General features: G+C 42.9%; 13 protein-coding genes, 2 non-coding genes and 1 pseudogene across 32 annotated transcripts in view; 10 read left to right on the plus strand and 6 right to left on the minus strand.

The window, feature by feature from the left end:
• Positions 1 to 222: 222 nt before the first annotated feature.
• On the minus strand, positions 223 to 14112 carry LOC106561085 (apoptosis inhibitor 5). The gene is made up of 14 exons (XM_014124708.2): positions 13790 to 14112; positions 12809 to 12970; positions 12486 to 12579; positions 11748 to 11813; positions 11171 to 11322; positions 10535 to 10741; positions 10003 to 10107; positions 9800 to 9889; positions 9208 to 9392; positions 7230 to 7323; positions 6997 to 7053; positions 6818 to 6897; positions 6228 to 6373; positions 223 to 823 (listed from the first exon to the last, which is right to left on the minus strand). The coding sequence occupies exons 1-14, from the start codon at positions 13862 to 13864 to the stop codon at positions 744 to 746; spliced, it is 1593 nt and encodes a 530-aa protein (XP_013980183.1). The 5' UTR covers positions 13865 to 14112; the 3' UTR covers positions 223 to 743.
• A 512-nt stretch (positions 14113 to 14624) lies between these two features.
• LOC106561086 (sorting and assembly machinery component 50 homolog A) lies at positions 14625 to 24801 on the minus strand. The gene is made up of 15 exons (XM_014124709.2): positions 24631 to 24801; positions 21773 to 21883; positions 21523 to 21624; positions 21332 to 21419; positions 21084 to 21190; positions 20682 to 20812; positions 20457 to 20544; positions 20077 to 20205; positions 19476 to 19547; positions 19267 to 19353; positions 18974 to 19044; positions 17551 to 17618; positions 17322 to 17468; positions 15243 to 15384; positions 14625 to 14988 (listed from the first exon to the last, which is right to left on the minus strand). Exons 1-15 carry the CDS (start codon positions 24649 to 24651, stop codon positions 14943 to 14945), a joined length of 1410 nt encoding a protein of 469 aa, XP_013980184.1. The 5' UTR covers positions 24652 to 24801; the 3' UTR covers positions 14625 to 14942.
• Positions 24676 to 26814, minus strand: efcab10 (EF-hand calcium binding domain 10). Its single transcript, XM_045688080.1, has 4 exons — positions 26537 to 26814; positions 25722 to 25886; positions 25380 to 25470; positions 24676 to 25249 (listed from the first exon to the last, which is right to left on the minus strand). The coding sequence occupies exons 1-4, from the start codon at positions 26637 to 26639 to the stop codon at positions 25204 to 25206; spliced, it is 405 nt and encodes a 134-aa protein (XP_045544036.1). The 5' UTR covers positions 26640 to 26814; the 3' UTR covers positions 24676 to 25203.
• Positions 26815 to 26897: 83 nt separating this feature from the next.
• On the minus strand, positions 26898 to 27978 carry uqcc6 (ubiquinol-cytochrome c reductase complex assembly factor 6). Its single transcript, XM_014124713.2, has 2 exons — positions 27848 to 27978; positions 26898 to 27658 (listed from the first exon to the last, which is right to left on the minus strand). The coding sequence occupies exons 1-2, from the start codon at positions 27953 to 27955 to the stop codon at positions 27557 to 27559; spliced, it is 210 nt and encodes a 69-aa protein (XP_013980188.1). The 5' UTR covers positions 27956 to 27978; the 3' UTR covers positions 26898 to 27556.
• Positions 27979 to 28838: 860 nt separating this feature from the next.
• LOC106561087 (G/T mismatch-specific thymine DNA glycosylase) lies at positions 28839 to 38379 on the plus strand. Of its 3 annotated transcripts, none has more exons than XM_014124710.2 (11): positions 28839 to 28973; positions 29257 to 29327; positions 30019 to 30335; positions 30723 to 30922; positions 31164 to 31233; positions 31526 to 31661; positions 31858 to 31940; positions 32054 to 32148; positions 32412 to 32586; positions 37588 to 37713; positions 37910 to 38379. In XM_014124710.2, the coding sequence occupies exons 2-11, from the start codon at positions 29272 to 29274 to the stop codon at positions 38053 to 38055; spliced, it is 1404 nt and encodes a 467-aa protein (XP_013980185.1). In that variant the 5' UTR covers positions 28839 to 28973; positions 29257 to 29271; the 3' UTR covers positions 38056 to 38379. The 3 variants fall into 3 exon arrangements, with proteins under 3 accessions (XP_013980185.1, XP_013980186.1, XP_013980187.1); XM_014124711.2 differs by having other exon boundaries at positions 30112 to 30335; XM_014124712.2 differs by lacking the exon at positions 29257 to 29327 and having other exon boundaries at positions 28852 to 28973; positions 30112 to 30335.
• A 14852-nt stretch (positions 38380 to 53231) lies between these two features.
• On the plus strand, positions 53232 to 63156 carry LOC106561084 (G/T mismatch-specific thymine DNA glycosylase). 3 transcript variants are annotated; one of them, XM_045688081.1, is made up of 11 exons: positions 53232 to 53250; positions 54204 to 54282; positions 57036 to 57205; positions 57433 to 57737; positions 57916 to 57985; positions 58257 to 58392; positions 58549 to 58631; positions 58729 to 58823; positions 59130 to 59301; positions 59584 to 59728; positions 62067 to 63156. In XM_045688081.1, the coding sequence occupies exons 3-10, from the start codon at positions 57142 to 57144 to the stop codon at positions 59703 to 59705; spliced, it is 1047 nt and encodes a 348-aa protein (XP_045544037.1). In that variant the 5' UTR covers positions 53232 to 53250; positions 54204 to 54282; positions 57036 to 57141; the 3' UTR covers positions 59706 to 59728; positions 62067 to 63156. The 3 variants fall into 3 exon arrangements, 2 of the variants coding, with proteins under 2 accessions (XP_045544037.1, XP_045544038.1); XM_045688082.1 differs by lacking the exon at positions 53232 to 53250 and having other exon boundaries at positions 53992 to 54282; positions 57433 to 57497; positions 57534 to 57737; XR_001318715.2 differs by lacking the exon at positions 53232 to 53250 and having other exon boundaries at positions 53992 to 54282; positions 59584 to 59755.
• A 6205-nt stretch (positions 63157 to 69361) lies between these two features.
• Positions 69362 to 83472, minus strand: LOC106561083 (tripartite motif-containing protein 16). Its single transcript, XM_014124705.2, has 6 exons — positions 82813 to 83472; positions 75841 to 75936; positions 75397 to 75630; positions 73042 to 73201; positions 71409 to 71456; positions 69362 to 70383 (listed from the first exon to the last, which is right to left on the minus strand). The coding sequence occupies exons 1-6, from the start codon at positions 83407 to 83409 to the stop codon at positions 69863 to 69865; spliced, it is 1656 nt and encodes a 551-aa protein (XP_013980180.1). The 5' UTR covers positions 83410 to 83472; the 3' UTR covers positions 69362 to 69862.
• Positions 83473 to 90579: 7107 nt separating this feature from the next.
• Positions 90580 to 100919, minus strand: LOC106561081 (nucleobindin-2). The gene is made up of 13 exons (XM_014124704.2): positions 100621 to 100919; positions 99177 to 99314; positions 98792 to 98899; positions 98418 to 98550; positions 97613 to 97710; positions 96293 to 96478; positions 93173 to 93263; positions 92962 to 93020; positions 92680 to 92772; positions 92464 to 92553; positions 92133 to 92303; positions 91735 to 91795; positions 90580 to 91540 (listed from the first exon to the last, which is right to left on the minus strand). Exons 2-13 carry the CDS (start codon positions 99312 to 99314, stop codon positions 91428 to 91430), a joined length of 1341 nt encoding a protein of 446 aa, XP_013980179.1. The 5' UTR covers positions 100621 to 100919; the 3' UTR covers positions 90580 to 91427.
• Positions 100920 to 102455: 1536 nt separating this feature from the next.
• On the plus strand, positions 102456 to 168232 carry LOC106561080 (phosphatidylinositol 4-phosphate 3-kinase C2 domain-containing subunit alpha). The gene is made up of 34 exons (XM_014124702.2): positions 102456 to 102553; positions 111378 to 111466; positions 122853 to 124108; positions 132219 to 132319; positions 133034 to 133194; positions 136970 to 137090; positions 139638 to 139749; positions 140437 to 140516; positions 140643 to 140706; positions 140987 to 141133; positions 142766 to 142790; positions 142962 to 143211; positions 144464 to 144586; positions 145129 to 145296; positions 145486 to 145594; positions 145978 to 146120; positions 147034 to 147222; positions 147456 to 147549; positions 147659 to 147753; positions 150738 to 150918; positions 151423 to 151527; positions 152503 to 152595; positions 157279 to 157408; positions 157519 to 157655; positions 158059 to 158228; positions 158683 to 158839; positions 159405 to 159514; positions 160042 to 160249; positions 160469 to 160593; positions 160938 to 161055; positions 161352 to 161433; positions 165984 to 166093; positions 166322 to 166447; positions 166631 to 168232. The coding sequence occupies exons 3-34, from the start codon at positions 122942 to 122944 to the stop codon at positions 166811 to 166813; spliced, it is 5184 nt and encodes a 1727-aa protein (XP_013980177.1). The 5' UTR covers positions 102456 to 102553; positions 111378 to 111466; positions 122853 to 122941; the 3' UTR covers positions 166814 to 168232.
• Positions 168233 to 169461: 1229 nt separating this feature from the next.
• On the plus strand, positions 169462 to 181174 carry LOC106561079 (40S ribosomal protein S13). Its single transcript, XM_014124701.1, has 6 exons — positions 169462 to 169527; positions 174103 to 174151; positions 178413 to 178491; positions 178785 to 178954; positions 180472 to 180572; positions 181098 to 181174. Exons 1-6 carry the CDS (start codon positions 169505 to 169507, stop codon positions 181129 to 181131), a joined length of 456 nt encoding a protein of 151 aa, XP_013980176.1. The 5' UTR covers positions 169462 to 169504; the 3' UTR covers positions 181132 to 181174.
• On the plus strand, positions 180720 to 180847 carry LOC123724990 (small nucleolar RNA SNORA19). Its single transcript, XR_006757467.1, has one exon. It is a non-coding gene; the product is annotated as a small nucleolar RNA SNORA19 (small nucleolar RNA).
• A 45-nt stretch (positions 181175 to 181219) lies between the features above and the next one.
• LOC106561078 (uncharacterized) lies at positions 181220 to 185574 on the plus strand (annotated as a pseudogene).
• A 7419-nt stretch (positions 185575 to 192993) lies between these two features.
• Positions 192994 to 199825, plus strand: LOC123724551 (protein phosphatase 1 regulatory subunit 15A). The gene is made up of 6 exons (XM_045688720.1): positions 192994 to 192999; positions 194715 to 194792; positions 195348 to 195372; positions 196648 to 196911; positions 196962 to 197773; positions 199178 to 199825. The coding sequence occupies exons 1-6, from the start codon at positions 192994 to 192996 to the stop codon at positions 199412 to 199414; spliced, it is 1422 nt and encodes a 473-aa protein (XP_045544676.1). The 3' UTR covers positions 199415 to 199825.
• On the plus strand, positions 194963 to 195090 carry LOC123724992 (small nucleolar RNA SNORA19). The gene has a single exon (XR_006757469.1). It is a non-coding gene; the product is annotated as a small nucleolar RNA SNORA19 (small nucleolar RNA).
• A 16297-nt stretch (positions 199826 to 216122) lies between the features above and the next one.
• Positions 216123 to 234805, plus strand: LOC106561059 (NACHT, LRR and PYD domains-containing protein 12). Of its 2 annotated transcripts, XM_014124665.2 has the most exons (11): positions 216123 to 216413; positions 218709 to 218869; positions 219354 to 219476; positions 222320 to 222442; positions 226175 to 227983; positions 228230 to 228403; positions 229313 to 229486; positions 229640 to 229810; positions 229936 to 230109; positions 230335 to 230508; positions 232727 to 234805. In XM_014124665.2, exons 2-11 carry the CDS (start codon positions 218772 to 218774, stop codon positions 232752 to 232754), a joined length of 3048 nt encoding a protein of 1015 aa, XP_013980140.1. In that variant the 5' UTR covers positions 216123 to 216413; positions 218709 to 218771; the 3' UTR covers positions 232755 to 234805. The 2 variants fall into 2 exon arrangements, with proteins under 2 accessions (XP_013980140.1, XP_045544044.1); XM_045688088.1 differs by lacking the exons at positions 216123 to 216413; positions 218709 to 218869; positions 219354 to 219476; positions 222320 to 222442 and having other exon boundaries at positions 226175 to 226382; positions 226610 to 227983.
• An 18543-nt stretch (positions 234806 to 253348) lies between these two features.
• The window catches only part of LOC106561057 (pleckstrin homology domain-containing family A member 7), a 172360-nt gene continuing 137350 nt past the window's right edge, over positions 253349 to 288358 (plus strand). For 9 of the 13 annotated variants that reach the window (XM_014124645.2, XM_014124644.2, XM_014124646.2 and 6 more), the window contains exons 1-3: positions 253349 to 253610; positions 253742 to 253818; positions 253986 to 254043. In XM_014124645.2, the coding sequence (XP_013980120.1) occupies positions 253528 to 253610; positions 253742 to 253818; positions 253986 to 254043 (218 nt within the window). In that variant the 5' untranslated portion in view covers positions 253349 to 253527. Of the gene's footprint in view, positions 253611 to 253721; positions 253819 to 253985; positions 254044 to 268537; positions 268609 to 283726; positions 283983 to 288358 lie in introns of those variants that run through there. The other 4 variants (XM_045688083.1, XM_045688084.1, XM_014124655.2 and 1 more) reach the window with 4 other exon arrangements.

Here is a 288358-nt window from a genome sequence, read left to right on the forward strand (position 1 = left end):
TTCATGGGGGCAAGTATGGCCCCCCCATGTCCTCAATAGGCCACGTCTGGTTTGAATGACAACCTACGTGCAATTAATAACAATCTGTACTATTGGGCATCACACAACCTATTTTGTGGGGGAAATAATCTAGTTTTACTAAAAACAAATTCAGAATACATCGAAAACCAATGTAACAGTCTTATTTTAACAAGGTGTTACACAAACAAAAGGGTCAAGGTGTTGAGACTTCAATACAAGTTTATGATAAAATTCTGATGAAAACTTCATTATCGATCAATACAAAGTAGGGAAGAGAGTAGGCCAATCCAAATGTAAGGATTCAATTACAAAAAAAAAAGGTAGAAAGAATGCATTCGTCACCATTTTGTAAAACAAAGAAAGATTTTCCGACATCTGACTAAAATATCAAATCAGGTACAACTTGGCAGTCTCTGGTTCCACAAAAATACACTCACAATAAAAAAAAACACGCTGATCTACTTGAACAACCGCTTCGCCGGGGAACAGTGTCGGGGTAGAAACGCCAGGTAGAAAAGTCTGTAGCCCGGTCTTCTTGAAGTGAATTTACTTTGAAGGGAAAAAAACAGGAAACAACTTCCTTTACCACAGGCGCTTGGAGCCAGAGAAAAAAAAAAAAACAAGTGGACACAGGTTGAGGAGCAGTGGTCGTGGAGACCACCTCAATTACGGCAGGGATTCTGATGTGCTGCAGTTCAGTGTGTGTGGGTGAGATGGTGGACTCAGTAGATTCGGCCTCGGCTCCTGCCTCCCCTGCCTCCGAAGCCTCGTCCCCGGCCTCCCCTGAAGCCTCCGCGCTGCTCTGGAATCACAACACAGACCAACAGACAGAAGGTCAGTATGAGGACTCATTATTAGGGCCAGGAGTTTTTCCACACTGCTTGACCTGGCCAGGAAAGACTGGGCCCTAGTTTGAGTAACTAAGCATGTTTGAGGGGAGAAAACACGATGGAAATGTGGTATATCTCAAACAGCCTATAAAAATTTATAAATAAATTGGGTTACATGGTCAGGGGAAAAAAACTACTGCCCAGACTCATGTATTAAAGCTAAAAAGGCCCAGCGCCATGCATTTATCTCAATCACAAATCATTTCTGGGCAACAATGAAATAACTTGCTGTAATAGTTCTCCATTCAACTGGTCAAAATGAAAGAAAAATAGCTTTTAAAACAAAACTATTTCTCAAGCTAGAATTTTGCTAGGACTGATGGAGTTCAATTAACCTGCGGTGCACCGTCTATAGGCCGTGACGTGAACGGGCAAAAGTGGTGACGCTGCAATTACATGGTACGAGATAGACGGCAAACCAGATATCATTGTTTTCAATGAGAGCACGACAGTAAATGCCGTTGAGGCTGGCGGTGAATGCCATCAGCTGCCAAGGTAGACGGGACTCGCCCGCCAGATTTCAAATATTTCAACTTTTGAAGTCTGCATTAGCATTGTTTTCAACCGGATGTTGATTTGCACGGTTTTGTTTACTGAAATCACCATAGCAACACTTAACGTCACGCTGGCTTGCTTTGCCGTCATCAACTTTCTTCTTCCACTATGCCGACTGGTATAACGGTTTTTGCGTCCCTAGTCTAAACGCAGCATGAGGGAGGAGCGCCCTTCTAAAATCGAACTGGAATCTGCGCCGCTCTGTCATATTGTCAACAAGGCAGCATGGTGGATTGTCCATAAACATACAGTAGCAGTCATAAGTTTGGACACATACTCATTCAAGGGTTTTTATTTTTACAATTTCCTACATTGTAGAATAGTGAAGACATCACAACTATTAAATAACACAAATTGGAAAAAGGTAATCAAAAGTAACCAAAAAAAAGTGTAAAATTAAAATATATTCTATATTTCAGATTTGAACACTCTTGGCATTCTCCCAACCAACTTCACCTGCAATGCTTTTCCAACAGTCTTGAAGGAGTTCCCACATATGCTAAGCACTTGTTGGCTGCTTTTCCTTCACTCTGCGGTACAACTCATCCCAAACCATCTCAATTGGGTTGAGGTAGGGTGATTATGGAGGCCAGGTCATTTGATGCAGCACTCCATCACTCTCCTTCTTGGTAAAATTGCCATCACACAGCTTGGATGTGTGTTGGGTCATTGTCCTGTTGAAAAACAATGATAGTCCCACTAAGTGCAAACCAGATGGGATGGCGTATTGCTGCAGAATGCTGTGGTAACCATGCTGGTTAAGTGTAACTTGAATTCTTAATAAATCACACAGTGTCACCTGCAAAGCACCCCCACACCACCTCCTCCATGCTTAAAAGGGAACATGCTTCACTTACTCTGCGTCTCAAAGACACATCGGTTGGAACCAAATATCTCAAAATTGGACTCAAACCAAAAGGAGAGATTTCCACCGGTCTAATGTCCATTGCTCGTGTTTCTTGGCCCGAGCAAGTATTTCCTTCTTTTTGGTGTCCTTCAGTAGTGGTTTCTATGCAGCAATTCAACCACGAAGGCCTGATTCACAGTCTCATCTGAACAGTTGATATTGAGATGTGTCTTACTTGAACTCTGAAGCATTTATTTGGACTGCAACTTCTGAGTCTGGTAACTCTAATGAACTTATCCTCTGCAGCAGAGGTAACTCTGGGTCTTCCTTTGCTGTGGCGGTCCTCATGAGAGCCAGTTTCATCATAGCGCTTGAAGGTTTTTGCGACTGCACATTCAAAGTTCTTGAAATGTTCCGGATTGACTGACCTTCATGTCTTAAAGTAATGATGGACTGTCATTTCTCTTTGCTTCTTTGAGCTGTTCTTGCCATAATATGGACTTGGTCCTTTACCAAATAGGGCTATCTTCTGTATACCATCAGAACCGATTGGCTCAAACACATTAAGGAGGAAAGACATTCCACAAAATAACTTTTAACAAGGCACACCTGTTAATCGAAATGCATTCCAGGTGACTACCTCATGAAGCTGGTTGAGAGAATGCCAAGAGTGTGCAAAGCTGTCATCAAGGCAAAGGGTGGCTACTAAGAAGACTCTCAAATATAAAATATATTTGGATTTGTTTAACACTTTTTTAGTTACTACATGATTCCATGGGTGTTATTTCATAGTTTGTCTTCACTATTATTCTACAATGTAGAAAAAAGTTAAATAAATAAAAACCCTGGAATGAGTAGGCGTGTCCAAACTTTTGAATGGTACTGTACGTCTCTTCTCCATAAAATATGTTTGAATTTTCAAACTAGTTTTAATTGGGAAGGTAGTCGATCAAAGGCAATCACTTTTGCGTGTGAATCCTACTCATTACCACACGTGCTCAATCGAGTCTACGTCACTTGTTGAGACAGCTTTACCGGTGCCTTTGAAAGGGGCGCCTGGTTCAAAAAGAAATGCAATCACTTTTAACGTGGTGCAAACTCCTCCCACCGAGGTAATCCAGGCCAGATAATCCAATCCCCTCACGGTCTGGAAGTTGTCTGCTTGAGGGGCCTAATGGGAGGGATGTGTAACCTGAAAACTAGCCATTATTGGCAGAGAGACTATTAAACCAATAACAAATAGAACGGTAACTTGGGTGATTTATACTTGAATAACTTATCCATTGATGGATTCTGGGTTCTGACTCCTAAAACTTGGAGTAGGATTAATTATCAGGTATCCTATTGAAATATTGAGTGCTATGCGCTAGAGCAGGTATTCCCAAACTGGGGTACGCCAAATAAAAATGTGATTACATTTATTATTATTTTTTATCACATTTTCAAAGGATATTTTCTAAGTACTGGACAGCTTTGTGACATCAAATGGACTTTGGTGGTCAAGATGTGTTGGTATCTGTAGTGATGGCGCAAAAGCCATGACAGGGAGACATAGTGGAGTGGTAACGCGCGTGCAAGCAGTTGCTCCCAACACTACTTGGGTACACTGCAGCATCCACCGAGAGGCTCTTGCTGCCAAGGGAATGCCTGACAGCTTGAAAGACATTTTGGACACCAGTGAAAATTGGTTAACTTTGTTAAAGCAGGGCCCCTGAACTCTTGTGTATTTTCTGCATTATGCAATGATATGGGCAGTGACCATGCAACACTTTTACAACATACAGAAGGGCGCTGGTTATCAAGGGGCAAAGTATTGACACGCTTTTTTTTTTTAATTGAGAGAGGAGCTTAAAGTTCTTTACTGACCATAATATTCACTTGTCTGACCACTTGCATGATGACGAGTTTCTCACACGACTAGCCTATCTGGGTGATGTTTTTTCTCACCTGAATGATCTGAATCTAGGATTACAGGGACTCTCCGCAACTATATTCAATGTGCGGGACAAAATTGAGGCTATGATTAAGAAGTTGGAGCTCTTCTCTGTCTGCATTAACAAGGACAACACACAGGTCTTTCCATCATTGTATGATGTTTTCTTTGCAAATGAACTCAAGCTTACGGACAATGTCAAATGTGATATAGCGAAGCACATGAGTGAGTTGGGTGCGCAATTACACAGGTACTTTCCTGAAACGGATGACACAAACAACTGGATTCCTTATCCCTTTCATGCCCTGCCTCCAGTCCACTTACCGATATCTGAACAACAGAGCCTCATCAAAATTGCAACAAGCGGTTCTGTGAAAATGTAATTTAAATCAGAAGCCACTGCCAGATTTCTGGATTGGGCTGCGCTCAGAGTATCCTGCCTTGGCAAATGGCGCTGTTCAGACACTGATGCCCTTTGCAACCACGTACCTATGCGAGAGTGGATTCTCGGCCTTCACTAGCATGGAAACTAAATACAGGCATAGACTGTGTGGAAAATGATAAGACTCTCCAATACAACATTGCAGAGTTATGTGCATCCTTTAAAGCACACCTTTCTCATTAACCTGTGGTGGGTGAGTTATTCACAATTTGATGAACAAATAAAGTTGTAAAGATGGTTAAATAAAGAGCAAAATTATTGATTATTATTATTTGTGCCCTGGTCCTATAAGAGCTCTTTGTCACTTCCCACAAGCCGGGTTGTGACAAAAACTCACCCTCTTATGTTTAATAAATGTATCATATAGTGTGTGTGTGGCAGGCTTACAATGATGGCAAAAAACAACATTTGAGAGTGCGCTGACCCTGGTACTAGAGGGGGTAGGCAGCTGGAGGTTGAATGTTTGAAGGGGAATGGGACTATAAAAAGTTTGGGAACCACTGGTATAGAGTGTCTACACCAGAAGTTAATGGTTATCTGTAGGAGGAAGGTATATAGTGTGTGCAATTAAGCTTAGAATGTACTGAATGTAGGGAAAGAGATCACACGTGGCAGGCATTGATAAGGGGAGAGAGCCGTGGATTAGTGATGAAGGGGTTTGAGGTCAGGTCACGTTAAGGGAGAAGGAACAGTTTATTACCCGCGTCACTTCATTTCCTGCCTAGCAACAGAGATGTAGTGTTTAGAGAGGAGATTCCACCCCAACTTGGGTTATATTTATACCACCACTATTGGAAATGTGTCTGTCTTTGTTCAGCTGTTCAACCCTTTGGGATGAATAAACTTAGTTTAAGCTTTCATAGTGTCCATCGAGTTCTTAGTCTGATATTTCGAACCTAACACAATATATAGCATTATTTTTGTTGTTGTATATGTGTATCCATATTGTCTATGAGGTTCTAGTGGATAGATCACATGGTTCAAGAGAACATTGCCTAATTAATGAAAAAAGCATCTCAACAATGGCATTATTTTCAATTAACTCTGCAACACTTTAGTAAAATAGAATGTTTTACAGCTACGCCATTCTATTGTCATTCTTAAAATCACCTTATTTGATATGTTTTCCATGTGATAAGGCAGAAGGCCAGAGATAATTAGACATCTGATCATTGGAAGTACCCAAAAGGCCACTGGATGTCCTCTGGTAAACTCAAGACACTTGAAAGTCACCAAAATTCTAGTCATTTACTGGTCAACTTTGAAAGTTTCCAGTAATATAGCCTCCCTTTGCAACCCTAGGCACAATGCAAGGTGGAAGTGAACAATATCCACCACACACACACAATGGATAGAAACAGCAGGCACCAAACATGTTTACAGTTCAGTAATTGACTCTCATACCCAGAGTGCTTAAGTTACACCAAGGGCAGTCGACTAAGGTAGGTGAGACAAAACGTGAGAGAACACGAGAAAACCCAGATACAATGTCTGTGCAACGTTCTACTGTTTAACATGCTACCCAAGTGCCACCCTCACCGTTGGTGAAGTTGCCAATGGTGGCGCTGTACTTGCCGCTGGGGGGGTTGTATATCTGTCGTGCGTTCCTTCGGGGAAGCGGGGGGGACAGCAGCTTTTTCATGGTACTGCCTGTGCCCATCTCCTCCCCGGACGGGCGCTTCTGACTGTGATGGGCACAGAGGGCAAAGGTCACAGGGTTACATAGAGGTCAGCTGGGGGTTATAACGCTAACAATAATGTTGCGTTTGTAGTCTTGTCTGACTAGGTGCTTGTACTGAGAAGTTGCTAGTGTCCTTACATTGACGTGGGCAGGTCAGTTCAACCATGAATTAACATTAAAAGGGACATTGTACTCAAACATCAACTTTTGTCAGATGTTTCCCCACACCATCCACAAAATCTGGACACTACATGGTACTCATCACTTTCATTTTGTTTTTAGATTGCGGCATAGAGATGGATTTACATAAGATGGCCTGGGATGTGACCTCATCGACTACTTTTGAGGTCTGAACATTCTGGATTTTAGAGCTTAAGGTTAATAACACTCCATCAGAAACCAGATATTCTCGGTCACCAGGTAACCTGTGACAACATGAGAGGCTTACGCTCCAGCCTCGGCCTTCTGGACAGGCCTCCAGGACAGAGTGACCGTGCTCTTGTACGACGGTGGGTTGTGGAAGAGATCCTGCGGAGACAGGGGAACAGTAATGAGAATGTAAGAGGCGCAGCTCGCTACGTAGGGTCGGAAGCCAGTGTTTTAACACATCGAATATGAACGTCTCACCTTGATCAGAACGTTGATGTTGTTAGTGATCTTCAGAGCCACCACTTTGATCTTGTTCTAAGAGGTACGACAACACAACTATTACACTAGAACAGAAGGAACGCACGGTTAACAAGGTTTACTGAGACCTGATTGAATCGGCGCAATTCTTTGCGGCTCGTGAGATACAGTCAAGAGGAAACGAGGCACGTTCTCGTTCAGAGAGCCAAAACAGCTGGTGAGACGATACATACCTCGTCGGTCTTCAGTGCGTCTCCCGTCTTGCCTTGAAGGGCTACTCGCAGCTGGCGAATGTATACCTGCAGCCCTCTGGCGAAGTACTGTAATCTGAAGGCGGGAGAGAAGACAAAGTAGGGTTAAAGTGACTGAAGAAAGAAACAAGATGACTAACAGTGGCATCCAGACTCTACAGTGGAGACCAGGGCCTAAAATGTACTTTTTGGTCCACCAGACACTGTGGCAGGTAGATTAAATACAAAACTTACCAGCCAAAATATTTTACCCCCATAATTACATTAAAGAAAAAAACACATGATCATGGTTTGTAATGTTTCTAAAACAAGAAATGTATTAGTAACAAGTAAATGTGGAATATTGCTCAATTTCATTTCATTTTTTGTGACCCGAGTTTTAGTCAAAATAGAGAAACCGTTCAGCTCCCCCTTGAAGGGCGGGAGGTTACCGTGGTAACGGGGCTGAGATTTGGGATGCGAATAGGCTAGGGTGTCTATTCGCCATCAGTTGAAGCAGCAGAATCTAGCGAATGTTGAAAAACAGCAGCTTGTGAACAAAAAGTTAAATTGCCAAGAAACACAAGGACAAAGTCTCACTTTTCAGTAGGGCTGACCCCATTTAGTCGACAGCCTGTTGGTCGACCGAGATGTCTTCAGTCGAGCGGTAGCGAAAACATTTTCAGAATCTATAACTACATTTCAATCGCATGGTGTATAAGACACCCGTCTGATTCGCGCCTGTCTGAGTGGACAGATCCACTGTGGAGGCTAAGACATGTCCTACTGAAAATTGTATATAGTTATATTACATAAGAACAATGGTGCAACACTAATCAAAATGATATTTAACAAATGCGCTTTCTCCCTCGTTGGGTAGCGGTCGCTGTCCGCGGTTCTGAATCACATCAGTGCACTGTTGAATTGCCACCTTTTCCTAGACCATGTTGCTACATGCGTAACAGAAAAGTTAAACCAGCATATTGGTGTTGAGCCCAATGCCACCGAGGAAGCAGCAGAATGAGGTGGTGAGAAAACAGCCCTTGCCTTGTCTAAGACAAGTGAGGAGAGAAGAAACCAACGTAACTAGGTCTATAATCAATAGCCTAACTGTTAAACGGGCCTGGCTTCACAGATCATCAATATGTCAACAGAAAGAAGACAGATCCTGCTTCTGTTGCCTGTTTGTTTAATAGTCTACTGATTCCGTGAGCACCAAGCCTCGCGCAACATGTCAACTAAACAATTGTTTTTCATATTTGCTTGCTGTAATAAAGACTTTACACTTTTGTTAGAACAGCCTCGGGGATATTATTGATAATTTATTTTTTTAAATTGACCCTATTTAATGCAACCCTTGCTGTTAAGATTGCAAAGCAGCGTATGCTGTTTGGAAATGATAACTCTCATCCATAGCCTTAAAATGGGGGGGGAGATTTAGGACATACTGCGGATCGCTAAAATAACCTAACGATTATGATCACACTTCCTCAACTCAAACATTACGGAGACACTATAGGAAAGAAAGGTCTAGAAACTTGGGATCCAAGCTCGAGTTATCAGTGTGACCCTACCACACAGACATGTTGATATACTATCGCCACGCCTAAAATAAAAAACCTCCAGGCTTCAGTCATAACAGTCAATTTATTGGAGAAAAATAATTAATTACAGGGGGTAGTTTGGGAAAAAACTAATCCCGTCCAAACCGTCCTTCTGGAACGACGGTCATTCTGGAGTAAATTACATAACCAACGCTCTCTAGGAGTAATACTAGTCCCGTGCGAATAGGTCATGCGCATGCGATGCATACATGCGTCACGTAAAGAGAGCAAGGGTTGTGGGAATAGGGAATGTTCTTCCTAAACAAATGAGGGATTTCGGTAACAGAACTTTTCCGTCAGAAATGGCTGTAAATATGTTGCAGATTCAGCCACACAGCCAGCGCGATAAACATTGATGATCTGTAGCCTCCCTCTACCTGATCTTGAAGTCTTTGAGGCGCTCTGCATTGATCTTGTCGATGAGGAAGTCGGGCAGCTTCTTGCCCAGCTGGTGGAAGCTGAAGAGAAGACACTCCACGTAGCTGAACTGCAGCTTGGGCTCCTCGCTCATCGTGTTCTCGCCGTTCTCACCCTCCGCCTCTGGGGGAAGCGGCATGAACTCCTAGACACAGGGAGGAAGGGGTTGATCAGTTCGTCTTTTACCAGCCAGGACCAGTCAAGGACAACACGGACCACAGCGAACATCGACCGATACACCAGAGCACCTCATGGGTGTTGACGAACGGTGGCGATTCAACATGTAGGATCTTCAGTAAACAAAAAAGAAAATGACACCCAATGTTCTGTGGTAAGAGGCGATAGGACAGCCGCTCGTTGCTGTTAGCGGTCGTTGGCACGGTCCGTTTTGGCCATTACCCTTTTAGCAGTCTAAACAGACCAAATGAACGTGTCCTGGTCAACGCCTAACCACTATCCCTCGATAGTGACACATCTGAAGGTACTAGAGGGGTACGCAGTATGGTGAAAGCACACAAGTCCATTAGAAGGCTGAGCTAGGCTGTTACTTACCAGCAGCTTCTCAAACAGCATGAGGAGGTTGGCCTCCACCTTCTCCATGTCCCCACAGAACGGACTCATCTCAGCAAGCAGCTTTAGCACCTGGACACACCACATGTCAATGACAATTCTATTATCCTGGCATGTTGGAGCCAACATGGAGAACTGGTTGCCTGAACTCTGTATGGTTGGTACAGGGGAGGGCGGTAACTGACCTCCTGCTGAATGTCCAGCTCTGCCACGGGACTGGTCAGGGTGCTGAGGTTGGGCAGGACGTGGTCACAGAAGTAGCTCACAAAGCGGGAAGAATGGACATTTTTCTGGAAGGGTAAAAAAAGTTGACGTCTTAGAAGAAAACAAGTTCTAAGGGGTGGGGGGGTGTCTACTTGATGTGGTTGGTCAAATCAGTTCAGAACCTTGACCAACAAACATGCAGAAATAGGAAAGAAGTAACAATGGGACGTAACGACACAAACACTGAAAGGCAGGGTTCTCATTACGAGAGTAATTATCCATTTGCAAACAACTGACAGTACGTGTGTTTGGTGATACCGTGCGTGTGTTGTGAATGTGAGACTGCAGTTTCCTCAGTTGGTAAAAGTGTGGAGCTACCAATGCCAAGGTCGTGGGTTCAAGTCCCACAGGGGGCACACACAAATTGTATGCACTCACTGTAAGTCCCTAAGTGAAGTATATTATTATGACTTGGCCTGTGTGTGTGTTATAATGTGTGTATGCATCACTCACCGAGAAGAGGGGCAGGGCCTGGCGCGTGCACTGCAGCAAGCGGTCCACAGTGTCGGGGTCGGCGGGGTTCAGCGCCTGCTCCAGGAAGGCCTGCTCCACCACCAGCTCCACCAGCTGCTGCCGCCCGTTCACCGTCTGCAGGCCCTTCAGCGCCATCAGGATGCGCATCAGCAGCACAAACTCCTCCCCTGTCACGTCCTCCAGCACCTGGGGTTGGATGGGGAAGGGTTCAGAGGTCAATGTGGGTCAGAGGTCAACGTGGGATAGAGGGCTGAGAAGTTCAGTGGGCACAAAGCAAAAACGACTAAAACGGGGAGGGACTACATGGAATCATCCAATAAGAAAGTAATCCTCGCTTGCAAGACATTTGCTACGTTGTGCCCTAATGAACATGATCAAGGAGTCAATGTTAGGCTGACCAGTCTAAATACATCCAACACACAACTAGATTACAGATCCTTCCTACAGAGATTTTGTATTCAGTTTGCCAATAATAGTAATAAAAACACATTCTACTTCATCCTATTTCAGCCTTTTCACAAAGTGCTCTACTAACCAGCCCCCAGAATGGAGTGTGTCACTCTAGGTGATTCACTTTGATAGTTGTACCAAAGCAGAGAGAGATATGGAACAGACCTTCTTTGTCTCGGTGAACACATAGTCCTCCACCTCCTTGGTCATGGTGTCCTCGGGCAGTGTCTTCAGCTTGATGGAGAGGAACTTGATGGCCCTCTCCCTCACTATGTCCTCCCCCTGTAGGATCTGAGAGAAGAGGCCTCGCAGGGTAGCTGAGGCAAAGCGGAGATACAGGTTGGCTAGACAAAGTACTTAGAGGCTATACAGAACTTGTGCCTTGGGAGGGGGCTCTTGAGCCAAAGGGGGGAATAGAAGCATGTAATGCTCACTTCAACCAAACTACATCTTCTAACTCTAATCCAATGCCCATTATCCCCCTTCATTTTAGGGGTGAGGCCTGCCAAATCGCTCTTAAAGAGTTATGCGAGGTTCTACACAACAGATCACGTGGAATAAAGCCAGCATCAGGTATGAAAACATCTGAGAAACTACTTTTTTTAACTACTTTTTTCTTCGTAGAGTCTTGAATGAATACATGAAAATGAGCCACATTATCCTGCCTGTTCACTCGTGAAGCTGTCCGTCTTCTCACAATTGAAAGCCAATTCATGCACGAGAGAAAAAAAGAGACGCTTACCCTTTGCGTCCATCTTGAAGATCGAGACCAGCGCTGTGTTCACTTGGCCGAATTCGGCCGAATCATCTGTAAGCACCAACGAAGAAGAGAGTATAACAATTGGTCCATCACTGTCAAGGAGAGTACATATCTTCTATTGACACAAACTACACCATAGCATACATAATGTCCCATTAGGGGGATGGAATGTAGGAGTATCATAGAAGGGGGGGGTGACCCAGGAGTGGCAACGTGAGTGGGAGAGAGAGAGGAGGAGGCAGTTTCTCTCTATCCAGAAGTCTGTGAGGGAGGTCAGTAGGTATTTGGGGCGTAACAGGGGGGATGGGGTTCTGTTGTGAAGGCTGAGGTTGGGCCATTGTGGATTGGGAAATGTGTTGTTGCTAGTGGGGAAACAACCAGATGGGAAGTGTGAGGAATGTGGAGAGGTAGAGACCGTGAAGCATGTCCTGTTATATTGCTGAGGATAGGAGGATATTTTTCTGTGAGCTGGCCAAGTCGGGCGTAACCAAATTTTCACTTGTAACAATTTTGGCCTCAAATGACAAGCAGAGTGAAATAGCAAGGAAGTTGTGGTTTCTCCATTCCATCGGCCTGCACCTACGGGTGTGAGACTGTTAGATAACTGAATGTGTCATTTGAACGGCAACCTGAGAAAAGCAGGAATACGGAACACAGCGTCTTTCCCGGGAAACGTACAAGAAGTAGTAGTCTAGGTGGGTTAGCTCAAGAGTACTGTACCTGTCTGGAGAAGCTGGGTGAGGATATCTGCTACCCTGACGATGTTCTCCCCGGCTGCGAAACGGGGGAGCTCTTTGATGGCCTGCCTCCGAATCTACAGGAGGAAGGAAGAAGAAAAACTAACAGGTGAAGAAAAGAGGAGTGTGACTACTCTGACCAGACATTGTACAAGTACACTTCTACATTGATTGATTTCTCAAATCTAACTTTTTTTTTATGTTTCAAGTGTGTACTGTTATATGCATTGTTATATTTTGTCAACGCCATTGTGCACAATGGTATTTTCCAAATGGAAACGATAGTCTAACTGATAAAATCCTTACCGAGACATCTTCATCCTCACAAAGGTCAAGCTGAGCATTGATTGCCGCATCTGCCAGCTCTGGGAAACTGCTGAAGAATTTGGGAATGAACTGTGCAGCCAAGCGCTTCTCCTTGGGACCCCCCTTCACCCCATCAAGAATCACCTGATAGGCATATTTATGCTGGAGAAGAGATGGAAACTTATTGATACATTCACAAGTTTGTAATACATAACATCACTTTCCAACATCAACTTCAAAAGCTTCCAGTGATTTGGTCAAAAGTGTAAAGTAGAGGACTAGAAAACAGAGTTCTGCCAAACAAGCATGCAATGTTTGAAGCCATAGGCATAATAGTTAGCTAGTTGCCAGCAGTAGTTGGCGGCATCTTGACAGGGACGAGATCGTGGTAATGGCTGGAGCGGAATGGTATCAAATACATCAAACACATGGTTTTTATTCGTTTTGAGGACATACCATTCGCACCGGCAATTATTATAAGCCGTCCTCCCCTCAGCTGCCCCCTGTGCCAGTTAGCCTTTGAGTTTTACATTGTAAATCTTACCAACATGACAAGTTGCCAGAGTCGAGGCATAAGTACGTTTTCGGCAGCAGCTGTACGTGGGAATCAACATTAACTCATACTGGCAAGCTACACTACTTAGTTAGCTATCACCGTCGTTAAAGTTGTTCGCACATAACTAACTACTGTAGCTAGTGTAGTTCCATGACCGAGCTCGCTGGCAAGCTAAACTAAAAACGCCAGGAAACGTTAACTGAAATGAAGCAGGTTTAACGTTAGCTAACGTTACCTAGCTAGCTAGGCCCCTTTTAGCTAGTTAGCAAGCTTGCGCTTGTTAGCATGTCCAGACAATGCGGGCTATGTAGCCAATACGTTGGCCATAACTTTCACATTCGGCTTCCACTGCTGATACACCTGATATGAAAATGTACCTATTCTGGAAGATATTTCAATTAGCTAGCCATTCAGCTGATGCTCACCTGGCTCAGGTCCTCTGGCTTAGCATCGGCAAGGATCCCATAGTTACGATACAGCTCCTCGATAGTGACCGCCATCAGCGTGCGTCGGACTGCTTGTTGTCGAGATGAGAACGTCACTAACAATATTCCACAAATATGACTTTCAATTCGTCACTTTTAGTACAGACTTTCTCCAAACATGAACAACACTACGTTCTGGTAGTACTGTGTATTGGAAAAGGGGATGGGGAGAGGAAATTTCTAGTTAGCTCGCTGTGAACGAAACCCCGCTGTCCGTTCCTTTGCTTCCAAAATGAACATCAGGAAGAACGTTCATGCGCATGGGCCCGCTTCAAACAACATCAACGTTCTGCAATGTTAATCTTCATCATATTCCCTAAAATACTGTTGTTTACATTTTACGAGTGAAGTAATCAATTTGATAGCAGTGAAGGCAAAGACATATCCTATACATAAAGTAGGGATACTGGCCCGTTCATTTACTTAATTATTTATTGGCACAGCTCCTTTTTATTTTAGTTATTTAACCAGGCAAGTGAGTTATGAACAAATTCTTATTTACAATGACGCCTAGGGACAGATTTCTTACCTTGTCAGCTCGGGGATTTGATCTAGCAACCTTTCGGTTACCGGCCCAATGCTCTAACCACTAGGCTACCTGCCGCCCCAATAACTAATATACTGTTGTCCTTAATAACTAATATACTCTCTGATATACAACTCAATATACAACTCATGCACATCTATGTTGTGTTTCAATGCACTAACCACAAATCCATGCCATGCAAAATCACCCGGAAGCTAGGTCAATGCCATAGAAAGACGCATACTAGTGTGGTTTTTGAATACCTGTAGAGGGGTACATAATTTATTACCGAGCATAATAATCCAGACCACATTATTTGACTCATGATAAGGGCACTCATGGCTGATATGTCACTTTTGGCTTCCACATCTTGAGCACCGGTGGCTCCAGTCATTCATTAGTACTGGAGGAAAACCTCCATTGTTGCCTCGTCCATTATACAATAGTTTGGTTGTAGGTTCCATTGCATTCCCAGAAACCTTGGGTGTGTTGCAAGGGTCACGACGTCTCACTTACTAAAACCAATTAAACAAACTCCTGTAGTCCACAACTCAATTCAGCAAGACATCACAGGAATCGGATTCCAGCTCCAAACTGAAACCCGTCGCATATCCTAAACAAAAAGACTTAAGTGTTATTTTTAACAGTAACTCAATACCCTTTTCACAATATTGAGCCAAACTGATCAAAGCTGAGCTGTACTGGGCTGGCCTGGTTATGCATCCACCGTAGTTGCTGAAACCATGCTGGAAAGGACAACACGGTTCGAGTCGGCCTTATAGTTTGAATCAGGCATAAAAGTGTACTGCTCATCTATATACTATCATGTCATGGTTTGACAACAGAATGGGCAGATATTAAGGCTACCTGTCTCCACTCTGGACGCCCATGGGAATGCAATAGTTGAGCTCCAGCCGGGCGATGTTTCCGAGTCGCAGCACAATTCCCGCTCCGTAAGACCAGCGGATACACTCTGCCAGTTTCCTCAGGTGTGCTTGAGGCCCGTCACCTACAGGAAAACACAGCCTGAGTAAACCTAGAGCAGTGGTTCCCAAACTTTTTCACTCAGGCTCCCCTTCCAGCATTGAGGAACATCCCACAACCCCCCTGCGCCACGTCTATTTCTATGGGCACAAGCACTGTTCATGATGCAACCTGTTCACATCCCTCTTGTTGGCAGAGAGAACATTTTGCAGGTTTAAAGCTAATTTCCCACAATTCTACACATTTTGTCTTGAGGTGCAGAGAATATTTTGTGGTTTTAAAGCAAATTGTTTTGCAATTCTATCTATGTCTAATGTGTATTCATGTGATATGAGTGACTCAAACATTACAATCTATGGGCTAAAAAAAAAACATAGCTGAAAAAACATTTTGATCTGGACATTTCTGACAAGTTATAAGTAGCTCTCTAAGGTATGCAATGACTGACATGACCAGAGAACAACTGAACACTACCCAATCTCGAAATTGCACATTGTGCAATCTACTGCGACAACTTTTAAGAGTAGGTTGAAAGCCGAACTGAGTTGCCCTAGGGAGCGCGCCCCAGTATGGGAACCACTAAGCTAGAGGACTGAAAAACACAGAGGATTCTCTTTCTCTGTATAAAGTCGCAGAACAGACCATTGTGCAATCAACTTTCATTTCTAGCAAGCGGGGAAGTTAGCTATCACCATAGTGACCACAAAGCTCATCACTAAGCTAAGGACCCTGGGACTATACACCTCCCTCTGCAACTGGATCCTGGACTTCCTGACAGGCCGCCCCCAGGTGGTAAGGGTAGGCAACAACACATCTGCCACGCTGATCCTCAACACTGGGGCCCCTCAGGGGTGCGTGCTTAGTCCCCTCCTGTACTCCCTGTTCACCCACGACTGTGTGGCCAAGCACGACTCCAACACCATCATTAAGTTTGCTGACGACAACAGTGGTGGCCTGATCACCGGCAACGATGAGACAGCCTACAGGGAGGAGGTCAGAGACCTGGCAGCGTGGTGCCGGGACAACAACCTCTGAGCAAGACAAAGTAGCTGATCGTGGACTATAGGAAAAGGAGGGCCAAACAGGCCACTATTAACATCAATGGGACTGAAGTGGAACAGATCGAGAGTTTCAATTTCCTTGGTGTCCACATCACCAACAAACTATCATGGTCCAAACACACCAAGACAGTCATGAAGAGGGAACAACACCTTTTCCCCCTCAGTTGACTGAGAAGATTTGGCATGGGTCCCCAGATCCTCAAAAAGTTCTACAGCTGCACCATCGAGAGCTTCCTGACCGGTTGCATCACCGTCTGGTATGGCAACTGCTCGGCCTCTGACCGGAAGGCGCTACAGAGGGTAGTGCGTACGGCCCAGTACATCACTGGGGCCAAGCTTCCTGACCTCCAGGACCTATATACAAGGCGGTGCTAGAGGAAGGAAAGCGGTACCAGAGCGCCAAGTCTAGGACCAAAAGGTTCCTTAACAGCTTCTACCCCCAAGCCATAAGACTGCTTAACAACTAAACTAATCAAATGGCCACCCGGACTATTTACAGCTACTCGCTGTTTACTATCTATGCATAGTCACTTTACAAATTACCTCGATTAACCTGTACATTGACTCGGTACCCCCTGAATAATGCCTCGTTATTGTTATGTACATTTCTTGTGTTACTTTTAGATTATTCTTTTTACGAGATATTGTATTAACTCTATTTCTTGAACTGCATTGTTGGTTAAGGGCTTGTAAGTAATCATTTCATGGTAAGGTCTACACCTGTTGTATTTGGCGCATGTGACAAATAACATTTGATTTGCTTATAAAAAAAAAAAATGCTGCTTATTACTAGGTGGTGCCACTCCTTCCAATATAATGCTGATTGAGTCCTGCAGATTTCTCATACTGATGTATTTGAACAACATTGATTGTGGGGTGAATTACATCTTTAAACACCCACCATAGTTGAGGTTACACAGGTTCCCGGCATTGAGGAAGAAGTGGGTCCTGAAGAGGTCTCCGAATCCCCCTTTGCCTGGATGGAAGGGCAGCGGACTATACAGGTGGACGGCTCCAGCCCAATACACCTCACCTCCCAGGTAGTCACCTGTCATACCAACAATAAAACCACACGTGTGATGTGAGAATGTAACCTAAATCGGACCTTATTGAAATGGATAACATCTCACCTTCACTCTGAGGGCCGATGCTGTACATACTGAAGCCCCTGACGCTAGTAGGACCACCGAGATAGAACCTAAGAGACGAATAGGTCAAAAATCTAATCAAATTGTATTTGTCACATGCTTCGTCAACAACAGGTGTAGACTAACAGTGAAATGCTTACTTACGGGCCCTTCCCACAATGCAAAGAGGGGAAAAGAGAGAAATAATAGAAAAATAATAACCCAAGGAATAAATAAACAATGAGTAATGGTAACTTGGCTATATACACGGGGTACCAGTACCGAGTTGATGTGCAGGGGTATGAGATAATTGAGGTAGATACCGTGTATATATAGGTAGGGGTAAAGTGACTAGGCAACAGGATAGATAAGAAACAGTAACAGCAGCGTATGTGATGAGTCAAAAGAGTTATTTCAAAACGGGTCAATGCAGATAGTTAAATAGTTAACCAATAGCTACTTGGACAAACTATTTAGCTGTCTTATGGCTTGGGGGTAGAAGCTGTTCAGGGTCCTGTTGGTTCCCAGACTTGGTGCATCAGTGCAGCTTGCCGGGCGCTAGAAGAGAGAACAGTCTATGACTTGGGTGGCTGGAGTCTGACAATTTTTAGGGGCTTCCTCTGACACTGCCTAGTATAGAGGTCCAGGATGGCAGGGAGCTCGGCCCCAGTGATGAACTGGGCCGTACGCACTATCCTCTGTAGCGCCTTGCGGTCGGGTGCCGAGCAGTTGCAGGTAGAAAACCATTGAAGGGTCAAGAAACAAGATGGTATACAGATAACGTGGCAGGCCAAATTAAAATCGTCTCGCGGGCTATGTTTGACACCTGCCGTGGAAATTCATACTGACAGAGACTGTCATTTCCTCAAACAATCGTTTATATTTAATATTGATTAATTATTGCAATAATGAAACTAGTCAACTGAGTAGCATAACCTTTGCGCAAATGCAGAGTACTATATATAGCTGACACTAACACTGCTCAGTCATGGTTGGTTCCACCCCCTTCATGCAGATTGGGGGCATCATAAGCCACTCTGGGTTCATCCGGTCATTATCTGCACAGGGTGGTTGTCTTAACCCCACCCTGGCTTAGTTTCCCAGATGCAAGAATGATTTTGAGACAATGAGGGATTGTTCTACTCCTAAGCTATCCCTAGTAAAACACATTCTTGTCTACGCAATGCAGTCTTTAACTCATTTGTCAGCTCAAGTCATCTCTAGTGACCATACGCCCAGATTAGCTGCAGGGAACTAGAGCGGAGACCATAAAAACACAGCATTAGCAGGACAGAAATGTCTTCCTATTCATTACGTATTAATTGCTAACTATTAATATCAAACAAATCAGGTAAATACATCATTTTTTTCTCACACACCCCAGCTTTTCAGTGACCGTATTGTGGAATAGAGAGTATTGTCTTACCTGTCAGCAATGCAAGTTGGCTTATCTCCAATCGGCAGGAGGCATCCCCCCCAGAGAGATGCAGACAGGACCTGGAAGATAGAGGAAGAGGTCTCAACAAAAGTGCTCTCCCACTTGCTCTTTTATCCCAACCTGTCCACAACCACTTTTCAACCCTCCATCAACAAGCTGTTAGTTATAACTTGTGTTTACTGTAAAGGTGATTATTACTATTCCAACTATAGATCCATGTGTGTAGCGCAAGTTCACATGCAAATTTCTTCCTGATAAATAAAAACAATTCAGGTTCTCACCGAGTCCCAGAAGAGACGTCTGTTAAACTGGATCTCAAAGTCCTCCTTCAAGAAGCTGGCATCTCCTCCAGTGTATCCAGCCAACTCCTGCAAAACCACAACAATGCATCGGCTGAATGTGTTGTCGGTTCAAAATGGTTTGGGAAATGGTTTAAATAGGAAATCATTACTGGCTGCAACACAGAGTCAGGTAATGTAAACCTACACACCTGGTTGATCTTCAGCAAGGCCCCACTCCTGGGAAGGATTGCCGAGTTTCTGGTGTCGATGACCATGGAGTGCTGTGATTACAAAGGAGAGGAGACATGTTGATGAAAAGTATTGTCTCAAATGTCTCAGTGGGTCAAATCCTAACTTGAGATTTTGACAACATCAAAGCAAGATTTACACAAAAACCCAAGTTAAGTGTACAGACCTCAAAATAGGATTCGAGTCCAAATGTATTATCACGATTAGGCAAGACTGCCTTCTCATCTTGTGCACCAGAGGCATGGAATGGTCTACAATCCATGCTTAATCTAGATATGTTAGTGTCACTGAATGAATTAAACATTTTGATGGGAGACTCTGTTACAGAGGAGTGTAAATGCTTTTTTAAAGGCTGGATCATGTTGTTGAATTGTTTGTATCTTGTATGTTTTTAATTCTGCAATGTATTGATTGTTGCTGCCTTCTTGGCCAGGTCTCCCTTGAAAATGAGACACTGGGTCTCAATGGGATTTTCCTGATTAAATATATATTTTAATGTTTTATTGCTGGTACTAAAGGTAGTTGTGTGGAGATTGTGAAGCGGAACTGAAGTCCCGGTACCGAGAGTGATGACTTGAGGGAGTGGCCACTCTCCTCCCGGACTGCAAACGATGCGGTACGCTCCAGACAGCCCAGCTCTCGCCACACACCCTCCCACTTCAGGGTGTGGTTTGTCTTCCAGAGAGGGAACTGTTTGTATGCAAAACATAAAGGGAGAAACCCGAGAGGATCAAGCATTTGCAAAAGCATTACCAGTAGGATGAAATTGAATCGAAAAATAGCTGAGAAATTCCGTTCTACTCATATTAGTTAGCATAACAGCAAAAATAAAACAATCACCTTGGTTATTTCACACAGAGTCCAGAGGTAACACAGAGCACAGGAGTATACCAAATGAGAACTTGTACAATAATGATAGATTAATGGAAGATTATCTTTACACTGAATTCAGTGGAGACGCCGCGATCAGTCTCTCTCAGCGAGCTCCATGGAAATTGGCCTGCAACTTTGTACAAGTTGACAGCGAAACTGCAACAGCCAGAGAAAGTCAATTAGATTGATACCAAACAAAAAGAGCTCAGGGAAATACAGAATAAACAACAACACAATTCACTGTTTTTGAAGCATTGCTAATGATGGAATTAGCAGCTTTGTTTGTCTCATACTTGCGCTCAAAGTGGCCAGGTTGGGGCTTGAAGAACGACAGCCCATAGGAAGTCTCTTTGGTGCCGTAGGAGACCTGGAAAGTGAGCTTTTCTGCAGAACCGAAGACATTGGGCAGCTTGAGACCAAGAACCTAAAGTAGGAGGCAGGTAAACTAGTAAAAACAGAGGATGGTACCTCAATTGCACTTGTAATCACCACTATGGCTCTATCTAAATGAATGTTTCCTCAATTCCTGGTATCCGCTCTCTTCGCTTCCTTCTCAAATGACATTGGAGAAGGTCCTAGGGGAGAGATCTTGGACCTTCTCCTCCAATACGGTTGAGAAGGAGGCGAGGCGATAGGACGTGAGGAATGAATTGAAACGATGCATTGAATAGAGCGCATCACTCAGGAGTTCTCACCATGCAGCCTTCGTTATTTCCAACCATGGTGTTATAGCTACCAGTCATGCGTCTCAGCTCAGACACATCAAACGTCACATCTAGTCCATTAGGCAGAGCATCCACCCCTGAAAGGAAGTATTGTTTTCTTGTTGTCGTGAGTGCTTTACCTACTTGCCCATTCATTTTAGTCCCTTCCAAATTAACATACTACATTTTGGACAGATACTGTGATCAGAATAGATCCCCTTTCTTTCCCATCATTGTACCTCGTGAGGTATCGATGACAACCTCCACTTGTCTGAAGATACCAAGACGCAGGAGCTTCTGTCTGGCTTCGTGGGCTCTCTTCATGACCTAGAACAAACAGTAAACAAAGTCAATCCTACTTTTGCTACAGTCTCAAAACAGACTCCACATGAATAAACATGGTCTGTACTGTACTGATAGGTTCACTCACATCAATCAAGTTCTTGGCACGGAAGACATCAGCAATCTCGTATGTTAAGCAATCCTCCTTGGTTCTTCCGAGACCATCTATGTGTACACGCTGGACTATGACCTACAGGACAAATATATAAAATGAGTTATAATCAGCATTGACCGCCAACAATAAAAAGGTAACTTTTACATTCAACCACACAGAAATTCTTATGGATTAAGTCACAACTTGAGTCAATGCGGTTTTGTGACCCCCCCAAAAAACGTACATCTTTGTTTTCAAGGACCTCTTGTTTTGAGTCCTGCTCCATATCTGGCCTCTCAATGTCATCTGCATGAAACCCCAGCTCGGGTCCCTGCATTGGCAGAGGATCAAGACTCTGCAACACAACAGGTTTAGTGATGAATACGATGACTTATCAGGCTATTTCTTGAATATTAAAGCTATCTGTACAAAACTCATTAGCTGAACAGGTAGTTAGGTGGATGTAGTGTTTTGGTCATTATGATAAGGTACTAGTTAATCTCAATATTTGTATGTTTATTTATTATGGAGTAGAGGCCCTCAAGCCACTACTCTACTAACAAATACAGTTGAAGTCGGAAGTTTACATAAACTGAGTTTAAATGTAATTGGCTAAGGTGTTTCACAATTCCTGACATTTAATCCTAGTAAAAGTTCCCTGTCTTCGGTCAGTTTGGATCACCACTTTATTTTAAGAATGTGAAATGTCAGAATAATAGTAGAGAGAATGATTTATTTAAACTTGTATTTCTTTCACCACATTCCCAGTGGGTCATAAGTTTACATACACTCAATTAGTATTTGGTAGCATTGCCTTTAAATTGTTTAACTTGGGTCAAACATTTTGAATAGCCTTCCAAAAGCTTCCCACAATAAGTTGGGTGAATTTTGGCCCATTCCTCCTGACAGAGCTGGTGTAACTGAGTCAGGTTTGTAGGCCTCCTTGCTCGCACACACTTTTTCAGTTCTGCCCACAAACTTTCTATAGGATTGAGGTCAGGGCTTTGTCATGGCCACTCCAATACCTTGACTTTGTTGTCCTTAAGCCATTTTGCCACAACTGTGGAAGTATGCTTGGGGTCATTGTCCATTTGGAAGACCCATTTGCGACCAAGCTTTAACTTCCTGACTGATGTCTTGAGATGTTGGTTCAATATATCCACATAATTTTCCATCCTCATGATGCATCTATTTTGTGAAGTGCACCAGTCCCTCCTGCAGCAAAGCACCCCCACACACAACATGATACTGCCACCCCCGTTCTTCACGGTTGGGATGGTGCTCTTCGGCTTGCAAGCCTCCCCCATTTTCCTCTAAACATAACGATAGTCATTATGACCAAACAGTTCTATTTTTGTTTCATCAGACCAGAGGACATTTCTCCAAAAAGTACGATCTTTGTCCCCATGTGCAGTTGCAAACCGTAGTCTGGATTTTTTATGGCGGTTTTTGAGAAGTGGCTTCTTCCTTGCTGAGCGGTCTTTCAGGTTATGTCGATATAGGACTCGTTTTACTGTGGATATAGATACTTTTGTACCTGTTTCCTCCAGCATCTTCACAAGGTCCTTTGCTGTTGTTCTGGGATTGATTTGCACTTTCTGCACCAAAGTACGTTCATCTCTGGGAGACAACACGCGTCTCCTTCCTGAGCGGTATGACGACTGCGTGGTCCCATGGTGTTTATACTGGTGTAGTATTGTTTGTGCAGATGAACGTGGTTCCTTCAGGCGTTTGGAAATTGCTCCCAAGGATGAACCAGACTTGTGGAGGTCTAACATTTTTTTTCTGAGGTCTTGGCTGATATCTTCTGATTTTCTCATGATGTCAAGCAAAGAGACACTGCGTTTGAAGGTAGGCCTTGAAATACATCCACAGGTACACCTCCAATTGACTCAAATTATGTCAATTAGCCTCTCAGAAGATTCTAAAGCCATGACATTTTCTGGAATTTTCCAAGCTGTTAAAGGCACAGTCAACTTAGTGTATGTAAACTTCTGACCCACTGGAATTGTGATACAGTGAATTATAAGTGAAATAATCTGTAAACAATTGTTGTAAAAATGACCTGTGTCATGCACAAAGTAGATGTCCTAACCGACTTGCCAAAACTATAGTTTGTTATTAATAAGACATTTGTGGAGTGATTGAAAAATGAATTTTAATGACTCCAACCTAAGTGTATGTAAACTACCGACTTCAACTGGATCTACAACACAAAATCCATGTGTGCGTGTGTACAGTGGGTATGTTATCAGGTGTGTGTCTGTGTGTGTGTCTCTTCACAGTGCCCGCTGTTCCATAAAGTGTATTGTTATCTGTTTTTTGTAATCAGATTTTACTGCTTGCATGTGTTCCTTGATGTGGAATAGAGTTCCATGTGGTCGTGGCTCTACTTAGTACTGTGCGCCTCCCATAGTCTGTTCTGGACTTGGGGACTGTAGAGACCTCTGGTGGAATGTCTTGTGGGGTATGCATTACATGGGTGTCTGAGCTGTGTGCTAATAGTTTAAACAGACAGCACAGTGCACTCAACATGTCAATACTTCTGACATAACCAAGTTGTGATGAAGTCAATCTCTACTTTGAGCCAGGAGAGATTGACATGCATATTAAAGGTTAGCTCACCGTGTACATATGTAAGGACCAGCCGTGCTGACCTGTTCTGTTCTTTCCTGCCCTCTTTGTGGCACCTGACCACAAGACTGGTATTTACAAGTCACATTCTTCAAAATGTCATTAGTTGAATTTACTGGAAATGTGTGGTTTTAAGCATCTAATAATGCAAATGGTTAATGCATCCCCATGCATATTATCTGTGTCCTCACTATTTCAGATCAGTGGCTGTAGTGAGCGCGATACACGAGCAACGTTCACCAATGCTGTTGTTGCAACTATGCAGCATTTGATCATGTTAATTTCCTTCACTTGCTAACAAGGTATGGACAGTTCGTGTTTCTGGAGTTTAGCTAACGTTAGCTGCCATAGTTGGCAAGCTGTCCAAATGGACCCCTTTCGCTTTGCGTACTGACTACGCTAGCTATTCCGGCTACTGTACTCAGAGGTCATGCTTTCACCCTTTGCATTTTAAGCAGTTATCCTTACCCTCGCGTGGACGGTGCCCATGATTAAGTCTTGAATGTAACGTACTTCAAATGTTGGTGTTTATTTTAAGAAATGAAAGGACATTTAATTCACACTCGGCTCAAGAGAAATTGTAGCTTCGTGGACGCCATGACACCACCAACACCACGCCCCTTCATCCACCCTGGGGGTGTTCAAGATGTCAACGTTTCACAATATATTGCAAAAGTAAACAAATTGCAAACAGTTGCTTACTGTAAACACAAAACAATAGTGTACACATAAAACCTCTTGATAGCCAGTAAAATGAATATTTTCAAAACTGAAGCGTTGCTTAGCTAACATATAATAACATGTACTTGGATTTGTGTAGGACTTTTGGAACGGGTGCATGCCCATTGATGTATGGTGGACAAGCCGAGACACAGTGCATTCAAGACTGTGACCATACTGGGTCCAGACAACACACATCTGACTGTATAACTAATCCAATTTGACCATTACTTTCATTATTATGAAGAGTTCATATAGGCATCATAGACATGTCAGTCACAATATCACACACTCAGTGTGATGGGACAGAGATCTCCAATTTTATTTAGATATAAATGTTGCTGAGCTTCTCTGTAAGCCCTCCTTCCTGTAAAGAAAAATATAGAAAAATATGACAAAGATAATCACATCACACAGTATCTCACAATAACAAACATTTTATCCACTGAATGAATATTTGGCTTATGTTTGACTTAAAAGAGATCCATAGATCTTACGCCTCTCTCTTGAAGGTTTCCTGAGATATCTTGTCCTTGGCCACACCTTCAGGACACTCATTAAATTTCTCAATCCCCAAAGTGGTTAGTGCTGCGAAACAGAATCATACATAGTATGTTGAATGAGTGTTTCCTTGGGAGTGATGGAGAGGCATAAACATTGGGTTGTGGTATAGTATTATTAGACTTATAGGCTTAGACTTATATAGGCCGAATCCTCTGTATTCCCTTGGTATGCCCCCCACTTGTTTTTGATGCACTTATCTGATACTGTCCTATCCCCTCCAAATTGTTTCTCGGCCATTGCCTCGCAAATGATCAAATGGACCATTTCTGACTCACCCTCCTTGTACTGAACAAAAGTGATGTGCCCTTGGTTGGTAGGGTCCAAGATGCCCAAAACGGCATCCAGGTTTGTGTCGTTGAACAGGCTTGGGCAATCCAGTGACCGCATTTTGGATACTCTCAGTTGTTCAAGCTGTGTGATCAGAAACTCGTTTGGTCTCTCTGTAGTAGAAACAGCACAAATGATGGGGAAAAAGATGTATGTCATGTGTCAATAGTCCACAAAGCTTTGCCTGCCCTGCTAGGTAGGCTATGTCATAGGAATGATCCTCCTGTTTTGCAGTAGATCACACATTGTCTCTGTACCGGTACCCCCTGTATATGGCCTCGCTATTGTTATTTTACTGCTGCTGTTTAATTATTTGTTACTTTTATTTATTATTTTTACTTATCTATTTTTTTACTTAACGGTTTCTTTTGTTTACTTCTCAAAGCATTGTTGGTTAAGGGCTTGTAAAGTAAGCATTTCACTGTAAGGTCTACACCTGTTGTATTCGGCGCATGTGACAAATAACATTTGATTTGACTTTAACCCGGCCAACCATTCTCTTTTGCAAACTAGTGTGAAACAGATCATGAAAAGCAACACTATAGTATAAGAAAGAATGCAAAACACGAGATTTGGGGGGGATTTCAATGACTAATGTTGCCAAAGAGGATGCTAGTGAGGAGTTTACTATGATGACCCTCTTTCCTAACGTTAGTCAAGCAGTCAGTGCAGTTAGCGTTAGCACAGCAGGCTAGCTTACGTTTTACTTCAACCACCAAACAAGATGGGAAGAAAATGTTAACAAATAATGAAAAAGTCTAACCTGGTCTGTAAAAGAAGAGCATGCTTGTTAAATTATCCATGAGTTCGATAATTTTGTGTTTCCGAAGATAATCTGCAGCCTCTTGCTCTCTTGGTGTCGCCATTCTTCTGAAAAGTATATGTAGCTAGCCACATTGGTTGCTATCTATGGTTGCTATGGATACGCCAAATCGTCTGACGCTGTCTGCGAGTATGGTCAGCTGTGCGCTCCTCCTCGTCCAGCGCTCTGAATGATCAAAATCAGAATGATAACTATCAGAATATCAAAGTTTATTCATTAATAAATAATGAAACTCAGATTTTTAACTATATATATTTTTTTGTTGCGTGTGGACCCAACATAAAAGTCTATTAAAAGCATAAACACAATAAACATTTTATTCACATCTGTTGGTTAAAAACCCAATGAACATTTACATACATACAGTATCTGACATACTCATACTAGTCTGCGCAGTATCTATATGAGTGATCCATCAGAAGGCATGGTTAAAACTTGTGCTCACTTTGCTATGGCTCTCACATGAAGAGCAGCAAAGGGGTGTCTGCTCTGCAAGTTGTCCTATACTCAAGACCTCATGAGTTCTCCATGACAACAGGTTCGATAAACATTTACATTTTAGTCATTTAGCAGACGCTCTTATCAGAGTGACTTACAGTAGTGAATGCATAAATGCTATTGTAGGTTCCTGATCTAAATGTAAATAAGAATTTGTTATTAATTGACTTGCCTAGTTAAAAGGTTCCATTTTTTAAAATGATTATATATATATATATATATATATATTTTTTTTTTTTAAATAGTCTGAGGAGCCTGAAGCTCCATCCAGCCATGTGAACACATCATTGCCTGAAGCAACTTTGAATAGAATTGGCACAGGTCAATTTGTACCTCATTCGTTTCATAACAAATAACACATTTTACATTTGTCCCTTTGTGGTTTTTAAACATGTGCAATATGTACAAGGATTGCTCTAGAGTTAGATACTGTACAAAAATTAAATCAGTCTACTGAAAGGGTCACTGTCTTTGGGCAGCAACGGCAGCAGCCTCTTCTCTAGCTTTAAATCCCAGCAGTTCAGTCCTCAATTCACCAGGTTTGGGAGGGATTTCTGGAATAGTCTGGCAAAGGAAAATAAAAAGGTGCATGCATTACATTGGAGTATCAGCAACATTACAAGCAATGCATTTATGATCTTATGAGCAATTATGCGAAACACAAGACAATGTGGACCCTTCATAGTACGATACGTGTGGTCATATAATGAAAAAGCAAAATGGGGATGGACAGGAGTTTGTTTCCATGCTTACCAGATCGGGTCTGTAGTACTGATGGACAACCTCTGCTCCGACAAACATAGATAGTACACTGGCACCAAACATCCTCAGGTACCGAGGCCAAGACACACCAGCAGGCATCTTCACATCAGCCAAGAGGGCCAATCAGTTACCTATACAGAGGAGAGACAGACAGTGGTATAGTGATAGTCATTAGCATGAAGCTGGAAGATTTGGATTGGTTCCAGGTGGGTGGGCGTTGTGCTAACCCTAACCCAGTACCCCAACATCATCATTGCATCGAATAATCAACACAACATGCTAAGGCGTTGTAGTAGGGTACATAAATGACTTTCAATAATCACAGCCACAAGAAACACATAGTTTACATGTTTAACCCAGATTTTCTGACATTACATGGCACATTATCAGGGATCCATTGCCATACTGTTACAGTAGTTCTAGGTCTCCAAAATCTCTTATGTACCATATATCTCAATCCTTAGCTAGCTATGTCACTTAGCATATGCAACGTTACCTAGCTAGCTAAGTAGCTAGCAAGCTAGTAGTAGATACTTTGTCTTTGCTCCATAAGTCATACCACCTAAAATAAACACTTGCACCCAGCTATTGACATTACCTTGCTCTATTCTGAAACAGACAAAAGGCGAGTTTGAAAAAGGGTTGTTTTCCAACAGAAATCTATTTATCATTGAAGCACATCGGCAGGTCACTTCACATAACAGCCCTGCTAACACAGCCTTCTTCTTCTTCTGTTTTGGAATGTTATGTTACCGCTGTGGGTAATAGTGGCGCGCTACTGCCACCTAACTCGTTCCATTTTCGAGAGATGGAATCTTTAGTTGTGAAATTCTGAAACGACTTTTTCATTCTGGTCAAAAGCGTAATGTACCTACATTATGTAGATAAACGACATTTAAATATAATGGGTTAATGGCACAAAAGCCAAGTTGATGTGAGCCCAGATCCATACTCCCACCCAGTAGGTGGCGACAATGCAAATACTTTTGCTAAGAAAAAGCCAACAAACTGAAGACAGATCCCCCCAATGTTCCTAAATGGTCTTTGTTTTGGGTGCATTGATCGCCCTCATTCGGTGCATTTGCTGAAAAGGGAATTGTAAACATATGTATAACAGGTATGTCTCTACACAACATATTTTATTAGTTACGGTAGCACGTTTATATACCCTCCTCACAATTTTCCAGAAAGCTTTTTTTTAGTATAGTAGACTGTGTAGCTAGAATGTATGTTGGTTGTCCGTAGACCTTCCTGCCACCAGACGTCTTTGTGGTGCTATGATAACAATCCGTTTGCCAAATCTAAAGACTTACAGCTTGTCAATACTCCTACTGTGGTAACTTACAACGTAAAGGCATATCATTGTAGCTAACAGCAACATGAATATTAATTTATTTAAGTAAATCCTCGTAAAGATGGAAGAAAAGCAGTATACGTCACTGACGGTTCCTACGGATTATCTCCAACAGTGGTGAGTTGTCCTCCGAACGCGTTGGTGTTGGAGGGTTTGCTTAAAATAAAATTGTTGTGGAGTGTCAGTGCAGTCTATATCAAAATACATATATGAAATAACTATAATTTTGTAACAACTGACAAAACAGTTACTATTGTCGAGGCCTACACTAGGCTATGCTTAATTGTCATCACACACACATTCAGAAAAAGCATGCTTCTTATTGCAACACTACTTTTAAAATGAAGAGGCAATAATGTTCCTGTATAGACTGACAGGCAGGCGGGAATTCAGACAAACAGACCGACAAAACAAAGACATCTCTACATGGTACATGATCAAATGTAAGATTTGCAAAGAAAAAATGGTCATTGGAAGTGTATATGCAAAGTTACTCTGTTGATGCAGTGTATGAGGCAACGTGTCATTGATAGTCCATTTACATTTAACTAAAGTAATCCTAGACCTTTAATTAATACATGGTCATTAATAGCACACATCCATATCAAATGATTGGCCCATAAGTAGGGCCATAAGTTTTTTTCTGACCAGGAAACGACATGTCAAACCAATGTGTGTGTGTGAAACATGTATTCTTTGAAGGCCGCTATTTTTCTTGGTTGATGTAAACTCATTCTGAGATCCTAGGAGCGTGAACAATTTCTCATTTTCTCTCTCCATCGTTTGTGCGTCATTTGTTTGTCATCAGTTTCGTCTCATCTCGGGACAACTCCCAAGAAAAACAAAAGAAGATAGTGTCACCCCAGTCTGCCTCTTGTCCTGTTGTCTTCTCGACCTGTAGGTATCAGTCCACCCAGCAGCACCCCCAAGCTCAACATGTGATGCAGTACCATAACACAGGTCATATGGGCCATTACATGGAGGGATCCAGAGAGGACCGGGTCATGACAGAGCTGTCGGTCCACCAGGAGCTCCCAGTCCACCAAGAGCTGGACTTCCATCATGACTTCCTCGGCCATCAAGAGCCAATTGTCCAACATCATCAGCCTGTGGATACATCACAAGGTATGCGGTTACTGCCCCTCCCCCTACTTAACCATGCAATCCTACCATGTTTGCTTGGTAAATATTTGTACAGCTCGATTTGCCACTCTGTGCTCTCTTTCCTCCACATACCGTAAACACATTTTCCCCTAACATGAATTGACCCATCCTCGTGCAGTGCTGTTCCTGTATTCAATTGGTCAATCAATTCAATTATATTTGTCTAGCATCATTCAGAATCAGTGGGAATGTTTGAGATTGACTACATTGCAGTCGGACTGCACAGGATCACTGATCTAGAAATCACCTTGCTTCCCAGATAGGCACTCATTATGTGATCAAGAGAAGCGATTCTGCACCTCGCCTCAAACAGATTTCCCTCAAACGTGTTAATTTTCTTTCTTTTAGCTCCAATGCCAGGGAAGAGAAAGAGAGGTAGGCCTCCCAAACAGAAGCCTGGGGAGGGCCAACCGCAGGAGGAACACGATCAGGCAGAAGCTCTGAAGAAAGCCAAAAGGACCCTTAACCGCTTCAATGGCATGTCGGTGGATGAGGTCATGGCCAAAACCCTGCCAGACATTATTGACCACAACCTTGACATTTTGATAGTGAGTTTTAACGTCATTTAATGAGTGACATTTTCGGAGTGGGAATGTCGAGTAGGACTTTTGATGTGAAGTTTGGCTACATTTTGTTTTATCTGTACCATTTTCCCCAAATGATAGCCCGTGGATCAAACGCAAATGTTTATTAGATTAAAGCTATGAATTATGTGTAAATCTCTCAATTTTTTTTTTTTTTATCTCTAGCATGTTGCAATAATAAGGTATTGTATTATCCCTTTCTCAGATTGGTATCAATCCAGGACTATTGTCAGCCTACAAGGGACGACATTACCCAAACCCAGGAAATCATTTTTGTACGTTTCACTCAGTATTCTTTTTTTCACTTCTATTTCCAAATATCCAGAATACTGTAATATGACATTCTGACTGCTTGATCAGGGTCATGTTTATTGGGGCACACCGTAGCAAAATGGTGTGCAACGGAAAACAAAAGCTAGCTGTTCCTGTTGGACAAGTTCAGATAGTACCTCCCTGCTTAACTCATTTGAGACAGCTTTCTTCCGTTTCGTGCCTAGTGAGCACGACCCACGTTATTAGTAACATTATGATGAAAGTGACTGAGCTTGTTCTTGTTTCGGAACTTAGGGAAATGCCTGTTCCTCTCTGGTCTCACTGATGAGCAACTCAACCACATGCATGATCAAAACCTACCGGAGAAGTATGGCATTGGCTTTACCAACATGGTGGAGAGGACAACGCCAGGAAGCAAAGATCTCTCAAGGTGTCAAACCCTTTTTTTCCCTTTTTTTTTCAAATGTATAGTAATTGTCAAATGTATGTTATTAAATGTGCCATCACAGTAATAATATTTACAGTAATAAAACGAATTTGCATGATGTGTTATCTCTTTAGTTTAGAATTGTCATCATGGTAAATTGGCTGTTCATTATCTAGGCTAACTGTTGCTATTTCTACAGCAAAGAGTTTCGTGAAGGAGGCCATCAATTGGTGGAGAAGCTGAAGAAATACAAGCCACTAATTGCAGCTTTCAATGGAAAATGTGAGAACATTTTAGAGGATATCAGTAATTAGAATTGTATATTTTTTTATGCTGTCTTTTACAGTTAACTTACTATTAAAAATGATATTCATTGCATTGCTCTTCTTTGGCAGGTATTTACGAAATTTTCAGCAAAGAGATCTTTGGCGTGAAGGCAAAGAAACTCGAGTTCGGCTTACAGCCGTACACAATCCCAGAAACCGAAACGGTAAGTAGTTTTACCAAAATAGAAAGAAGTCGCAAATGTTTGTATCTTGGTGTTTGTAGCCATTCTCTGATTGGCTGTTCCTCTAATTGGCTGTCCCTACCGTTGTTTTGGGGTCTGTTCAAGAGGGTGCAGTGTTGTAGAATATTCGGATAGAAATGTATCGTGTGTAGATCAAGTTTAGTGTTTGTGAGTCATGTCGGCTCTACACATTACATTCCTACCTGCAATGTTGCGAACGTTTTCACTCATTAAATACACCCCAGGTGTGCTACTTGATGCCCTCGTCAAGCCCCCGCTGTGCCCAGTTCCCCCGCGCTCAGGACAAGGTTCACTTCTACATCAAGCTGAAGGAGCTACGGGATAAGATCAAGGGTGTGGCCCCAGTTGCCCGTGAGGTGCAAGAGACAGAGTACCACTTCGACTTGGGACTTGCCAAAGGTAACTGAATTAGTCTCCCATTGCCACACTTCAAAGTCTCGTTCATTTGGCTATTTCAGAACGAACGTGTGAAAGCCGGATACTGAATCTCTTATACAGTGCATCAAAGTATTCAAACCCCTTGATTTATTCCACATTTTTGTTGTTACAGGCAGAATTCAAAATGGATTACAGATATACAGTACCAGTCAAAAGTTTGGACACACCTACTCATTCCAGGGTTTTTCTTTAGATTTACTAATTTCTACATTGTACAATAATAGTGAAGACATCAAAACTATGAAATAACACATATGGAACGTTGTAGTAACCAAAAAAGTGTTAGACAATTTAAAATATAGCCACCCTTTGCCTTGATGACAGCTTTGCACACTCTTGGCATTCTCTCAACCAGCTTCACCTGGAATGCTTTTCCAACAGTCTTGAAGGAGTTCCCACATATGCTGAGCACTTGTTGGCTGCTTTTCCTTCACTTTGAAGTCCAACTCATCCCAAACCATCTCAATTGGGTTGAGGTCGGGTGATTGTGGAGGCCAGGTCATTTGATGCATCACTCCATCACTCTCCTTGGTCAAATAGCCCTTACACAGCCTGGAGGTGAGTTGCGTCATTGTCCTGTTGAAAAACAAATGATTGTCCCACTAAGCGCAAACCAGATGGAATGGCGTATTGCTGCAGAATGCTGTGGTAGCCATGCTGGTTAAGTGTACCTTGAATTCTAAATGAATCACTAACAGTGTCACCAGCAAAACACCATCACACCTCCTCCTCCATGCTTCACGGTGGGAACCACACATGCGGAGATCATCCGTTAACCTACTCTGCCTCTCAAAGACACAGCGGTTGGAACCCAAAATCTCAAATTTGGACTCATCAGACCAAAGGACAGAATTTCACCAGTCTAATGTCCATTGCTCGTGTTTCTTGGCCCAAGCTAGCCTCTTCTTCTTATTGGTGTCCTTTATTAGTGGTTTCTTTGAAGCAATTCGACCATGAAGGCCTGATTTACGAGGTCTGCTCTGAACAATTGATGTTGAGATGGTGTCTGTTCCTTGAACTCAAAAGCATTTATTTGGGCTACAAGTGCAGTTAACTCTAATAAAATTATCCTCTGCAGCAGAGGCACCACTCCGCCAGGGCCCTCACCTCCTCCCTGTAGGCTGTCTCGTCATTGTTGGTAATCAGGCCTACTACTGTTGTGTCGTCTGCAAACTTGATGATTGAGTTGGAGGCATGCGTGGCCACGCAGTCATGGGTGAACAGGGAGTACAGGAGGGGGTTGAGCACGCACCCTTGTGGGGCCCGTGTGTTGAGGATCAGCAAAGTGGAGGTGTTGTTTCCTAGCTTCACCACCTGGGGTCGGCCCGTCAAGAAGTCCAGGACCCAGTTGCACAGGGTGGGGTTCAGACCCAGGGCCCTGAGCTTAATGAGCTTGGAGGGTACTATGGTGTTGAATGATGAGCAATAGTCAATGAACAGGATTCTTACATAGGTATTACTCTTATCCACATGGGATAGGGAGGTGTGCAGTGCAATGGCAATTGCATCATCTGTGGATCTATTGGGGCTGTATGCAAATAGAAGTTGGTCTAGGGTGTAAGGTAGAGGTGACATGATCCTTAACTAGCCTCTCAAAGCACTTCATGATGACAGAAGTGAGTGCTACAGGGCGATATTCATTTAGTTCAGTTACCTTTGCTTTCTTGGGTACTGGAACAATGTTGGCCATATTGAAGCAAGTGGGGACAGCAGACTGGGATAGGGTGAGATTGAATATGTCCGTAAACACTCCAGCCAGCTGGTCTGCGCTGTCTCTGAGGATGCTGCTAGGGATGCTGTCTGGGCTGGCAGCCTTGCGAGGGTTAACACATTTAAATGTCTTACTCATGTCAGCCTGGGAGAACGAGAGCCCGCAGTCCTTGGGAGCGGTCCGCGTCGGTGGCACTGTGTTATCCTTAAAGCGGGCGAAGGAGGTGTTTAGCTTGTCCGGGAGCAAGATGTCAGTGTCTGCGACATGGCTGATGTTCCCTCTGTAATCCGTGATTGTCTGTAGACCCTGCCACATACGTTTTGTGTCTGAGCTTTTGAATTGCGACTCCACTTTGTCTCTGTACTGATGTTTTGCCTGTTAAATTGTTTTACGGAGGGAATAACTACACTGTTTTTATTCAACCATATTGACTTGCCTAGTTAAATAAAGATAAAATAAATTCCCAGTCACCTTGCCATGGTTAAATGCAGTGGTTTGCACTTTCAGTTTTGCGTGAATGCTGTCATCTATCCACGGTTTCTGGTTTGGGTAGGTTTTAATAGTCACAGTGAGAACAACATCTGCAATACACGTGTCAGTGTATGCATCGATGTTATTCTCTGAACATATCCCAGTCCTCGTGATCAAAACTATCTTGAAGCATGGATTCTGATTGGTCCGACCAGCGTTGAATAGACCTTAGCACGGGCACTTCCTGTTTGAGTTTCTGCCTATAGGAAGGGAGGCGCAAAATGGACTCAACTCTCAGAGAGTTATTTATTCCTGTCTGCGCAATGTACTGAGAACCCAGCTGCCTGTATGGACGGGGACAGTATATCCGGAGAGAGCCATGATTCCGTGAGAGTATGTTACAGTCCCTGATGTCTCTCTGGAAGGAGATCCTCGCCCTGAGCTCGTCTACATTATTGTCCAGAGACTGAAGATTAGCGAGTAATATACTCTGAAGCGGTGGATGGTGTGCACGTCTCCTGAGTCTGACTAGAAGTCCACTCAGAATACCTCTTCTCCGCCTGCGGCATCTTGGAGCAGCCTCTGGGATAAGTTAAATTACCCTGGGGGGGGTTACGAACAAAGGATCCAATTCGGGAAAGTTGTTGTCCTTGTTGTATTGCTGGGGAGTTACCACCGCTCTGATATCCAAAAGTTCTTTCCGACTGTATGTGACAACACAAACTTCTTGGGCTAATAATGTAAGAAATAACACACAAAAACACTAAATACTGCAAAGTTGCTTAGGAGCTAGAAGCAGAGCTACCATGTCTATCAGCGCCATCTTGTCATCAAGTCAGTTAAGGACAAATTCTTATTTACAATGAAGGCCTACCCCCCCCCGGCCAAACCCTCCCCTAACCCGGATGACGCTGGGCCTATTGTGTGCTGCCCTATGGGACTCCCAATCACGGCTGGTTGTGGCACAGCCTGGGAACAAACCAGGGTCTGTAGTGACGCCTCTTATACCGCTGCGCCACTCAGGAGGCCCCTTTTCACTCTGTAATTTAGGTCAGTATTGTGGAGTAACTACAATGTTGTTGATCCATCTTCAGTTTTCTCCTATCACAGCCATTAAATTCTGTAACTGTTTTAAAGACACCATTGGCCTCGTGGTAAATTTCCCTACTCGGTTACTTTCCTTTCCGGCAACTGACTTAAGAAGGACACCTGTATCTTTGTAGTGACTGGGTGTATTGATACACCATCCAAAGTGTAATTCATAACTTCACCATGCTCAAAGGGATATTCAATTTCTGCTTTTTTTCCCCCTTTACCATCTACCAATAGGTGCCCTTCTTTGCGAGGTATTGGAAAACCTCCCTGGTCTGTGTTTTGAAATTCGCTGCTTGACTGAGACCTTACATGTGATGAGATGAGGTAGTCAATTAAAATTCATGTTAAACACTATTATTGCACACAGAGTGAGTCCATGCAACTTATGTGACTTGTTAAGCCAATTTTTACACCTGAATGTATTTAGGCTTGCCATAAAAGGGGTTGAATACTTATGGACTCAAGACATATAATCTATAAAAAAAAATATTAATTTGTTAAAAATTCTGAAAACATAATTCCACTGACATTATGGGATATTGTGTGTAGGCCAGTGACACAATCTCAATTCAATCCATTTTAAATTCAGGCTGTAACACATCAAAATGTGGGAAAAGTCAAGGGGTGTGAGTACTTTCTGAAGGCACTATATACACTGACTATAATGTCATTGATAAGTAGGGTGTCCAATCAAAAACACATATTTTGAACAATGGGTAACATATGTTAATTGTGTAGATAACCCTCAAAGAAAAACAATGGTCCAAACATCAGGTCTCTATCATAAACGGTTCAAAAGTTGTTGGAGTGTTTACCCTTGTAATATGGTCAGAATTAGGGTGACTAAATCCATGGCAGTGGAAAAAGTGTTAAAAATAAAATCTGGAAAGTTGCATCGCGTCAGCTACGCTGGATTCTGTGCAAGAATTAAGGCGACTGGCTACCTGACAGGCTCACTTTCCCGTTGAACTCATGTTTCTTCTTGAATCCGCAGGACATAAAACAATAGAGAGGTAGGATTTTGAGACATGACATGTAGTTTTTTTCATATTTTAGTATACATTTTTCATATTAATTTTGAAATTGTTGTTCTTTTTCAAGGAATTCTCACAAAAACAAGCATATCTTTGTTAAATGTTAACGGAGCATTGAGTGTATACCAAGCTTATTTTCAAAAGCCTTTTACATTAATTCAGCTCATGTCATGCTAATTTTACTTTTTGCGACCCACGGAAACAACTTGAGACAACGACCACAAATTGTAAAATCCTCAAAAGTTCTGAAAAACCTTCATGGCTATGTCAGAGCTTCGGTACTTATTATCGGATCTATTATCTTACAAAGTCCATCTTTTTAGATATAATGTTAATTATATGTTAGAGAAAGATCCCACTGAACGATTCAGAACATGAATAATCATTTGTCTTGCTGAAATGTATTTTCTAACATAAGGAAGTGAAATTTCATCACCAAAGCATGTTTTCACCCACTCTGGGCACAGTGGGTGGACACCCTAGCATAATGAATATGACTGATATGATAATAATCCTACCCTTCATGTTACGCAAATTCTATTCAATCATTTGGTGTACATGCAAAGGATAAATGAATGTCATTCGTTTGTCAAGGCAGTTCAGAGTGTTGAAGACGAGTAACCTTGTATTTCCTGTATCACTGCGCTACAGAGGACGCTAAGAGGATGGCCATCAAGGAAGAGCAGGTGGATCCTGAGTACGAGAACTGCGGTGGGGCGCGCCAGGATGCAAAGCAAAGCACCAGCTACTGCAACATTTCCTCCACCAAAGAGACAGGTGAGAGTTTCTGAAGACCAGAGTGCTTGTTTTTTACTTTCGTTAGTTAACCTGGGCCATCTGAGGCTGATTGAAAAGTCGACCCTAAAGATGAGACAAGTTAGCACCACTCGTCATACAGGTTTTAAGTTTGTTAATCTAAAATGAGATATGTAATTAACATTATTCTATTCTCTTTTTTTTTTGCTTCTTTCAGCAATGCCCAGTAAGGACCAAGCTACAGCAATGAGCCACATGCCATACGACCAGTGGATGACACAGTCGTTTGCGGACCAGATACCGGACATTAGCTGTAACAGTAGCAATGTACCTCAACCTCAGTTGGGAGCAGAAACCTTTTGAAGAAGGTCCCACAAGAAGAGTCATTGGGTCATACCTTTTCTGAGGCATCATAATGCATGCGTTACACTAGAAGGAAGACGGAGGGGAAATGGCCCATCTTGACTGGACTCCCATTTTCAAATCCTCTTTAAAACACAGGCCATTTTTTTTCTTAATTTTGTAACTATTTATTGCATTTCATACAGCATGTGTCCAGTGTCTTATTTTTATATTTTTAAAGAATGGGATTTTGTCGTATATCTCACTTGGTGTAATTGTGCTCTGGAATTTTCAAGTTTGTTATTACCGAGATATTAAATCAGTTGTAAAACTGACAGACAGTTATTTTGTGTGATCGCAGAACTTATTGATGTACATTGTTCATGACACATTAGGGCACACCGTATCAACACGTATTGCAACGGGAAACGAAAACAAATGTTTCTTTTGTTTAAATATTCAGATAGTTACCTCACCGTTTGCTTACGTTTTCTGTTTAGTGACTTCAACTGCGGAAAGCTTTGAAGAAAACAGAAGAATGGGGATGAACTGAAATGTTGTGTTATTTTTTTTGGTTGTATTGTGTGCCCTAATGAACATGACCCTAATTTCGATCTTCTGGATTCACGGCCACCTTGCCAGCAGTTCCAGCAGGTCTCTCAAGGCCTTTTTGCACACAGACAGTTTCAGTTGCTCAAGATCAGGTGAAGGTAGCACCAGTTTCCTCCTTGTGACTGATAAGTTTTGGTGTTGTATCACTCATTTTAATACTGACCCATATATTTCACTTCAGCAGAGCAGCAAAGTAATTGCCAAATAAATGAGACAGACAACTTACAATTTCACATGCGAAAATGTTAATGGACCCAGAATGGAATCACGCCTTTCATTAAACAGAAATAAGCATGTCTTACCGTAACCAAAATGTTTAGGTGGAGGTGTTCATAATTTACATGGATTGTAGCTTTATTTATTTTTTATTTAACTAGGCAAGTCAGTTAAGAACAAATTCTTATTTACAATGACAGCCTACTGGGGAACAGTGGACTAACTGCTTTGTTCAGGGGCGGAACAACAGATTTATTTTACCTTGTCAGCTCAGGGATTCGATCCAGCAACCTTTCGGTTACTGGCCCAACGCTCTAACCGCAAGGCTACCTGCAGCTGAGTCAAATTTTCCTGACACACCTGTGATATACCTTCTGGATACATCATGTCAATCAGTCTATAAAGTGTATGCGAGTGGCCAAATTCTACTCATGGACTATAAGTGTGTTTCAATTTACTTACTGGGTTGTATCTTTTTGAGGAAGAAATCTTGCTCCCTGTAACTCAGTCTTGTTTTGAGGCTATACTTTGTTGTGTAATTGAGGATTTATATATTGAACCTAAAGAAAATATAGATTATCCCATTCAAACCTAAAAGCCTGGCCTGAATGGATGCTGGACTTATCTGGTATTGATGATGTTGGGTTTAAAATCTTTTAATATCAAAACACAAATGGTAGACATGGGTAAGTTCAGTTGTTCTGACACTAATACGCTATTGTAGTACTGTTGTAATTGCATAGTTTTTTTTATTTCACAGCCACAAGTGGAATAAGGATTGTCCTTATTCCTATAGAGGACCACAGTATGAGTCATAATACCCATAAAACCTAGCGGTCAAACAAGGAAAGGGTTGTAATCGTTTTTCCACCATTCATTTTTCCCATAGGGGATTTTAGAAACACTTCAAATAAGGGATGTGTTTTGTGTAGGCTTACCCTGGCGTGACATTTTGATAATCGTGGAAATCTCTCTTGGACCACCAGGTGACGCCTGTATTTACCCCCCCAAAAATGAAATGCTAATTAGCTGTTAATGTTGCTATCATAAAGAACTACAAGTGCCATGATGATCTAGATGAGACTGCCGAATCGAGGCAAAGGTAAGAATTTGTGGATTACGATGTAATATTAGCGAAATTGATGACATGCAGGAGCTTGCAGGGATTATCATAAGGTGAATGCACCAATTTGTAAGTCGCTCTGGATAAGAGCGTCTGCTAAATGACTTAAATGTAAATGTAAATTTGTAGTCTTGCATGATGTCTACTTTGATGCTAATTAGCATTTTTGAATCAAAGTAAATAGAGATGAATATATTGATAAAAATCACCTTGTCCGAGAGAAATGTACATTGGTTTTCAAAACGTCACACCAGGGTAAGGCTACATGAAACACAGCCCTTATTTGAAGTGCTACTAAAATTCCCTATGGGAAAAATGAATGGTGGAAAAAACAATTGGAACCATTTCCCTGTTTGACCACTTGGTTTTATGGGTATTATGACACTATTGTGGGGCTCTATTGTGTAACAAATCTTTCAACACAATGCAAAACATGGCTAAAGTAGTAAGGAAACATGTTAATGCAATGTTGTTACTACACACCCCAAAAAATGTATTGAGGGGTTCTTTGAGGGTTATGTATAACCATTTTTCAGGTAGGGTGTTCAGGTGGTTTATGGTTATGTTGTCAAAGGTTGACCACCTCTTTTATCAATGTCAGTTCTGCAATCTTTGTAAGAGCATGTGACAATTAAGAGGCTACTGTGCATTTTACAGTAAATTAATGGAAGTTAGTAGCCTGTAAGTTGCTGTGAATTTTGCTTTACCTAACTGGCAACTAGCTATCAGTAGGGCTGGGCGACATGGCAAATAAATGAACATGATATATATTTTTTTCATTCGATAACAATAATCACAATATTAATCAAATCATGTTTAAAAAGGTGCATATCTGCTTCAGACTCAAGAATGCCTGAACAAACCAAAGGCTTTAATGTTTCTTATTTATTGTCAGAAGTAGAAGAACTCCCAAATGACATTAACTCCACTTTTTTATTTATTTATAAACCCTTAAGTTATGAACAAGAAATAAAAAAAACAGTGTGAGTCAATATGCATTATAACTGTTAGACTAATGACACATCACAGTTGAAGTTGGGGTAGTTGTCTTACAGGTTACAAGCAAGAAACACAATTCTGTCTACGGTCTCTGGCTTTAAAGCTGCCCTATGGCAGGTCACTATGTTGCCACCTGTGCTAACAACACGCTCTGAGGGGGAGCTGGTCGCAGGAATCCACAGGTAGCGCTTTGCCAGGTGGCTGACTTTGGGAAAGTTTTTTGGAGTGGATCTTCCTCCTGTCTAGTGGATTGGTTTCACTGTCAGCATCAGGAGACTGAAGGTAGCAGCTGAGTTCCTTTTCTACCAGCTGGATTTCAGTAAGACCTGTGGTGGTGGAGCATGGCCTTTTGAAAAAACTGCCCAGTGACTTTCTCTTTTTAGCTGTCAGTTGTGGTGAAGCGGCAGCAACGTCTCCCTGTGCCGGGCTTGGGTTTTCATGTCCCTCATTGAGCATCTCTGAGACAGCTCTTGCTTTTATGTGGCCCACCTTCGCCTCTTTGATGTAATGTGTTTTAAACCGAGGGTCGACCAACGAGGCTATGTCCAGGAGGTCGTCTGTGGCTAGGTCATCATATTTCTCATTCAGATAGTCCATGACTATCGTTTTGATGGTTTGGGTAAGCTCTGTTTCACCATCAGGTTTCATGACCTCTGTATTGAACAGGTGTAGTACTGGCTTCAGGTAAGACACACTGACATAAGACTCACCAGACAGAGCATCTGTGAATTCTAGGAGTGGGGTCAATGCCTGGTTGATGGACTCAAGAACATCTATATCTGTATAGGTGGGAGCCAAGTGCCGAGTCTTCTTGTCACTGGACAAGACCTGTGAAATGTCTTTCTCCTGCTCCAGTACTCTTCGCAACATGGTTTGACGTGATCCCCACCTGGTAGGCGACTGTCACCAACTTGTGCTGGGGTAGGTTGTGTTCTTTTTGAGCAACTGCCAGGTCTCTTCTTTTTCCACTAATAGGAAAAGGCACCTACTACTTTCTTACACACTCCAATTGCTTGATCCACCCGTTTGTCTCTACCCACTCTCTCTAAGAGAAATCAAGAGATTTTAATGAAATGTTAAAAATCCCAATAATCCCTTTAGTTATGTACAAATGTAATATTTAACTTAATCAGTTGATGAAAAAAAAAAAAATACACATTCAGTTTCATTTAACCAACCACTTCAATATACACAATTGACAAAGTTACTTACCAGTGGCCAAGTGCAGACGATGTCCAAAACATTACAGTCTGGTCCATTTGTTGATTTGAGCAGCCTTCACCACATTCGCACTACTATCCGTTGTAATGCAGACTTGTCTGTCTAGACTGAGTCCCCAGGAGGCGAGAGCGTCAATGAGCCCCTCTGCTGTAGCTTCACCAGTGTGGTCGTCAGTAAAAAATGATATTTGAAGGCATTTTTTCCCCGAAGATTCCACTCTTTGTCAATATAGTGGATAATGAGGCTAACGTAAGGCTCTGACGTGTTACTAGACCACATATCGGTAGTAGTGGCAAAATACGTGAAATCTGTCTTGAGCTGTTCCTCAACTTTTTTCCCTACATTCGGCGTAGAGTTTAGGCAGTGGGGTGTGCGAGAAATTTTGAGGCCAGGGAGCACGTAGCTGTGGTCAATTACATCGATAAGCCTCTTGCAACCTTCCTTTTCGACTGTGCTAATTGGTAGCATGTCCTTAGCAATGGAATGGATAATAGCATTTGTGATGTCTTTTCCATGTTAGCTCGTAGGGCATAAACGCTGTCAGTGTTGACCCCTTAGAGCAAACATCCCTCGATTGGCAAGTGCTTGAGGGGCGTTTATCAACATCGTGGCTCAAACTTTCTGCATGTTTCAAGGAGTGATTTTGCTTCAGACGGTGAAAAAGGTTTGTCGTATTATCAGACTTGGTAGCCACCTGTCTACGGCACGATTTGCACCGAACATCACTCTGCTCTTTCAGGTCAGTGAGCATGACAGAGATCGGCCACAGTAAGTTACTGTGAATTTTACAATAACTACTTGCAGCAAGCTGACAGTAACTTATTGAAAAATAAACATGAACTTCCTGGTGACCAACTGCCATCGAGTTACTATAAAATGCACAGTAACCTCTTAACATTGCAGCTCTTGATTGTCACAGGCTCTAACAAAGCTTGTAGAACTGGAAGTGGACAAATGAGGTGCTCAACCTTCATCAACATAAGAATAAAACCACTTAACCTGACACACACTACCACTAACGGTTGCCACAAATACACTATATATACACACAAGTGTTTGGACACCCCTTCAAATTAGTGGATTCAGCTAATTCAGCCACACCCGTTGCTGACAGGTGTATAAAACCGAGCACGCAGCCATGCAATCTCCATAGACAAACATTTACAGTACAATGGCCTTACTGAAGAGCTCAGTGACTTTCAAAGTGGTACAGTCATAGGATGCCACCTTTCCAACAAGTCAGTTCGTCACATTTCTGCCCTGCTAGAGCTGCCCCGGTCAACTGTTAGTGCTGTTATTGTGAAGTGGAAACGTCTAGGAGCAACAACGGATCAGCCGCGAAGTGGTAGGCCACACAAGCTCACAGAACGGGATCGCCAAGTGCTGAAGCGCGCAGCGTGTAAAAATCGTCTGTCCTCGTTTGCAACACTCACTACTGAGTTCCAAACTGCTTCAGGAAGCAACATCAGCACAAGAACTGTTCGTCAGGAGCATCATGAAATGGGTTTCCATGGCCAAGCAGCCGCACACAAGCCTAAGATCACCATGTACAATGCCAAGCATCGGCCGGAGGGGTGTAAAGCTGGCCACCATTGAACTCTGGAGCAGTGGAAACACGTTCTCTGGAGTGATGAATCACACTTCACAATCTGGCAGTCCAACGGACAAATCTGGGTTTGGAGGATGCCAGGAGAACGCTACCTGCAGCAATGCATAGTCCCAACTGTACATTTTGGTGGAGGAGGAATAATGGTCTGGGGCTGTTTTTCATGGTTCGGGCTTGGCCCCTTAGTTCCAGTGAAGGGAAATCTTGACTGGCCCGCACAGAGCACTGACCTCAACCCCATCGAACACCTTTGGGATGAATTGGAACGCCGACTGCGAGCCAGGCCTAATCGCCCAACATCAGTGCCCGACCTCACTAATGCTCGTGGCTGAATAGAAGCAAGTCCCCACAGCAATGTTCCAACATCTTGTGGAAAGCCTTGCCAGAAGAGTGGAAGCTGTTATAGCAGCAAAGGGGGGACCAACTCCATATTAATGCCCATGATTTTGGAATGAGATGTTCGACGAGCAGGTGTCGACCTGCACTACATGACCAAAAGTATAACATATTTTAGAACATGCGCCCAAATATGCTAATGAGACCCTGTTTATTCTCGCTTCTCTTCCTCGCGAAGAGTATCTCTACACTAGCGCTCATATTGGATCACTGATTTCCTGCTTAACTGCTCACAAGTGACCCATGAAAAAGAGCGCTGCAGGGCGTAGGTCTTAGGACACTGTCGCAAGGTTGGGTACTAACCATTGTGTTCCTCACAATGGCCACTGCTATCCCATCCCAGGACGAACCTAGCCCGTCACTCAAACCCCCGTTCTAGTGCTTGCAGTTCCATGATTGCGGGAAAGATTCCCACCCTCTATGCATCAATTGCTTGGATTAGGAACACGCCCAAGAGGTGCTCAAAGACCCGGAGTCCTATGAGCACTGCAGACTGCTCAAGAGAGCAGGTCTGAAAAGGAGGCTTAAATGGGCTTCTATCTCGATAGCCCCTCTTGGCTCTGAGCCAACAGCGATATCTGAGGCTCAGCTCTCCGCATCAGAGCCCAGTTGGGCCGGTGTTCATGGATAGCCTAAACTCCCCCTTCCTCACTGTCTGACGACGTAAGAACTGACTTGCCTAGTTAAATAAAAATAAATAAAAAGAAGATGAGGATGACAATGGGATTCATCTTATGGATATCCTTGAGATAGGGCAAGTGATGGGGATGACCCCAGCCTGGACATGCGCAATAAGGAGGAATCCGGGTTTGGCAACCCTCTCACTGGCTCACCACCTCAGCCTCTCGCGACATGTTACTATTGACACCAGCGCCTCACTCCCTGGGAAGGCGGAACACTTTACTGCCTCCGTTTTTTTCAGAAGACTTACAAGCCCTCAGCCCAAGCAAGAGCTCCTAATGAGACCTTTTTATTGTTAGCATGTCAGGCTTAGCAACTGGACTCCGACACCCTAGACCCAGATGTTTGGGAGGTTATTTGGCCATTGGCCCAGTTTTATTGCAAGGTTTTATAATTGGTCAAACACAGGCTAGGGCTGGGTTATAAACTACATCCTGTCCCTTTGTTCACTGGGGAGAATAACTGAGAGAGAATCACTGAAGACAGGGAAGGAACGACCATCTACCTCTCAGCTTAACATCTATGATTCATCCTCATTGAATAAACCAATTTTCCTCCCCCTGATTTGCTTTGGGGTCTGTGTTATTAAAGAATAACATCAACTGCTAACACTCCCGTAGTGCCATCCAAGGATGTGGTCGTATCATGAGCCTAGCGGTGGTGGGAGAAAGGGCTAAGCTTATCGAGCCTAACAGACAAAGAAAAAGTGGACCTCCTGGATGCCCCAGTGAAACCCAAGGAGTTGTTCGGGTCCACTGTCGATGCCATGCGGCAGAAGTGTGACGTGCAAAAGCGAAGCTCGTGGCAGCCTGTTGGATCCTGCGTCTCGCCCCAGCCACCTCACAACCGTCTTATGCCGCAGCCACAGCAAGGATCCGCCCCTCTATCCTATTCTAAGAGAGGTAAGAAGGGTCGGCCAACCTAGGGCGCAGACCAGGTGGCTGGATAGGATAGTGTGCAGGATCTACGGCTCTCTGCCATACCCTCTCTCTTTGGGTTTAAAGGTTGTTACTTCTTCCCCTCTCCCAGTTTCGCAGCAGTGGGAAGGCAGGCCAGCGTTAAGACAAAACTCTATTCTCTATGCAGCAGCTCAATTTGTGACCGCGCTCACATGAGAAAATGGAGGACACACTTTTTGTTCCCCTCCCCCTGTATTCCAATGTGTGCCACCGGTAAGTTAGAAACCGACATGCCAAGTATAGACCATACTGTATACTGTGTTCTCTACAGGTTATAGAAAAAAGCCGAAGCTCTGAACTCTCCATTCAGAACTCAGTCCTACTTATCTAAAGGTTATGGAAAAGATAATAAAACAAAAACCCTTTAGTAAATATTACTGTCCACAAAAACACTACAGTAAATACTACAGTATACCGTAGCACAGTCCGCAAAAACACTACAGTAAATACTACAGTATACTACAGTCCACAAAACACTACAGTATACTACAGTGTGCAAAAACACTACAGTAATTGCAATAGTATATACTACTCTTTTTTTTACTACAGTATTAATACTATAGTAAACTGCAAAAACACTACAGTGAATTCTACAGTAAAGTCCGCAAAAACACTACAGTGAATACTATAGTAATCCTACCATAGTATACACTATAGTATTTTTTTCATGTGGGTTCCTTCTGCTCTATTGCATGGCTGCTCCGTCCCAAGGGAGTGATACACGGTAAAAATGGGATGGTGCTGTTGTTCATCTGAAGTGCTTTTACTGATTGGTGTCAGCTTTGGTTCATTCAACGTAATCTATTCAATTTGTCTGAAATCAAACAACGAATTTGGCAGATCAATGTGGTATTTGAATTGAATGAAAGTTTCTAAATAGATTTCAATACCTCAAGCACGTGCATTGCATAGCATAGCAGTGGGGGCAGTGTAGAGGCGGCTGGCAATCAGAAGATAAGGTGTGGTTTATTTGGGGCGTGGCTTTCAATTTGTTATTTTTAGCCACCAGCCAGAGTGAATGTCTTTCCAGTAATCTGTTATGTTGTGTTCACCATGCAGAACTGTACTGCCAACACTGAATCTGTAATGATACTTGCATAGGTGTATGTAGTAGTTAGAAGCCTGGACTCAACAATCATGCCATTTATCTGGGGTTTACAAAGGCCATCGTTTTTGTAAAGCTCACCTGCAAAAGCCCAAGGAAAGTGGAGGCCTAGGCCTACCTATCTTTAAACACCAGTACTGAGCTGCAAATGCCAAGGCGTTAACTCACTGGCGATTGGGTTTCCCTGATGTGTTAGACGCTGATGCCATCCTGTGGATAAGTATGGAAGTCTATACCACAATAAATACCTATCTTATTTAAAATATATATATATTTAACCTTTATTTCACTTTACTTATGTGTAACCGATGTGAAATGGCTAGTTAGTTAGCGGTGGTGCGCGCTAATAGCGTTTCAATCAGTGACGTCACTCGCTCTAAGACTTGAAGTAGGGTTTCCCCTTGCGTTGCAAGGGCCGCGGCTTTTGTGGCGCGATGGGTAACGATGCTTCGTGGGGTGTCAGTTGTTGATGTGTGCAAGGTTCGCGCCCGGGTTGGGGCGAAGAGAGGGACGGAACCTATACTGTTACACATGGCCATGTTTTTCTCCAAAGCAGAGTGCCCAAACAAATTAACAGGCAACAACTTTGTTTTGAAATATTCTTTAAGAATTCTAAACCAGATTAAGCATGTTTATAAGGTGCCTGATACCTCTGTATACACCCCGATATGCTTTAATCATTATTTGGTTCCATCTCAGGCTCATAAGGTGTTTGTTGAATGGAAGAAGTGGCTGGCCACAATTGAAGACCTATACTAGACTGTTGGGGAGTAGTGAACTACATGTAGTTCAACCAGTAATTTAACTACATGTTGCAGCAGCTTGGTGGTAGTTCAACTCAATGCACTTTGTTGCCATGTAGCAGTGTAGTTAACTACTGGAACTATACACTACTTTTTTTGCAAAAAAGAAAATGTGTGAAGTAGGCAAGATGTTTTTTCAGCATCAGTCCTGCCTAATTCTCTCTTGAAACAGTTTTTGTTAGGCTAAATGACACATTCTGCTACCAGTCTATGACAATTTGTAGTCTATGACATTTTACATTTTAGTCATTTAGCAGACGCTCTTATCCAGAGCGACTTACAGTAGTGAATGCATACATTTCATACATTTTTTTCTCCGTACTGGTCCCCCGTGGGAATCAAACCCACAACCCTGGCGTTGCAAACACCATGCTCTACCAACTGAGCCACATGGGACCAATCTAAGTTTTCGATTTAGATATAATATATCATAAAGTAGTTTTGTAGTGAACTACTTTTTCAAAGTAACTTTAGTTAGGTAAACTATATTCTTTTAAAAAGGTAGCTTTAGTGTAGCTTAATGAGCTGACAAATTTGTGAATGTCTAAATCAACATTTGGACCATTTAAACAGCATGCATCCCACGTATAGACAAGGGGACAAGGGCTATGTAACGGGCTCAATTATGTTGTTCTAAGCATATGCAATGTGACTGCCAATGATATAAAACAAATGTTTGACTTCTACACAAAATTCCTTCTTTACTTATTTTAGGTTTAAGGAAGTGTGTAGGTCACATTCTTTATCGTAGAGCTTTAAAAGTTATGTATTTAGATCTGCCTGCTTGAGATAAATTCAGCGATTGCTTTGCCATGTCTGTGCCCTGAAGCAGTTGAGCTGGATAAATGTTTTTCTAAAGGACCGCCCCTTTTAAGTAAAGTTGCAGTGAAGTGATATAAATGGATGTAATGATGCAGCCGACCACCAGAGGGAGGCAAATGCACGTTTATTCGACAGAGGACATTGACACGGTCAGAGGAAGGTCTGGATGGCAGTCTTCTGACATAAAAGGGTGGGAAATCAAAAAAATATGTAATGTAAACATATACATATTTTTACAAGTAATTCGATTTCGGGGACTGTCAGCTTCTTACAGAGTGAAGTAATTGGTAGCTTGGTAAACTATATTTCAGAGTAGCTTCTCCAACAGCAATTTGCATCATATAACCAGTTTAAGAACACATTTGAACTCTAAGTCAGACACTGTATAAAGGAAAAATTCCAAACTTTGAAACCCTCACTGTGCAATGCTCATTTTATGACTTGTTACGGCACCCTCCCAACTCAAAACACCTAGTCTCCCAGTTTGTATCCTTTTTTCTCCAAATATACGGAGGGCTCTACTAGTCATTTTAAGGAGACCTGGGATGAAGAATTGATGATATCTGGGGAGAAGCCCTGTCTAGAATGAACTCTTGTTCCATCAGAAAATAAATCAAAAATTGGTACAATAATGTAATGCAGAATTCTTTACTCCAAAAACAAACTACATAGAATCTACCCTCAGGTTTCCCCAATGTGTGACAGATGTAAGAGCCCAGAGGGCTCATTGACTCATATTTTTTGGCTAAGCCCACTTCTAAATGACTTCTGGTTGAAATATGATTATTTTCGAATAGTATTCAAATGTTTTTGAGAGGGCCATTGAACCTGATCCAGAACTTACTCTCTTCAGTTGTTCAGAATCTCATTTTAAATAATTTTACGAGGAACAACATGCTTTGATGTTCAGAATGGTTGCTGCTGGAAGAAAAAAAATCCTCACAGAATGGAAATCACCCACTCGCTTCCAGGGATGGTTAGCCAGAATGATCAACACCATAAACATGGGGGGGAATACACTGATACAGCACCAACTACTACAAAAAATTACTAAAGATTTGGGGTCCATTTCTTGATCTTCTGGATAAAGACTGATTGTGAACTAACTGTAAACGCTTACCTGACTACTTGTGTTGTTGTCATGATTATATTGTTGTCCTATTGTCGTTGTATGCCTTAAGCAATATTCCACTCTACAGTGTATATGTCTGGCAGCTTTGTTTTTGTGTTTACATTTAACTGGTAAATAAAATCCAGTAAAATAAAGAATGAAGACCTCCATCGCGGCCGTGGAGAGGGTGACGTCAATTGCATGAGGGCCAGCCTGCAGAACTGGCAATTGTCCAACTCCGGTGCGCATGTTGTAGTGCTTGCATTGCGAGTGCACACAATATGCTTTAATTTGATGATTCGTTTCCTACCTCCTCGCCATCCGTATGTTTTCCGTAGGATCCTGTATTGAAGCCCATCCTTGAGCTCCGTACACAGGGTTGTTTCAATCTGTTCGAAACTTCTGAGGAATCCCTGTGTGTAGTGGAAGAACGTTGCTGCCGTTTCTGAATCTTTGGTCCTGCCTTAAAGGGACAGGCCTATTTCATCCAAATCACAAAATGACACATTGGTTTCCTTACCTTGTAAGCAGTCTATGGACAAGGTATGACAGCAATCCATGCTTCGGTTTAGTTTCCCTTGCAAAGTTTCCAAATGCATCTGTGTAACAAATCCCATTCCAGATCGATATGAGCATTTTTCGCACTTCATGTTCAAATCATCTACAGTGCCTTCAGAAAGTATTCACACTCCTTGACTTTCCACATTTTGTGTTACAGCCTGAATTTAAAAGGGACTTAATTTAGATTTTTTTTGGCACTGGCCTACACACAATACCCCATAATGTCAAAGTGGAATTATTGTATTAGAAAGTTTGACAAATTAATTAAAAATGAAAAGCTGAAATGTCAATAAGTATTCAACTTCTTTGTCATGGCAAGCCTAAATAAAGTCTGTAGTAAAAAATATACTTAACAAGTCACATGGATTCACTGTGTGCAATAATAGTGTTTAACATGATTTTTTTTATGACTAACTCTTCTCTGTACCCTACACGTATAAATATCTGTAAGGTCCCTCAGTCGAGCAGTGAATTTCAAACACAGATTCAACCACAAAGACCAGGGAGGTTTTCCAATGCCTCGCAAAGAGGGGCACCTATTGGTAGATGGGTAAACAAAAAAAGCAGACAATGAATATCCCTTTGAGCATGGTGAAGTTATAATTACACTTTGGGTGGTGTATCAATGCACCCAATCACTACAAAGATACAGGTGTCCTTCCTAACTCGGTTGCAGGAGAGGAAGGAAACCGCTCAGGGATTTCACCATGAATCCAATGGTGACTTTAAAACAGTTACAGGATGTAACTGGCTGTAATAGGAGAAAACTGAGGATGGATCAACAACATTGTAGTTACTCCACAATACTAACCTAAATTACAGAGTGAAAAGAAAGAAGCCTGTTCAGAATAAAAATATTCCAAAACATGCATCCTGTTTGCAACAAGGCACTAAAGTAAAAAGAAATCACTTTTTGTCCTGAATACAAAGTGTTATGTGCATATCCAATACAACACATTAGTGAGTACCACTCTCCATATTTTCAAGAATAGTGGTGGCTGCATTGCTATGGGTATGCTTTTAATCGTTAAGGACTGGGGAGTAAATGAAAGCTCTTAAGAGACTTAATCAGAAATACTCACAGATTTACATCGCTGCCAAAGATGCTTCTACAAAATATTGACTCAGGGGTGTGAATACTTATGTAAATGAGATATTTCTGTATTTCATTTTCAATAAATTTGTAAAATGTTCTAAAAACATGTTTTTACTTTGTCATTATGGGATATTGTGTGTAGATGGATGAGAAAACAAATATTTAATCCATTTTGAATTCAGACTAACAACAAAAAGTCAAGGGGTATGAATATTTTCTGAAGGCACTGTATAAGTGAGTTTGTTGTGCTTCACAATTAATTTTAGATACTTTCGGGTGATTTGGACATGATGCACGAAAAATGATGGGATTTGAATGGGAATGGGATTTGTGCCACAAATTCAAAAATGTTAGCATTTGGAAACAGTGCCAGGGAAATAAAACCAACACATGGACTGCTGTCATACTTTGTCCATAGACTGCTTACAGGGTAAGAAAACCAATGTGTACTTTTGTAATTTGGGTGAATTATCCCTTTAATTTGGTCTAAGAGGTGGGAGATGAGAGGAAGATCAAGGCTGGTATTCGAATCCAAAATCTGCATGATTTCAGTCAAATAAAATCTTTAAGATTTCAGCGACACAAAGGTAGCACCTCATTGGAGCATTGCTGTGTGCCACAATGTGAGGAAATTGCGAATTTCAACTTTGTGTTGAGCTTCCACACATTCCCCATATTAGAAGACGAACGGAAGAGATGGATTGTAAATCTTCGACATGACAAGTTCACCAGGGTCTGCAGCTGTCCTTCCTTAGCTGAGGACTTGATTGAGCCTTCAACCAGCACCGGGCACAGAAGATTAAATATTAAAAAGTTGTATATGAAATGATCCTGTTTGCAATGCAAGGTAGCTTGCTAGCTACATTAGCTAGCTAAAGTAGCTAGCTACCCACCTTAAAAGTTGTCAATGTAGCTCGACACACATTTTTAAAACAGTAATGTTTCTTGCTCATAGGGGTAACAGAAAATGACTTAATTTGATTGACATCGTTCACAGTCATTTGCAGGACATCTTGCAGGCAGCAGTTGTAAAGTGCCAAACAGGTAGCTAGCTTGATGTTGTTGACATAGCAAGGGCAGTTGAACGGCTGGCTGAGTAGAATGCTTAAACACAGTGTCATAATGCGTCGAAAGAGCCTATTCATTTAATATTATAAACTGGATAGTTAGTGCTCTGAATGCTGACTGGCTGAAAGTCGTTTTATATCAGACCGTACTATTTACTGTTCTAATTACGTCAGTAACCAGTTTATAATAGCAATAAGGCACCTCCGGGTTTGTGGTATGTGGCCAATTTACCACGGCTAAGGGCTGTACCCAGGCACTAAGAACAGCCATATACCATACCCCCAATGGCCTTATTGCTTAAATATAGGCTAAGACTGTTAGGTTGAATACTATGACTCTGGATGTGCTAGTTTTGTGAATAAATAACATGCAACTTTCATTTGAATGGTCAGCAACTAGAGAGATAGTAACCAGAATTGTACATTTCCCAAGTTTATTGAAATCCCCAAGATGTAGTCCTGCCTTTGTGCAGGCGAGGGGTGCTCCCTCACTTTTTTCAATTTGAGAACACACGCCGCTGGTAAAAAGTATTTCTGGAAAATGAATCATGATAAATTCTCAAATTGTATTTAATTACCACAAATTGCATGAAAATTATTGAATGACAAAGTAAATAAATATGCAGCCTATATGTAGGTAAATGGTGGTTTCTTCCCCCATCTTCTCCCTCCGCAGAGCGCGAATGATGAATAACTGTAGTGTGTGCAGAGGCCCATCGGTTGGAGGATTCACCACTTTGAGAGGGCCTAATCAGACACAAGAACCGCTACAGACAGAACTCCAGGGGATTGCTAAAACTGCTGTCCTTAAACAGTTTCTTATGGATTTGGGGCTCATGTAAGACGCACTTGAACTCACCCTACTGTTCGAGTGCTTAGTTTATGGAAACGTACCACTATTGCATATGCAGATGAACTGATCCATCACATGAACCTTATCACACCAAAGAGATCTAGGATCCAAATTCACCACGTGTATGCCGTGATGTTCATATAACTCTTGTGCAGTGAAGCCCAGGCCAGAAGCATATGTGACCATGGTGCCGTCCTTTCAGCACCACGATTTGAAGGGCGCTCAAATCGCTTAAAATAATCCTAATCTGTTGCCTACGCCTAATGCCTATTCATCACTTATTATTATTATTACAAATATAAGATTATAACTTCTCACAATGGTGCGTGTTTAGTAAAGTTAGATCAAAGCTCAATCAAATCAATGTCTTGCAAGATCACAATGATTAATGCGTATTAAACAGAACCGAATTTAATAGCATATATGCCTATATGTAACGCCAAAAACACCTCCGTCATTTTATTTTCTCTATCTGAATAGTAGCTTTTCTTTTCGCGTGCCACTAAGCAGGACAAAAATAGGCCCACCAGAAAGGCTTATAGTTTGTTACCACCGTCTGCTTTAATTCGCTCACGAAACAGCAATACAAGAAAACCTAAATGCATGTTCTCATGTAGCTAATTCATATCGAATGACTGAAACGGCAACCTTGCATGTGGTTGGAAGCCAATAGAAAACCACCTCGCGAGTTTAAAAGTCCGTAGAGCAAACCAACGCTGATATGGGGGGGGGGGGGAGTGTGGCTTGGGCTATGTATATATTTTTTGCAGTTCATATTATATTAGCATAAATCCCTGATGTCAATATAAATGTTTGTTATACATGCACTAAACGTATTATTTCAAGAGAAGAACGTTTTACTTTTTCCCCCCTATTAATCATGTTGGTATATTCCCATGTCAAAGTTGACGTGCGTCTCTTTCTTTGTTGCTTGCTAGCAAGTCCAAAGGGAAATTGATAGAGTACATTCGTTTTCAAGAAAGAACAAAACCCCACATTCGACCATATCTGTAAGAGGTATGTATGCATTTGATCAATTACATACGATTCGTATTCATTGGACAGTGAACCAGCTCATTGCTAGTTAGCAAGTCATTCATCCATGCTATTTAGCGGAATAGCTAACTAAGCTAGTTTGCATAGCTATATCGGCCGGCTAACGTTAGGTATCCATAATGGCTTAGATTTTGATTGAAAGTACGCTATAGACGAAGTAGGGTTAGAATGTGTGATTTGTTTACTTTGTTGACAAACAAGTTACTAAAGCGACACTAGTCTAGCACAACATTTATCCTTTTGACTTTTCTCCCTGACACTTGCTAGCTGACGTAGTAATCTTACAATGCCAGACAATGACCAGGAAATGTGCTATATCCAAATCAGAATAATAATATCAATATGAATATTGATCAGACTAACAAAGTCAGTCCACCATAAAGATAAGAAAAGCTGTATGGATGACTGCTTGTCCCCTCAGAATATCTTCAACAGTGTTGAGTTCTTACCCCGTCAAAAAGAAGCCCCAGGAGGACGCCGATTGAACGAAATCCCCCCCACTGAATAGCTAAATCTTGTGAATCTGAAATAACAGCGTGTTTTGATTGCAACTTATTCATTGTGAAACATACATCTATGAAATCCTATAACCTAATGTATTGAATTGAGTTATTCACAGAATTACTTTTCTTTACTTGCATGCCAAATTTATTGTGCAATCAGACAGTCTTATGATCTTAGATCCAATCACACACAGACATGTGTGTATGTATATAATATGTGTGTATATGTTATATATATATATATATTATATATATACCCACACATACAGTTGAAGTCAGTAGTTTACATACACTTAGGTTGGCGTCATTTAAACTAGTTTTTCAACAACTCCACAAATTTCTTGTTAACAAACTATAGTTTTGGCAGTCGGTTAGGACATCTACTTTGTGCATGACACAAGTCATTTTTCCAACAATTGTTTACCGACAGATTATTTCACTTATAATTCACTGTATCACAATTCCAGTGGGTCAGAAGTTTACCTACACTAAATTCACTGTGCCTTTAAACAGCTTGGAAAATTCCAGAAAATTATGTCATGGCTTTAGAAGCTTCTGATAGGCTAATTGACATAATTAGAGTCAATTGGAGGTGTACCTGTGGATGTATTTCAAGGCCTACCTTCAAACTCAGTGCCTCTTTGCTTGACATCATGGGAAAATCAAAATAAATCAGACAAGACCTCTAATAACCAAAATAATTTGGTTCATCCTTGGGAACGATTTCCAAACGCCTGAAGGTACCACGTTCATCTGTACAAAAAATATTACGCAAGTATAAACACCATGGGACAACGTAGCCGTCATACCACTCAGGAAGGAGACGCGTTCTGTCTCCTAGAGATGAACGTACTTTGGTGCGAAAATGGAAAGTCAATCCCAGAACAACAGCAAAGGACCTTATGAAGATGCTAGAGGAAACCGGTACAAAAGTATCTATATCCACAGTAAAACGAGTCCTATATCGACATAACCTGAAAGGCCGCTCAGCAAAAAAGAAGCCACTGCTCCAAAACCGCCATGAAGCCAGACTACGGTTTGCAACTGCACATGAGGACAAAGATTGTACTTTTTGGAGAAATGTCCTTTGGTCTGATGAAACAAAAATAGAACTGTTTGGCCATAATGACCATTGTTCTGTTTGGAGGAAAAAGGGGGATGCTTGCAAGCCGAAGAACAACATCCCAACTGTGAAGCACGGAGGTGGCAGCATCATGTTGTGGGGGTACTTTGCTGCAGGAGGGACTGGTGCACTTAACAAAATAGATGGCACCATGAGGATGGAAAAGTATGTGGATATATTTTAGCAACATCTCGACATCAGTCAGGAAGTTAAAGCTTGGTCGCAAATGGGTCTTCCAAATGGACAATGACCCCAAGCATACTTCCAAAGTTGTGGCAAAATGGCTTAAGGACAACAAAGTTAAGGTATTGGAGTGGCCATCACAAAGCCCTGATCTCAATCCTATAGAAAATTTGTGGGCAGAACTGAAAAGGCGTGTGCGAGCAAGGAGGCCTACAACGCTAACACAGTTCCACCAGCTAAAATTCACCCAACTTATTGTGGGAAGCTTGCGGAAGGCTACCCGAAACGTTTGACCCAAAACGTGGGTCCCGAGGACCGACTTTGTGAAACCCTGTACTAGAATATACACTGAGTATACAAAACATTACAGACCAATCAGGTGAATCCAAGTGAAAGCTTTGATCCCTTATTGATGTCACTTGTTAAATCCACTTCAAACCGGTGTAGATGAAGGGAGGAGACAGGTTAAAGAAGGATTTTTAAGTCTTGACAGTTGAGACATTGATTGTGTGTGCCATTCAGAGGGTGAATTAAGTGCCTTTTGAACGGGGTATGGGAGTAGGTGCCTAGCGCACCGGTTTGTGTCAAGAACTGCAATGCTGCTAGGTTTTTCCATGCTGAACAGTTGCCCGCGTGTATCAAGAATGGTCCACCACCCAAAGGTCATCCAGCGAACTTGACACAACTGTGGGAAGCATTGGAGTCAACATGGGCCAGCATCCCTGTGGACCGCTTTTTGACACCTTGTAGAGTCCATGCCGACTTATTGAGGCTGTTCTGAGAGAAAAGTGGGGGGGTTACAACGCAATACTAGGAAGGTGTTCCTAATGTTTGGCATAGTCAGTGTATTTCAGTTATATAATTAACACTTGGGGTCTTTTTTGTTTTTGTCTTCCTTTTTTCAGGATTCAGTCTACTCAACAGCTTCAGGCTCTGCAGGGGGAGTAGCCGGGCATCAACCACCATCACAGTCCTCACCCTCACTACACAGAGGGACCAAGACAGAGGGTCATGGCTCATATGGTTGTCAGTCATGAGCTCATGGCTCAGCAAGAGCCCGCGAACATAGCGAAAGGTATCCTGGTTCTTTATTCCCGCAGAGCTGTATTCAATAACGGACATGAGCCTTAATGTATTTCTGATGGATTTAAAGTCGATTCATTTGTGGGGGAAGTGTTCTTTGATGCATTTCCCCACAGATTTAAAAACAAATGTTTCATCGACAAATCAGTGTTCCTGTGACAGTCGAGGCTAGTGTGAATGTTCACAGCAAGGTGATTGATAGATCTCTCCCTCTTGCAGCTCCAGCAAAAAAGCGAGGGAGAACGGCACAACCAAAGGAACCCAAGCCACCCAAAATGCCCAAGGCCAAACCGGGACCCAAGGCCAAACCGGGACCCAAGGCCAAACCGGGACCCAAGGCCAAACCTGGACCCAAGCCCAAGAAAGGCAAGGATGGTCAAGAGGCAGACGGCACGCAGGAGAAAATAGACAAGACCTTCAAGAAGGTCAAGAAGAAAAGGGACCGCTTCAAAGGCATGACTGAGGACGAGGTCATGAGTAGAACTCTGACCGACATCCTTGACTACAACCTGGACTATGTTATCGTGAGTTCACCGCTTTTGTCGTTTTGTGCCAGACATTTTTTGATGTTCGCCAGACAATGGAGCTACTTGATTTGTCCAATGAGAAATGCTTATTTTCGTTTTCAGCTGCAAAACGTTCTGTCTTGCGTGCTCGAATGAGGGGAAAACGGTAGTATAATATGCAACTTTTTTGTTCTAGATTGGAATCAACCCAGGTCTCGTGGCAGCCTATATTGGACGATGGTTCCCTGGCCATGGAAACCATTTCTGTAAGTTGCTTTGCGTATATATTCAGTCTCTTACTTTGAAAACATCATCAATCTTCCTTCTTAGTATTGTTTTTGTCAGCTCTTTCATTACTCTAACACCATTTATGAATCAAATACATTGCTGAACTTTACATTCAAGGCAATGTTTTGTTACTCATGCCAAACAGGATGATGCAGTTGTATGCGTAGTGCATGCAGAGCATACAGATTTTCACCCCAATTTCAGAAAAATAATGGTACAATGACTTTAATGAGTAGTTCTCCTCTTCAGGGAAGTGCCTGTTCTTGTCCGGATTCACTGATGAGCAGCTCAACCACATGAGCGACACCAGCCTGCCAGAGAAATATAAGATCGGCTTCACCAACATGGTGGCAAGGACAACGCCTGGAAGCAAGGACCTGTCAACGTAAGCTTAGGAAGAAAATAACAAAATACCTAAAGTCAGTCTGCAACGTGCTGAAAAATGAGTGAGAGACATTTGTCTCGAACGGTGGCCACATAGCATGCTGAATTCACATAGATGGAATATAATGTTTGACTCAAATCTTATGTTTCTTCACAGCAAAGAGCTACGCGAGGGCGCCTTAATTCTTGTTGAGAAGCTGAAAAAGTACAAGCCCCTCATAGCTGTTTTCAATGGAAAATGTAAGTAGCTACACATCCCTGCTAAAGGGAAATTCACGTGGCCAGAAATTTCCATTGAAATTCGATATTAACCATTTGACATTCTGTTTATTTTCAGGTATCTATGAAATGTTCTGCAGAGAGATGTTTGGTAAAAAGCCCAAGAAGCTTGACTTTGGTCTGCAGCCACACAAGATACCGGACTGTGAAGTGGTAAGGGCTCTGCTACCTGGTTGTGTGTGTGTGTGTGTTGTGGTGCTCCAGAAACTGTATTTCATGATGAATGGATGATAAAGAAATGGAAGAGTTGAAAGAAAATGTACTTCCTGGATCAAGCTCTTTCTCTCACAATAACTGATCAAAATGTCACCGTTTGACTAAAGATTCAAATTGAAACAAAAATGTTGTATTTTGAAATAGTCAACATTTTAACTATGATCATTGGCATTGAGCATACAGTGGCAGTACCGTGCCATTTCCCCTTTGAAATGACATGTAACCCTGCCCTCGCCCATACAGGCATTGTATCTGATGCCCTCGTCGAGTGCCCGCTGCGCCCAGTTTCCCCGTGCCCAGGACAAAGTGCACTTCTACATCAAGCTGAGGGAATTGAGGGACCAGCTCAAGGGCGTGGCCCGATCTGACGAGATTCAGGAGCTGGAGTACAGCTTTGACCTGGGACTGGCCAAAGGTAAGAGAACGTGCTGCAGACAGTGCTATAATGACTATTCCAACAGGAACATCATTGACCTAATTAATATTAAATGTACATTTATTATGATAAGGTACAATATGACATTTCATTTTGAAGAATGAAATGAAAACCCATCACGGTCCTGTCCCATCTCATGGCCTCAAGGTATTCCCTAGTCACCTGAAGGAGCTGATTTGAACAACTGTTTTGTTTACCAGATAAATTACAATTATTATTTTTTTAATCACGAATTGAATTCTGTTTTTCTCCCCGTTACAGAGGATGCTAAGAGGATGGCGATCAAGGAAGAGGCGTACGACCCAGGCTACGAGGCCGCCTTCGGCGGAGCGTATGGCGAGGGCGGGCCAGGGCCTGAGGAGGGCCAGAGCAACGGTCACTAACTTCTCGTTGGCTGGAAACACAGGTCAGCACCATACAAATAGAATGAGAGGTAACTATATCAACTGTGGTCTTAAAAGGGATAGTTAACCCAAATTACGAAAGTACTTCCGCAACCTCACCTTGTAGTAAGTCTAGACGCCACGAGGTACCGTGATCCAAACACTGGATTTGTATGTTCCTCGAATTCCTCTCCTGACACTGCTACAGATCTAAAGGGGCTGGATAGGTGGGAATAATATGGCGGAAATGACATCCAGCCTATCAAAAGGCATATTTTGCGTATTCCTATCCAATCCCTTCAGAGCTACAGGAGTGGCTAGGGGTTGGTTTGGAATGCAGGGATAGTATACTATACACAGTCACATAGAGCCCCACAGCGGGTGTGTCATAAATCCTAGCGGTCAAACGGAAATGGTTCCAATCGTTATTCCACCGTCCATTTTTGAGGGGGGAAAATGCACCCCTTGGGGTCCCCAGGACAGAGTTTGGGAAACGCCGAGCTACAGCCAGAGGATGGGTACATAACAGACGCATTGTTGTTTTGCAGTTCTCATAGAGATTGTACACGGTTATCAAAACATCACGCCAGGGTAAGCATACACGTAACACAACCATTATTTGTGTTAATAAAATCCCCCATGGGAAAAATGAATGGTGGATAAATGATTGGAAGCATTTCCCGTTTGACCGCTAGGTTTTATGGGTATTATGACCCATACTGTGGTACTCTATTTTTGATGGCATGGCCAAAAATGTAGGAGACTTAATGGTGTTTTGAAACCAATTACCTAGACTATAGAATATTTTTACCTAAGCTATGTCTATGGGTCCTAGCTAACTAACTAACTGGGCTAACTAACTAGCTAACTAACTGGGCTAACCTGATATGAATGTGTGCATTAAGCATGAAAGTAAGCGATTAAGCTGGCCGGTGTTGTCTAAAGTAATTAGCACACACGTACTTACCAGGGTCCAGGGTGAGCTCTGTCTGGACTCTGTAGTCAGTCAGCCCAAGCAGGTCATAGTTGTTCAATTGTGACAAAAAATCTATAATATACACAAAAATAATCAAGAAGGCATGCCAAAACTAAAGTCCTACTCAGTACACCTCTCACCTGCTAATCACCCAAACCTATGAGTGATCACTATCTTATCATGCCTTGCTGGCACACTCAGTACCAGGCCTGGTTGCTGCTGTCCCCTATGCATGGGATGTGTACGGTCTAGCTATGGCCTAAACCCATAGATGGGCTCAATCCCAATAACCCCCACTTAGCCCCCCCCTCGTTTTCGAGTGTCCCTCGGTGGTGGAGTGTCCTTCGAAACAGAGCAGCCAGTGTTAGGGAGAGAAATAACCCTATGGGATGGGAAATCACTTGAGAACAGCAGAAGTGGCCAAAGGAAAGCCTACCACGCAATTCATTGATGTCGAGCCTTGTGTTTTTCACAATGCCTGTACTGGTGGCAGTAATAGTTTTCCTTCTATTTCTCATGCAACAAATACGTACTTACCATATGAACAATATATGAGGACTGCAAAACATCAATATGTCCGTCATGTACCCATCCTCTGGCTGTAGTTCAGCGTTTCCCAAACTCTGTCCTGGGGGACCCCAAGGGGTGCACATTTTGGGGATTGTAAATAAGAGTTTCTTCTTAACCGACTTGCCTAGATAAATAAAGGTTAAATATATTTAAAAGAATTGTGCCCCAAAGCCTGTTTTAGCATGGGCAGCGCCATTGAGGACTTTCACAATGTTTCCTATGGGTTAAGGAAGGATCACATAATTCCATCCAGATCATCAGAAGAAATCAGCCAATGAGCAAACATTCCATAACTGCAGGTGGCAGTGAGTAAATCACCAACTTTGGCTTTACACATGTTCAGACAACACACTCCAGGTGGCAGTATGCACCTATTCAGTTTGTTTAGACTCAGAAGATGAAGATATGAACTACTTTAAAATAGAGAGAGCCCTAAATTGGTGCAGCCCATGCGGTCGCAGAAGCCATAATAGCACGGATACAAAGAAGCCCGATCTAGCGACCTCCATGCCTAAAACACTTGACTCCCTGTTCCAATTTTTTTAAATTTATCCTTTATTTAACTAGGCATGTCAGTTAAGAACAAATTCTTATTTTCAATGACGGCCTAGGAACGGTGGGTTAACTGCCTTGTTCAGGGGCAGAACAGCAGATTTTTACCTTGTCAGCTCGGGGGATTCGATCTAGCAACCTTCCGGTTACTAGTCCAACGCTCGAACCACTAGGCTACCTGCCGCCCCTAACAATGGGCTCGAGGTAGCGTGCCCAAATTTCCTCACCTCGGAGCTTTTAAAGGCTTTTTGTTCTAATTTCAGACGCTGCCGAGAAGGCGAACACTTACCAGCCTCCTACGGCCGCCACCACCACAGAAGGACAACTCCCAGACAGACCGTGGATGAAGCAGTCTTTCACTGATCAGATTAGACATTGGTGGCTCTAAAGAACCACAGGCATGGGTGGGCAATGTATAAGAAAGGGTAAATGGCTCCTAACGAGCCCTATCTAGACGTGCACAAACCTCAATCCTGCACGTTCTTTGCCCTCCCTTCAACAAGAAGCTGCACCTCCGTTTGAAGACAGAAATGATAGTTTTTAGTATTTTGTATTTTTTGTCATTTTGGAATATACACTAGACTAGTTGATAGATGGAATTGTCTACATTTATTATTTTTAAAGTATTTGTGGAAAATTAGCTTTTTATCTGGTTTTGTGTGTGTTGCCCACAAGGCAGTCTTTTTTAAAATATGTGAAATCAGGGACTTGACACTTTGTTTTAATACCGTACTTTGCCACAGGCTGGCACAGTAGGTGTAAGCAAAGCATGCATACTGTATTGGTTACTGCTCTGACAGTACAAATGGCTCTAAATCAAACTTTTACACACGTGTCAGAGTCCCAAATAAACCTGTGAACACATACAGTAAGATGATACTGTAAGTAATGCATTGTGAAGTTTAAGATTAGCTAGTACTCTACTTTTATAAATTCTGTACCTTGAGGAGAACGAACTAGACACATGGTCAAAAAGTGATTCCATGGAGGGATGTTTTAGTAATGTCTTCACAAGCCTTTTATCATGGAGTTGCAATACTCAAGATGGGTGCTATATATTTTTTATTTTACTTTCTTATGTTTAGTATGTTTCTGAAAATGTTGTTTATAAAATTATGGGGATTTTCTATTTTACTTGACTTGTTTTTTACTTTGCAGCCTGGGAAAGATACAGTATCAGGTAGCTGTGTTGGTAATATTGTTTTATAAGAGTTCTGAAGGTGTGTTTGTTGAAAACCTTACCTCTAGCCTTCATTCTGTTAGCATACCAAGAAATTGTCTTCTGTTGCATCCTGAGTGACTAAACCCTGGGACGTGTTCATAAATAAAAAAAATAAAAACGTTTTTAAATTATTTGAAACGAATACAAAAACTGAGTATCGGACAAAATGTCCCTTCCGGTTTCAACCAGTTTTTTTCCCATTTGGTGCCTAATGAACACGACCCTGTTCTTTCTTAAAATCGTTTCATGCTGTACATTACAATACACTCTTTGCACACGTTTTTACTTCTGAGCTACTACTCATGATCCCGCTGGGCAAATGTATGGATGCACGCTGAGAAGTGTTGTTATAGTACCTTTTTTTATGCGTACAGTGCATTTGGAAAGTATTCAGACCCCTTCACTTTTTCCACATTTTGTTACGTTATTGCCTTATTCTATAATTGAATAAATAAATGTTTTTCCTCATCAATCTACACACAACACCCCATAATGACGAAGCAAAAACTTAAGTAAATAAGGTAATTCTTTTTTTTTTAAAGTATTCAGACCCTTGATTGGAGTCCACCTGTGGCAAATTCAATTGATTGGACATGATTTGGAAAGGCACACATCTGTCTATATAAGGTCCCACAGTTGACAGTGCCTGTCAGAGCAAAAAACCAAGCCATGGGGTCGAAGGAATTGTCCGTAGAGCTCCGAGACAGGATTGTGTCGAGGCACAGATCTGGGGAAGGGTACCAAACAGTTCTGCAGCATTGAAGGTCCCCAAGAACACAGTGGCCTCCATCATTCTTAAATGGAAGAAGTTTGAAACCACCAAGACTCTTCCTAGAGCTGGCCGCCCGGCCAAACTGGGCAATCGGGGGAGAAGGGCCTTGGTCAGGGAGGTGACCATGAACCCAAGAGTTCCAACCATCTCTGCAGCACTCCACCAATCAGGCCTTTATGGTAGAATGGCCAGACAGAAGCCACTCCTCAGTAAAAGGCACATGACAGCCCACTTGGAGTTTGCCAAAAGGCACCTAAAGACTCTCTATATATAAATGAAATATATTTACATAAGTATTCAGACCCTTTACTCAGGACTTTGTTGAAGCACCCTTGGCAGCGATTAAAGCCTCGAGTCTTCTTGGGTATGACACTACAAGTTTGGCCGACCTGTATTTGGGGAGTATCTCACATTTTTATATATGTTCATATATATATATATATTTCTTAACCTGTTTTTGCTTTGTCATTATGGGGTATTGTGTGTAGATTGATGAGAGAAAAACGATTTAATCCATTTTAGAATAAGGCTTTAACGTAACAATGTGGAAAAAGTCAATGGGTCTGAATACTTTCTGAATGCACCTGTCAATGTAACAGTATGTCAGAAGTTATAATACTTAAGCATTAGTCGTTACAGCAGCATTCCATGTCACAAGTCCAAGCTGCCTACCGTGAGCTAGATCAGGGTTTAAATGGCTACAAGCTCACTGTTTGAGGTTTTGTATTGGTTTATTTTTTGTGACCAATGTGAATTTAAATAAAAATAATAATTTTGGCAATTGTAATTCAATTGGTCACTTCCTGTACATGTTATCCTTGTAAAGAGACTAAATAATAATAGACTTAGGCTGGGATTCAGTCAGAAACCAAGCTATAGTGGCTTGTCATTTTCTAGGACATTTCTAAAAATGAATCTGACATCTGCAGCGTTTACCTTGAATGCGATCTTATGTTAAAGTGGTAATATGTTTAGATTTTTTTCAAATGAATTAATAGTGAAGCTGATGTCTTAGACCAATAAATATTCAACCTATGTAATGGCAAGCCAAAATAAATTCAGGACTTGAAGGACGCCTATTAGTAGATTGGTTAAAAAAAATGTTTTGAAGCAGACATTGAATATCCCTTTGCGCATGGTGTTCTTAAATAGCACTTTGGATGGTGTATCAGTACACCCAGTCACTACAAAGATACAGGTGTCCTTCCTAACTCAGTTGCCGGAGAAGAAGGAAACCGCTCAGGGATTTCACCATGAGAGCAATGGTGACTTTAAAACAGTTACAGAGTGATAGGAGAAACCTGAGGACGGATCAACAACGTTGTAGTTACTCCACAACACAAACCTAAATGGCAGAGTGAAAAGGACGCCTGCACAGAATAAAAATATTCCAAAACATGCAACCTGTTTGCAATAAGGCATTAAAGTAATACTGCAAAGAAATGTGGCAAAGAAATTTAACTCGGAGCAAATTCAACAAATCACTCGCCACTTTTACATGCACCCCAATATCCCGTTATTATTTTGGGATAGTCAAGTATTCTGTTTTTGAGGTGCCGCATATAAACATATCAGTTTTAAATTAACCAGAAAAAGCTTATATCCCAGTTATGAGAAACCTGGATAAGATGCCTGGGATATGCTGATCTTAGATGGGATACTGGGGCATGTAAACATCTTATGCTGTTTACTGTTGTTTTTCACGGTCTGTGCAGGCTCAGTTTCGTATCTCATCAGTGTTGTGATGTTTTCATCTGATTGTCAAACAAATCACTTCAAGAAGCAGGCTACCTGCGCAGTTCAATACACAATTTATTTAGCTGATATGCTGTATTGGACCGTATAGTTTACTGGCTTAGGCTACTTTTACCCCTAATTTTGAAAAATGTCTGATTATAATTTTCAACATTTGTTTGGCCATATTATAATTTCCGACTTATGGTAGGTCACTTTTTTTTGTCAACTATAGTTAGATGCCTGCATCTTCTCTTCTGTCATAACTTGTTGCCCCAGAAGACTAAATAAAGTAGTGCTCACCTGTATGTCTTACACTGATAGAATGAATGAATTAGTAATCTAGTTAACACTGGTAAAGTTGTCTGTTTAGTTTAGGGACCGGGGAGAAAATTCAATAATTTAAAAACAGTGGAAACCGTTCTTAAGGAAATGAAAAGCTGAGAAAGCTGAAACACATTTCTGACTTCAGTACGACTTGGGTGCATATTCTATGTGGTTGAAGTACTACCTGCTTGTATAACAGTGTCAAAGATAACAACTACATGGACATTAGCATTTTCTCAAGAGTTGCTGAAAGAAAGAAATCATATTTCTCCACTCCTGTTCCAGAGATAAAATTAACATTTGTTGTATAATTTTACTGCAAGAAATGCATAATTCTGCAGGAGTTAATATTATATTTGGCTACATGTGAGAGGTTATAGGCCTACAGTCAGTGTCCATATGTCAGTTACTATTCCATTTAACCCATATGAACTTAAATTAGGAATATTCTGTTTATTCATGGTAAACGGATATTCGTGAGTGGGATATCAAAGGTGCATGTAAACAGCTTATCCCGAATAAGACCTTAAGCGGGATATGATATACTATCCGGAATACTGTGCGCATGTAAACGTGGTCACTGAGTACCACTCTTCATTTTTTTCAAGCATGGTGGTGGCTGCATCATGTTATGGGTTTGCTTGTCATCGGCAAGGACTAGGGAGTTTTTTGGGGGATAAAAATAAACGGAATAGAGCTGAGCGCAGACAAAATCCTAGAGGAAAACCTGGTTCAGTCTGCTTTCCAACACTGGGAGACAAATTCACCTTTCAGCAGGACAATAACCTAAAACACAAGGCCAAATATACACTGGAGTTGCTTACCATGAATGTTCCTGAGTGGCAAAATCTATGGCAAGACTTGAAATGGCTGTCTAGGAATGATCAACAACCAACTTGACAGAGCTTGAAGAATTTTTAAAATAATAAATGGGTAAATATTGTACGATCCAGGTGTGGAAAGCTCTTAGAGACTTACCCAGAAAGACTCAACGCTATAATCACTGCCAAATGTGATTCTATGTATTGACTCAGGGGGTTGAATACTTATTAAGATATATTAGTGTTTTATTTTCCATTATTAAAAATAAAGTTAGAATTTAGAGTATCGTTGACAAAAAAATGAATCTATTTTAATCTCACTATGTAACAACAAAATGGGGGGAAAGTCAAGGGGTGTGAAGGCACTGAAGGTGTCACTGACTCTTGTTGTTACTAAGGAATTGTGCATGCATGATATAGGCATGTTTAGTAACATCACTTTTCATGGGGGGCTGGCTGGAAAAAAAACATTTGGTAGGGCCCTCCCTGCACACTTCAGAAGCTTCAACACAGACCATTGGTTTACACAAAAGTTTATATCCAAACAAGTCACGTCCACACACAAGTGCACCACACCCATATTCAGTGCCTGGTGTAAGTATTCAATATCCTAAAGTAATTAGGTTGTGTTGCACATTTCACAAATTGAAACAACCATCTCCACACGTTTTGTCTTATCTTTATTAATGCCATCACAGCATTAACTTAAAGAGCTTTTAAGAAATGTTTCACCAATGTGTCCAACTACTAGAAGTATCCCATATAGTGTGCTTTCAAGATGAAGTGTGGGGACTATAGCCTGGGACAGGGACGGGTTGAAGATGTCCGAGATGACGCCCGCCAGCTAGTCAGCACACACACACACACACACACACACTGAGGACGAGGCCAGGGATGCTATCTGAGCCTGCTGCTTTGTGAGCATTCACAATTTTGAGAGTTTTCGTCACGTCAGCCTCGGAAGAGGGAAAGCACCTGGTCTTCTGAAGCAGCGACAGTCTTCCTGGATGGCTTTTGCTCAATGAAGGTGTTAACGAGCTAGCTAACTATTTATTTGCCTAAACACTCATATTTGTAGGTGAATACGTTGCTGTCTATTCATTAATACCAATATGTCAATACGCTAGTGTCAGTGTTCAGTAGCATGTTAGCTAGCACAACAGCTAAGATAGCAACAATTATGAGCTGACTTTACATTAAAGCAAAACTTCACTTTTTATATATACTTTTGTCTTCGAAAAAAAACAGTTTTTGCTTTGTCATTATGGGGTATTGTGTGTAGATTTAATCAATTTTAGAATATGGCTGTAAGGTAACAAAATGTGTAAAAAGTCAAGGGGTCTGAATACTTTCCGAAAGCGCTGTATGCAGCCGTTTTCTTTAACGATTAGTTAGGTTAAAGTTAAGAGACAAAAGTAGTCTGTATAGCAATCTCGCTGGGCACAGACGTCAATTCAACGTCTATGCCACGTTGGTTCAACGTAATTTCATTGAAACAACTTTGAGTCAACCAGTGTGTGCGCAGTTGGATGCCAGTCATGTCAACCACCTCCTAACCTTCTACTGAAACCTGTGTATTGCCTCGTTCACGTCATGTCGGGAACTCGGAAATACAACCTTTCTACTGGGATAGGAGGAAACTCATATAAGATTGCTAAACAAGACTTTTAAATAGCTAATCAAATGGCTACCCGGACCACCTGCGTTGTCCCTTTTTTGCACTAACTCAATGCACACACACACTGGACTCTACTCACACATTCTTACACTAACACAAAGTATGTGTGGATAGCTGGGGGGTTGGTCCAGAGGGTGACTAGACTTCCCGGGCGGGAAGTTGGAGAATTTAGCATTTTTCAAACACGCCTTTCCTTTGTTTCTAGAGCTGTAATCATTATGCTTAATTCTATGTTTAAAAAAAATGTATATTTCTACATATCTAAGCATACCTCGTTGGGGAGGGGGGTGTCGACCTCTTATGCCTGGAGCTGGCCCTAGTGAGTGAGGAGGATGAAGGAATACAGGTTACTGTATGTGGAACTTTAGTTAGACCCAGTATGGCTTATCAATACCATTTAGAATCTGTCCCAGTTCAATGAGAGGATGTCTAAACACAAATGGGGAATGTCAGCCATGAAGCATTCTAATGACAGTGATCTGAAATATACACTGTATTCCCAATGTAGTGCACTACTATTGAGCTGGTCAGAAGTGGGTGTCATTTGGGACAGAGCCAGTAACTCTCCTGTGTATGAAAATCTTTCTCTACCTCATATGTCTTCTTTATAGTTATCTCCTCCCCACTCTACTCTGTCACCACACCACAAACCAGCTTCAACACAATCCATTTAAAAGTAAAATACATACCTCGGAATACTATTACTGTAGTGTTTGTTAATGTCATCTGTTAATGTCAGACATAAACATACAAACAACTGTAAAGTACCGGTGAAACGCAGTATTTTAACATTTTAGGAACTTGCTTATCCAATTCGAAAAGAAATTTGACAATCCAAATCATGACCTTGTTTTTGTTGTATTTATTTCCCATCACCAGAAATATTTTTGAATCACTGAACAATAGAAGGCCTAACTTAATCTATTCCTAACTCGGGATAGTTTATTTAAAAGACGATACATCTACAACGATATTATAGCGCAACATATTGAGTGGCAAGTCAAGATATTTGCAGTTTTTTATTGTTTGTTCAGTAGTACCACCTGTTGGACAGGTTTAATGTTGCGCCTGAGAATTATGGGTTCATTAAATATGCCAAATTTAGGCCTGGTTTCCAGGACGGCTCCATTGAACATGCTTTTAAGTCTAGTACTAGGCTTAATCTGTGTCTGGGGAAACCTTCCCAAATAGTTTAGTTAGCAAGTAAGCGAAACTACCTGTTCCATGATACTGAGGAAAATTGCATAGAGACGGATAACCAATAGAGAACATATCAATGGTTCTCAATGCAAACCAATATACATCAAAAACATACACCATGGTGAATGTACAAGATTAAAACATTGCATTTGATAGAATATAAATACATTACATTTTTATTAATTGCATCTCTGAAGATCTAATCAGTCCGATGAAGTAACTGCAGAAAAAAAAACTAAGCTGAATGAAGCATCACATATGGGGACTGTCGCCACCAGCATGACTAGTATCTATGTGGGCCCCTACTACAGTTTACACAGCTCAGCAGTATCATTAGCTCCATAGAGACGAAACCCAGGATAGAGGGGCTGAGTGAATGTGGTCTGGACTCTGTGGAGGAGGGTCATTGTGTCAGAGACGCTGTAGAAGGACAGAGTACCTGCCTTGTGATCCAGGTACACTCCCACTCTGGAGGACCAAGGGCCCGGTACATTAGTCACAACATTATTGTGTATGAAACGATAACCCCCCGTAGAGCACCCTAAACTCCAGGACTTGTCATTGGATCCGAATGCATGACCTGCCTTTGTTCTGCTGATGTCTTTATATGAGACTGCTGTATGAACCCAGTGCCCACTCCACTCCACCTCCCAGTAACAGCATCCAGACAGACCCTCTCTACACAAAACCTGGTAGTAGTTGGTGAATCTGTCTGGATGGTTAGGATATGGTTGGGCTTGATCTGTAAAGATGACCTTTCTCTTCCCTTCAGTTAGAAAGAATTCTTCACATGCTGTGTTTGGGTCCAGTGTGAGCTGACAGGAATCTGGGAGAAGAGCAGAGCAGAGACCAGCAGAGTTTAGAACAATAAGTTGTCAAATAATGTATCCACACTGGCAGCACAGTAGTCAGTAGGTTGCTGTAGATTTACAGGAATATGTTTTTTTTTTGGTGCTACAAAAATACAGTATGGGTTGGTACTGCATTATAGTAAATGATTGGCAGCACAGTAGCCAGTAGGTTGCTGTATTCTGTGGCTGTACCATTTCCCACAATGCACCATAATTTACAGTATGCTGCAGTAAAAATTAACGGCAAAACAGGTAATACAATACGTTATTGTAAAATTACAGCAATTGCTAACAGTGTAGCTGAATGTCATTGAGCCCCCATAATGCATTGCTTTTACAGTAGCTAACTAAGATTTTTAGCTGTACATTTTCACCAATTTGTTACAGTGTACCCTGTCTTTGATTATAGCAGAGCAGAGATCAAAGGAGCAAGACAATGAATTAGATAGCTGCAGTACTCAATCTTTGACAATATCTACTATTGCTATAGTATATATATTCCTATCTCAGTGTTTGTGAGGAGTGTCCGTAAAAAGAGAATTAGCGATAGAGATAGCATCAGCTGAGATTGCACCATTCGGATTAAAACAGTTCCTACATTAATATTGAGGTCTATTTAACATGACCAGTTCTGCACACTCACACCCTCTTCTGCGCTAAACTATGCCATTGGCTTTTCTTTGCTGCGTAATATTGCTGCCGCGGTAACATCGCTGCTACCCCGCTATACATTGTCTGTTTTCTGCTGGCCTCGACACCACCCTAGCCTCCACCTGTTTGGTTCGGCTATTTTCTCCTGTCAGGGGGATTGGTATATATCTCGCTCACTGCCTGTAGTTGATTGATAATGGTAACTCATTGATATGGCATCGAGACGTCCCCTGAAGTAGCATTGCCTAATGCCAAGACCAAATGTATTGTCATCTATGTTCTAATAAATTGTTAAACGAATATGTGGGTTTCCACTAAACTGTTAGTTACTTTGAATAAAGAGACTCACATTGTAAAAAATGTTCTCTGGTCTTGCGCTCTGTAGGCAAAACATCCACTACAGACAAACAAACACATTCACAGAGAGAGGGAATGTTATTGTCATACCATATTGCACATGTACAGTGCATTGTTATGTTACAGTGCATTATTACATTACAGCCTTATTCTAAAATGTATTTAAATAGTTTTTTTCCCACTCAATCTAAACACAATAGCCCATGATGACAAAGCAAAAACAGATTTTTTTTTTAAATGTATAAAAAAATAAAATATTACATTTACATAAGTATTCAGACCGTTTACTCAAGACTTTGTTAAAGCACTTTGGCAGCGATTACAACCTCGAGTCATCTTAGGTATGACGCTACAAGCTTGGTACTTTCTCCCATTCTTCTCTGCAGATCCTCTCAACCTCTGTCAGGTTGGATGGGGAGCGTCGCTGCACAGCTATTTTCAGGTCTCTCTAGAGATGTTCGATCTGGTTCAAGTCCGGGCTCTGGCTAGGTCACTCAAGGACATTCAGAGACTTGTCCCGAAGCCACTCCTGCGTTGTCTTGGCTGTGTGCCTAGGGTCGTTGTCCTGTTGTAAGGTGAACCTTCGACCCACTGATCTCCTGAACGCTCTGGAGCAGGTTTTCATCAAGGATCTTTCTGTACTTTGCTCTGTTCATCTTTCCCTCGATCCTGACTAGTCTCCCAGTCCCTGCCGCTGAAAAACCTACCCACAGCAAGATGCTGCCACCACCATGCTTCACCGTATGGATGGTGCCAGGTTTCCTCCAGACGTGACGTTTGGTATTCACTTCAATCTTGGTTTCAAGGTCTGAGAGTTCATTAGGTGCCTTTTGGCAAACTCTAAGTGGGCTGTCATGTGCCTTTTACTGAGGAGTGGCTTCCGTCTGGCCACTCTACCGTAATGGTCTGATTGGAAGGTTCTCACATCTCCACAGAGGACCTCTGGAGCTCTGTCAGATTGAACATCGGGTTCTTGGTCACCTCCCTGAGGTAATCAGGTTGGCCAGGCGGCCAGTTCTAGGAAGAGTCTTGGTGGTTCCAAACTTCTTCCATTTAAGAATGATGGAGGTCACTGTGTTCTTGGCGACCTTCAATGCTGCAGAATTTTCCCCAGATCTGTGCCTCAACACTATCCTGTCTCGGAGCTCTATGGACAATTCCTTCGACCTCATGGCTTGGTTTTTGCTCTGACATGCACTGTCAACTGTGGGACGTTATATAGACAGGTGTGTGCCATTCCAAATCATGTCCAATCAATTTAATTTATCAGAGGTGGACTCCAATCAAGTTGTAGAAAAATCTGTATGATCAATGTAAACAGGATGCACCTGAGCTCAATTTCCAGTCTCATAGCAAAGGGTCTGAATATTTATGTAAATAAGGTATTTCTGTTTTTTATAATAAATTAGAAAAATTTGTAAACACCTGTTTTTGCTTTGTCATTATGTGGTATTGTGTGTAGATTGATGAGGATTTTTTTTATTTAGCCCATTTTAGAATAAGGCTGTAACGTAACAAAATGTGGAAATAGTCAAGGGGTCTGAATACTTTCCAAATGCACTGTATATGAATTGTAGGGAACTTTCAGTGATGTAAAGTTGATGTTCTTATTATTTTCAACACACCTGTAGTCGAGATCTTGGTCCATTCTTCTTTAAGGAAGTATTCTAGTTTCTCTCTCAGCTCAGACACAGTCTTACTCACATATCCAAAGTACTGAAGAGGACGGACAGTGATGCTGGGAAAGTCTGAAGATACACTGGGACTGGAGAGAGACTGATAACTCTGGGGAGTCAGACAGACAGACAAATAATTGAGAGTTTCATCCATTCTACACTGATGTGTCACATGTACAGTTGAAGTCGGAAGTTTACATCCACTTAGGTTGGAGTCATTAAAACTAGTTTTTCAACCACTCCACAAATTTTTTGTTAACAAACTATAGTTTTGGCAAGTCGGTTAGGACATCTACTTTGTGCATGACACAAGTAATCTTTCCAACAATTGTTTACAGACAGATTATTTCAATTATAATTCACTGTATCACAATTCCAGTGGGTCAGAAGTGTCACAGTATCCACAGAAAATGGTGCCCCTCCTCGGCCGGGCGGCGCTCGGCAGTCGTCGTCGCCGGTCTACTAGCTGCCACCGATCTATGTTTCTGTGTTCGTTGTGTTTTGTCTGTCTAGGTCCGCACCTGTTTCCTTTTCTGTCATTAGTAGGGGGGGTATTTAGTTTGTTCCTTTGGGTTTGTGTTTTGTGCGGGATTATTTGTTTGTCAGCGGGCAGTAGTGTTGTACGTTGTGTTTTTCTCCAGCGTTTATATATTGGAGTATTGATTCTAGCCGGGCTGCGCCCCGTGCGTATTTTTCATCTTTATTGGATTACCTGTTTCCCTTTTGGGGTTTTGTGCGATCCCTGTGCTTTTGATTCACCTAGTGTGTTGGGTGTCAATAAACTTCGGCCTACCGGACAATAGTATCCTGCATTTGACTCTGCTCCTTCCTCCTGTCCTAAATATCCGTGACAAGAAGTTTACATACACTAAGTTGACTGTGCCTTTAAACAGCTTGGAAAATTCCAGAAAATTATGTCATGGCTTTAGAAGCTTCTGATAGGCTAATTGACATCATTTGAGTCAATTGGAGGTGTACCTGTGGATGTATTTCAAGGCCTACCTTCAAACGCAGTGTCTCTTTGCTTGACATCATGGGAAAATCAAAAGAAATCAGCCAAAACCTTAGAAAAAAATTGTGGACCTCCACAAGTCTGGTTCACCCTTGGGAGCAATTTCCAAATGCCTGAAGGTACCACGTTCATCTGTACAAACAATAGTACGCAAGTATAAACTCCATGGGACCACACAGCCATCATACCGCTTAGGAAGGAGACGCGTTCTGTCTCCTAGAGATGAACGTACTTTGGTGCGAAAAGTGCAAATCAATCCCTGAACAACAGCAAAGGACCTTGTGAAGATGCTGGAGGAAACGGGTACAAAAGTATCTATATCCACAGTAAAACGAGTCCTATATCGACATAACCTGAAAGGCCGCTCAGCAAGGAAGAAGCCACTGCTCCAAAACCGGCATAAAAAAGCCAGACTACGGTTTGCAACTGCACATGGGGACAAAGATCCTACTTTTTGGAGAAATGTCCTCTGGTCTGATGAAACAAAAATAGAACTGTTTGGCCATAATGACCATTGTTATGTTTGGAGGAAAAAGGGGGATGCTTGCAAGCCGAAGAACACCATCCCAACCGTGAAGCACGGGGGTGGCAGCATCCTTTTGTGGGGGTGCTTTGCTGCAGGAGGGACTGGTGCACTTCACAAAATAGATGACATCATGAGGATGGAAAATTATGTGAATATATTGAAGCAACATCTCAAGACATCAGACAGGAAGTTAAAGCTTGGTCGCAAATGGGTCTTCCAAATGAACAATGACCCCAAGCATACTTCCAAAGTTGTGGCAAAATGGCTTAAGGACAACAAAGTCAAGGTATTGGAGTGGCCATCATAAAGCCCTGACCTCAATTCTATAGAAAATTGGTGGGCAGAACTGAAAAGGCATGTGCGAGCAAGGAGGCCTAAAAACCTGACTCAGTTACACCAGCTCTGTCAGGAGGAATGGGCCAAAATCCACCCAACCTATTGTGGGAAGCTCGTGGAAGGCTACCCAAAACGTTTGAGCCAAGTTAAACAATTTAAAGGCAATGTTAACAAATACTAATTGAGTGTATGTAAACTGCTGACCCACGGGGAATGTGATGAAAGAAATAAAATCTGAAATAAATAATTCTCTCTACTATTATTCTGACATTTCACATTCTTAAAATAAAAGTGGTGATCCTAACTGACCTAAGACAGGGAATTTTTACTCTGATTAAATGTCTGGAATTGTGAAAAACTGAGTTTAAAGGTATTTGGCTAAGGTGTATGTAAACTTCTGACTTCAACTGTATCAAGGCAATATAGTTACCTGCAGGAAATGGATGTGGTCCTTTGTGTGTGACAGCTGGTCCAGCTCAGCGTTTCTCTTCCTCAGCTCAGCTAACTCCCGCTTCAGTTGCTCCAGAAGTCCTTCAGCTTGACTCACTTGAGCCTTCTCTTGGGCTCTGATCAGCTCCTTCACTTCAGAGCACCTTCTCTCAATGGAGCGGATCAGCTGAGTAAAGATCTTCTCAGTGTCCTCCACTGCTGCCTGTGCAGAGTGCTTTTAGGAGACAGAGAGAGAGGGAAGAGAAGGCTTCATGTTAAACATTCTATTCTCTCTTTAACTAGGAGCCCAGACAGCCTGTTCCCCACAGTGGGGATCAGTGAGTTTGGAGAGAGGGGTCTCTCGCTCTCTCTCTCTCTCTCTCTCTCTCTCTCTCTCTCTCTCTGAGAGAAGTGAAAAGGTGCATCTCTGGTCAATAATATTCACCTTGAGAGACTCCACAGTCTGTTGGAGCTCCTTCAACTCATTCTCTCTCTTCTGGACTCTCTGCTGGACCTTCTGCTGACTCATCCCCAGTTGCTTCTGTGGAAAGTCACTATTCAATGAGTTATCAAGCATTATTTGCCCAGTAGTTCCACTAATACAGTAATGAGACATAGGGCCCATAGAGAGTAAGGTCTAAAATAGTGAGGAAATACCTTCGCCATATGATAATTGATATGTTGCTATGTAAACCTACATGTATCAAGTAGTTTACACTGAACGTTGGAGTCATGAAAGGGCATATTCCGAATGATAATGGTGTTTGACTTGAGAAAATGGTGATACTTTAACCTAGATGCTCCAAATGTAATTGTGTACTACATCATACATTTCGTATTATATGGTCATTTCCATGTAAAGGACCCATGAGCACCAACATGTGAAGTTCATAGGAGCATATGAAATTGGGTGTCAAATGAAAGCTAAGAGTCTATATTTTGGGGAAATGAAGGCATAGATACATTTTTCAACCATTTTCCATCTTAAAAATTAGGCATATGTTTCCATCCACAGTTTTTATGCGAGTGAAGTCATACTATATACAAAAATGTATCACAACAGCTTTGAAGGAAACAGGAAGTTTCCGTACAATTTCATAAATGCCAACAGATAATTTCTTTGTTAGACATGGTGGGAGGGATCTTTTTGTGTCGGTAAAATGTATTATGCTAGACATTGTGGAAATGCCTTTAAGCGCAAATATTGATATAACAACCATCCAATCGAAGTAAACTTGGGAGTCACGCGATGGCATGGTGTGTGGTCCTCCAACTACGACTCGGGAAACCATGAAGTTTATTAGGCTACAGATTAAATATATTTATTAACTTCACAGGCTGGTAAAAGTGCACAGTGACCTTTCCAATAAATATTGAGGGTCTTATTCTAGTGACATGATGATTGATGCTTGACCGCCTTTTGACAAATAAAAATATTCTCGCTCTTATCCATAATAATCTCATCATGTAAACTAACCTACCCGCACAGCCTACCCACCTGCCAAGACCAGAGTAGGCACATTTGCTATTTAACGCAACAGGTTTTGTGACAAAACTTTAGATTTTTATTCGGTACATGAAAATGTAAGGAAAAAAGTCAGTTTTGTGTGCACTACGTCATCACGCACTGATTTGTATGTCAACAAGTCAGTTTGGTGGATCCACACCACTGGTGGAAAAATATGCATGTTTTCTTTATGCAGATGTTTTTATATTTGCATGAGAATCTGTTGCCAATTGGATGGAAACCAAGCAACTAATGGCTTTGATTTCTGGTCAAACAGATGGAAAAGGGGTTTTAGACAACATCTACCAGAAAAAAAGTCTTAAAAGTTATTAGAAATACATCAAAACAAAATAATGTTTAAGTACAGACCCCTGCCAATTAATATCAACACTTATATTTCGTTTGGATAAATTATTGGCCTTCTGTAAGTTTAAGAAACATCGCCTTGTAATTCCGTTACCAAAGAGCCACAGATTTTTAAAAGCTCAGTGCATGATGGAGCTTTGGCCTGGTGACATTACCAGGTGGTAAATTAGTTAATAGACCAATAAGAAAGAGTTCCAAACATCTCTGCCAATAACAGCTAGTTTTCAGTTTTCCCCTCCCCACTCAGACCACTCCCAGACAGTCCAAGCTAAATTCTTGCTTGAGAAATGTATCTTCGCTAAGAAGCTATTTGTTTCTTTTAGACCATTTTAATTGAAAACAATCATGATTTGGTGTTGAAATAAAATAAAAATGTCTGCGTTTAACCTAATATATATTTTTACATTTCCCTCATGAGGAGGGAGAATAGTGAAAGTTCACAGAAGTAACAAGCAAAGGTAGACCTACCAGTTAGTTAGTGTTTTTACTGATAATTTAAAGAAAAATCATTATTAAGTCATTAAAACTCGTAATTCCGTTACCAAATTGGTAACGTCCACATCTGAACCAATCATAGAAGTCTATGTTTTATAAGTTTGTACAGCACAGTAAAGAACATTTTGGAGAGTATAGTTCAGTACAGCACACTAGAATACAGTATAATGTACTGCATTGTACTGAATTCTACTGTGCTGTACTGTGATGTCCAAAATTGTGAAACAAAGACGTCTACAATAGGTTCAGATTGGGTCCGGTCTGGACCAACCAAATTTAGTCTTGTTTGTGGCAGATCTCACTAGAATAATAGCCAGTGGGGGGCTCCCAAGTGGCACAGCGGTCTACGGCACTGCATCGCAGTGCTAGAGGCATCACTACAGACCCTGGTTTGTTCCCAGGCTGTATCACAACCGGCCGTGATCGGGAGTCCCATAGGGCGGCGCACAATTGTCCCAGCGTCGTCCAGGTTAGGGGAGGGTTTGGCTGGGGGGGCTTTACTTGGCTCATCGCACTCTAGCGACTCCTTGTGGCGGGCTGGGCGCCTGCAGGCTGACCTCAGTCGTCAGGTGTGTTTCCTCAGACACATTGGTGTGGCTGACTTCCGGGTTAAGCAGGCGTGTGTTAAGAAGCGGGGTTTGGCTGGTCATGTTTCGGAGGACGCATGACTCGAACCTTCGCCTCGCATGCGCGTTGGGGAGTTTAAGATTAAAACTGGGTAGAAAAAAAGGGGGTAAAAAAAATCTAAATTAAAAGAATAATAGCCAGTGTGTAGAATAAAATCCATACATGTAAAGGATTATATTGCATTTTTCTAACGTTCTGTACCTATTCAGGATACATCACCATGAAAAGACTGACATTTATATCCATAATTATGCATTTCTGTATAGTACAGATCAGGGACACGATGTAGTTCCGTTACTGGGTGTAAATCCACTTCACTTACTGTAGTTCAATAACCAAAATAGATTTTTTCAAACTTAAGCTGTCATGTCATAACTGACAACCCCATTCTTTCTGCAGACATCTTTGAATCTTAATTCAGAGTAGATATTTAAGAGTTTTTGGAAAACGCGGTCATACAAAAAAAGAGAGATTTGACCGTAATTCTGTTGCCAAACTTTGCATCTGCACAGTTCTTCCAGTAAATGTGATATTGTGAATGTTTCTGTGTAGATTGTTCCAAGTAGTCCTTGTGCATTGTTGTATGGTTTGCTAAACTTTGAAATCAATGTTTTTTGTTTGGCATACATTTTAAAGTGGAAAATTGGAGTCTCATATTAATTCCGTTGATGTGAAATTACCTATATGCTCCAAACTGCAAAGAAAAAAAGGGAAAAAAAGCTATTCCAATTCCAAAGTGCTTAAAGAGCGACTGCCCCAAAAAACAACTTCTTGTTTTGAAATTGGCCTATATGGCATCGATATGAGTAAGAAATTTTTATCTTCAGTATCAAAATTGACTACAGAGTGTAAATAGGATCATTTTGGTAGTAAAGTCTGGTATGACTATGTCATGGTATTTCACAGAATGAATGGTGCTGTAACAGTTTTCTGTAGGTTGGGTTTATTTGAATCCTGCTCACAGCTGGAAGCACTCAAGTAATCATCAATTCAAAACACAGCTGCACAAGATTCACTCTTAATGCCAATGGCAAAGATTGCTGATTATATTGACAAGATATTCGAGTGACCGCTCTAACAATGGAAATACAAGTCCTCAAAGAAGGAAGGTAGGCAGGAGGAGGCGAGATCGGGTGGGACCATTCTAGCCAACGAGCGGGCCATCGAGCGAGTGGCGCAGTGCTCTAAGGCACTGCATCTCAGTGCAAGAGGTGTCACTACAGTCCCTGGTTCGAATCCAGGCTGTATCACATCCGGCCGTGATTGGGAGTCCCATAGGGCAGCGCATAATTGGCCCAGCGTCGTCCGGGTTTGGCCGTCATTGTAAATAAGAATTTGCTCTTAACTGACTTGCCTAGTTAAATAAAGGTTAAAAGTACATGTGCGAAGAGCACACAATATAGATAGATAGAGGACTCATCTTTGTATCTGTGCCAATATAGCGACTTTGACAGCATGGGCAGCGCCATTAACCATCTTCATTTTAAAGTAGTCAATTTTCCTTCATTGGCTGATTGCTCCCAACTCATAGGAATCCCCACCCAGTTGACTACTTTAAAATGGTGGAAGCCCTAAATGGCAATGTCCATGCTAACACAGCTTTTATCCACGATGAGTCCTCTATTTATCCCTATGACAATATAAAGTCGTTTTGGGTAATTTGTCAAAATGCCACTTATATCAGTACATTCGTAACAACCTAGCCATTACGAAACTTCTATTCAATCAAATAAGCCTCACGTTGCCTAATGTATTGATAAGTCACCTTGTCCAAGAGAGAGATTTACATGGTTATCAAAACGTCACACCAGGGTAAGCCTACACGAAACACAACCCTTATTTTAAGTGTTTTTAAAATCCCCATATGGGAAAAATGAATGGTGGAAAAACGATTGGAACCATTTCCCTGTTTGACCGCTAGGTTTAATGAGTGTTATGACACCTTCTCTGTGGGGCTCTATTAGTGGAAACCAAGACTGTTCTCAGAGCAAGACTACCTCTTTTGACTAGCAGAAGTTACTTTTCATGGCAGGTTAAGAGAAATTACGCAGCAAGTTAGGATAATTAACATGGCAGGTTAGGCTAATTAGGTTAGGGTTTGCTAAAATTATCCTTGAGTGTACAAAACATTAGGAACACCTTCCTCATTTTTGAGTTGCACATCATTTTGCCCTCAGAACAGCCTCAATTCGTTGGGGGCATGGACAAACATTCCACAGGGATGCTGGCCTATGTTGCCTCAAATGCTTCCCACAAGTTGTGTCAAGTTGGCTGGTAGTGGATCTCTACTCTAAATAGCTTGTTCCATCTCATCGCACAGATGCTCTATTGGATTGAGATCTGGTGACTGGGCAGGCCACTGCAGTAAGCTGAAATCACTGTGTTCGTGGAACCATTCCTGGACAATCCTAGCCTTGTGACATGGGGGATGATCCTGCTGAAAAAAATCCATTCTCAGATTGATAAACTGCTGCCATGAAGGTATGCACCTGATTGGTAATAATACTTATATATCCTGTGGCATTCAATCAATTAATCAGATTTATTTATAAATCCCTTTTTACATCAGCCGATGTCACAAAGTGCTATACAGAAACCCAGCCTAAAACCACAAACAGCAAGCAATGCAGATGTAGAAGCACGGTGGCTAGGGGAAAAACTCCCTAGAAAGGCAGAAACCTAGGAAGAAACCTAGAGAGGAAGCGTGCTCCATTTTTAAAAGGGGGCCCAATGTGTGCCATGAAAGCACACCCAGTCAAAGTAACCAGATGTGGTGTGGTGTTGATATCGTGTGTATCTAAAAAGTGCAAAAGGAGAGTACATTGCGGTTCGCGAAATGATCGATGCATGAAGTGGACAGCTTTGATTTTCGGAGCAGGGCACCGGTGAAAGGTGTTCTCTGGCATTAGTTGGACATTGATAATCAATATTTTAGGCCCAAAAAATTATAGGAGTAGATTATGCACGCCGCTTGACCTGCATGGGGAAAATAAGCAAAGTTTATCTGTATTATTGATGTTTGATGAGTATTTACCACCCTATGTAAAGTTGGGATATTTAAGATGCGCTGTAAGAGCGTTCGTGTAAAACCCGATGCAATGCAAGAAGTGTAAAAAGGTTGGCCATGTGTCAAGTGTTTGCAGACGGAAGGAATATGTAATTGAAGAGTCTGTGAATGTAAAATGTTGCAACTGTGGTAGGGATCATATTTCCGAATTGGGGGGGGGGGGGGGCAGTGCCCCTGTGACAACAATTTTGGACCCCCTTGTGGCCCCCCTAAATGTGGAGTATGAAATAATTTTTACATAACTAAGTTTTGCTATCGTTCTTTTTTTACATCCGTTATTAGACAGTGGCAACGATGATGATTATGAACATGGTCTTTTGCCTGCTAATGCCTGCAATGCAGTGAAGAAAACGATATGACAACAATAACGTCTAATGTAACTGGCCCCTCTAACAGTACAACTGGCCCCAGCTTGGCCCCCCAGTTGAAATGGTCTAGAACTGCCACTGTTCCAAGACTAAACGGCAGAAGCACCTCAAGGACGACTGTCGACAGGAAATGTCCCGCCGTCACAGGATCCTTCTGAGCCTGCGTAGGGACCTGACTAAAACAGAAAAGCAGGCTGATTTAGTTTAATTAACATTTCGTTATTATTTTTGTTTTTTACCCAATTTTTTTATTTTTGGAACTTTATTATCCACCTGTACAGTAGGTGGCGGAATGCACATATAATTGTTGCGAACGCCATTATACCAAAGAAGAAGACGACGTCTGGTTTTCATGCAATTTCTTTCACTTGAGAAATACTGTGCCAAACATCTTAGTGAGATGTAAAGATCCAAAGCAAAAAATGTCAAAATGGATTACAGATTTCTTGCGTTATCTTTGATTAATTCAGACTATTTTGATAAAGTGTACTGGTTTACGGCGTCTCGAGGGACAAACAGTAATATTGCGTTTTTCAAGCGAAGGTATTTTAAGGGGGTATGCGAGCGCACACGTTCACGTCGCCTAGCCGAGTTCTACTATGAGCAACCCGGACCTATGTATGCGGAAGAATGCGCAAAGCTGTCATCAAGGCAAAGGGCGGCTACTTTGAAGAATCTCAAATAAAAAAATCTATTTTGATTTGTCTAACCTTTTTGGGCTACTACATGATTCAAATGTGTTATTTCATAGTTTAGATCTCTTCACTATTATTCTACAATGTAGAAAATAGTAAAAATAAAGAAAAACCCTTGTATGAGTAGGTGTGTCCAAACTTTTGACTGGTACTTTATATTCTCACAGTTTGTGTTACTTCTGCTGTGGGTCAATTATATTTTAAATATATATCATTAAAACAGACTTAGTTCCCACTGTATCTTTAAGTCTTTGTTCATCACACAGTCACCAACAAGTTGAACATGTCCTACCTGTTTCTCAGTTCTCTCTGCTGCAGCTGACACTGTATCATGGCCTTTATGTACATCCATCACACACAGCCTACAGATACACTGCTGATGTGTACGACAGTAAAACTCCAGCAGTTTGTCATGATGAGAGCAGATCTTCTCCTGTAGTTGAGCTGTGGCTTTAATCAATTTGTGCTTCTTAAAGGCAGGAACTTCATAGTGAGGTTGGAGGTGAGTCTCACAGTAAGAGGCCAAACACGCCAGACAGGACATGAGGGCTTTCTGCTTTCTGGTCCCAGTGCAGAAATCACATGCCACATCTCCAGGTCCAGCATAGCACAGAGCAGGAGGGGGAGCAGCCTGGAGTCCTGTCTTCTTCAGTTTCTCAACTACCTCAGCCAACATGTTATTTTTCCTCAGAGTAGGCCTTGGAGTGAAGGTCTGTCTGCACTGGGGACAGCTATAGACCCCTTTCAGAACATTCTTATCCCAGCAGTCCTCGATACACCTCCAACAGTAACTGTGTCCACAGGCAGTAGTGACTGGTTCCTTCAGTAGATCCAGACAGACAGAACAACAGAACTGGTCCTGATCCAGGAGAACTCCTTGCTGAGCCATTTGGACTGTTGTTCACTCTCACACAGACAGATACTCAGAGCAGCTTTGTTTTCTCAGAAGAGAGTTTGTGGGAGGGAGAGGGACTTCCTGGTTCTGCCAGAGGGGTGTGGTTAGAGAGAGAGAGAGAGAGAACTGGGGCGGGTTCAGCAGGACGCAACGTTTTAGAACATTCAGAGAGAAATGTTATGTAGAATTAACATGCCACTCCAACATGTAGAATAAGGAATCACTTTGGCTCTATTTGTGTATTTCTATCTGCAATGTTCAAGAACATTTTGCAACTGAACGTGGCCCTGCAGGCAACTTCAAGAGAGAAACAAACCGTTTTGTTCCTAGGTTAGGGCCTGAAGTTTAATATGGAATAAATCAAACAATTAAACATTCTCAAATGCGAGTTGTTAGAATATATGAAGTATGTTGTTCAAGGTTCCAGTTTATTTTTGCATAATTAGTTAGGTTGAAGTTAGACAAGATCAAAGTAGCTTTTCAGATAAGCAGGGGGTTGGGTTTGAGGGAGTTTAATTAGGCTGAACCAGGGTGCACCGGGCTATGGCCCATGACATGACCGGGCAAAACCGGTGAGGGAGGAACGCCCTTCTCAAATTGAACAGTGGGTGAACTGGTTTTGCATCGCCTGGTGCCCCGGTTGGGCAAGGTTTGCCATCTGCTTTGAACTGGACACTCGGCTCATGCCCAGGAGGCAGACGGTTACAAAATTAATGCAATTACTTTTCACCCAGTGCAAACTCCTCCTACCCGGTTAACCGTACCATTTGAGCCCTATCAGTCCCGAGACCCCAGTATCACGTTTCAGGTAAGACCCAAATGCAGAGTGTGTTGAAGTAACAATGTTTATTACAGCAACAGGGGCAGGCAAACGACAGGTCAAGGCAGGCAGAGGTCGATAATCCAGAGTAGTGGGGCAAGGGTACAGGACGGCAGGCAGGCTCAGGGTCAGGCAGAGTGGTCAGGCAGGGGTGGCTCAGAGTCAGGACAGGCAAGGGTTAAAACCAGGAGGGCGAGAAAAAGAGAGACAGAGGGAAATCAGGAGCTGAGACGTTAAACTGGTTGACTTGACAAACGAGACGAACTGGCAACAGACAAACAGGGAACAAAGGTATAAGTACCCAGGGGATAATGGGGAAGATGGGCGACGCCTGGAAGCGGGTGGAGACAAGCACAAGGACAGGTGGAACAGATCAGGGTGTGACACCCAGCAAAAATGGGCTTTTCATTGATGACTTTCATTCATCCAGCTCTTATACTGTATTTAGCCTCACAATTAAGTGTTTTACCCCTTTCTTTTCAGGATAACCAGGGCTACAAGTGGAACACAAAACTTTTTGACAAAATCCGTTTTATTGACAAATGTAAAAAAATAAATAAAAAAACTGTAAAAGGCTGCCAAAGCAAAAACCTGGTAAAAATGAATTTATATGAATGCTGTACAGAAATAGTTCTCACTGGGAAATTAATATCCAACTAGTCGATGACAACTGTGAGTTTGGAGTTGTGACTTCACCTATGTGAGGTTATTACAGTATTATAGACACTATGTCCTAGGATTTCCGATGATCTTCTATGTAGAAGAACCCCTTACCTTCTAACGACTCTAGTGTAGTTTGTGAACATCAAAGAGCAAAGTGTGTTACATGTTCGTGAATCTCAGCTTTTCATACCTACCTTTTAATAGTTTGTAGCTCAAACCATTCGGAATCTACAGACGTTTTTGTTTAAAATTGTCACACTTGTCGTTGGAAATGGAGGACCAAAACGCAGCAGGTATGTGTATGCTCATCTTGCTCTTTTAATAAATACAAAATGAACACCAAAATAACAAAGAACGAACGATCGACAAAAAACAGTCTGGTAAGGCACAAGGCTATACACAGAATAATCACCCACAAAATACAAGACAAACACACCCAACTAATATAGGACTTCCAATCAAAGGCAACACCAAACAGCTGCCTTCAATTGGAAGTCCAACCCCAATTAACTCAACATAGAACCAGACACACTAGACTAAACATAGAAATACCTAAACATAAACCAAAACCCGGAAATACTAAATCAAACACCCTTTTAACAAACACACCACCCCGAACCACATAAAACGAATACCCTCTGCCACGTCCTGACCAAACTACAATACTAATTAACCCTTATACTGGCCAGGACGTGACAAAAATACCTGGCACCAGGCCCTTTGGGGATTCGCCCTTGTCTCACAAACACCGCTCAAGCTCAGCCCCCGTTAATTACACAAACTGGTTGGTATCTACAGATGAAGAAGAAATAGACAAATCCAATGTTCCAACCCAGAAGTCTGTAGCTCAAACACATAATGATTTAAAACGGGTTAGAAGTCCAAAACACGCCGACGTTACGGTGGGACACAATGGGTTAATCGAATCCCCTCAATGACAGTCATGTCAACCACTTCCTAGCCTTCTACCACACCCAATTCCGTTTTTAGGTGGCCCCCAACCAAATTATTATAAAGAAATGTGGGGAAGTCAACTTACTGTTCGTATAGTAGTAGAATACACAATGTGGAATTTCGAAATTCAGTTGGGGATCAGAGGTTTTCCTCTTGTTATGTCAGTCACTGATAGTCACTCAATTAGCCCATGTCATTTAACGTTTTATAGATTGCTAGGTAAATTAGTCTAGCCTGCTATCTAAACTTTGTAGTAATCATGGCCAATTTACTGACCGGGCACGCATGATATGTGTCCAGGGGACCTGACCTCTTGATTTTGTTAGTCACTCTCACTCAGATATTGTATGAACATGGCATAATGCCGTGTTCACGTGCTTGTCAGAACTTCCTATTTCTTAAATGTGATGTCGGGAAAAATGACTTATTTTCATTGACGTGCTTTCTGGCCGTAACACTTACACTACAAAACCAATACGATTTTAGTGAGCTTGATCAGTTAACTAATGTTGCTTGCTTAACATTGACGACATTGTCAGACTAGCTACATTATCTATATTGATAAGGTTGAGGTTGTCAAAAACGGATTTGTTGTCATCTTTTGGTTGAAAGGTAAAATGTCAGTTGTGAAACTTCACAACTTCGCAACTCGGGCCACAACATTTTTTACGAGCCTCCCACTTGTAATTCTGACTTGGAGGGTCATTCAGATGAAAGTTCCCAGTCAGAACTAGGAATTTACGATAACACTGATAGCATGTGAACGCGACATATGTCATGGCAAAATATGTAGAATTGCAGGAAATTTGCTTAAAAGCGGCACATTTTTCTCGCCATCCAATGCAAAAATGAGTGGAATCGCATGAAATTTGTTTTAAAACTGCAAACGTTTCCCTCTGCCCCATGGAAAAAATGTGTAGAATTGCAGGACATTAACTTTAAAACTGCACATTTTTCTCTCTGCTGCCAAGGGGGGCACTAAAATGTTTTGCAGGCCCCAAAATACTAGATGGCATCTGTGTAATATATCCCCCGTGAAGGCAGGGGCCCTCTCTTTGAAATCTTTATGGGAAGAAGTGAGATTTCCCATGTTAACAATACAATATTGGGCTATGTACACTGCTTGCCTGTTTCATTGAGACAAAATGGTGACAAAAATAAATTACAGTGCCTTTGGAAAGTATTCAGACACTTTGACTTTTTCCACATTTTGTTATGTTACAGCCTTATTCTAAAATTGATTAAATAAAAAATAAAAGATACTCAGCAATCTACACACAATACCCCATAATGACAAAGCAACAGGTTTTAGCAATTTATTTACATAAGTATTTAGACCCATTGCTATGAGACTCAAAATTTTGCTCAGGTGCATCCTGTTTCCATTGATCATCCTTGAGATGTTTCTACAATTTGATTGGAGTCCACCTGTGGTAAGTTCAACTGATTGGACAAGATTTGGAAAGGCAAACACCTGTCTATATAAGGTCCCACAGTTGACAGTGCATGACAGAGCAAAAACCAAGCCATGAGGTCTAAGGAATTGTTGATAGAGCTCCAAGACATGATTGTGTCGAGGCACAGATCTGGGGAAAGGTACCAAAGCATTTCTGCAGCATTGAAGGTCCCCAAGAACACAGTGGCCTCCATCATTCTTCAATGGAAGAAGTTTATAATCACTAAGACTCTTCCTAGAGCTGGCCGCCCGGCCAAACTGAGAAATTCGGGGGAGAAGGTTCCTTGGTCAGGGAGGTGACCATGAACCCAATTGTCACTCTGACAGAGCTCTAGAGTTCCTCTGTGGAGATGGGAGAACCTTCCAGAAGGACAACCATCTCTGCAGCACTCTACCTATCAGGCCTTTATGGTAGAGTGGCCAGACAGAAGCCACTACTCAGTAAAAGGCACATGACAGCCCACTTGGAATTTGCCAAAAGGCACCTAAAGACTCTCAGACCATGAGAAACAGTCTGATGAAACCAAGATTGAACTCTTTGGCCTGAATGCCAAGCGTCACGTCTGGAGGAAACCTGGGACCATCCCTACGGTGAAGCATGGTGGTGGCAGCATCATGCTGTGGGGATGTTTTTCAGCAGCAGGGACTGCAAGACTAGTCAGGATTGAGGGAAAGATGAACAGAGCAAAGTACAGAGAGATCCTTGATGAAAACCTGCTCCAGAGCGCTCAGGACCTCAGACTGGGGCGAAGGTTCACCTTCCAACAGGACAACGACCCTAAGAACACAGCCAAGACAACGCAGTAGTGGCTTCAGGACAAGTCTCTGAATGTCCTTGAGTGGCCCAGCCAGAGCCCGGACTTGAACCCGATCAAACATCTCTGAATAGACCTGAAAATAGCTGTGCAGCAAAGCTCCCCGTCCAACCTGACAGAGCTTGAGAGGATCTGCAGAGAAGAATGGGAGAAACTTCCCAAATACATGTGTGCCAAGCTTGTAGTGTCATACCCAAGAAGACTCGGATATAATCGCTGCCTAAGGTGCTTCAACCAAGTACTGAGTAAAGGGTCTGAATACTTAGTTAAATGTGTATTTTTTTTATTTTTATAAATTAGCAATCATTTCCAAAAACCTGTTGTTGCTTTGTCATAATGGGGTATTGTGTGTAGTTTGATGAGAAAAAACAACAATTCAATCAATTTTCGAATATGGCTGTAACCTAACAAAATGTGGAAAAAGTCAAGGGGTCTCAATATTTTCCGAAGGCACTATATATACCCGTTTTTGCAACACAATGATGCAAGCAAAAATACATTTGGGACTGATTTGCTCGTAAAAAAATGTGTGGGGCAGAAACAGGCCAGTTATCTCAAAATATATAGGTCAATTATCATTTCTACAAAACCGGTGGGTTTTTCTTTTAATCCAAAATAATAATTAATATCATATATACGCTGAGTATACAAAACATTAGACAGACTGACCAGGTGAATCCAGGTAAAAGCTGTGATCCCTTATTGATGTCAATTGTTAAATCCACTTCAATCAGTCTAGATGAAGGGGAGGAGACAGGTTAAAGAATGATTTTAAACCCTTGAGACAATTGAGACATGGATTGTATATGTGCGCCATTCAGAAGGTGTTCCTAATGTTTTGTACACCCATCTAGTACCGGATCAGACCCCCCCTTTGCCTCCAAAACAGCCTGAATTATTTGGGGTATGGATATGTTCAGATACGCTGTGGCGTTCAAACGTTGCTCAATTGGAAAACATTCCCCACACCACTACACCACCGCCACCAGTCTGAACCGTTGACACCAGGCAGGATGGGTCCATGGACTCATGCTGTTTACACCAAATCCTGACTCTACCATCAGCATGACGCAACATCAACCGGGATTCGTTGGACCAGGCAATGTTTTTCCACTCCTCACTCATCCAGTGTTGGTGATCGCGTGCCCACTTGAGCCACTTCTTGTTTTTAGCTGATCGGATTGAAACCCGGTGTGGTCGTCTGCCGCAATAGCCCACCCGTGACAAGGACCGAAGATGTCGTTCTGCACTCCACTGCTGTAATGTGCAGTTATTTGTCCGTTTGTGGCTCACCTGTTGGCTTGCAACATTCTTGCCTTTTTCCTTCCACCTCTTTCATCAACAAGCTGTTTTCACCCACAGGACTACCGCTGACTGGATGTTTTTTGTTTGTCGCACCATTCTCTGTCAACCCTAGACACTGTCGTGAGTGAAAAGCCCAGCAGGCCGGACATTTCTGAGATACTGGAACCGGCGCAACAGGCACCGACAATCATACCATGCTCAAAGTCGCTTAGGTCACTCGTTTTGCCCATTCTAACGTTCAATCTAACAGTAACTGAACGCCTTGATGCCCGTCTGCCTGCTTTACAGATCAAGCCACGGCCACATGACTCATTGTCTGTAGGAGCAAACTATTTTCATGAAACTGGCCACTGAGTGCATCTCTGTATGGGTCTGTGTGTAATGATGGGTACTGTGTGTGTTTCAGTGTGTAAAAGATTGGGTGGACAAGAGAATGGCTACTGTAGTCAGAAATGCAACCAGGTGATTGTCCTTTGATGCAAATATAAAACATATCTAAGAAATATCCACCTTCTCAAACCATCGCTCTCCCAGGCAGACACAGTTAAACTCGTCCACGCCTTCATCCTCTCCCCGCTTGACTATGGCAACGCTCCGTTCAGGGGGCCTTCCAGCCAAATCCCCTCAGAGGCTACAATTTCTCCAAGATAATGCTGACAGAGTCTTGACCAGAACCAGGAAGTCAGCCCACATCACCCCCATTCTTGCTGAACTCCACTGGCTAACACTACAGCAACTCACCACTGCATCAAGTCCTGAAGACAATTCTCCATACTATGGGGGACCAGGCCTTCTGCTCCATTGCCCCTCGCCTATTGAATTCTCTTCCTGACTCTCTGAGAGCCGCGCCATCAATCAGAATTTAAAACGGGCCTTTAGTGCTAATCTGGAACGTCCTTTTATCACCTAGCCTACTATTGCTATTTCCTGCCTTGATTCTAAATGTGTGATGTTTTTAATAGTCATTTTTATGATCATTATTTTTACCTATGTAGAGCTTTGAGATAACACTGCAATGAAAAGCGCCATACAAATTAAATGTGTTATTATTATTATTATCCCCACAATAGACTTTGGTCCTAAACTGTGATCATAATATATACTCTCACAAATAAAGACAAGTTCACACACAGAAAGACAGACACTGGAAATGAAGATAAATGACATACATTCAAGACTCCTTATTGTCCCTATCAACCACAATGAAAACAATTTACAACATTCTAAGTCAACATCAATGGGGCATTTTTGTTACACAAAAACAATTGGCAGTTTTTGTGGCATGTAAACATTCTTTTAGCCAATATTAAATTACTACAGTACCTCCTTAATGTATCTGTGTATGGGCAATTATTAATATCAGGAATGAATCACAGTATCACAGTAAACCAGCTCCAGGTAAGTTATACATTATTTATCATGACAGCATACTATCAAGCAGCATATCAAAATTGACATTCATTTGACCCACCTCCGTAAACTATTTAACCAAAATGTATTTTGTATTTTAAACAAATCTTTCCCCACAGAAATAATCCCACTGGGTAGCATACCTAACTAGGTAGAAAACAAAACATTGCACGTATTCAGGAACAAAACCTCTTCCCAATCATCCCAAATGACTTCCCATATCGAACCATGTGCAGGTTGTGTCAAGAGGGAAAATAACTAATAACAAAGAGTGGATTGTCCACAAAATGCCTGGTTCAGCAATTATTTCAAGTCTCGTTGGTTGTGCTGGCTGTTCCTGCCACGACTGGAAGTGGGTCAAAACCCAAGGCTTCATTCTGATTGGTTTAGCTGGTCTCGGGAAATTGTTGGACTGTATGTGTGCGTGCGGGTATATTGTGGGACCGTAGAGCGCCGACAACACATTAAAACGAACTCAAACGGATTCGTTGCAAGATTAGTTTACACACATATGCACATGGAAACACACGCATGCACAAACACACACTAAGAGATTCACACACACACACAGAAAAAGTTGCCGGGCCTGCTAAGAGTGTGCAGGTAAGTCTTGCTGGTGAGTAGGGGGTAGAGGTTGGCTGTCTCCTGGTAGTACTGGCAATGCTTGACCTCCAGGGGGCACTGCTTCTGTAGCTCTGCCATCTAAAGCACATCATTGCGTTTGAAACAGATAAAAGGAAGTTAGGATTCCCCCCCTTTGTCTTCCACTGACATCAATGCTTGATTAAGTGTGAATTTGACTTAAGAGGAAGTTAGGATTCGACTGATGGTCATTATTCATGTTGGCAATACTAGTCTAGAAGAGGATGTTATTACTGAAGTCAACTTGTACTGACCTTTGACATCAACGGCCGCATTTGCTTTTTCAAATTTTATTATCTGCATTTGTTCCACCGCCTGAGGACAAGACAGACAAGAGATGGAGATGTTATCTGACCCCAAAAAACTGGGAGAGCGATGACCCAGTTCAAAAGTGTTACAATAGACAAATTGTAGCTGAAAATGTGCTCTTTTTTGTTTATGGTGAGCCAGTGTCACAGAATAAAAAAGTCAAATTACGAGTCACTTATTTATTAAGTTAGTTACCCCTCTAATACTGAGCACTTAATGCTACTGTCTCAAAGCTTGTCTGCTATGGGACTGCAGATGCATTTTGTGTCAAAAAGGTACGTTAGCTGTTTATTCTGACATTTTGTAAATGCTAACACTGATATGAGGTACTGTACTAGGTTACCTGCTGCAGCTCGGCTTTCTGGGCGTTGAGTTGCTCCTGCTGCCTTTCCAGCTCCTCTTTCTGTTTCTGCAGCTCTACGTTCTTCTGGTTGAGGTTGCTCTCCTCCTGGGCCAGCTGCTCCTCAAACAACTTCATCTCCTCGTCCGTGTAGGCCGGGGCCTGCTCCAGAGTCTGGAGAGGAGAAGACGTGGAGGGGAGAAACAAAGAAGGGTAGAAGCGCCATTATTGCATTGCCTCTCAGGGTTAGGGTCAATAGCATTCAGTTCCTCTTGACCACTTCAGGCTCCAGCAGGAAACCACACTGAGGTGGCGGTAGTTGCCTGTCCCTTACTTCCCAGCTGTCTGGCTCTTTGAACTCTTTCTTGTTTGTGGACATCAGGAACTCATCCAGGGAGACCAGTCTATCCTTGTTGGTGTCCACCTGAGTACAGATGAAAGGAATGAAACGTCAGCAAATAGGTTGACTGAAGAAGCAGTATTGATTTTGTGTGTGTGTGTCTGTATGACTCAGTGACTCCATCATACCCCATCCCTCCTGCTAGCTCACCTCATTCATGACGTGTTCCCTCATGCGCAGTCTCTCCTCCTCCATCTCTGTCATGTCATCCTCTTCAAGATTAGGGCTGTACATCTTCTCCAGCTACAAAAACACACACGTATTTAAACTCTGGGCCTGCTCGAGTTACAACACACACACACACACACACACACACACACACACACACACACACACACACACACACACACACACACACACACACACACACACACACACACACACACACACACACACACACACACACACACACACACACACACACACACACACCTCTTTAGTGAACAGGGCTTCGAGCTCCTGTTGATCAATGTAGCCATCTCCGTTGGTGTCTGGAAAAAAGAAAATGGCTTCAATAAAAAAAAAGTGCTTCCTTTGAGGATTTCTTAATAAGGTCCATTGTGATTGGTGTGTAATTGGAGAACGTGACAATATTATTTTATTAGGCTTTTGAACCTGTGAATGGCTACTTGTGTGAGCTTACCGTGGAGTTTGAAGAAGGTCTTGGGGTCAAAGTCATTTGGGTCCAAACCGTCAGACTCCTTCCAGACCTCTTTCAGCTGGTCCTGACTGCCCTACACACACACACACACACACACACTTCACTAGTACAGTTTATAGAAATACCCATATACAGTGTAAACTAGGGAACCAGTAATGATTTCCTACGCCGGACAACTAATTGATAATAATCAGCATTTTATACAGTACCAGTAAAAAGTTTGGACACACCTACTCATTCCAGGGTTTTTCTTTATTTTTACTATTTTCTACATTGTAGAATACTAATAAAGCCATCAAAACTATGAAACAACACACATGGAATCATGGACTTCAACTGTGTACATATGCTCAAGCACACATGCATATTGACACCACACACACACGCTGCTGCTACTCTGTTTATTATATATCCTGATTGCCTAGTCACTTTTACCCCTACCCACATACTGTATTACCTCAACCATCTCGTACCCCTGCACATTGACTCAGTACTGCTTCTCCTTGTATATAGCCTTGAGTTTTTTTATTTTATTTTATTGTGTAACTATTTGGGGCGGCAGGTAGCCTAGTGGTTAGAGCGCTGGACTAGTAACTGAAAGGTTGCAAGATCGAATCCCCGAGTTGACAAGGTAAAAAAAAAACATCTGTTGTTTTGCCCCTGAACAAGGCTGTTCCTAAGGCTGCCCCTGAACCCACTGTTCCTAAGCCATCATTGAAAATAATTTATTCTTAACTGACTTGCCTAGTTAAATGAAGGTAAAATAAAAAATCATTTTTTATTTAGCAAACATTTTGTCAGACTTTTTAAAACTCTGCACTGTTGGGAATGGGCTCATATGTAAGCATTTGACTAAAGTCTACACCAATTGTATTATATATGACCAATAACTTTTTATTTGATCCTCAGTTTTCTCCTATCACAGCCATTCAACTCTGTAACTCTTTTAAAGTCACCATTGGCCTCATGGTGAAATCCCTGAGCCGTTTCCTTCCTCTCCGGCAACTGTGTTAGGAAGGACACCTGTGTCTTTGTAGTGACTGGGTGTATTGATACACCATCCAAAGTGAAATTAATAACTTCACCATGTTCAAAGGGATATTCAATGCCTGCTTCTTTTTTTTACCCATCCAATAGGTGCCCTTGTTTGTGAGGCATTGGAAAACCTCTGGTCTTTGTGATTGGATCTGTGTTTGAAATTCACTGCTCGACCGAGGGACCTTACAAATAATTGTATGTGTGGGGTACAGAGATGATGAACTCATTCAAAAATGATGTTAAACAATATTATTGCACACAGAGTGATTCCATGCAACTTATTATGTGACTTGTTAAGCAAATGTTTACTCCTGAACTTATTTAGGCTTGCCATAAAGGGTTATTGACTCAAGACATTTCAGCTTTTCATTTTTGATAGTAATTTGTAAAACATTCCACTTTGACATTATGGGGTATTGTGTGTAGGCCAGTGACAAAAAAAATCTAAATGTAATCAATTTTAAGTTCAGGCTGTAACACAACCAAATGTGGAAGAAGTAAAGGAGTGTGAATACTTTCTGAAGGCACCGTATAGTCCTTGGCCTATGTTGTTGTATAGGTGGAGTTATATATTTTTAGTTTCAAACCATTTTGAAAATGTTTATCCCAATGTCACACATTGGCCCCATGTATCTATAGAAAGACCCATATACAGTAACGGGGTCTTTGTTAGATTAGTATCACTGTAAATTCCTACAGGGTTGTTAAGTTGTAGCCTTATCCTAGATCTGTTTGTGCATTATAACCAACTCATGTGGTTGGCTATAGGTCTACAGCACAAAAAGATTGAAGACCAGGCTAGTTCATTTGGGGTTCAGTAATTTGGGGTTTAATATCACTGAAATATCTTAGAGGGTGGTTGATTATCAAGGTAAATGTCTTACATGGTGATTGATTTTGGGTTTAGTTATAGTATCATTGTAAAATCACAGCCTCCAGTATTTATGCTGCAATAGTTTGTGTCGGGGGGCTAGGGTCAGTCTGTTATATCTGGAGTATTTTTCCTTTCTTATCCGGTGTCCTGTGTGAATTTAAGTATGCTCCCTCTAATTCTCTCTCTCCCTCTCGGAGGACCTGAGCCCTAGGTCCATGCCTCAGGACTACCTGGCCTGATGACTCCTTGCTGTCCCCAGTCCACCTGGTCATGCTGCTGCTCCAGTTTCAACTGTTCTGCCTGCGGCTATGGAACCCTGATCTGTTCACCGGACGTGCTACCTTATCCCGGACCTGCTTTTTTCGACTCTCTCTCTACCGCACCTGCTGTCTCTAACTCTGAATGATCGGCTATGAAAAGCCACCTGACATTTACTACTGAGATGCTGACCCGTTACACCCTCTACAACCACTGTGATTATTATTATTCGACCCTGCTGGTCATCTATGAACGTTTTAACATCTTGGTCATGTACTGTTATAATCTCTACCCGGCATAGCCAGAATAAGACTGGCCACCCCTCAGAGCCTGGTTCCTCTCTAGGTTTCTTCCTAGGTTCCAGCCTTTCTAGGGAGTTTTTCCTAGCCACTGTGCTTCTACATCTGGATTGCTTGCTGTTCGGGGTTTTAGGCTGGGTTTCTGTATAGCACTTTGTGACATCGGCTGACGTAAAAAGGGCTTTATAAATACATTTGATTGATTGAAATGTCCAATACGGTGGTTGATTTAGGGTTTAGTTAATGTAATCATGTTTCTGTCCAACCATTTTTAAGCAAGTAAAGTAGCTGTTGGATAAAACAGCCTGATGGAAACAGAAAATTGTCTGTAAACTTCCCTAAATATCGACAAAACAAAATGACGCTCAATTGGTGGATAATTTTTGGGCCGGTGAAACGGTTCATGCAACAAATTGGCAGTGGAAACCATTTTTTTGGCGCAATTGTTGATAGAATAGGCCTAACCATCATGTTGGGGTAAATATGCAGTCATGCAATAGAGGGTTTAGTTATGGTATCATTGTAAAAGTCTTACAGGGTGGTTGAATTTGAGTTAAGTTACAGTATCAAGGTAAATGTCTCGCATGGTATTTAGTTTTGGGTTTAGCTATAGTAGCAGGGTAACTGTCTTACAGGGTGGTTGATTTTGGGATGGTTTGCGTGTTTCTTCCTCAGCTCTTCGTAGTGCTGTTCCTCGTCCTTGCGTTGCTCCTTGTCGAGGTTCTTCAGGTGCTCCTTCCTCTTGTGCTCCTTCATCATCTCGTACCTCTTAAACTCCTCGTGCCGATCCTTGTCATAGTTTTCCAGGTCACTGGTAGCCTATATACATCAACCAGGAAAAGGAGACAACGAGAACTGAACAAATGAAAACAAAAGCACGATTTCAATTCAACCCCTAGCCCTAGATACTTCTGAAAAGGCTTTAAATCTGTGTAGATATGGAATTGAGCAAAATAAATACTATTTATGCCTACAGTTCTGCATCACCATGGACCTGGAGGGATTTCAAACCAATAAATGTGGACAGAGACTATTATAGAAGAGACTGAGAAAGGATGTGACATGCTCTTGATGATTAGTTTGAAGTACAAATGATATTAGTTCACATAGCAACATCACTGACTTCAGACTCATCACTAAGAAGTAGCATGCTACCAAAGGATTCACATTAGGCGCTGGAAAGGTCAGAGTTCAAACTGAATTCACTTTTAGTTGAGTGTAAATGTTCAAAATAGTCTTCATTCCGATATTAAGAAAAACAGGAAGTAGGTTTGCGTTCTTTACCAAGGAGAAATCTTCAATTTTCTAGTTTAGTTCACACACAACCCCAGGCTCTCTCTCAACTGTCAAAGCTGATTTGGGCATTTACCTCTGGCAAGCCAGCTCTCACCAACAAAGGACAAATAGCTCAGAATGCTTCAGTGCCTCTGTGTAATTAAATCTACAAGTGAAAGCTCAGGATTGTTAATAGCAACAAAAACGTTAATTTGTTCACCATGGATAAAGAGGAGCATTACAAGGTAATTCAAAGACTTCTATTAGGTCAAATCGACCCTATTTGGGGACACTGTCGTCCTCTAACCATTTTTCCATTATCTAACATCACCAGATAGAGCACATGTGCATGGCCAGGATGAACTTTCCATTACATTTGCTATTCAAACAATAAGTTAGCTTCAAGGCTATAACCCCTTTGGGGTGGATGTCCTAGCTCACAAGAGAGTTTACAAGTTATTTTACGCTTATTCATTCAAGAGGCATCAATTACAGAGCAAACATTTCAGCTGTCAGGCCATTGTCAGCGTGTGAACTTTTAAACTCTCTTTTCGAGTATGGACCCTGGTATCATTTTGGTCCATGCACCATGTGTTCTGAGCAGGGTGGTTTCAAGAACCATTGTGTGGTCATTTTAAACATTGCATCACGTTGTAGTGTGTGTATAAACATTCCTACCGATTTAATAAGCTTATCCAGGTCCTCCACTTCGAAGGTGTGTGGGTTCATGTGGTTCATATACTCAAACTGCATGAGCAGCGCCTTGTGGTTCATTTCTGAGGGGGGAAAGAGAAGTTTCCTATTAGGAGGGAAACTAATACTGTACGATTTAAGTGGTTACAAGTTGCTTGCTGACAACTGCTGCCAAAAAGTACGCCCATACTTTATATGAGGTAATTGTGTAGTTACAGCTCAAATGTATCCACAATTCAATCATTGTAATTAATTGTGTTTGTAATAAATTAAAGTGACCTTTACTCTAGAATATTGTACATTAACATCCTCTCTTAACAATAATAAACTAGTCACTCACACCTCTTTTGAATGATAACACCAAGCAGTTATTAATATTGTGGATATTGGACAATGGTAGTGCAACGCTAAAAGACGGTGCTAAAAACTCACAGGCAGTTGAGAGATTGTTTTGATGACTGACTCTTGCTTTGGCGGTGACCGCAGCCAGGTATTTCTGGCAGTCCCAATATAAGCATGGTCTTGTTTGAGTGCAAGACCATGCTTGTTAGTAGTACCTCAACCCCTCTTCCAAGATGTGTCAACATGGACATTTCCGCAACATGTGACTTTCCTATTTACTTGCACAATAGCCTCAAGGCACTTCCATTTTCCTACGTGATGGACTATATCAAGCTTAGGATGTTGGTGGTGCATTGCATCATATGTCCTGTCAATTGGACAAACGTTCCTGCTGATAGGATGGCTGCAGGTTGGACGGGAAAGGACATATTTGAACAGACCAGCGTACCATGCCCTCCCTCAACGTCTTGTTTAGCTTTGATGAGCGTCCGTAGCCTGTTCACCTCCTGCCTCTTCAACTCGTCAAGTTTGGTCCTCACGTGATGGCCGACAAAGTCCAGCTCTTTGGCCAGCTTGCCTTGCTGCTCAGAAACAAAAAGCAACCAGAGATTTGAGTGACCAATAACAATAAATGGAAACTGACCAGGAGGCCAGCTGGGTCATGTTCATTAGGGCATGCAACAAACAGTTGAAAACATTTTGCAACAGAAAAATAAAATGAGCATTTCTTATTGGACAAGTCCGGGTAGTCCCTCCCTGTTTTTTTTGTCCGTTTGGTGCCTAATGAACACAACCCTGCAAATGCTGAAGCTGCTGGGGTACCTTAATGTCCTCCATGTCTGTGTTGTGGAGCTTCTCTCTGAAATGCTGGTCCTTCTCCAGGAAATCAATGACTTCCCTGAGGTAGCGGTCATAGTGAAGGCCCGTGTCCTGAAACAAAAAAACAGTCAAAATCCACATTGTAGTGCGTAAGTGGGACAGAGATGAAAGGGGAGAGGTTTACATTGGATTCATATGGCCTAGGTCTAAACCTCCTCCATTTCCTGCAGCCTTTCTTCTTTCTTATGCGTTCAAATAGCCTAACCTTAGCCAGTCTCAAAATATTATTTCACAAGTATTAAAAAGACCATCTGCTTCCTACACAGTTGTTATCACTTCTTCATCAAATTGCACATGATCAGTACTGCAACACACACACTCCACTCACCACACTCTGTGGCGCCTCTAGTTTCTGCTCTGGGGTTTCCACTTTAGTCTTGTCCACAGCGATGGGCACTGCTTCCACACAGAACCACAAGCTCAGGACGAGCACAGGGCAGCGGCAGAAGGCTTTACTCCACAACATCTGTGTACACAGGAGCACATCACCAGCCTAAGGTTAATAAGTGGCTACATCAACAGCTGCTTCAAGGGAAAGTACACAGGAGAACATCACCAGGCTAAGGTTTATTGGCTACACAGCTGCTTCAAGGGATACTATGAGAAATTGCTGATGGTAAAAACAGACAAATGTCATATTTCAGTTGGTCAAATGAAATAACACTAATCTATTTCTCACAGACATAGAATGGCAAGATGTACAGCATCTGTTTGAGCCTATAGGTACGTCATTGATATTGCGAGTTGCCAATGGAGCTCTTTATGTATAGAGTGTATATTGCATTCCTAAATGTTTCATAGTGATAAGAACAAATAGGTTTATACTGTAAACCTCACCTTCTTACAGTAAGCTCACTGGCCTGGGAAATGGGCCATTGATTTTGCAATCAGTGAACCCACACACACACACACACACTCCTCCCTATTGACCAATGTGTTGACAAGTAAAATGTTAAACTAGTTTAATCTCAATCTCCACAGTAACCTCCCCACCAAAAGAAAACAGTGGTGATTGTGCCACTCACGTGTCTGTGGGATAAACCAGGGAGTGTGCTCAGCAGGACATAACGTTTTGGAACGTTCAGATAGAAATATCTTATGTAGAACAAAAATGCCTCTCCGACATGTAGAACAAGGCATCATGTCCCGAGTGGTGCAGCGGTCTAAGGCACTGCATCTCAGTGCAAGAGGCGTCACTACAGTCCCTGGTTCGAATCCAGGCTGTATCACATCTGGCCGTGATTGGGAGTTCCATATGGTGGTGCACATTTGGCCCAGCGTCGTCCGGCTTTGGCCGCCATTGTAAATACGAAATTGTTCTTAACTGACTTGCCTAGTTATATAAAGGTTAAATAAAAAAATGTAATAAAATGTCGACTCTGTTCAAGGCATTTTTATCGACAACGTTTGGCAACTGAACTTGGCCCAGTTCTCTTGGGCTTTGACACCTGAAAGAGAAGCTTGTCAACCTGTTTATGTATTACTTCACGACACGAACTCATCAGCAGCATCCAGTAGTTTTGAACCTGTTGTTACATCTGTGATCTAGCTATCTAATTTTATCAGGTCCATATTGTGGGTCTTTCTTGATAATAATGAGTTCTGGCTATATGTGTAAGAAATACTGGAAAGATCATAATAACTACTTAAGTGTCGAACAAGTAGGCTGTGGATGATTTCCCTTCAACTGTTCCAACACGTCCAACTAACGTTACTGAACTGTCATTTGTTCATAATAGCATGATAATAAATGTCATGTAACAGAAACTTACTTTGACAGCTGCCCCTTCCAAGTAATGGTATGTCACGCCACGCTTTTTGAAACGTTAATTTATCCAAACGTTAAAAAGACTGGAGTCTGTTTACAGCTGTCATGCACTTTACACCGGCCAGAGTCTCTTCCTAACCCTAGTGGTCGTCACTAGTTATCACAGCCACAAAGTCATAATTACGCTAAACCCCGCCTATTTAAAAAAATATATTATCCTTCTTCTTAATATCTGAATTTAAAGCTAACCCGAACCCTAACCACACTGCTAACCTTATGTCTAACCATAACCTTAAATTAAGACCAAAAAGCAACAAACACATTTTTTTTATGATGCCAATTTTGACTTTATGGCTGGGGTAACTAGTGACAACCCTAGGAATAGTAGTAAGATCAACCTACGGGCTAATTGCCATGGTAACGCCCCCACGTGGCCACAACTATCCTCATTGGGTAGAAATATTCTCGTCGCTTTGTGAAATAGTCGCATTGGCAGCCAGTTGGGCAGAAGATATGTCAGTCAAACTGTTCCTCAAACTGTTGGTCAAGGTGCTATGAGGCTAAATGTACGTGGCGTTTGCAAACCTGTGTGAACCAAGAACAAGTATGGTTTAGTATGAATATATTAAACCCTCGTTGACGTTTGTAGGCGATGGGCGTATTCGAGTGGATCACTTTTGGCAAGTCGGAGACCCCCGCCTTTCAAAGTGTGTTGCATCAAATCAAAGTTTATTGGTTGCATACACATATTTGAAGATCTTAACATAGGTGCATCAAAATGCTTATGTTTCTAGCTCCAACGGTGCAGTAATAACTAACAATACATTAACAATACACACATAATCCAACATTTAAAAAAAGAAAGAAATTAAGACAGATCAGAAGAGCAATATCAGAGACCGGAATATAAATATATATTTATATTTTACATGTTAGTCATCTAGCAGATGCTCTTATGCAGAGCTACTTACGGTTTGTGCATTTATCTTAAAAGCTAGGTGGGAAAACCACATCACAGTCATAGTGTGGCTCAGTTGGTAGAGCATGGTGTGTGCAATGCCAGGGTTGTGGGTTTGATTCCCACGGGGGCCAGTACAAAATAAAAATGCATGAAATTAAATGTATGAAATATATGCATTCACTACTGTAAGTCGCTCTGGATAAGAGTGTCTGCTAAATGTAAAAAAATGTAAATAGTAAGTACATTTTCTAGTCAGACCTAGTAAAGTGTGAAAAAAAAGGCAAGTGTGAGTGTTAGCTTACAAAAGGCATTCTGAATTGATTTTTTTCAGGGTGGGGGTCAGAGGGGTAGAGGAGGGGGTGCGAGGGGGGTGCTGTGGAATTATTTAAGATACTCTTCGAAGAGGTTGGTTTTAAGATGGTTTTGGAAGATAGGCAAGGACTCTGCTGTCCTAGCTTCAGGGGGAAGCTGGTTCCACCATTGGGGTGCCAGGACAGAGAACAGCTTGGACTGGGCTGCACACTCCCGTAGGGGTGGGAGGGCCAAGATTACAGAGTACTCTGAGAATATGGTGTGTATTGACAGTATGGACAGTATATTAATGGAAAAGGTATGTACAGCAGTGTTTATAAAGGAGGACTTTTGACTAGAATACAGTATGTACATATAAAGTGGGTAAAACAGTATGTAAACATTAGTAGAGTGAATGGTGTTCGATGACTCTATGTACAGTACATAGGGCAGCAGTCTCTGAAGTGCAGGGTAGATTACTGGGTGGTTGCCAGCTAGTGATGACTGTTTAACAGTCTGATGGCCTGGAGATAGAAGCTGTCTCTCGGTCCCAGCTTTGATGCACCCTGTCTCCGCCTTCTAGATGGTAGCGGGGTGAACAGGCCGTGGCTCGGGTGGCTAAAGGTCCTCGATGATCTTCTTAGCCTTCCTGTAACACCGGTGCTGTAGATGTCCTGGAAAGCAGGTAGGTTGGGGCGGGCGGGCGGTTCAGTTCCCGTACCAGGCGGTGATACAGCCCGACAGAATACTCTCGATGGTGAATCTGTAGAAGGGTTTATCATAGTCCAAAAAATGTATGCGTATGCACAGTAGTGTTATAAAATATTGGACTGTTGGCTTTCATACTTTTCTCAATCTCAGCGCAGCTCAAGCAATTTCTCCAACTGGCAACACATTCAAATGAATAGAGGAAGCTTACCGGAGCAGCGTTGATTGGAAATTGTGGCGAGGTGTGCGTTCGGGCTGTGCGTCTTCGGCCGATGGTGGTCTCAGAGCCAAGTAGCTATGTCACAGTGGCACACCGGACTATCGCGTCTCAGCATCCGTATGATTTAAGTTTTATGGGGATAAAAAATGTCCGACTTGCACCAACAACATGTTGATTGGGGTAGCATGTTAGAGCGTTGTGCCAGTCACCGAAAGGTCATTGGTTCAAATACCTGAGCCGACAAGGTGAAAAATCTGTTGATGTGCCCTTGAGCAAAGCACTTAAGATCCTTAAGAGTCTATTGACGCATCCGCACATCAATCCAATTAACATAATACAAAAATACCCATCAAAACTGTGAATTTAAGCTAGAGATATCTGGTTTTGCATGGGCTGGGTCTCAATCCACCACATCCGTCTTTCGGCTTTCCGCATCTGCGGTGGAAAGTGAAAGAGCTAAAGAGCTGCTTGTCAGACCAGGAGACATCCCAAAAATCGGTCTTCTCACAAAAACGTCTGTTTTGTGTTTGGCCTGCTAACTATGAAATGATAACACTCCAACAAACACAATGGTGTTTGTCACGGATCCCTCCGGAACGTTCATCATGAACACCTGTCCCCTATTCCCACTGATTAGTATTTGTATATATGTGCCCTTTGGAGGGTGAATATTGTTACAATGTCCGTTGGTGCATGTGAGTACCTGTGCTGTGTGTTTTGGGCTTTAGTGCCCTTGTGGATTGCCCAGATGATTACGAGTCTCGTCCCGTGTGTTAATCATTGTGCACTAGTGTTATTTATTCGAAGGAACTCCTCGCTCTTTTGTTTGGGTTTCAACCCTGTGTTTTATGTACGTGTTTGTTTGGTCTTCCTGCCCTTACACGGCACGCCGTTATTTGGGGCGTAATAAAAAAAACTATTACGCATTCCTGCGCCTGTCTCACCAAATTATTGTTACCAACGTGATAGTGTTCTCCGTTTTGAGGTACAACTCCCACAAGTGTCACGGGACTCAGCCTCTCACTCAACGTGATTAAGACAAAGGAGATGATTGTGGACTACAGGAAAAGGAGGACCGAGCACACCCCCATTCTCATCGACGGGGCTGTAGTGGAGCAGGTTGAGAGTTTCAAGTCCCTTGGTGTCCACTTCACCAACAAACTAACATGGTCCAAGCACACCAAGACAGTCGTAAAGAGGGCATGACAAAACCTATTCCCCCTCAGGATACTGAAAAGATTTGGCATGGGTCCTCAGAAGGTTCTACAGCTGCACCATCGAGAGCATCCTGACTGGTTGCATCACTGCCTGGTATGGCAACTGCTTGGCCTCCGACCGCCAGGTACAACAAAGGGTAGTGTGTACGCCCCAGTACATCACAGGGGCCAAGCTTCCTGCCATCCAGTACCTCTATACCAGGCGACGTCAGATTAAGGCCCTAAAAATTGTCAAAAACTCCAGCCACCCTAGTCATAGACTGTTCTCTCTGCTACCGCACAGTAAGCGGTACCGGAGCGTCAAGTCTAGGTCCAAGAGGCTTTTAAACAGCTTCTACCACCAAGCCATAAGACTCCTGAACATCTAATCAAATGGATACCCAGACTAGTATCAAATAAATTGAAGTATGGGGGTAAATATGTGGTTAAATATGTGTCCAAAAATCTTCAATATTTCCTGAGCTTTCTTATATCTCCTAGACATAGGACAGACACTTCAAAACTTTTTTCCTTATGATTTATGTTTTGACTGTCATTTTTTTGGCCATTCATGAATGTGTTATTCAATGTGTTTCTGTGGGCTGTAGTAGTAGTAAAGGACAAATTCAATATTTTATCACTTTTTTTATACATAAAGGGGTCCTAAATTTCTAAATCAAATAGCTTAATGATCCATGGTATGACCATCTTAAAATTATTCCATATGTTAGCCTAGTAAAACAACACATTTCACTGCACCTATCCAGTGTATGTGACAATATTTTTTTCTAAATAATAATACATAAAAAAGACTGCATGAATATTGCAAAAACCATGTGATCAAATACAAAGGTGAGGAGGTTTTTACTGCAGTCGACTGAAAGTTTCTGCAGTTGCTCTTCACCAACTTCCTCATGCAGCCATCGCCTGCGTTGTGGGAGGCTCTATTGTCAACCAATCATTAGACTTTTTTTGTTTGACCCATGCAAACGTGACCGAAGACATGACTGAAAGAGGAACCAACTTCACCGCGATTTCAGTACTGCGGATGATATATACAAATGATTTAAGTTTGTGAGTGTGTGAAATGGGGGTTGGATACATAGAAAGACGTAGACAATGTCAACACTGCCATGTTGATCTGTGCCGTGCTATTGGAAAACCACTTTGGTGTCCGACTTTCGGCTGTCGCAGTTGCACCTCCCCAAAAATAATTCCTCGATTTTCGTCTACAGTCGGTTGCTTGATCCTTACCACTCAAACATGCCCGATGTCATGGTGAGATTGGCTAGCTAAGCTCATGTGCAGAAACGCACCATCGGGTCTAACGATCGTCTCTCACCCAACTGCGCATTTGCAGGCCGTCAAATCAATGTGCAGGCAGTCAAATCGATGCTCAGATGTTGCAAGCATCAACCAATGGTTGTGTGCCGTGTCATTGACTGAAAGATTGCTATATCTTATGACATGGTTAGCTGATATGTAAAATACCTATCCAGGCAGGGCGTCATGAACCTAAAAAATGAGAGGGCACAAAGTAGCTTGCGTGAGGATGGCTGGGGGTGGTCTGAAGTGGATCTAGGCCCCCGTCCGGAAGTTGGAGAATTTAGCATTTTTCAAACACCTGAAACTGCATTTTCCTGCTATCTAGAGACATTATCATGACGCTTAATTCTATGTAAAGAATATGTCGATTTTTCTGCATATCTAAGACTACCTCGAGCTGTCTGTATCCTCCTGACTGGTAGTTATTTTTTTAAAGAAACTAAAATCTAGGTAAAAGATTGAAAGGAATGTGAGTCTTATTTAGTACATTTAGTTATTGGTTGCTTTTCTAAAGTCTACCAACCTTGCCAGCAGGCATGACAGATAAAATAGTTATACAAGCTAGCTACTCTAACTTGATTGTTAGCTGGAAATGGCTTCTTGGTAGATAGTTATGAGGTTGGGAACCTATCTGGGCTAGCTGGAGCCTACTTAATAAAATTGCTAGGTGGCTACTAGTAGTATTTATTACAGAGAAACAACAACAATAGTTTTACATTTTTTAAACAGGACAAATCTGACAAGGCACGTGCCCCTGTGCCCTCTATTGGCATGACACCACTGTATCCAGGTGTTGTAAGACCTGGGCAGAGGAAGCCGCCCAATGGCACTCCTTCCATATAAAGTTGTTTTTGACTAAAATGAAAACGTATCAGTTTGTCAATTTCACGAGGTTGGAGTAATAACATGTTCAGCTACTTAAGACATTGGCTCGAATCTAGGTTGTGCCTTTAGATTTCGAGAAAAGGTACAACTAAAGGAAGAATTTTACACTTCTCTCATTGGGTGTGTTTGAGTGGATCACTTTTCCTTCAAAGTGTGTCAAATACAGGCTACAGCTGAGACTGGAATGATACAGTTGGACCCATTGGTTGGACCACTTTCCAATTCAGCATCTCTTTGGATGTGTTCGAGCGGATCACTTTTGTCAAGATGGTCACCGCATTTAAAAGTTTGTTTCATTATGGGGATACAAATTGTCCGGCTTGCGCAAACATGTTGACTGCATGAACTTTACAAAAATCATGTGATCAAAGGTCATGAAGTTTTGACTGCAGCGACCGCAAGTTTCTGCAGTTTCTCTTCACCAACTTCACACTGCAGCTATCCTCTGCATAGTGTGAAGCTCTATTGTCAACCAATCATTAGTGTGTTTTTGTTAGACCCATGTGAAGGTGACCATAGATATGACTGAAACAGGAACCAAATTTGTCACGATTCATGTATATAGTGAATATATATATATATATATATATATATACAAATGAATGTGACATTTAAGGCTCTCTCGCACTAATTGATTGTACAATGAACACATATGATTTCAGTTTGTGAGTGTGTGATATGGGGGTTGGAAAAGTTAATTTGTACATTATAAAGAAAAACTTTAATAAACAATGGCAACACTGTCATGTTGATCTGAGACTTGCTGTTGGAAAACTTTCAACAGTTGCAGATGCACCTCCCCTGACTTTGCTCCTTGACTTTCGTCTACAGTCAGTTACTTCACATGCTGACCAGACAGCGCGCATGTTGATTTTGTCCACCCACACCAGACGCGATCAGGACGCACAGGTTGAAATATCAAAATGAACTCTGAACCAACTATATTAATTTGGGGACAGGTCGAAACACATGAAACATTCATGACCATTTAGCTAGCTTGCTGTTGCTAGCTAATTTGTCCTGGGAAATAAACATTGGGTTGTTATTTTACCTGAAATGCACAAGTTCCTCTACTTTGACAATGAATCCACAGATAAAAGGGTAAACAGAGTTTGTTTCTAGTAATCTCTCCTCCTTCAGGCTTCTTCTTCTTTGGACTTTATATGGCGGTTGGCAACCAACTTAAAGGTTCATTACCACCACCAACTGGACTGGAGTGTGGACCTCAGTTCATCTTTCAATCACCCACGTGGATATATGCTCCTTAAAACCAATGAGGAGATGGGAGAGGCGGGACTTGCAGCTCGTCACAAATAGAACCAAGTTCTATTTTAGCGCCTGGCAACGCAGACACTTGTTGACGCGCGTGAGCAGTGTGGGTGTAATGATTGAATACCGTATGTGTACATGTATTTTGCGACGTGAGCGGTGTGGTCAGCATGTTAGCCTTACCACTCAAACGTGCCCATATACTTCTCAAGCCTTGGTCTGGTCTACAGTCTGCTTCACAAGCATTCCCGGAAGTCTAGTGATGTTGGGCCTCGGTTTAGAACCGAAAGTCTAAACGGGATCCTTTTGACGTCCGAACTCTGATGTCAACCCCACTGAAGTTGACATTTAAAATGGTTAGGGTTAAGTATGGAACGCCGTTTGGACGTTCCAAGGATCTCGGATACCGCTAACCGTTTAGAAACTCTTTGCCAAGATGGTGGAGTTACAGCAGAGCCAAAAGGCTCGTTTGATTGGTAAGGCGAAAGCATCCGACCGTAGATGCAATTCAATGAGTGGGGGAGATGGATCTGCGATGGCCGAAAGTCGGACACTGATCTGGTTTTCCAACAGCAAGCCTCAGTGCAAACTGCAGTGTTGCCATTGTTTATAAAAGTTGTTCTTTATCATGTTGAAATAAACATATCCTCGACCCCCATATCATACACGCCCTCAGTCCCGCTCAAAATGCCTTAGATTGCTCTTTTGTCCCACCCCACACACATGCGGAGACCTCACCTGGCTTAACTGGTGCCTCCAGAGACGAAACCTCTCTCATCGTCACTCAACGCCTAGGTTTACCTCCACTGTACTCACATACTATCATACCATTGTCTGTACATTATGCCCTGAATCTATTCTACCACGCCAGAAATCTGCTCCTTTTATACTCTGTCCACAATGCACTAGACAGGCAGTTTTTATAGCCTTTAGCCGTACCCTTATCCTCCTCTGTTCCTCTGGTGATGTAGAGGTTAACCCAGGCCCTGTAGCCCCCAGTTCCACTCCTATTCCCCAGGCACTATCATTTGTTGACTACTGTAACCGTAAAAGCCTTGGTTTCAAGCATGTTAACATCAGAAGCCTCCCCCTAAGTTTGTTTTATTCACTGCTTCAGCACACTCCGACAAACCTGATGTCCTAGCCGTGTCTGAATCCTGGTTTAGGAAGGCCACCAAAAACTCGGAAATTTCCATCCCCAACTACAACATTTTCCGCCGAGATAGAACTGCCAAAGGGGGCGGAGTTAGCCTGCAGAGTTCTGTCATGCTATCCAGGTCGGTGCCCAAAGAGTTCGAGCTTCTACTTTTAAAAATCCACCTTTCCAGAAACAAGTCTCTCACTGTTGCCACTTGTTATAGACCCCCCTCAGCCCCCAGCTGTGCCCTGGACACCATATGTGAATTGATTGCCCCCCATTTATCTTCAGAGTTCATACTGTTAGGTGACCTAAACTGGGATATGCTTAACACCCTGGCCATCCTACAATCTAAGCTAGATGCCCTCAATCTGACACAAATGATCAAGGAACCTATCAGGTACAACCCTAAATCTGTAAACACGAGCACCCTCATAGATACCATCCTGACCAACCTACCCTCTCACCTCTGCTGTCTTCAATCAGGATCTCAGCGATCACTGCCTCATTGCCTGCGTCCGTAAAGGGTCCGCGGTCAAACGACCACCCCTCATCACTGTTAAACGCTCCCTAAAACACTTCAGCGTGCAGGCCTTTCTAATCGACCTGGCCTGGGTATCCTGGAAGGATATTGACCTCATTCCGTCAGTAGAGGATGCTTGGTTATTCTTTAAAAGTGCTTTCCTCACCATCTTAAATAAGCATGCCCCATTCAAAAAATGTAGAACTAAGAACAGATATAGCCCTTGGTTCACTCCAGACTTGACTGCCCTTGACCAGCACAAAAACATCCTGTGGCGTTCTGCATTAGCATCGAATAGCCCCCGCGATATGCAACTTTTCAGGGAAGTTAGCAACCAATATACACAGTAAGTTAGGAAAGCAAAGGCTAGCTTTTTCAAACAGAAATTTGCATTCTGTAGCACAAACTCCCAAAAGTTCTGGGACACTGTAAAGGCAATGGAGAATAAGAGCACCTCTTCCCAGCTGCCCACTGCACTGAGGCTAGGAAATCTACGATAATCGAGAATTTCAATAAGCATTTTTCTACGGCTGGCCATGCTTTCTCACCTGGCTACCCCTACCCCGGTCAACAGCTCTGCACCCCCCACAGCAACTTGCCCAAGCCTCCCCCATTTCTACTTCACCCAAATCCAGATAGCTGATCTTCTGAAAGAGCTGTAAAATCTGGACCCCTACAAATCAGCTGGGCTAGATAATCTGGACCCTCTCTTTCTAAAATTATCTGAGATCCCTAAAGATTGGAAAGCTGCCGTGGTCATCCCCCTCTACAAAGGGGGAGACACTCTAGACCCAAACTGTTACAGACCTATATCTATCCTACCCTGCCTTTCTAAATTCTTCGAAAGCCAAGTTAACAAACAGATCAACGACCATTTCGAATCCCACCGTACCTTCTCTGCTATGCAATCTGGTTTCCGAGCTGGTCATGGGTGCACCTCAGCTACGCTCAAGGTTCTAAACGATATCATAACCGCCATCGATAAAAGACAAGACTGTGTAGCCGTCTTCATCGACCTGGCCAAGGCTTTCGACTCTGTCAATCAACGCATTCTTATCAGCAGACTCAATAGCTTTGGTTTCTTAAATGACTGCCTCGCCTGGTTCACCAACTACTTCTCAGATAGAGTTTAGTGTGTCAAATCGGAGGGCCTGTTGTCCGGACCTCTGGCAGTCTCAATGGGGGTGTCACAGGGTTCAATTCTTGGGCCGACTCTTTTTTTCTATTTATTGCCTTACCTCCCTAATCTTACTACATTTGCACACACTGTATATAGATTTTTCTATTGTGTTATTGACTGTACGTTTGTTTATCCCATGTGTAACTGTGTTGTTTGTGTCGCACTGCTTTGCTTTATCTTGGCCAGGTCACAGTTGTAAATGAGAATTTGTTCTCAACTGGCCTACCGGGTTATATAAAGGTGAAAAAACATTTTTTATACAATTTTGGACATATCCACATATCCATATCCATTGTACATATCCATGCGACAAAGTTGGTTCCTGTTTCAGTCACATCTTTGGTCCCGTTCGCGTGGGTCAAACAAAAACACCCTTGACAATAGAGCCTCCCACATTGCAGGTGATGGCTGCAGGATGAAGTTGGTTAAGAGCAACTGCAGAAACTTGCAGACGACTACAGTCAAAACTTCATGATCTTTGATCACAGACAATTTATATCCCCATAATGCAAAAACTTTTAAAAGCGGTGACCATCTTGACAAAAGTGATCCGCACAAACACGTCAAAAGGGATGCTGAATTGGGAAGTGGTCCAACCAACTATCATTCGTCTCAGCTGTAGCCTGTATTTGAGATCCCAACGTAGCACTAACCGTTTAGAAACTCTGTGCCAAGATGGCAATGCACAGCCTGCGTGTGTGAGAGATAGAGAGAGAGATTTTCTTGAGGTGACACAACTATTGCTAGTTATGTTATTTGAATAACCTACCTGGCATTCTGTTTGTTCTTTTCTCATAGCTCTCAAGCTATCAATAATTTAAAAAAAGACTATAAATGGATCATACAAAATAAAATTGCTATTCATATCGTTTGGGAACACTGACGACAGTGACACCAATATCATACATAAATAAATAAAAATATATGCTGAGATGTAGACAACTTCATCAACATGGTCCAGAGATTTTCCTGCATTATTATTTTAGTGTATTTTATGCCACATGGTGACGCTGTTTCATCATTTTAAATGATTTTGGTGAAATGTGATCAAACTACTTCAACAGGAACTGACGTTTATCTGCGCGAGCGGGTGGATGGATGGAAAACAATTGCAGCTGCAGGAAAATGATTACAAACATCGTACCGCTCAAAGGTGAGAAATGTCTATTTATTTACCGGAAATATATGTACGTAAAAGTTAAGATACCGATAGCTATTGGCAGATATCCGTAAGGTATTCGAGCCTTGCTCGTACTCAAAATCCTGCGTTTCTTCCTTCTTGTGTTTCACTTTGTTGGCAGGTCACTGAGTGCTTTAAATGATAGAACCAGTGATGCGCAAACTTCTGATCATCGAACATAAACATTTGACGCCTCGAGCACATTATTCCAAGACACATAGCACGTAGTTATGCCACGCGTGTCCACATTGATTCGATGTTGAAATATATATAGATATATTTCTATGTCTAGTTGAACTTATCCACTGAAGCCAAACTATGTTGACAACACTTTTATTCACTAATCAGTTCTAGCTAGTTAGTCGACTTTCAAAAAAACAACAAAAAAAAGATCTGATGAGTCTTCAATTTACATGTGTGTACATCAAAGTCAAAGCAGGGAAATTATTTGTGGCAGAGGAATTCTATTGAGAGCTTGTAGGCTTCAAAGTGAATTCAGCTCGAGTCCGGTGTGCCTTATTTTTTTAAGTACTGGTGGTATACACTTACCCCAATGTAGGCCCCTATGTGGATAGTTGAGATAAATATGTGATCTGTAGCCCAGACTGTCAGAGAATTAATTTGTGCCAATGTTTGCCTCAATCAAGTCGCAAATCCAAAGCCCTTTCAACATCAAATTAGAAGTTGCTGAAGTTATTTTGCACATTCCTCAGTGAACATATAACTTAAACGTATCACAGTCTGTAGTGTTGTTCTTTGCTATTGCTGACAGCCTGTTGCATCCTGCTTAGTTGTCATCATGGCTGCTGCTGATCAGGGGGTGAGCTTCCCAAAAACATGAAGATACTTTTTAGAATTACGATCATCATTCCTCCACTGCCTATCAATTATTTTAGTGCTAAAGATGGTCTTTGTTTTGGGGAAACTTACTGCAGTATAGTTTGAAGTGTACTACAGAAAGACTCCTTTGAGTGGTCGATATCTATTTGCCCACTCCCAGAGGGAAAGGCTGGATCTGTGTCTGTGAGAGATTTTGCAACTGGTAACCATGAGCATGAAAGTGCATATACTGGTATTGTACTGAGGTTATGACCTGACATTTTGAATGGGGTTAGCCTGTCATCAATTGCCACTTTGTTTCCTACTTTTACTTCAAATCTCATTTACATGGACAAAATTTGACAGAGTTGTGTTTAGGTTATTGGGACTACTGTCAAGCATGGACAATAAAGTCTTGCCAGTTTCTTTTTATAGGCTAGATGTTAATAATATAGCAGACACCTTTATCCAAAGTGTGTGGGTGGCCCCTGGAATCGAACCCACAATCCTGGCATTTCAAGCACCACGCTCTACCGACGAGCCATATGTTCTGTACAAGCTCTCTGTTCGACCCAAAGCAGCAGGAAGATCAGCATTTGAGATTTGTCCCAGTCATTGGCCATCATTGTACAAACTGAATCTATAAAAGCTATAAGCATGACTTGGTTACTTAGTCCTGTCTTAAAGATGTTATTTTCTACCTTGATCCGCTGCCCGGTATGTCTGCTTCAGATTGGTAGTGGCGGCCTGCTACTTGCATTTTTATTAGGCAATTTGTAAAGAGACCATTCTACTCAATCCAGTGAACAAATTATCTCTGAAAGTTCCAAACTGACCCCTGCATCCTTAAATTATTCCAGTCAAGCAGACATTTCCACTGGAGAAGAATGGTAGTAGCTAGCTCCCAGTATTGCCTGTCTTTTTAGCCCAAACTACTTTGAGGGGAAACTAACAATGTTCTCAGATCTTTTTAGAAGTAGTTAGGGAATTTGGCCAAAAAATTGTTTACAGCACCATGGTTATATATATATTTTTTTTTTTTTACTTTGAGCTATTTCTATTCCTTATCTCCAACTTTTTATTTTATTTTACCCGTTGCCTTTTAAGGGCTTCTAAAACATGATGGCATCTCAGGTCAGGACCCTTTGTTCTGGGGATTAGGTTTAGTGGCTGAAGGTTTAGCCTGTCTTTTTGTGGCCACTCATAGTAATATGTAGGCTAAATGTAAGAGACATTTGGGTACATTAAGTTTTGAACTCTATTGGTGAGTCATGTCCACACATTTATATGGCATAGGCCTACATTCTCTCTTTCTTATTCAATGACCCTTCATTTGAATGGGATGGGTAGTTCAAAGCTTCAAGATGAAAAATGTATATAGGCCTGATCCCTCACTATATGTAGCCTAGCCTATAACATTTACAGATGCCATTGTCCACTGCATCAACTCAGAGTAGGGTTTAAGCTACTGTTTGAAGGGGAGACTGAGGTCAGAACTTGACACGCTGCAAATTTGAGGCAGGGTTACATGATGATGAAGAATCCAAAAAATGAATCCAGTACCACCACAGTCTGCCTACCTCTTTCCTTTACCCAGATCAAACTCAGTTGACGTCTGTCTGGCAGTGTGGCTTCACTAAGCTCATAGACAAATTTTTGAGTGCTGCTGCGGTTGGTTTTCCACCACCGGAATCTCTGCCCAGGCTCTGATATTAGCACAGCTGATAAGACACCCTTGGGCCATAGAGTACACAATGCTACAGAGAGGGAGTGAGAGACCCGCCTGGCTGCCTTACATGCCAAATTCCTCACGCACATTAGTGCTAGGCTAGCTAGAGAGAGCCCAGGCACAGCTAGCCTTCACCACAATGGGAGGTGGGAGGGAAACTCAGGAGAGGCTTGTGTCGCCTGATAGCGAGTATCTGACTGAGGGACTGGGTAGTGATAAGAATTAGTTTGTTGTGTTTTAGATCTGTGTCGTTTGAGGAACTCGATAAATGCACACACGTTGGCGGTTTCTGCCAACACATAGGCCTGTAGACGTTCTACACCCACCCACCTGCACCACATTGCTGAAATCTGTTACAGAAGAGAACAAACTGTATTTTAAAGAGCTTTTGTAGATAAGAAATCGGCTATATCCAATATTTTGTTAAAGTCTTACAATTCCTTCTAAGGCACTGGCATCAAGGCAATATAATTTAGCCTGTGTCAGTGAAGTTTCTCATACGACATCATCATTTCATTAACTCCATACCCATATCATTATGGTTGTTTGATCATAAACTGTGATGTCAGTTTTCACAAGAAACAAAGCCACTGATGACAAGGCCATTCCTTGCAGCTGTAGGAGACAGACAATTTCAATGAAAAGGGCATGCAGTTGATGTGTGTTGGCCTACAGTGTGAACTGATTCTCGACTCTAATAACACAGACAGGCAAAATAAGTAGGACAAACGCAATACGCATAAGTCAATCAATACATAGATCTGTATTGTAGCTACAGCAAGTTAAATCAATAAGGAGGATGTTCTTATTTTGAAACGCATTGTTCTGTAGTGTACAACCCATGTGACAGTCCTTGTGCTAGCCAGGCACACTAAACTTTAACAGGCCTTTTATGGACTCCTCTTTACCCTGACTGTGCATAATTTTGTAAGTGGGGTTGTCATGGATTTCTGAGGCAGCATGACTCAAATGGATTTAAATTATTTTCCCTTTCCTCCCTGCTGTCGCTGGTCATTTCCATGTAAAAGGACCCATTAGCAGCAACATGTGAAATTTATAGGACCATATCAAATTGGGTGTCAAATGAAAGCCAATAGTGTATATTTTTGAGAAATGAAGGCAAGATATGTTTTTCAACCATTTCCCACCCTAAAAATGTGGAATAAGCAAAGGCTTTGATTTCTGGTCACACAGATAGTCTTTAAAAAAAAGTCTTAAAAGGTATTAGAAATATACCAAAACACAATAATGTTGAAGTGCCTGCCAACTAATTTCAACAGCAAAGATACAGGTATCCTTTCTAACTCAGTTGCAGGAGAGAAAGGAAACCACTCAAGGATTTCACCATGAGGACAATGGTGACTTTAAACCAGTTACAAAGTTTAATGACCGCGATAGGAGAAAACTGAGGATGGTTCAACAACATTGTAGTTAATCCACAATACTAACCTAATTGACAGAGTGAAAAGAAGGAAGCCTGTATAGAAAAAAAAATATTCCAAAACATGCATCCTGTTTGCAGTAAGGCACCAAAAAAAATCCATTACATCACTGAGTCACTCTTTATATTTTCAGTCATGGTGGTGGCTGCTTCATGTTATGGGTGTGCTTGTCATTGTCAAGGACTAGGGATAAAAAAATAACTTTAGGATAAAAAAAATAAACGTTTGCTTTCCAACAGAGATTGGGAGACAGTCACTTTTCAGCAGGACAATAACCTAAAACACATGGCCAAATACACACTGGAGCTGCTTACCAAGATGACATTGAATGTTCCTGAGTGGCCGAGTTAGACTTTCAAGATGATTTAAGTAAAAATTCTATGGCAAGACTTGAAAACGCAAGACACAAGAAGGCATATATTGGTTATCGCGATATTTAGAGTAGCATATCATAGAAGAGGTCTCCCCAAATATCGCCCAACCCTATTAGTTATAGTATTTTTACTGCTAACAATTTTGTTTATGAATTATGATTAAGGCAGCCCCCCGCACCTCTGAATCAGAGGGGTTGGGTTAAATGCGGAAGATGCATTTCATTTGAATGTATTCAGTTGTACTGACTAGGTATCCTTCTTTCCCTTTTCCTTTCCAAAATCGATGAGTGGGAAAAAATCTGTAACAGAATGACTGCAATTGAATTGGCCACAATTGGAAATCATAGTCACAAACCACAGTTGCAGTAAAGAAAAGTAGAGTATCGTTCAGTACTGTACAACATTGATTCTCCTTGACCTGAGTGCTGCTTTTGACACGGTGAGCCATCAGATCCTCCTCACCAGGCTTGAGGGTCTGGGTGTTGAGGGCACCGCACTCTCCTGGCTACAATCATACCTCACCAACTGGACCCACTAAATCTCTCTCAATGGCCACACCACAGCTGCAGTTGTGCTGGGTCCCTTACTCTTCATCATCTACATCCTCCCCCTTGGTCAGATCCTCCGTCACTTCAACCTTGACTTCCACTGCTATGCCGATGACACCCAGATATACCTCGGCACCAAATCCTTCCTCAACCTACTTCTGACCCACATTGAATCCTGCCTCTCTGCAATAAAAACATGGATGCAACCAAACTTACTCAAGCTCAACAGTGATAAAACGGAACTCCTCCTCATAGGCACAAAATCCACCCTCACCAAAGCTAGAAACGTCACCCTCACTGTCTCTCCCTCCCTCCATGCACACAACCTTGGAGTCATTCTCTACTCCACACACTCTTTTGACCATCACATAAGACACACTGTCAAATCCTCATAATTCCACCTCTGCAACATTGCCAAAGTCAGGTCTTCCCTCTCCTGTCCTGCCGCTGAAACCCTCATACATGCATTCATCTCCACCCGTCTTGACTACTGCAATTCACTACTCTCCGGCATCATCAACTCAAGCTCCCTCCATAAGCTTCAAATGGTTCAAAGCTCTACATCCCGACTCCTCACCCACACTACGTCCTGGTAGCACTCCCCCCTGTCGTGAACTCCACTGGCTCCCTATCTCCCAACGCATTCATTACAAGATCCTCCTTCTGACCTACAAAGCCCTTCACCACTTTGGCCCCCTTACCTTTGACCACCTTCTCCCCTACAAACCCCCACACACGCACTCCATTCCACCACAGCAGGCCACCTTGTCCCCCCTTTATTATAATTTTTTTTTAATTAAATGAGTGTGTAGATCAGCTTTAATATTGCAGATAGATTGTGGCTTCCTTCAATGTAATTGTCTGCATCATTTCCAATCCCCCATATATTTTCTGTGCATATATTTTTTTTTTGTGTGTGTGTGTGTGTGTGTGTGTGTGTGTGTGTGTATATGAATGACAGATTTTTACCTTGTCAGCTCGGGGATTCGATCTTGCAACCTTTCGGTTACTAGTCCAACGTGCTAACCACTAGGCTGCCTGCCGACCAGACCATGACGGACCCTCCACTTCCAAATCGATCCTGCTCCAGAGTACAGGCCTCGGTGTAACGCTCATTCCTTCGACGATAAACGCGAATCCGACCAGCACCCCTGGTGAGACAACCACGAATTGGCAGTGAAGAGCACTTTTTGCCAGTCCTGTCTGGTCCAGCGACGGTGGGTTTGTGCCCATAGGCGACGTTGTTGCCGGTGATGTCTGGTGAGGACCTGCCTTACAACAAGCCTACAAGCCCTCAGTCCAGCCTCTCTCAGCCTATTGCGGACAGTCTGAGCAATGATGGAGGGATTGTGTGTTCCTGGTGTAACTCGGGCAGTTGTTGCAATCCTGTACCTGTCCTACAGGTGTGATGTTCGGATGTACCGATCCTGTGCAGGTCTTACACGTGGTCTGCCACTGCGAGGACGATCAGCTGTCCGTCCTGTCTCCCTGTAGCACTGTCTTAGGCGTCTCGCAGTACGGACATTGCAATTTATTGCCCTGGCCACGTCTGCAGTCCTCATGCCTCCTTGCAGCATGCCTAAGGCACGTTCACGCAGATGAGCAGGGACCCTGGGCATCTTTCTTTTGGTGTTTTTCAGTCAGTAGAATGGCCTCTTTAGTGTCCTAAGTTGTCATAACTGTGACCTTAATTGCCTACCGTCTGTAAGCTGTTAGTATCTTAACGGCCGTTCCACAGGTGCATGTTCATTAATTGTTTGTGGTTCACTGAACCAGCATGGGAAACAGTGTTTAAAACCTTTACAATGAAGATCCGTGAAGTTATTTGGATATTTACGAATAATCTTTGAAAGACAGGGTCCTGAAAAAGGGAGGTTTCTTTTTTGCTAAGTTTATATAATATGACGTAATAACGCCACGTAAGATTTTGCGCTACACGTGCAACACAGCATTCCTAACCTAGCCCCCACAATGTCTGCAGTGTGGATCGAGCAGTCATTTGAAAGAGTAAGAAGATTTCAGCGAGATGACTCAAAGGTGAAATCCATTTAAAGCCAAGATAATGGCATTCATTGCCCTTGACAATCAACTGTTCTCTGTCGGGGGTGATGTTAGCTTTCACCGACTGGTTGAGCACCGGTACACACTACCAAGTGCGCTATTTTTCAGATGTTGAACTACCGTAATTACACAGTAATGGCGTCACTGCTATTAGCTTCACGACATGCATACTATGGAACGCCGTTTGGGTCTTTGCGTGTCAAAAAAGATACAGTAGCACTGTCGAAGCTGTACAAAAAAGTCTGCAAGCAAACACCGGCCACGAACGATGTGTTTGCTATACCGAGTTGGTAATAGAGGTCGACCGATTAATCGGAATGGCCAATTAACTTGAAATCGGCCCTAATTTTCATAACAATCAGTAATCGGTATTTTTGGCCACCGATTTGCCAATTTATTTTATTTTTGTATTTTTTAAAATGTCTTAACACCTTTTTATTTAACTAGGCAAGTCAGATTAAGAACACATTCTTATTTTCAATGACTGCCTAGGAACGGGGGTTAACTGCCTTGTTCAGGGGGGATTCGGGGATTCATTTTTGCAACCTTCCGGTTACTAGTCCTATGCTCTAACCACCTGCCTTACATTGCACTCCACGAGGAGCCTGCATGGCAGGCTGACTACCTGTTACGTGAGGGCAGCAAGAAGCCAAGGTAAGTTGCTAGCTAGCATTAAACTGATCGTTTTTTCTAAGATAAATCTTAACATAATCACTAGTTAACTACGCATGGTTGATGATATTACTAGTTTATCTAACGTGTCCTGCGTTGCATATAATCGATGCGGTGCCTGTTAATTTCTCATCGAATCACAGCCTACTTCGACAAACGGGTGATGATTTAACAAGTGCATTAGCGAAAAAAGCACTGTCGTTGCATGAATGTACCTAACCATAAACATCAATGCCTTTCTTTAAAATCAGTGCACAAGTATATATTTTTAAACCTGCATATTTAGTTAATATTGCCTGCTAACATGAATTTGTGTCACTTCTCTTGCGTTCCGTGCAAGCAGTCAGGGTATATACAACAGTTTGGGCCGCCTGGCTCATTGCGAACTGTGTGAAGTCCATTTATTCCTAACAAAGGCCTTAATTAATTTGCCAGAATTGTACATAATTATGACATAACATTGAAGGTTGTGCAATGTAACAGGAATATTTAGACTTAGGGATGCCACCCGTTAGATAAAATACGGAACGGTTCCGTATTTCACACAAATAATAAACGTTTCGTTTTCGAAATGATAGTTTCCGGATTCGACCATATTAATGACCAAAGGATCATATTTCCGTGTGTTATTATGTTATAATTAAGTCTATGATTTGAGAGAGCAGTCTGACTGAGCGATGGTAGGCAGCAGCAGGCTCGTAAGCATTCATTCAAACAGCACCTTCGTGCGTTTTGCCAGCAGCTCTTCGCAATTCTTCAAGCATTGCGCTGTTTATGACTTCAAGCCTATCAACCCCCAAGATTAGGCTGGTGTAACCCATGTGAAATGGCTAGTTAGTTAGCGGGTGCGCGCTAATAGCGTTTCAAACGTCACTCGCTCTGAGACTTGGAGTAGTTGTTTCCCCTTGCTCTACATGGGTAACGCTGCTTCGAGGGTGGCTGTTGTCGATGTGTTCCTGGTTCGAGCCCAGGTAGGAGCGAGGAGAGGGACGGAAGCTATACTGTTACACTGGCAATACTAAAGTGCCTATAAGAACATCCAATAGTCAAAGGTATATGAAATACAAATGGTATAGAGAGAAATAGTCCTATAATAACTACAACCTAAAACTTCTTACCTGGGAATATTGAAGACTCATGTTCAAAGGAACCACCAGCTTTCATATGTTCTCATGTTCTGAGCTTGAACTTAAATGTTAGCTTTTTTACATGGCACATATTGCACTTCTACTTTCTTCTCCAACACTTAGTTTTTGCATTATTTAAACCAAATTGAACATGTTACATTATTTATTTGAGGCTACATTTATTTTATTGATGTATTATATTAAGTTAAAATAAGTGTTCATTCATATTTACATACCTAAATACCAACAAAGTAACTTTTTGGTGTGTGTGTGTGTGTGTGTGTGTGTGTGTGTGTGTGTGTGTGTGTGTGTGTGTGTGTGTGTGTGTGTAACCTTTATTTAACTTAGCAAGTCAGTTAAGAACACATTTTTATTTACAATGACGGCCCGGACAACGCTGGGACAATTGTGCGCCGCCCTATGGAACTCCCAATCACGGCCGGATGTGATACAGCCTGGATTCGAACCAGGGACTGTAGTGACGCCTCTTGCACGGAGATGCAGTGCCTTAGACCGCTGCGTCCATATGTGTGTGTTAACTATTTAACTGTACTAGAATGCTTAAAAGGCAGCAAAAATTGTAAATATCGGTTATCGGTATCGGGTTTTTTTGGCAAGGAAAATATCGGATATCGGTATCGGCCGAGAATGTAATGTTGGTGCATCACTTGTATGTATGTATGTATGTATGTATGTATGCATGCATACCGTTCAAAAGTTTGGGGTCACTTAGAAATGTCCTTGTTCCATGAAAACATACATTAACTGAGTTGCAGAATGAATAGGAAATATAGTCAAGACGTTGACAAGGTTATAAATAATGATTTTTAATTGAATAATAATTGTGTCCTTCAAACTTTGCTTTCGTCAAAGAATCTTTCATTTGCAGCAATTACAGCCTTGCAGACCTTTGGCATTCTAGTTGTCAATTTGTTGAGGTAATCTGAAGAGATTTCACCCCATGCTTCCTGAAGCACCTCCCACAAGTTGGATTGGCTTGATGGGCACTTCATCCGTACCATACGGTCAAGCTGCTCCCACTACAGCTCAATAGGGTTGAGAACCTGTGACTGTGCTGGCCACTCCATTATAGACAGAATACCAGCTGACTGCTTCTTCTCTAAATAGTTATTGCATAGTTTGGAGCTGTGCTTTGAGGCATTGTCCTGTTGTAGGAGGAAATTGGCTCCAATTAAGCGCCGTCCACAGGGTTATGGCATGGCGTTGCAAAATGGAGTGATAGCCTTCCTTCTTCAAGATCCCTTATACCCTTTACAAATCTCCCACTTTACCACCACCAAAGCACCCCCAGACCATCACATTGCCTCCACCATGCTTGACAGATGGTGTCAAGCACAACTCCAACATCTTTTCATTTTTTTCTGCGTCTCACGAATGTTCTTCTTTGTGATCCGAACACCTCAAACTTAGATTCCTCTGTCAAAAACACTTTTTTCCAATCTTCCTCTGTCCAGTGTCTGTGTTCTTTTGCCCATCTTAATCGTTTCTTTTTATTGGCCAGTCTGAGATATGGCTTTTTCTTTGCAACTCTGCCTAGAAGGCCAGTATCCCGGAGTCGCCTCTTCACTGTTGACGTTGTGACTAATGTTTTGCTTGTACTATTTAATGAAGCTGCCAGTTGAGGACTTGTGAGGCGTCTGTTTCTCAAACTAGACACTCTGATGTGCCTTTGGGATGATCAATGGAAACAGGATGTACCTGAGCTCAATTTCGAGTCTCATAGCAAAGGGTGCGAATACTTATGTAAATAAGGTATTTGTTTTTTATTTGTAATACATTTGCAAAAGATTTTCACTTTAATTATGGGGTATTGTGTGTAGATTGCTGAGGATTTTTATTTTTATTTAATCTGTTTTAGAATAAGGCTGTAACGTAACAAAATGTGGAAAAGGAAGGGTCTGAATACTTTACAAATGCACTGTATATAATGTCGGTATCATATGTCTTAGAGTGATGGACTGTGCCTTCCCCGTGACCTCCGCGATGGATTAGTCCACTGAGACAGGCACCAATCAGACAATTGTATTGTGCACCATAAGAAAAAAAATATGGATTGCGACTGCTCGACTAAAGAAATCTCGGTCGACCAACAGCTTATCGACCAAACAATAGACCAGTCGACTAAATGGGTTCACTCCTAACGTGTATGGTTTGTTAAACTTTGTCATGTTTTTTGCTTGGCATACATTTGAAAGTTGAAAAAGTGAGTCTCAGCGTCACTCTGTTACTGCGGAATTGCCCCCCCCCATGTTGAAGGACGGTGATACTTCAGGATGTCAGTTGGTCTTGTGCTTAAATATTTGTACAAGCCACAGTCAAAGGTCCAGTGTGTTTTAAAACACAGATATATCTTGGTAATAGATTTGAAACAGTCTAGCTGTAATTATATATGGAACAATCTAAATGCATTAGTATCAGCTTGTTTTTAGTCGTGCAGACGTTGCCATTAGCTATGGACATCGCTCACTAAATGCAGAACAAATGCCTGTCAGACCACTTCATGGTTGTGCAATGTTCCTGGTGATGTCTGTATTGTGACTTGCGGTCTTTTCCCATCCTTTTCCAGGTGTTTGAAGAAGCTGAACTCCTGTCTGACCTGTTGACACCAGAGCTGAACTACAAACTCTGCGTACATGGCACCCTCAAGTTGACACCATGGCCCAGATATCCAGTGGTAATGGGTTCAAGCTGGATGTGGCCCAGCCAAAGGGGGTTGTGGGTAAGGAGGAGGCCCTTCGTATGGAGGCGGAAGCCTTAGCGAAACTACAAATGGAGAAGAGACAGACGCTCCCGGCGACCTCCTCTTCCACCTCCTCTTCTGCTTCCTCACAAAACAAAGTTCATCCTGCCACCGCTCCCAGGCCTACTCCTTCCTCCAGCAACCGACCGGAGAAGGATCTCATCGTCTTCCCTGAGGCCAAGATGCAGGAAGAGAAGGACAAGTTCCGGGACATCGACGTAGACAAGCTGACCAACCAGGAGTTAGAGAAGCTCCTGCTGGACGACAGCTTTGGGGCAAACAGCAGCAAGGCCTCGCGGCCCTCCTTGCTGCTGGGGTTCAACCTCAGCGCTTCTTACCCGGGGGGCCACGCCACCTGCAGCCCCTCGCCCTTCCACAGCGGCCAGTGGACGCCCTCCATGCTCTCCACGCTCTCCAGTTCGGGCATGTCCACACCCACCCACCAGCAGGCTCCCATGTTTCCTTCTGCTCCGTTCCCTAACCCCGAAAACTTCTCCTTCCACAATGGCTTTTCACCAGCCATGCCGCCCTACATAGGCCTGCCCGGCCCGCAGACCTCATTCATGGCCTTCACTCCCATCCAGCAGCCCGGGGCCATGGTGTTCCAGCAGCCCACCGTCACCTTGGAGATGGCCAAGCTCTTCGACAAGATCCACAGTACCTCGGAATACTTGAAGAATGGCAGGTCGGCCAGCACTGACCTGGATTCTTCGTCGACCAGCATCGCGTCCCTGGCGCCCAACCCACCACAACCTGCCATGGAATCCCCTGCTTTCAGCCGCTTCGAGTGGCTGGACCTGGACCCACTCAACAAGCGCAAAGCCGAGGGCGAGGAGGGCTCCTCCCTGGCATCGCGCGGTACAGTAATGGTGGTGGGAGGGCCAGCTGGAGGGGACCCCTGGGATGCCGTGCTGCTCGACGAGACAGAGGGTGTGGCTGGTGGCAGCAGTCCACCCGTGGAGGTGACGGGTCAACTCGCGAGTCGCTCTCAGCACCGGAGGTCGTCGACGGGGGCAGCGGTCACCAGGAACCACTCCCTTACCATCCCAGCGTCCTCATCACAGCAAAAGCCAAACAATCAGGTACGTCCAGTCATCTAACGGTAAAAAAAATCATACAATCTCTCTCCAAAGCAAATCTGTACACTACCACACCACAGCCTAAACAGGCAGTCATAACACAGCCAAAACAATCAAGTTCTACCATGGCTCATTCAAAATAACCCAAAGTAATTAACGCCTAAACAAATGGGTACGATTGTAGCTGAACCAAAATATCAAAGGGTTCATCAAAAGCCCAGCCAAAACAACCAGGTCAAGTCCCACATCAATGACATCATACCAGCACTGCCAAAACATCCATTTTGGTTTCCATAGCACATACCTTTAGCCAAGTAAACGTTCCACACCTCGCAATGCCCACACCTTGTGAAGGTGATTCTTAAGCCAGCAGTAGCGGAAAATATTTTTGGTATTTCAAATTATTCTGGCAATTCTAACATATATAAAATGCTATGGGAGGAAGGTGTTTTATATTCGTTTTACATTTGTATCACAAACAATACAAATAAAAAAAAATGCGATTTAAATATTTTAGGACCTTTTTAGACCTATACATGCCTCCTGTAAGACCCTATGATCCTTGAACCGTACATGACACAGACAACATCTTGGTGACATTATACCCCTTATATTTTGTGCTCTTCAATATGGAGTTTGTGTGTGTGTCCATGTGTGTCGCCCAAGCGTGTCTGCCTCGCTGCCAGGCAGCAGTACTTAGTGTTGGTATAGCCTAAGCAGGGACAAGATCATACAGCTCCCCAACATGCCCCACGGCGGACTCATCTGAGAAGCCCCAGAGCGTCCCAGTGTTAACCTTGGCAGCAGGCGCTGTCATTTAAGACCGAGTGTGAGACCGAGTGTGAGACCGAGTGTGAGACCGAGTGTGAGACCGAGTGTGAGACCGAGTGTGAGACCGAGTGTGAGACCGAGTGTGAGACCGAGTGTGAGACCGAGTGTGAGACCGAGTGTGGCCGGGCGAAGCACTACTCTCAACCAGCGAGGCCAGCGCAGAGTTACCTTCTACAGACCCAGTCACCCCTTATCGGTTTCCAGCCCCATAGTAATCTTTCATCAAATGTGTGTTTGTGGGTGGCTACAGTGCCTTCAGAAAGTATTCACACCCCTTGATTTTTTTTCCCACGCAGGAGAGGAAGGAAACCCGCTCAGGGATTTCACCATCAGGCCAATGGTGACTTTAAAACAGTTACAGAATTGAATGGCTGTGATAGGATGCATCAACAACATTGTAGTGACTCCACAATACTAACCTACATGACAGCGTAAAAAGAAGGAAGCCTGTACAGTATAAAAATATTCCAAAACATGCATCCTGTTTGCAATGAGGCACAAAAGTAAAACTGCAAACAAAAATGCTGAAAATGAACTTTGTCCTGAATACAAAGCGTTATGTTTGGGGCAAACACAGCACATCACTGAGTACCACTCTTCATATTTTCAATCTGTATCATGTTATGGGTATGCTTGTAATGGGAAAGAAATAACACGTTTTTTTTTAGGATAAAAATAAACGGAATAGAGCTAAACACAGGCGAAAACCTGGTTCAGTTTGCATTCCAACAGACACTGGGAGACAAATTCACCTTTCAGCAGAACAATAAGCTAAAACACAAGGCCAAATATACACTGGAGTTGCTTACCAAGACATTTAATGTTCCTGAGTGGCCTAGTTACAGTTTTGACTTAAATCAGCTTGAAAATCTATGGCAAGACTTGAAATTGACTGTGATCCACAACCAAAAGAATAATGTGCAAATATTGTACAATCCAGGTGTGCAAAGCCCTTGGAGACTTACCCAGAAAGACTCGCCGTTGTAATCGCTGCCAAAGGTGATTCTAACATGTATTGACTTAAAGTTTCACCATATTAAAACGAGAGTTCAGTTCACGCGACAGGATTTCCGTTAAAATGTCTTATAATGAAAGCAACAAAATAACAAAGGCTTTACAATGATGGTGAACACTTGGATACATCTTGGGGTTAAGTGGGTTAAAATCTTCAAGGATATCACAGGGAGTGCACAGAAATATGTCAAAATGCTGAATTTTGGCGCTTTATCAAGTCTTTTAATATTAAAAATCCGTTCTTTCATACACTGTGGTGGTGGATAGATAGGCCTACAGAGTGATATATATATATATTGCTAAAAGTAGCAACAAACAGGAAGTGCCTTGTGGGTGGAAATTGTGGGTTGAAAGCCAGACACTAACGGAATCCTCTGAATCAGCTGATAACAACGACCGCAACCTTTGTTGAAAAAGGACATTTCTATAATGTCACAATGGAGGTTAGGACAGAGGAATCACTAACTTTCTGATTGAAAGAGGAAGTCAAACTTTACTTGGTTCACTGGTTCTCCTGACGTAGCTTATGCTAGAAAGTGTAAACCAGGAAGAATTAAATTAAATTGTGTTTTTCATATGCGCCGAATACAACAGGTGTAGACTTTACCATAAAATGCTTACTTACCTTCCCTTTCCCAACAATGCAGAGTTAAAAAGTAAGGAAAGTTGCTAATAAAAATAGAGAAATAATAACACCATAACTAACAATAACGAGGCTATATAGAAGGAGTACCAGTACCAAATCAATGTGCAGGGGTATGAGGTAGTTGAGGTAATATGTACATGTAGGTAGGGGTAAAAGTGACTAGGCAATGAGTATAGATAACAGAGTAGCAACAGCGTACAGTGCTTTCGGGAAGTAGTCGGACCTCTTGACATTTTCCACATTTTGTTACGTTACTGCCTTATTCTAAATTGGATTAAATATTTTTTTTCCCCTTCATCAATCTACATACAATACCCAATAACGACAAAGTATAAACAGGTTTGTAAAATAAAAAAACGGATACCTTATTTACTTAAGGCGGCAGGTAGCCTAGTGGTTAGAGCATTCCCCAAGCGGACAAGGTAAAAATCTGTCGTTCTGCCCCTGACAAAGGCAGTTATCACACTGTTCCTAGGCCGTCATTGTAAACAAGAATTTGTTCTTAACTGACTTGCATAGTTAAATACATTTTAACTATGCAAAAAGTAATAAATGTATAAGTATTGATGTTTCTACAACTTGATTGGAGTCCACCTGTGGTAAATTCAATTGATTGGACATGATTTGGAAAGGCGCACATACCTGTCTATATAAGGTCCCACAGTTGACAGTGCATGTCAGATCAGAAACCAAGCCGTGAGGTTGAAGGAATTGTCCGTAGAGCGCCGAGACAGGATTGTGTTGAGGAACAGATCTGGGTAAGGGTACCAACATTTTTGGGCAGTATTGAAGGTCCCCAATAACACAGTGTTTTCTATTCATTCTTAAATGGAAGACGTTTGGAACCACCAAGACTTTTCCTAGAGCTGGCCACCTGGACAAACTGAGCAATTGGGGGAGAAGGGCCTTGGTCATCTCTGCAGCACGCCACCAATCAGGCCTTCATGGTCGAGTGGCCAGATGGAAGCCACTCCTAAGTAAAAGGCACATGACAGCCCGCTTGGAGTTTGCCAAAAGGCACCTAAAGGACTCTGACCATGAGAAACAAGATTATCTGGTCTGATGAAACCAATATTGAACTATTTGGCCTGAATGACAAGCGTCACGTCTGTAGATAACCTTGCACCATCCCTATGGTGAAGAATGGTAGTGGCAACATCATGCTGTGGGTATGGTTTTCAGCGGCAGGGACTGGGAGACTAGTCAAGAATGAGGCAAAGATGAACGGAGCAAAGTACAGAGAGATCCTTGATGAAAACCTGCTCCAGAGCGCTCAGGACCTCAGACTGGGGCGAAGGTTCACCTTCCAACAGGACAACGACCCTAATCACACAGCCAAGATAACACAGGAGTGGCTTTGGCACAAGTCCCTGAATGTCCTTGAGTGGCCCAGCCAGAGCCCGGACGGTGCAGCGACGCTCCCCATGCAACCTGACAGGGCTTGAGAAGATCTGCAGAGAAGAATGGGAGAAACTCCCCAAATACAGGTGTGCCAAGCTTGTAGCTTCATACCCAAAAGACTCAAGGCTGTAATCGCTGTAAAGTACTGAGTAAACGGTCTGAATACTTATGTAAATGTGATATTTCAGTTTTTTTAGTTTTTATAAGTTTGCTGAAATTTCTTAAACGGTTTTTACTTTGTCATTATGGGGTGTTGTGTGTAGATTGATGAGGGGGGGAAATTATTTAATAAATGTTAGAATAAGGCTGTAATGTAACAAAATGTGGAAAAAGTCAAGGGGGGTCTGAATACTTTCCGAATGCACTGTATGTGGAGTGTGAAGTTGTGAGTGAGCATGTGGACTTGTTTAAAACACACTTTTCAGCTTTGCTTTTCCTTAGGGTGTTTTTTAGTCGTTCAGGTTTTTATTTAATTTTTATCCTCTTATGTAGGTTGTGTAGTAAATATTTCAGCTTTATTTAATAGTTTTTTATTTTTTTTAATTTTTTTTATTGTAAAGCACATTGTGTTGTATTCCATGTCATAAATGTGCTGTATAAATAACGCTTGATTTGATTTATACTACCGGGACATTTTGTTAGTCCCCACAAGGTCAAATGCTATTTCTAGAGGGTTTAGGGATAAGGTAGAATTAGGGTTAGTTTTCGGGGTTAAGGTTAGGTTTTGGGGTTAGGGGGTTACCCAATAAGGTTACTTAAACGAGTGTGTGTGTTGGAGTGTGTGGGTAGAGTCCAGTGAGTGTGCATTGAGTCAGTGAAAGGTTGAGGAAAGTAGAATAGACTCATGTCAATGGAAGTCTACAGTATTAGCAAACCACAAAAAAACGGGGCCAGTGAAGTCCGTACCATTCTAGGACTGTATATACAGGCAGCAGACCAGCTCAAGCCTTGGACATTGAAGTGGTGTACTGTACCATTTTAAGACAGACCGAAGACAGAGGAGCTGTTAAGCAGACCGGACCTGACTCAGAACAGTAGGGTGACTAGACTAAAGCCAACCAGAACAGATGCATGACATGAATGGTGTGAGTCACATGGGCCATAACCATCCCCTCAGGCTCCAGTACACCCCCCCCCATTAAAAGCTGCTCAGAGGATGAAATGGAGAAAACAAAGATAGGCCTGTCTAACTGTACAGCCTGGTGTCTGTCCTGCAGGCTGTGTGTGTGTGATCATCTCCGCCTCATTGGATTATCTCTGCGTGTTTGTTTTCGATGAAAGGATCTTGTCTCAAAACACGAACACAGCTAATGCCTCTCACTCTTTTCCTGCCAACTGGAGACCTGGCTAGCTGGGATGTACAAGGTTTCTCGGAGAGCGAGAGATTGCCATCTCAGCCGTGTCAGCGCTACAAACACACTTGATTTGTAGATATGTATCAGTTTCGTGATATTTTATGTCAAAACAAGGATGTGTTAGTCTCTGTAAGAGTCCTCCGTAAAATGGGTCGTGTTGTTTAGGCAACGCAATGGAAAACTTTTTAAAACGCTTTGCAATGGGGGAAAAAAATTGGATTTTTCTTATTGGACAAGTCCAGATAGTCCCTCCGTAGTTAAGTCAGTTTTTTTCCATTTGGTGCCTAATGAACACAACCCTGATGCCTTTGCTTGTGGAGTGAAGTTTTTGTAGGAACCACTGAGCAAAGTAGCTCATAAAATAATGCTAAATCTCCGTGGCCCCCGAAAATGACAAAACATAAAGAAGGCAGACTGATATGTTGCGATATATCATTAACGTTGTACTTCTCATGTCAGCAATTACAAATGGACGCAGTCATGACATCCTATTAACATAAAACATCTGTAAAGATGTGACTTTTTCTGAAAACAAAACTAACATTACATTTTTCCCCATGAAGTGTGTGTGTGTGTGTGTGTGTGTGTAGGCACTGTGTGTCGACTGTCGGTCAATGGGTGTTAAAATGAGTGTGTGTGTTTTGAATGTTTTTATATATAAGGGTAGTTCCACGAAATGAGTCCCTTTAGGGTAGTGTAGCTTGTTGAACAAAAATGACCTGTATTATTTCACAAAATGTTTACATTATGTCATGACGAGCACATGTTCAACTTAATAAAAAAACATGTTTTCCTATCGCAAGAGGTTAAATAAATCAAAAATGTCTGTAGTAAGTGCCAAGTAAAGTAAGTGACCATCACAATATTGACGATTTCATCTTAAATCAGCTATGAGTCTCTTTGTGACAGTGGGAATGTAAGCTTATTGTGTGCAACAGGGAGGACAATTAAATGCCAGCTTCACCAAAACATGTACATCTTTAAAAGATTTCTAGCCTGTCTATGTCTGGCTAATAGGGTTGACGTGTTATCCTCGACCCATTCAGTTTTTCACCACGAAACACCAGAAGTTTGGGAAAAAGAGTAGAACACATGAAGTGTGTGTTTAGATGGCTGTGTTTTGCATAAACCTCAGCGTACGAGTCACTGAAGTGTAGAATGGGTCAAGAAGTGCAGTTACTTTGACAGTGGTAGCTGTGCAGTATGCCCCGAAAAGCTGTGCTCTGTTGGTGAAAAAGATGATTGATCCCTTTTCATAAGTGTACTAGAAAGCACACATTTGTTTCATGCGTCTTTGTTTTCAAATGTCTGCAACAAGTAACACACATGGAACAACACACGAAAGTTACTCTGCATACCAGGCATTTTTGTAACCTTTCCCTATTCCCTCAGAGCAGAATCAAAGTCTTCCTCTGTGTGCATCGTGATGTCATTGAATTCCAACACCTGTGTGTGCGCTTTTCTGCTGACTCACAGCAGACCAGGGAGAAGAGGCGGGATTTTAACTTGTAATTTCCTGTTGCACAGGAAACGCATTCTTAGCCCCAACTAGTTAGTCAAATTATGGGGCGTTCCTCCTGCCAGTTCCCGGCAGCTTTTTTCACTGCATCCAGGAATCTCTGAACTCAATTCCTAGGGGGGCCCTTTTAGTGTGTGAATGTGTGTGTGTTTACCTTTTCCCCACTAGGAAAAATTCACTTGATAGGATTCATTGTTTTCATATATCAAAATGTGTCTGTTATTTTAGCTGCCTGCATACACCTCACTTACTTAGCACAATGCACAGGACTAAATGAATCGAGCCTCCGTCAGTTTGTATAATGTGTAAATGTACACTCGCCGGACAGTTTTTATTAGGTACACCCTTCTAATACCGGGTCGTACCCCTCCTTTGCCTCCAGAACGGCCTCAATTATTTGGGGCATGGATTCTTCAAGTCGAAAACGTTCCACAGGGATGCTGGTCAATGCTGACGCAATGGCATCACGCAGTTACTGCAGATTGGATGGCGGTACACCACCGCCACCAGCCTATACCGTTGCCACCAGGATGGGTCCATGGACTCATGATGCTTATGCCAAATCCTGACTCTGCCATCAGCATGACACAGCAGGAACCAGGATTCGTTGAACCAGTCGATGTTTTTCCACTCCTCAATTGTCCAGTGTTGGTGATCGCGTGCCCACTGGAGCGCTTCTTCTTGTTTTTAGCTGATAGGAGTGGAACCCGATGTGGTCGTCTGCTGCAATAGCCCATCCGTAACAATGACCGACGAGTTGTGCGTTCTGAGATGCACTCCGCTGTTGACCTGCGCTGTTATTTGTCTGTTTGTTGCCTGCCTGTTAGCTTGCACCATTCTAGCCGTTCTCCTTCGATCTCTCTCATCAACGAGCTGTTTTCGCCCCCAGGACTGCCGCTGACTGGATGTTTTTTTTGGTTTGTCTGTAAACCCTAGACGCTGTCGTGCGTGAAAAGCCCAGTAAGCCGGCCGTTTCTGAGATATTGGAACCGACGATCATACTACACTCGTTTTGCCCATTCTAATGTTCAATCGAACAGTAACTGGATGCCTGTCTGCCTGCTTTATATAGCAAGCCACGGCCACGTGACTCACTGTCTGTTGGAGCGATCCATTTATGTGAATGGGGGGGGTGTATACGTGCGAAGGTCCAATTAGGTGTTAAGGTCTTACTGCAATTGTACTTTTTGTATTTAATGTGTACCTTCCTAAACTAGCACCAATTTAATTCCAGTTCCATATTAATTTAACACCAGTAAACCTTTACACTTCCTCAATTGAGGTTGGCTACTTCTTCTTGTTTTGCTCACCATTTTGTCCCCTATGTTTTGTCTCATTGTCTCACAGCACGATAAGGGAAGTGGGAAAGCACTGGCAAAGTACACCGCCCTAGAGGAAAAGGAAGCCCAGAACCTAGAAGTTTTAGCCTTCTGTGAAGACGTAGCAATGTAAGCCGTGTGTGTGTGTGTGTGTGTGTGTGTGTGTTTCTGAGCACACACTTAGTACTGTGTGAGTGTACGCAAAGGAGTGTGCGCGCGCACAGTACTGTGTGTGTGTGCTGTAATTGCATGTTTGTGTGACTGGGTGTGCAGCCTCACTCCAGTCCTTTGGGTGGAGTGATGATGTAGCTTTGCTCCGGAAATCGCTCTCCAGCATGGTAACATAACATCACCAACAAAGCACTACACCATACACACACACACACACACACACAGCGTAAAAGCTGCCCCATCTAGCCCCATCCCTAATGGGATCGTTATAGACTACGAAGAGTCTTCACATGTAAATGAGAAGTATAGAGGCAATTGAGAGTAATCTCGATGACGATTCAGTAAGCATCAATACATTAGTTCCTGAGTAATTATTCAATTCCATTCAGTAATGCTTTATTGGCAGAAAACACAGTACATGTGCTGCAAATATCGCCAAAGCAGAAGAGTTTTAGAAGAAATTTGGCTCCCATAAGGAAGTACGGGAGGGGGAAGTTAGGTAGGAGAACTAATCACAGGACCTTAGTCAGTCCATTATCTACTAGTTTATGCATGTGTAATAGGCCAGCAAACTTCCAGATTTGCAAACTAAGGTAATAAAAAGTAGAGAATCAATTCTATGTAAAGGTGACGTACTGGATTTCAAATTGGCTGATTTGGGGGTTTTTTCAGACTGAGGTCAAAGTTCGCCCACGATGACCTCCACACCAACCCGGGGTACGTGCTGAGCGCGGTAATCCCCCAGAGGGACGGGGGAGGGGACAACGGCTGCAGCGTCAAGGTGTCCATCGAGATCTCTGAGTCCCAGGAGCCTGTCACCTTCACCTGCGACGGTAAGGACATATCACAACACCCTTACTAGGCTTGCTAAATTCTGAATCCTCGGTTGGAGAATTCCAGGATTCAGGAGCGAACACGTGGAGACACAATCCTCCAAATGGGATTTCTGGATAACCGAGGGATTTTGGGAAAGTTTCTAAACTGTTGCAACCCTAACCCATACAGAGGTGCTCAGTGTCCTCAACCCTGGACCCTGGTTGTGCAGGCTGGTTGCTAAGATACCTTTATAACCATAAAAGTAGGTTATATTACTACATGCAATGACATCAAGGGGCCTCTTTAGAATGGAGCTCTCCCAGGTCTAATTAACCCAACTGCTAAAAAATAATCAGAGGCATTTCCCCTTTAAGACAGAGCTCTTCAGATGACATAAGAATACTGGGCCAGAGGTCCAAAGGAGGAAGCAGCATTCGGGACAGCTATTTTTTATTTATTTATTTACATTTTTTTGGTAACCCGCCACATTCCCTCTCCTCACAAATAAAAGGTTGTGCCACTGCCCTGGAGCAGCTATGTCGGCCAAAGGGCTTCTCTATATTATGTTCACTCATTCGCCCACTGTGCTTTTGGTTCGATCTCTGGGGGTGCGTTGTCATTGGCTGACCCCAGGTTCGTAGCGCCGCCCCTGGATCCACCCCTCCAATGCCAGTCACTGATCTCTCTTGGCCCGGCCCCCTGTGACCAAGTTCTCTAATGGAGTCTGCTCTGAACTCCCTGGGTCCTGGCAGCGAATCAACACCAGCCTTTTGTGTGTGGATTCTATCTATCCTTAATTTCTTTTTTCTTTTAAAACCAAACTGGTATTGCTTGCTCGTTCCTGTGTGTGTGTGGCCAGTCCCACTAACCTAGTCTCTCTGTAACCACACCAACTGGTCATGCTGCCTCTTCTTTCTCATGTACTGTACAGCCAGGCCTGATTCGCTGTACAGTACAGATTCCCCCGATTGGCCACAATGGGAAAAGCCAGGGTTGTATGTCGGCACACAGGAACAATGGCCTTCAGTTCTCTCTCTTTTAGGAGGGGGGAAGTGTACGGGGGGAACGAGAGCAGGCTGAAAATATATTTTCTTTCCCTCTTTCTCTTTCTTGTGTGTAATCTGTCGCGTTTCTCTCTCGGTCCTCAGGCAGGCCCCTCTGTTCCACTTCCACTGGCATTCCACCAGCTTCCTAAATTTGGCGTGTGGAAAAATCTACCGGGGGTGAACAAAAACGTATTCCCAGATGACTCTTTCCCCAACTGCTACTGTTATAGCTTCTCTGCTCTTCTCTGACACTCTTACTGTATTTAACAGCCAGACAGAGCCGAGCTAGCTTCTGTTACCGGGGAGAAAAAAAAACCGATTAGTTCTTTCTTAGGCTAGAATCTTCAACTGCAAGATTTAGGTTAGAAATTTCTTGCATAACTTGGCGTGGGGAGAGAGGAAACCCAGGGAACTGGCTGAGGTGGATGTCTGGTGGCTTTGAGTGTGTTGGATGTCACCTTAAGTCAAACCCCTCGTTTTTAGCTCTGTCTGCTGCAGTTCTCTGATCTGAAATGCCCTGCTCTCTTTGTCTTTTGATCTCTCTTGCCATCATACTCTCTCTCTCACTGTCTTGCTTTCCCTTATGTTCTCTCTCTCTTGCTATGTTGCTCTCTTTTTTTCTCTTTAAGAGCCTTTTTAAATCTGATGAAGTAGACAGTAAAACGCAGAAATGGTGGTGTTTAAATTCCCCGTATTGATGATGAAAAATGCAGTTGTTCCTGTCCTTGTTGGTGCTGAGGTAATACATCTGGGTTCTGCTTTGCCCTGGCAGGATCGCCCAGGACCTGGCCCCTTCCTGGCGGCTGATTGGATGTGAACCCTCAATTGACGTCACTCATTGGCTGGGTATTCAAGTGCTAGCTAACGAGTTGCTAGAATCCTGCTGTGTTACGAGACTAGTATTGTAATCATAGACACCAGTCCTGCCCTAAAAATTGTCAGACTCCAACCACCCTAGTCATAGACTGTTCTCTCTGCTACCGCACGGCAAGCGGTACTGGAGCGCCAAGTCTAGGTCCAAGAGGCTTCTAAACAACTCATACCCCCAAGCCATAAGACTCCTGAACATCTAATCAAATGGCAACCCAGACTATTTGCATCCCCCCCCCCCCCTCTTTTACACTGCTCCTACTCTGTTATTATCTATGCATAAGTCACTTTAATAACTCTACCCACGTGTTTATATTACCTCAGTTACCTCGACTAACCGGTGCCCCCGCACGTTCTCTGTACCGCTGTATATAGTCTCGCTATTGTTATTTTACTGCTGCTCTTTAATTATTTGTTACTTTATTTCTTTAGGTATTCTTCTTAAAACTGCATTGTTGGTTAGGGGCTTGTAAGTAAGCATTTCACTGTAATAAGGTCTACACCTGCTGTATTCGGCGCATGTGACATAACATTTGGTTTGATTCGATTCTCCCGCTTTAGACCAGACCCAGCCCCCAAGCACCTACGTTGGTGTGCGTGTGGGACCACGCAAGTTCGCAAACATTCCAGCACCATGTGTGAGTTCGTAGCGACACGCAAGAGGGCTTTTTTTCAGCACACACTCTCTGGAATGCCAGCCTGGTCCCAGATCTGTTTCTGCTGTCTTGCATCCTCCAATGACCATAAGAGGCAAGACAGCACAAACAGATCTGGCAACATGCTCCCAAAATGCCCTCTCTTCGGTTGTTGACCAGTTAGCCTCAGAGGGATCCTTAGAAAGCCACCTCACAGCACCCACCCACTACCAAGATGTGACCTATCATAACGCTCTCTAAGTTCACCAATAGGCCTTCTAGTATTGATAATACTAAGTCCAGTCCATTCCTCTGTAGGGTGTGGGGTTGTTATTGCTGGAGCGCACGGGGTGGTCTGGTGTGTGTGTGTGTGTGTGTGTGTGTGTGTGTGTGTGTGTGTGTGTGTGTGTGTGTGTGTGTGTGTGTGTGTGTGCTGGCATCAAACGGAGGAGAAAGCAAGAACCCCCCCACCCTTCTAGAAGTGGCAGAACAATCTGTTTTGTGTCAGGTTACACATGCGTACACACAGTCACTTACACACGTTTCATTCTCCGCCAAATATTTCCCAGGAAACATGCCCATGTACACGAACATGAGGCTTTTCCAATAACACCGTATCGTAATGCAGCCTGAGATCATTCACTGAACCGTTTTGATTCGATTTAAGATGGGGGAGATCAAATTAGCCTGGTCTCAGATCTGTTTGTGCCGTCTTGCCAACTCATATACGCTCATTGTCACGCCAGTGACTAACTAGGAGTGGGCGAGACAGCACATACAGATCTCGGACCAGGTTAGGTATGAATATAGTTTGACTTGAACCACCCACACTGTAATCCCATCTGAGAGGACCTTTGCGATATTGTTTTATGAAACTGCTATCTGGCCAATTTATTGACTCCTCTTTTTCCATGAGCGATAGTTTCTGACCGTTCCGTCGAGCCTCTTGGACTTGAAATCATCACTTTATTGGGTGGATCAGAAGCTCTTGATTCCTCGTTTATTGAGAATCTGGCTGCTTCTCCTTCTCCTACCTGTGGCCTAGAGGTGGACAAACGGCACCTTGCTTTATTAGTGTGGTGGTGTCCTTGTGTTCACCTGTCTAATCATGTTTAATCAGTGATTCCTTCAAGGAAGGAAGGATGCACTTTTAAAGAAATTGAACAGGGGACTGTGTATGCCATAGTGCTTGCTTTAACTCTCACTCACTCTCCTCCCCCTTCCTCCTCCTCCTCCCTTAGTGAGTTCTCCTGTAGAGCTCCTCATCATGCAAGCCCTGTGTTGGGTCCACGACGACCTCAACCAGGTGGACATCGGCAGCTACGTCCTCAAGGTCTGCGGCCAAGAGGAGGTGCTGCAAAAGTGAGTCGCGCACGCATGCGCAAAGTCTTGCGCGCGCACACACACACACAAATGTAAAACCCTGGCCTCCACATTTTCCACAATCCTACACGCACACACACTGGCACACAACCCCACGCTGACACCTGCGTTTCCCACAATCCTGCCTCTAAGTGTCCTCTTGCCCTCGCAGAGAGAGGAGAAGATAAAGCAAGAATATCAACAAGCTCACTGCCAACATTCCTCAAGCAGGGATTTGTCTTTAATTGTGTTAGGAAAATGTTTCCTTTTGGCGATTTTTGCCAGTTCTGTTGCAAAAGCAACAGTCAGGAGGGCAGGGGCTGCTTTTACTAATTAAGAACAGAGGGATTGCGCAAAAGCAGGTTTTGTTTTAAAGACTTCTTTGGCATAAATACTCTTAGGTCAAGTGTGTGTGTGTGTGTTGGTGATGCGTCGGGTTGACTCATAACCCGCCGTTATATCCGCGGGGCCGGGCAGGTTTAGGGTCGTGAAATATTGTGCAGCTGATGGGGTGCGTGGGTGACGGGCGGGTTGAATAAAGCGAACTGCGTATTATAAATCTGTCGTTCTTGTGCAATTCATACGTAGGCTACATTGAGGTTTTTATTCCATTATTTATCTCTTGCGTTCGTGCGTAAGCCTAAACTTCAGGGCCTAACTGTACTCGCGCCAAATACACGGCAATTGCCAGGTGCTTTTGGGAACTTAGGCAGAAAATGTTGACTTCGATCCACTGTGGGGGAAAAAAGGACAATGATGGGAGTTGAATTCAATTTAAAAAATAAATAAAACGGGAAAATAGCGAGGTTGAAAATAAAGAGAAGGGAGGGCCAGAACAGTAGCCTAATGTTTGGGAAATATGTTGTGTGATTTGTGAGGCCCTATACAAATTAAACAGTCACAAGACGGGGACTTCAAGTATGGTACGTCAAGGGAACTGTACTGTTCAGATGGGTTAAATGGAATAGTAACTGAAGTCCGGACGCTGACTGTAGGTCTATAACCTCTCACATAGCCTAATCTATTAACTTTGGCAGCATTAAGCAGTTTTTTTTCAGTAAAATGATACACCAAATGTAAATTTTCACTCGGGAACAGGAGTGGAGAAATATTTATTTATTTCAGCATCTTGAGAGAATGAATGTGTGGTTAGGGACCGTCTGTAAAGGTGCTATCTTTATCAGCATCATAAAAGCTGATTTTAGTTTTACAACCACATAAAATATGCATCCAAGCCAAACTGAAATCTTATCAGAAACTTGTTGGGTCAATTTCACAGCTTTTAATTCCCTTAAAAACGGTCAAACTAATGTTTGGATGGAAAATCATTCCCATTTTTTGTTGTTTTGTTATTGCATTTTCTCCACGGTCTTTCAACGTCTTTGCTGCAGGAGAGAAGAAGAGATGAATGAGAAATTTACCAACGTCAACTCGATTGAAGCATGCGTTCTATCGATGTATGACATATTTTCTGGTGAGCAGGGGTTTATTTAGTCTTCTAGGGCAACAAGTAATGGCAGAAGAGAAGCTGCATGTATCTAATTATAGACAAGTTGACTAACAAATAGTCTACCAAAGTGTTGAAAATTATAAGCAGAAAAATAGGCATATCTAAATTGAGCTTAAAAAAAATCCTATGCCCCCTACAACAAAATAGTTTGGGTGCAGACCTCAGGTTTTCACTTTATCACATATAGTCAGGTGGTTATGGATGGGTTATTAACAATTGCTTGAGGCTGCAGGTGAACAAATAGCTGACCCACGTAGCACGTGTGTGTCTTTCTGTGTGTGTTGCTTGCATGCACTACATTTTTAGAGACTTTGGTCAGTTTCGCTTTGTGTCAAGCTACAAATTCCCCGGTGTGTTTATCTGTACTCTCCCGGCCTTGTCTGGTCTTGGCAAGCCCTCAGAAGGTCCTGGAATGTTTCCATTGCTCCCAGCCCCTGCTAAGCATAGCATCTCTCTCAGGTCAGGTCCCCCTCTGGCCCTTTAGATTCATTGGAACTCTTTAACTTTTAAGTGGGTTTTAAGTGTTTAGTTCTAAGTTAAACTTGGGTTTAATGTCCTTGTGTACACCAACGGCCTTAACCGATAAATCTGAATTACTATGGCCTACTTCCTCACCATTGAACACCATTGATTTGATATGTTTGATTGGGTGGAAACCAGATGACGGACGTTCCATCATAACCTATTGGAAGGCTAGTTGGAGCCACGACCATATTGCTGACTAGTCCCTTTCCCCATCATTTTAGATCTATGAACACCAAAAGGATAGGTGGTAAGGGCTTGGGGCTAAGTGCTGAAATGGAACTGGGCTCATTCCTCACAATGTTCCGAACATAATGCTATTACTGCTGGGTGTTGTTCATTTGGGCACGCAACGGGAAACCTTTGTTTTTATTTCAAGAAGTTTACAAACTTGTGCATTTCTTATTGGACCAAATCCAGGTTGTCCCTTTGTTTCCTTCTGTTTGGTACCTAATGAACAAGACCCTGATGATATTTGACCTTAGATCCCCTGTGGCCCTGTGTCCTCTCCATAGTAAGCACAGCCTGGGCAGCCACGAGTACGTACAGAACTGCAGGAAGTGGGAGGCAGAGATCAAGCTCCAGCTGCTCTCCCAGAGCACCATGAGAAGGGATCTGGCACGAACGGTAAGACCCAAACCAACCAACCTACCAATCAGTGATGTAGCACTTTGATGTGTGTTTGAAGCTCAAAAGTAGCATAAGACCAGCTAAAGGTCAAAGGCCTGTAGGGAGGTTAATGAAATAGACAGACATGTCCAGAAAGGAAAACTTCAATACTTGCGGGGAGACTGGCGGGCGGACTTGCGGGGAGACTGGCGGGCGGACTTGCGGGGAGACTGGCGGGCGGACTTGCGGGGAGACTTGCGGGGAGACTGGCGGGGGGACTTGCGGGGAGACTAGCGGGGAGACTGGCGGGCGGACTTGCGGGGAGACTGGCGGGGAGACGGGCAGACTTGCGGGGAGACTGACTGAATGGTAGTCTTCCTTGCAGGCAGGCTTACAGACCGACAGGCTGGCTATCATAAATACCTCATAAAAGCAAATGTTCAATAAATACTGGCCTTATTGGTAAGACCGACACACGCCATTTGAAACCTAGCAGTGTCAGGCCTGTAAGTTCAAGATTCTTCCCATACACTTCAAAAGCGTGAACACTTCAACAGTGACGTCGTTCACGTTAAGATGCAATCATATTAAGACCTTTCATCAAAAGCTTGTCCAACTGAACTCCAGAAATGAGCCGACTTTGAAACCCTAGTGTGATTTGAGGGAGGCCGCAGTGAAAGGTCATGGTTTGTTGTGTGCACGCAGGCGGAAGACGACACCTCTCAGGTGGACTTGGAGAGGCACTTGGGCCAAGTGGAGAGGCCGTTCAAGGAGAACGTCACCAGGTAGGAACATGCCTTTCTTTCTGCTTCTTATCGCATCATCTTATCCATTGTCTGGAGCCAAACATGGCCGTCTAGAATTCCCGATAACGGCTGAGATTTCTGTGATTGGATCATTCTCTCTCTTAGACAAGGCCTGGCCGACTATCTGGAAGGCTATCACAATCAAGTCAACATCTGCCTGCAGAATGAGGTAGCTTATGAAGTTAATTCACATCTTTGAGACTGTACTGAAGACCCTAAGTGTTTCTGTGATAGCGGATGTGTGTGATGGTTGTGGTGTAAAATTGCTATCAGGCGTTGAGTAGTGTGTATAGTTCACACATGCTTGCGACAGGCCTATAAATTCCTGGATGACATGTGCCATTTGTAGAGCACATCTGTTTCAAGAATCACTTGAATTGTTGAGTAACTGAACAGAGATTGTGTGTACACACACACACACACTAGACAATGACTTTGTTCCACCTCAGAGCACCCAGTATAAGACGGTGGATCGGGTGGTGCAGACAGTGAAGAACCTCTGCTGTGCCCTGGACGAGGTGGAGACGCAGGCCATCACAGAAGCAGTGAGAAGGGTTAAGTGTTCTGTCAACCTCCCCAGGACACGCTCGCCAGAGGTGGGTCCATCATATGAATATATAAAGGTACAGTACCAGTCAAAAGTTTGGACACCTACTCATTCCAGGGTTTTTCTTTATTTTTGCTATTTTCTACATTGTAGAATAATAGTGAAGACATCAACACTATGAAATAACACATATGGAATCATGCAGTAATCAAAAAAGTGTTAAACAAATCTAAATGTATTTTATATTTGAGTTGATTCAAAAAGCCACCCTTTGCATTGATTACAGCTTTGCACACTCTTGGCATTCTCTCAACCAGCTTCATGATGTAGTCACCTGGAATGCATTTCAATTAACAGGTGTGCCTTGTTAAAAGTTAATTTGCGGAATTTCTTTCCTTCTTAATGCATTTGAGCCACTCAGTTGTGTTGTGACAAGGTAGGGGTTGTATACAGAAGATAGCCCTATTTGGTTAAAGACCAAGTCCATATTATGGCAAGAACAGCTCAAATAAGCAAAGAGAAATGACAGTCCACCATTACTTTAAGACATGAAGGTCAGTCAATGTGGAACATTTCAAGAACTTTGAACCTTTCTTCAAGTGCAGTTGCAAAAAACCATCAAGCACTATGATGAAACTGGCTCTCATGAGGACCGCCACAGGAAAGGAAGACCCAGAGTTACCTCTGCTGCAGAGGATAAGTTCATTAGAGTTACCAGCCTCAGATTGCAGCCCAAATAAATGCTTCACAGAGTTCAAGTAGCAAACACATCTCAACATCAACTGTTCAGAGAAGGCTGCGTGAATCAGGCCTTCATGGTTGAATTGCTGCAAAGAAACCACTACTAAAGGACACCAATAAGAAGAGACTTGCTTGGGCCAAGAAACACGAGCAATGGACATTAGACCGGTGGAAATCTGTCCTTTGGTCTGATGAGTCCAAATTTGAGATTTTGGGTTCCAACCTCTGTGTCTTTGTGAGACGCAGAGTAGGTGAACGTATGATCTCCGCATGTGTGGTTCCCACCGTGGAGCATGGAGGAGGAGGTGTGATGGTGCTATGCTGGTGACACTGTCTGTGATTTATTTAGAAAGACACACTTAACCAGCATGGCTACCCCAGCATTCTGCAGCGATACGCCATCCCATCTGGTTTGCGCTTAGTGGGACTATCATTTGTTTTTCCACAGGACAATGACCCAACACACCTCCAGGCTGTGTAAGTGCTATTTTACCAATTGAGATGGTTTGGGATGGGTTGGACCACAGAGTGAAGGAAAAGCAGCCAAGAAGTGCTCAGCATATGTGGGAACTCCTTCAAGACTGTTGGAAAAGCATTCCTCATGAAGCTGGTTGAGAGAATGCCAAAAGTGTGCAAAGCTGTCATCAGGGCAAAGGGTGGCTACATTGAAGAATCTCAAATATAAAATACTTATTTTGTTACTACATGATTCCATATGACATCCATTTGATGTCTTCGCTATTATTCTACCATGTAGAAAATAGCAAAAATAAAGAAAAACCCTGGAATGAGTAGGTGTGTCCAAACTTTTGACTGGTACTGTATGTCTACCTGTCACTTCTACCTGTCTCTCTGTCTCACTGCAGTGATAGGGCATAGGATAGTTTAACAGGGGCTGTAATTCTAACAGTTATCATATCTGTGTACTTTTCTATCTCAGGTGGGCTCCAAATCCTCGGCAAATGGTGAGTGCTACAACAACCAGTCACATTTTTCACACACATCAAACGTTTGACTCCGCAATATGACTTTGATCAGTCCATAATCGCACACAGTGGGGCAATTCCTGCTTCCCGAAATCAACAACAAAAACAGTTAAAATCCTTTGAGCTAACGTAACCCTCTGACCCGTCCAGGTCACCTCAGCCCCGTGGAGGAGTGCATGGGCTTCCTGACGGACGCCGTCTACGATCTGGCCAAGCTGTACTTACGCTCCTTCTGCCCCGCCTCCTCTACCCCTTACGCAGACCCCTCCTCAAACTCCCAGCATGCCGAGGGGGAGTCTGCTGCGGAGGGGCGTGGCAGCATGGAGGCCTCGGGCACCACGGACCATCTGCAGTTCACCCTGTTCGCCATGCACGGCATCCCCGCCGTCTGGGTCAGCAGGTGTGTGTACCCCCAGTCCAATGTACCATTTTATGTTTTCTGGATTGCAGTAAGGAAGACACCTGAGACTATAGTTTCCACCTTTTTAAGAATGACTTGGCCTCAGAACTGATACTCTTGTTGTCTTGCTCCTCCGTTGTTTCTCTCCGTGTCTTATTTCCCCCGTCACAGTATCCAATTCCACCAAGTCTTTCATCTATTTATGGTGTCTTTCTGTCTGGAATAGACTAGAGCCAACCTTTCCATTCAGTGAGCACAATCTTGCACGACTTGGGGAGTGGCACATGTTGTGACTGTCTCACTCCAGGGTTGTGTTCAATATGGTTCACAACAGAAAGCGTCTTAAAATGTTTTGCAACGGAAAACAACAATGTGCGTTTCTTATTGGACAAGGCTAGGTAGTACCTCCCTGTTTCAGTAAATTTTTTCCGTTTGGTGCCTAATGAAAAAAAAATCCAGGCTTGATGGGAGGGAGGTCCAAAATGCCACTGTAAAACGCCATCCAGGACCCAAGTATTTTTATAGTTGGCAGACGACCTCTTCAAAAAGAGAGGATCTGGTTAATAACAGGCTGTTTGTTTCTGCCCGTCATACATAGGGCCTCGTCCAAGAGCTATTTTTAGGAGATATGGAAAACATTTTTGAGCACCATACCAAAGGAGGTTCGAAAATATTTATCCCATAACACAAGGCCAGAAGTGCTCTCCTGAAAATGTTTAGTCCCGAACTAACAGCTACTCTGTGTTCTAAAATGATTGCATGGCTGGAATCGTCCCTCGTCATCATGGCTTGAGTGCTTTGCTCTTTTGTGGCTAGCGTCCTATGACAAACACACATGCACACACACACACACCATCTGTAGGCACGGTGATGCATCATTTCACCAGCAACAGTGGAGGCACGCATACCATGCTGTGTCGAAGCACAAGACTGATGGCATTGAGCAATAAGAAATATTTTGGAATCCCAAATGGTTCACTGCCTGGTATTGAGCTCATAAAATGCAATGTCTTTTATAATGTCAAAGAAATGGAACTGTTTAAATGAGAGGAGCCAACTTAACAAAATCTGCATTTGATAAATGGTTCTGAGAGCTCTGTTACTGGTGTATTAAAGAATGCACTAGTGTGGCTTTATTAGATACAGAGGATGACTGTGTTTGTTATGGACAAGAGTCTATTCTCTCTGTGTACATAGATGGGATTTTAACTTGCTCGTTCATAATTTGTTCATTTCTTCCTCCCTTTTGCAGCTATGAGAAGTACTACCTGATGTGTGCTCTGACTCACAATGGCAGGAACCTGTTCAAGCCCATCCAGTCCAAGAAAGTGGGCACCTACAAGAGCTTCTTCTACCACATCAAATGGGACGAAATGTACGTGACTCCCTACCCTCTAGCCATAGAAATACAATAGCTAGTTATAATAGTGTTTATGTTGAATTATGTGCCTCTGCCTTTCACGATTGCCTCTTTAGGATCAAAATGTAGACGCTTCTTCGCTTCTGTCATGCAGGCTCCAACACAACGTACATAGCACGACGATAATACAAACTGATATCCAAGACATTACAACATTAAAAGCGAGGTCTGTCGTTACCCATAATCAGTGTATCGTTCAGCCTATCACTGGATACAATTACTAGTAGATAGATAGCAGATTCCACTTGCAGACACTTTGATCCAAAGCATCTTGCAGGACAGTGAGGGATACTGTACGTGTTTTGTATGTGATCCTTGCGGGAATTGAATCCTTGTACCAACTGAGTCACAAACAGTATGATGATGATCTAAGAATATACTCACAGGCTAGTGGGAATACAGACTCACAAGCTATGCACATTCATACTTATTCACTATTCTCACTCCAATCCCTTTCCATTTTCCACTCCTATTTTCACTCTGTTCCCTCTTTCCAGGATCAACTTTCCAATGGCGGTGGCCCTGCTTCCATTGGAGTCAATGCTGACTCTCTCCCTCTTTGGGGTCCTGAACCAGAACGCCAGCGGCTCCCCAGACTCCAACAAACAGCGCAAGGGACCAGAAGTGCTGGGCAAAGTCTCCCTGCCCCTATTTGACTTCCGACGGTGATGCGCGACACATTTTAGTAGTGTGGTTGACTGTGCAATTGCTGTTTGTGTTTTTGTTGTGTTGTATGGCATTCGAATGAGTGTATTTCAGTTGATTGTGTTAATAGCTGTCTATTGGGGATTCAGACTATTGGGGTGTTTTGTGTGTGTGTGTAGCTATGTGTGCTTATATGTGTGTTTTTCCAGGGTGCTGGCGAGGGGGACCAAGCTGCTGTGTCTGTGGACCTCTCCTCAGGCTGCCTCTGCTGCAGCCGGGATCCGGAGGAAGAACCTGGCCGAGAGGATCATACTGCAGGTGACTCCACGACTCCACACAGCAATACTGTACCCATAAGAAATTACGAGAGCGGGCTTTGCCGTTCAAGTCAATGTTCTGCGATTTTCTTATGTGTAGGTCCTGTTCAAATGCAAATCTTCCCTCCCTTTTTCAAAGCAATCAGTGATTCAACACAATTGGACAGGTGAAGCCAAGCACCTGTTCAATCATGTTAGATAAGTTTTAACCTCAAGCAAATTTAAGAAAAAGCTTATTTTTTTCTTTTTTTTAAAGTACTTCAAACAGGACCCAAACTCTCTCCCCTATCTCAAACGCATTTCCCATTTGGTGGTGACCTAATGTGTGTGTACCCATGCAAGTTTGTGTGTCTGCCTAACCATTCCATGAACCCCCCCCTCCAGGTCGACTTCCCCAGCCCAGCGGTGGACGTGCTGTACGTGGGGCCCCAGGAGAGCCCCTGCCCTGACCCCAACACCCTGGAGGAGCTGGACCCTGACCTGCGCCGCCGGGTGGAGAAACTTTGCAGCCGAGCCTCTACCTTCGGGTACTGTGTCTGTTGTCATGATATAATACATGAGTTATGACAAACTGTTATGAACCTTCCTTCTTAAGGCCCTACATATCACAATCATAATTATGACACAGCAGTCGTCATAAACCGTCATGGCAGCTAGTCTCTCACGGTTTATGACATCTGCTATGTCATAATTATGATCGTGATATGTAGGGCCTTAAGAAGGAAGGTTCATAACAGTTTGTGTCATAACTTTGTCACGTCTGTTGTCATAAGCTGATACCAGCTGCCATTATGACAACTGTTACGTCACTATTGTAATGGTGTTATGTAGGGCCTTATGAAGGCTTTATCCCCAAATGACTCTCCAGTCCTCCCAGACCATAGATGGCTGTCTGTTCTCATTCCAGTGTCTGTTCCCCCAGACGTTTAACTGTGGGCATATAAATGCCCACTTAAACCCACCCCAGGCTGCCAGCCAGATTCATTACCCTTTTCCCAGCCTCCACAGAGAGCAATTTCTTCTAAAGCGCTAATCCCTTTTACTTTCTCTGAGCTTTCTCTCATTTACTCCGATTATAACCATATAGTTTTGGCTTCTGTTTTGTTAGGGTGTATTTCCGAGTCCTAAAGGTTATCTCAGAACAATAGTGTAGTCCATCGATCAGGGGTTTCCAAAACTCGGTCTTGCAACGGAAAACAAACACAAGCGCTTCTTACTGGTCAAGTATAGATAGTTCCAACCCATTTGACTTTGCTTCAGACCCTTCAGTTTCGTGGCTAACTGAACATGACCCAGATGGTGATGACCATAAATAACGTATATAATCTGAAGAAAGTGATTTCTAATAGGGTCTTTGTTGTGAGAACCCTGTCAGCGGTAGCAGCGGTCTATGTTCTGGCTCACCGTATCACCCCTCTCTCTCCTCCCTCCCAACCCCAGGTTGACGCGGGCTGACCGCCAGCTGCTGTGGGACCAGCGGCACCACTGCCGGGCTCACACCCACAGCCTGCCCAAGGTGCTGGCCAGTGCCCCCAGCTGGGACTGGGGCAGCATGGCTGAGATTCACGCCCTCCTCCACAACTGGCCCTCACTCCAACCCGTCTGTGCACTGGAGCTGCTCGACTCTAAGTACGTGTGGTGTACAGACACACACACACACACACACACACACACACACACACACACACACACTCCTTAAGTTTGAGTGTGCAAAGCTAGAGTTTAAGCAGTGGTCAATAGAAACCTGCGGTAGATCAGTCGTATTTGTAAAGTGGGAGGTGTGCGAGTTCACGTTTACGTGAGTATGTAGGTTAAAGGTCACACTCAAGTTTGACCTGCCTGTCTTGGTCTCTGTCCTGCAGGTTTGCTGACACAGAGGTGAGGAGTGTGGCTGTCAGCTGGATCGAATCCAGCAGTGATGACGAGTTGGCCGACTACCTACCTCAGCTAGTGCAGGTGAACAGTCTGTAGTACACACACACATACACAGGTAAACAATTTGTTAGTGACCCTGAATGCTTTTCTCACCCACTTATCCTTTTCCGTGTCCTTGTCTCTCTCTCAGGCGCTGAAGTTTGAGTGTCACCTGAAGAACGCCCTGGTGATATTCCTGCTGTCCAGAGCACAGGGCAACGTCAACATCACCCTTTACCTGTACTGGTGAGTCTCCACCGGGGCCTAAAATTAACACCGGCCACCAGACAAATGCGGGTGGATTTTTGGCATTGGCGGGTAAGAATGTGGAATTCACCGGCCTTGTTGGCAGGTGGTCACGCTCAGGGATATACAGTGCGAGCAGCTTATAAAAATAGTAAAGTATGGGCACAAGTGCAAGTTGTGATTTATAGCTAAATAAATGCTGCAGTAGCTGTTTTCAAAGTATTTCTGCCGTTTTGTTTCATATCTGGTAATGTACAAAGAAATCTGAATCCTAACGTTATAGCTATCCCACCATGCGAAGCACTGTGAGTGAAGTGCTTAAAAATGTTTTTTTTTTTAAGCAATGTGCACAGGCATATTAGTTGGTCTAATTTACTCGAAAGTGAGACTTTGTCTTTGTGTTTCTTGGCTATTTACATTATGTTCACAACCTAGGTTGCTAGTCAATGTTTGAGTTTGCTTCCACTGCTAGCAAAAAGTGACTGTAGGCCTCTATTAGTGAGACTCTTACAGACACATTGACAACCGAGTGGATGGCCCTGTTACCAAGGTAATCTTAAAGGGACAGCTGAACATTTTTGTATGATATTTTGGTTAAAAGACTCGGGTCACAGAGTATTAAAGTATTACATTAAATCAAACAAATATATCACTTCTTACTAGTAATACATTTCTTGTTTTAGAAGCATGCTAATCAATTATTATTTATATACCTGTCACAGTGGCTGATAGACTCAAAAGGTTAGTTTTAAGCCCTGGTCTCCACATACTGAGGAAACTAGTGGTATAGTATAAAGCAGGGATCATCAACTAGACCCAATTACTTGGGGGGAGCCGATGGTCAGTGCGCCAGAACATAATTACAAATAATTTGTAGACTGCAAATTGACCGCAAGAAGCCCAAACAGATTTAACATTTGACTACATTTACATTTACGTCATTTAGCAGACGCTCTTATCCAGAGCGACTTACAAATTGACTAAAACATAATCATTTCAAAACTTGCTTACATTTGTATACAATCACATATCTATAATGCGTGGGAAGACTTTGGAACAGATTTCCAAAATGAAAGTCACTTGGAGCAGTTTTCTTGGTGTTTTTACAGTCTTTTATGTACCAAAAAAATACAAATAAATAATTATTCAGAAAACTTGGTGGGGGGGGGGTAAATAAAATCACCATCAGTTGGACATCTCTGGTATTTGATTTGAATCATTTATTAGTATCGCCATTCGCCGACGGCGACGGCTAATCTTACTGGGGTCCGACACATAACGAAAAATACATTACAGACAAACTTTACAATTTACATACACTGCCGTTCAAAAGTTTGGGGTCACTTAGAAATGTCCTTGTTTTTGAAAGAAAGACACATTTTTTTCCCATTACAATCACATCAAATTGATCAGAAATATAGAAAATTACTATTGTAGCTGGAAACGGCAGATTTATTTAATGAAATATCTACATAGGCATACGGAGGCCCATTATCAGCAACCATCACTCCTGTGTGCCAATGGCACGTTGTGTTAGTTAATTTTTTTTCAAGTCTAATTGATCATTAGAAAACCCTTTTGCAATTGTTAACACAGCTGAAAACTGTTGTTCTGATTAAAGAAGCAATAAAACTGGTCTTCTTTAGACTAGTTGAGTATCTGGATCATCAGCATTTGTGGGTTTGATTACAGGCTCAAAATGGCCAGAAACAAAGACCTTTCTTCTGAAACTCGTCAATCTATTCTTGCTCTGAGAAATGAAGGCTATTCCATGCAAGAAATTGCCAAGAAACTGAAGATCTCGTACAACGCTGTGTAATACTCCCTTCACAGAACAGCGTAAACTGGCTCTAACCAGAGTAAAAAGAGGAGTAGGAGGCCCCGGTGCACAACTGAGCAAGAGGACAAGTGTCTAGTTTGAGGAACAGACGCCTCACAAGTCCTCAACTGACAGCTTCATTAAATAGTACCTGCAAAACACCAGTCTCAACGTCAACAGTGAGAGACGACCCCGGGATACTGGCCTTCTAGGTAGAGTTGCAAAGAAAAAGCCATATCTCAGACTGGCCAATAAAAATAAAAGATTAAGATGGGCAAAGGAACACAGACACTGGACAGAGAAACTCTGCTTAGAAGGCCAGCATCCCGGAGTCGCCACTTCAGACGCTAGAGGCATCACTACAGACCCTGGTTCGATTCCAGGCTGTATCACAACCGGCCGTGATGGGGAGTCCCGTAGGGCGGCGCACAGTTGGTCCAGCATCATCCAGGTTAGGGTTTGGCCGGGGTAGGCCGCCATTGTAAATAAGAATTTGTTCTTAACTGAGTTGCCTAGTTAAATAAAATTAAACCTGATGTCAGTACATACACACGACAAGTAGGTCACATGGGGGAGTGTTATTGTGCTGTGAGGTGTTGCTTTATTTGTTTTTTGAAACCAGGTTTGCTGTTCATTTGCGCTATAAAAGAGGGAACGGAGTTCCATGCACTCATGGCTCTGTATAATACTGTACGTTTCCTTGAATTTGTTCTGGACCTGGGCACTGTGAAAGTAGTGTGTGTGTGTGTGTGTGTGTGTGTGTGTGTGTTTTATAAAGCATAGTATATAGAATAGCATAGTTTGTGCATAGATATACTACGGCCTCTGCTAAGTGGTATAATGTAGACTTTTATGGAACAGGAGGTACCCGAAACTGATTTTTAAATGGGTGTCTAGGCTGGGAAACTTCATCCTTCTACTCCATAAACGCAAGGTCGCTGGTTCCCTCAAGTGCCGCAATAGGTAGTCAGAAATATGAACTGAGTCTTGTTCATTAGGGCACGGAATGGAAAACGTTTGAAAGCATTTTGAAAAAGGGTTGTGTTCTTTCTTACAAGTCCTGGTAGTCCCACCTGGTTTATGTCCATTTTCTTCCGTTTGGTGCGTAATGAACACGACCCTGGTTGGTCCGATCCCAATATACTCCCTTCACTCTCCCCACCAGGCTACTGAGGGATGCGGTGCAGGACCCAGCGTTTGGCCGGAGGTACGACCAGGTGCTGGGGGCCCTGCTTTGTCTGTGTGGGGCCGGCCTCCGGGCCGAGCTGGACAAACAGACCCGCTTGGTCACTCTGCTGGGGGCACTGGCTGAGAAGGTCCGGCAGGCCGGGGGCTACGCACGACAGGTGAGAGGGCCAGGAGGCATTCCAACACACACACCGACAGACACACACCAACATATATATATCTCATACACACACACACACTACTAGAATACTATCTACGATATCTCACAAGCCTCTAAAAGGGCTTGATAACACTTTATTTTACGGTCTGCTGTTGTGGAGGCAGGTAGCCTAGTGGTTAGAGCGTTGGACTAGTAACCGAAAGGTTGCGTGATCGAATCCCCCAAGCTGACAAGGTAAAAATCTGTCGTTCTGCCCCTGAACAAGGCAGTTAACCCACTGTTCCTAGGCCGTCATTGAAAATAAGAATTTGTTCTTAACTGACTTGCCTAGTTAAATAAAGGCAAAATAATATACAAATAAAATCTTGTATTTAGTTATGGTCCGGATGTCTTGTTTAACTGTTATTTACCAATTGTGTTTAAGTGCCCATTTTTAACGTCATAATTTCAACCGTGAAGGCTTGACATTAATTCAACTATTTTTGTGTGTGTGTGTGTGTAGGTGGTGCTCCAGGAAGGTCTGGAGAGGGTGCAGTCATTCTTCCAGAGGAACAGCTGCAGACTGCCCCTCAGCCCCAGCCTGGAGGCCAAACAACTCAACATCAAGGTACGTCCGTTGTCCAACAATGGAAACAGTGACCCAAAGCACGACCACCCTGGTCCCAGGTCTGTTTCCTATGGTCATTGTCATACAAGACGGCACAAACGGATCTGTTACCAGCTTAAAGTTTGACCATACACTCAGCAAATGCCCATTTGACCATGGGTTTACTTGTTTGGTCCGTCACTTACTGGAGGCTGACATGTCAACTGATCAGCATCATTTCCTCCATTTCAACAACAAATGGCCATATCACTATGACCCATACTGTAGTTGTCCAAGTGGCTGATCAAGCCGTCATAACCTCCACCATCCAAATGCTAACTGGCACTTAATCTACAGGTCACTTCAGTTACTTCCTAGTTACCCCCCACCACCTCTTGTAAGAGGCCATTGACTAGAATACAATATCTAGGCCTGTACATCTACTGTAAGTGTGTTAGAATGCAGGCATGCTCTTCCCTGTCCTCGACGGCTCCCCTTTTCCTTTCTGACTGAGCGTTGTGCTCCGTCCTCACACCCCCGCCATGTTTCTCACAGCTGGGCAAGTGTGTGTGGGTGTGTGGCTGCGTGTGTGCGTTTTGTATATGAGATGATCTGTATGTGTTGTTAGTGTGTGTTGTGCTCACCGGTGTATCTGACCCCAATCTCGTACCAGACATTTCAAGGCGATGCCCCCTCACTGAATAAAATCCTCCCCCCCTTGTCTCCCAAAAGCAGGCCAGTGCTCCCATGGCCAAGGCAGGCTTGTATAACTAACCACAGGCACTCTCTCCTCTCTCTCCCGTTTCTATTCTCTTTCTCTTTTTCTCTGTTTCTATTCTCTCTTTCTCTCTGTTTCTTTCTCTTTTTCTTTCTCTCTCTTTTTCTCTTTCTCTCTCTTTCTCTCCTTTTTCTCTCTCTTTCTCTTTCTCTCTGTTTCTCTCTTTCTCTCTCCTTTTCGCTCTCTCTCTCGCTCCCTCTCTCTGTGTCTGTGTACAGTCGTGCTCCTTCTTCAACTCCAATGCGGTGCCCCTGAAGCTGGCCCTGGTGAACGCTGACCCTCTGGGAGAGGAGATCAATGTCATGTTCAAGGTGGGAGGCTGGGCTGGGAGTGCAGTTTGGCCTTTTAAATCATAATAAATAAGAGGGGGAGACCTGATCCTAGACCGGCACTCCTAGACAGATTAGACTACTAGATCATTTTTCTGTGACGCCAGACTCAATGAAATACGCACTTCCAAGTTCCGTGGACAAGCAATTTATCAGAGGTGTAATACTTAGCAGTTCTTGACATGTCACTGGAAATAGCTCGACACATTTTCGAGCCGTTCTCTGCATGAATTAATGGCCAGTTAGTCATTGCTTTGGGAGTGTTTGAAGCATGGAGGAATGCAGGAATACATTCTAAAGAGTTCCCTTGGTTTTGATTTGCTGCTTTAAGTGTCATTTGTTTCCAACATAGAAAAGAGATCAGTTACTACACTCGTTTGCGTCTTGTCTTTAGTTTCGTGGTTAAAACAGCACCACCTGGTGGCATGACAATAACACAACATAGGGCTCTGTCAATAGAATGTGTAGGGAAGTCTTTGCTTGACCAGACATTGACACACAGATGGAAAGAAACTCTGAATGAGAATAAAATATGTCTCTGTGGATGATAACTTAGGGGTGGCAGGTAGCCTAACAGTTAGCGCATTAACCGAAAAGTCTCTAGTTCGAATCTCCGAACTGACAAGGGTCAAATCTGTTGATGTGCCCTTGAGCAAGTCACTTAACCCTAATTGTTCCAGGGTCGCGTTGATAATGGCAGACCCTGGCTGCAACAAACACATTTCCAAGTCACACATGCATATTAATACGCATGAATACACACTTGTACATCTGGGAAATAGGACAAATATAAGCACCCGCCTAATTATAAATATTTGAACTAACATGAGTCTTGGTCTGTGTGGGCCTCGTGTGTGTGTCTGCCTGCGTGCGTGTGTGTCTGCCTGCGTGCGTGTGTGTCTGCCTGCGTGCGTGTGTGTCTGCCTGCGTGCGTGTGTGTCTGCCTGCGTGCGTGTGTGTCTGCCTGCGTGCGTGTGTGTCTGCCTGCGTGCGTGTGTGTCTGCCTGCGTGCGTGTGTGTCTGCGTGCGTGCGTGTGTGTCTGCCTGCGTGCGTGTGTGTCTGCCTGCGTGCGTGTGTGTCTGCCTGCCTGCGTGCGTGCGTGTGTGTCTGCCTGCGTGCGTGCGTGGGTGTCTGCCTGCGTGCGTGGGTGTCTGCCTGCGTGCGTGGGGCTGCCTGCGTGCGTGGGTGTCTGCCTGCGTGCGTGCGTGTCTGCCTGCGTGCGTGCGTGTCTGCCTGCGTGCGTGGGTGCCTGCGTGCGTGGGTGTCTGCCTGCGTGCGTGGGTGTCTGCCTGCGTGCGTGCGTGTCTGCCTGCGTGCGTGCGTGTCTGCGTGCGTGCGTGCGTGTCTGCCTGCGTGCGTGCGTGCGTGTCTGCCTGCGTGCGTGCGTGCGTGTCTGCCTGCGTGCGTGCGTGCGTGTCTGCCTGCGTGCGTGCGTGCGTGTCTGCGTGCGTGCGTGCGTGTCTGCCTGCGTGCGTGCGTGTCTGCCTGCGTGCGTGCGTGCGTGCGTGTCTGCGTGCGTGTGTGTCTGCCTGCGTGCGTGTGTGTCTGCCTGCGTGCGTGTGTGTCTGCCTGCCTGCGTGCGTGCGTGTGTGTCTGCCTGCGTGCGTGCGTGGGTGTCTGCCTGCGTGCGTGGGTGTCTGCCTGCGTGCGTGGGTGTCTGCCTGCGTGCGTGGGTGTCTGCCTGCGTGCGTGGGTGTCTGCCTGCGTGCGTGGGTGTCTGCCTGCGTGCGTGCGTGTCTGCCTGCGTGCGTGTCTGCCTGCGTGCGTGCGTGTCTGCCTGCGTGCGTGCGTGTCTGCCTGCGTGCGTGCGTGTCTGCGTGCGTGTCTGCCTGCGTGCGTGCGTGCGTGTCTGCCTGCGTGCGTGCGTGCGTGTCTGCCTGCGTGCGTGCGTGCGTGTCTGCCTGCGTGCGTGCGTGTCTGCCTGCGTGCGTGCGTGCGTGTCTGCCTGCGTGCGTGCGTGCGTGCGTGTCTGCGTGCGTGCGTGTCTGCCTGCGTGCGTGCGTGCGTGTCTGCCTGCGTGCGTGCGTGTCTGCCTGCGTGCGTGCGTGTCTGCCTGCGTGCGTGCGTGCGTGTCTGCCTGCCTGCGTGCGTGGGTGTCTGCCTGCCTGCGTGCGTGGGTGTCTGCCTGCCTGCGTGCGTGGGTGTCTGCCTGCCTGCGTGCGTGGGTGTCTGCCTGCCTGCGTGCGTGGGTGTCTGCCTGCCTGCGTGCGTGTGTGTCTGCCTGCCTGCGTGCGTGCGTGTCTGCCTGCGTGCGTGTCTGCCTGCGTGCGTGTCTGCCTGCGTGCGTGTGTCTGCCTGCCTGCCTGCCTGCGTGCGTGTCTGCCTGCGTGCGTGCGTGTGTCTGCCTGCGTGCGTGCGTGCGTGCGTGTGTGTCTGCCTGCCTGCGTGCGTGCGTGTGTGTCTGCCTGCGTGCGTGTGTGTCTGCCTGCCTGCCTGCGTGCGTGTCTGCCTGCGTGCGTGCGTGTCTGCCTGCCTGCGTGCGTGCGTGCGTGTCTGCCTGCGTGCGTGTCTGCCTGCGTGCGTGTGCTGCCTGCGTGCGTGTCTGCCTGCGTGCGTGTCTGCCTGCGTGCGTGTCTGCCTGCGTGCGTGTCTGCCTGCGTGCGTGTCTGCCTGCGTGCGTGTCTGCCTGCGTGCGTGTCTGCCTGCGTGCGTGTCTGCCTGCGTGCGTGCCTGCCTGCGTGCGCTGCGTGCGTGCGTGTCTGCCTGCGTGCGTGCGTGTCTGCCTGCGTGCGTGCGTGTCTGCCTGCGTGCGTGTGTCTGCCTGCCTGCGTGCGTGTGTGTCTGCCTGCGTGCGTGCGTGCGTGTGTGTCTGCCTGCGTGCGTGCGTGCGTGTGTGTCTGCCTGCGTGCGTGCGTGTGTGTCTGCCTGCGTGCGTGCGTGTGTGTCTGCCTGCGTGCGTGCGTGTGTGTCTGCCTGCGTGCGTGCGTGTGTGTCTGCCTGCCTGCCTGCGTGCGTGTCTGCCTGCCTGCCTGCGTGCGTGTCTGCCTGCCTGCGTGCGTGTCTGCCTGCGTGCGTGCGTGTCTGCCTGCGTGCGTGCGTGTCTGCCTGCCTGCGTGCGTGTGTCTGCCTGCGTGCGTGCGTGTCTGCCTGCGTGCGTGTGTGTCTGCCTGCGTGCGTGTGTGTCTGCGTGCGTGTCTGCCTGCGTGTGTGTCTGCCTGCGTGCGTGTCTGCCTGCCTGCGTGCGTGTCTGCCTGCCTGCGTGCGTGTCTGCCTGCCTGCGTGGGTGTCTGCCTGCCTGCGTGGGTGTCTGCCTGCCTGCGTGGGTGTCTGCCTGCCTGCGTGGGTGTCTGCCTGCCTGCGTGGGTGTCTGCCTGCCTGCGTGGGTGTCTGCCTGCCTGCGTGGGTGTCTGCCTGCGTGCGTGGGTGTCTGCCTGCGTGCCTGCCTGCCTGCCTGCCTGCCTGCCTGCCTGCCTGCGTGCGTGCGTGCCTGCCTGCGTGCGTGTCTGCGTGCGTGCGTGCTGCGTGCGTGCCTGCCTGCGTGCGTGCCTGCCTGCGTGCGTGCCTGCCTGCGTGCGTGCGTGTCTGCCTGCGTGCGTGCGTGTCTGCCTGCGTGCGTGCGTGTCTGCCTGCGTGCGTGCGTGTCTGCCTGCGTGCGTGCGTGTCTGCCTGCGTGCGTGCGTGTCTGCCTGCGTGCGTGCGTGTCTGCCTGCGTGCGTGCGTGCGTGTCTGCCTGCGTGCGTGCGTGCGTGTCTGCCTGCGTGCGTGTGCGTGCGTGCGTGCCTGCGTGTGTGTCTGCCTGCGTGGTGCGTGCGTGTGTGTCTGCCTGCGTGCGTGCGTGTCTGCCTGCGTGCGTGCGTGTCTGCCTGCGTGCGTGCGTGCGTGTCTGCCTGCGTGCGTGCGTGTCTGCCTGCGTGCGTGCGTGTCTGCCTGCGTGCGTGCGTGCGTGTCTGCCTGCGTGCGTGCGTGCGTGTCTGCCTGCGTGCGTGCGTGTCTGCCTGCGTGCGTGCGTGTCTGCCTGCGTGCGTGCGTGTCTGCCTGCGTGCGTGCGTGTCTGCCTGCGTGCGTGCGTGTCTGCCTGCGTGCGTGCGTGTCTGCCTGCGTGCCTGCGTGTGTGTCTGCCTGCGTGCGTGCCTGCGTGTGTGTCTGCCTGCGTGCGTGCCTGCGTGTGTGTCTGCCTGCGTGCCTGCGTGCGTGTCTGCCTGCGTGCCTGCGTGTGTGTCTGCCTGCGTGTCTGCCTGCGTGCGTGTCTGCCTGCCTGCGTGCGTGTGTGTCTGCCTGCGTGCGTGCGTGTGTGTCTGCCTGCGTGCGTGCGTGTGTGTCTGCCTGCGTGCGTGCGTGCGTGTCTGCCTGCGCGTGCGTGCGCGTGCGTGTCTGCCTGCGTGTGTGCGTGTGTGTCTGCCTGCCTGCGTGCGTGTGTGTCTGCCTGCCTGCGTGCGTGTCTGCCTGCGTGTGTGCGTGTGTGTCTGCCTGCGTGTGTGTCTGCGTGCGTGCGTGCGTGTCTGCGTGCGTGCGCGCGTGTGTGTCTGCCTGCCTGCGTGTGTGTCTGCCTGCCTGCGTGTGTGTCTGCCTGCCTGCGTGTTTGTCTGCCTGCGTGCGTGTTTGTCTGCCTGCGTGCGTGTGTGTCTGCCTGCGTGTGTGCGTGCGTGTCTGCCTGCCTGTGTGTATGCGTGCCTGCCTGCCTGCGTGTCTGCCTTCCTGCCTGCGTGTGTGTACATGTGTGTTAGGTGGGAGAGGACCTGCGGCAGGACATGCTGGCTCTGCAGATGATCCGGATTATGGACCGCATCTGGCTTCAGGAGGGACTGGACCTCCGCATAGTCAACTTCAAATGCATCTCCACTGGCAAAGACAAAGGCACTAATACACACTAGAATTCACAACACACACACAACCGGTTTACTAATTGTAATTCAATGCGTACTCATGCCGTGTCTGTAGTTGTGACAGAGAGTGTGTGTTGCCAGGTATGGTGGAGCTGGTGCCGTCCTCAGACACCCTGAGGAAGATCCAGGTGGAGTACGGCGTGACGGGCTCCTTCAAGGACAAGCCCCTGGCAGAGTGGCTCCGCAAGTACAACCCTGCTGAGGATGAGTACGAGAAGGTAACTGTCTGACCCCTAAACTTGACCCTTTAATCTTTGAACCCAGACTCCGACAGAGGATGAGGTTGAGAAGATGAACAAGTGGCGATAATATGATCTGTTTATTTCTTGTCTGCCTGCAATGTGCATGTTACACACAGATTTTTCCTTGATCACTGCACTAATTGGCTGAAAAGTCCAGTATGCAGATCTCTAGTGAGGATTCAGCCTATTAGAGGGAGAACCAAATACTGTAGGACTTTTTACACTGCGCTGAATCGAGACAAGTCAAACTGAGCTGTACTGAGCCGGCCCAGTTACACATCCACCAGAGTTGCTGGAACCTTGCCAGCGCAGTCTGGTTTGGGTCGGCACGATAGTGTGAAAAATGGTATGTGTGTCTCACTCCTCTCTGCCCCTCGAGGCATCGGAGAACTTCATCTACTCGTGTGCGGGCTGCTGCGTGGCCACCTATGTGCTGGGTATCTGCGACCGCCACAACGACAACATCATGCTGCGCTCCACCGGCCACATGTTCCACATCGACTTCGGCAAGTTCCTGGGCCACGCCCAGATGTTCGGCAGCTTCAAAAGGTAAGCGCTGTGGCCTGGGGTCGTCTAGCAGTCTGAACATCTGCCTCCAATGCTAGCATGGGTTCAAATCTGACCCACTGCTCCTCCAGCACACTCTCTCCCCTACCTTTTAACTGTTTCTCGCTGACCTATTCCCTCTTTAGTAAAAGTCAAATGTTTCCTCAGTACTAGGAGTAAAGCTTTATTGACCTGTAATGAGAAAATGTAAATATACAATTTGTGCACTGTGCTTGCGCTCAAGACGGGGCCTGAGTGTCTGCTGGTTTCGGTCAAGTCTTTCAAATCAGTGTTCTGATTCAGACCTGTGCCAGACAACGTGTCATGTAGCCTGGTTACGCCAGACCGAACGCTCCCTATTTTAACCAGGCTACATGACACGTGCTTTGTTTTTTTTTTTATTCTCCGTCTCCCATGTTTTAGTAAGTCTCTCTCTCTCTCCCGCCCCTTCTCCCAGGGACCGTGCTCCATTCGTGCTGACCTCTGACATGGCCTACGTGATCAACGGGGGGGAGAGGCCCACCAGTCGCTTCCAGCTGTTTGTGGACCTGTGCTCCCAGGCCTACAACCTCATCCGTAAACACTCAGGCCTCTTCCTCAACCTGCTCTCACTGGTAAGATAAGGCTCTGCAGTCAAGTCCTAGTCCTGGTTCCAGATCAGTTTGTGCTACCGCTATGGTTGTTGTCATGGTAAACATTTAAACATGACCATAGGAGTGGGCAAGACGGCACAAACGGTTGACGTGGAGTAACTGCATTGGCCTTTTCTAGGAATTCACCTGGCATTTAAGCTTGGCATCACAAATAATTCACAAAAATGGAAACCAAGGTGCACAAGGACCACTGTCGGATAGATGGGGCACAAAGCGTGTTTCTAAATCGGGGTTTCTTTTCTCCAGAAGTGTGACGTCAACTTGATGAGTTACTTTGGTGTTGCCTGGGTAATGCCCTTTGTTAGTCCTTGGTGATGGCCCTCTTCTTGGCCTAAGGAATTTCTTGAGTGTACCGTAGCAATTCAAATGCTCTATTCTAGCCTCGTGAATCAAAGCTCCCTTGTTAAAGTATGACCTTCCCTAAGTCATCGGTTTCTAATAGTCTTTTGTTAGTAAATCCTTTCGCTGTACATTAATGGATTGTAATTGTGTATTTCTTTGTCTGTATGTGCGTGCGATTTGACAGATGACGTTGTCAGGCCTACCAGAGCTTACTGGAGCTCAGGACCTTAAGTACGTGTATGACGCGCTGCAGCCCCAGACCACCGACGCAGAGGCCACCATCTTCTTCACCAGGTACTGTCTGTAAAAGTGTGTTGTTTTTCCACCAAGTCTTTTTATGAATAGCTTTGAACATGGTGCACCGCTCCTCTCTGAGCCCCTGCCACAGTCGTTATTCAGCCTCCCAATGCAAAAGGCACAAGAATACGTCCTCAAGCCTTACTATGTTTAGTAGCTTGGATGGCTTACGCTTGAACGACCGATGTGAAAAGGCCACCAGGAGCCACAAATGAAATATAACTTTGATTTTATTATTGCGTTTCAGCAGTGATAATTAATGCAGCGCTATACTTGATTTGCAACTACCGACTGCCCCACAATGCCCAGCTGGTGGCAGAACAATGTCGTCACGAACGCCATAGAACTCCCAGTTGCAATCCTAAAACATTCATGTGAAATGCTACTATTTCGCAATTTCTTCTTCCATTTACCTCCAGTCTCTTTTCAGTCATTTTCACAGAGGCAAAGCAGGAAACACAGCTAATAGTGTATCATTCAAAAAACATATTCCCTTTGTCTTCACTCTCCCACCCTCCCTACAGGTTGATTGAGACCAGCCTGGGCAGCGTTGCCACCAAGTTCAACTTCTTCATCCACAACCTGGCCCAGATGCGCTTCTCAGGCCTGCCGTCCAACGACGAGCCCATCCTCTCCTTCTCCCCCAAGACCTACACGCTGAAGCAGGAGGGACGCATCCGCGACGCCTCCATCTTCTCCTTCCAGAAGAGATACAACCCTGACAAGCACTACGTGAGTCTCCAACCATAGATGTACATGTGTTCATTGGTCTCACTGCTGCACAGACTGGGCAAAGCTGCCCTATAGGGATACCAGAAGAACACATATCTGGCATATCAAGAGTTTTGAATAGCTCTACATATGGAGAAGTCATAACATGAATGTAATTCTAAACAAGATAAGCTAAAATCCTATTTATTTTCCCTCCCCCTCGTCTTCCTCCTCCTGTAGACGTATGTGGTAAGACTCCTGCGAGAGGGGCAGAGCGAGGCCCAGTTTCTCTTACGCACCTTCGACGAGTTCCAGGAGCTCCACAACAAGCTGTGCATCCTCTTCCCTCTGTGGAAGCTGCCAGGGTACGCGCACCCGTGCACACGCACATTTTGGGAGAACCCTCATTTTGTAGGTGTTGCTCATAGTACCTGAAGCTGTCTGGAAGTGGCATAGCAGCACCCTGTTCCCAAAAACACTTTGAAAGTATGCCATATATGACCTTAGAAAGCCAAAGGTAACCTCAGATTTTACAACAACAGTAATAATATTGAGAAAGATGACCATTTTTTTTGGTGCTTTAACTCGAAGAGCCTTACATTGTATGTGGGTGAAGCTTCCCTTCCACCCCCAAAAGTGTAGCCTCCACTTCTACCACAGATGCACCTCATCTTGTTAGTGCACTAAACTTTCCCCGTCCCCTCCCTAGGTTCCCTAATAGGATGGTGCTGGGCCGTACACACATCAAGGACGTGGCGGCCAAGAGGAAGATTGAGCTCAACAGCTATGTCCACAACCTGTTGAGGAGCTCCACAGAGGTCACCCAGGTGATTAACACACACACACAGTTATAAAAGCCCAACACACTCCATTTTCACTCAATATTTTGGTCACATTTTAGGGTAGTCCGGATAGTCCATCTGTATGTGCTCTACAGATGGTCATACTATCCGTTTGATAAGAAATTCTTCCTACGGTTACTTCCTACGGTTAGGGTTAAGTTTAGGGTTAGGTTAAGGTGGGTTAGAGTTAGTAGAAAGGTTACTGATTAGTCCATTTGTATAGATGCTCTACAGAGTATCCAAATAAAGGGTTCCCAAAATGTTCTCTCTTTCTCTATCAGTGTGATCTTATCTATACATTCTTCCATCCGATTGCGAGAGACGACAAGACGGAAGGATTCGAGGCGATCTCCAAAGCACCAGGTAAATCTGAGTCCTATTGTGTATATGTCAAATCACATTTTATTTGTCAAATGCGCCGAATACAACAGGTGTAGTAGACCTTACCGTGAAATTCTTCCTTACAAGCCCTTAACCGACAATGCAGTTAAGAAAAATGAGTTAAGAAAATATTTACTAAATAAACGTGCAGGGTTACAGGTTAGTCAATGTAATTGAGGTAATATGTACATCAAATCAAATTTATTTTTATATAGCCCTTCGTACATCAGCTGATATCTCAAAGTGCTGTACAGAAACCCAGCCTAAAACCCCAAACAGCAAGCAAAGCATGTGAAAGAAGCACGGTGGCTAGGAAAAACTCCCTAGGAAAAACTCCCTAGAAAGGCCAAAAACCTAGGAAGAAACCTAGAGAGGAACCAGGCTATGAGGGGTGGCCAGTCCTCTTCTGGCTGTGCAGGGTGGATATAATAACAGAACATGGTCAAGATGTTAAAATGTTCATAAATGACCAGCATGGTCAAATAATAATAATCATAGTAGTTGTCGAGGGTGCAACAAGCACGTCCGGTGAACAGGTCAGGGTTCCATAGCCGCAGGCAGAACAGTTGAAACTGGAGCAGCAGCACGGCCAGGTGGACTGGGGACAGCAAGGAGTCATCATACCAGGTAGTCCTGAGGCATGGTCCTAGGGCTCAGGTCCTCCGAGAGAAAGAGAGAAGAGAGAATTAGAGAGAGCATATTTAAATTCACACAGGACACCGGATAAGACAAGAGAAATACTCCAGATGTAACAGACTGACCCTAGCCCCCCGACACATAAACTACTGCAGCATAAAAACTGGAGGCTGAGACAGGAGGGATCAGAAGACACTGTGGCCCCATCCGATGATACCCCCGGACAGGGCCAAACAGGCAGGATATAACCCCACCCACTTTGCCAAAGCACAGCCCCCACACCACTAGAGGGATGTCTCCAACCACCAACTTACCGTCCTAAGACAAGGCCGAGTATAGCCCACAGCGATCTCCGCCATGGCACAACCCAAGGGGGGGCGCCAACCTAGACAGGAAGACCACGTCAGTGACTCAACCCACTCAAGTGACACACCCCTCCCATGGACGGCATGGAAGAACACCAGTAAGCCAGTGACTCAGACCCTGTAAAAGGGTTAGAGGCAGAGAATCCCAGTGGAAAGAGGGGAACTGGCAAGGCAGAGACAGCAAGGGCGGTTCGTTGCTCCAGCCTTTCCGTTCACCTTCACACTCCTGGGCCAGACTATACTTAATCATAGGACCTACTGAAGAGATAAGTCTTCAGTAAAGACTTAAAGGTTGAGACTGAGTCTGCGTCTCTCACATTGGTAGGCAGACCATTCCATAAAAATGGAGCTCTATAGGAGAAAGCCCTACCTCCAGCCGTTTGCTTAGAAATTCTAGGGACAATTAGGAGGCCTGCGTCTTGTGACCGTAGCGTACGTGTAGGTATGTACGGCAGGACCAAATCGGAAAGATAGGTAGGAGCAAGCCCATGTAATGCTTTGTAGGTTAGCAGTAAAACCTTGAAATCAGCCCTTGCCTTAACAGGAAGCCAGTGTAGGGAGGCTAGCACTGGAGTAATATGATCAAATTTTTTGGTTCTAGTCAGGATTCTAGCAGCCGTATTTAGCACTAACTGAAGTTTATTTAGTGCTTTATCCGGTAGCCGGAAAGTAGAGCATTGCAGTAGTCCAGCCTAGAAGTAACAAAAGCATGGATTAATTTTTCTGCGTCATTTTTGGACAGAAAGTTTCTGATTTTTGCAATGTTACGTAGATGGAAAAAAGCTGTCCTTGAAACAGTCTTGATAAGTTCTTCAAAAGAGAGATCAGGGTCCAGAGTAACGCCGAGGTCCTTCACAGTTTTATTTGAGACGACTGTACAACCATCCAGATTAATTGTCAGATTCAACAGAAGATCTCTTTGTTTCTTGGGACCTAGAACAAGCATCTCTGTTTTGTCCGAGTTTAAAAGTAGAAAGTTTGCAGCCATCCACTTCTTTATGTGTGAAACACAGGCTTCTAGTGAGGGCAATTTTGGGGCTTCACCATGTTTCATTGAAATGTACAGCTGTGTGTCGTCCGCATAGCAGTGAAATTTAACATTATGTTTTCGAATGACATCCCCAAGAGGTAAAATATATAGTGAAAACAATAGTGGTCCTAAAACGGAACCTTGAGGAACACCGAAATGTACAATTGATTTGTCAGAGGACAAACCGATATCTTTCCGACAGATAGGATCTAAACCAGGCCAGAACTTGTCCATGTAGACCAATTTGGGTTTCCAATCTCTCCAAAAGAATGTGGTGATCGATGGTATCAAAAGCGGCACTAAGATCTAGGAGCACGAGGACAGATGCAGAGCCTCGGTCTGACGTCATTAAAAGGTCATTTACCACCTTCACAAGTGCAGTCTCAGTGCTATGATGGGGTCTAAAACCAGACTGAAGCGTTTCGTATACATTGTTTGTCTTCAGGAAGGCAGTGAGTTGCTGTGCAACAGCTTTTTCAAAAAAATTTGAGAGGAATGGAAGATTCGATATAGGCCGATAGTTTTTTATAATTTCTGGATCAAGATTCGGCTTTTTCAAGAGAGGCTTTATTACTGCCACTTTTAGTGAGCTTGGTACACATCCGGTGGATAGAGAGCCGTTTATTATGTTCAACATAGGAGGGCCAAGCACAGGAAGCAGCTCTTTCAGTAGTTTAGTTGGAATAGGGTCCAGTATGCAGCTTGAGGGTTTGGAGGCCATGATTATTTTCATCATTGTGTCAAGAGATATAGTACTAAAACACTTTAGTATCTCCCTTGATCCTAGGTCCTGGCAGAGTTGTGTAGACTCAGGACAATGGAGCTTTGGAGGAATACCCAGATTTAAAGAGGAGTCTGTAATTTGCTTTCTAATGATCATGCTCTTTTCCTCAAAGAAGTTCATAAATGTATTACTGCTGAAGTGAAAGCCATCCTCCATTTGCGAAGGCTGCTTTTTAGTTAGCTTTGCGACAGTATCAAAAAGAAATTTCGGATTGTTCTTATTTTCCTCAATTAATTAAGTTGGAAAAATAGGATGATCGAGCAGCAGTGAGGGCTCTTCGATACTGCACGGTACTGTCTTTCCAAGCTAGTCGGAAGACTTTCAGTTTGGTGTGGCGCCATTTCCGTTCCAATTTTCTGGAAGCTTGCTTCAGAGCTCGTGTATTTTCTTTATACCAGGGAGCTAGTTTCTTATGACAGATGTTTTTAGTTTTTAGGGGTGCAACTGCATCTAGGGTATTGCGCAAGGTTAAATTGAGTTCCTCGGTTAGGTGGTTAACTGATTTTTGTCCTCTGACGTCCTTGGGTAGGCAGAGGCAGTCTGGAAGGGCATCAAGGAATCTTTGGGTTGTCTGAGAATTTATAGCACGACTTTTAATGCTCCTTGGTTGGGGTCTGAGCAGATTATTTGTTGCAATTGCAAACGTAATAAAATGGTGGTCCGATAGTCCAGTATTATGAGGAAAAACATTAAGATCCACAACATTTATTCCATGGGACAAAACTAGGTCCAGAGTATGACTGTGGCAGTGAGTAGGTCCAGAGACATGTTGGACAAAACCCACTGAGTCGATGATGGCTCCGAAAGCCTTTTGGAGTGGGTCTGTGGACTTTTCCATGTGAATGTTAGTCACCAAAAATGTGAATATTATCTGCTATGACTACAAGATCCGATAGGAATTCAGGGAACTCAGTGAGGAACACTGCATATGGCCCAGGAGGCCTGTAAACAGTAGCTATAAAAAGTGAGTGAGTAGGCTGCATAGATTTCATGACTAGAAGCTCAAAAGACGAAAACGTCATTGTTTTTTTTTTTTGTAAATTGAAATTTGCTATCGTAAATTTTAGCAACACCTCCGCCTTTGCCGGATGCACGGGGGGTATGGTCAGTAGTGTAACCAGGGGGTGAGGCCTCATTTAACACAGTAAATTCATCAGGCTTAAGCCATGTTTCAGTCAGGCCAATCACATCAAGATTATTATCAGTGATTAGTTCATTGACTATAACTGCCTTGGAAGTGAGGGATCTAACATTAAGTAACCCAATTTTGAGATGTGAGGTATCATAATCTCTTTCAATAATGGCAGGAATGGAGGAGGTCTTTATACTAGTGAGATTGCTAAAGCGAACACCGCCATTTTTAATTTTGCCCAACCTAGATCGAGGCACAGACACGGTCTCAATGGGGAAAGCTGAGCTGACTACGTTGACTGTGCTAGTGGCAGACTCCACTAAGCTGGCAGGCTGGCTAACAGCCTGCTGCCTGGCCTGCACCCTATTTCATTGTGGAGCTAGAGGAGTTAGAGCCCTGTCTCTACATGTAGGTAGAGGTAAAGAGGTAAAGTGACTATACATATATAATAAACAGAGTTGCAGCAGCGTAAAAATCAAAAAGGCGAGGGGGGGGTCAATATAAAAATAGTCCGGCTAGCCATTTGATTTGATATGTATAGCCATTGTCGCAGCTACAGTTTTGAAAGAGTTATTTCTCCTGCAGAGGCGCCACCATTGAGTCCCACCTCAGGCAGAGTGGAGGGGGAGGTGAAGCTGTCTGTTTCCTACAGGAACAGCACACTCTTCATCATGGTCATGCACATCCGAGACCTGGTGAGTAGGGTGGCTCACAGGGCCCAATCCTAACTAGCGCACAACTCAAACTTTTGGAAGTATAATTAATTGATACCTTTATCCTTAGCCCCACATATCTCAAGGTCCATTTATTTGCCCCTGATGGGATAAATACAATTGTATGGATTGAATTACATACGTGAATCCTCAGTTTGGCCTTAGTTAATGCGCCACTAAGCATGTCCATGTCCATCTGCCTGCTTATAGGTATCTGAGGAGGGGACAGACCCTAACCCTTATGTGAAAACCTACCTGCTCCCAGACCCCCACAAAACCTCCAAGTGCAAAACAAAGATATCCAGGAAGACCAGGAACCCCACTTTCAACGAAATGGTGAGTGAAATCAGTGTGGCACATTTTCATTAGGCCACCGTAGCAAATTGTCATAGCTAACGGCTTTGTGTCCTGACCGACTGCCACTTTGTAACTGTTCTCCTCATCTGTCTTTGTGACGAATGCTAACTAATACAAATTGCTGCCAACTCGTGTTAACTGCTTTGACTCCCTCCTCCTTAGCTGGTGTACAGTGGCTACAGCAAGGAGACCCTTGGGCTGCGGGAGCTGCAACTGAGCGTGCTTAGTGCCGAGTCGCTGAGAGAGAACTGCTACCTGGGCGGCGTCACGCTCAAACTCAAGGACTTCGACCTCAGCAAGGAGACGGTCAATTGGTACAAGCTGACCGCTGTGCCCTACTTCTAGACGACTTCACCTGAGAACAACTCCACTTCTCACCTCTTCAAAAACTCCTGAGATACACCCATATAAGGGCAACGGAACTGGCCACCCCCCGGGGGAGGTGCTTCTAACCTCCACCCCCTTCCTCCTCAAGCTCACCTCATTCCCAACCTCTCTTTGACCCTGTCCAGAAACCCCTCCTACCCCCTGAAGGCCGTTCATGTAGAGCCTAAAGAATTATAAGCAATATTGTAGCACCAACCTTTCAGATCTACACAAGTGCCTAAGGGATAGGGGCTAGGCTAGGGGATGTTTCTGGGTGTGGGGCCTTTCTCTCTCTCTCACACTCACTAATCATGGTTGTTTCCTCATCGTAGCAAACAATCTCCACTTATTTTGTTTGATCTTAAACTATAACACGAGAGCTGTAATGTTTTGTACATTTTGACATTAGTGGACCAAAATGGCTTACTTTCAGAAGAGTATATATAGATTGACACATTTATTTTTTAAAAAGGGGCTCATTTTTACATTTAACTTTTTTCTACGTAGACAAATAGGAAGTGTCTGGTTTCCTGCTAAGCTAGCTGAGAATGTCTGGGGATGTGTCCGTCTCAAACCAGACTCCAGGGAAGAGAGTGATCTTGTGTTTCCCAATCACGTGCCAAAAGAACTGATGATGATGATGGCAAACCACTCTTCCAAAGGGGAACCGAACAGGGTGCCTTGTTTGTGTTCACAATCTCTACTACGCTCCACTTTAACCTTATCACAGTATATTTGATACAAATTGTGATGCCCCAATTGAAAAAGAAATCTATTCTGTCAAATAATGTCAACAGTTCTTCCACTGTGAGTGGGGTTCAGGACTAGCATCAGAAGGTGTTGGAACGATCAGCTCCAACTTGTCTGCACACCACCATGTCTTTTTAATGGTAATTACTTGACTCCTTTTCGGGATTTGTATCACGAACACTCTCTTGTCGTGCATTTGATGGTGTAGGATAAGATTGCCTCTAAACACTGATCTAAAGTCAGATGTTATATCGTCACCTATTGGTTTAAGGGTAGAATTTGGGGTGGGGTAAGCTGATCCTAGATCTGTGCTGTAGGGGTAACTTGACCTGGAGCCATATGGACAAAAAAAGGGAAAGACATCCAGGGCAAGAGATACGCTGCTTCCTCTGAGCCGACTACAAAACTAAAGATGAAATAATGAATAATGAATTTATCCTGGAGGGGTTTTAAAGAGAATATCAACAAAGACAAATAGTGACTTGATCCACTATTTTAATGACTGTAAAAATAAAATAAAAACATGCTGAGTTTGTATTATTAACATGGCCAGTTATTTATTCTTAATTGGTTACCTTAACCCGAATGAATCGGTGTCTACTGTAATCCCTTCTTTCCTAAAGCAAATTAAATGTTTTTTTGAACAGACTGAAGTTCATTGTGTTTTTTTGTTATTTATGTTGGCAAAGGGCCAATCGAATCAGTGATATTGACTGTCATTGATCATTGTACCTCTTATTTTGTATTTCTATGCACCTGATGGTCTCTTTTTCAAATCAAATCAAATGTAATTTGTCACATGCGCTGAATACAACCGGTTTAGACCTAAAGGTGAAACGCTTACTAACCAGCAATGCAGTTAATTAAGAAAAATACGTGTTAAAGTATTTACTAAAATAATCTGAAGTAAAAAGAGAAAAAATAGTAAAAAAAAAAACGAATTAAGGAGCAACAATAAAATAACAGTAGAGGGGCTATATACAGGGGGTACTACCGGTACAGAGTCAATGTGCGGGGGTACAGGTTAGTCGAGGTTAAGTGACTATTCACGGATAATAAACAGAGATAAGCAGTTTACAAATGGGGGGAGAACAATGCAAATAATCCGGGTAGCCATTTGATTAGATGTTCAGGAGTCTTATTTAGCTGGAAAAGTCAGTGAAAAGCATTCTTATGACATAGCCCAAAAAAAACAGTACCACACATTTGACCGAAAATATAAAGTTGTTTGAGAATGGTTTTGTTCCTCCAGCGCCATCCCTCACCTTTACAGCCAATCTAGTGGCGGGGCTGCAGTTCAGTTGTCTGAAAACAGTGCGGGATTGTGGCTTTCTTCTACTCAAGCGCATCTGACGTAATTTCCCACGCAGGCGCAAAATCGCGTGGAGGCGTTCATGTTCATTCCGAATATTTTCAAAGAACCGGATTATTTTGCTCTGTTCACCTAAGAGTCGTTCATTTGGCTCCCAAACGGCTCTTCGTTCAGTAATGCTTAAAAATTGCCCTAAAACCATGAACAAATTCTAAATCTCTAATTTAAAGCCTAAAACGTTGCTTACCGTTATATCAGATCGTTAAACGTGAGTTAAAATAAATGTTTACCTGATCAAATTATTAGATTGCCTGTAAAAAAAAAGGAAAAAGAAAAACCACCCTCACTATATTGTTGCTGCACTGAGGAATTACCATCTTCAGACAATGTTTTTATAATTTATATCCAGATAATAGATGTCTGGAGCTTAAAAGTCAATATTAACAGCACATATTAAACAATGAGGTTTAGTTATAAAAATATTTGATTAACAGTATGCAAATCTGTGAGCCAAATGAACGGCTCCCTCGGTTCCCAATGTGCACCAAAAGAGCTGTTCGTTCACGAACGACCCGCCATCCAAAGCTCTCTCTTTCTCTACAGCTATCATGGGTCGCATGCACGCTCCCGGGTAAGCTTTATTCTCACCGTTCAAAACAGCTTTTTAAACATCAGTTATTAAATATATTTACCATTTATGCAATAAGAATATATTGTGTACACATGACAACTATATTGAACCGTCTAAATCACCCCAGTCCCAATAAATTAAGAGTTTGAACATTGCCCCATTTAGCAAGCTAATTTAGCCGGCTACAAGCTAGTTACAGCCAGTTGTATAACTCTGGTTACTGCTAGCTAACGTCAGTTAGCCAACACACTTCCCTGCTCTCTGTGAGATGATGTAAAGTCAGCAAGCTAAAGTATCCACCACACAAACACTTTATCACTAGCTTATAACGTTATGAGCTAACGGTAACTCCGTTTTTTTTCTTCTTCAATTTAGTCTTGTCTCAATGGAGCCATTTTAGCTAACGTTAGGGTGTTATAGTGGTAAAATAAACATTGCTTTTAGGGCTGAACGGAGCATACCAAATGACACAACAGACTCTCAGAAGCACAGTGTGGTCAGATTTGTTTTATTTAACCAGGTAGGCTAGTTGAAAATAAGTTCTCATTTACAACTGCGACCTGGCCAAGATAAAGCAAAGCAGTGCGACAAAAACAACACAGTTACACATGGGATAGACAAACGTACAGTCAATAACACAATATAAAAATCTAAATACAGTGTGTGCTAATGTAAGATTAGGGAGGTAAGGCAGTAAATAGGCCATAATGGCGAAATAATTACAAAATTAGCATTAACACTGACTGGAGTGATAGATCTGCAGATGATGACGTGCAAGCAGAGATACTGTGTTGCAAAAATAATATATATGGGGATGAGGGTAGTTGGGTGGACTATTTACAGATGGGCTGTGTACAGGTGCAGTGATTGGTAAGCTGCTCTGACAGCTGATGCTTATAGTTAGTGAGGGAGATATGTCTCCAGCTTCAGTGACTTTTGCAGTTAGTGCCAGTCGTTGGCAGCACAGAACTGGAAGGAAAGGCGGCCAAAGGAGAAGTTGGCTTTGGGGATAACCAGTGAAATATACCTGCTTGAGGCGTGCTACTGGTGGGTGTTGCTATGGTGACCAGTAAACTGAGAAGGCGGGGCTTTACCTAGCAGAGACTTATAGATGACCTGGAGCCAGTGGGTTTGGTGACGGATATGTAGCGAGGGCCAGCCAACAAGAGCATACAGGTCGCAGTGGGGGGTAGTATATGGAGCTTTAGAGTGACAAAACAGATGTCACTGTGATAGACTACGTCCAATTTGCTGAGTAGAGTGTTGGAGGCACAGGTCAATGGCAAAGGCGTTTTCCAAAAATAGCACCAAAATGACAGACTGGACTGACTAACAAACATAAACTGGGTGTTTCGAGCCCTAGCTGAATGCTGATTGGCTGAAAGAACAGACTTTAGCCGTGGCATATTGGCCATAAACCACACCTCCTTCTGCCTTGTTGCTTAATTATATAACGGGTGGGTCTAATCCTGAATGCTGATAGGTTAAAAGTGCATTTCAGACAGTGTCTTTTCCACAAGTTAACACCAAAATGCCCATTTACACTGTTTCATCTGACTGCGCAATCCACTGTTTCATCAGCCCAGGCAGGGAAGTTCATAAAGTTGATCTCCACTATTATAAAAAGCATCTAGACATTCTCACATTAATTTTAGACAAATATTTCGTTTTCAACAGCGGAAATTTGTATAAACTGTCTGTCTCCAACATTGTCTGTCTGTCTCCAACATTTGCAACATTGTTTCCATATTCAAATTCGGTCTCCAACTGTCCCATAGTAATGAACGCGTAGGGGTCGGGGCGAGAGAAAGAAGCAGCGTTTCTGAGCCAGTTGAAATCATTAATCAGTTTTATAGATATATAAACAAAGAAAAGTCAATTGAAAAAAGGTGAAACGAAACGCAGTTAGCTTGCCGTTTTCCAGCGTCAGTTTGAAGTGATTGTGTTACTGTAGCTGTGTTGTTGGCTAGCTCCTCTGAACAACATTGTCCTGACGAGTGAGCACATGATCTATGCTAGGCGAAGTCGTGCCTCATTAGCTCATTGTTATGGATGTATCCAAATAAATGTCACTAGAAAACAGCTTAAACAAATGCAGCTACTGTTGTTATTGGCTGGCTGCACTGTTTGACGTGACTGTAAGTTAGCCGTAGTTGGCTAGCTAGCAAGCAAGGGATAAGAACGTTTGCAGCCAGTATGGCAATGGAACATTTAGAACCAACGACTGGTTATAGAACAACCAACGCGTCCATAGACACAGAACAAAAAGACTGAACAACTGGGTCGCGTCCATAGATACAGAACAAAAAGACTGAACAACTGGGTCGCGTCTCTGGCAACCGAACCAATAGAACGACTGACCAGCCGGCTTGGGTAGCAACCCTAGATTTGTTTCGGGACTATATCTTGTGGAAGGATGAAATAATATGAATAAATGTATATATATATTAATGAAAATATGTAAATCGCTGTATAAAAGTGATAATGCCCTCCAAGCCGGTGTTTGGAGGATATATTGGCACTGTTTGCAGGCCCTCCACGAACAACACCCGTTTTTCTTCCAAATACCGGCTTCTCGGACATTATCACTTAATTATACCATGGAGTTGTTAGCCAATTCTCTCTGATTTGCTTTAAGAGCGTTCTAAAGCGTGCATTATTTCCATATAACGCTTGGTATATTTGCACGGCAGAATGCAATGGCTATAGTTAAAAAAAAGAAACAATTTAAACTAAATTCGATATTCACTAGCTAGGACTGATGGTTTGGTTAGCTAAATTAGCGCGTCTGTTTGTTTGGTTACCATGGCAACTACTATAGCCATCTAAACTTTCTAGCTACTTCAGTGGATGTTGAACCTATTTCTACTGGCAAATGTGTTAAATTGTTACCATGGTATAAAAGGGATAATCAACTCGGGGCTCTATGCGTTTCCTGGAAAATAATACTACTCCCCTGGGTGGAAGGTCAGGTCCTCTCCGCTAGTGCGTTGTCGAACACACCTTCCACGTCGTTCATTATTTTCCATGGAACGCATCCCTTATGAAACATATCTCAAGAAAGGAATGTCCTATCAACATGACAGTTTCAGGGGTTATACAATAATATGAGCATGTTAAAATGGAATATACTGTAATATACATATGCACATGTCCTGTTAATTTATGCACATATTTAATGTATATGCAATAAAATCATTGACAATTGCTAGGTTTCCATCTAATTGGTGACAGATTTTCATACGAATATTGTAAAACCTGCATAATGAAAATATACGCATTTCCCCACCAGTGTTTCCACCAAATGGACTTGTTGGGATAAAAATAAGTGTGTGATTATAGACCAAATGTAATTCGCAGAAACAATGCGGGTAGGCTCGTCTACATGATGAGAATACTATGGATAGGAGCAAGAATATCTTTATTTGTCAAATGGCAGTCAAGCATCGATCATCATGTCACCAGAATAAGACCCCCCCTATTTATTGGAAAGGAGCATCAAGATCACCACGCCCTTTCACCACCACCCTGTAACATTCATCATAACTTATTTCATCTGTAGCCTAATAAACTGCATGGTTTCCCGATTCATAGTTTCAATTGCTTCATATCAAATTGTTCCTGAGGTTTAAATTGATTAAAGTTAATTTTTGTTTCACCAAATCGCGCGAGAGGGAGTCTTGAGAACACAGTGAGAGGAGAAAACGGCCCACTCTCTCCCTCAGCTAATGTTAGCTAGCTAGCTAAACGGCTTGTTAGCCACCTACTCGCGGTAAACCTATGATCGCTTCAACAATTCAGCATGAAATCTTTATAGCAGCATATTAAAATGCTACCAAGTACCTGAGCTTTGTAGTGATATACGTTTTTGTATATGGTCACAGTGTAGATGAATGCTTGTTTGTTGCTTACATTCTCACTCAGCCGAAAAAATATTTACATTTAATTCAGTTAATAAAATGCTATTGTCTGAAGAGAGAGCCTTGAATTATACACAGTATGCATCTTCTCTAACTCTATCTTGGTTCATGCAAGTGACTGACCTCCTCCTCAGTCAGACCAATTGGCAGAACTGCTAGAATATGTTCTGGAAGTTAAGATGAGAGACATTGCTCAGTTTCTTGGTTAACCAGTCACCTGCAGGAACAAACCCTATGAAAAATGCCTATGTAGCTTTTTTATATAGCAGTATATAAGAGGACTGAAGGGACCGCCCTGGCGGAGCTTGTACATGTGTTTGTTGTAACCTCTACAATTAACTGCTAATAAATAGTGAGTCACTGAATATTGACTTCAGGTGTCCCTGGTGTTGAATTTCCACCACAATATCATGATTAATAAAGTGAGCACCAGAATCAAACCGTATTCCCGCTCAGCGTCCAGATTTTGTCACGTGAACTAACACCCTACTAACGTTAGTATTTGACGGACTCAGTCTTATCACCATCTCGGTCGGTTCATTGAATTTGTAGCCAACAATGAATTGCACCGCACACAAACATTTTTCAGCATGTTTGCTGTCAGTTTAGCTACTTAGAAATTGCCCAACTAATGTGAATGCCATTTCTGTTGCAGAAAGGGCTTGTCCCAGTCGGCGCTGCCTTACAGGCGAAGTGTTCCCACTGTAAGTACAACGGTTCATCAGTATTGTTGGGTCAATATTGGTCTGCTGTATACTATACGAGTGGATGTAGGCAGCTAGTGTCTACATAAGACTGGTAAGTAAGCATTCAGTAAGAAGGTGAGTGGACACCTACCCTGATGGTATGGAAGTCAAATGAATGGGCTGCTGTAGATATGGGAGTTCTTTCTAGAGCGCCCGGTTAAATTGTGCATAAGAGCATTTTTGTAATCTCAAAATGGTTCCACTAGTGAGAAATGTGTGATTATTGAAAAAATCTTGCTTCATTTACAATCATCCTAAATGAAGATATTGAATTATTACGCTAGTTTCCAGCATGTGGACAGTATGTGTTACTACAAGTTGACGTTTTGACCACATTGAATTGGGGAGAATTGCACGTCCTTTTTTTACCTCAGATTGGTGATGTTAGTAAAAGTTTGTAGTCAACACGATGACACAAGATAAATTGCATAATCCATATGTTTGGTTTTGTACTGTTAATTTTGTCATATGCGCTGGAGGTAGCAGGTCTTAGAACGCAGCTATCTTTTTGTGTCTCAAATGGCACAGAGAATTCTGGGTGGTCTCTATAAAAGTCGCTGACCGCACACCAATACACAAACTATCACTCAAAACAGCCGACCCTTTTTATTGTAAATAAGAATATCATGTTTTTAAACACTTCGACATTAATGTGGATGCCACCATGATTATGGATAATCCTGAATGAATTGTGAATAATGAGTGAGAAAGTTAGACTCACAAATATCATACCCCCCTCAAAAACGATAACTTCCCTTGTTATTGTAATGGTGAGATGTTAGCATGTCTTGGGAGTTGTGATATTTGTGCGTCTTTAACTTTTTACAGAAATGTTTAAAAACATATATTCTTATTTACAATAAAGGGGTCAGCTGTTATTTTTGTGATAGTTTGTGTATTGGTGTGCGGTCAGCGACTTTTATAGAGACCGCCCAGATAATATTCACATTTTTGGTGACTTCAGTATTCGCTTGGAAGAGTCCACAGGCCCACTCCAAAAGGCTTTCGGAGCCATCATTGACTCAGTGGGTTTTGTCCAACATGTCTCCGGGCCTACGCATTGCCACAGTCAATCCCCGGATCTAGTTTTGTCCTGTAGAATAAATATTGGGGATCTAAATGTTTTTGCAATTGCAACAAATAATCTGCTCAGACCCCAACCAAGGATTATCAAAAGCCACTATATAAATTCTCAGACAGCCTAAAGATTCCTAGATTCCCTTCCAGACTCCCTCCACCTACCCGAGGACGTCGGAGTAAAAAAAATCTGTTAACCACCGAACCGAGATCTAAATGTAACCTTCCTAATACAACGGGTGTGTCTAATCCTTAACCTTTCTGGCGCAGGCGTTCTGCTAGCGACCAACCTCGACAACATCCGGTGAAATTGCAGAGCGCCAAATTTAAAATACAATAAATGCAATATTTAACATTCATGATAATACAAGTGTCGTACATGATTCTTTAGCTTAGAATCTTGGCAATCTAACCGCATCGTCTGATTTCAAAAAGGCTTTACGGCAAAAGCACAGCATTCGATTATCTGAGGTCAGCGCCCCACAACAGCATATTATCCAAACAAGCACAGGCGTCACAAAATCCCAAATAGCGACAAAATAAGTCACTCTGATCGCAATCACAAGAGTCCCAGAAACACAATGAATGGTCGTTTTATTCGATAAATTCCTTCTTTATATCCCAAATAGTCCGTTTAGTAGGCGTCATTGAGTTCAGTAATCCACCCGTTCAGAATGCAGACATAGGCGTTCCAAAAGTTACCGGTGAAGTTTGTCCAAACAAATCAAACAACGTTTCTAATTCATTATTAGGTACTCTAATATCTAAATAAATGATAATATTTCATACGGAGCGAACTATTTTCAATAGGAAAGGAAAAGAACGCAGCGCGCTCCCTCGGTCACGCGTACAATGAGACTAGTTTTGTCATAGGACTTCCTGAGGATAAACAACTATTCCTCGTTGGTTTTTCAGAATACAAGCCTGAAACCTGTTGACATCTAGTGGAAGCCATAGGAACTGCAATTTGGGAGGCGGAAGTCTTTGTTTTCAATAGCTTGACCTTTGAATTGGCTGGCAGGTCAACAGGAAAAAAAAGTGTCCTCACGTTTTCACCTGCCAAATCAGTTCAGTTATACTCACAGACATAATTTTAACCGTTTTAGAAACTTTAGAGTGTTTTCTATCCAATACTACCATGCATATGTATATCCTAGCTTCTGGGCCTGAGTAGCAGGTAGTTTACTTTGGGCACCTCAGTCATCCAAACTTCCGAATACTGCCCCCTAACAAGTTTTAATGCTGATTGGTTAAAACCGTATTCCACAAGTTACCACCGGCTAAATATATGACGTTAAAATGCCTATTTACTCTGTTCCATCTGACTGCGCACAGAGTAAATTGCGCCTCATTAGCTCATTGTTATGGATTTATCCAAATAAATGTCACTAGAAAACAGCGTAAACAAATGCAAATGCAGCTACTTTGCTGTTATTCTGGCTGCAGAACGTGACTTAGTTAGCCCTAGTTGGCTAGCTAGCAAGCAAGGGATAAGAACGTTGCCAGCCAGTATGGCAATGGAACATTTAGAACAAACGACTGGGTCACGTCCATAGATACAGAACAAAATGACTGAACCGATAGAACGACCAAAGCTGGTGTTAGGAGGATATATTGGCACGGTGTGCCAGCCCTTGACTAACAACACCTGTGCCAATATGTCCTCCAAATACCGGCTTCTCGGGAATTATCACTTAAGAAATACCCTAGATGCAGTCGCACCTCTAAAAACAAAAGTCATTTGTCACAAGACATTAGCTCCCTGGTATACAGAAAATACCTGAGCCCTGAAGCAAGCTTCCAGAAAATTGGAACGGAAGAGGCGCTCCACCAAACTGGAAGTCTTCTGACTATCTTGGAAAGACAGTACCATGCAATATCAAAGAGCCCTCACTGCTTCTCAATCAGCCTACTTTTCCAACCTAATTGAGTAGAATAAAAACAATCAAAAATGTATTTTTGATATGGTCACAAAGCTAACTAAAAAGCAGTATTCCCCAAGAGAGGATAGCCTTTACTTCAGCAGTGTTGAATTCATGAACTTCTTTGACGAAAAGATAATTAGAAAGCAAATTACGGACTCCTCTTTGAATCTGCGTATTTCTCCAAAACTCAATTGTCCTGAGTCTGCCCAGAACTGCCAGGACCTAAGATCAATGGAGACGCTCAAGTTTTTTAACCATGTATCTCTCGATACATTCACAAACATAGGCATGGCCTCTAAACCTTCCAGCTGCCTACTGGACCCTATTTCAAATAAACTACTGAAAGAGCTACTTACTGTGCTTGGCCCTCCTATGTTGAACACAATAAACTGCTCCCTTTCCTCCGGATGTATACCAAACTCACAAAAAGTGGCAGTAATAAAGCCTCTCCTCGAAATGCCAAACCTTGACACGGAACATTTGAAAAACTATCGGCCTATATGGAATCTCCCATTCCTCTAAAAAAAATAAAAAATAGTTGTTGCGCAGGCCTTCCTGAAGACAAATAATGTATACGAAAGGTTGCTGGTTCAAATCCCAGAGGAGGCAAGGTGGAAAAATCTGCCCTTGAGCAAGGCAGTTAACCCCCAACTGTTCCCCGGTCTTGATCAATGAGATGATTTTAGAAAAAATTATGGCAGCATGTATATTATTTGATTTGTGCATATTGTAAAAAATAAATTAAACAACTCAGCATTTTCTGATTGCCTGGTTTCATGGGCAACTAGCCACAGGAGTTTATAAGCCATCGGAGCCTTCTGAAATTATTAAGGAAGTACTGCTAAGTTTAGTTTGGTGGAAATTATTCTGTAATTGGTGAGTATGGAGCCAATAATTAACTCCGTATGGGAGCTTCACATACCGGGTTACAGAATGTGGCTAGGTGTTACACTGGTTGGAGCTTAGATTGCTTATTTCCTGGTCTGCTCGCTGAACCCAGACTCCAAGTGTATATGAAAAGGTTTGTAAATCCAGGAATGGATGATGTCAGTGTACTCCTTATAATCGGGAGTAGCTATCCTTCCAAGCCTGGATTAAGGAACATTTTCATATCCGTTTGCAGTCTGGGTTCTGTGAGGTGATCATCGGATGAAGAGTTAGCCCTCCTCATACTCCAGCCATCAATGGCATAATACTCTTATGGTGTTCTCTTCCAGTGGCTGAAGCTGACATCTGATGATGTCAAGGAACAGATCTTCAAGCTGGCCAAGAAGGGATTGACCCCATCTCAGATTGGTAAATGCAACAATAGCAAATACCACCATGACAGCAAATGGTTTCCCTCTGAGCAACCAGCTGACGGTCCATGAATGAGATAGCTTTATCTATTCATTGTTGTTGAATTGTCATCTTTGGGTGGGTTCTGAATAAAGCTGGATTTAGTCTAACAGGGGTGCCTGTCTGTTTCCTCATGGGCAAACTGCTTTGGTGTCATGCCAAACAGACAGGTATCCAACCATGATTAAGGTTATTTCTCTTGACTGTCCGGTTGACTCTGTGTCCCTTCCTTCCTCCCCCTCTCTGTCCAGGTGTCATTCTGAGGGACTCCCACGGTGTGGCCCAGGTGCGGTTTGTCACCGGCAACAAGATTCTGAGGATCCTCAAGACCAAGGGCCTGGCCCCAGATCTCCCAGAGGACCTGTACCACCTCATCAAGAAGGCTGTGGCTGTCAGGAAGCATCTGGAGAGGAACAGAAAGGTGAGCAGGCTCACATAACATAGGCCCTGATGGGACACTTTGAAAATACATCCTTCCTTGAGGTAGGCTAATGACTGTTCTAATATGGCTTGATGGGTGAAATCTAGTTGTGACATTTCAGTGTTTACTTCAAGGCAGGGAGGAAGGTATTTTCATAAGCCGTATTTTATTCAGAACGCTGTCCCTTTAAGCGAGCTAGCAACCTTTCGGTTACTTGGCCAACGCTCTAACCACTAGGCTACCTGCCTCCCGTCCAAGATAATCCATCCACCTGACAGGTGTGGCATATCAAGAAGCTGATTAAACAGCATGAACATTACACAGGTGAACCGTGTCCTGGGGACAATAAAAGGCTAGTCTAAAAATGTTCAGTTTGTCACACAACACAATGCCACAGATGTCTCAAGTTTTGAGGGAGTGTGCAATTGGTATGCTGACTGCAGGAATGTCCATCAGAGCTGTTGCCAGAGAATTTAATGTTTAATTCTCTACCATAAGCCTCGTCCAACCTCGTTTTAGAGAATTTGGCAGTACAACCTACCGGCCTCACAATCACAGACCACCTGTATCGTGTGGGCGAGCGGTTTGCTGATGTCAACGTTGTGAACAGAGTGCCCCATGGTGACGATGGGGTTATGGTATGGGCAGGCATAAGCTACGGACAACGGACAAAATTGCATTTTATCGATGGCAATTTGAATAAACAGATACTGTGACGAGATCCTGAGGCCCATTGTCGTGCTATTCATCCGTCACCATCACCTTATGTTTCAGCATGATAATGCACAGCCCCATGTCGCAAGTCTCTGTTCCCAATTCCAGGAAGCTGAAAATGTCGCAGTTCTTCCATGGCCTGCATACTCACCAGACATGTCACCCACTGAGCATTTTTAGGATGCTCTGGATCAACGTGTACGACAGTGTGTTCCAGTTCCCACCAATATCCAGGAACTTGGCAAAGACATTGAAGAGGAATAGGACAACATTCCACAGGCCACAATCAACAGCCCGATCAACTCTATGCAAAGGAGATGTGTCGCGCTGCATGAGGCAAATGGTAACACCAGATACTGACTGGTTTTCTGATCCACGCCCCTAGCTATTTTTAAGGTATCTGTGACCAGCACATGCATATCTGTATTCCCAGTCATGTGAAATCAATAGATTAGGGCCTACTGAATTCATTTCTATTGACTGATTTTCTCATATGAACTGTAACTAATTAAAATCAATGAAATTGTTGCGTTTTATATTTTTGTTCAGTATATTTACATCTGATGGCCGAAGTGACCCCCATCGCACAATCGTCAAAAGTAGGCCGACCGATGTAAACACGTTTTTGTCTCTCACAAGATGTGTTAAGTTTTGAGCCATATCAGGGACAGCACTCTCCTGTCTGGGTCTGGTGTTTTTGTACTGCATGTGGGGATGAGTCATGTGTGCACTCTTTAAGAATAGCTTGTTAAGCTACTTTGTTTCTAGAGATGCTAATATCTGTACCCCTGTTTTTTTTGCAGGACAAAGATGCCAAGTTCCGCCTGATTCTCACCGAGAGCAGGATCCACAGACTGGCCCGTTACTACAAGACCAAGAGAGTACTTGCACCCAACTGGAAGTAGTATGTACCAGTAAACACAATTACTGCTCTTTTGTATGGCAAACACAGTCTGTCATACTTAATTAAGCTCAAATTGCTTCATAACATGCCCATTATATTACTGTACCAGACCTCTGTCTATGCCATTTCATTTGGTCGCTATGACTCCTGCACAACTCATTGTCCTGCTCTTTGTCCTGTAAGAGCTGAGATATTTCTGTTGTGACAGGGGAATGCTGGAGGTCAATTATCAGAGTGGCTGCACTGCCAACTCTGCCAGTCCCCTTCATATAGCACTGTATTATACACTCTAACCATGGTTTAGTTCCGGGTTGTCTGATCTTGGGTCAAATATAACCAATTAGAATGTGAGTCATTATAAAAATAAACAGTTGGAAGTGGGGTGCCCTGATTTGTGTTGTAAATTGAAATGGAAAGCAGTTGTTTGTATTCTCTTCATGGTTGGCTAGGTGGTTCACTTTTGGTTTGTGAGAGTATTATTGCGTTTTCCTGTCTCTAATCATTTCCTTTTTGTTTCTTCTACAGCGAGTCCTCGACAGCTTCTGCTTTGGTGGCATAATCATCATCACGTTTTGGATTAATAAATAATTGGGATTCAGATATTTATTTGTCTTGTATTTATTTAATGAGGCATAATATGGATATATAGTGGCAGCTTCTATTTGTGTTATTGTGATGTCATACGTTTATTTTTCGACTGAACTAAAGAGGCAACCATGGAGAATTTCCGGGAACTTTCCATGCACTTCCCATGCACTTTCCCTGCGTCACTGAGTCACGTGAGTGGAGGGAGAGTTTACAATGAGGAGGCGGTACTTGGATGTGACTGACGCGTACCTTGTCCAATCACAGCATGATATGACGACGCGAACTTGTTTATTTAAGGGTAGTGTCGTCGCGGTCGTTCGACATTCACTCTACTACAACAACACAACTGAAAATATGCCTGCACTACTAGTCAACGTTTGAGATATTTTATATACGTAGAAAGTAATACTTCAGGGGAAAATGAAGCCTTTTCATACAGTACGACAACTGACGAGGGCGAGTAATCTAGTTGTTTTCGACGAGCGATATCAGAATACGTGAGGATAATTCTTCGAATGATAGACATGGCTCGAGTTAAAATGGCCTCAAGTGGCATCAATTCTTCTACGACTAGTTCTCATCGACCTGCGATGGACAGTTTTGGCGTCGGTGGTATGGCACTCCTACGGTGGATCATGCATATACGGACCATACTGTGGGATCAACTTCGTTTGTTGGTCCATGTCATTTACTACAGTTTCTTGTCAGGTACAGTAACGTTCATTTCCATGTGTAACTCTGTGTTGTATGTGTCGAACTGCTTTGCTTTATCTTGGCCAGGTCGCAGTTGCAAATGAGAACTTTTTCTCAACTAGTATATCTGGTTAAATAAAATACATTTTTTTATACAGAAACCTCACTTCATTTTGTATGTGTGGGGGAATGTGGCCCTGGTCGCACGGATTGTAACTTGTTTTGACCTGGTACCGTAAAACTGGCGACTAACAATATAACAAGTTCATTAATGTCCTTATTTTATAAAACATTTGGAGGGGAGAATGGGTTGGTAGGCTAGTTATTGTCCAAATAACAATACCGGACATAGAACCACTCAACAATTTGTTTGTACATTGTTTAATCCATACAGTCTATGGGTTAATCAGGTAAAAAGAGGGACTTTTGGGCAAATTTATATGGGTAACCTAACCTATTGTTCTTTTTCTTTCAACAGTTTTCCATATGTTCAGGTTTGAAGTTCACCTAAGAATCAACTCTGTCTCTGGAAATTCCCACACAGGGTCCTTTCTGTCCAGCCTGCAGGCTGAGGCGATGTGTTGCGGATTGGTGGACGACTTTGTGTCCCGTGCCAGGATGGATAGCGATTATGGACTTTACCTTGGACACCACCCCAGCTGTAAAATGGGCTTTCCAGGTGACTGTAACCTGTTAGTGTGCAGCACTCACAGGAGTTCCAGCTTGGATGAAACGTGTCGCAAGGAGAAAGCGTTTGACTTCAAAACCAAACATGACAACCCCGAAGAGGATCTGAGTGCTTACTGGGGTAAAGAGGATGACCGAAACATGGGAGCGTTTGACAGTGAGGACAGTAAAGGCCAGGGACTCCCGAAGGGCATCTTCAGCGACCCTTACAACCCCTTCTCTTTCCCCCCCCTGCAATTCAAGCTGCTCCAATATGGGGGAAACAAAAAAATGAAGATCAAGTTGGCGGCGGCCTCGACTGTAACTTGTCAGGCCGGCCGGGTGAAGAACTTCAAGAGACCCTCGGTGGCTTGAACATCTGGACCAGTCGTTCAGATAGCGAAAGCAGCTGGGGGAGTTCTGATGGTTCGTGCGCAGACCTGGACGAAGAGGAGAGCAAGAGGCTCTGGGAGCTCTTCACCAGCCCCATCGACCCATACAACCCCCTGTGTTTCACGGCATCTGTAGCCAGCTCAGTCCCTCACACAGACAAAACGCTTACACAGTCCCAGGAGGCTGAAAGGGCCTCATGTTCTTCTGACACTGTTGACAGCGAGACCCCTGGCCCTTCCTCCTCTGAGGATGACACAGAGGAGCAGCTATGGAGGTCCCGCTCCCAAAATGAAGACCCTTACCACCCTCTGAACTTCCGTGCCTGCCTCCAGAGCTCCCCTACAACCACAGAGCCACCTGCCTTCAGCACTGGAGACCCACTCACCCCACAGACCTGCCCCACACAGACACCACCCGGCCAGGGTAAACAGAGGGACGTTGTGGCCAAAAGCCTCCAAACAACCAGGCACACACAGCCTTGTCTACCGAAGAGACCGCTAAAGCAGCATTACCACCCAGCTACTACACTAGTGCCCTGGAGGAGACCTGAAGCTAAAGTAACAGGAGGACAAGGACAACCTCAGGAGAAGTTCAACCACCCTCTGAAAAAGGTTATTAGTTTTCCATGTTCTACATCCCTCAGTCTATAGTTCTAGATTTACCACCTTAAAAATGATATGTCTATCACATCGCCCATATAAAAATGTGCAAGTAAACATGATGTACTATTAATAGCTCAAGTTTACATATTGGCTAAACATGAACAAACAAGACCTCCAGTTCATAATACTTGAATATTAGGAACTGAATATTAGTAAGGGGGAACCACTTATTTACTCAGAAATACAAAACAAATATATAAAAAGGTAATGGGTGATTCCACACTAGCGGGAGCGCAAATATTTTTCTGGAATTCTAGATTGTTTTGGCAATTTTCACAAACTTAATTGGGTGAGAAAGGATGTTTGATATGCTTCCATTTGTATCACAAACTGTTTTTGAGAGAATCATGAGAGGCCATTTTTAGACTTATACATGCCTCCTTTAAGACCTGTGAACCGACAACATCTTGGTGTCATTATAGTATCAGTATAGTGAGCTCTCAAATATGGATTATGTCTAGATTCTGAGAAGAAAAATCACATTAATTTATTCAACATTAAATATGAATCTGTTACACTATTTTGAGTTAGCTAACATTTGACATTGTTTAGAACAATATTCTCTTTAAACATGTCAAATTTCCAGAGTGGGTTCTCTGGTACTTCTTAATGATATAATCCATTTTATACATAGAAAGTGAAGTTATAGGTCATTAACCAATCACAGACCTCCTTTAGGATTGCGACTTCAGCAAATCACCAGCAGATGGAGTTCCATTTCAATCCATTTACCACTCACTGTGTTTGTTGGTGATGCTCATAAAATGTATCATAACTTCAGCATTAGCAGAGAGCCCCTTCTGGAAATATGATGTACTTGTAGAGTATATTGTTCCAAACGATTCTTAAAATGAACAAAATAAAAGGGGTAGTTTTGAGATTAATATTTTTAATGTTGAATAAATGTCAACCATTGTATTTCAGAATCCAGACATACTCCATATTTTAGAGCACACTATGGAGCATAATGCCACCACGATGTCTGTATTAAGTACAGATTGTTTGGGATACAAATGTAAAAAGCATGTTAAACAGCCTTCCTCCCAAATGAAGTTTCCATGTGAGAATTGCCAGAACAATCTGAGTTACCAAAAATATATTTCCTGCTAGTGTGGAATCACCCTAATATAACTTGTAGTATAGTTGATGGTGAGGTCAGTCAATGACTCATCTACCTCGTACCCATTTCACATCGGTTACACTTTGACTAAACCTGTCATGACTAAACCTGTCATGTGATACGAGTCATGAGTCAGCGGAGAGTTCACTTCCAGTTAATGTTGCGTGACTGTCTCCCAACACTGCAGTCAAATGCTCTCATCTGACACGTGTGTACCTGTTTGTATATTTTAGGTGCGGTTCTCACCACTTGTCCAGGTCCATGTGATGCATACTTGGCCCTTTGCCCGGCAGATGTCTCGCAAAGGACCATGGGAGGAATTAGCCCGTGATAGAGACCGGTTCCGAAAGAGGATCCAGGAAACAGAGCAGGCCATTGGCTACTGCTTCAGTCAATCACACAGAGACACGATTCGGGCAAATTTGCTAAGCACTTCAACATCAGCCGTGCCACTGGTCCATGAGCTCTAAACATAAATGTTTTACCGTACCTTCCTAATGAGAACTTTTGATTGGTTGCAATGCGACATATGGTTTTAGGTCAATTATAATGAAAAGATGGTGGTCCTAGGCCAATAGGATTTGGCATCAAATTCTACCTGCACTGTACCTCAACACTGTTGCACTGATTTTTTTATATTGAATATAGTTATTAACCTCAACATTAATGTATGTAATGTTCTTTTGTATGCCTTACTGACTGACCCAGCAATGTAATTTATTAATGCCCTATGGAGCTTGTTTAAAATGTTTGAATTTGTACCAGTTTGAAATGTTTATCTTAATCCAGATAAGTGGTGTATTTAGAACTAGAATAATTTATTAACAGATGGTATTTGTGATCATACTATAGTTAATAAACATCCTGTTTGACACCATAACTATGAGGGTCTGTAATTCATCTTTGGATAAGGAAAACCCATAACTAAACATCTACTTTTTAAATTGAAATAACTTGAATCAGAATAAAACTTCAGTTGGTGTGATTATTTTAGTGGGAGGTATACTTTGACCCTTCTGTTTGAGGTCGACCAAACCTACATCTCTGTCACCATAGATACACAGAAGTCGGATCGTGTCAATAACTTGAATGCGTAATGTGTCACATCTATATTTAATGCCTTTTGTGGGCACAGCTGTTCCATGTAAAGGCAAAAGGCTTTCTGTCTCAGATTGTGACATGCCTACAAAGCAGGGAGGGTGTGGTCATCTGGGGAGTGTTCAGTGGAGTGAAAGTTCACAACGCAGCAGATAGGAATGTAATGGATAGAGCTGACATGAGTCCATTAATCTCCACAATATCAGGCTGTCAGTATTTTCTGTATAATCTTGCAGAAAAGTCCCTTAATTCACTTCAATATTCACCTATTTTCACACTATGCCTCTTAGGTTGTGTTTACACAAGCAGTCCAATTCTGATATTTTTTTTCTACTAATTGGTCATTTGATCAATCGCAGATCTTTTCACATCAGACCAATTAGTGAAAAAAAAACTGAATTGGGCTGCCTGTGTAAACACAGCCTAAGGGGCATAGGTGAAAATAGGAAGGCAACTAGGTTTATGATGTGGAGAATAAACAGCCTCCCTCAGAGAGACTGTACTGCAAGGGATCCCCCTTAGATGCAGTTCTGCTGAGACGCTTTTAAGGAGAACACAGATCCATTAGAGGATAGGTTTAACTGGTATGTCACTAATGAATGGTGAATTCAATTCTACAATACCATAACTCAACTAATGATTTAAATTAGCCTTTTATCTGCTGCTGTGGGGAGGTAATATTTATGGTAGCTGATGGTGATGAAGATACACTACATGGCCAAAGTTATGTGGACACCCACTCGTCGAACATCTCATTCCAAAATCATGGGCATTAATATGGAGTTGGTCCCCCCTTTGCTGCTATAACAGCCTCTACTCTTCTGGGAAGGCTTTCCATGAGATGTCGGAACATTGCTGCGGGGACTTCCTTCTAGTCAGCCACCAGAGCGTTAGTGAGGTCGGGCACTGATGTTGGGCGATTAGGCCTGGCTCGCAGTCGGCGTTCCAATCCCTCCCAAAGCTGTGCGATGGGGCTGAGGTTAGGGCTTTGTGCAGGCCAGTCAAGTTCTTCCAAACCGATCTTGACAAACCATTTCTGTATGGACCTCGCTTTGTGCATGGGGGCATTGATATGCTGTAACAGGAAGGGGCCTTCCCCAAACTGTTGCCACAAATTTGGAAGCACAGAATCGTCTAGAAGAGGTATTCCCAATCTGGGGTATGCCAAATAAAAATGTGATCCACATTTTTTTTTTATATATAGATATACAGTTGAAGTCGGAACTTTACATACACCTTAGCCAAATACATTTAAACTCAGTTTTCACAATTCCTGACATTTAATCCTCGTAAAAATTCCCTGTTTTAGGTCAGTTAGGATCACTACTTTATTTTAAGAATGTGAAATGTCAGAATAATAGTGGAGAAAATGATTTATTTCAGCTTGTATTTCTTTCATCACATCCCCAGTGGGTAAGAAGTTTACATACACTTAATTAGTATTTGGTAGCATTAGCTTTAAATTGTTTAACTTGGGTCAAACTCTTCAGCTAGCCTTCCACAAGCTTCCCACAATAAGTTGGGTGAATTTTGGCCCATTTCTCCTGACAGAGCTGGTGTAGGCCTCCTTGCTCGCACACGCCTTTTCAGTTCTGCCCACAAATTTTCTATAGGATTGAGGTCAGGGCTTTGTGGTGGCCACTCCAATACCTTGACTTTGTTGTCCTTAAGCCATTTTGCCACAACTTTGGAAGTATGCTTGGGATCATTGTCCATTTGGAAGACCCATTTGCGACCAAGCTTTAACTTCCTGACTGATGTCTTGAGATGTTCCTTCAATATATCCACATAATTGTCCTCTCTCATGATGCCATCTATTTTGTGAAGTGCACCAGTCCCTCCTGCAGCAAAGCACCCTCACCATATGATGCTGCCACCCCCGTGTTTCAAGGTTGGGATGGTGTTCTTCAGCTTGCAAGCCTCCCCATTTTTCCTCCAAACATAACGATGGTCATTATGGCCAAACATTTCTATTTTTGTTTCATCAGACCAGTGGACATTTCTCCAAAAAGTACGATCTTTGTCCCCATGTGCAGTTGCAAACCGTCGTCTAGCTTTTTTATGGCGGTTTTGGAGCAGTGGCTTCTTCCTTGCTGAGCGACCTTTCAGGTTATGTCAATATAGGACTCCTCCAGCATCTTCATAAGTACGTTCATCTGTAGGAGACAGAACGCGTGTCCTTCCTGAGTGCAATGATGGCTGCGTGGTCCCATGGTGTTTATACTTGCGTACTATTGTTTGTACAGATAAACGTGGTACCTTCAGGCATTTGGAAATTGCTCCCAAGGATGAACCAGACTTGTAAAGGTGTCCAATTTTGTTTTCTGAGTTCTTGGCTGATTTCTTTAGATTTTTCCATGATGTCAAGCAAAGATGCACTGAGTTTGAAGGTAGGCCTTGAACTACATCCACAGGTACACCTCCAATTAACTCAAATTATGTCAATTAGCCTATCAGAAGGCTAATTGTCCATTAAAATAACGTAAAATTGATCAGAAATACAGTGTAGACATTGTTAATGTTGTAAATGACTATTGTAGCTGAATTTTTATGGAATATCTACATAGGCGTACAGAGGGCCAGGACAGGCAAGGCCCATACTATTGTGGAGGACTTAATTATTCCTGCTACCGTGGATATGGCTGGGACAATGCTGGGTGAAAAAGCCCAAAAAACTATACAGACAATGACTTCATCAAACAACACTGTTTCACGACACATCAGTGACATAGCAGGAGATGTTTTGAAACAATTACAGTTTTGCATACAAGCCAGTGAATTCTATGCGTTACAGCTGGATGAGTCAACAGACGTGGCGGGCACAGCACAGCTCCTGGTATATGTCCGTTACGTTTATGGGGGGGTCAGTTAAGGAAGACATCCTCTTCTGCAAACCAGGACAACAGGAGAGGATATTTTTAAAGTACTGGACAGCTTTGTGACATCAAATGGACTTTGGTGGTCAAGATGTGTTGGTATCTGTAGTGATGGCGCAAAAGCCATGACAGGGAGACATAGTGGAGTGGTAACGTGTGTGCAAGCAGTTGCTCCCGACGCCACTTGGTTACACTGCAGCATCCACCGAGAGACTCTTGCTGCCAAGGGAATGCCTGACAGGTTGAAATACATTTTGGACCCTACAGTGAAAATGGTTAACTTTGTTAAAGCAGGGCCCGTGAACTTATATGTATTTTCTGCATTATGCAATGATATGGGCAGCGACCATGTAACGCTTTTACAACATACAGAAGGGTGCTGGTTATCAAGGGGCAAAGTATTGACACTTTTTTTTAAATTGAGAGACTGTCACGTCCTGACCAGTAAAAGGGGTTATTTGTTATTGCAGTTTGGTCAGGGCGTGGCAGGGGGTGTTTGTTTTGTGTGGTTCGGTGTTTTTGGTTTAAGTTCTATATTTTTATTTCTGTGTTTATCAAGTTTTCTAATTCTATGTTGGATTTTTGGCAATGACCTCCAATTAGAGGCAGCTGGTTGTCATTGTCTCTAATTTGAGGCCATATTTAGTTGGGTTTGTTTTCTCTTGTGTTTTGTGGGTGGTTGTTTCTAGTATAGTCTGTGCACCTTACTGGACTGTTTTTGTCATTTGTTTTGTTTAAGTGTTTTTCCTTTAATAAAATAAGAAGATGAGCACTTTACCCGCTGCGTTTTGGTCCACTCCTTACGATGCCCTTGACAGAGACGAGCTTAAAGTTTTCTTTACTGAACATAATTTTCACTTGTCTGACCACTTGCATGATGACGAGTTTCTCACACGACTGGCCTATCTGAGTGGAGCTTTTTCTCACCTGAGTGATCTGAATCTAGGACTACAGGGACTCTCTGCAACTATATTCAATGTGCGGGACAAAATTGAGGCTATGATTAAGAAGTTGGAGCTATTCTATGTCTGTATTAACAAGGACAACACACAGGTCTTTCCATCATGGTTTGATTTTTTTGTGTGCAAATGACCTCAAGCTTACGGTCAATGGCAAATGTGATATAGCGAAGCACCTGAGTGAGTTGGGTGCGCAATTACGCAGGTACTTTCCTGAAATGGATGACACAAACAACTTGATTCGTTATCCCTTTCATGCCCTGCCTCCAGTCCACTTACCGATATCTGAACAAGAGAGCCTCATCGAAATTGCAACAAGCGGTTCTGTGAAAATTGAATTTAATCAGAAGCCACTGCCAGATTTATGGATTGGGCTGTGCACAGAGTATCCTGCCTTGGCAAATCGCGCTGTTAAGACACTGATGCCCTTTGCAACCACGCAGGGGCGGAAATCCCGGGGGGACGGGTGGGACACGACCCCCCCATCCTGGGAAAAATATGATATGTCCCCCCCAATATATCACTGAAACATAACTATGTAATTTAAATAATATTAATAATACGCAATGAAAGCAATTGTGCTGATTATAGACACTTAATAGCGTGTTTTTAAGTTTCAAAAGATTGCGACCCCCCCACCCTTTTCCTCAAAATGGTTTGATCCACTGGCAAGGTAACAGAGGGGTCGTAGCCACTGTCTGAAAGGCACTCAATGAACGTAACTGACGTGAGGTTAATCCAGTCAATCGCGCACACACACTAGCTGAATATGCAGAGCTAGCGCGCAAATATTAACTATTAAGCTAGCTAGTACCTATTCCATTTATGTGGCCTCGTCAAAGATGGAATCTTTGCTATCGTCAATTTATTCCGAGATCAGCATGCAGATGATGTAAGTTAGTGCTTCAAAGTCCCTGTGATAAGGTTAGTGATAAACTGAAGTCCAAACTGAACAGAACTACACTCTCTTTTACCATTGTCTTAAATATATTTAATGGTCTCGTTGCAAAAGCTAAATTGTCGCAAGGGAACTTTTATTTATTTATTTTATTTAACCCGGGTAGCAAAGATTATAGCAAACACCACTGAAACTGAATTGGTGCTCGCTAGCTTTGCAAATTCAGCTATTGTTGGAAGCCAGCCAATATGAAAGAAACTATTAAAATTACAAAAGGTTGCAGCATATGTTGTGTAAATGGTGAACTCATACAGCTGTCAACTCTTGTCATTTTAATCCGTTTCACATTTGCTAGCTACCTTTTAGATCGAAGCCAAAATAGAATGATAAAAGATAAGATGATAGAAGCCCATCTCCTACTGTAAATAACCTACACACTGTGTGTGTGTGTAGCCAGCCAGCCAGGTAGAAAAATGGCAGAAAAATAAAAGACGGACAGCAGAGTATTTTTCAGTACACCAAAACGCAAAGTAAGAACCCTAGTAGCCTAATATCTCAAAGACTAGTTGATAAAATGTTCATAAGAAAGAAATGAAATTCTAATGGAAATGTTTCACAATGATGTCATTAGGCAGAGCAGGCAACAGATGGCACACAGACAGCAGAGTTGGGGACAGATATGCAGGGACAGACTGGCAGAAACAGGGAGTCTCAGGTAAGTTTGTTGAGTCTTTGTTTGGCAACATTATGAAAGGTTCTCCATTTTTTTAACTTGTAAAATAGGAACATAATTGGAAAATGCCATGGATACCCCCACTCTCAACTTAAACTGGTGACTGAACTAAGATTTGTTAAAGGCAATGGTATTGCTGTTGTGAGTAGTTGTGTAGTTTTGGGTACCGGTAGTTAGGAGTACGGCAAACACCTTATTTCTTTGGTTCCTCAATATACATTTACCATATTACAATGTAGGCTATGTGTTACAGCACTACTTTTGGTGTCCCCCTCAGGAATTGCTCTTGAGAAAATTTCATGTAATTGTCCCCCCCAAAGTTGATATCAGATTTTCGCCCCTGCAACCACGTACCTATGTGAGAGTGGATTCACGGCCCTCACTAGCATGAAAACTAAATACAGGCACAAACTGTGTGTGGAAAATGATTTAAGACTGAGACTCTCTCCAATACAACCCAACATTGCAGAGTTATCTGCATCCTTTCAAGCACACCCTTCTCATTAACCTGGTGAGTTATTCACAATTTTCGATGAACAAATAAAGTTTTATATGTAAGATGGCTATATAAAAAGAGCAAAATGATTGATTATTATAATATTATTATTTGTGCCCTGGTCCTATAAGAGCTCCTTGTCACTTCCCACAAGCTGGGTTGTGACAAAAACTCACACTAATTCTTATGTTTAATAAATGTATCGTATAGTGTGTGTGTGGCAGGCTTACAATGATGGCAAAAAACAACATTTGAGAGTGCGCTGACCCTGGTATTAGAGGGGTACGCAGCTGGAGGTTGAATGTTTTTAGGGGACTATAAAGGTTTGGGAACCACTGGTCTAGAATGTCATTTTATGCGGAAGCATTAATATTTCAATTCACTGGAACTAAGGGGCCTAGGCCGAACCATGAAAAACAGCCCCAGGCCATGATTCCTCCTCCATCAACCTTTACAGTTGGCACAATGCATTTGGGCAGGTGGCGTTCTCCTGGTATCTGCCAAACCCAGATTTGTCAGTCAGACTGCCAGATGGTGAAGCGTGATTCATCACTCCAGAGAACGCGTTTCCACTTCTCCAGAGTCCAATGGTGGCAAGCTTTACTCCAGCCTACTCTTGGCATTGCGCATGGCAATCTTAGGCTTGTGTGCAGTTGCTCGGCCATGGAAACCCAATTGGCTGTCCCGTTCTGAGAGCTTGTGTGGCCTAAACTTTGCAGCTGAGCCGTTGTTGGTCCTTGACCTTTCCACTTCACAATAACAGTTGACTGGGGCAGCTCTAGGAGGGCAGAAATTTTACGAACTGACATGTTCGGAAAGATGGCATCCTATGCTGTACCACGTTGAAAGTCACTGAGCTCTGGGCCTCCCGAGTGGCACAGCGGTCTAAGGCACTGCGTCGCAGGCCGTGACCGAGAGACGCATGAGGTGGCGCGCAATTGGCCCAGCATGTTCCAGGTTAGGGGAGGGTATGGCCCGATAGGATGTCATTGTCCCATCATGCTCTAGCGACTATGTGTGGCGGGCCGGGCAATGGCACGCTGACTTTGGTTGCCAGCTGTACGGTGTTTCCTCCGGCACATTGGTGCGACTGGCTTCCGGGTTAAGCGAGCAGTGTGTCAAGAAGCAGTGCGGCTTGGCGGTGTCGTGTTTCGGAGAATGCATGACCTTAACCTCTCCCGAATCTGTACGGGAGTTGCAGCGATGAGATAAGCCTCGACCAACCTCGTTTTAGAGAATATGGCAGTACACAATCACAGACCACTTGGGCAAATTGGGCAAATTCTCTAAAACGAGGTTAGACGAGGCTTATGGTAGAGAATTAAACATTCAATTCTCTGGCAACAGCTCTGATGGACATTCCTGCTGTCAGCATACCAATTGCACACTCCCTCAAAACTTGAGACATCTGTGGCATTGTGTTGTGTGACAAACTGAACATTTTAGACTAGCCTTTTATTGTCCCCAGCACACGGTGCACCTGTGTAATGTTCATGCTGTTTAATCAGCTTCTTGATATGCCACACCTGTCAGGTGGATGGATTATCTTGGACGGGCGGCAGGTAGCCTAGTGGTTAGTGCGTTGGGAAAGTAACCGAAAGGTACACAATCACAGACCACCTGTATCGTGTGGGTGAGCGGTTTTCTGATGTCAACGTTGTGAACAGAGTGCCCCATGGTGGCGATGGGGTTATGGTATGGGCAGACATAAGCTACGGACAACGGACAAAATTGCATTTTATCGATGGCAATTTGAATAAACAGATACTGTGACGAGATCCTGAGGCCCATTGTCGTGCTATTCATCCGTCACCATCACATTTTACATTACATTTTAGTCATTTAGCAGACGCTCTTATCCAGAGCGACTTACAGTAGTGAATGCATACATTTCATACATTTTTTTTTCTCCGTACTGGTCCACCGTGGGAATCGAACCCACACCCTGGCGTTGCAAATACCATGCTCTACCAACTGAGCCACACGGGACCAGAGAAGAATGGCAGAAACTCCCCAAATACATGTGCGCCAAGCTTGTAGCGTTATACCCAAGAAGACTCGAGGCTGTAATCGCTGCAAAAGGTGCTTCAACAAAGTACTGAGTAAAGGGTCTGAATACTTTAGTAAATGTATTATTTCATTTTTTATTTTTAATAATTCATATAATTAATTAATCACCTTATGTTTCAGCATGATAATGCACAGCCCCATGTCGCAAGTCTCTGTTCCCAATTCCAGGAAGCTGAAAATGTCGCAGTTCTTCCATGGCCTGCATACTCACCAGACATGTCACCCACTGAGCATGTTTAGGATGCTCTGGATCAACGTTGATTGTGGAACACGCTGTCGTACAGTGTGTTCCAGTTCCCACCAATATCCAGGAACTTGGCACAGACATTGAAGAGGAGTAGGACAACATTCCACAGGCCACAATCAACAGCCCGATCAACTCTATGCAAAGGAGATGTGTCGCGCTGCATGAGGCAAATGGTGGTCACACCAGATACTGACTGGTTTTCTAATCCACGCCCCTAGCTTTTTTTAAGGTATCTGTGACCAGCACATGCATATCTGTATTCCCAGTCATGTGAAATCAATAGATTAGGGCCTACTGAATTCATTTCAAATGACTGATTCCCTCATATGAACTGTAACTATATAAAATCATTGAAATTGTTGCATGTTGCGTTTTATATTTTTGTTCAGTATATTTACATCTGAAGGCCGAAGTGACCCCTATCGCACAATCGTCAAAAGTAGGCCGACCGATGTAAACACGTTTTTGTCTCTCACAAGATGTGTTATGTTTTGAGCCATATCAGGGACAGCACTCTCCTGTCTGGGTCTGGTGTTTTTGTACTGCATGTAGGTTTGAGTCATGTGCGCACTCTTTAAGAATAGCTTGTTAAGCTACTTTGTTTCTAGAGATGCTAATATCTGTACCCCTGTTTTTTTTGCAGGACAAAGATGCCAAGTTCCGCCTGATTCTCACCGAGAGCAGGATCCACAGACTGGCCCGTTACTACAAGACCAAGAGAGTACTTGCTCCCAACTGGAAGTAGTATGTACCAGTAAACACAATTACTGATCTTTTGTATGGCAAACATAGTCTGCCATACTTAATTAAGCTCAAATTGCTTCATAACATGCCCATTATATTACTGTACCAGACCTCTGTCTATGCCATTTCATTTGGTCGCTATGACTCCTGCACAACTCATTGTCCTGCTCTTTGTCCTGTAAGAGCTGAGATATTTCTGTTGTGACAGGGGAATGCTGGAGGTCAATTATCAGAGTGGCTGCACTGCCAACTCTGCCAGTCCCCTTCATATAGCACTGTATTATACACTCTAACCATGGTTTAGTTCCGGGTTGTCTGATCTTGGGTCAAATATAACCAATTCGAATGTGAATCATTATTATTATTTTTTTTTTTTATGTTGAAGTGGGGTGCCCTGATTTGTGTTGTAAATTGAAATGGAAAGCAGTTGTTTGTATTCTCTTCATGGTTGGCTAGGTGGTTCACTTTTGGTTTGTGAGAGTATTATTGCGTTTTCCTGTCTCTAATCATTTCCTTTTTGTTTCTTCTACAGCGAGTCCTCGACAGCTTCTGCTTTGGTGGCATAATCATCATCACGTTTTGGATTAATAAATAATTGGGATTCAGATATTTATTTGTCTTGTATTTATTTAATGAGGCATAATATGGATATATAGTGGCAGCTTCTATTTGTGTTATTGTGATGTCATACGTTTATTTTTCGACTGAACTAAAGAGGCAACCATGGAGAATTTCCGGGAACTTTCCATGCACTTCCCATGCACTTTCCCTGCGTCACTGAGTCACGTGAGTGGAGGGAGAGTTTACAATGAGGAGGCGGTACTTGGATGTGACTGACGCGTACCTTGTCCAATCACAGCATGATATGACGACGCGAACTTGTTTATTTAAGGGTAGTGTCGTCGCGGTCGTTCGACATTCACTCTACTACAACAACACAACTGAAAATATGCCTGCACTACTAGTCAACGTTTGAGATATTTTATATACGTAGAAAGTAATACTTCAGGGGAAAATGAAGCCTTTTCATACAGTACGACAACTGACGAGGGCGAGTAATCTAGTTGTTTTCGACGAGCGATATCAGAATACGTGAGGATAATTCTTCGAATGATAGACATGGCTCGAGTTAAAATGGCCTCAAGTGGCATCAATTCTTCTACGACTAGTTCTCATCGACCTGCGATGGACAGTTTTGGCGTCGGTGGTATGGCACTCCTACGGTGGATCATGCATATACGGACCATACTGTGGGAACAACTTCGTTTGTTGGTCCATGTCATTTACTACAGTTTCTTGTCAGGTACAGTAACGTTCATTTCCATGTGTAACTCTGTGTTGTATGTGTCGAACTGCTTTGCTTTATCTTGGCCAGGTCGCAGTTGCAAATGAGAACTTTTTCTCAACTAGTATATCTGGTTAAATAAAATACATTTTTTTATACAGAAACCTCACTTCATTTTGTATGTGTGGGGGAATGTGGCCCTGGTCGCACGGATTGTAACTTGTTTTGACCTGGTACCGTAAAACTGGCGACTAACAATATAACAAGTTCATTAATGTCCTTATTTTATAAAACATTTGGAGGGGAGAATGGGTTGGTAGGCTAGTTATTGTCCAAATAACAATACCGGACATAGAACCACTCAACAATTTGTTTGTACATTGTTTAATCCATACAGTCTATGGGTTAATCAGGTAAAAAGAGGGACTTTTGGGCAAATTTATATGGGTAACCTAACCTATTGTTCTTTTTCTTTCAACAGTTTTCCATATGTTCAGGTTTGAAGTTCACCTAAGAATCAACTCTGTCTCTGGAAATTCCCACACAGGGTCCTTTCTGTCCAGCCTGCAGGCTGAGGCGATGTGTTGCGGATTGGTGGACGACTTTGTGTCCCGTGCCAGGATGGATAGCGATTATGGACTTTACCTTGGACACCACCCCAGCTGTAAAATGGGCTTTCCAGGTGACTGTAACCTGTTAGTGTGCAGCACTCACAGGAGTTCCAGCTTGGATGAAACGTGTCGCAAGGAGAAAGCGTTTGACTTCAAAACCAAACATGACAACCCCGAAGAGGATCTGAGTGCTTACTGGGGTAAAGAGGATGACCGAAACATGGGAGCGTTTGACAGTGAGGACAGTAAAGGCCAGGGACTCCCGAAGGGCATCTTCAGCGACCCTTACAACCCCTTCTCTTTCCCCCCCCTGCAATTCAAGCTGCTCCAATATGGGGGAAACAAAAAAATGAAGATCAAGTTGGCGGCGGCCTCGACTGTAACTTGTCAGGCCGGCCGGGTGAAGAACTTCAAGAGACCCTCGGTGGCTTGAACATCTGGACCAGTCGTTCAGATAGCGAAAGCAGCTGGGGGAGTTCTGATGGTTCGTGCGCAGACCTGGACGAAGAGGAGAGCAAGAGGCTCTGGGAGCTCTTCACCAGCCCCATCGACCCATACAACCCCCTGTGTTTCACGGCATCTGTAGCCAGCTCAGTCCCTCACACAGACAAAACGCTTACACAGTCCCAGGAGGCTGAAAGGGCCTCATGTTCTTCTGACACTGTTGACAGCGAGACCCCTGGCCCTTCCTCCTCTGAGGATGACACAGAGGAGCAGCTATGGAGGTCCCGCTCCCAAAATGAAGACCCTTACCACCCTCTGAACTTCCGTGCCTGCCTCCAGAGCTCCCCTACAACCACAGAGCCACCTGCCTTCAGCACTGGAGACCCACTCACCCCACAGACCTGCCCCACACAGACACCACCCGGCCAGGGTAAACAGAGGGACGTTGTGGCCAAAAGCCTCCAAACAACCAGGCACACACAGCCTTGTCTACCGAAGAGACCGCTAAAGCAGCATTACCACCCAGCTACTACACTAGTGCCCTGGAGGAGACCTGAAGCTAAAGTAACAGGAGGACAAGGACAACCTCAGGAGAAGTTCAACCACCCTCTGAAAAAGGTTATTAGTTTTCCATGTTCTACATCCCTCAGTCTATAGTTCTAGATTTACCACCTTAAAAATGATATGTCTATCACATCGCCCATATAAAAATGTGCAAGTAAACATGATGTACTATTAATAGCTCAAGTTTACATATTGGCTAAACATGAACAAACAAGACATCCAGTTCATAATACTTGAATATTAGGAACTGAATATTAGTAAGGGGGAACCACTTATTTACTCAGAAATACAAAACAAATATATAAAAAGGTAATGGGTGATTCCACACTAGCGGGAGCGCAAATATTTTTCTGGAATTCTAGATTGTTTTGGCAATTTTCACAAACTTAATTGGGTGAGAAAGGATGTTTGATATGCTTCCATTTGTATCACAAACTGTTTTTGAGAGAATCATGAGAGGCCATTTTTAGACTTATACATGCCTCCTTTAAGACCTGTGAACCGACAACATCTTGGTGTCATTATAGTATCAGTATAGTGAGCTCTCAAATATGGATTATGTCTAGATTCTGAGAAGAAAAATCACATTAATTTATTCAACATTAAATATGAATCTGTTACACTATTTTGAGTTAGCTAACATTTGACATTGTTTAGAACAATATTCTCTTTAAACATGTCAAATTTCCAGAGTGGGTTCTCTGGTACTTCTTAATGATATAATCCATTTTATACATAGAAAGTGAAGTTATAGGTCATTAACCAATCACAGACCTCCTTTAGGATTGCGACTTCAGCAAATCACCAGCAGATGGAGTTCCATTTCAATCCATTTACCACTCACTGTGTTTGTTGGTGATGCTCATAAAATGTATCATAACTTCAGCATTAGCAGAGAGCCCCTTCTGGAAATATGATGTACTTGTAGAGTATATTGTTCCAAACGATTCTTAAAATGAACAAAATAAAAGGGGTAGTTTTGAGATTAATATTTTTAATGTTGAATAAATGTCAACCATTGTATTTCAGAATCCAGACATACTCCATATTTTAGAGCACACTATGGAGCATAATGCCACCACGATGTCTGTATTAAGTACAGATTGTTTGGGATACAAATGTAAAAAGCATGTTAAACAGCCTTCCTCCCAAATGAAGTTTCCATGTGAGAATTGCCAGAACAATCTGAGTTACCAAAAATATATTTCCTGCTAGTGTGGAATCACCCTAATATAACTTGTAGTATAGTTGATGGTGAGGTCAGTCAATGACTCATCTACCTCGTACCCATTTCACATCGGTTACACTTTGACTAAACCTGTCATGACTAAACCTGTCATGTGATACGAGTCATGAGTCAGCGGAGAGTTCACTTCCAGTTAATGTTGCGTGACTGTCTCCCAACACTGCAGTCAAATGCTCTCATCTGACACGTGTGTACCTGTTTGTATATTTTAGGTGCGGTTCTCACCACTTGTCCAGGTCCATGTGATGCATACTTGGCCCTTTGCCCGGCAGATGTCTCGCAAAGGACCATGGGAGGAATTAGCCCGTGATAGAGACCGGTTCCGAAAGAGGATCCAGGAAACAGAGCAGGCCATTGGCTACTGCTTCAGTCAATCACACAGAGACACGATTCGGGCAAATTTGCTAAGCACTTCAACATCAGCCGTGCCACTGGTCCATGAGCTCTAAACATAAATGTTTTACCGTACCTTCCTAATGAGAACTTTTGATTGGTTGCAATGCGACATATGGTTTTAGGTCAATTATAATGAAAAGATGGTGGTCCTAGGCCAATAGGATTTGGCATCAAATTCTACCTGCACTGTACCTCAACACTGTTGCACTGATTTTTTTTATATTGAATATAGTTATTAACCTCAACATTAATGTATGTAATGTTCTTTTGTATGCCTTACTGACTGACCCAGCAATGTAATTTATTAATGCCCTATGGAGCTTGTTTAAAATGTTTGAATTTGTACCAGTTTGAAATGTTTATCTTAATCCAGATAAGTGGTGTATTTAGAACTAGAATAATTTATTAACAGATGGTATTTGTGATCATACTATAGTTAATAAACATCCTGTTTGACACCATAACTATGAGGGTCTGTAATTCATCTTTGGATAAGGAAAACCCATAACTAAACATCTACTTTTTAAATTGAAATAACTTGAATCAGAATAAAACTTCAGTTGGTGTGATTATTTTAGTGGGAGGTATACTTTGACCCTTCTGTTTGAGGTCGACCAAACCTACATCTCTGTCACCATAGATACACAGAAGTCGGATCGTGTCAATAACTTGAATGCGTAATGTGTCACATCTATATTTAATGCCTTTTGTGGGCACAGCTGTTCCATGTAAAGGCAAAAGGCTTTCTGTCTCAGATTGTGACATGCCTACAAAGCAGGGAGGGTGTGGTCATCTGGGGAGTGTTCAGTGGAGTGAAAGTTCACAACGCAGCAGATAGGAATGTAATGGATAGAGCTGACATGAGTCCATTAATCTCCACAATATCAGGCTGTCAGTATTTTCTGTATAATCTTGCAGAAAAGTCCCTTAATTCACTTCAATATTCACCTATTTTCACACTATGCCTCTTAGGTTGTGTTTACACAAGCAGTCCAATTCTGATATTTTTTTTCTACTAATTGGTCATTTGATCAATCGCAGATCTTTTCACATCAGACCAATTAGTGAAAAAAAACAGAATTGGGCTGCCTGTGTAAACACAGCCTAAGGGGCATAGGTGAAAATAGGAAGGCAACTAGGTTTATGATGTGGAGAATAAACAGCCTCCCTCAGAGAGACTGTACTGCAAGGGATCCCCCTTAGATGCAGTTCTGCTGAGACGCTTTTAAGGAGAACACAGATCCATTAGAGGATAGGTTTAACTGGTATGTCACTAATGAATGGTGAATTCAATTCTACAATACCATAACTCAACTAATGATTTAAATTAGCCTTTTATCTGCTGCTGTGGGGAGGTAATATTTATGGTAGCTGATGGTGATGAAGATACACTACGTGGCCAAAGTTATGTGGAAACCCACTTGTCGAACATCTCATTCCAAAATCATGGGCATTAATATGGAGTTGGTCCCCCCTTTGCTGCTATAACAGCCTCCACTCTTCTGGGAAGGCTTTCCATGAGATGTCGGAACATTGCTGCGGGGACTTCCTTCCAGTCAGCCACCAGAGTATTAGTGAGGTCGGGCACTGATGTTGGGCGATTAGGCCTGGCTCGCAGTCGGCGTTCCAATCCCTCCCAAAGCTGTGCGATGGGGCTGAGGTTAGGGCTTTGTGCAGGCCAGTCAAGTTCTTCCAAACCGATCTTGACAAACCATTTCTGTATGGACCTCGCTTTGTGCATGGGGGCATTGATATGCTGTAACAGGAAGGGGCCTTCCCCAAACTGTTGCCACAAATTTGGAAGCACAGAATCGTCTAGAAGAGGTATTCCCAATCTGGGGTATGCCAAATAAAAATGTGATCCACATTTTTTTTAAATATATATACAGTTGAAGTCGGAACTTTACATACACCTTAGCCAAATACATTTAAACTCAGTTTTCACAATTCCTGACATTTAATCCTCGTAAAAATTCCCTGTTTTAGGTCAGTTAGGATCACTACTTTATTTTTTTTTGTAACAATATTTTTTATTGGAGTTTCACAATTTTCACCCATATTAAGAGATACAAGGACAAGGCAAAAAAAAAACAGCACTCACTTACACATATCCGTATGTATGCACGCACGTACACACACACACACACCATTTTCCTCACCCCGCTCAGCGCTTCTCTCACCCCATCCCCCTCATTGCGTCTCTCAATACATACATTTTAAACAAACATAAACAGAAAAAATGTAATTAAATTAAAAAAAGCTCAGTTTAACCAAGAAGTTGGGTTCCCCACATTGACCGTACAGTGTAATTCTGAAATACATAGATCACCATTCTAAGAGAATCCCTGCAGCATAATAGCTGATACTTCAGGTTCTAGGTAATATAGGTAAGGTTCCCATACTTTGTAGAACTGATCTGTCTTAGAATGCAATGTACATGTCAGATATTCCAGCTGGCACCCATTCAAATAGTATCTTATGCCAATCTTTAATAGAGGGAACCTTATCACTAATCCACTGTAAAAGTATGTTTTTCCTCGCTGCGAAGGTGAGGATGTTGTAAAGCCTCCTCTTACCCACAGAAGTAACATGCCTACTAGGGAGACCTAACAGTAGAGAAACTGGGTCCAATTCTAGATCGACCCCTAGGATCTTTTCAATTTCTTGCAGAACACCAGACCAATATCTTTGTATTTTGGTACATGACCATAAACAATGTGTTAGGGTGCCTGTATCAGTTTTACATTTAAGACATTGAGGAGAAGAGGAAGAGGAGCTAAAAGCATGTCTGCGGTTTGGGGATATATGCAATCTGTGTATTATTCTTAATTGAATTGCTCTAGTATGATTACATATAGATATTGTTTTTGCATATTTCCAAATGTCCTCCCACATCTCTTCGTCAATAGTAACAGACAGTTCTTTCTCCCACACTTGTTTCACCCTCTGTGTGTCGACAGCGGAAAAGGACCTTAAAGCATCATAAAACAGACTTACAGACATTTTTCTTTGTGGGAAAAAATGCATTCTTTCAATGACAGACATATCAGGGTTGCCAATTAAGGTGGTGCTCTTCAGAATATAATGTCTTACTTGTAGGAAATGGAAAAAGTCCTGCTTTGGGAGTTGATATTTCTCGACCATCTGCTCAAATGACAATAAAATCTTATCCGCAAATAAGTCATTTAGTCTGCGTATGCCCTTATTAAGCCAAACGTTAAAGCCAGCATCCAGCAATCCTGGGACAAAATGTGGGTTGTTAAGAATTGGGGTAAGAGCAGAGGTTAGTTTGGACCTTCCCAGGAAACGTTGAACTGACCTCCATACTTTGAGTGTGTTAAGTGTAATGGGGTTGTTACAGTGATCTTTTACAGACTTGAAACTTGTGAAAAATAAAAGATCCTGTAAAGGGTATTTCGAAAGAGAAGTCTCAATGTATAACCAAATAGAGGAGTCATCATTTGTGATCCAGTCTGAAATATAACATAGGTGGGCACACCACTGATAGAACCTGATATTGGGCAGATCCAAGCCACCCATAGAACTTGGCAGCTTCAATATTGCCATCTTAAGTCTTGACTTGCGTTTACTCCATATAAAGGAACTTAGCCATCCATTTACATCCTTTATTACCTTATTGGAGAGTAATACTGGGATCATTTGGATTGGATAAAGTAGCCTAGGTAAAATGTTCATTTTCAAGAGGGATATTCTACCCAACCATGAAATCGGAAGAGAGTTCCAGCGCTCCAGATCCTGTCTTATTGTGTCAAACAAGGGAACAAAATTGGCTTTGTACATTTGTTGGAATTTAGGAGTTACAAATATACCCAGATACGTAAAACCTGAGGGAGACCATTTAAAAGGGAAGGGGGGAGAAGTATTAGGTACAGAGTGAAGGTTACCAAGTGGCATAGCCTCTGATTTAGTTAGGTTAATCTTGTAGCCTGAGAATTCACTGAATAACTCTATAATATTAATAAGAGATGTGATTGAAGACTCGGGATTAGAAATGAATATCAGGACATCATCAGCATACAAGCTTATTTTATGGTGAACATCACCAATGAGCAGCCCCTGTATAGCAGGCGTTACCCTGATGGCCTCGGCCAGTGGTTCCATAACGAGTGCAAATAGGAGGGGGGACAAAGGACAGCCCTGTCTGGTACCTCTGTGTATAGAGAAGCTATTTGACCTTAGTCTATTAGTAAGGACAGCAGCCTGAGGATCTTCATATAAAACTTTCACCCATTTTATAAAGTTGTCCCCCAGACCAAATTTATTTAGAGCAAAGAATAGGTAAGACCACTCCACACGATCAAATGCTTTCTCAGCATCTAGGGAGAGCACAAGACCATCCATAGCACTTCGTTGGTAGACTTGAATTACATTAAGAAGCCGTCTGACATTGTTACATGACCTACGGCCCTTAATGAAGCCAGTTTGGTCTCCTTTCACAATTAGTGGCAGTGAGTCCTCTAATCTTGTGGCTAGAATTTTAGAAAGCAATTTTCTATCCACATTCAGAAGGGAAATTGGTCTGTACGAGGAACAAGACTCCGGACATTTTCCCTTTTTGAGAATAAGTGATATGTTGGCTTCTCGCAGCGTTTGGGGAAGCTGGTCATTTGAAAATGAGTGGTTAAACATATCACGCAATGGCTCAAGGATCAGGCCATGGAACTCTTTATAGAACTCACTACAAAACCCGTCCGGTCCTGGGGCCTTACCATTTTGCAGATTCTTAATTGCGGACATTATCTCTTTCTCAGTAATAGGGGCATTAAGGAGAGACCTCTGTTCTTCGGAGATAGTAGGGAGCTCAATCTTAGAAAATAAGTTCTCCATTAACTTGGGTGCGTCATTTGGCAGTTCTGAGGCATAAAGATTTGCATAAAATTTCTTAAATGAGTCATTTATCAATTTATTTTCATATAAATGATTGCCATCAGAATCAGTAATAGCCGCAATTGACTGTGAGTCAGCTCTCTTTTTAGCTAGGTACGCCAAGTACTTTCCTGGCTTATCGCCATGTTCATATAGCTTTTGCTTGACAAATCTCATTTTCTATTCAGCGTCCTGTGTTAGGAGAGAGTCCAACGTTGATCTAAGGACTGATATTTCCTTTAATAGGGCAGGAGTGGGAGTTTTAATGTAGTCCTTCTCTTTAGTTCCTAATTCACCCTCTAGTGTTTTTTTGCTTTTCACGCTTTTTCCGCCTCTTAGTGGCTGCGTATGACATAATCAGACCCCTGGCGTACGCCTTGCAGGTTTCCCAAAGGAGTGAGGGGTTATCTGTTGATTGAGAGTTAATAGAGAAAAATGCTTTAAACTCTGTAATAAAATATGATGTGAATGTATGGTCTTTAAGAATGGTTATATTCAACCTCCAATGTCTTGCCTGATTGAATGCCCCGTTGAGTTTTATGTCCAGGATCACCTCCGCATGATCAGATATGACTATGCTTCCTATCCTAGCGGATAAAACAGACTGCAGCGACGTCCTGGGCATAAAAAAGTAATCTATTCTAGTCTGACATCCATGAGGTGCAGAGAAAAAAGTGAACTCTCTGTTGGAGGGATGAAAAGCTCTCCAAACATCAGCATACCCCAGATCATCACAAATAGCTGTAAGTGACTTAGCTTGAGGAGAGAGTGAGGCTATACCACTGGGAAACTTATCAATAAGGGGGTTCAACAAACAATTAAAATCTCCTCCAACCACTGCAATTATAACAAAGCGACCCAATTTATCTTTCACACACTTCAAGACCTTAAAACCTCTTGGGGCTAGGTGGGACGCTAGCGTGCCACCCGTGGTGCACTCCATCAACAGCAGGTGCATTTCAAGAGCGGCAAATTTGAATCCAAATAAATGTCAAAATTCAAATTTTTCAAAAATACAACTATTTTACTCCATTTGAAAGATAAACATCTCCTTAATCTAACCACGTTTTACGATTTCAAAAAGGTTTTACGGCGAAAGCATAAATTTAGAGTATGTTAGGACAGTACATTTACAAGAGTTGTGTGTAATGTTTTGTCAAGTCAAAGACAGGGTCACCAAAACCATAAAACCAGCTAAAATGATGCACTAACCTTTTACAATCTCCATCAGATGACACTCCTAGGACATTATGTTAGACAATGCATGCATTTTTAGTTCTATCAAGTTCATATTTATATCCAAAAACAGCGTTTTACTATGGCATTGATGTTGAGGAAATCGTTTCCCTCCAATAACCGGCAGTCAAGTCAGCGTCACAAATTAAATAATTAAAATTAGAAAACATTGGTAAAATATTATATTGTCATTTAAAGAATTATAGATTTACATCTCTTGAACGCAATCAACTTGCCAGATTTAAAAATAACCTTACTGGGAAATCACACTTTGCAATAATCTGAGCACTGCGCCCAGAAAAATACGCGTTGCGATACAGACTAGACGTCATGTTGGGGAGATCTAAAATCGAAAATACTATGTAAATAATCCATTACCTTTGATTCTCTTCATCAGATGTCACTTCCAGGTATCACAGGTCCATAACGAATGTAGTTTTGTTCAAAAAAGCTCATCATTTATGTCCAAAAATCTCCGTCTCGTTAGCACATGATGTAAGCCAGCCGGACTTCTCGTCATGAACGAGGGGAAAAAAATATTTCCGTTCGTTCAAACATGTCAAACGTTGTATAGCATAAATCATTAGGGCCTTTTTTAACCAGAACATGAATAATATTCAAGGTGGACGAATGCATACTCTTTTATAACGTATTGGAACGAGGGTACCCAACATGAACTCGCGCGCCAGGTGTCTAATGGGACGTCATCGTTCCATGGCTCTTGTTCGGTCAGATCTCCCTCCAGAAGACTCAAAACACTTTGTAAAGGCTGGTGACATCTAGTGGAAGCAATAGGAAGTGCCAAAATATTCCTAAGCCCCTGTGTTTTTCAATGGGATAGGTTTAAAGTCAATACAACACATCAGGTATCCACTTCCTGTCAGAAAATGTCTCAGGGTTTTGCCTGCCAAATGAGTTCTGTTATACTCACAGACACCATTCAAACAGTTTTAGAAACTTTAGAGTGTTTTCTATCCATATATAATAAGTATATGCATATTCTAGTTACTGGGTAGAATTAGTAACCAGATTAAATCGGGTACATTTTTTTTATCCAGACGTGCAAATGCTGCCCCCTAGACCCAACAGGTTAAGTGGTAGGTTCTTTTTCACAAGAATTGCTACACCTCTACTTCTGGATGTAAATGATGAGAAAAACACTTGACCAAACCCCCCTTGTTGTAATTTCAGATGCTCCTTATCATTCAAATGAGTTTCTTGCAACAGGGCAATATCAATATTTTCTTTTTTCATGATCAGATTAAAATAAAATAAAACGTTATCCAATGCTGCGGAGGTGCAGCTTAAGGTTATTTACCCGAGAGAGTCAATAAACGCAGCAGCCTCTTCAGATGTGTAGAGTTTTTTTAGGCGATTCGTTGACCATAATCTTCAATGTGGCCGGGTACAGCAGTGCGTAGTCCATCTTCATTCTCTTGAGTCGAGCCTTCACCTCATCAAACGCTTTGCGCCTTCGTACAACCGCTGTGGAATAATCATTGAAGAATGAGACCTTTGGACCTTTACGTTGACTACCGTCAGAACCGATGTTTCTAGCCGCATCCATGACGCGCTGCTTGTCGGTAAAGTTGTGGAACTTTATAACCACTGGCCGTGGGCGCTGATTGGGACCGGGTATCGGTGCTTGAGAGCGATGTGCTCTGTCTAGCTTCACACGACCAGCCTTAGTGTCCATTTGTAGGTAGCCAGGGATCCATTCCTCAAAAATGTTTACTGAACGTGTCCCTTCAGAATTTTCCGGGAGTCCCACAACACGGATGTTGCATCTGCGTCCTCGATTATCCAAGTCGTCAATGTGCTCCGCCATTTCGCGCGCCTGTTTCTCAAGTGCTTTTGTCTTAGTGTCCATGGATGTAGTTGAAGTTTCCACAGTAGCAATTCTTCCTTCCGCCTCATCAACACGTTTGACAACCCTCTGTAGTTCAGCCGAATGGCCTGCTATTGCTTCCAGGACCGTTCTTATCTTAACATCGATCACTTTAGTAATGTTATCCGTCATCCTTTGAATCACCAGGTCCATTGTGCCTGGATCCGCAATGTTGTTAGCTTCGCTAACGTTAGCTAGCTCCTCCTGCACGTCTACAGGGATGGCGGATTTGGTTGACTTCTTAGTAGTTCTGTTGGGCATGTTGTCGGAGATTTTTGAGAAATAGTCGCCAAGACTCATTGTAGGGTAACTTATTTAGCCAATTCTACCACTTTTTCAAGCTAGGAGATTAATGTAAGAATATACATTTACGAATACCGCGTGAGCTCGCTGAAACACCGTGTTCTCTCTACGGCGCCATTTTGTTCCCCCACTACTTTATTTTAAGAATGTGAAATGTCAGAATAATAGTGGCGAAAATGATTTATTTCAGCTTGTATTTCTTTCATCACATCCCCAGTGGGTAAGAAGTTTACATACACTTAATTAGTATTTGGTAGCATTAGCTTTAAATTGTTTAACTTGGGTCAAACTCTTCAGCTAGCCTTCCACAAGCTTCCCACAATAAGTTGGGTGAATTTGGCCCATTCCTCCTGACATTGCTGGTGTAACTGAGTCAGGTTTGTAGGCCTCCTTGCTCGCACACGCCTTTTCAGTTCTGCCCACAAATTTTCTATAGGATTGAGGTCAGGGCTTTGTGGTGGCCACTCCAATACCTTGACTTTGTTGTCCTTAAGCCATTTTGCCACAACTTTGGAAGTATGCTTGGGATCATTGTCCATTTGGAAGAAAGCACCCTCACAATATGATGCTGCCACCCCCGTGTTTCAAGGTTGGGATGGTGTTCTTCGGCTTGCAAGCCTCCCCATTTTTCCTCCAAATATAACGATGGTCATTATGGCCAAACATTTATATTTTTGTTTCATCAGACCAGTGGACATTTCTCCAAATGTACGATCTTTGTCCCCATGTGCAATTGTAAACCGTAGTCTAGCTTTTTTATGGCGGTTTTGGAGCAGTGGCTTATTCCTTGCTGAGCGGCCTTTCAGGTTATGTCGATATAGGACTCCTCCAGCATCTTCATAAGGTCCTTTGCTGTTGTTCTGGAATTTATTTGCACTTTTTGAAGTACGTTCATCTCTAGGAGACAGAATGCGTCTCCTTCCTGAGCGCAATGATGGCTGCGTGGTCCCATGGTGTTTATACCTGCGTACTATTGTTTGTACAGATAAACGTGGTACCTTCAGGCATTTGGAAATTGCTCCCAAGGATGAACCAGACTTGTGGAGGTGTCCAATTTTGTTTTCTGAGTTCTTGGCTGATTTCTTTAGATTTTCCCATGATGTCAAGCAAAGAGGCACTGAGTTTGAAGGTAGGCCTTGAACTACATCCACAGGTACACCTCCAATTGACTCAAATGATGTCAATTAGCCTATCAGAAGCTTCTAAAGCCAAGACATAATTTTCTGGAATTTTCCAAGCTGTTTAAAGGCCCAGTCAACTTAGTGTATGTAAACGTCTGACCCACTAGAATTGTGATACAGTGAAATAATCTGTCTGTAAACAATTGTTGGAAAAATGACTTGTGTCATGCACAAAGTAGACGTCCTAACTGACTTGCCAAAACTATAGTTTGTTAACAAGAAATTTGTGGAGTGGTTGAAAAACAAGTTTTAATGACTCCAACCTAGGTGTATGTAAACTTCAGACTTCAACTGTATATACCCTACCGTTCAAAAGTATGGGGTCACAGAAATATCCTTGTTTTTGAAAGAAAAGCATTTTTTGTCCATTAAAATAACGTCAAATTGATCAGAAATACAGTTTAGACATTGTTAATGTTGTAAATGACTATTGTAGCTGATTTTTTATGGAATATCTACATAGGCGTACAGAGGGCCATTATCAACAACCATCACCCCTGTGTTCCAATGGCACGTTGTGTTAGCTAATCCAAGTTTTTCATTTTAAAAGGCTAATTGATCATTAGAAAACCCTTTTGCTATTATGTTAGCATGGCTGAAAACTGATTACAGACTCAAAATGGCCAGAAACAAAGTACTTTATTCTGAAACTTGTTGGTCTATTCTTGTTCTGAGGAATGAAAGCTATTCCATGCAAGAAATTGCCAAGAAACTGAAGATCTGGTACAACGCTCTGTACTATAGTGGCTCTAACCAGAATAGAAAGAGGAGTGGGAGGCCCCGGTGCACAACTGAGCAAGAGGACAAGTACATTACAGTGTCTAGTTTGAGAAACAGATGCCTCGCAAGTCCTCATCTGGCAGCTTCATTAAATAGTACCCGCAAAACACCAGTCTCAATGTCAACAATGAAGAGACGACTCCGGGATGCTGGCCTTGCAAAGAAAAACCCATATCTCAGACTGGCCAATAAAAATAAAAGATTAAGATGGGCAAAAGAACACAGACACTGGACAGAGGAACTCTGCCGAGAAGTCCAGCATGCCGGAGTCGCCTCTTCACTGTTGACGTTGAGACTGGTGTTTTGCAGGTACTATTTAATGAAGTTGAGGACTTGTGAGGCGTCCGTTTCTCAAACTACACACTCTAATGTACTTGTCCTCATGCTCAGTTAGGCACCGGGACCTCCCACTCTTTCTATTCTGGTTGGAGCTGAAAATGGGCCTTTGTACGTCTATGTAGATATTCCATAAAAAATCAGCTACAATAGTCACTTACAACATTAACAATGTCTACATTGTACACAAAAACAACAACATTTCTAAGTGACCCCAAACCTTTGAACGGTAGTGTATCCTTTTTTTTAAAGTCACATTTCGAACAGTCCATTTATATTTTCCATCGGGGGCATACATTTGGGTGAGATGTTATTTTCTCGCCTGAGTACCTTTCACTGCCAAAAATAAAATGAAACCATCAGCCAATTTGAAAAATAAGCCACAGGAGTTTTTTGAGTGAGAATTAAGACAATTTTCGAGTAGTAAGACATGCATAAAAACTACAGATAACATTAATAAGAAGGGGCTAGAAGCACTTTATATGGTGAGCTACCGAGTGGCTAGGACAGGCAAGCCCCATACTATTGTGGAGGACATAATTCTTCCTGCTGCCGCAGATATGGCTGGGGCAATGCTGGGTGAAAAGGCCCAAAAAACTGTACAGACAATGCCTTCATCAAACAACATTGTTTCACAACACATCAGTGACATGGCAGGAGATGTTTTGAAACAATTACAGCTTCGCATACAAGCCAGTGAATTCTATGCGTTACAGCTGGATGAGTCAACAGACGTGGCGGGCACAGCACAGCTCCTGGTATATGTCCGTTACGTTTATGGGGGGTCAATTAAGGAAGACATCCTCTTCTGCAAACCAGGACAACAGCAGAGGATATTTTTAGAGTACTGGACAGCTTTGTGACATCAAATGGACTTTGGTGGTCAAGATGTGTTGGTATCTGTAGTGATGGCGCAAAAGCCACGACAGGGAGACATAGTGGAGTGGTAACGCGCGTGCAAGCAGTTACTCCCGACACTACTTGGGTACACTGCAGCATCATCCGAGAGGTTCTTGCTCCCAAAGGGAATGCCTGACAGCTTGAAAGACATTTTCGACACTACAGTGAAAATGGTTAACTTTGTTAAAGCAAGGCCCCTGAACTCTTGTGTGTTTTCTGCACTATGCAATGATATGGGCAGCGACCATGTAACGGTTTTACAACATACAGAAGGGCGCTGGTTATCAAGGGGCAAAGTATTGACATGCTTTTTTAAAATTGAGAGATGAGCTTAAAGTTCTCTTTACTGAACATAATTTTCAGGTACTTTCCTGAAACGGATGACACAAACAACTTGATTCGTTATCCCTTTCATGCCCTGCCTCCAGTCCACTTACCGATATCTGAACAAGAGAGCCTCATCGAAATTGCAACAAGCGGTTCTGTGAAAATTGAATTTAATCAGAAGCCACTGCCAGATTTCTGGATTGGGCTGTGCTCAGAGTATCCTGCCTTGGCAAATCGCGCTGTTAAGACACTGATGCCCTTTGCAACCATGTACCTATGTGAGAATGGATTCACGGCCCTCACTAGCATGAAAACTAAATACAGGCACAAACTGTGTGTGGAAAATGATTTAAGACTGAGACTCTCTCCAATACAACCCAACATTGCAGAGTTATCTGCATCCTTTCAAGCACACCCTTCTCATTAACCTGGTGAGTTATTCACAATTTTCAATTAACCAATCAAGGTTTATATGTAAGATGGCTAAATAAAAGAGCAAAATGATTGATTATTATAATATTATTATTTGTGCCCTGGTCCTATAAGAGCTCTTTGTCACTTCCCACGAGCCGGGTTGTGACAAAAACTCACACAAATTTTTATGTTTAATAAATGTATCGTATAGTGTGTGTGTGTGTGTGGCAGGCTTACAATGATGGCAAAAAACAACATTTGAGAGTGCACTGACCCTGGTATTAGATGGGATACGCAGCTGGAGGTTGAATGTTTGAAGGGGACTATAAAAGTTTGGGAACCACTAGTCTAGAATGTCATTGTATGCTGTAGCATTAATATTTCCCTTCACTGGAACTAAGGGGCCTAGGCCGAACCATGAAAAACAGCCCCAGGCCATGATTCCTCCTCCACCAACCTTTACAGTTGGCACAATGCATTTGGGCAGGTGGCGTTCTCCTGGTATCTGCCAAACCCAGATTTGTCAGTCAGACTGCCAGATGGTGGAGCGTGATTCATCACTCCAGAAAACGCGTTTCCACTGCTCCAGAGTCCAATGGTGGCAAGCTTTACTCCAGCCGACTCTTGGCATTGCGCATGGCTATCTTAGGCTTGTGTGCGGTTGCTCGGCCATGGAAACCCACTTGGCTGTCCCGTTCTGAGAGCTTGTGTGGCCTACACTTTGCAGCTGAGCCGTTGTTGGTCCTCGACATTTCTACTTCACAATAACAGTTGACTGGGGCAGCTCTAGGAGGGCAGAAATTTTACGAACTGACTTGTTGGAAAGGTGGCATCCTATGCTGTACCACATTGAAAGTCACTGAGCTCTGGGCCTCCCGAGTGGCACAGCGGTCTAAGGCACTGCATCGCAGGCCGTGACCGAGAGACCCATGAGGCGGCGCGCAATTGGCCCAGCTTGTTCCAGGTTAGGGGAGGGTATGGCCGGATAGGATGCCCTTGTCCCATCGTGCTCTAGCGACTCTTTGTGGCGGGCTGGGCGTCTGCACGCTGACTTTGGTTGCCAGCTGTACGGTGTTTCCTCCGGCACATTGGTGCGACTGGCTTCCAGGTTAAGCGAGCAGTGTGTCAAGAAGCAGTGCGGCTTGGCAAGGTAGCGTTTCGGAGGATGCACGACCTTAACCTCTCCCGAATCCGTACGGGAGTTGCAGCGATGAGACAAGACTGTAACTACCAAATGGATATCACAAAATTGGGGAGAAAAAGTACAAAAATAAATAATTCTACTGCCAATGTTTGACTATGGAGAGAGATTCCATGGCTGTGTGCTCGAGTGTGGCTGAAATAGCCGAATCCACTAATTTGAAGGGGTGTGCACATACTTTATGTATAGTGTACATCTTGCCCTTAGCAGAGCAGAGCTATTCTGAAGCAAGTTGTCAAGGAAGTGAGTTTGTGTTTCTTCAGGACGTACCACCCCCACCTACCGTCAACCAATCATGTCAATGCGGAGCTATATGCAGCCCTCTGCATTGTTAAAAATTTGTGGCGCACGGCGATGCGGTAGGGAGCTTGATTTGGCTTCTGCATGCCTCCGAAGGCTCTGCAATTGCATCACACCCTCCATACAAAGCCTCCGGCCACATTTTCGGATGAAGCATACATTGGCTTTCATTGTATCATTTAGCTTGATCAACAAGTGATGTGCCTTTGTCAACATTTAAGAGGAGTTGAGTATATACAGTAGCTAGTCCACTAAGTCTGCTTGTTTACAAATGGTCGTCATCTCTTCCAGACAATTTGAGCCAATCAGAGAATCTCCACCCAGTGATCTCCACAGATGGATGAAGCCCCCCCGTGCTGTTACACTGTGTACACCATATTTGTTTGACTCAATACTTTTAAAGATACACCTTACTTCACAATGGTGAAAATCCTACATTCAACGCGTATTACTTGTCACCATCAACAGGAAAAGGTGGTGTGAGGTATAAGTAAATAACAATGTTAATATCATTAGGTCATTGATTTGTCATGCCCGTCCCATACCAATTACTCTGAACATGTAACCATCACAGGTGATAGTATAACCCGGGGACCTGTGATAGAGACAATGTCTAAAGCTTACACAGTCATTCTTGTCCTAATAAAACACTTGTGTTCAAGAAACAGGTTATAATTTACATAAGTAATGTGCAACTAGATTTCCTTGAATATGGTTTCCATCATAAGATTGCCTGAACATTACAGAAGAGCAAGTGCATTACTGTATTGTAATTATTTTTACAGAATACATTATTCACCTATGACTAGTGGCTGCGAACAAAGCAACGCTGTTAATTATGACTGAACAGTTTTAGCAGCATAGCAACAATGCTCACTTATATATATATATATACACAGTTGAAGTCAGAAGTTTACATACACTAAGGTTGGAGTCATTAAAACTTGTTTTTCAATCACTCCACAAATTTCTTGTTAACAAACTATAGTTTTGGCAAGTCGGTTAGGCCATCTACTTTGTGCATGACAAGTCATTTTTCCAACAATTGTTTACAGACAGATTATTTCACTTATAATTCACTGTATCACAATTCCAGTGGGTCAGAAGTTTACATACACTAAGTTGACTGTGCCATTAAAAAGCTTGGAAAATTCCAGAAAATGATGTCATGGCTTTAGAAGCTTCTGATAGGCTAATTGACATCATTTGAGTCAATTGGAGGTGTACCTGTGGATGTATTTCAAGGCCTACCTTCAAACTCAGTGCCTCTTTGCTTGACATCATGGGAAAATCAAAAGAAATCAGCCAAGACCTCCGAAAAAAATTGTAGACCTCAACAAGTCTGGTTCATCCTTGGGAGCAATTTCCAAATGCCTGAAGGTACCACGTTCATCTGTACAAACAATAGTACGCAAGTATTAACACCATGGGACCACGCAGCCGTCATACAGCTCAGGAAGGAGATGCGTTCTGTCTCCTAGAGATTAACGTACTTTGGTGCGAAAAGTGCAAATCAATCCCAGAACAACAACAAAGGACCTTGTGAAGATGCTGGAGGAAACCGGTACAAAAGTATCTATAGCCACAGTAAAACGAGTCCTATTTCGACATAACCTGAAAGGCCGCTCAGTAAGGAAGAAGCCACTGTTCCAAAACCGCCATAAAAAAGCCAGACTACGGTTTGCAACTGCAAATGGGGACAAAGATTGTACTTTTTGGAGAAATGGTCTGATGAAACAAAAATAGACCTGTTTGGCCATAATGACCATCGTTCTGTTTGGAGGAAAAAGGGGGAGGCTTGCAAGCCGAAGAACACCATCCCAACTGTGAAGCACGGGGGTGGTAGCCTAATGTTGTGTGGGTGCTTTGCTGCAGGAGGGACTGGTGCACTTTACAAAATTGATGGCATCATGAGGAGGGAAAATGATGTGGATATATTGAAGCAACATCTCAAGACGTCAGTCAGGAAGTTAAAGCTTGGTCGCAAATGGGTCTTCCAAACGGACAATGACCCCAAACATACTTCCAAAGTTGTGGCAAAATGGCTTAAGGACAACAAAGTCAAGGTATTGGAGTGGCCATCACAAAGCCCTGACCTCAACCCTATAGAAAATGTGTGGACAGAACTGAAAAAGCGTGTGCAAGCAAGGAGGCCTAAAAACCTGACTCAGTTACACCAGCTCTGTCAGGAGGAATGGGCCAAAATTCCCCCAACTTATTGTGGGAAGCTTGTGGAAGGCTCCCCGAAATGTTTGACCCAAGTTAAACAATTTAAAGGCAATGCTACCAAATACTAATTGAGTGTATGTAAACTTCTGACCCACGGGGAATGTGATGAAAGAAATAAAATCAGAAATAAATAATTCTCTCTACTATTATTCTGACATTTCACATTCTGAAAATAAAGTGGTGATCCTAACTGACCTAAGACCGGGAATTTTTACTAGGATTAAATGTCAGGAATTGTGAAAAACTGAGTTTAAATGTATTTGGCTAAGGTGTAAGTAAACTTCCGACTTCAACTGTATATATATATATACTGTATATACAGTTGAAGTCGGAAGTTTACATGGAACGCTCTACTTTTCACCTTTATTCTCTCTTCTCTGCTGTCCTCTCTTCTGTTTCCTCACATACCTCTCCACTCTTTTTCTCACCATCACCTCCCAATATCAGTCAATCATCGATCTGAACTCTGATCACCTTTAACTAAAGGTTGACTGAGCGAAATGAAGTTGCCACAAGCAACACTGCAGATATTGCGACGAGCGATACATATTCGATTCACGCAAGGGCACATATTCGATTCACGCTGATACAACGTGGGAGCCACGGGACTAAAACAGCGGAGACGTTTACCCTGTAAAAGTTTTTCTCCATATATAAAGTGGAACAGATTTTCTGTGCGCTCTACTTTGCTGGTGTTTTACAGAGCTGCGCTGTAGCAATACTGCTCTCTAGTGTACGTTCAAGAACATGGTTCAAACTTCGTTTGGAAACAACAAAAACAAACTCTTAACTTAGAACCAAAATGAGCTACAGGAAGTATTGTAGCCGCCACTGTAGAGTCCATAGTCTTATTGACACCGTGTAGTGTTTTCAGAGTTTATCCAATGTTTGTAGAGTTTGTGAAAGAAGTCAACTTGGCCACAGCTGTGTTATGGTGTGTCTTTGTGTTGATAGCTCACCCATGTCAGGACATGAAGTGAAAGCAAAAGCATAACTTTCTCTCCGTCCATTTTGAGACGACAGAGAGGTAATGGAAAACATTGAAAGCTAGCCATAGAGAAGACAACACAGTAAGTACAATGGTTAAATTGACAGATACAATCAACCTTTCTTTAACTGATCACTGTTCGAGGGAGTAGGCTTGCGGGAGTAAAGGCAGTATGGTGTCACGATTATTAGAAGTGATTTTTCTGGATCCCTTTTTTTTTACATAGTCATGATGTGGTTGTGTGAACATTTCTGTTTATTATAATCTCCTTAAAGGTTAATTTAAAAGTCCTGAACAGTCAAAATCATGGATGATATTACAATGAAACCAGATTAAAAAATGGATGACCACAGTATGGAAAATTGCTTAATGCTTATTGGGAATCGATGTGACATCACATTTAGCCACTCATTTTAAGAGTATTAATACACTAATGGTAATCTCAGAAACCCGTAACTAAAATCTTGCATAATTGCGTCAGATGCTCGATTAAAGTGATAGTTCACCCATATTACAAAATGACATTCCAAGCTTAATTGCACCTGTAACCGATGTGAAATGGCTAGTTAGTTAGCTGTGGTGCGCACTAATAGCGTTTCAATCGGGTGACGTCACTCGCTCAGAGACCTGAAGTAGTTGGTGGCTTTTGTGGCGCGATGGCTAACGATGCTTCGTGGGTGACTGATGTTGATGTGTGCAGAGAGTTCCTGGTTCAAGTCCAGGTTGTGACGAGGAGAGGGACGGAAGCTAAACTGTTACACACCCACCACATACCTTCATCCTACAGATAACCATTAACTTCTGGTGTAGACCCATCGGCTATGGCATAACTGATGTTTAATAATTTCCAAAGTTTAGAAATCCGAACCACTCATGTCCCTTTGATATTTTAGGTAGAAATTGTGCACCAATATTGAATTGTAAAAGCCTGTTATATGAAATTAATTGCCCTTTAATATAGACCAGATGGAGAATTCAATAAATCAGGTTTTATTTTATATGAATAAAGACTTGCTAAAGTTCCACAATTCAGTATTTTGACATGTCCCTCCGTCACTTCTAGGAAGATTTTATGACATTTAATCCCCAAAATTGTTCCAAATTTCACCATCATTTTAAAGCCCTAGTTATTTTGTTGCTTTGACAAAGTCATTTCAAAAGATTTGTATTTATTTAATGTGATTAGTGATTCATTTACATCTGTTCCTAATTTTAAGCTCAACCCTGTTAAGTGAACTGAACTCTCCTTTTAATATGGTGAAACTATTCCTTAAAAAAAAATGTTTTTCCAAAGAAACATCAAACATCTAATAGCCAAATCATAGTGTAAAAGCAGGTGAGCTGGTTTTACTCTTTTTGGCCATTTTCTGGTGTAAAACTGAGTGTGTCGAGCATGCCACGTCAACCCTGTTACCCATAGATAGACAGGCCAGTAGTGTTTTAACAATTTGTAAAAAATAAATTAAATTTAATTTAAAAAAAAAGGTATTTATAATTATGAGGCATTCAATTGCCACTCCCTGTTTGTTGCACACAACAAGATCCATTCTTTCTGTCACAAGGTGATTTATGGCTGATCTAAGATTAAATCGTCAAACCTGTTACGGTCAACCCTGTTACTTTACTTGGCATTTAAAAGGCACTTACTATAATATTTAAAAAAAAATTAACCTCGAGAAAGAAAAACGTTTTATTAAGTTGAACATGTGCTCTTTATGACAAAACGTTAAAATTACGTGAAATCAAAAGTTTTCTTTGACCAAGTTACACTTCTCAAAAGGCACCGAATTGGTGGAACGACCCAGCTAGCTTGATAAAACAGTGCTGATAATTTCATTTTGGCTAGCTAGCTAAATTGTACAGCCAGCATTTTGTCTATGTTGATGCTTTTACAATAACCAAACAGTTTGATAAAATAGTTTTTTTGTTGAAGTTTGTGAAACTATATGATGTACTGTATGACAGGGTTGGATGTTGCGTACAATTTTAATCTTGTTTGAGTTGCTTTGTGTAACAACACATTTTCTTGAGATGATCAAGACATTGCGTCCAAGTTGCTTGACATAAATGTTTCAAATAACTGTCAATCTTTTAGCTCCCTGCCAACTCAGACTGGTCCTTCAGCCCAACTGAAAGTTAGAGATGAAAGAAAGGGACATTTTCTCAAATTCCGAGCAATTTAATCTGGAAAAAATATTATGGGTGATGTTTTGGTCACTCAAAGTGCTATTTTACTTGGGAAATAGGAAAACTGTGCAGGACCTTTAACATTGTTCATTTGTGTCTGTATGTATCATGGTAGTTATTTGACACAGCCTGTGTTTGCCACTAACTGTGTGGTGTGTGTATAATGTATGATGTCTGTGTTCGTTCACAGGTCAGCTGATATGGTCAGAAGTTAGTCCCGGACTGACTTGGTCTGTCCCATAGGAAAGGGGGCATGGCTAGCAAAACAAGTCTCTCTGGGGAGGGAGAGGAGGCCTCCACCTCCAAAATGAGTGTCCTTACAGACCACCCCACACCTTTTGAAGCTAAGAGGTTAGAGAATAATGTGTGTGCATGTACTTTTTGGCATATTCACATGACACATACACTGTATGTAGACACTACAGAGATTGATAAGAGGGCGCACTTGCCAAAAATCCTGTTTTAGCATGGGCAGCGTTATTGAAGGCTTACACCATTTTAAAGTAGTCAACATGGTGGGATTTCCTATGGGTAAATCACAGAATTCCATCCAGGTCAGCAGGAGGGATCAGCCAATGAATTCTACTCCTAAGCAAACTGCAGGTGGCAGTAAATCACCAGCCTTGGTTTTATCTGTGTTCAGACTATACACACAATCCAGCACAGTAGGTAACATATGTATCCTCAATGGTGCTCCCCATGCTGTCACAGAATCGATAAATGGCAAAGATAGGAGGTGGGCTCTCTTTCAATCTCTATAGTAGATACTCACACACGTTTCAGACAGCCCTACATCATCTGCATTGGTGTCATTGAGATGTACTGTGTCTTACAGGTTGAAGCAGCAGCGAGAAGAGATAAGATCAGTCTCACCTGTGCCCAGCTGTGTGTCCATGAAGAGTGATCGGTCTATGACGCAACCAATTAAGTTCTGTGATGAACCATTTCCAGATCAAAGGTGAGATGCTAGCTTTATGGTTTCCCTCAATTATTCAGATTAAGCACAAATGATAACATACACAAAACCCATATATGAGAAGATCTATGTGTACACTTCCAGGTAACCCTTGTTTAGTTTATTTCTTCATGATAACTTCCTGTAATTCTACACATTTTGCAATGGGACAGAGAGACACATGTGCAGTTTTATAGCTAAGCTCATGCTATTTCTGCAAAACGTTAGCTAATTAAAGCTAAAATAAAGGTGTGTTGACTGTGATAAAGGCATTGGATTATGAACTGTCTTATTTGATACATGAACACGTGTAGTAGTCAGTGGCATGGTGCGTATAGCCATAGAAGCACAGTGACAGTATGCCTCAATGCGGTCATATTTGTGGCTTATTGGGGATGTGGCTTTCATTTATTTTTGGCCACCCATCCCATCAGAATGAATGTCATTCCAGCGCACTGCTTGCTATGAATTCTAACTGATAGTGTTTGCATGTGTTGGGTAAAAAGACAAACACACACACACACACACACACACACACACACACACACACACACACACACATATATATAGTACCAGTCAAAAGTTTGGATACACCTACTCATTCAAGGGTTTTTCTGTATTTTACTATTTTCTACATTGCAGAATAATAGTGAAGACATCAGATCTATGAAATAACACATATTACTACACAATCATGTAGTAACCAAAAAAGTGTTAAACAAATGAAAATATATACTACTCAAAAAAATAAAGGGAACACTAAAATAACACATCCTAGATCTGAATGAATGAAATAATCTTATTAAATACTTTTTTCTTTACATAGTTGAATGTGCTGACAACAAAATCACACAAAAATAATCAATGGAAATCCAATTTATCAACCCATGGAGGTCTGGATCTGGAGTCACACTCAAAATTAAAGTGGAAAACCACACTACAGGCTGATCCAACTTTGATGTAATGTCCTTAAAACAAGTCAAAATTAGGCTCAGTAGTGTGTGTGGCCTCCACGTTCCTGTATGACCTCCCTACAACGCTTGGGCATGCTCCTGATGAGGTGGCGGATGGTCTCCTGAGGGATCTCCTCCCAGACCTGGACTAAAGCATCTGCCAACTCCTGGACAGTCCGTGGTGCAATGTGGCATTGGTGGATGGAACGAGACATGATGTCCCAGATGTGCTCAATTGGATTTAGGTCTGGGGAACGGGCGGGCCAGTCCATAGCATCAATGCCTTCCTCTTGCAGGAACTGCTGACACACTCCAGCCACATGAGGTCTAGCATTGTTTGCATTAGGAGGAACCCAGGGCCAACCACACCAGCATATGGTCTCACAAGGGGTCAGAGGATCTCATCTCGGTACCTAATGGCAGTCAGGCTACCTCTGGCGAGCACATGGAGAGCTGTGCGGCCCCTCAAAGAAATGCCACCCCACACCATGACTGACCCACCATCAAACCGGTCATGTTGGAGGATGTTGCAGGCAGCAGAATGTTCTCCACGGCGTGACAGACGTGACAGAGTCTGGAGACATGTGTTCAGTGTGAACCTGCTTCATCTGTGAAGAGCACAGGGCGCCAGTGGCGAATTTGCCAATCTTGGTGTTCTCTGGCAAATGCCAAACGTCCTGCACGGTGTTGGACTGTAAGCACAACCCCCACCTGTGGACGTCGGGCCCTCATACCACCCTCATGGAGTCTGTTTCTGACCGTTTGAGCAGACACATGCACATTTGTGGCCTGCTGGAGGTAATTTTGCAGGGCTCTGGCAGTGCTCCTCCTGCTCCTCCTTGCACAAAGGTGGAGGTAGCGGTCCTGCTGCTGGGTTGTTGCCCTCCTACGGCCTCCTCCACGTCTCCTGATGTACTGGCCTGTCTCCTGGTAGCGCCTCCATGCTCTGGACACTACGCTGACAGACACAGCAAACCTTCTTGTCACAGCTCGCATTGATGTGCCATCCTGGATGAGCTGCACTACCTGAGCCACTTGTGTGGGTTGTAGACTCCGTCTCATTCTACCACTAGAATGAAAGCACCACCAGCATTCAAAAGTGACCAAAACATCAGCCAGGAAGCATAAGAACTGAGAAGTGGTCAGTGGTCACCACCTGCCGAACCACTCCTTTATTGGGGGTGTCTTGCTAATTGCCTATAATTTCCACCTGTTGTCTATTCCATTTGCACAACAGCATGTGAAATTTATTGTCAATCAGTGTTGCTTCCTAAGTGGACAGTTTGATTTCACAGAAGTGTGATTGACTTGGAGTTACATTGTGTTGTTTAAGTGTTCCCTTTATTTTTTTTAGCAGTGTATTTTATATTTGAGATTCTTCAAAGTAGCCACCCTTTGCCTTGATGACAGCTTCGCACACTCTTGGCATTCTCTCAACCAGCTTCATGAGGTAGTCACCTGGAATGCATTTCAATTAACAGGTGTGCCTTAAGTTAATTTGTGGAATTTCTTTCCTTCTTAATGCGTTTGAGCCAATCAATTGTGTTTTGACAAGGTAGGGGTGGTATACAGAAGATAGTCCTATTTGCTAAAGGACCAAGTCCATATTATAGCATGAACAGCCCAAATAAGCAAAGAGAAACGACAGTCCATCATTACTTTAAGACATGAAGGTCAGTCAATATGGAACATTTCAAGAACTTTGAACGTTTCTTCAAGCACAGTCACAAAAACCATCAAGCGCAATGGTGCTCCCCATGCTGTCACAGAATCGATAAATGGCAAAGATAGGAGGTGGGCTCTCTTTCAATCTCTATAGTAGATACTCACACACGTTTCAGACAGCCCTACATCATCTGCATTGGTGTCATTGAGATGTACTGTGTCTTACAGGTTGAAGCAGCAGCGAGAAGAGATAAGATCAGTCTCACCTGTGCCCAGCTGTGTGTCCATGAAGAGTGATCGGTCTATGACGCAACCAATGAAGTTCTGTGATGAACCGTTTCCAGATCAAAGGTGAGATGCTAGCTTTATGGTTTCCCTCAATTATTCAGATTAAGCACAAATGATAACATACACAAAACCCATATCTGAGAAGATCTATGTGTACACTTCCAGGTAACCCTTGTTTAGTTTATTTCTTCATGATAACTTCCTGTAATTCTACACATTTTGCAATGGGACAGAGTGCAGTTTTATAGCTAAACATGTGCAGTTTTATAGCTAAGCTCATGCTATTTCACACATTTTGCCATGAGGCTGCAAAACGTTAGCTAATTAAAGCTAAAATAAAGGTGTGTTGACTGTGATAAAGGCATTGGATTATGAACTGTCTTATTTGATACATGAACACGTGTAGTAGTCAGTGGCATGGTGCGTATAGCCATAGAAGCACAGTGACAGTATGCCTCAATGCGGTCATATTTGTGGCTTATTGGGGATGTGGCTTTCATTTATTTTTGGCCACCCATCCCATCAGAATGAATGTCATTCCAGCGCACTGCTTGCTATGAATTCTAACTGATAGTGTTTGCATGTTTTGGGTAAAAAGACACACACACACACACACACACACACACACACACACACACACACACACACACACACACACACACACACACACACACACACACACACACACACACACACACACACACTACCAGTCAAAAGTTTGGATACACCAATGATGTAGTAACCAAAAAAGTGTTAGACAAATCAAAATATATTTTATATTTGAGATTCTTCAAAGTAGCCACCCTTTGCCTTGATGACAGCTTGGCACACTCTTGGCATTCTCTCAACCAGCTTCATGAGTTAGTCACCTCGAATGCATTTCAATTACCAGGTGTGCCTTAAGTTAATTTGTGGAATTTCTTTCCTTCTTAATGCGTTTGAGCCAATCAATTGTGTTGTGACAAGGTAGGGGTGGTATACAGAAGATAGCCCTATTTGGTAAAGGACCAAGTCCATATTATAGCAAGAACAGCCCAAATAAGCAAAGAGAAACGACAGTCCATCATTACTTTAAGACATGGTCAGTCAATACGTTTCTTCAAGTGCAGTCACAAAAAGCATCAAGCACCATGATGAAACTGGCTCTCATGAGGACCGCCACAGGAAAGGCAGACCCAGAGTTACCTCTGCTGCAGAGGATAAGTTCATTAGAGTTTACTGCACCTCAGATTGCAGCCCAAATAAATGCTTCACAGAGTTCAAGTAACAGACACATCTCAACATCAACTGTTTAGAGGAGAATCAGGCCTTCATGGTCAAATTCCTGCAAAGAAACCACTACTAAAGGACACCAATAAGAAGAAGATACTTGCTTGGGCCAAGAAACACGAGCAATGAACATTAGACCGGTGGAAATCTGTCCTTTGGTCTGATGAGTCCAAATTTGATATTTTTGGTTCCAACCACTGTGTCTTTGTGAGACGCAGAGTAGGTGAACGAAGGATCTCTGCATGTGTTGTTCCCACCGTGAAGCATGGAGGAGGAGGTGAGATGGTGTGGGGGTGCTTTGCTGGTGACACCGTCTGTGATTTATTTAGAATTCAAGGCACACTTAACCAGCATGGCTACCACAGCATTCTGCACCGATACGCCATACCATCTGGTTTGCGCTTAGTGGGATAATATTTTTTTGGCAAAAGAACAATGACCCAATACACCTCCAGGCTGTGTAAGGTTATTTGACCAAGAAGGAGAGTGATGGAGGGCTTCATCAGATGACCTGGCCTCCACAATCACCCGACCTCAACCCAATTGACATGGTTTGGAATGAGTTGGACTGCAGAGTCAAGGAAAAGCAGCCAGCAAGTGCTCAGCATATTTTTTTATTTAACTAGGCAAGTCAGTTAAGAACAAATTCTTATTTACAATAACGGCCTACCCTGGCCAAACCCTCCCCTAACCCGGACGACGCTGGGCCAATTGTGTGCTGCCCTATGGGACTCCCGATCACGGCCGATTGTGATACAGCCCGGGATCGAACCAGGGTCTGTAGTGACGCCTCTAGCACTGAGATGCAGTGCCTTAGACCGCTGCACCACTCGGGAACTCCTTCAAGACTGTTGGAAAATAATTCCAGGTGAAGCTGGTTGAGAGAATGCCAAGAGTGTGTAAAGCTGTCATCAAGGCAAAGGGTGGCTACTCTGAAGAATATCAAATATATTTTGATTTGTTTAACACTTTTGGTTACTGTAACGTCTGCTTCCAACTCACACTCCCAAACACCTGAATTCTAATCACCTGCTCACACAACTGTATGTCATTATCACACACTATTTAGTTCAGGTCTTTGCACCCCATCACTGTGAGGTATTGTTTGTTTTGTGACACACGTCTTTCTGGTTTCCCAGTGATTTACTCCTTCCGTGTATGATAGTTTTGGCTTGCCTCACTAACGATGCCTTTTTGCCTATTCCCTGCCTGTACTTTCCGATTTCCTGTTATCTACCTAATGCCTGATCTCCTGGACTACGTTACTAGCCTTTTCCCTGCCTGTACTGTTGCCCTTTTGGACCCCCTGTGTATGAACTTCTGCCTGCCCCTGGACCCAGCTACCTGCCTCCTCCTGTGTATGACCTTCTGCCTGCCCCTGGACCCAGTTACCTGCCTCCTCCTGTGTATGACCTTCTGCCTGCCCCTGGACCCAGCTACCTGCCTCCTCCTGTGTATGACCTTCTGCCTGGCCCTGGACCCAGTTACCTGCCTCCTCCTGTGTATGACCTTCTGCCTGCCCCTGGACCCAGCTACCTGCCTCCTCCTGTGTATGACCTTCTGCCTGGCCCTGGACCCAGTTACCTGCCTCCTCCTGTGTATGACCTTCTGCCTGCCCCTGGACCCAGCTACCTGCCTCCTCCTGTGTATGACCTTCTGCCTGGCCCTGGACCCAGTTACCTGCCTCCTCCTGTGTATGACCTTCTGCCTGGCCCTGGACCCAGCTACCTTCCTCCTCCTGTGGTCCTTTACAAATAAACACCTGCTGCGCCCTGCACTTGAAACCAGCTCTCTGTCTCCCATCGTGTTCATTACAGTTACTACATGAGTCCATATGTTATTTCATAGTTTTGCTGTCTTCACTATTATTCTACAATGTAGAAAATAGTAAAAATAAATAAAAACCCTTGAATGAGTAGGTGTGTCAACTTTTGACTTGTATTGTATGTAAATTAGTTGTCTGTATTTCATTTTCAATACAATTGTGCATGAGTGTAGAAATCATGAGGCAAATCAGCCTTAAAAAAAACCTATTTTTTAATGCTTTTGCATGAATATTTTTTATTAAACTACATCTAAAGTGGTGGGGCGCTGCCACACCTGATAGAAAAGTCCTGGGGCAAATGGTATTTGGTATTTTATTAGGATCCCCATTAGCTGTTGCAAAAGCAGCATTTTAATGCATTCACATTTTAATGCATACACACAAACTATCTAGGTCAAATAGGGGAGAGGTGTTGTGCCGCGAGGTGTTGCTTTATCTGTTTTTTGAAACCAGGTTTGCTGTCTCTTTGAGCAATATGAGATGGAAGGAAGTTCCATGCAATAAGGGCTCTATATAACACTGTACGCTTTCCTGAATTTGTTCTGGATTTGCCAGTTTGCGACATGTTTGCTGGCGGCCCTGCCACCACTACATTTTGAGTCAGGCATCTTAGGCATACAGACAGGTGTATATTTTTTCAGATGAACCAATTGCTGTTTATTCCAGCTGAAAACAGTGTTTTCTATTTTTTCCTTTGACAGGCTTCAACAGGAGAGATCAGAGTCTCCTGTCCTCAGTTGTGGGTCTATGGCAGAAATCGATGATAGGTTAAAATCCAAGCTGAAGAGAAAGTTTCAGTGTGTGTTTGAGGGGACAGCACAGCAAGGAAACCCTACACTTCTCAATGAGATCTATACAGAGCTTTACATCACAGAAGGTGGAAGCGGAGAGGTCAACAATGAACATGAGGTGAGACAGATTGATACACTATCCAGGCGACTAGCAACACAAGAGACACCTATCAAATGCAATGACATCTTTAAACTCTTACCGGGACAAGACAAACATGTCAGAACTGTTCTGACGAAAGGAGTTGCGGGGATCGGAAAAACTGTCTCTGTGCAGAAGTTCATTCTAGACTGGGCCGAGGGAAAAGCTAATCAGGAAATCCAGTTAATATTCCCTCTTCCTTTCAGGGAGCTGAATTTGATGGAGGGGAAAAAACACAGTTTGGTAGAACTCCTTCATTGTTTTTTCAAGGATACAAAAGAATCCGAAATATTAATTAACGATGACTTCAAAGTTCTCTTTATCTTTGACGGTCTGGATGAATGTCGACTTCCTTTAGACTTCCAGAACAATAACAGTTTGAGGGATGTCACAGAGTCAACCTCAGTGGATGTGCTGCTGACAAACCTCATCGAGGGGAATCTGCTTCCTAATGCTCTCCTCTGGATAACGTCCCGACCTGCAGCAGCCAATCGTATTTCTCCCGACTGTGTTGACCAGGTGACAGAAGTACGAGGGTTCAATGACCCACAGAAGGAGGAATACTTCAGGAAGAGAATCCATTCTCCGAACCTGGCTAGCAGAATCATCACGCACATGAAATCATCAAGGAGCCTCTACATCATGTGCCACATACCAGTCTTCTGTTGGATTGCAGCAACTGTTCTAGAGAGGCTGGTGGGTGGTGCAGAGAGTGGAGAGATCCCCAAGACGCTGACACAAATGAACCTTCACTTTCTGATCTTTCAGACGAGGTTAAGAAACAAGAAATATCCTGGGAGAAGTGGGACAGATCCTGAGTGGAACACGGATAAAGAGATGATTCTGAAACTGGGCAAACTGGCCTTTGAACAGCTGGAAAAGGGCAATCTAATCTTCTATGAGGAAGACCTGAGAGAGTGTGGCATTGATGTCAAAGAAGCATCAGTGTACTCAGGAGTGTGCACACAAGTCTTCAGGGAGGAGTGTGGGCTGAACAAGGGGAAGGTATACTGCTTTGTGCATCTTAGCATTCAGGAGTTTCTCGCTGCTTTATACGTGTTTCTCTCGTTTGTGAACAACAACAGAAATCTAATGTTGAAACAGCAATCCAGGTCCACACCTACAATCGACCTCTACAAGAGTGCCGTGGATCAAGCCATTCAGAGTGCCAATGGACACCTGGACCTGTTTCTCCGCTTCCTTCTCGGCCTTTCACTGAAGTCCAATCAGACTCTCTTAAGAGGCCTACTGGTACAGACAGGAAGCAGCTCATGCACCAATGAGGAAACGGTTGAGTACATCAAGGAGAAGATCAGGGAGAATCCCTCATTGGAGAGATGCATTAACTTGTTCCACTGTCTAAACGAGCTGAATGACCATTCTTTAGTGGAGGAGATCCAAAGCTACCTGAGCTCAGGAAGTCTCTCTGAAGATCTCTCTCCTGCACAGTTGTCAGCTTTGGTTGTTGTGGTGTTGACTTCAGAAGAGGAGCTGGATGTGTTTGAGCTGAGAAAATACTCCAGATCAGATGAGGGTCTTCTGAGGATGCTACCGGTGGTCAAAGCCTCCAGAACAGCTGTGTGAGTACTGCCATACAGTACCGCTCATCATACATAGATCAGTAATAACCAAATAAAGATGCACTCACAGATCAGTTAGGAAAATAAGACCATTTCCATAGAGCAGCTTGAGAAAGCCTTGTTAGCGATATTGCATGTAGTCATACTTTCATACATAATATACTTTTATACATTTAGTTTCTAGCTGCTCTAGAAACAATACTAATTTGAAGCTATACTAATTTGAGTATTACCATTTTTCCTCAGGCTAACTTACTGCTACCTCACTGAGAGATGCTGCAAAGCCCTAGCCTCAACTCTCAGCTCGACCTCATCGGGTCTGAGAGAGTTGGACCTGAGTAAAAATGACCTGAAGGATTCCGGAGTGGCACTGCTCTCCATTGGACTGGGGAGTCCACAATGTAAACTTGAGTCACTGAGGTAAAGTCATTTTTGTCATTCACTGCTTCGTCTTATTTGGGACATTGTATTCTTACACACTTTAACCGCAATTTCCACTCTCAGTTCCTTGCGCTGGAACAGTGTATTTAAGGGGGGGGGTCTGAACTGATTGAGCCTCCGTTTCAATCCTACTTCTTAGGAAATGCGACAGAACGAGATTTGGGTCTTGGAGGCGTGCTTCGATGTGGGTGTCTCCTGTGTGTGTGTTTGCACATGGGAAGCGTTTGTACATCACTTGGCCAAAACAGTACACAGTTACAGTCACTCACCCTTCTAGATAAACTGAAACAGTGTAACCAGGTCTTGTGTCTGGAAGTAGCCTATACTAGCTAGCAAGCTAGCCAACATCTTTGGCCAATTAGCATCAGCCAGCTGGTGTGTGACTGTGGCAAAGTTGGTTTTACTTTGGATAGCCAATCTGTGGGGCTAGTTAGGGACCGTCGATACATTTCACAATGTAAATGGGACAATATTTTCATGTTACACGCCTTTAAGTTCTCTTTAAATACTTTCAATATTTGCATATGAATTTCTACAATTTAATGTTGGTTTGAGGTTTTTAAGTCGTTGATATTTGGAGCTATTGAAGTTTGTAAATATTGGTGATTATTTGGGTGCTGCCAGCATGTGGGCAGGATTGAGATAAACCCAACCCAAGGAAAACCGTTTTACGTACCCTTCATTTTGTGACATATACTTTTTTCCTAATTATCTCGCAAATCTCTGTTTTGGACTAGACTGGCTTTATGACCAAAACAATTATATTTACACTTTGTAGTCAAGTTTGACACTAGAATAAATGTTTGATATTGAAGCCACATATGCTGTTTTCAACCAAAGAAGTTGTTTCTTTCAATTGTCACTCTTGAACTATATTTCTCTGTGCAGGCTCTCAGGTTGTAGAGTCACTGGGAAAAGCTGTGCTTCTCTGGCTTCAGCTCTGAAGTCAAACCCCTCCCACCTGAGAGAGTTGGATCTGAGTGGGAGTAATCCAGGAGACTCAGGCGTGAGCCTGCTCTCTGCTGCACTAGAGGATCCACTCTGTAAACTGGAGACACTGAGGTGAGTGTTGGGCCTATTACAGCTCAATGATACTCAACGCACAATGGTAGATCTTTTGACAATAAGGAACCTCTTGAGATATGATAGAATGTCCTTCCTCAGAAAGTGACACACATAACAGACACAAAGAAGCTATCCTCCTCCTCCCTGCAGGCTATCACGTTGTAGTGTCACAGAGGAAGGCTGTGCTTCTCTGGCTTCAGCTCTGAGGTCAAACCCCGCAAACCTGAGAGAGCTGGACCTGAGCTGCAATTACCCAGGTGACTCAGGAGTGAAACTGCTCTCTGCTCTACTGGAGGAGCCACACAAACTGAAGACTCTAAGGTGAGTGTTGGGGCCATAATAACACAACTGTGAATTACTATAGAAAATCATAGGTGATCGTGTGTGCCCTGCCTTCATTGTGTAGCGTAATGTTGAAATGTATTACTCTTCCTCCCCCCCACAAGGCTGAATACCTGTAAACTTACTGAGAACTGCTGTCAAGCTCTGGCTTCAGCTCTCGGTTCAAACTCCTCGAGTCTGAGGGAGCTTGACCTGAGTAAAAATAACCTGCAGGATTCAGGAATGACGCTGCTCTGTGCTGGACTGGGGAATCCACACTGTAAACTGGGGATGCTAACGTAAGGTCTCCTGTCAGAGTTATAGTACATATGCCTTGGTTCTTAATACAGCAGCTATTCACAATAGACCACAAACGTCCCTATTTTGTATCTTATGATTGACACCTCAAGTACAAACCTATGTGATAATAAAACATGTTTTGATGTAAACTTGCAAAGAAAAAAATATATGCTATATTCTCTGTGTGGCCTGAACTGAAGAATGAAAGGATCATTTTATTTTAGGCTGTCGGAGTGTGGATTCACAGACAAAGGCTGTGCGTCTCTGGCTTCAGCTCTGAGGTCAAATCCTTTACACCTGAGAGAACTGAATATGAGCTGGAACTACCCAGGTGACTCAGGAGTGAAGCTGATCTCCGCTTTACTGGAGGATCCATGCTGCAAACTGAAGACACTGAGGTGAGTGCTTTGAGTTCTCACCTGGCCACTGTGAAGAGGGTCTGTCTGGGTGACATCATACCTTTGTTGGCATTACAGTTTAAGTTGGAAGTTTACATACATCTTAGCCAAATACATTTAAACTCCGTTGTTCATAATTCCTGACATTTAATCCAAGTATGTTTTAGGTCAGTTAGGATCACCACTTTATTTTAAGAACGTGAAATGTCAGAATAATAGTTTAGAGAATGATTTCTTTCAGTTTTTATTTCTTTCATCACATTCCCAGTGGGTCAGAAGTTTACACACTCAATTAGTATTTGGTAGCATTGCCTTTAAATTGTTTAACTTGGGTCAAACATTTTGAGTAGCCTTCCACAAGCTTCCCACAATAAATTGGTTGAATTTTGGCCCATTCCTCCTGACAGAGCTGGTGTAACTGAGTCAGGTTTGTAGGCCTCCTTGCTCGCACACGCTTTTTCAGTTCTGCCCACAAATTTTCTATAGGATTGAGGTCAGGGCTTTGTCATGGCCACTCCAATACCTTGACTTTGTTGTCCTTAAGCCATTTTGCCACAACTGTGGAAGTATGCTTGTGGTCATTGTCCATTTGGAAGACCCATTTGCGACCAAGCTTTAACTTCCTGACTGATGTCTTGAGATGTTGCTTCAATATATCCACATCATTTTCCTCCCTCATGATGCCATCTATTTTGTGAAGTGCACCAGTCCCTCCTGCAGCAAAGCACCCCCACAACATGATGCTGCCACCCCCGGTTGGGATGGTGTTCTTCGGCTTGCAAGCATAACGATGGTCATTATGGCCAAACAGTTCTATTTTTGTTTCATCAGACCAGAGGACATTTCTCCAAAAAGTACGATCTTTGTCCCCATGTGCAAACCGTAGTCTGGCTTTTTTATGGCGGTTTTGGAGCAGTGGCTTCTTCCTTGATGAGCACCCTTTCAGGTTATGTCGATATAGGACTCGTTTTACAGTGGCTATAGATACTCTTCTACCTGTTTCCTCCCGCATCTTCACAAAGTCCTTTGCTGTTGTTCTGGGATTGATTTGCACTTTTCGCACCAGAGTACGTTCATCTCCAGGAGACAGAACGCGTCTCCTTCCTGAGCTGTATGACAGCTGCGTGGTCCCATGGTGTTTATACTTGCATACTATTTTTTATTTTTATACATTTTTTACCCCTTTTTTCTCCCCAATTTCGTGGTATCCAAGTGGTAGTAGTTACAGTCTTGTCTCATCGCTGCAACTCCCGCACGGACTCGGGAGAGGCAAAGGTCGCGAGCCATGCGTCCTCCGAAACACAACCCAACCAAGCCGCACTGCTTCTTGACACAATGCACATCCAACCCGGAAGCCAGCCTCACCAATGTGTCGGAGGAAACACCGTACACCTGGCGACCTGGTCAGTGTGCACTGCGCCCGGCCCGACATGACACAGGAGTCGCTAGTGCGCGATGAGACAAGGATATCCCTGCCGGCCAAACTCTCCCTAACCCGGATGACGCTGGGCCAATTGTGCCCCGCCCCATGGGCCTCCCGGACGCGGCCAGCTGCGACAGAGCCTGGGCTCGAACCCAGAGTCTCTAGGAGCACAGCTAGCACTGCAATGCAGTACCTTAGACCACTGCACCACCCGGGAGGCTATACTTGCATACTATTGTTTGTACAGATGAACGTGGTACCTTCAGGCATTTGGAAATTGCTCCCAAGGATGAACCAGACTTGTGGATGTCTACAATCTTTTTTTCTGAGATCTTGGCTGATTTCTTTAGATTTTTCCATGATGTCAAGCAAAGATGCACTGAGTTTGAAGGTAGGCCACAGGTACACCTCCAATTGACTCAAATTATGTCAATTAGCCTATCAGAAGCTTCTAAAGCCATGACATCATTTTCTGGAATTTTCCAAGCTATTTAAAGCCACAGTCAACTTAGTGTATGTAAACTTCTGACCCACTGGAATTGTGATACAGTTAATTATAAGTGAAATAATCTGTCTGTAAACAATTGTTGGAAAAATGACTTGTGTCATGCACAAAGTAGATGTCCTAACCGACTTGCCAAAACTATAGTTTGTTAACAAGAAATTTGTGGAGTGGTTGAAAAACGATTTTTAATGACTCCAACCTAAGTGTATGTAAACTTCCGACTTCCGACTGTATATTTCAGTCAGTGGGTCTGTATTGTTTTCCCACTGTTCCTCTGTTTACTCCATTAGATTAAGTCCATGGGCCAGAGACTGGTGACAGAACTGGAGGATGGAAGGACATCCTAGCCCAGCAGAGTGGATGTGTAGTTACTGTTATTGGGAAACTTGCTTTTCAGAGCCGGAAAGCTGCTTTCACTGTCCAAACAGGAGGAAACAAAATAGCCTGTATGGATCTCAGATCTCAGTGGCAGATGTCCTGAATATCACATCCCTATTCTAATAGTGTGTACCAAGTCATAAGTAAGAGGTGGGACCAAGTCATAAGTAAGTCTCAAGTCTTAGCACTCAAGTCCCAAGTCAAGACAGGCAAGTCTGAGTCAAGTCTCAAGTCAAGACTGTCAAGTATCAAGTCAAGTCTCAAGTCCTAAACTTTGAGTTTCGAGTTCTAAGTCATAATGTGCTCTTCACCAAATGTAATACCATTTCATATAAGAGTAATAGTTAGTATATTACATTTACGCAAATCATGAATGCTTTTAAAAATATATTTATTACTTTCCAAATAAACTTTATATTTCCATGGAACTACATGGGTAGCCATGAGAAAGACCCCCCAATAGCGATCGATTATCGAGGATCGCTATGTGGCGCAATCTGGCAATGTGGGCTTGTACACAATCGCCCAACCTTAACACACACATACACACACACTGTGTGTGTGGTTACAGTAGGCTAACGTATGTCAATGATTTTAGGAACAGCAGTAACATCAGGCAGGATTTAGGCTACCAACAGCCTAGCCAGTTGTAGCTCAATTTTGGGTGCAATGATCACGTTCCCGCATTGACTGACTGGAGGCTCATTGATTTAACGTTACGTTAGCCAACATGCTACACTGGCAAAGTTATGAATGATATAGCTGTCGGCTATATTAGCCACGACTTACCGTTCTTTGTGCAGCTTCAAATGTCGAACAAAGTTGGAAGTTGTTGCGCCTCCGTCTGTCATTTTCTTCCCGGATGTTTTGCAAGTTGCAATCCGTTTTTTTGTTGATACAGCGTAGTCTTTATATCCGAAAATAATAATTTTGGATATCATCTTTCCAAGGGCTCCATCTGAATTCACCCGCCGACGTTCTTCTGCACTGCCACACGCAACTTTTTCTCAGCTGGCACAATTTTATTGGCTGCTGTCCGATTCATATTGTAATCCGTTAAATGAAGAGTTGATGCGCTGCACACTTTTTTTAATAGCATCATTTTTAATATTTGGGCTTGGGGAGGGTATCAAGTCAGTTTGAGTCAAAAGGCTCAAGTCCAAGTTAAGTCACGAGTCATTGGTGTTAAAGTCAAAGTCGAGTTGCAAGTCATCATATTTGTGACTCGAGTCTGACTTGAGTCCAAGTCATGTGACTCGAGTCCACACCGCAGGTACTTAGCCTGGGGAAGTACACACTACTCCTAGTACTACTCTGAGACACTTTATGAATACTGGCCCGGATCCTCCTCGGCTTCATCCATCTTCTTAAGTAATGAGGATTCAACAACAACACAATTTAACAAACACTCACCCATTGGTCATATGACCCATTGTATACTGTAAAATACAGAGTGTACAAAAACATTAGGAAATCCTGCTCTTTCCATGACGATTGACCAGGTGATTGACGTCACTTGTTAAATCCACTTCAAAAATCAGTGTAGATGAAGGGGAGGAGACAAGTTAAAGAAGGATTTTTAAGCCTTGAGACATGGATTGTGTGCCATTCAGAGGTCGAATGGGCAAGGCAAAAGATTTAAGTGCCTTTGAACGGGGTATGGTAGTAGGTGCAAGGCACACTAGTTTGAGTGTGTCAAGAACTGCAACGCTGCCGGGTTTTCCACGCTCAACAGTTTCTCGTGTGTGTCAAGAATGGTCCACCCCAACAAAGGAAATCCAGCCAACTTGACACAACTGTGGGAAACATTGGAGTCAACACCTTGTAGAGTCCATATTGAGGGCAAAAGGGGGTGCAACTCAATATTAATAAAGTGTTCCCGAATTTGTTGTACACAATGTATATAATGTGTTAAAAAAATTACTCTAGTGTCATTATGTATTTTTGTATGTTCAAGCTTGTGCAATACAAATTGTATCTGTTTCAATGTACACCTATCCTTTAAGTTTCAATCCCTTTTCTATCCACATTCACTGAGCCCCTCAATCCAGGTTTAAGTGATTACACAAACTCCTCAGCTTCCAAGAGCATGCCTTCCATTGTGTCAACTGTCAATGGAAGCAACCTTTAGCAAGGGCTGTTATACTAGTAGTTAGTGATAAAAAAATATATATTCTAATGCGCATTTAAGTAGTAGAAGGGTTTTGCCTGTTAGTGCAGAAATTATTATTTTGGGTTAAAAAAAATCGCTCCAGGCCGCGTTTGAACGTCTAAAACTAGATAGAAAGTATGTATGGACCTACACGTTTTCAAATAACTGCTCCTTTCTGGCCCGCAAATTGCTTCTGAAGAACAAATCGAAATCCCGATATCGCCATCGAGCCATAATTATTGCGCAACTGAAAATGCTAAACTGATCCGAGGTCAGCGTCTAGGGGCATCTACATCAGGTGCAGGGCGACTGGCATGACATATAAAGGCCAGCAGAGGGGATCAGAGTAACACAAAGTGGTTGCTTCACTTTCAATAACCAACAAGTGAAGCGCTACATAACAGTAACGTTCTCTAGGTCTTTGCTAACGGCTTACAAAAACAGCCAGAAAATAGTAGAGTGTCAGTTTATTTTAATTAGAGAGATGGTGTTTTCTACAGACACAGTTCTCCATCAAACTATCGGTGTTAGCGATGTGGTAGAAATGGTTTACTTGGGCTGTGGTGCACTATGAAGGAAAAGGTTCCTTCAGGGCTGCTGGGAGATTTCACTGTTATGCAAGTTGCAAGAGCTTCCATAGAGCAAAGGCATGCATTATTCACACCACATTTACATAAAAGACAATAGGGAAGTGTGTGTGTGTGTGTGTGTGTGTGTGTGTGTGTGTGCATGCACGCATGTGTTTGTGTGGCTATTAAATTCTCTGAAATGCTTTTGCCACCCGAGCATCTAAGTAAATACTGCCAAAGGTTTTGTTGATATGAAGTTGTGGAGGTGGGTTAAGGCCCCCCAGACTCTCCTGATATCACTAGCTCCTATACCAAGCTGTCCCATACTGAACCCTACCCTGTACTAACCCTCTGAGTAGAGAGAGAGAGAGAGTGTTGATAGTGGAGAAGATCAAGGATTGGATAATAGAGAATCCACGTCTACCAAACAGGTCTCTCTCTCCCTCTCACATTTTATTATTCTCTCTCTCTCTCGGAGGTCCATGCTGAAGCTTGTCCAAGCAACGGCAGACTTTGCGGTTTTATTAAACAAACAGTGGCTGGATTAGTTCTGGATTACTTTAGCAGGAAACAATCTTCCTATAGATTGAATAGTGATTATAAGATTCATGTTTTAATTATTCATTTTCCTGAATGCAATGTGTGCACTGGTTTTGGATAAAGTTGCATAGTATCATCATTTCCCAACGTATTTGATTGGCCATCCTATAACGTAATCATGCACCAGGCAATAGTAAGTAAACCATTAGTGCCGTATTGAGAAATACTTGCCTGACAAATGTACAGTAATTATACGTTAAGTGACAGCCCTCTGGCCCAACCAATCAACCGACTCTGTTTTAAACAAAGGACTGCACGCCAACAGCTAATCAATAAACACGTTTCAGACCGGTAAAAGACACTACAATTAATGACTAATTTGCAGGTAAAAGAGCAACATGGAAAAGTATTATTCCAGCATCTACTGTGAGCGGTCCTTTTGTTGAAGCCCACAAATGGACTTGACTTTCATTTGTCTTGGATGTGGGATCTATTGATGTGGAGGCACAAGCTCACTATACAAGTGCTGCTTTTAGTCAAATTAAAATCCTTTTTTTTTACTGACACACACACACACACATTCATTTTCCCTCTTTTCTTCTCTCCAATTGATGGACACGCTGTAATGGAATCCAGGCAGCAGCCAGACAATACGCGTCCTGACTTTTGTTACAATGGTTCAAGAGCTTAAAACAAAAGAAATCTGTAATGTTCCGGAAAACCTTTCCCAAGAAGCTAAACGATTGAGTGCTCTGTTTCTTCATCCTACTTCATCCCTAGCAAAGGGATGCTACAGTATATGTCATTCTATGATCCCTTGCCTGAGTCCCAGATCTGGTTGTGCTTGGCAAGACAGCACAAACGGATCTGAGACTCAGACTACCTCATCACATGTGTATTGTATAATAAATATTGTATTTTATACACAGTAAAAAAATACATATTGTACATACATACTCTATTCCCCCGTTTTATACTAATGATATCTAAAGAGACCTCATCCCTAGAGTCGTACTATGTTATTGTCAGGGACATACAGTATACGAATCACTCCTTCAGGATATTTGTCTCTTCAGTGAGGGTGGGGGTGGGTGGGGGGTAAACCAACCGGTTAGTCGCTCTCGCTTCCTGATCCTGTTCCTAGTGTCAGGTGTCATGTGTGTTTACCTTCAGACAAGCATTTGCCTTTACAATGTTGTCTTTCAGCACTTCCTCTCTCCTAGTACGAGAGATTCCCCCCCCCCCGAGGCAGCGCTGCTACTGCCGCTCTACCTCAGAACAGCAGGGACTCACCTTGAAATACAACGGAATTCCAGCAGTATCGGAATGGAACCTGGATAATATGCAACTGACATTGCATTCACCTTTTTCCAAATAACTCAATGCAGATAAGGGATCAAACTAAAGACCTGAGGGAACGACTCCACAAAATAGTATGAGACATTATTATTTACAATTGATTAAAAAAACATGTGTCCTGCAAGCACCCACAGGCCAAACTGAACGATCTACATTTATGGTGCGCTTCAACTGCATGTTCATTTCCCAGGCAGAAAATTGCTGCGTGTTGCAAACCAGGCCCAGCGATGGAAAAAAAGTACCCAATTGTCATACTTGAGTAAAAGTAAAGATACCTTAATAGAAAATGACTCAGGTAAAAGTGAAAGTCACCCAGTAAAATACTACTTGAGTAAAAAATACCTAAGTATCGAAAGTAAACGTAATTGGTAAAATATACAAATTCCTTATATTAAGCAAACCAGGTGGCATACTTCGTTTTTTTATTTACAGACACTCAGACATAATTTACAATTGAAGTGTGTGTGTTTAGTGAGTCGTCCAGATCAGAGACAGTAGGGATGACCAGGGATGTTGTCTTGATAAGTGTGTGAATTAGACCATTTTCCTGTCCTGCTAAGCATTCAAAATGTAACGAGTACTTTTGGGTGTCAGGGCAAACGTATGGAGCAAAAAGTACATTACTTTCTTTAGGAATGTAAAAGTAAAAGTATCCATAAATATACTGAACAAAAATATAAAGCGCAACACGCAACAATTTCTAAGATTTTACTGAGTTACAGTTCTCAAAATATATTCATTAGGCCCTTTTCTATGGATTTCCCGACTGGGAATACAGATAGGCATCTGTTTGTCACAGATACCTTAAAAAAAAGGTAGGGGCGTGGATCAGAAAACCAGTCAGTATCGGGTGTGACCACCATTTGCCTCATGCAGTGCGACACATTTCCTTTGCATAGAGTTGATCAGGCTGTTGATTGTGGCCTGTGGAATGTTGTCCCACTCCTTTTCAATGGCTGTGCGAAGTTGCGGGAACTGGAAAGTTGATCCAGAGCATTCCAAACATGCTCAATGGGTGAAATGTCTGAGTACGCAGGCCATGGAAGAACTGGGACATTTTCAGCTTCCAGGAATTGTGAACAGATCCTTGCGACATGGGGCCGTGAATTATCATGCTGAAACATGAGGTAATGGCGGTGGATGAATGGCACCACAATGGGCCTCAGGATATCGTCATGCTATCTGTGCATTCACATTGCCATTGATAAAATGCAATTGTGTTCATTGTCCGTAGCTTATGCCTGCCCATACCATAACCCCACCATGGGGCACTCTGTTCACAACGTTGACATCAGCAAACCGCTCGCCCACATAACGCCATACAAGTGTTCTGCGGTTGTGAGGCCTCAAATCTTGAGACATCTGTAGCATTGTGTCACACAACACAGGTGCACCTGTGCAATGATGATGCTGTTTAATCGACTTCTTGATATGCCACACCTGTCAGGTGGATGGATTATCTTGGCAAAGGATAAATGCTCACTAACAGGGATATAAACAAAATTGTGTACAAAATTTGAGCGAAATAAGCTTTTTGTGCTTATGGGAAATGTCTGGGATCTTTTATTTCAGCTCATGGGACCAACACTTTACATGTTGCGTCTATATTTCTGTTCAGTGTAGTAAAGTACAGATACCTCATTAAACAACTTAAGTAGTACATGAAAGTATTTTTACTTAAGTACTTTACACCACTGACTAGGCCTAATCCAAATGACAAATGAGTTTAGTCAACTGTTTTAATGTCCCACTACAGGATAGGATGTAGAGACATGGGAGAATACGAAAGCCTCTCTACCTGAATTCCCACGAGGGCAGCTCATTGGGTTCTGCTGAGGATCGTGTGTGTGTGTGTGCGTGTGTGAGGATTAGATACGTCACTGTTGAGCTGTGTTATTCTAATGTCCACTGTACAGTGTCATGGATGAGGGGGTCGGCCACAACAACAGGGATGTAGAACACACACACACACACACTTTCATTAGAAGCCTTTGCCTTCCGTTGCTACCATAACCTCTCTCTGCCCTTGATCCCATCTCGCCGTGTCAGGCATTTCTTTTGTTGTTGCGCCTGTGTGAATGCTGCTGCCCACCGCAACCCCAACAGAGGAGAGGGGAAATCAAAAGCCACAGATTGCCTCGTCTCAACTCATTCACACAGACCGCAACACAGGGCAAAGGTTAGAAGACCTTTTTGTACTCACCCTGCCTTTAATTCAACGGCACTGGGGAAGGAGAGAAAGAGAGACACAGAATAAAAAGGCTGAAAGAGTTGCTATGTGATTCAGTCATGTAGCACCAGTGAGCTGTTGCTAAGCAATGACCTCAGCTGTGAGAATCAGAGAATGACAAATGGGAGGGGAAAAAAAGATACTTGGGATGATAATTATATTTTGGACTATTTTGTCCCAATTATCTCGAGAGCTCCAAAGTCACGTTGTGTTTACAAAGCCAAAAAGCAAGGCAGTTGGACCTTTCCAGACTTTGTTTCATCAGGTTGCATGTGTCACAAACAGTGTGATGGAAAAAGCAAGTTACCTTGTCCTCACCAACAAGCTGACACAGGCCTTCTCAATTAGATGGCCTCATGCTTCCTGACACACGGCTAAAAACAAGCGGTTTGTCTTTCGAGGCTGTGTTCTCTGGGCTCTATGTACTTAACTGTATATGGCCAATTGAAGGAATGGAAGAAGTTAACACTGTTGTGTATTTTCTAACGCATGGGAAATTCACAGTATACCACAGAATTGTTTTAAACCAAACATAAAATTCACCGAGGTGACAATAATTGTGCAGTGGATATACAGAAAGAAAGCCAATAAAATTCTTATGACTTGCCTAGGGGGGCATGTAGCCTACTGTACATGTCTTTATTTTATTGTTGTTTTTTTACCCCTTTTTCTCCCCAATTTCGTGGTATCCAATTGGTAGTTACAGTCTTGTCTCATCGCTGCAACTCCTGTACGGACTCGGGAGACGCGAAGGTCGAGAGCCATGCGTCCTCCGAAACACGACTCAACCAAGCCGCACTGCTTCTTGACACAATGCCGGCTTAACACGGAAGCCAGCCACAACAATGTGTCGGAGGAAACACTGTACACCTGGTGACCGTGTCAGTGTGCACTGCGCCAGGCCCACCACAGGAGTCGCTAGAGAGCGATGGGACAAGTACATCCCTGCCGGCCAAACCCTCCCCTAACCCGGACGACGCTGGGCCAATTGTGCGTTGCCCCATGAGTCTCCTGGTTGTGGCCAGCTGCAACAGAACCTGGACTCGAACAAGGATTTCTAGTGGCACAGCTAGCACTGCGATGCACTACTTACTGTACATGTCTGCGTGTAAAGAAACAAACATCCTTTATTCTTTGACAGGGGGGCCAAAAGACAGAGCTAACATGAGGGGCCATGAATCAAATAATGGTTGCGTCCCAAATGGCACCCTTTCCCTACATAGCGCTCGACTTTTGACCAGGGCGTATATGGCTTCTGGTCAAAAGGAGTGCGCTATGTAGGTAATAGGGTGCCACTTGGGACGCATGCGATGTCTCACACTATGTCTCACACTATGTCTCATCGTGATAAAGACCTGTTGTCTCACCTACTGCTCATTCCAGGAGGAGTGTGTCACCAAAATGTAGTCCTGTGGGCTATTTTAATGATACAATTTATAGGCAAATAAGTCTGTGTGAATGTTTCTCCTTAACTCTCTATGATTCTAAGTTGCAGGGATGCAAACTGGTGAGGGCCCAAAAAGGTGACACCTTTTTTTGTTGTTGCACTGAAACATGCAAAAAATCCCTGCTAGGGAGAAATGCAGGTTGTAACTAATTAAACAACACAGAATATGATCTACATGATCCGTCTCTGTGTGTAAAATAAAAAGTGGTTCATGTGAACCTAACTCACAGCTAAAAAATTTAAAGAAAGCAACCCAATGTTATTTGTTGCCTAGACTTTACTGCAAATAACACTCAAGTCTTGAGAAAAAAACAATACACTAATATTGCAGTTAGCCCTGACAGCCTTTATAATAGAACACTTGTGAACACACACATCTAAATATTGCACTTGGGGGAAAAAACATCTTAAAGTAGAAATAGAATGAAACAAACAGGCATTCTATTTTTCTCTATTATAGTGGCCACTATAGTAGACATCGATCAAGTGCACAAGGCTACATGTGTGCAAAAATAACATTCACTGAGTAAAAATACATATAATCCCCCTCACTCACACACACGTGTTACTGTCAAGTTCAACACAACAAAAACAATATCTTTGGGCTACACTGCACATGATTACATTGTACGCTTTCTGCCTGTGGACATCTGTTCTACAATGTGCCAGCAAAAGTGAGAAAGTATGTGGTGTTCCTTTCACCTTTATAGTGGCATCCAGTTTAAGCCAGGCCCAGCTCCAGCTACACTTAATCCCTGAATCCACTTGTTTAACAAGCAACAACTCATTTTCACCTAATTCTCTCATTCTGAAAATTAACCACATACTGTAGAGGGAAAACATTAGTTAACAGAGAGTGGTTCGTTCGTTAGCTAGTTAACATTTCACACAGATTGCCAGGGTAAGCAACTAACGCGTTATTACATTTACATTTTAGTCATTTAGCAGACGCTCTTATCCAGAGCGACTTACAGTAGTGAATGCATACATTTCATTTTCATACAATTTTTTTTTTTTTTCTTCTTCGTACTTGGCCCCCCGTGGGAATCGAACCCACAACCCTGGCGTTGCAAACACCATGCTCTACCAACTGAGCTATGGGGAAGGCGTTATAACATGAGGAACCGCTGCCAAGGAGTCGTCTACCAGTTAATACTATAGCGAATTGGTTAGGTTACTAATGTCAGCTCATCTGATGTTGTAACGTTAGCTAGCTAACGTTAGCTGTCTGACTTTATTAGCAAGCAAATTTTCACACCATGAACTCAATTATTTGATCAGATGAGTTGTTCAGATCAGATGTTGCTCAACATTTCTCGATCCAGCTAGCAAGATACTTAACAATGCTAATACTTGTTCCACCATACTTTCTTCCTCGAATTTCGCCGAAAGGTGACGAGTTTGCATCCCTGAAGTTGATGCATGCGCAGAGGATCTGGAGGGTGCGAACTGTGTGAATAACAGCTGAGAGTTTTTGAAGAAGACCTATTGAATTTACAGTATCTCATTCTATTCCCAATTTATCCTTTCAAAAAAAAATCGGGCAGCTCTTCATATTACTGTGCTCTGAAATAGTTTGATTTGCTTCGCATGTCACACTGCTATTGTAAAAGATAACATTTTTGCACTGTCAGATTCCTGTTTTGGGGATATCTTGAACTTGAAACATTTACTGGAATGAAAGAGAAAAAGAACATCTAAGGTAGCATTTCTATGTGCAGTTGGCAATTCAGCCCCCTTTCATGCTTGAGACATTTGTGAGAAAACTAATAGTAGCCATTGTGTCATTGGATGCCAACAAACAAGTTGTGAGGATCATGGCACATTCTCACATTCCTGATGTTGTGCGTGAATGTAAAAGTGTTAGTGTTTGTGTTAATGTGTTAACCTCTACTAGATCGGAAGAGGGATGGTTGAGCTAACGTAAGCTAATGTGATTAACATGAGGTTGTAAGTAACAAAAACATTTCCCAGGACATTGACATATCTGATATGGGCAGAAAGCTTACATTCTTGTTAATCTAACTACACTGTTCAATTTACTGTAGCTATTACAGTAAAAGAATACCATGCTATTGTTTGAGGAGAGTGCACACTTATGAGCTTGAAAATGTTTTTAATAAACCAATTAGGCACATTTGAACAGATATACAATGGTTCATTGGATCAGCCTAAAACTTTGCACACACACTGCTGCCATCTAGTGGCCAAAATCTAAATTACGCCTGGGCTGGAATAGTACATTATGGCCTTTCTTTTGCAAAACGCATGTTTTTATCTTTGTATTATCTTTTACCAGATCTAATGTGTTATATTCTCCTACATTAATTTCAAATGGTATAAAGAATATGCATATCCTTGCTTCAGGTCCTGAGCTACAGGCAGTTAGATAAAGGGGTATGTCATTTTAGGTGAAAATTGAAAAAAACGGTCTGATCTTTAAGCCCTGTTTTTAGTCATTTTTCATATCCTACCATAGTAACCATGTTTTCAACCGTTTCACCTGCAGCAGTCAAGTGTGTCAATTAAATGTTTGAGGAGTGTGTGTGTGTGTGTGTGTTTCTTCAAATTTGTATTGGCGGATCGCAGCCAATTGAAAGGTGTAAACACCGTCACCTACTGTACTGGAGTGTGAGGCCGGTCACAACCTCCGTATTCATCTATTTCTCTTATCTAGCCCTGTGTTCCTGCCTACTGTTCTGGAGTGTGATCATTACACCGTGACACAAAAGGGACGGGGAAAAGGGATGACAAAATGACAAATTACCAAACAACCCTACACCCATTAAAACCGCACCACTATTCCACTACTTGGCCCTATCTGATCCTACACCAGGGCCGGCAGCCTGGGACGACAGGACACTATCGCTCAACACAGCTTGTAACTCTTCTACAGTCAAATCTCGTACACCAAATACTTCTCTGCAGCTGCCACTACCACAGCAATGTATGTGATTTGCGTTGTACTTCTGCGGTACAGATGAGAACCGTGGCTATGAACGTTAATAAGGAGCCAAACTTACCGAAACATGTTATTCCTATCACTCTTTATTGACCTCGGCCTACTCACAGGGATCCTCTTAGAATCCCTCACCCTGGACCCATCTTCTGCACTTCTCTGATCCTGGCAACCTCAACCTGCTTTTCTCACACCGGACACCTCTGATCTCCAGCACCATGGGAGACCACCCATACAGTTAACACACACAACTTTTTCCACCAATACTACACATTCTTTTGTCTCATGTTCTCCTGCACATTTCTCACATCTAGGGATCTCCATCCTACACACTGCTGCCACATGACCATAAGCTTGGCACATAAAACACCCTTTAATGGGTTCGGGACCAAAAAGCTATGACGTGCTAACGAACACATCCTACCTTCACTTTGTCAGTTTAAAGTCGTCTGCGTCAAAACTCAGCGTGACAAACAAAGTGTTTTCTCTGTTTCACCACGCTCTCCACCGGGTCAACATTCCCCAACCTCTTCTCCACCCATACTGACACCCTATATGGATCAGCTAGCAGGCAAAAAAATACATCTCACTCCCCCTGGGTCAGAATCATCCTTGTCATCATCGGGACAAGGCCAGAACTCTGCGGTCTTCACTGCACCTGCCCTGGCAGGTCATTTTTGGTACTTAAGGCCAATCTTCCTCACCACACCGCTTCCCTCTATACTCAGCTCCTTACCTTCTTCCTCACTGTCCATTTCCACCTCTCCATGCTCTTTCCGCTCCTTCATCCGCTGTAATAGCAAACTGTTCTTGTATCTTGAATTTGCCGCCATGTCGCATCAACTCCAAAAGCTCTACAAGCCGCCTCCTTGCGGCCTCATTGTGTGTGTGTGTGTGTGTGTGTGTGTGTGTGTGTGTGTGTGTGTGTGTGTGTGTGTGTGTGTGTATATGTGTGTGTGTGTTCAGAAGGACTGGCTAATATTGTAGGCCCCTCCCACCAATGTGAGTAAATTTAACTCCGGTGTAGTGCCAACTCATTTGAGTGGGAGACGGGAGACCTGGAGACGGACAGTTGCTACCTGGAAGCAAAGATAGAGGAGAGCATTTGTTTGATACAGTGAGGTCCAAAATGATTTTTTACAGTGACACATTTTATGTTGTTTTGGCTCTGTACTCCAGCACTTTGGATTTGAAATGATACAATGACTATGAGGTTAAAGTGCAGTCTGCCAAGCTTTCATCTGAGGGTATTTTTAACAGCTCATAACCCCAAGCCATAAGACTTCTAAACAAGACTGCTAAACAGCCATACAAATGGCTACCCAGACTATCTACACTGGCCCTTTTTTGCACTAACTCTACCCACACACTGGACTCTATCTACCCACACACTGGACTCTATCTACCCACACACTCACACATACTTACACTGACACCCAGGGGGGAAAATAGATGTAATGTCTTACCAGTATGGGACACCCAAGTGTGCCCACACATACATTATACTGCAAAAATGACAAGATAGCCTACTCTGCTGACACTGACAACAGATCAACAGAAACGATGTTGTCAGATCCATATAATTGGCCTAGGAAAAGGGGAGACAAAATACAATATAAAGTCCATCTAACCTGGAGGAGAAAAGATTGTCCAAAAATAAACAAAAGTGAATATGAACACACTGGGGATTTATGGCCTATGTTCTCCGCGGGTGCCAATAAGACAACTTTGAGCAAAAAATACTGTTTGCTCAATTAAATTAAGAATTTTGATAACTAAAAGACAGATTGGAGTCTTTTCATTGTCATGTCTTTACACCAACAGTAATTTGCTTTCCAAACAGTTTTTCCTCAATTGTATTTTTAAATATCGCGACATGTCTGGTTTGGTCCCTCTGCTTTTCATTGACAGTCGCAACACAACAATCATCTATTTTGGTATTTGCAGAGCACGCTGCCCCTATTGCTGGCCCTTCATACTGTAGGCTATAGACAGGATTAAGCTAATTAGGCTATATCATTTTGGCAATTTTATTGAATTTACTTGAGGGAAAGCTTAGCTTCCCCTAGCCTTCTGGACTGACATGCAGTAATGTTCAAAAATGGTGATAATAACTTAGTTTTTTGGGCAGGTTGTATTAATTTTGATAGGCTCACGTTTTACCGGCACCCACACAATTTCTTTTGCCGGGATGCCGCACCAGACCGCCTTACTTTCACCCCTGCTGACATCTCAACACACACACACACACACACACTCCCTGTATATAGCCATGTTACTTTCTACTCCCTACATAAAGGCCATGTTACTTTCTACTCCCTACATAAAGGCCATGTTACTTTCTACTCCCTACATAAAGGCCATGTTACTTTCTACTCCCTATATAAAGGCCATGTTACTTTCTACTCCCTACATAAAGGCCATGTTACTTTCTACTCCCTACATAAAGGCCATGTTACTTTCTACTCCCTACATAAAGGCCATGTTACTTTCTACTCCCTATATAAAGGCCATGTTACTTTCTACTCCCTACATAAAGGCCATGTTACTTTCTACTCCCTATATAAAGGCCATGTTACTTTCTACTCCCTATATAAAGGCCATGTTACTTTCTACTCCCTATATAAAGGCCATGTTACTTTCTACTCCCTATATAAAGGCCATGTTACTTTCTACTCCCTACATAAAGGCCATGTTACTTTCTACTCCCTATATAAAGGCCATGTTACTTTCTACTCCCTATATAAAGGCCATGTTACTTTCTACTCCCTATATAAAGGCCATGTTACTTTCTACTCCCTATATAAAGGCCATGTTACTTTCTACTCTCTATATAAAAGGCCACGTTACTTTTACTCCTTATTTTTATTGGTTATTCACTGTGCCACTATTCCTATATTTATCTTATCTTTAACTCTGCATTGTTGGAAAAGGACCCATAAGTAAGCGTTTCACTGTTAGTCTACACCTGTTGTCTACAAAGCATGTCACAAATACAATTAGATTTTCATCCATATCGGGTGAACTGTTGAGAAATTACATCACTTTTTGTACATAGTCCCCCCATTTTAGGGAATCAAAAGTTGTCAAAAGTTTCGGATTTGGTCCCATATTCCTAGCGCTCAATGACTACATCAAGCTTGTGACTCTACAAACTTTTGTTTTGGTTGTGTTTCAGATACTTTTTGTGCCCAATAGAGTCACTATTATTGTAAATAAGAATAGAATATGTTTCTAAACATATCTACATTAATGTGGATGCTCGTATGATTCAGTGGTACAAAAGTACCCAACTCTCATACTTGAGCAGTGGTGGAAAGTAACTAAGTAAAAATACTGTTGTAAGGGGTACGTACTGGCGGCAGAGAAGTCAGAAGCAGGAGAGCAAAACTGTGTTTCCAACGGCGCAGTTTAATAATAAAAACCACCGGAAAACAGAACAATCAATAAATGGGTACAAAACCCGACGCACACCAGACATAACGTGCACAAGCACTTACAATAAACAATACCAGACGAGGACATGGGGGAAACAGAGGGTTAAATACACAACATGTAATTGATGGAATTGAAACCAGGTGTGTGTGAAGACAAGACAAAACAAATGGAAAATGAAAGGTGGATCGACGATGGCTAGAAGACCGGTGACGTCGACCGCCGAACGCCGCCCGAACAAGGAGAGGGACCGACTTCGGAGGAAGTCGTGACAACTGTGAAATACTACTTAAGTAGTTTTTTGGGTTCTCTGTACTTTACTACACTTAACAAAAACATAAACGCAACATATAAAGTGTTGGTCCCATGTTTCATGAGCTTAAATAAAATATTTTTTTTAAATTACCATACGCACAAAAAGCTTATTTTTCTCAAATTTTGAGCAAAAATTTGTTCACATCCCTGTTAGTGAGCATTTCACTTTTGCCAAGATAATCCATCCACCTGACAGGTGTGGCATATCAAGAAGCTGATTAAACGGCATGATTATTACACAGGTGCACCTTGTGCTGGGGACATTAAAAGGCCACTTTAAAAATGTCCAGTTTTGTCACACAACACAATGACATAGATGTCTCAAGTTTTGAGGGAGGGTGCAATTGGTATGCTGACAGCAGGAATTTCCCCCAGAGCTGTTGCCAGATAATGTAATGTTCATTTCTCTACGATAAGCCACCTCCAACGTCGTTTTAGATCAATTGGCAGTACTTCCTACCGGTCTCACAATTGCAGACCACGTGTATGGTGTCGTGTGGGCGAGCAGTTTGCTGGTGTCAAGTGCCCCGTGGTGGCGGTGGCGTTACGGTATGGACAGGCATAAGGTACTGACAATGAAAACAATTGCATTTTATTGATGGCAATTTGAATGCACAGAGATAGAGTGACAAGATCATGAGGCCCATTGGCGTATCATTCATCCACCACCATCACCTCATGTTTCAGCATGATAATGCACGGCCCCATGTCGCAAGGATCTGTACACAATTCCTGGAAGCTGAAAATGTCGCAGTTCTTCCATAACCTGCATACTCACCTGACATGTCACCCATTGAGCATGTTTGAGATGCTCTGGATTGACGTGTACGACAACGTGTTCCAGTTCCCGCCAATATCCAGAAACTTCGCACAACCATTGAAGAGGAGTGTGACAACATTCCACTGGCCACAATCAACAGCCTGATCAACTCTATGCAAAGGTGATGTGTCGCGCTGCATGATGCAAATTGTGGTCACACCAGATACGAACTGGTTTTCTGATCCACACTCCTACCTTTTTTGAGGCATCTGTGACCAACAAATGCCTATCTGTATTCCTAGTCATGTGAAATCCATAGATTAGGGCCTAATTAATTTATTTCAATTCACTGATTTCCTTGTATAAACTGTTACTCAGTGAAATATTTAAAATTGTTGCATGCTGCGTTCATATTTTTGTTAAGTATATTTATATTTTTGACAACTTTTACTCCACTACATTCCTAAATAAAATGTGTACTTCTTACTCTCATACATTTTCCCTGACACCCAAAAGTACTTGTTACATTTCAAATGATTAGGCAGGACAGCAATATGTTCCAATTCACACACCTATCAATATAACGCGTTGTCATCCCTACTGCCTCTGATCTGGCGGACTTACTAAACACATATACTGCGTTTGTAAAGTATGTCTGAGTGTGCCTCTGGTTTTCCGTAAATAAATAAAAAATACAAGAAAAATTTGCCGTCTGGTTTGCTTAATATAATGGAATTTGATGTATAGCATTTCCTTTTCACTTTTATTGAAGTATGACAATTGAGTACTTTTCCCACCACTGTACTTAAGTACATTTAAAATCAAATGCTTTTATACTTTTACTCAAGTCGTTTTTTACTGGGTGACTCAGTTTTACTTGAGTACTTTTCCCATCATTGTACTTGAGTAAAAGTAAAGATCCCTTAATAGAAAATGCCTCAAGTAAAAGTGAAAGTCACCCAGTCACCCTCTGCGGCCCAAATTCACACAGCCCTCTGCGTCCCAAATTGACACAGCCCTCTGCGGCCCAAATTGACACAGCCCTCTGCGGCCCAAATTGACACAGCCCTCTGCGGCCCAAATTGACACAGCCCTCTGCGGCCCAAATTCACACAGCCCTCTGCGGCCCAAATTCACACAGCCCTCTGCGGCCCAAATTCACACAGCCCTCTGCGTCCCAAATTGACACAGCCCTCTGCGTCCCAAATTGACACAGCCCTCTGCGGCCCAAATTGACACAGCCCTCTGCGGCCCAAATTGACACAGCCCTCTGCGGCCCAAATTGACACAGCCCTCTGCGGCCCAAATTGACACAGCCCTCTGCGGCCCCCCAATGAATGTGGAAGAGGTGCCTTTATCCTGGGACACACCCGGGCCCAGGTGTTTCCCATGTAGCTGACGACCCTCCCAACTCCGCCCACCGGCATCCTAATAAGGAAACAACAACAAAGAGAGAGAATACGTCAGACAGAGTGGGAGGGTCGTCACACGAGTGGCACACTCTGACACAAAGATCATACCCCCAAGCAATGTTCCCTCTAATTGTTTTCCTCACTGAGCAAATTTCAGTTCTGCTGAGCGCAAACTTGAACGTTGTGAAAATTTTGTGCAACTTCCAGCACGTGTTTACTGTGAACACTGAGGCTGTATCCGCTTTAAGTTACAGTTTCAACAGTGGCCATGTAGGCTACTGTGGCTATTTGGTCATAAAGTAGGCCTACCAGAGTGGCCTACCGTAAAAAACAACGGAGAAAATGCATCCCATAACATTTTAACATGGAAATAGCTATTCTATCATTCAGCCTACAGTAGCAGCCAATGTGTGGTGTTCAATGTAGGCCTACATTCCACGAGAATAAAAAAAAAACGTGCATGGCTTGACATTAATCTGTTTATCCACTTGTCCTTCAGACAAGGAGGTGACTGAAAAATTAAATGCATTATTATTCCTATACCATTATTACAGAGAATCAAACAAATAATGCTACGCTCTGCCTATTGGCTACTTAGCTTATTCAAGCCTGTCTCAAAAACACTGTCCCTTTAAGACAAAAAAAAAGCTATTTATCTGACTCACTTTTCGAAGTCTAAAATTGTTTATGTTTTGTGCTCTTGTAGGAAGCAGTCACTTCCCTATTGCTGACTACAAATGATATATAACTGGGCGAATAACTCACTAACTAGCAAAGGGTATGAACAAAATGTGCAGACGTGGCTATATGCAGCTCTCACTTTGATCTCAAATCAAGCGCATATACTCACAACTGCTCAGTCTGTAAACACAGTCCAGTTTAATAAATGGCACAGATCCATATATGGCAATGGTCTATTTGCATATAGGCCTACTGATTGTTTATGCCGCACTGGTCTGTGTAGAGTATGGGCTGAGTAGTTTATTTAAAAAAATCAAAATAAATGGTCGCAGTGGTGGGTAGTATATGGGGCTTTGGTGACAAAACGGACGGCACTGTGATAGACTACATCCAATTTGCTGAGTAGAGTGTTGGAGGCTATTTTGTAAATGACATCGCCGAAGTCAAGGATCGGTATGATAGTCAGTTTTTTGAGGGTATGTTTGGCAGCATGAGTGAAGGAGGCTTTGTTGCGAAATAGGAAGCCGATTCTAGATTTCATTTTGGATTGGATATGCTTAATATGAGTCTGGAAGGAGAGTTTGCAGTCTAGCCAGACACCTAGGTATTTATAGTTGTCCACATATTCTCATTCAGAACCATCTAGAGTAGTGATGCTAGTCGTGTCAATGCAATAGAATCCTACTCCGATGCGTTCTGCCTACAACAAAATCTCTTGCAGTTTGTTTTGTTTCGGTATGCTGCATTGAAAGTGGATAATATTGTGTTGATTCGATCACAATTACCACAGTAAAGGGAAACGTTGATAGTGTTAACAGAGAAAACCTTGAACAGTGGTCACGAACCTTTTCTAAGTCAAGATCACTTTGAGTCAAAATGCAAGCCGAGATCTACCGCTCAGTAAGCTATAGGCCCAATACATTATCACTGCATATTGGCTTTGCTTGAATTGCCCTGCCAATGCATTGTTGTTTGAGACATTTAAAAATGTATGTTTCAAAATTTGAGGCAGGCTATATGATCACACCGGTAATAGATCCATTGTTTTATTACTTGTGAAGCACAGCTGAGTGGGCCTACATTTAAATAATTTGCTTTTATTTTACTGGGCTGATGGTGCCTGCATCTGATGGTCAGTCTCAGTGGAGGGAGGGAGCAGCAGACTGAGGGTCAGCCTCTCAACATCCCTCCGCTCTTGCTTTCCTCCACTGACACTGACCAAAAAGGGGCACCGCATTATTTTTTGCCTCATGCACAAATTCATGTTGCATTTTTGTCCCCCCCCAGTTTTGTCATTGGAATGTGATACAAAACGAGGCAACGGTGTGCTTTAGGACCCTGCAGACACCTCCGAGAAGGTCGGGTAGGCAGTTTGGAGTGTTTATCCGACTGGAAGAAAAAATAAATAATTATGCCCCCCCCCACTTCTAAAAACAAAGTTGATCCCCTGGATATTTATGCCTCTAACTTTCTCACTCATTATTCACGATTATCCGTAATCATGGTAGCATCCACATTTGTCCAAATATTTTTGGTTCCCTGCATATAGTTGATCAGGCTGTTGATTGTGGCCTGTAGAATGTTGTCACACTCCTCTTCAATGGCTGTGCGAAGTTGCTGGATTTTGGCGGGAACTGGAACATGCTGTCATACACATTGATCCAGAGCATCCCAAATCTGCTCAATGTGTGACATGTCTGGTGAATATGCAGGCCATGGAATAACTGGGACATTTTCAGCTTCCAGGAATTGTGTACAGATACTTGCAACATGGGGCCATGCATGATCATGCTGAAACATGAGGTGATGGCAACGGATAAAAGGCACTACAATGGGCCTCCAGAATCTCGTCACGGTATCTTTGTGCATTCAAATTGCCAACTATAAAATACAATTGTGTTCGTTGTCCATAGTTTATGCCTGCCCATACCATAACCCCACCTCCACCACGGGGCACTCTGTTCACAACATTGACATCAGCAAACCACTCGGCCACACAACGCCATACACGTGCTCTGTGGTTGTGAAGCCAGTTGGATATACTGCCAAATTCTCAGAAAGACATTGGAAGCGGCTTATGGTAGAGAAATTAACATTCCATTCTCTGGCAACAGCTCTAATGGACATTCCTGCAGTCAGCATGCCAATTGCACACTCCCTCAAAACTTGAGATATCTGTGGCATTGCGTTGTATGACAAAACTGCACATTTTAGAATGGCCTTTTATTGTCCCCCAGCAGAAGGTGAGCCTGTGTAATGATAATGCTGTTTAATCAGGTTCTTAATACGCCACACCTATCAGGTGGATGGATTATCTTGGCAAAGGAAAAATGCTTACTAACACGAATATAAACAAATTTGTGCACAAAATCTGAGAGAAATATTATTTTTGTGCATATGGAAAATGTCTGTCATCTTTTATGGGACCAACATTTTACATGTTGCATTTATATTTTTGTTCAGTATATATTGCAATGCCTTGGGGAACCTGCGTTAAATAAGAAAATGCCTCTGAAAAACTATTTTGAGAGCAGTATTTATAAACAGGCTAATACTATTTAAATTCCTCCTGTTAAACAATTGAAATAATTGGCTTACACGTGTAACTACAAAACCTTAAATGAACCAAAGCCACTACTCTAGAGCTCCTTTTTGTTCTTCCCAACTACGTGTAACTTTCATTCAGTCGGCAGACAAAAGTAGGCTACTCAGAAAACGTACTTCTCCGTCAACTGAGTAGCCTAGCTGACAGCCCTCCCCTTTATTCGCCTCTTCGCCCTGGCGGTGATCATTGGATTTGAGTGCCCTGGAGACTCCACGAAGAGGGAGTGAAATAGGACTTCATACCGGGATCATGGCGGCGCCGCTCGGGCGGGAGACCTTACCTGAGCACTGGTCCTACGGTGTCTGCGGGGATGGCAGGGTGTTTTTCGTTCAGTGAGTCGGATATGTGCTTTGGCGAGGCGAAATGTGGTCGTTCTTTTTTTTTTTTGGGGGGGGCTCTTTAAGGAGAGTTCGATTGTCTAGTGTTTATTTCCTCTTTAACAGGTGTTTTGTCTTTCTGGCAGCGATGAAACGAACACAACTGCTTGGCTCCATCCGCAAACGGGCGAACCTGTCAATTCCGGACACATGATACGGTCAGGTATACATGCATTCGTATCAGATTATTAATGCTGTTTGGCCTACTTCACAGAAGAACGGGTTTCTTTTGTGCGTTATTGATATACCCGTAGCCTAATGATGCACGAAACTTTCAGGGAATGCGCCTACCCTCGAAGGTAACGCACATTTTGTACTCGCCCATTGCAGATTTACCTCGAGGATGGGAAGAGGGTTTCACGGACGAAGGGGCCAGCTACTTCATAAAGTAAGTCAAAGCAATTGAATTCGACTATATTATGTTGTGGCGAAGTACCCGAGCGTACTACTGTCGTTGAGGTTACTAGGGGAGCAAAAAATATGGCTCCTCCAGCCTACTGGCACAGGTGTGTGGTGGTGGTGGTGGTGGGGGGGGGGTTCATATTGTAAAATACTTCAGTTACAGTTGGTTTACAACTAGCCAGATAATGGACTAAAGGAACCTAGTTACTCCTTAGTCCAGGGATCTTACATGTTCTGTTGATAGGCGAATTGGCTCTGGAAGCCAAAACAGCCAAATACTCTATCTAAAAGTGAATTGATTCTCAATTGTGGTATGGTTCTAGAAACATAAATCCGTCTACTCTCATATCACATCAAAAATAATTTCACAAATGCTAAATACTTACTTACTGTACCCAGTGGCGATTTTAGCATGTTAGTCTTGGTTGGACAAAAAAAATAAAATTGGGATGCATTCCAGCAAAGCCACTACACAACACCAAACAATACATTAGTTGCACTATAATGATGACAAACGGTGCCCACAGTCTGTTAGGGCCTACATAAAGCTGTCCCAACACCTTACCACTGCTAAACCTGTCTTTCAGCGGAGCCTTGTCTGGCAGGGAAACAGTTCATTCAGCCTCATTTACTGCCTTTAAAAAAACATAGTTGATATGGCTGACTTGCTTAAACAAATGTAGTTTCTACTGACAATTGAGATGTACAAATTATGGCATAATGGCATGACAAGCGGATAAGAGGCAATCTAATTAACGAGCAACTGATGACGGACATAGTCAATATAACTATTTGTTCAGCACTTTTTGAAATGTACAGTGACAGATTTCAGAACATGGGCCTTTCTTACAGTTACCCTGTACCAAGTCAGAACCGTAGGATAAATAAAGGGGGCATATAAACAGACAATGAAAGCTCTTACAATATTCAATGATTACATTTCTCTAAAACATGTTATGGGCTATTTGTGCACAACCAAGTTAGAACAGTAGGTGAAATTAAGAGGTGAAAATAGACCAAATTATTAGGGTGAGGCACATTGAGCGTCGTTTGGGTCTTTGCGTGTCAGAAAAGATACACGTCAAATAACACTATTTGACGAGTTAAATAAGCTTTTCATTTGACACGTCAAATAACACAATTGTATTATAGAATGTTGTGTGTGCTGAATTTGCACGTGCAAGCCAAGAGCCACCACTACTAATGTTATGTGTTTACAATACAATACCGCACATGGGCAACTAACCGCTTACTACACAACTTACACTTAGTATTACTTTCTTAGCTACAATATACATATCTCCATAGCATATTACATAATTTATGCAGCAGCATACAAGACATTTTTGGACTCACCTTGTGAAGGTGGCGCAGCAGTCCTTTTGTAGGCACATTTTGTTATCAAAGTATGGCATTCTCTGGATTTATGGTGGGAACTCTGGGAGAGGAAAAAAAACCACAGCCACTCCATTGAAAAGCAGGCTAACATTAGTGGTTTCTTTGTAAACTCTTAGCCACTGATTCCTTCCAAACCACTCATTGTTGAATTTGCGATTTCCAACTTGTTGTGTATTGTTTATGTCCAATGGCCGATGAGCACCGATATGTTTTATCTACAATTTCTCATCATTATTTCTCTTCATATGACAAGGATTGAAAATGATTTGCCAGTAGATTGTCCACTTGATGACAACTGATGATGACTACTAGCTAAGACTTTGAATGTAAGATGTTGACATCAGTCCAATCAAAGCTACTGTAGATAGAATGACATCAAATCACGTTATATCTGTGGCCAATAACCTTGAGCCTTCTTGGATGGGCACTTCTAATATAACTCTACGGCAGAACCCAAGGGGCTAACAGGTTCGAGCTCTAACTTTGGAATTGGGGATGACGTATTGTCCCATGGGTGACAGAAAACTGAGCCAATCATGACAGAAAACTGAGCCAATCAGGCACAACGCTCTGTATTTTTCTGCTGGCTAGCCCCACCACCAAATAAAGCTCTGAGCTAGGCTGAAACACCTGCATTTTGGAGCTGCTTTACTCAAGAAAGAAAAAAAAAAAAAAGAGACCATGTTTGTATGACAAAAAAAAAAAAGATTTCACCCCATGCTTCCTGAAGCACCTCCCACAAGTTGGATTGGCTTGATGAGTACTTCATCCGTACCATACGGTCAAGCTGCTCCCACTACAGCTCAATAGGGTTGAGAACCGGTGACTGTGCTGGCCACTCCATTATAGACAGAATACCAGCTGACTGCTTCTTCTCTAAATAGTTATTGCATAGTTTGGAGCTGTGCTTTGAGGCATTGTCCTGTTGTAGGAGGAAATTGGCTCCAATTAAGTGCCGTCCACAGGGTATGGCATGGCGTTGCAAAATGGAGTGATAGCCTTCCTTCTTCAAGATCCCTTATACCCTTTACAAATCTCCCACTTTACCACCAAAGCACCCCCAGACCATCACATTGCCTCCACCATGCTTGACAGATAGCATCAAGCACTCCTCCAGCATCTTTTCATTTTTTCTGCATCTCATGAATGTTCTTCTTTGTGATCCGAACACCTCAAACTTAGATTTGTCTGTCCATAACACTTTTTTCCAATCTTCCTGTCCAGTGTCTGTGTTCTTTTTACCCATTTTAATTGTTTATTTTTATTGACCAGTCTTAGATATGGCTTTTTCTTTGCAACTCTGCCTAGAAGGCCAGTATCCTGGAGTTGCTTCTTCACTGTTGATGTTGAGACTGGTGTTTTGCGGGTACTGTTTAATGAAGCTGCCAGTTGAGGACTTGTGAGGCATCTGTTTCTCAAACTAGACACTCTAATGTACTTTTCCTCTTGCTCAGTTGTGCACCGGGGCCTCTCACTCCTCTTTCTATTCTGGTTAGAGCCAGTTTACGCTGTTCTGTGAAGGGAGTAGTACACAGCGTTGTACCAGAAATTCAGTTTCTTGGCAATTTCTCGCTTGGAATATCCATAATTTGTCAGAACAAGAATAGACTGACGAGTTTCAGAAGAAAGTTCTTTGTTTCTGGCCATTTTGAGCCTGTAATTGAACCCACAAATGCTGATGCTCCAGATACTCAACTAGTCTAAAGAAGGCCTGTTTTATTGCTTCTTTAATCAGAACAACAGTTTTCAGCTGTGCTAACATAATTGCAAAAGGGTTTTCTAATGATCAATTATCTTTTTAAAATGATAAACTTGGATTAGCTAACACAACGTGCCACTGGAACACAGGAGTGATGGTTGCTGATAATGGGCCTCTGTACACCTATGTAGATATTACATAAATCAGCCGTTTCCAGCTACAATAGTCATTTACAACATTAACAATGTCTACACTTTTTATTTTCTGATCAATTTGATGTTATTGTAATGGACACAATTAGCTTTTTTTTCAAAAATGTGTGTTATATATATATATAACACACACACACACACACACACACACACACACAACACACACACACACACACACACACACACACACACACAGTAAAAAAAAAAAATTACTCTGCCCCACCTGCCCTGAATGACGGGTCGCCACTGACTGTACCTCTGTTTTAGCAGTTGCACCCGACAGTATTTTTCAGCGACAACACTTTTGTGGCATCTGCCTTCCTACATACATGTGTTAGGAGACGCAGCTAGCTAATTAGCACAGGTAGTCTGATCTGTTTTCTGTAAACAAACGCTGTAACATGGAGATGTGGCTGTGTGGGAACACTAATCCTATAAAGGTCTGTATCAATTGAACCTTTTTTAAAAAAAATTTTTTGAAAAGGATTTCTTACTGATGTGAAATATTAGGTCCTCATGCTTCCGAGACTGTTACCGCAATCAATGCGCGTTAATGTTCAGACCGAGCGCCCCGGGGCTCTTAACAAAACGTCCCCCCCCGTACGGAAGACACCTTCGTCCAATGACTCTTACGGGTAATGTAATGGAACTGAGAGTCATGACCAAGGGCTAGTATACAACACACCCTACCCTCTCTTGTTGACTTGGTTGTGCATTGAACAGTTGTGGCTATTGTTTGACTATTTGGAAAATTGGTTGTTAAATATCACAGCCACTGCTTTAGGCTGCAAAAAATGTTGCGCGTGTTTGACAATCTGATTCGGGATGTTTTCGACATCTACGACACTTATGATCTTGACGTGAGGCTCGATGTGTTATCGTGTACCTCTTCGCTATTAGTTTCAGTAAGGCGTATTAGCCTACGGTCCATTGTCGATTTACACACTAGTTGAGCTTTCACACGTTGGTTTTCCCCAGTTTATCTTCCGCTGTCAGTGTGACTCAATATATTGTGTTATTTCTTTATTGTGTTCCTTGGGACATTGCATTTATGTGAAGTTTTCCTATGTGCTATGATTTAGTGGTGTACTGCTGTTATTGTATTGTGAAGGCCCAGCACTCTTGATACCTATAAAGGGAGGTAATGTAAACAATGTAGCTCAGGAGCGCTAGGGCACTTGCATGCTATTTGCTGATGTCGGTGTTCAATGAAGTTCCTTTTCCAGTGTCTAGTGTCTGTCTCCACTCTAAAATGTGACCTTCTATTTAACTAGGCAAGTCATTTAAGAACAAATTCTTATTGTGCACTATGGGACTCCCAATCACGGCCGCTTGTGATACAGCCTGGATTCAAACCAGGGTGCCTGTAGTGACGCCTCTAGCACTGAGGTGCAGTGCCTTAGACTGCTGCGCCACTCGGGAGCTCCTTGCCAGGAGTTCAGAGCATCACAACTGTGACCTGGCAGTATGTCGTGTTATGATTCCAGATACCCCTACCGTGACATAGGGTCTGCTGTTATGTGACATAATGCTTTTATGCAAGTCAGGGCTACTGCAGGATCAATACTCCGTGGTGAAATTAATCCTAGTGAGTGACTTCGGTATACTTGGCCTGTCTGGCCAGCATTTAGTGTGTGTGTGTGTGTGACTCCAATACTGAAATATGCAAATTTCAGAGGCCTGGACCTCACCACCTATAGCTCTCTTTTGACATCCATCCACCTGTGTTGTCTTCAAACTATTCCTCCTTGGGAGTTTGAGCTTTGTACGTCCTCATCTCTGGCCACACAATTGCCATATGAGTGGGAACCTTGTGGAGAAATAACAAGGTGAAGTTTAACACCCTTCCAACCCAATGTCCTATTCTCGTTGTGGGGAGGACTATTTCCAAAGGTTATGTTTATGTAACATCTCTCAAGGGCTTAGACAATGTTTGCTCTGGCTGGCACTGCTACTGACTGGCTGAATATGTTTTCATTTTTTTTACAATATCAAAGAGCTCTCTTCAATGGAATGTGTTTTTCATTGTCTTTGGACCCTCAGTTCTGTAATTTACGACCTCTCCCTGTGATCTGAATGTCCACTTAAAGTAACCGTTATGCCCTTAGATCGGTGCAGTCTGTTTTTATCAAGTGTGTGTGTGTGTCTTAATCCGCCCCATTTCTTGTGTGCTCTCATAACACAACCCCACTCTCCCCCCTCAGTCAATTTACTGTTGTCCATTTTTGGCATTCTCTCCAGAGACATGAAAGGGAAAGGGGGGATACCTAGTCAGTTGTACAACAGAATGCCTTCAACTGAAATGTGTCTTCCGCGTTTAACCCAACCACTCTGAATCAGAGAGGTGCGGTGGGCTGCCTTAATCCACATCCACGTCTTCGGGGCCTGGGGAACAGTGTGTTAACTGCCTTGCTCATACCACAGACATGGGAGAGTTCTGGTGAAATGCCCTCTCACTGTGTTTCTCTCTCGCTCAGGAGGAGTGTGGTCCAGCATGGTCCCATGTCTGTTTGTCTTGTCTTATCAACTCCTACAGCCAATGTTCAATCAATTAGGTGCAAACAAGCCTGGGATCAGGACGGTGACATGTTTTTTGTTTTGGCTCTGTACTCCAGCACTTTGGATGATACAATGACAGAGGACTAATAATGAACACTAATTGTAATACAATATACAGTGCCTTGCCAAAGTATTCGGCCCCCTTGAAATTTTCGAACTTTTGCCACATTTCAGGCTTCAAACATAAAGATATAAAACTGTAATTTTTTGTGAAGAATCAACAACAAGTGGGACACAATCATGAAGTGGAACGAAATGTATTGGATATTTCAAAAAAAATTAACAAATAAAAAACTGTAATTGGGCGTGCAAAATTATTCAGCCCCCTTAAGTTAATACTTTGTAGCGCTACCTTTTGCTGCGATTACAGCTGTAAGTCGCTTGGGGTATGTCTCTATCAGTTTTGCACATCGAGAGACTGACATTTTTGCCCATTCCTCCTTGCAAAACAGCTCGAGCTCAGTGAGGTTGGATGGAGAGCGTTGTGAACAGCAGTTTTCAGTTCTTTCCACAGATTCTCGATTGGATTCAGGTCTGGACTTTGACTTGGCCATTCTAACACCTGAATATGTTTATTTGTGAACCATTCCATTGTAGATTTTGCTTTATGTTTTGGATCATTGTCTTGTTGGAAGACAAATCTCCGTCCCAGTCTCAGGTCTTTTGCAGACTCCATCAGGTTTTCTTCCAGAATGGTCCTGTATTTGGCTCCATCCATCTTCCCATCAATTTTAACCATCTTCCCTGCCCCTGCTGAAGAAAAGCAGGCCCAAACCATGATGCTGCCACCACCATGTTTGACTGTGGGGATGGTGTGTTCAGGGTGATGAGCTGTGTTGCTTTTACGCCAAACATAACGTTTTGCATTGTTGCCAAAAAGTTCGATTTTGGTTTCAACTGACCAGAGCACCTTCTTCCACATGTTTGGTGTGTCTCCCAGGTGGCTAGTGGCAAACTTTAAACGACACTTTTTATGGATATCTTTAAGAAATGGCTTTCTTCTTGCCACTCTTCCATAAAGGCCAGATTTGTGCAGTATATGGACAGAGTCTCCCACCTCAGCTGTAGATCTCTGCAGTTCATCCAGAGTGATCATGGGCCTCTTGGCTGCATCTCTGATCAGTCTTCTCCTTGTATGAGCTGAAAGTTTAGAGGGACGGCCGGGTCTTTGTAGATTTGCAGTGGTCTGATACTACTTCCATTTCAATATTATCGCTTGCACAGTGCTCCTTGGGATGTTTAAAGCTTGGGAAATCTTTTTGTATCCAAATCCGGCTTTAAACTTCTCCACAACAGTATCTCGGACCTGCCTGGTGTGTTCCTTGTTCTTCATGATGCTCTCTGCGCTTTAAACGGACCTCTGAGACTATCACAGAGCAGGTACATTTATACGGAGACTTGATTAGACACAGGTGGATTCTATTTATCATCATTAGTCATTTAGGCCAACATTGGATCATTCAGAGATCCTCACTGAACTTCTGGAGAGTTTGCTGCACTGAAAGTAAAGGGGCTGAATAATTTTGCACGGCCAATTTTTCAGTTTTTTATTTGTTAAAAAAGTTAGAAATATCCAATAAATTTCGTTCCACTTCATAATTGTGTCCCACTTGTTGTTGATTCTTCACACAAATTACAGTTTTATATCTTTGTTTGAAGCCTGAAATGTGGCAAAAGGTCAAAGTTCAAGGGGGCCAAATACTTTCGCAAGGTACTGTGTGTGTATATATTGTGTATATATATATATATATATATATATATATATATATATATATATATATATATATATATATATATTATTATATTTATTTATTTATAAAAAAATTAAAACACGACCCAAAGCATAGCTACTTTCTTTAGATGCCTAATCTGTCTTTTCTCCGGTTTGTCAAGCCAACTCTCTGTCAACTACCTGAATGGGAGCTGTGTGCTTTAAGTGGAAAGAACTACTGAAAGTGTACCCACTTTTTAGACCACCAAAACACACATCTCCCAGAGGCACTCAAGTGAAAGAAAAGAGCATGTACCCACTTGTGCATTCACAATATCTCACCGCATATTTTAACCGTCTTTATGTGCTTCACCAAAACGCAGCCACCCGAAACCCCATTCTTTCTACTTACTAACACATCAACAAAACAGACTGAGCTCAAAGATGATGATAAATTCATTATGGAGATAGGAAGGCCAAATGTGTGCCTTATCTGAGCCTCTGGCTGTTTGCATTGGGCCACATTTCATATCCGTCTCAACTGTTACTCCTCCAGACTCTTATTTGCTTGGGGTTTGTGGTAAATAGACCCGCTTACGCTCCAGGGGAGGGTCCACACACACACACACACACACACACATACGTCACATACACCCCCTCCTCCCTTTGGACGTCAGGGGCTACAAATGGGGGAGGGGGGGTAGCTTGCTAGGAGCTCCTTCAGGAGTCTCTTGAGCCTGCTATCGTGCGTGCGCTGCAGGGGCAGAGCGGGGATCAAATCCTAGGGAAGAAAACTAGGGGATAAGCCCCTCGCAGGAATGTCAGAGGGATCTTAACTCCGGCTGTGCCTATTGGAGGAGGGATGGTTGTTACAGAAGGACTGGGGGGGGGGGGGATGCAGATGGCCCAGCCAGGAGTGAGTAGCAGATGTCAGGGCCAATCTCTAATGAAAGATGGCACTTCTAGCCCCCACCCCCTAAACCCAAGTCCTCCTAGCCTCCTCCTTTAGCCTGTTAGCAGATCTGAAGGCACTGGGTAGGTGGGAGCAAAATGGTAACGGCTCCACTTAGACCTCCAAGGGGCTTTGGAGAGCTGTATGGGTCTTTCTACAAATAATTGGGCCAATGTGTGACATTGGAGATCAACATTTCAAAATGTTTCTTTTTTTTAATGCAGTTCCACATGTGTACTTATTGGAATAAAAGTGAACTTATGCAAATTGGCCCATAACTCCACCTACACAACAACATAGGCCTAGGTCTATACATTCTTTAAAAACCTCTTAAGTCACCCGGTGGGATGGTTGTATACCGGGACGTACTATTGTAAAGTGGTTGTTCCACTGGATATCATAAGGTGAATGCACCAATTTGTAAGTCGCTCTGGATAAGAGGGTCTGCTAAATGACTTAAATGTTGCTAACGTGTGTAATGTGGCTAGAATGACGTAAGCAGTGGTGAGTTTAGCATGCAAATCTTGGTGGGGCAAAAAAAAAAAAGTGGGATGCATGCCAGCAAAGCCCCAACACAACACTAAGCAATACATTAATTTCACTATAACGGTGACAAATGGTGCCCACAAACTGTTAGGGCCTACATAAAGCTGTCCCAACTGCAGTCCCAACAGCAGTCCCAACACCTTACCACTGCTACACCTGGCTATCAGCAGAGCCTTGTCTGGCAGGGAAACAGTTCATTCAGCCTAATTTACTGCCTTTTAAAAAAACATGGCTGATATGGCTGACTTGTTTGAACAAATGTGGTTTCTACTGACAGTTGATATGTACAAACTATGGAATAAGGGGACAACAAGCGGATAAGAGGTAATCTGTATTTTCGATGAAGACAATAATGAGCGAGCGATGACGGATGTCTTCAATATAACTTTGTTCAGCACGTTTGAAATGTACAGCAACAGAATTCACAACATGGGCTGTTCTTAAAGTGTTCTCTCTGTACACCAAGTCAGAACCATAGGATAAATAAAGGGGGCATATAAGCAGACAATGAAAGCTCTTATAATATTTGATTACATTCTCTAAAACAGGTTAGGCTTCATGTGCACCACCAAGTTAGAACAGTAGGTGAAATTAAGAGGTGAAAATAGACCAAATTATTAGGGTGAGGCACATTGAACACCGTTTGGGTCTTTGTGTGACAAAAAAGATGGACGTCAAATAACATATATTCTATTATAGAATGTTGTGTGCTGAATTTGCACGTGCAAGCCAAACCACTACTATCACTAGCACTGTCAAAGCTGTACAAAAAAAGTCTGCAAACAAGCACACACGGCCACGAACGATGTGTTTACAATACTGCCTTGGTGAAAATAGACCAAATTATTAGGTTGAGGCACATGGGCTACTAATAGCTTACTACACAACATACACTTATGTATATTGTAGCTAAGAAAGTATTACTATCTCCATAGCATATTACATAATTTATGCAGCAGCATAACGTTACAAGACATTTTTGGACTCACCTTGTGCTGTGCTCACTTAACAGGAATGTGGTGCGGCGGTCCTGTGTGGGCAAATGCTGTCATCAAAGTCTGGCATTCTCTGGATTTATGGTGGGAACTCACAGCCACTCCACTGAATAGCAGGCTAGTGGTTGCTTTGCAATACTTGTAGTTAGCCACTGATTCCTTCCAAACCACTCATTGTTGAATTTGCGATTTCCAACTTGTTGTGTAATGTTTATGTACAATGGCCCATGACCACCGATACGTTTTATCTATAATTTCTCTCATTATTTCTCTTCATATGACAAGGATTGAAAAGGATTTGCCAGTAGATTGTCCACTTGATTCATGATGATGACTGCTAGCTAAGATTTTGAAAGTAAGATGTTGACATGATCAGTCCAATCAAAGCTACTGTACATATAATGTGATTTGACGTCATTTTGTCTGTGGCCAATGACCTTGAGCCTTCTTGGAAGGGCTCTTCTAATGTAACTCTATGGCAGGACCCAAAGGGCTTAAATGTTAGATGTCTACCCTTACTAAGTACTTAGACTTGGCCAGTGATGTGGTGTCCCCATGAGTGACAGAACACTGAGCCAATCACGGCACAATGCTCCTATTTTCTGCTGGCTTCCCCCACCACCACAGAAAGCACTGAGCTAGGCTGAAACACCTACATTTTGGAGCTGCCTTACTCAAGAAAGCAGAAAAGAGACCATGTTATATGCGGCTTTATTTACTCAATGATATATTTTTTTACATTGTTTGCAAACTGATATGTGACGTGTATTAAATAATGTACTTACATTCAGTAATCTTTGATTTGTCATCCTGAGGGTCCCAGAGTTTGATAAAATACATTTTTATATATTTTTTTATATTCAAATGTAGGAACTGGGTGCCAGACGTGCTCAATGGGATTGAGGTCCGGGCTCTTCGCTGGCCATGGCAGAACACTGACATTCATGCATGAAATCACACACAGAACGAGCAGTATGGCTGGTGGAATTGTCATGCTGGAGGGTCATGTCACGATGAGCCTGCAGGAAGGGTACCACATGAGGAGTTGGATGTCTTCCCTGTAACGCACAGCGTTGAGATTGCCTGCAATGACAACAAACTCAGTCCGATGATGCTGTGACACATCATCGGACGCGAGTGACACAACCCAGACCATGACGAACCCTCCACCTCCAAATCGATCCCGCTCCAGAGTACAGGCCTCGGTGTAACGCTCATTCCTTCGACGATAAACGCGAATCCGACCATCAACCCTGGTGAGAGAGAACCGCGACTCATCAGTGAAGAGCACTTTTTGCCAGTCTTGTCTGGTCCAGTGACGGTGGGTTTGTGCCCATAGGCGACGTTGTTGGCGGTGATGTCTGGTGAGGACCTGCCTTACTACAGGCCTACAAGCCCTCAGTCCAGCCTCTCTCAGCCTATTGTGGACAGTCTGAGCACTGATGGAGGGATTGTGCGTTCCTGGTGTAACTCGGGCAGTTGTTGCCATCCTGTACCTGTCCCGCGGGTATGATGTTAGGATGTAACGATCCTGTGCAGGTGTTACACATGGTCTGGCACTGCAAGGACGATCAGCTGTCCGTCCAGTCTCCCTGTAGCACTGTCTTAGGCGTCTCGCAGTACGGACATTGCAATTCATTGCCCTGGCCACATCTGCAGTCTTCATGCCTCCTTGCAGCATGCCTAAGGCACGTTCACGCAGATGAGCAGGGACCCTGGGCATCTTTCTTTTGGTTTTTTTCAGAACCAGTAGAATGACCTCTTTAGTGTCCTAAGTTTTCATAACTTATGACCTTAATTGCCTACCGTCTGTAAGCTGTTGGTGTCTTAACGACCATTCCACAGGTGCATGTTCATTAATTGTTTATGGTTCATTGAACCAGGATGGGAAACAATGTTTTAAAGCCTTTACAATGAAAATCTGTGAAGTTATTTGGATTTTTACAAATTCTCTTTGAAAGACAGGGTCCTGAAAAAGGGAAGTTTCTTTTTTTTTGCTGAGTTTAGAAAAGAAAAAGTAGGCCATTACCTCTATTTTTTTTAAGGCCTAGAAATTCATATCGGTATTATATTCTAAAATATGTGAGAATAATGTGGACATTGCCTGACTAAATAGATTGGATGCCTGCATGGAGATTTTTCGATCACCTATGTGGCTGACGCAGGTACACATAATAAATCCATGAATAGAGGTAGCATTAATCTCATCGTCGTTATTTTTCTAATGAGAAAGTGACCAAAAACCAGGTTCCTTTTTTTTAATGTAAGGATTTGTATGGAAAGCCAAGTTGAAGCCAACATTTGCTGTTGTCATCCTCACTGCATGTGGTTTTACTGCAGCAGAGTAGCGCAACACCCTTCAATTAAAGCGGTGTGGAAACAAACGGAAGTGGCCACATCTCTCACAAAAACAGATTTAAAAAATGTAGTCACTGATAATTATAAGGGAGCAGAGAACTTATAAATTGGCTACAATAATTGCAAGAAGTTTTCATGCACCAAATTGACAATGTTCGATTTTTCATGGTAGGCCTATTCCAGTGCTTGAATTTCTGAGCTCCAAGTTCAAGTAGGCTACTTCAAGCCCCTTGTATTGTTTAACGCTGCCGGTGTAACATGGAAAACAAAATGTTTTTGTCATTATTTCATTACCAGATCATCATTGTGAATAAGCCCACTAGGCTATGTAATTTGTCATTATGATGGAGGGATAATGCCAGAGATGCCGGTGTTTTGGAGGATATATTGGCACTGGTATTAGGCCCGAGACAATGTTAAAGCTAACGAGACCCTGCTGTAAATCAAGCAGACAACAACAGATGATCAACCTCAATTCGCTAGGGATATTAGATCCAACGTGGATCCAGGCACCACTGTCTTCACCGGCATAACGAATGAGACACCAAAATATTCTGGACATTCCTCGCAAAGGCATTTTTATTCCCAGCGCTTGGGCTGTTGTTGCATTGCATGCACTCACGACAGCTGTTCGTCACTTGCCTTTCATTCTGATAATTCCTTCCTGGTGTGAAACTATCACTGTGTAATTAAACAGCTCAACACCAGATGTAATACCACAATTATTATGCATGATTGAAGAACCATGTTAATGACAGCATCGATTTTAGGTTTTAAGTATCAAGTATCTTTCTGTTAGAAGTATTCGATTTTTCAATTGTGTTTATTATTTTGGATTTGTGTGCCCATAAACTGTTTTCACCATGTAACAAGGAGACACAAAAAGTTACACTGCATTTCTGACCGCTAGATCCAGGAGTCCTACAGGGTTCAATGTCTACTTTAACTGATTTAATGCTTAATATGTGGTATAACGACAACTTACACTGCCATAAATGCAAGGACAGAAAAGTACTGTTTTATGTCACACGATTTTGGACAAATCCTTCGAGACACCAAGCAAAGGTTTTAAATCGACTCGTGAATTTGATTGAACATAGCTATGATCCACTTTACCTTTATATCAAACAATTGGCAGATTATTATCAATGACGTATCGACCGCTGTAACAAGTTGTCTAGTGTAGGAAGTCCTCACCGGTACCCTAGCTTTTATAGAAAGATCCATGTGAGTTTAACTACGAATGGTGTAACTTCAGAACGGTATATTTATTACTAAAATTGCTTGATCAAACCCACTTGACCTAAAGCCGTCAGTAGCTCTGGGCGTTCAGGATGCAATATACAGCTGTTATGCAAATAACAAATGACCACATGTAGCATCTGCACTGGGATTCGATAGCATGCTGCTGGGAATTGCCAGGGACATCATGATACGATATGATCACGATACGATATGATCACGATACTCATGCGCTGATACAGTGTGTTATTTCAAAGAAGCAACACTAGCTTAACATCACACTTGGGTGGCTGGTCTTGACATAGAAGATTACATGAAACATTGTTCTTTGTAATATTGTCTTAGATTGACTATTTACATACTTTAAGACTTTATATTCCTCATATCAAAAACAAAGCAACATTTTTCTGGCACTCTGGCCTTGACTGTGGAGAAAGCCACAGTGCATTATGACGGCCTCCTGTGAGTTTGACCGGTCAGGCAAAGAGGAGCTGTGCTAAGCTCTTTACGACTACACCAAGTATTGTGGAAGTATTGTGGAAGTCTTGTGATATCAAACAGGCTAAAACCATGTGGTAACACTTATTGTAAAACATTTTGATTCTACGCTGTTATGACACAAACTGTTTTAAAGCGTAATGTGATATTACAACAACGAAGTTACTGCTAACAACGAGCACAACCCTCCCCCTGACATCATTGCTGCACACGTAATAGAACATCACAGTATCTACTGATTTTATTTGTATTATTTAAAAAAAATAAAAATATATTTTTTTTAATCCACCATTTTTTTTCTTCTCCCCAGCTCTGCAACAATAACATTGGTGGTGGGATGACGGTGGCGCTGTTTATGCCGTCTGCGGATTCCACCATTAGGTCAGTAGTCTAGTGGTAGCCTAATGCTAGCTATTTGAGTAAGATGTTTTGTTTCAGTATCATTTACTTTCTTAGGTGCTCATATGGGCTTACCAATAACGGCATGTTGTATCATTATTATGCCACGTAGAGGATATGCAGGGCTTATGATGGAGGGTTCAACTCAGGTAAACGCTAACTAAGATTTATTTAGTAGGCCTGTGGAAAAGCCACAAGTGTATATAGGGTCAGCTTGCTCCAGCTCTCTTTTGTCACGGCTAGGATACAAAGGGCTTTGTTTCGTCGGAGACCCCGAGTGAGTCCCAAATGGGATCCTACACCCAATGTAGTGCACTACTTTTGCCCAGGGGCCGTAGGGTTCTGGTCAAACGTAGTGCGCTTTATAGGGAATAGGGGACGAATACCATGGCTAATTCAAAGAGCAGCGTTTTTGTGGCAGCCAAAGAAAGGGCGGTTAAGAGGAAGCTCTGTAAGCAATTGTTTTTTAAAACTTTGGGCCCAAAACAGGCAAACTGAGTTTGTTTGCGCTCGCTGTACTGCATTTTTGTTCTTTGGAAATGTCAAACCAAGGACGGTCTCCATGCACGGTTGTGGAATGTTTCATTGTTTTAGTGGAACTTTCTTTTGACAACTCTTCGTTGCAACTCAGTTATTTGACAACAAAGGGCCTATGGACCAGCCATTTCTGCTGTATACCATCTATCTATCCCTATATTGCCTGTCTGGTAGCTGGGAGATAGGAATATATCTCTGGTAGTGTGAGTGATTAACCTATAGAGGAGTCACCGGTAAATCGGCTGTCTTACTCTATTAAAGAAACATCGGCCTTGGAGTCACAAATACTGTGTCATTGTTCAGTGTGACAAGCTGTGTATTTTTGGAAGGAATGGTTTTGTATTCAGTTGCTGTCTGTACTGCACTCGGCAAAACAAATCAACACGCACCGCATGACTGTCTGGATTGGCACCGACTTGAGTAAAACTTGAATATTTCCATTTTCTGTTCAAAAAGAAAGTATGAAAGAAGGGAGGTAGGCAAGGAGGGAAAGAGGGGTTGGGTGTCCTTGGAAAGAGTGATACTTTTTCTCTGAATCAGAGCTTCCCAGTTGGCTAGTTGTGCTGAGGCTGCTTGTTCTCGCCCCTCAAAGACTCTCATATATGTGTGTGTGTGTGTGTGTGTGTGTGTTTTCTTGCCGCAAGAAAACGTGTATGTGAACCCTTTGGAAATACCTGGATTTCTACATAAATTGGTCCTAAAATTTTATCTGATCTTCTAGGTCACAACAATATTACAAATACAGTTTGCTTAAACTAATAACACACAAACAATTATATGTTTTCCTGTCTTTATTGAACACACCGTGTAAACATTCACAGTGCAGAGTGGGAATAGTATGTGAACCCTTGGATTTAATAACTGGTTGACCCTCCATGCCACTGCATCTCAATCGGGTTGAGGTCAGGACTCTGACTGGGCCACTCCAGAAGGTGTATTTTCTTCTGTTGAAGCCATTCTGTTGTTGATTTACTTCTGTGTTTTGGGTCGTTGTCCTGTTGCGTCACCCAACTTCGCTTGAGCTTCAATTGGCGGACAGGTAGCCTAACATTCTCCTGCAAAATGTCTTGATAAATTTGGGAATTCATTTTTCCGTCGACGATAGCAAGCTGCACAGGCCCTGAGGCAGCAAAGCAGCCCCAAACCACGATGCTCAATATAGACAAGAAAAATACAATCATTTGTGTGTTATTAGTTTAAGCACACTGTTTGTCTATTGTTGTGACTTAGATGAAGATCAGATCAAATTTGATGACCAATTAATGCAGAAATCCAGGTAATTCCAAAGGGTTCACATACTTTTTCTTGCCACTGTATATACAGTCTGTCTGTGAGAATAAGGGATGCAGGGAGTTTCTGCTGTGACTCAGCTAGGTATTTCCAAGGTTCAGAGGAGAGGGGGGACAGCTGAGCTCACAGCAACCCAGGCTTGGTCAGGTCATAACCTCTACACCAGGGTTTCCAAAATTCTGTCCTGGGGCCCCACCTGGGTGCATGTTTTGAGTTTTTGCCCTAGCACAACACAGCAGATTCAAATAATCTATGCCTGCTAATGAGTTTATTTGAATCAGCTGTGTGGTGCTAGGGCAAAAACCAAAACGTGCACCCAGGTGGGGCCCCAGGACAGAGTTTGGGAAACCTCGCTCTACACAACCTCTGCTGTCTGAAAAAGACAAGACTTCATAGTTGATATTTTATATTAGAAGGGCTTTTGCATTAAAAGAGGGAGAATAACCAGGGGAATACCTGTTAAATGTTTCCTGGAACAAAAGGGTCCGTCCCAAATGGCGCCCTATTCCCTATGTAGTGCACTACTTTCGACCCAAGGCCTATAAGCCTCTGGTCAAAAGCAGTGCACTGTATAGGGAATAGGGTCACGGGTGCCATTTGGAACATTCAGTCCGGTGCATTTAGCTGGAACACGACTCAAGTGCTTTCCATTGCACTTCTCGAACAGAAAGAGGTTAGGGATCAGTGAGGTTGTGACACTGATGGAGCATCATTGATCCCACATTGTCTAGGGAGAGATGGACGTAAGTGAAAGCGAGGGGATTCAAAAAAATGGAGGGAGAGGGAGAGGGAAAGGGAGAGAAGGCTGGATTTGAAGAGGAGTTGAGTGGGTAGGTGAGGGGAGTTGAAGATTGCAGGTGCAAGGGGACCTGAGGAGGTAGTGGCTGTGTCCAAATACCCATATGAGCCTCATAAATAGTATGTGGCGAAAGTGTTAGTGTGTGAAATATAAAAAAAGTGCTCAATGTGTCATCTAATGTGTGATCGCGTTGATTCCCGCCATTCCTTGGTTTTGGTACAGCGCATCAATTTATCTGCTTATCAGCTGTTGTCAGAAAAGACGACTGAATTCCACTAGATCAAACGCCGAAATGAGTATCCAGTTTAAGTATGTGGTACGCTAGTATGGATATTCGGACACGGACAGTGAGAAAAGAGGAGGGGGAGGAGAGGGCAGGAGAGGAGGATAGATGAAAAGATGGGGAAGGAGAGAGGAGGGGGGTGGGGGGGGTGAGTGACTCACTGTTTCTGTTGCCTGATTCACCGGGTCTGTGTTGTGGTGCTGAGCTCAGGGAGTTATTCAGCACCACTGGCAAATTATTTACTGTTTGTGTGTGTGGGGGGGGACTGGGGTACGGGAAAACCATATCAGACAACCTAACCTCAAATCACAACCTGCAGGTACATGCTACTGTACTGTTTGCTGAAGCTAAAAGCTAAGATGAAAAGACGTCAAGCCAGATGCCAGTGCTGTAATGGACTAGTGTTATGTTCCCAATGGACTACTGTACTATGTACTGAACTATTTACAGAAAGCCTTGCTGCATCTCAGTTTGTTGAAATGTGTTTTGAAATTCACACCAAGTAAAAAAGCCATGATTCATTCATGCCAATGAGCCAATTGAAACATGCTCCCGTCATGGTGTCATTGAAGCCTATTCTTCTTCTATCCCAATAGTTTGATGGGTTTGCAACCCAAATGGCACCCCATTCCCTATATAGTGCACTACTTTTGACCAGGGTTGTAGGGTAAAAGTAATGCACTATATGGGGAATAGGGTGTAGTTTGGATAATCATAGCCCTAGATCCTAGCGTTCACGAATGTTAGCAGATAGTTGCTTTGCTGATTTTATGTTCACTCGTTTCAGATAGAGAGCTGGACAGTGTGTACTGTAGGTATGTGCTGAAGATTTTTACACACACACACAGTTACCCAGGATTCTAGAATATCTTCTCTGGTTGAAAACAGCCTCTTGTCCTTGACTTGGTCGACAGTTCTTTCCTGTGCGTGTGTGTTCGTTCAAGCTTTTGTGTCAGTATATCTCAGTACACAGTGCATTCGGGAAAGTATTCAGACCCCTTTTTCCACATTTTGTTACATTACAACCTTATTTGAAAATGGATTTCAAAAAAAGATTCTCTCTTAACAATGTACACACAATAACCCATAATGACAAAGCAAAAACTGGTGTTTAGACATTTATGCAAATAAAAAAAATACAAATACACATTTTAATCACATAAGTATTCAGTACTTTGTTGAATCACCTTTGGCAGTGATTACAGCCTCGAGTCTTCTTGAGTATGACGCTACAAGCTTGGCACACCTGTATTTGGGGAGTTTCTGCAATTCTTCTCTGCAGATCCTCTCAAGCTCTGTCAGGTTGGATGGGGAGCGTCGCTGCGCAGCTATTTTCAGGTCTCCAGATAACAACAACAAAAAAAGTTTATTTAACTAGGCAAGTCAATAAAGAACATTTTTACATTACATTTTTTTTGACATTTTAGTCATTTAGCAGACGCTCTTATCCAGAGCAACTTACAGTAGTGAATGCATACATTTCATTTCATGCATTTTTTAAAATGTATTTTATTTTATATATATATATTTTTTTGTACTGGCCCCCTGTGGGAATCGAACCCACAACCCTGGCGTTGCACACACCATGCTGGCGTTGCAAACACGATGCTCTACCAACTGAGCCACAGGGAAGAACAAATTCTTATTTACAATGACGGCCTACACCGGCAAAAACGGACAACGCTGGGCCAATTGTGCGCCGCCCTATGGGACTCCCAATCACGGCCATTTGTGATACAACCCGGATTCGAACCAGGATATCTGTAGTGACGCCTCAAGCACTGGGATGAAGTGCCTTAGACCGCTGTGCCACTCGGGAGCCCCGATTGGGTTCAAGTCCGGGCTCTGGCTGGGCCTCACAAGGACGTTCATAGGCTTGTCCGGAAGCCACTCATGCGTTGTCTTGGCTGTGTGCTTAGGGTCGTTGTCCTGTTGGAAGATTAACCTTCGCCCCAGTCTGAGGTCTTGAGCGCTCTAGAGCAGGTTTACATCAAGGATCTCTCTGTACTTTGCTCCGTTCATCTTTTCCTCGATCCTGATTAGTCTCTCAGTCCCTGCCGCTGAAAAACATCCACAAAGCATGAGGCTGCCACCACCATACTTCACCGTAGGGATGGTGCCAGCTTTCCTCCAGACGTGACGCTTGGCATTCAGGCCAAACAGTTCAATCTTGGTTTCATCAGACCAGAGAATCTTGTTTCTCATGGTCAAAGTCTTTAGGTGTCTTATGGCAAACTCCAAGCGGGCTGTCATGTGCCTTTTTACTGAGGAGTGGCTTCCGTCTGGCCACACTGCCATAAATACCTGATTGGTGGAGTGCTGTAGAGATGGTTGTCCTTCTGGAAGGTTCTCCCATCTCCACAGAGGAACTCTAGAGCACTGTCAGAGTGAACATCAAGTTCTTGGTCAGTTTGGCCAGGCTCTAGGAAGAGTCTTGGTGGTTCCAAACTTCTTCCATTTAAGAATGATGGGGGCCACTGTATTCCTGGGGACCTTCAATCCTCCAGACATTTTTTTTGGTACCCTTCCGCAGATCTGTGCCTCGATACAATCCTGTCTCGGAGTTCTACGGACAATTCCTTCGACCTCATGGCTTGGTTTTTGCTCTGACATGCACTGTCAAGTGTGGGTCCTTAAATAGACGTGTGTGTGTGTGTGTGTGTGTGTGCCTTTTTCCAAATCATGTCCAATCAAGTTGTAGAAACATCTCAAGGATGATCAATGGAAACGGGATGCACCTGAGCTCAATTTTGAGTATTTCAGTATTTTTTTTTATATATATACTTTTTCAAAAATGACTGAAAACCTGTTGTCTTTATGGGGTATTGTGTGTCGATTTGGTGAATTTATTATTGTTTTTAATACGTTTTAGAATAAGGCTGTAACATAACAAAATGTGTGCACAGTGTGTGTGTGTGCCCCAGACCTGGGTTCAAGTACATGTGTATTTGAGTATGTGGTATTATAAAACAAATCTGTGTATTTGAGTATTTTCAAATACACAGCCCAAAACAAGTACTTTTACTTTTATTACCCCCAGAAATGACAGGGAACATGCAGATAGGTGCCTTGGTGGACGAATGGGGTAGCATCTCACAGCAAGAACTGGCAAATCTGGTGCAGTCCATGAGGAGGAGATGCACTGCAGTACTTAATGCAGCTGGTGGCCACACCAGATACCGACTGTTACTTTTGATTTTGCCCCCCCCCTTTGTTCAGGGACACATTATTCAATTTCTGTTAGTCACATGTCTGTGAAACTTGTTCAGTTTGTCTGTTGTTGAATCTTGTTATGTTCATACACATATTTACACATGCTAATTTTGCTGAAAATATACGCAGTTGACAGTGAGAGGACGTTTCTTTTTTGCTGAGTTTATATCTGAATACTTTACAGTACCTGTCAAAAATGCCTAGAGTGCAAAAGCTCTCATCAGGCAGGGTGGCTACCTTGAAGAATCTAAAACTAAAATATATTTAGATTTAACACTTTTTTGGTTACTACATGATTCCATATGTGTAGTTTTGATGTCTTCAATATTATTCTACAATGTAGAAAATAGTAAAAACCCTGGAATGAGTAGGTGTCCAAACTTTTGACTGGTACTGTACTTCGAATGTATGTGAAAATAATTGCTAGTATTTGAACCGAGGCGTGTGTGTGTTTGTACTGATCCCAGTATATCCCTAGCCTGGTGGTGCTGTCGTGACAACGGCCCTGGGTCCCTCGTGTCTCTGTGTGGTGCGAGAGGCAGCACAATGACGCCGTTGTTGCCTGCTGGGGTCTCTGGTAGCAGCGGTGGTGTTGTACACATTCATTTTGATGCTGCCCCACTGGAGACTTGTTTGAGCCCTCAGACTCTCTCTGTGTGCAGTGCACTAACGATAAAAACGCTTCTTTTAGAATGAGATCAGATTCTCGATGCTGAAAAGTACAAATCCAACCTGACCCCTTTAAAAAGTATGTTTTGACTGGTGCCCGTAGAGCATTTCGTAAACTCGACTGCAAACTTTTAAAGTCTTTCATCTTTAACATTGTCCTGGGGCAAGTTAGCATTTTAATCTTGAATGTTTTAAATGCATCTGGACGAATCATTTCTCTTGGAGGATGAATGTAATATATTTGAAAGAGAACTTGTTTTATCACCTCTGTTTGCTAATACACAAGTGTATTGTTGACAGATGGGCCTAGTTTTGTTTGAGGTTTTTTAGTGAATATTTAATTAAGTCTATACAGTATAAGAAATCACCATTCGTCTGTTCTATATAAATAAATTATCCTGCCAGGATTGGCTTCCTGCAAGACATGATCTTTTATATCCTAATAATTAATGAGTACTCCATAGATGCTATGATGCGTGCGTGGTCTTCTGTCCTACTCTGCATGAAATTCTATTTGTGAAGGTAGAAGCCAAGACTCTGTTAGTACAGTTTTTATGTAATTTCATCTTGCGAGCGTTGTAAGGACGCTGATCTTTTAGGTTGAAATGGCACCCTATATAGTGAACTACTTTTTTACCAAGACCCATAGGGTCTGATCAAATGTAGTGCACTATGTAAGGAATAGGGTGCCATTTGGGATGCTGCCTTAGAATTACTTATTTTAGTTATTTGACTGACTGACAAGGTCTTGGGTGGGCAGAGAAAAGAGTGGGCTACAATATACACCAAACAAAAATATAAACGCAACATGTGAAGTGTTGGTCCCATGTTTCATGAGCTGAAAAAAAAGAAAGCTCCTTACACAGGTGCACCTTGTGCTGGGGGACAATAAAAGGCCACTATAATGTGCAGGTTTGTCACACAACACAAGGCAACAGATACCTCAAGTTTTGAGGGCGTGTGCAATTGGCATACTGACTGCAGGAATGTCCACCAGAGCTGTTGCCAGAGAACGTAATGTTCGTTTCTCTACCATAAGCCGCCTCCAACGTCGTTTTAGAGAATTTGGCAGTACGTCCAACCGCCCTCACAACCGCAGACCAGGTGTATGGCGTCGTTTGGGCGAGCAGTTTGCTGATGTCAACATTGTGAACAGAGTGCACCATGGTGGCGGTGGGATTATGGTATGGGCAGGCATAAGCTATTGCATTTTATCAATGGCAATTTGAATGCACAGAGATGCCGTGAAGAGATCCTGAGGCCCATTGTCATGCAATTGATCAGCCACCATCACCTCATGTTTTGGCATGATAATGCACGGCCCCATGTCACAAGGATCTGTACACAATTCCTGGAAGCTGAAAATGGCCCAGTTCTTCCAGGGCTTGCATACTCACCAAACATGTCACCCATTTGAGCATGTTTGGGGTGTTCTGGATAGACGTGTTTGACAGCGTATTCTGGTTCCTGCCAATATCCAGAAACTTTGCACAGACATTGAAAAGGAGTGGGACAACATTCCACAGGCCACAATCAACAGCCTGATCAACTGTATGTGAAGGTGTCGCGCTGCATGAGGCAAATAGAGGTCACACCACATACGGACTGGTTTTCTGATCCACACTCCTACCTTTTTTTTTCTTAAGGTATCTTTGACCAACTGTATTCCCAGTCATTTGAAATCCATAGATTAGCGCCTAATTCATTTAAATTGACTTATTTCCTCATATGAACTGTAACTCAGTAAAATCTTTTAAATTGTTGTTTTTATATTTTTGTTCAGTATAAATGTACTGTTCAAATGAGCTCCTTTGTTCGTCTCCACAAAGAGATGGAGAATGGCCTTTTAAAGATAAGTGTATTTGTGTTTTGTATACAGCTCACACCAAACAAAGCCCAGATGTCAGAGAAGAATTGGCTTTATTTCTTCGGTTCACCCAGCTATCTGGTTTTGTCACGCTGCGAACACCTGTCTCACCACGCTCGCACAAGCTCAGTGTGGGATCTTTGCACGTTGTCTCCGGGCTGGGTACTGTTTTTTACCATGTTGGGAGCATGGCCAGGTACGAGGCCCTGCATAAGATACAGATCCCACCACTGTGTCAGTGTGTGTTTACGCTCAGTCGTGTGTGCCTCTGATAAAGTAATGAACGATAAAGACTATTGCCCGCTTAATGTTTTAGTTAAGTCAACCTTTTTCCTACAGGCAATATGTAACCGGGTGTGTTTATGTGTGCGAGTAAATGTATAATAGTAAAACAAAGGACATTTGGACAATCGGGAACTTTTTTGCCAGTCCCCACAAGGGAAAGAGGCTATTTTAGGGTTAGAATTAGGTTTTGGGTTTGGGAAAGTAGGATTTTGAATGGGAATCAATTGTTTGGTTCCCACATATCCACAGATGTTCCATCAATATTGTAATAAACAGCAGAGCTGGTATTAGTAGTGTGAAATTCATGCTTTTAACATTTATTTGCGGGTTGTTAGGTGTGTAGAACTTGACAGCCATGGTATGATACACCTTTGCACTCTGTTACAATAGCATTGTGTAGGCTACTGCATCTATCAAGAATGCTAAGAATGAATGGCCATCCGGAAAGAAGGGTTAGCAAAATATACTGTTATTCTATATTCTATGGTTCAGTCACTAGCAACATGCTACACCAAGGCTGTGCGTATCAACATTGCTGTGAGTTTAGTGTTCTGATCAGGACCACGTGTTTATAGTATAAATCAAATTTGTTTTCAGAGGTGACCGTATGAGTCCAATGGGCCTTTTGTAACTGCTTCCTGTCTGATTCTCTATACACACACGCACACACCTTCGTCTCTCTCTCGCTGCCTCCCTCCTCATTTAAAGTGTAATTCCAATTTTGTTCACTCACTCACTCACTCACTCACTCACTCACTCACTCACCCACCTCCTAGTAGAAAACCAAATCAACATGTGCATGCACTTTGGCTTTGCTCTCCTGGACTCTAACATGCTGTATTTCCAGGCATCAAGCGAACTGCTTCACTGCTCCTCTGCTTCCCCTCTGGTTGTCTTTCCTCTCTTTCACCATTGATGGTCTTTCACAACACCTCACAAAGCAGAGCGGTCTTAAGGTGAGTCCCAAAATGGCACACTATTCCAATATAGTGCACTATATTTGACCAGGGCCCATAGGGAATAGGGTGCCATTTGGGATGCAGTTGTAGACTCACTACCACAGGACACATTTCCAAGTGTTTCAAATGCCCTGCAATTAGCATTGAGGTCAATTGCATTATTGTATACCAACAATGTTGATAACCCTTTTTTATCTTGATCCTCATTGAATAGGGTTCCAAAATTCCCAGGTTTACCAGAAATCCCAGGTTGGAATCAGGATGGAATAGGCAGAAAATCTGTGAATCCTCCAACCAGAATTTCTGGAATACCTGGGAATTGTGAGAAAGTTACTGGAATTTTGCATTCATCTGTTGGAATGAAGTCATGCAAATCTCTTGCCTATGCCTCGGACCCCAAACCATGTTTCTTTACCACCTAGTTGAATGTGATTATTTTAGACTTGGGTGCGGATCCGGTCTAGCTGGGAGAGACATCACATTTCAATTCAAGGTGTATGCAAACAACGCGCCTTTAAGGGTATATCAAATGAAGACATCCCTTGAAAAGAAAGGAAAATAACACCCGCCCACTTTGACCGATTATGATTTTTCAACACCGATACTGATTATTGGAGGACCAGAAAAAGCCGATACCAATGAATCGGCTGATTTTTATTTAAAAAAAAATAAAAAAAAGTTTGTGTACCGTAATTTCTGGACTATTAAGCCCACTGAATTAAAAAAAAAAATGTTTATTTTGAACATAAGCCACACATGTCTATGAGCCGCAGGTGCCTACCGGTACATTGAAACAAATTAACTTTACACAGGTTTTAATGAAACACGGCTTGTAACAAAAATAAATGGGCTTTAACGAAACACGGCTTGTAACAAAAAAAAAAATAATTAGCAGTAAGCTTTAGTTGTCTTTTTGCACTGAGTCAATTCCTCACGCTGCTGTTTCCAACGTCTTATCATCGACTCATTAAGACCAAGCTCCCGTGCAGCAGCTCCATTTCCTTTTCCAACAGCCAGATCAATTGCCTTCAACTTGAAAGCTGCATCATATGCATTTCTCCATGTCTTTGCCATGATGAGGGTGACAAAATGACTACCGTATTCAGAATGATGGGAAGTTTGAGAGCGCTCGATTTAATCTAAACAGTAAACAAAAAAGTTGTTTGACCTTAACCCCTTTCGGCAATTTCATTGGTCTAATGAAAGCTTCATGCCGCCAAAAAACTGAGCACGTCACAGAATGTGTTTTTTTGGAAGAAAAAAATTTGAAAGCGGGAAAAATCCATATATTAGCCGCGTCATTGTTTTAAGCCGCGAGGTTCAAAGCCTGGGAAAAAAGTAGCGGCTTATAGTACGGAATTTACGGTATGTATGTATATGTATATACAGTGGGGCAAAAAAGTATTTAGTCAGCCACCAATTGTACAAGTTCTCCCACTTAAAACGATGAGAGGCCTGTAATTTTCATCATAGGTACACGTCAACTATGACAGACAAAATGAGAAAAAAAAATCCAGAAGATCACATTGTAGGATTTTTTTAATGAATTTATTTGCAAATTATGGTGGAAAATAAGTATTTGGTCACCTACAAACAAGCAAGATTTCTGGCTCTCACAGACCTCTAACTTCTTTAAGAGGCTCCTCTGTCCTCCACTCGTTACCTGTATTAATGGCACCTGTTTGAACTTGTTATCAGTATAAAAGACACCTGTCCACAACCTCAAACAGTCACACTCCAAACTCCAATATGGCCAAGACCAAAGAGCTGTCAAAGGACACCAGAAACACAATTGTAGACCTGCACCAGGCTGGGAAGACTGAATCTGCAATAGGTAAGCAGCTTGGTTTGAAGAAATCAACTGTGGGAGAAATTATTAGGAAATGGAAGACATACAAGACCACTGATAATCTCCCTTGATCTGGGGCTCCACGCAAGATCTCACCCCGTGGGGTCAAAATGATCACAAGAACGGTGAGCAAAATCCCAGAAGCACACGGGGGGACCTAGTGAATGACCTGCAGAGAGCTGGGACCAAAGTAACAAAGCCTACCATCAGTAACACACTACGCCGCCAGGGACTCAAATCCTGCAGTGCCAGACGTGTCCCCCTGCTTAAGCCAGTACATGTCCAGGCCCGTCTGAAGTTTGCTAGAGAGCATTTGGATGATCCAGAAGAGGTATGGGGAGAATGTCATATGGTCAGATGAAACCAAAATATAAGTATTTGGTAAAAACTAAACTCGTCGTGTTTGGAGGACAAAGAATGCTGAGTTGCATCCAAAGAACACCATACCTACTGTGAAGCATGGGGGTGGAAACATCATGCTTTGGGGATGTTTTTCTGCAAAGGGACCAGGACGACTGATCCGTGTAAAGGAAAGAATGAATGGGGCCATGTATCGTGAGATTTTGAGTGAAAACCTCCTTCCATCAGCAAGGGCATTGAAGATGAAACGTGGCTGGGTCTTTCAGCATGACAATGATCCCAAACACACCGCCCGGGCAACGAAGGAGTGGCTTCGTAAGAAGCATTTCAAGGTCCTGGAGTGGCCTAGCCAGTCTCCAGATCTCAACCCCATAGAAAATCTTTGGAGGGAGTTGAAAGTCCGTGTTGCCCAGCGACAGCCCCAAAACATCACTGCTCTAGAGGAGATCTGCATGGAGGAATGGGCCAAAATACCAGCAACAGTGTGTGAAAACCTTGTGAAGACTTACAGAAAACGTTTGACCTGTGTCATTGCCAACAAAGGGTATATAACAAAGTATTGAGAAACTTTTGTATTGACCAAATACTTATTTTCCACCATAATTTGCAAATAAATTCATAAAAAATCCTACAATGTGATTTTCGGGAAAAAAAATTTCTTCTCATTTTGTCTGTCATAGTTGAAGTGTACCTATGATGAAAATGACAGGCCTCATCTTTTTTAGTGGGAGAACTTGCACAATTGGTGGCTGACTAAAGACTTTTTTGCCCCACTGGTGTGTGTGTGTGTGTGTGTTTATTTGTAATAATGACAATTACAACAATACTGAATGGACACTTATTTTAACTTAATATAAAACATCAATAAAATCAATTTAGCCTCAAATAAATGTAACATGTTCAATGTGGTTTAAATAATGCAAAAACAGAGTGTTGGAGAAGAAAGTAAAAGTGCAATATGTACCATGTAAGAAAGCTAACGTTTAAGTTCCTTGCTCAGAACATGAGAACATATGAAAGCTGGTGGTTCCTTTTAACATGAGTCTTCAATATTCCCAGGTAAGAAGTTTTAGGTTGTAGTTATTATAGGACTATTTCTCTCTATACCATTTGTATTTCATATACCTTTGACTATTGGATGTTCTTATAGGCACTTTAGTATTGCCAGTGTAACAGTATAGCTTCCGTCCCACTCCACGCCCCTACATGGGCTCGAACCAGGAACACATCGACAACAGCCACCCTCGAAGCATCGTTACCCATCGCTCCACAAAAGCCGCGGCCCTTGCAGAGCAAGGGGAACAACTACTTCAAGGTCTCAGAGCGAGTTACGTCACCGATTGCAATGCTATTAGCGCGCACCCCGCTAACTAGCTAGCCATTTCACATCGGTTACACCAGCCTAATCTCGGGAGTTGATAGGCTTGAAGTCATAAACAGCTCAATGCTTGAAGCACAGCAAAGAGCTGCTGGCAAGCGCACGAAATTGCTGTTTGAGTGAATGCTTACGAGCCTGCTGCTGCTGCCTACCATCGCTCAGACTGCTCTATCAAATCATAGACTTAATTATAACATAATTACACACAGAAATACGAGCCTTAGGTCATTAGTATGGTCAAATCCGGAAACTATAATTTCGAAAACAAAATGTTTATTCTTTCAGTGAAATACGAAACTGTTCCGTATTTTATCTAACGGGTTGGATCCCTAAGTCTACATATTGCTGTTACATTGCACAACCTTCAATGTTATGTCATAATTACGTAAAATTCTGGCAAATTAGTTCGCAACGAGCCAGGCGGCCCAAACTGTTGCATATACCCTGACTATGCGTGCAATTAACGCAAGAGAAGTGACACAATTTCCCTAGTTTAATATTGCCTGCTAACCTGGATTTCTTTTAACTAAATAAGCAGGTTTAAAAAAAATACCTCTTGATTTTAAGAAAGGCATTGATGTTTATGGGTAGGTACATTCGTGCAACGATTGTGCTTTTTTCCGCAAATGCGCTTGTTAAATAACCGTTTGTCGAAGTAGGCTATGATTCAATGATAGATTAACAGGCACCACATCGATTATATGCAACGCAGGACAAGCTAGATAACTACACATGGTTGATGATATTACTAGTTTAACTAGTGATTATGTTAAGATTGATAGTTTTTTATAAGATACATTTAATGCTAGCTAGCACCTTACCTTGGCTCCTTGCTGCACTCGCATAACAGGTAGTCAGCCTGCCACGCAGTCTCCTCGCGGAGTGCAATGTAATCGGCCATGATCGGTGCCCAAAAATGCAGATTACCGATTGTTATGAAAACTTGAAATCTGCCCGAATTAATCGGCCATTCTGATTAATCGGTCGACCTCTAGCTCTGAGTCGTAATGTAGTTTCGACCAGCATGGGTCTCTGTCATGCAGTGTGGGATTGTCATGTGGGCCGCAGGCCATAGAAATAGTTACTAGAGGGGTCAAAGCCCCTCCCTCATACCACTTGAATAGTATTTCCCATTCTAGTAATTATATTTCTATGGGGGGGTGTTTCCAGTTCATCACTACATGGCTACGTCTCAAGTGGCACCCTATTCCCTATTTAGCCCACTACTTTTGACCTGGGCCCATAGGGCATGTGACTTCTGCTCAGCGAGATTTATTCCATAGACAAACACGAGGGGCTCGTCTGAGCAGTGTGGGGGTCTGACCATACAGAACACAGATAGTGGAGGAGGACACACACAAAGGAGGGATTGAGGAAGTGATGGAGAGATGGCAGATGGATGCAGTGTTGTGGCCCAAACGTCTGTCTAGTGTCCATGCTGCACCATGGGAGACAGTAGGCATTCTGTCACCCGAATGACAAGTGACAAATAGTGCTTGGGCACAAAACCATTAGCATTTTGAGTCTGAGTGGAAAGAGGGAGAGAGAGGGTGTCATGTGAGAGGACAAAGACAGAGGATGAGAACGCAAAACAGAGGGAGAGGATGAGAGGGAGGACAAACACTGCATGGGACTTAGAGGGGGGAAAAAAAGAGTGTGGGAGACGAAAACAGAGGGAAGGCTACATGGGAAATATTAGACTAGTTTGTCCTCTAAGGCTGAGTTGAGGGATGGGGACCTGCTTTAGCTGTGACCCGGCTAGAGACTCGGGTCCCGAACTGGTTCCCGTCAAGCGTCACGTCACCCGGCCAAGACGAACCAAGGCTATCGCCAGCGTAGATAGATGGGATCTGATATGCAACACCAGGTAAACATAGAATACTTAACCATTTTATATACGTTCCTTATGTTGGCACCTAATTCAGTATTTTGTATTTATATATGGTTTTTTTTCTAATTCGGTTTTGCCGAACCATAATAGCAGGGTTTTGTTCCTTAGGCACCAAACGGAAGAAAACAGACTGAAACAGGGAGGTACTATCTGGACTGGTCCAATAAGAAACGCTCATTTTTTAAAATATTTTTTTTACATTAAATGCAACCCAGTAGTAGTGTTAGATACAGTATAAATTAATTAATATTGACTGGGCAGCAGCAGCGAGGCGAATGAACTGCTGCATTACAGCTTGTTACATCACGCCAGGTTTGTTTTGCGGTGTAGCGGTATCCCGCGTCGTACATCACACTCCACATGAAAGCGGTGCGTGTGGCACTGACTTCTGCTTCACTCTGTTTTAACTGCACATGTAAACAGTCAACCGCACACACGTACCTGTGCACACACACACGCACCCTAACGGCATCCGCAGAAAGCAAACATTGGCTTCATTCGGGGTGGCAAGAGGCATTTGACAGGTTTACTAGCACGCTCAGCACTTTTCCTAGTCCCACTCGCCCAAGCCAGCCCATGAAACAGGTGGATACCCTCTCATCCTAGCAGTCTGATAGACCATAGATGGATAGAACAGACCTCATTGTCCAAGCTGTGATTGATTATCTGTCCAACTGCCGTTTTGAATGGGATTCAGTTGAGTCAAGAAATTATTATTTTGGAAAATGTGGATCAAATTGCTCATTTTAACAGTTCTCTTTTTTTTGTGTGGCACAGATATGGCAATGACTCAGGTAGATTATACAGCAATGTTGGTTGGGCATCGCTATGAGACAGATCTTCAGCTATGTCTACAGTTTCTGTTCAGAAAAACTTTAACATGCAAATCATTGATGACAAGGGCCAGATTCCTAAGAACCAGGGTTGTCAAACTCATTCCATGAAGGGCCTAGTGTCTGCAGGTTTTTGTTTTCCTTTCATTTAAGACCTAGACAAATTTTTTTTTTTACTAATTAGTGACCTTAATTAATCAATCAAGTGTAAGGGTGGAGCGAAAACCGGCACGTACTCGGCCCTCTGTGGAAGGATTTTGACGCGTGCTTTTAAACCATCAAACTGTTTCAAATGTATAACTTAGATTTTTACAATCAAACAATTGCTGCTACTGAACATAGCTGCAGATTACTGGATTCAATATATATGCAAAGATAACGCAACACTGCCAAGCTAGTGATAAGAAAACGTCCCTATGGATTCCTGACTGCCTCTTAAGGCTGACGTCCCATGGCGCTCATTTGATTATAAACTTCGCTTCCACATACTGTGCTATTTATTCACCATCAAACAGTGGGTTGAAATGAAATGCAAAACCTTTTTTTTTTCTTCATCAACACCACGTTATCAGGAGGAGGAAATGAGCCTTTTCTGCATTTTCATTCAGATATGAGAGATTGAAATTAAATTGAAATCGTTCTGACTGTAGGAAGGCAATTACGATACGGATTATCCGAGGTATCTGATGTCGATTTACTCTCCTGGGCATTGAGAGTTCTTAATCTTGTTTAGCGACGGGGCACAGGACCCAGAGTCCCACCATGTGTCATCAGTCTTTAGGTGGGGTCACTGAGGTTGTGTGTCTACCGCCTAACTGCTGTGCTGTTTGTGTGTTACTTTCTTATGACGCGGGATCATTAAGTGCTGATAGTGGTAGGCTGCTCTGAGACCACCATCCGTGGGGGATGCACAGCCCGACCGCGCAACACCGGCACAGCGTACGCATCCATCCTCTATTCGTTTGAATGTGTTGACAGTTGGCCAAAAATCGCTTGAGCCGCGCTAAGAATTTGGAACGGATGAAAGCCAACAGCCCAATATTCCAGAACACTGCTGTGCCTCCACGTTTTTGGACTCTGATAGGCACTTAAAAGTGTAAGAATCAGAGCCCTGTTCAGCAGGGCACAGCGTTGTGGAATGTTCCGATTTTTTTTAGAACTGTAATATGTATAACAAACCTCTCTTTTTTTCTGACATGTAGAATAAGGAATCACTTCAGCTCCATTCACGGCGTGACATTTCAAGCTGCAAGGTTCCACAACGTTTATGCCCCTGAGGATTCTTGACTGTTTCTCAGGCTCACTGACGTGGGATCACTGCTGTATCTGTGGAACTCTTTCCACGCTCCTTTTATACCCGCTGTAAACTGTATGTGACGAAGAAAATTCCACTTGGTGTCACACTGTCACACTGTATTTCTACCAGAGACTGGGAAGCTGTGGTTTCCCCTCCTTGGAGGACTGCTTGTAGTAAAACTAACACTTTTTCAGGAACTCTTCCATTTTAAAACGAACCCTTGAGAACTGACTAAATAGGTGTTAGAAAACCATTTTGAAGGACCGGCCAGCAACACCCCAGGTGCCGGAGCTGGTCCCCTGAGCAGGGGAGGGGGGGGGGGTTGAGAAATTCAGAGATATAGCCTATGTAGAATGGCTATTTCCCAGTGTGCCAAGTCCCATACCTATTGTACGTCCTTGACCCTGATGTAATGTCTAAGGAACCATAATCCAACGTTACCACAATGGTTTCTGTGTGAGAAACAGCTCGTTGTCTGTTGTGCTCTGTTGCACACAGACCCACCAGGAGTTGCTGTTGACTTTCCTGCTTTACAGCAAAATGTGTGAAAAACATTGACTTAGTAAGATAAATCTAGACCGTCTCAATGAAAAACACGACTCAATGAGTACTACAGCGTTGGGTTGAATCTCGTATTTTAACACCAAACACCCACTTCGCTAAGAACAACCTTGATTTTCCCCTTTATCGTTTGATGTAGGAACACGTTGTTCTCGCCACGTTTTTCTCCCGTGGCAGGTCCTCTTGAGGCACCTCTCTGTCACTTTAGATCTCTATCGGCTATGGGCGAGAGTGATTTGATATATTTGGAAAGAATGAATTATTCAGCGGCGAGGATTGAGTTAGTGGTCCCTTAGCTCGCGCTTTTACTGTAAAGACGATGTCCGTGAAGTCTAACCGTGAAAGTCTTGTTTTTCATTCGTGTCTGGATTGCCATATGTAACGTTGAGTTTGTCACAGGAAACAATATATATATATTTTTTTCTCCCCCACATTAAACTGGTTACTTGTCACAGTCGTTTGTCGGTTTCCTTTGCAGCTCAATATGAACCTCTCAATATAATCTGCTGTAGTCTCACGCATGGGCACTGGTTGGCTGTTTTTGACAAGTACATCATGCATATAAAACGTTGGCCTTTTTCTATAGAAATAGGTCCTGCTCTCGCTAAATAGTAGAAATCAGATTATTCCGTTCGACATTCCAATCGGTCCTACAATATGGCGACATCTATATGAACGCAGCTGCCACTTCGTTAAAGCCGTTAGCCGTATGACTCCCTGAAAAAATAAAGGTTAAATAAATAAAAAGTCCAAAATAAACATCAAGGCCACTAGTATCTGGCAACACAGTTTGGTTTGGGTCGGCACGTGTGAAAAGTGTCATGTGGTTTCGTGGAGAGGAATCATCAACTCAGCCATCCGTTGTCAGTGTCTGCAAAAAAAGATGACTTGGAACAGCGCCACCACTCACTCGTCACTCTGTGTATCGACCAGTCTGTCAGCCAGCCTGTCTGTCGGCCAGTCTGTCTAGCAGGCAGGCACACAGTCAGACTGTGCAGTAACAGCTAAGCCCTGTGTGTTTGGCTGAATCGTTTTAGAGGTAGAGGAAAAAGTACAGTAGATAGGTTTAGTAGAGCACAATACAGTACATTATACTGTACTCTAGTGTGCTCTACTGTACTCTACTTTTCTTCACTGTACTGTTCTCTACTGTACTGTCCAAACTTGTGAAACATAGACGTCTATGATTGGTTCAGATTTGGTCCGGCCAGGGCGGACTGACCAAATTTCCACTATTTTTCAACATCCATGGATGGCCGGTGTCAGTTTGACTATGATTTTCCATTGTAGCCAATACAATTGCAGTAATTCAGTTAAAGATTTGGTAACAGAATTACTGGTTTTAATCACTTAATAATTCATAAACAAACTTGCTATCAGTAGAAACACTAACTAGTAGGTCTACCTTTACTTGTTACTTCTGTGAACTTTCATTATCCTCCCTCATGGGGTAGCGAAATTAGAAAATGTCTTAAAGATGTGGGTTTTTGGTAACTGAATTTGTTAAACTTACAGAAGACGACAAATAATTTCTCCAACTAAATGTAAGTGTTGATATTAGTTGTCAGGGGTCTTTTAAAATATGGTCTAAATTACACCTTTTTTTTCCTGGTGTTTTTTATTTTTTACCAAAAACTAAAAAGCTAAATTTACAGTCGGGG

The sequence above is a fragment of the Salmo salar genome, chromosome ssa10, assembly GCF_905237065.1.
Source record: "Salmo salar chromosome ssa10, Ssal_v3.1, whole genome shotgun sequence".
Classification (NCBI taxonomy): Eukaryota; Metazoa; Chordata; class Actinopteri; order Salmoniformes; family Salmonidae; genus Salmo; species Salmo salar.

Excerpts from the sequence above, each read along its gene's own strand:
- LOC106561087 (XM_014124710.2), top strand. The coding sequence starts at position 29,272 with ATGGAAGAAAAGCAGTATACGTCACTGACGGTTCCTACGGATTATCTC. Across the intron at positions 31,662-31,857 it reads GGAAGCAAAGATCTCTCAAG|CAAAGAGTTTCGTGAAGGAG; the intron begins GTGTCAAACCCT and ends CTATTTCTACAG. Across the intron at positions 37,714-37,909 it reads TTCCTCCACCAAAGAGACAG|CAATGCCCAGTAAGGACCAA; the intron begins GTGAGAGTTTCT and ends TGCTTCTTTCAG.
- LOC106561081 (XM_014124704.2), bottom strand. The coding sequence starts at position 99,314 with ATGTTGTGGAGTAAAGCCTTCTGCCGCTGCCCTGTGCTCGTCCTGAGC. Across the intron at positions 93,264-96,292 it reads ATCCCAAAATCAACCACCCT|GGCAGTCAGGACCAGCTGAA; the intron begins GTAAGACAGTTA and ends GTGTGTGTGTAG. Across the intron at positions 91,541-91,734 it reads TGCGGCCGTTGATGTCAAAG|ATGGCAGAGCTACAGAAGCA; the intron begins GTCAGTACAAGT and ends GATGTGCTTTAG.
- uqcc6 (XM_014124713.2), bottom strand. The coding sequence starts at position 27,955 with ATGCCTGCTGGTGTGTCTTGGCCTCGGTACCTGAGGATGTTTGGTGCC. Across the intron at positions 27,659-27,847 it reads AGTACTACAGACCCGATCTG|ACTATTCCAGAAATCCCTCC; the intron begins GTAAGCATGGAA and ends TTCCTTTGCCAG.
- LOC106561085 (XM_014124708.2), bottom strand. The coding sequence starts at position 13,864 with ATGGCGGTCACTATCGAGGAGCTGTATCGTAACTATGGGATCCTTGCC. Across the intron at positions 10,742-11,170 it reads TGTTCACCGAGACAAAGAAG|GTGCTGGAGGACGTGACAGG; the intron begins GTCTGTTCCATA and ends ATCCAACCCCAG. Across the intron at positions 9,393-9,799 it reads TGCTGTTTGAGAAGCTGCTG|GAGTTCATGCCGCTTCCCCC; the intron begins GTAAGTAACAGC and ends CCCTGTGTCTAG.
- LOC106561083 (XM_014124705.2), bottom strand. The coding sequence starts at position 83,409 with ATGGCTCAGCAAGGAGTTCTCCTGGATCAGGACCAGTTCTGTTGTTCT. Across the intron at positions 75,937-82,812 it reads CAGAGAGAACTGAGAAACAG|AAGCAACTGGGGATGAGTCA; the intron begins GTAGGACATGTT and ends GACTTTCCACAG. Across the intron at positions 70,384-71,408 it reads CAGAGAACATTTTTTACAAT|ATTCCTGTCAGCTCACACTG; the intron begins GTGAGTCTCTTT and ends CTCTTCTCCCAG.
- LOC106561086 (XM_014124709.2), bottom strand. The coding sequence starts at position 24,651 with ATGGGCACCGTCCACGCGAGG. Across the intron at positions 21,625-21,772 it reads AGGTCCTTGAAAACAAAGAT|GTCATAGTCCAGCGTGTACA; the intron begins GTACGTTTTTTG and ends TTTGTCCTGTAG. Across the intron at positions 19,548-20,076 it reads CCCTCAAGTCATCACTCTCG|CACTCCATGGTCATCGACAC; the intron begins GTACCGGGACTT and ends TTGTAATCACAG.
- LOC123724551 (XM_045688720.1), top strand. Across the intron at positions 194,793-195,347 it reads GTTACTACAAGACCAAGAGA|CGAGTCCTCGACAGCTTCTG; the intron begins GTACTTGCTCCC and ends TTTCTTCTACAG. Across the intron at positions 197,774-199,177 it reads TCAACCACCCTCTGAAAAAG|GTGCGGTTCTCACCACTTGT; the intron begins GTTATTAGTTTT and ends TGTATATTTTAG.
- efcab10 (XM_045688080.1), bottom strand. The coding sequence starts at position 26,639 with ATGGCGACACCAAGAGAGCAAGAGGCTGCAGATTATCTTCGGAAACAC. Across the intron at positions 25,887-26,536 it reads GCTCTTCTTTTACAGACCAG|AGAGACCAAACGAGTTTCTG; the intron begins GTTAGACTTTTT and ends TTTCTACTACAG. Across the intron at positions 25,471-25,721 it reads TTTTGTTCAGTACAAGGAGG|CACTAACCACTTTGGGGATT; the intron begins GTGAGTCAGAAA and ends TCTGTTTCGCAG.
- LOC106561059 (XM_014124665.2), top strand. The coding sequence starts at position 218,772 with ATGGCTAGCAAAACAAGTCTCTCTGGGGAGGGAGAGGAGGCCTCCACC. Across the intron at positions 218,870-219,353 it reads ACACCTTTTGAAGCTAAGAG|GTTGAAGCAGCAGCGAGAAG; the intron begins GTTAGAGAATAA and ends TGTGTCTTACAG. Across the intron at positions 229,487-229,639 it reads TGTAAACTGGAGACACTGAG|GCTATCACGTTGTAGTGTCA; the intron begins GTGAGTGTTGGG and ends TCCTCCCTGCAG.
- LOC106561084 (XM_045688081.1), top strand. The coding sequence starts at position 57,142 with ATGGCTCATATGGTTGTCAGTCATGAGCTCATGGCTCAGCAAGAGCCC. Across the intron at positions 58,393-58,548 it reads GGAAGCAAGGACCTGTCAAC|CAAAGAGCTACGCGAGGGCG; the intron begins GTAAGCTTAGGA and ends GTTTCTTCACAG. Across the intron at positions 58,632-58,728 it reads AGCTGTTTTCAATGGAAAAT|GTATCTATGAAATGTTCTGC; the intron begins GTAAGTAGCTAC and ends GTTTATTTTCAG.
- LOC106561079 (XM_014124701.1), top strand. The coding sequence starts at position 169,505 with ATGGGTCGCATGCACGCTCCCGG. Across the intron at positions 174,152-178,412 it reads ACAGGCGAAGTGTTCCCACT|TGGCTGAAGCTGACATCTGA; the intron begins GTAAGTACAACG and ends GTTCTCTTCCAG. Across the intron at positions 178,955-180,471 it reads ATCTGGAGAGGAACAGAAAG|GACAAAGATGCCAAGTTCCG; the intron begins GTGAGCAGGCTC and ends TTTTTTTTGCAG.
- LOC106561080 (XM_014124702.2), top strand. The coding sequence starts at position 122,942 with ATGGCCCAGATATCCAGTGGTAATGGGTTCAAGCTGGATGTGGCCCAG. Across the intron at positions 133,195-136,969 it reads TGTCACCTTCACCTGCGACG|TGAGTTCTCCTGTAGAGCTC; the intron begins GTAAGGACATAT and ends CTCCTCCCTTAG. Across the intron at positions 157,656-158,058 it reads CTGAGGATGAGTACGAGAAG|GCATCGGAGAACTTCATCTA; the intron begins GTAACTGTCTGA and ends CTGCCCCTCGAG.